The sequence below is a fragment of the Neoarius graeffei genome, chromosome 1, assembly GCF_027579695.1.
Source record: "Neoarius graeffei isolate fNeoGra1 chromosome 1, fNeoGra1.pri, whole genome shotgun sequence".
Lineage (NCBI taxonomy): Eukaryota > Metazoa > Chordata > Actinopteri > Siluriformes > Ariidae > Neoarius > Neoarius graeffei.
In genome coordinates, this window is record NC_083569.1 from 60,408,029 (window position 1) to 60,696,386 (window position 288,358).

At 42.3% G+C, this 288,358-nt stretch overlaps 7 protein-coding genes and 3 long non-coding RNA genes across 13 annotated transcripts; 5 read left to right on the top strand and 5 right to left on the bottom strand.

The window, feature by feature from the left end:
• Positions 1–33,901: 33,901 nt before the first annotated feature.
• Positions 33,902–87,327, top strand: ache (acetylcholinesterase). Its single transcript, XM_060935814.1, has 5 exons — positions 33,902–34,176; positions 80,327–81,786; positions 82,017–82,209; positions 82,333–82,511; positions 83,912–87,327. Exons 2-5 carry the CDS (start codon positions 80,388–80,390, stop codon positions 84,031–84,033), a joined length of 1,893 nt encoding a protein of 630 aa, XP_060791797.1. The 5' UTR covers positions 33,902–34,176; positions 80,327–80,387; the 3' UTR covers positions 84,034–87,327.
• Positions 39,475–40,455, top strand: LOC132885101 (putative nuclease HARBI1). Its single transcript, XM_060919421.1, has one exon. The coding sequence runs from the start codon at positions 39,475–39,477 to the stop codon at positions 40,453–40,455; it is 981 nt and encodes a 326-aa protein (XP_060775404.1).
• Positions 87,328–89,449: 2,122 nt separating the features above from the next.
• LOC132888121 (uncharacterized) lies at positions 89,450–90,870 on the bottom strand. Its single transcript, XR_009654905.1, has 3 exons — positions 90,781–90,870; positions 90,299–90,570; positions 89,450–90,187 (listed from the first exon to the last, which is right to left on the bottom strand). It is a non-coding gene; the product is annotated as an uncharacterized LOC132888121 (long non-coding RNA).
• A 7,304-nt stretch (positions 90,871–98,174) lies between these two features.
• Positions 98,175–112,942, top strand: zgc:92664 (uncharacterized protein LOC436695 homolog). Of its 2 annotated transcripts, XM_060935827.1 has the most exons (6): positions 98,175–98,449; positions 98,676–98,770; positions 101,240–101,341; positions 102,641–102,861; positions 102,967–103,071; positions 111,939–112,942. In XM_060935827.1, exons 1-6 carry the CDS (start codon positions 98,429–98,431, stop codon positions 112,001–112,003), a joined length of 609 nt encoding a protein of 202 aa, XP_060791810.1. In that variant the 5' UTR covers positions 98,175–98,428; the 3' UTR covers positions 112,004–112,942. The 2 variants fall into 2 exon arrangements, with proteins under 2 accessions (XP_060791810.1, XP_060791821.1); XM_060935838.1 differs by lacking the exon at positions 101,240–101,341 and having other exon boundaries at positions 98,177–98,449.
• Positions 110,835–120,535, bottom strand: LOC132895345 (uncharacterized). The gene is made up of 3 exons (XR_009655730.1): positions 120,223–120,535; positions 116,395–116,505; positions 110,835–112,030 (listed from the first exon to the last, which is right to left on the bottom strand). It is a non-coding gene; the product is annotated as an uncharacterized LOC132895345 (long non-coding RNA).
• A 5,892-nt stretch (positions 120,536–126,427) lies between these two features.
• On the bottom strand, positions 126,428–127,910 carry si:dkey-6n21.13 (P2Y purinoceptor 3). Its single transcript, XM_060924139.1, has one exon. The coding sequence runs from the start codon at positions 127,774–127,776 to the stop codon at positions 126,478–126,480; it is 1,299 nt and encodes a 432-aa protein (XP_060780122.1). The 5' UTR covers positions 127,777–127,910; the 3' UTR covers positions 126,428–126,477.
• Positions 127,911–129,339: 1,429 nt separating this feature from the next.
• Positions 129,340–135,941, bottom strand: si:dkey-6n21.12 (schwannomin-interacting protein 1). Its single transcript, XM_060924152.1, has 7 exons — positions 135,460–135,941; positions 134,844–135,055; positions 133,309–133,415; positions 133,136–133,223; positions 132,862–133,011; positions 132,613–132,730; positions 129,340–130,009 (listed from the first exon to the last, which is right to left on the bottom strand). Exons 2-7 carry the CDS (start codon positions 135,051–135,053, stop codon positions 129,909–129,911), a joined length of 774 nt encoding a protein of 257 aa, XP_060780135.1. The 5' UTR covers positions 135,054–135,055; positions 135,460–135,941; the 3' UTR covers positions 129,340–129,908.
• A 26,920-nt stretch (positions 135,942–162,861) lies between these two features.
• Positions 162,862–168,464, top strand: rnaseka (ribonuclease, RNase K a). The gene is made up of 3 exons (XM_060935883.1): positions 162,862–163,046; positions 163,453–163,535; positions 167,778–168,464. Exons 1-3 carry the CDS (start codon positions 162,969–162,971, stop codon positions 167,920–167,922), a joined length of 306 nt encoding a protein of 101 aa, XP_060791866.1. The 5' UTR covers positions 162,862–162,968; the 3' UTR covers positions 167,923–168,464.
• A 12,761-nt stretch (positions 168,465–181,225) lies between these two features.
• Positions 181,226–191,853, top strand: LOC132895357 (uncharacterized). Of its 2 annotated transcripts, XR_009655738.1 has the most exons (4): positions 181,226–181,788; positions 181,867–182,070; positions 184,035–184,137; positions 191,454–191,853. It is a non-coding gene; the product is annotated as an uncharacterized LOC132895357 (long non-coding RNA). The 2 variants fall into 2 exon arrangements; XR_009655737.1 differs by having other exon boundaries at positions 181,226–182,070.
• Positions 191,854–224,004: 32,151 nt separating this feature from the next.
• On the bottom strand, positions 224,005–280,263 carry alox12 (arachidonate 12-lipoxygenase). Of its 2 annotated transcripts, XM_060935861.1 has the most exons (15): positions 280,136–280,263; positions 247,539–247,682; positions 247,021–247,222; positions 246,840–246,921; positions 243,262–243,384; positions 242,966–243,072; positions 242,497–242,669; positions 237,106–237,249; positions 236,812–237,015; positions 236,636–236,722; positions 234,840–235,009; positions 234,569–234,690; positions 228,218–228,318; positions 225,971–226,141; positions 224,005–225,691 (listed from the first exon to the last, which is right to left on the bottom strand). In XM_060935861.1, the coding sequence occupies exons 2-15, from the start codon at positions 247,680–247,682 to the stop codon at positions 225,512–225,514; spliced, it is 2,010 nt and encodes a 669-aa protein (XP_060791844.1). In that variant the 5' UTR covers positions 280,136–280,263; the 3' UTR covers positions 224,005–225,511. The 2 variants fall into 2 exon arrangements, with proteins under 2 accessions (XP_060791844.1, XP_060791853.1); XM_060935870.1 differs by lacking the exons at positions 224,005–225,691; positions 225,971–226,141; positions 228,218–228,318 and adding an exon at positions 228,326–232,303.
• Positions 280,264–288,358: the final 8,095 nt, after the last annotated feature.

The following is a 288,358-nucleotide window of genomic DNA, read 5'->3' on the forward strand; positions in this document are numbered from 1 at the left end:
ACATTGTCAACGACATTACACAACTACCAGTAATGGAGGACTTGGATGGCCCCATCACTATGGATGAGCTTATTACTGCTTTAAATAATACAAAACTTGGGGGAAAAAAGTCCTGGACCTGATGGAATACTTCCTGAACTACTTGTCCATGGCGGTAGCTGTTTGAGATCATTGTTGACCCTCTTCAATCATCTCTGGGCAACTGAGGACATTCCATCAGAACTCATCGACGCCAACATCACCATCCTCTTTAAAAAGGAAGACCATAGTCAGTGCAACAACTACCGAGGAATCTCTCTTCTCAGCATTGTAAGGAAAGCTTTTGTGGATATTATCCTTCAAAGGCTCCAGGTCCTTGCTGAACAGATTTATGCACAACCTCAGTCTGGCTACCGCAGAGGTAGAAGTACAATTGATGGCATCTTCATGCTACATCAAATCATGGAGAGAAAAAGAGTAGAGAACACCAAAAGGATTTGAACATAGCATTTGTTGATTTTACAAAGGCTTTCGACTGCCTTAATCGTGACTTGCTCTTTGTCATCCTGGAAAGGCTTGGCAGTCTGGAAAAATTTACAAGAGTTATCAAGGCACTATACTCAACTGTACAAGCAAGGGTCATTGTTGATGAAGTCACAAGCATTCAGTTATAACTGTGGTGTGAAACAAGGCTGCAAACTTGCTCCAAACCTATATGGTATCTATGCAGTTGTGCTTTTCCAACTATCTTTCAACACCATCAATCCTAACTGCAGTGTAAAAGTGTGCTTCCACTATGACAGTGACCTCTTTGATCTGCGAAGATTAAAGGCAAAGTCAAAAGCCCAGTACATGTACATACAAGAAGCCCAGTATGTTGATGACATAGCTCCATTTAGCAATAGCGCAGAAGGCCTTCAATGCCTTCTTACAGCCTATAATGAAGTATCTAAAAAAAAAAAAGGGGTCTCCACATAACCACCTCAAAGACAAACAATGAATTGGCACCCCACTTGATTTCTTTGTCAATGTCAAGCTAGCATGAGTCAGTCGCTTCAAGTACCTTGGTAGTTATGTCTCCAAAGACTGTATGATGAATGAAGAGATTAATGTACAAACACAAAATGCTTCTTGTGCTGTCAGACGTCTGTGGAAAAGAGTGTTTGACTATCCATCCATCCATCCATCTTCTACCCCTTATCTGGATCATGGGGGTAGCAGCCTAAGCAGAGCAGCCCAGACTTCCCCTCTCCCAGGCCACTTCCACCAGCTCTTCCGGGGGAATACCGAGGTGTTCCCAGGCCAGCCAAGGGATGTAATCTCTCCAGCATGTCCTGGGTCTGCCCTGGAGTCTCCTCCTGGTGGGGCATGCCCAGAAAACCTCCCTTGGCAGGCGTCCAGGGGGCATCCTAACAAGGCGCCCAAACCACCTCAAATGGCTCCTTTCAATGCGGAGGAGCAGCGGTTCTACTGAGTCCCTCCTGAATTAGCAAGCTTCTCACCTTGTCTCTAAGGCAGAGCCCAGTCACCCTGAAGAGAAAACTCATTTCTACTGCTTGTATCCACGATCTCATTCTTTTGGGTCACTACCCATAGCTTGTGACCATAGGTGAGAGTGGGAACATAGATGGACCAGTAAACTGAGGGCTTTGCCTTTTGGCTCAGCTCTATCTTTACCACAACAGACCAGTTTAGCGTCCGCATCACTGCTGATGCTGCCCTGATTCAACTGTCCAACTCCCGCTCCCCTTTACCCTCACTTCTGAACAAAACCCTGAGATACTTAAACTCCTCCACTTTAGATAGCAACTCCCCCCTGACCCGGAGTAGGCACTCCACCCGTTTCTGGCTAAGCACCATGACCACAGACTTGGAGGTGCTGATCCTCATCCCAGCCGCTTTGCACTCGGCTGCAAACCATCCCAGCGCATGCTGTAAGTCACAGATTGATGAAGCCAACAGGACCACATTATCCACAAAAAGCAGAGATGTGATCCTGGTGCCACCAAACCAGACACCCGCTGAGCCTAAAAATTCTGTCCATAAAAGTTATGAACAGAACCGATGACAAAGGGCAGCCCTGGTGGAGTCCCACATGCACCAGGAATGAGTCTGACTTACTGCCAGCAATGCGAACCAAACTCCTGCTCCAGTCATACAGGGTCCGAATGGCCTGCAGCAGTGGGCCCTGAACCCCATACTCCCGAAGCACCCCCCACAGGTCACCATGAGGGACATGGTTGTAAGCCTTCTCCAGGTCCACAAAATGCATGTAGACTGGTTGGGCAAACTCCCATGCACCCTCCCATACCCTTGCAAGGATAAAGAGCTGGTCCAATGTTGCATGACCAGGGCAAAAACCACATTGTTCCTCCTGAATCCGAGGTTCGACTATCGACTGGACTCTCCTCTCCAGCACCCCCCTCTCCAGCACCCCAGCATAGGCTTTCCCAGGGAGGCTGGGAAGTATTATCCCTCTATAGTTGGAACACACTCTCCAGTCCCCCTTTTTAAAAAGGGGGACCACCATCCCAGTCTACCAATCCAGAGGCACTGTCCCTGGCCTCCATACAATGTTGAAGAGGCATGTCAGCCAAGACAGCCCAACAACCTCCAGTGCCTTCAGGAACTCAGGACAAATCTCATCCACCACCGGAGCCCGGCCACCGAGGAGCTTTGTAACCACCTCGGCAACCTCGGCCCCTGTGATGGGCGAGTCCTCCCAAGCACCCTCAGACTCTGCATCCTCCTTGGACAACATGAAGGTGGGATTGAGGCGATCCTCAAAGTATTTCTTCCACCATCAGAAAATGCCCCCAGTTGAGGTCAACAGCATGCCATCCTCGCTGTAAACAGTAGGGACAGAGCACTGTTTCCCCTTCCTGAGCTGACGGACGGTTTGCCAGAATCTCTTCGAGGCCAACTGAAAGTTACTTTCCATGGCCTCACCGAACTCCTCCCACACCTGAGTTTTTGCTTCAGTGACCACCAGAGCTGCGTTCCGCTTGGCCTGTCGGTATCTGTCAGCTGTCCCTGGTTACCCACAGGCTAACCAAGCCTGATAGTACTCCTTCAGCCTGACAGCTCCCCTCACCGCAAGTGCCCACCACCGGGTTCGGGGATTACCGCCACGACAGGCACCAAAAACCTTGCAGCCGCAGCTCTGCATAGCTGCCTCAGCAGTGGAGGCTGAGATCTGACTATAGTGACTAAAGTCAAAGTCTATGACCAGTGTATTACCCCTCTTTTTCTGTATAACAACAAAACATGGACCCTTCAGCAAAAACATGTGAAGCAGTTAAGAACTATCCAACAACATCACCTTAGGTCTACACTGCAAATCAAATGGGACCATTTTGTCATGAATGAGGAAGCCTTAGAAAAAGCTAATGTGGAAGATGGAGATCAAACTGGTCAGAAATTGTCTCTGTTGGATGGGGCATGTTTGCTGTATGGACGATGACAGACTGGCCAAGGCCTTACTGTATGATGGGTTGGCTGATGGAACAAGAAAAGTTGGTCAGCCACTACTTCGTTACAAGGACATTTGCAAAAGTGCTCTCAAGTGTGGTGAGGCTATGGCAGACTGGAGGTCTGTGGTTAATGATCGTAGCAAGTGGAGAGCCCTTAGCCTCAACAACTGTCACAAGATTGACATCAAAAGAATAGACCAAGAAAGATTATGTGCAAAGTGCTATATGTAAAAAAATTACACACACACATGATTAAAATAAAAGACTAGGTTTCTGTGGACAATTGATTTGTCAGTGTGTGGCAGCGGGGGTGTGGTCAAGTGCCGGTCTGTGACAGGAGGGTGGAGTCAGGAATGGTAAGTGGCAGAATCACTACACCTGACTGCAATTAACCTGTGTTTGTGTGTCTTCCCAGTGACCGCGCCCTATTTAGGGAGGGGGAGCGAGAGCAGAGGGGATCTCCCCGAATCAGACACCTGATGTGTGTGTGCGCGCACGTGTCTGGCGATATATTTTCTGAGAGACCACTGAAAAATGCAAAATAAAACTTATTGTTGAACCTGATCTCTGTCCTGCCGTCCTCTGTGCTCCACCCACCAACACTGAACCGCTACAATGGTGCCGGAACCCGGGAGTGGAGCACCAATGCCGAACCGCCCCATGGAGTCTTCCCCGTTTGCCAACCTGGTCCACACCCTCACCACAGCCCAGCAAAGCCAGCACCAGGCGCTAGTCACGCTCCGTAAGGAGCAGGAGCAGCGCTTCAAGGCCCTGGTGTTGGCCCAGCAAGAGGACCGACAGGCTTTCCGGCACCTCCTCGCGTCGGCGGGGACAACCGACGCTTCCACCGCGGGCCCGTCCTCCCTCACCCTGACAAAGATGGGCCCGCAGGATGACCCCGAGGCTTTCATCACGCTCTTTGAGCAAGTCGCGGAGACCTCGGGGTGGCCAATGGACCAGTGCACGGCGCGCCTCCTCCCCCTGCTAACGGGAGAGACACAGCTGGCCGCGCTACAGCTCCCCGCCGACCGCCGGCTGACCTACGTGGACCTTCGCCGGGCCATCCTCCAGCGTGTGGGGCGCACACCCGAACAGCAGCGCCAGTGCTTCCACGCTCTGCGCTTGGAGGAAGTCGGCCGGCCATTTGCGTTTGGCCAGCAACTCCGGGACGCCTGCTGGTGGTGGCTGAGGGCCAACAACCGCGACGCCGAGGGGATCATTGATCAGGTGGTGCTGGAGCAGTTCATCGCGCGCTTGCCGACAGGAACCGCAGAGTGGGTCCAGTGCCACTGCCCAGCATCGCTGGATCAGGCCATCGAGCTGGCGGAGGACCATTTGGAGGCTGTTCCAGCGGCAGGACAGCAGACCGCCTCTTCTCTTCTCTCCTCTCTCTCTCTCTCCCCCTCCTCCTGTGTCCTGTCCTCGCCCCATTCCCCCACCGCGGAGGCGGGGGCCGGCACCACCCCAGCTGGCCTGCCGCACCCGCGGTGCCCTCCCGTTTCTCCCGTTTCTCCCTTCTGTGTCTGTCTCTCCCCCCCCCCCCCCCCCTCAAGTGAGTGAGCCCCAGAACATCGGTGCAGAGAGGAAGCCCGGGCGGTTTGCTGGTGCTGCGGGGAACCGGGCCACCTCCAACAGCAGTGCACGGCAATGGAGGTGGGCGCGGTGGTTCAGATCCCCGACGCGCCAGAGGCCGCCCTCGATCGGGCCAGAGCGTATCGCATATCGGTGAGTATCCAAGGGGATACATATCAGGCGTTGGTGGATTCTGGTTGTAATCAGACCTCAATTCACCAAAGCCTGGTGCAAAATGAGGCATTGGGGGGAGCACAGGGGGTGAAGGTGTTGTGTGTGCATGGGGACGTTCACAGCTACCCTTTGGTGTCAGTCCACATTTTTTTCCGAGGGGAAAAATTTATAGTGAAGGCGGCAGTTAATCCTCACCTCACCCACTCTTTAATTTTGGGGACTGATTGGCCGGGATTTCGGGGTTTAATGACACGCTTAGTAGAGAGTGGGTCCTGCCATTTAACAGGGGGAGGTCCCGGTGTCGCTTTGGCGGGAGCAGCTGTCACAGAGCCGTCTACATCATCTCCGCATCAGAGTGAGGAGCCGCCGGCCCCTCCTCTCTCTATTGGGGAATCCCTCGCAGATTTCCCATTACAGCAGTCGCGAGACGAGACTCTGCGACATGCGTTTGACCAAGTGAGAGTAATCGATGGTCAAACGCTCCAGCCGAACACCACCCCGTCCTTCCCCTACTTTGCGATTATGAAGGATAGGTTATACTGAGTGACGCAGGACACTCAGACGAAAGAGCGAGTCATGCAACTTTTAATTCCAAAGAGCCGCCGGGAATTGGTATTCCAGGCGGCTCACTTTAATCCCATGGCTGGACACCTAGGGCAGGACAAGACACTAGCCCGAATAATGGCCCGATTCTATTGGCCGGGGATTCGCGGCGATGTTCGTAGGTGGTGTACGGCGTGCCACGAATGCCATTTAGTAAATCCAGTGGCCATTCCAAAAGCGCCTTTGCGCCCTCTACCTTTAATCGAGACCCCATTTGAAAGAGTTGGGATGGATCTCGTCGGGCCATTAGATCGGTCAGCACGAGGGTACCGCTTTATATAAGTTCTGGTGGACTATGCAACGCGATACCCGGAAGCAGTGCCTCTCCACAATATCTCAGCACGCAGTATTGCGGAGGCGCTCTTCTGCGTTATCTCCCGAGTTGGAATCCCGAAAGAGATTCTGACTGATCAAGGCACCACGTTTATGTCATGGACACTGCGCGAACTGTATGGGTTATTGGGGATTAAGCCGATCCGCACCAGCGTGTATCACCCACAAACGGACGGTTTAGTAGAACGGTTCAATTGCACCCTCAAAAATATAATTAAAAAATTTGTAAGTGGGGACGCATGTAATTGGGATAAGTGGCTCGAGCCCTTGTTGTTTTCAGTGCGAGAGGTTCCCCAAGCCTCCACGGGGTTCTCCCCGTTCTAATTATTATATGGGCGTAAGCCGTGCGGCATTCTAGACGTGCTGCGGGAAAATTGGGAGGAGGGACCTTCACAAAGTAAGAACGAAATTCAATACGTTATGGACCTGCGCGCAAAACTCCACACGCTCACCCACCTAACCCAGGAGAATTTGCGGCATAGTCAAGAACGGCAAGCCCGCCTGTACAACAAGGGTACGCGCCTTAGGGAGTTCACACCGGGAGATAAGGTACTCGTACTGTTGCCCAAGTCGAGCTCCAAATTAATCGCCAAGTGGCAAGGACCCTTTGAGGTCACACGGCGAGTCGGGGACGTCGACTACGAGGTGAGGCGAACAGACAGGGGTGGGGCGCTACAGATTTACCACCTCAATCTGCTTAAGCTCTGGAATGAGGAGGTCCCCGTGGCGTTGGTGTCGGTGGTTCCGGAGAAGGCGGAGCTTGGGCCGGAGGTTCAAAAAGGGGCATTGGCATCACGCACCTCTCCAGTCCCCTGTGGAGACCACCTCTCCCCGACCCAACTCACAGAGGTCGCCCAGTTGCAGACCGAGTTTTCGGATGTGTTCTCGCCCCTGCCCGGTCACACTAACCTCATAGAGCACCACATAGAGACGCCCCCAGGGGTGGTAGTGCGTAGCCGCCCTTACAGGCTACCCGAACACAAAAAAAAGGTGGTTCGGGAAGAACTTGAGACCATGCTCGAGATGGGCATCGTCGAGGAGTCCCACAGTGACTGGAGCAGCCCGGTGGTCTTGGTACCCAAGGCCGACGGGTCGGTCCGGTTCTGTGTGGACTATAGAAAAGTCAACGCATTGTCTAAATTCGACGCGTACCCAATACCTCGTATTGATGAGTTGTGCGATCGACTCGGCACTGCTCGCTTTTATTCGACACTGGATTTGACGAAGGGATATTGGCAGATCCCCTTGACTCCACTATCCCGAGAAAAAACGGCCTTTTCCACACCGTTTGGTTTACACCAATTCGTCACCCTTCCGTTTGGGCTGTTTGGGGTGCCCGCTACGTTTCGGTGACTGATGGACAGGGTCCTCCGCCCCCACACCACTTATGCGGCCGCTTATCTAGATGATATCATCATCTATAGTAATGACTGGCAGAGGCACCTTGAACATCTGAGGGCCATCCTTAGGTCGCTGAGGCGAGCGGGGCTCACAGCCAACCCAAAGAAGTATGCGATTGGGCGGGTGGAAGTACGGTATCTGGGCTTCCACTTGGGCAATGGGCAGGTGTGTCCCCAAATTAATAAGACGGCAGCAATTGTGGCCTGCCCGAGGCCCAAGACCAAAAAGGGGGTGAGACAGTTCCTGGGGCTGGCTGGCTATTATCGTAGGTTTATACCTAATTATTCAGACGTCACCAGGCTGCTGACTGATCTCACTAAAAAGGGGGCACCAGATCCGGTCCAGTGGACGAAGCAATGCCAGCGGGCTTTTTCTGAGGTAAAGGCTGCACTGTATGGGGGGCCACTTTTACACTCCCCTGACTTTTCTCCCCCCTTTGTGTTGCAGACCGATGCGTCGGACAGAGGGCTGGGGGCGGTTTTGTCCCAGGAGGTGGAGGACCGCCCCATCCTGTACATCAGCAGGAAGCTGTCAGTGCGTGAGGGGCGCTACAGCACTATAGAGAAAGAGTGTCTGGCCATCAAGTGGGTGGTCCTCGCCCTCTGGTACTACCTGCTGGGGCGCCCTTTCACCCTCTGTTCGGACCACGCGCCCCTCCAGTGGCTCCACCACATGAAAGATGCCAACGCGCGGATCACCCGTTGGTATCTGGCACTCCAACTCTTCAATTTTAAGGTGGTCCACAGGCCAGGGGCGCAGATGGTCGTGGCAGACTTCCTCTCCCGTCAAGGGGGGGGGGGGGGGGGAGTCGGCTGCGGGCCGGACGGCCACCCGGCCTGAGTCGGGTGGTAGGGGTATGTGGCAGCGGGGGCGTGGTCAAGCACCGGTCTGTGACAGGAGGGCGGAGTCAGGGAAGGTAAGTGGCAGAATCACTACACCTGACTGCAATTAACCTGTGTTTGTGTGTGTCTTCCCAGTGACCGCGCCCTATTTAGGGAGGGGGAGCGAGAGCAGAGGGGATCTCCCCAAATCAGACACCTGATGTGTGTGCGCGCTAGGGTTGGGCGGTATCCAAATTTTGATACCTTTAAACCGTCTCTGTGTTTTCCCGGGGTATACGGTATTACCGAGAAAAAAATAATATTTTGTTTCGGCCTACTGTGTAACGTGCGCCTATGCCTCAAATGTACTATTTAAAAGCAGCATAGCGAATTGTGTGCACTGTGGTATGGATTAAGCAGCAAAGCGAATTTTGTGCATTAAGTAGGGTTGCCACATCTGAGTTGTAAAAAACCGGGACACATCGGTCGGCGGTCGCGCCTGCGCGCACGTACGAGCGCGGGGGTTGAGGGCTGCGGACACGCACATCTACGATGCCTTATGCCTTATGTGAATGTTCACGTTTAAAAATAAAACAGTTCAACTGGTGCAGTTAGGCGTTTAGTTAAAATTCATTTTGTCTTCTTAACCCTTAAATGGGCACTACCACAAATATTATTACAAAAAATAAGTTCATATAGGAATGATCTTATTTGGACGCCAATTTTTTTTTTAAACAAATATTTAATAGTAGGCTAACAGCCCCCTGAAGAGTCTCTCCTCCCATTCCGTTTCCAAATCAAAATAATACAAATATAATCAATATAATTTCTCTCAGTCTGCTTCGTTGTTGTTTTAGCCTTTTCTCTGGAGAACTGAACTTTAAAAGTTAGACTACCGTATCATACCAAATAGCCCTAATCCTTTGTTTTAATCACAAGAGAGAGGTGCTATGTTATTGGGACAACTGATTTATTCATTTCTCACGCCAGTGTTCAGGCATTCTTTTTTGATATATTTAATGATTTATTTAATGATTCATTTATTGATGAAATTGGCCCAGGCTTTAGAACCAGCCTTTATCAGAATCAGAACATAGGAAGTAGACAGCCAGCCTACTTGCGCACCGACCAAGGGAACTCTCACCTATTGTTTGGTATTACGGTATTCCAGTATCTTTGATTTCGCGCGGCCGCCGTTGTATTGACCACGATCACCTAGCAACGGCGACTGGCTGCGTGCGCAAACATTCGGTGAGGCCACACAAGTAGCTGCCTACAATATGCCCGCTTACGTGAAAACTATTAATATGTTAAGTGGCTGCGAGAAACATTAATGATTTGTGTTTATTTCAATGGGGATAATGTGAGGAAGTAAAAAAACCGGGACAAAACGTGTCCCGGGAAGGTTATTCCATTTTCCACAAAAAACCGGGACAATCCCGGAAAAACCTGGACGTGTGGCAACACTAGCATTAAGAGATATTTCAAAGCATCACGCAACTCTTCCTTCATCTGTCAGACTCCAAAATGTCACGCAGGGTTGCCATGGTAACGACATAAACAACCCTGCACGCGATGAGAACTTCTTTAGGAAATTGATAGAATTAGTGAAAATACGATCACACAGTTATTCGGGACGATCTTCAATTTATCATTTTATATTATGACCTCATGTACTCCATATTTATTTAGATATTATATATTTTTTTTAAATGACGGTAATGAGACCGATACCGTTGGTACTTTTGGATACCTCGGGATACCTTCTTACCGTAATACCGCCCAACCCTATACTGTACAATATATAAAAACTGAAAATATGCTTAATTTACACCAAGTCAGAGAGAACTTGAGGCTACTGAAATATTCCAAGCATGGCAATGTTAAACTGCCAGTGGTAAAACAACTGCCATTGGTAACACACACACACACACACACACACACACACACACACAAACCCTTTTGCCTAGTAAATTCAAATATCAGATATCACTGTACTGCTGAGCTACTTCCAGGGTGGAAGAGAATGCAAGGGTAGCAAAAAAGAGCATTGACTACATCACAGCCAGCTAGCCAAGTTTTCCGGTGGTACCAGTTCTTGTTAAAACCTCTTGAATAGGTCTTCTCCCCCTTCGTAGACACTTGCTTGATGTTTAAATTTGGTCTAGGAGGTCCTAGCTGTTTGATTGCCGTTTTCTCCTCATTGGTACGACGACTAAAGGGAACTTCTTTCAGAGACGCTATCGTATTGTTGCACTCAACACTCGCCATCTTCTTCATAGAACGTTCACACATTTCCCACGCAAGTTGCGTTTTCCAGCCCAAAATTATGTTCAAAACCTGCCAAAATGCACTTAAAACCGCCCAATCTGGCAAGACTTGCGCGGCGCAACAGGCGTATAACATAAGCACGCTGCTTGTGCGAGCACATAAAACCTAATAGAAAATGCATTGGGAGCATGATTTTCAAAAAAAAACGTACGTACCATTACTGTCAATGGGAGATTTTGGGGCAAATCTGAACCTGACAGAAATCGCCCCAAAAGGGCGTGGCTACACCAGGCGCGACCTTAGCCTGATTGGACAATGACATTACTGTTGCCGTGGTAGTAGGAGTAGATAAAAAAAAAATCTCCCTCCCTGTTTGGGAGTGCGTCGCCCAAATCGCCCCTATTAACGAGCCGCTAGTGCTTTGCACACTCTTGGCATTATCTTAACCAGCTTCCCAAGGTAGTCATTTGGAATGCTTTTCAGTGAACAGTTGTGCCTTATCAAAAGTTAATTGGTGGAATTTCTTGCCTTCTTAACTGATTGCATACTTCACCATGAGATTACATGAATAGGCCAATACGTGTTTTCGTAGTTTAAATACACTTTTGACCAAATGGTTTTACCCATTTCAATTTTTGCAGAAACAGCTCGTTTAAATATATGAGATATATTAGAATCAGGGGAGACTGCTCTAAGACTACAATGGAAGCCCAGCTTTCTGTAAAATGTCATGAAAAAGTTTGCCTGTTAAATATGTACAGTGTCTTGTAAAAGTGTTCATCCCCCTTTGTGTTTGTCCTGTTTTGTCACATTACAAGTAGGAATTAAAATGGATTTTAGGGGGTGTGGCAGCGGGGGCATGGTCAAGCGCCAGTCTGTGACAGGAGGGTGGAGCCGGGGAAGGTGAGTGGCAGAATCGCGACACCTGAGGATAATTAACCTGTGTTTGTGTGTGTGTTTTCCCAGTAACCGCTCCCTATTTAAGGAGGCAGAGAGAGAGGAGAGGGAGCGCAACCCGGGACGAGATTACAGAGTGTGTGTGTGTTTGTGTGTTATGCCGCATACGAGAAACGGGCGAGTGGAACTGAAAAGTTGTTTAATAAAAGCCCCCTCTGTATCTCAAGCGTTGTCCTGCCGTCCTCTGTGCTCCACCCACACTCGATACGCGCTACAGTGGTGCTGAAACCCGGGAAAAGGTGGAGCACCAACACAGCAGCCCCATGGAATCCTCCCCGTTCGCGGACTTGGTCCACGCCCTCGCCACGGCTCAGCAGAGCCAGCACCAGGCACTCGTCACGCTCCGAAAGGAGCAGGAGCACCGCTTTGAAGCCCTGGTGCTGGCCCAGCAGGAAGATCGAGAGGCGTTCCGGCGTCTCCTCGCGTCGGCGGGGTCCACCAGCGCCCTGGCCGCGGGCCCGTCTCCCCTCACCGTGACCAAGATGGGCCCGCAGGACGACCCCGAGGCTTTCATCACATTGTTCGAGCAGGTCGCCGAAGCCTCGGGGTGGCCGATGGAGCAGCGCGCGGCGCGCCTCCTCCCCCTCCTGACGGGAGAGGCGCAGCTGGCCGCACTACAGCTCCCCGCCGACCGCAGGCTGGCCTACGCCGACCTTCGCCGGGCTGTCCTCCAGCGCGTGGGGCGCACGCCGGAGCAGCAGCGCCAGCGCTTCCGCGCGCTGCGGATGGAGGAAGTCGGCAGCCCGTTCGCGTTCGGCCAGCAGCTCCGGGACGCCTGCTGGCGGTGGCTGAGGGCCGAAGATCGCGACGCCGAGGGAATCATCGACCAGGTGGCGCTGGAACAGTTTATCGCCCGCTTACCAGCTGGAACTGCGGAGTGGGTCCAGTGCCACCGCCCGGCGTCGCTGGATCAGGCCGTGGGACTGGCGGAGGATCATCTGGCGGCTGTTCCGGCAGCAGGACAGCAGATGACAGCATCTTCTTTCTCCTCTCCTCTCTCTCTTTCTCCCCCCCTCCTCCCGTGTCCCGTCCTCACCCCATTCCCCCACCGCGGAGGCGGGGGCCGGCTCCACCCCAGCCGGCCCGCCGCACCCGTGGTGCCCTCCCGTTTCTCCCTTCTGTGTCTGTCTCTCCCCCCCCTCAGGTAAGTGAGCCCCAGAACACAGCTGCAGAGGGAAGGCCCGGGCCGGTTTGCTGGCGCTGCGGGGAACCGGGCCACCTGCAGCAACAGTGTGCAGCGATGGAAGTGGGGGCGGTGGTGCGGATCCCCGACGCGCCAGAGGCTGCCCTCGATCGGGCCGGAGCGTATCGCATACCGGTAAGTGTACAAGGGGCTACATATCAGGCGTTGGTGGATTCGGGTTGCAATCAGACCTCGATCCGCCAAAGCCTGGTGCAAGACGAGGCATTGGGGGGAGCACAAGGGGTGAAGGTGTTGTGTGTGCATGGGGATATTCACAGCTACCCGTTGGTGTCGGTCCACATACATTTCAGAGGGGAGAAATCGATAGTGAAGGCGGCGGTTAATCCTCGCCTTACCCACTCTTTGATCTTGGGGACTGATTGGCCGGGATTTCGGGGTTTAATGGCACGCCTAATAAAGAGTGGGTCCTGCCGGTTAACAGGGGAGGGTCCGGGTGTCGCTTTGGCTGGAGCTGCGGTCGCAGAGCCGTCTACGTCATCTCCGCGACAGAGTGAGGAGCCACCGGCCCCTCCTCTTTCTATTGGGGAATCCCTCGCGGATTTCCCACTGGAACAATCGCAAGACGAGACTCTGCGACACGCGTTTGACCAAGTGAGAGTAATCGATGGTCAAACGCTCCAGCCGAACGCCACCCCGCCCTTCCCCTATTTTTCCATTTTGAAGGATAGGTTATACCGAGTGACGCAGGACACTCAGACGAAAGAGCGAGTCACCCAATTGCTAATTCCAAAGAGCCGCCGGGAATTGGTATTTCAGGCGGCTCACTTTAATCCCATGGCTGGACACCTCGGGCAGGATAAGACACTCGCCCGGATAATGGCCCGATTCTATTGGCCGGGGATTCGCGGCGACGTCCGTAAGTGGTGTACGGCGTGCTGCGAATGCCAGTTAGTAAATCCAGCGGCCATTCCAAAAGCGCCCTTGCGCCCCCTACCATTAATCGAGACCCCGTTCGAAAGAATTGGGATGGATCTCGTCGGGCCATTAGATCGGTCAACACGAGGGTACCGCTTTATATTGGTTCTGGTGGACTATGCAACGCGATACCCGGAAGCGGTGCCTCTTCGCAATATCTCAGCACACAGTATTGCGGAGGCCCTCTTCCACGTCATCTCCCGGGTTGGAATCCCGAAAGAGATTCTGACTGACCAAGGCACCTCGTTTATGTCACGAACACTGAGCGAACTGTATGGGCTACTGGGTATTAAGCCGATCCGCACCAGCGTTTATCACCCACAGACGGACGGTTTAGTTGAACGGTTCAACCGCACCCTCAAGAATATTATCAAAAAATTCGTAAGTGAGGACGCACGTAACTGGGATAAGTGGCTCGAACCCTTGTTGTTTGCAGTGCGAGAGGTCCCCCAAGCCTCCACGGGGTTCTCCCCGTTTGAATTATTATATGGGCGTAAGCCGCGCGGCATCTTAGATGTACTGCGGGAAAATTGGGAGGAGGGACCTTCACCGAGCAAAAACGAAATTCAATACGTTATGGATCTGCGCGCAAAACTCCACACGCTCACCCACCTAACTCAGGAGAATTTGCGGCAGGCCCAGGAACGGCAAGCCCGCCTGTACAACAAGGGCACGCGCCTTAGAGAGTTCACTCCGGGAGATAAGGTACTCGTCCTGTTGCCCACGTCGAGCTCCAAATTAATCGCCAAGTGGCAAGGACCCTTTGAGGTCACACGGCGAGTCGGGGACATCGACTATGAGGTTAGGCGAACGGACAGGGAGGGGGCGCTACAGATCTACCACCTCAATCTCCTGAAACTCTGGAACGAGGAGGTCCCCGTGGCGTTGGTGTCGGTAGTTCCGGAGAAGGCGGAGCTGGGGCCGGAGGTCCAAAAAGGGTCATTGGCATCACGTACCTCTCCGGTCCCCTGTGGAGACCACCTCTCCCCGACCCAACTCACGGAGGTCGCCCAGTTGCAGGCCGAGTTTTCGGATGTGTTCTCGCCCCTGCCTGGTCACACTAACCTCATAGAACACCACATAGAGACGCCCCCGGGGTGGTAGTGCGGAGCCGTCCTTATAGATTACCCGAGCACAAAAAAAAAGGTGGTTCGGGAAGAACTTCAGGCCATGCTCGAAATGGGCATCGTCGAGGAGTCCCACAGTGACTGGAGCAGCCCGGTGGTCTTGGTTCCCAAGGCCGACGGCTCGGTCCAGTTCTGTGTGGACTATAGAAAAGTCAACGCGGTGTCTAAATTTGATGTGTACCCAATGCCTCGTATTGATGAGCTGCTCGATCGACTAGGCACGGCTCGCTTTTACTCGACACTGGATTTGACGAAGGGATATTGGCAGATCCCCTTGACTCCATTATCCCGGGAAAAAACGGCCTTTTCCACACCGTTCGGCTTACACCAGTTCGTCACACTTCCTTTTGGGCTGTTTGGGGCGCCCGCTACGTTTCAGTGGCTGATGGACCGGGTCCTCCGGCCCCACGCCACCTGTGCCGCCGCTTACCTAGATGATATCATCATTTATAGTAATGATTGGCAGCGGCACCTACAACACCTGAGGGCCGTCCTTAAGTCGCTGAGGCGGGCGGGACTCACTGCCAACCCGAAGAAGTGTGCGATTGGGCGGGTGGAAGTACGGTATCTGGGCTTCCACTTGGGCAACGGGCAGGTGCGTCCCCAAATTAATAAGACAGCAGCGATTGCGGCCTGCCCGAGGCCCAAGACCAAAAAGGGGGTGAGGCAGTTCCTGGGGCTGGCTGGCTACTATCGTAGGTTTATACCTAATTATTCGGACGTCACCAGCCCGCTGACTGACCTCACTAAAAAGGGGGCGCCAGATCCGGTCCAGTGGATGGAGCAGTGCCAGCGGGCTTTCTCTGAGGTAAAGGCTGCACTGTGTGGGGGGCCACTTTTACACTCCCCTGACTTCTCTCTCCCTTTTGTGTTGCAGACCGATGCGTCGGACAGAGGGCTGGGGGCCGTTTTGTCCCAGCAGGTGGAGGGGGAGGACCGCCCGGTCCTGTACATCAGCCGGAAGCTGTCAGTGCGGGAGGGGCGCTACAGCACAATTGAAAAAGAGTGCCTGGCAATTAAGTGGGCGGTCCTCGCCCTCCGTTACTACCTGCTGGGGCGCTCTTTCACTCTCTGTTCGGACCACGCGCCCCTCCAGTGGCTCCACCGCATGAAGGATGCCAACGCGCGGATCACCCGTTGGTATCTGGCACTCCAACCCTTCAACTTCAAGGTGGTCCACAGGCCGGGGGCGCAGATGGTCGTGGCGGACTTCCTCTCCCGTCAAGGGGGGGGGGGGAGTCGGCTGCGGGCCGGACGAGCGCCCGGCCTGAGTCGGGCGGTGGGGGTATGTGGCAGCGGGGGCGTGGTCAAGCGCCGGTCTGTGACAGGAGGGTGGAGCCGGGGAAGGTGAGTGGCAGAATCGCGACACCTGAGGATAATTAACCTGTGTTTGTGTGTGTGTTTTCCCAGTAACCGCTCCCTATTTAAGGAGGCAGAGAGAGAGGAGAGGGAACGCAACCCGGGACGAGATTACAGAGTGTGTGTGTGTTTGTGTGTTATGCCGCATACGAGAAACGGGCGAGTGGAACTGAAAAGTTGTTTAATAAAAGCCCCCTCTGTATCTCAAGCATTGTCCTGCCGTCCTCTGTGCTCCACCCACACTCGATACGCGCTACAGGGGGTTAGCACCATTTGATTTACACAACATGCCTACAACTTTAAAGGTGAAAATTGTTGTTTTATTGTGGCACAAACAATAATTAAGATGAAAAAAAACCAGAAATCTGGAGTGTAGGGTTGGGCGGTATTACGGTAAGAAGGTATCCCGAGGTATCCAAAAGTACCAACGGTATCGGTCTCATTACCGTCATTTAAAAAAAATATATAATATCTAAATAAATATGGAGTACATGAGGTCATAATATAAAATGATAAATTGAAGATCGTCCCGAATAACTGTGTGATCGTATTTTCACTAATTCTATCAATTTCCTAAAGAAGTTCTCATCGCGTGCAGGGTTGTTTATGTCGTTACCATGGCAACCCTGCGTGACATTTTGGAGTCTGACAGATGAAGGAAGAGTTGCGTGATGCTTTGAAATATCTCTTAATGCTAGTGTTGCCACACGTCCAGGTTTTTCCGGGATTGTCCCGGTTTTTTGTGGAAAATGGAATAACCTTCCCGGGACACGTTTTGTCCCGGTTTTTTTACTTCCTCACATTATCCCCATTGAAATAAACACAAATCATTAATGTTTCTCGCAGCCACTTAACATATTAATAGTTTTCACGTAAGCGGGCATATTGTAGGCAGCTACTTGTGTGGCCTCACCGAATGTTTGCGCACGCAGCCAGTCGCCGTTGCTAGGTGATCGTGGTCAATACAACGGCGGCCGCGCGAAATCAAAGATACTGGAATACCGTAATACCAAACAATAGGTGAGAGTTCCCTTGGTCGGTGCGCGAGTAGGCTGGCTGTCTACTTCCTATGTTCTGATTCTGATAAAGGCTGGTTCTAAAGCCTGGGCCAATTTCATCAATAAATGAATCATTAAATAAATCATTAAATATATCAAAAAAGAATGCCTGAACACTGGCGTGAGAAATGAATAAATCAGTTGTCCCAATAACATAGCACCTCTCTCTTGTGATTAAAACAAAGGATTAGGGCTATTTGGTATGATACGGTAGTCTAACTTTTAAAGTTCAGTTCTCCAGAGAAAAGGCTAAAACAACAACGAAGCAGACTGAGAGAAATTATATTGATTATATTTGTATTATTTTGATTTGGAAACGGAATGGGAGGAGAGACTCTTCAGGGGGCTGTTAGCCTACTATTAAATATTTGTTTAAAAAAAAAATTGGCGTCCAAATAAGATCATTCCTATATGAACTTATTTTTTGTAATAATATTTGTGGTAGTGCCCATTTAAGGGTTAAGAAGACAAAATGAATTTTAACTAAACGCCTAACTGCACCAGTTGAACTGTTTTATTTTTAAACGTGAACATTCACATAAGGCATAAGGCATTGTAGATGTGCGTGTCCGCAGCCCTCAACCCCCGCGCTCGTACGTGCGCGCAGGCGCGACCGCCGACCGATGTGTCCCGGTTTTTTACAACTCAGATGTGGCAACCCTACTTAATGCACAAAATTCGCTTTGCTGCTTAATCCATACCACAGTGCACACAATTCGCTATGCTGCTTTTAAATAGTACATTTGAGGCATAGGCGCACGTTACACAGTAGGCCGAAACAAAATATTATTTTTTTCTCGGTAATACCGTATACCCCGGGAAAACACAGAGACGGTTTAAAGGTATCAAAATTTGGATACCGCCCAACCCTACTGGAGTGTGAATAGGTACCCCCCCCCAAAAAAAGTCAATACTTTGCAGAGCCACCTTTTGCTGCAATTATAACTGCAAGTTTCTTGGGGTATGTCTCTATTAGATTAGCACATCTAGCCACTGGGATTTTTGCTCATTCCTCAATGCAAAACTGCTCCAACTCCAAGTTAGATAGACTGCATTGGTGTACAGCAATCTTCAAGTTATGCCACAGATTCTCAATTGGATTGAGTTTGGGCTTTCACTCTGCCATTGCAAGACATTTAAATGTTTCCCTTTAAACCACTCCAGTGTAGCTTTAGCAGTATGTTTTGGGTCATTGTCCTACTAGAACATGAACCTTCATCCCAGTCTCAAACCTCTGGCTGACTCAAACAGGTTTTCCTCCAGAATTGCCCTGTATTTAGTGCCATCCATCTTTCCTTCAGTCCTGACCAGCTTTCCTGTCCCTGTAGATGAAAAATATCCCCACAACATGATGCTGCCACCGCTATGCTTCACTGTAGGAATGGTGTTCTCAGGGTGTTGGGTTTGCGCCACACATGGCATTTCCCATGATTGTCAAAAAGATCAATTTTTGTCTCATTTGACCAAAGAATCTTCTTCCATGTGTTTAGGGAGTCTGCCAAATGCTGTTGGGCAAACTCCAACCGTGTTTTCTTAAGTAATGGCTTTTTTCTGGCCACTCTTCCATAAAGTCCCGCTCTGTGGAGTGTATGGCTTAAAGTGGACCTATGGATAGATACTCCCATCTCCACTGTGGATCTCTGCAACTCCTTCAGTGTTATCTTTGATGTCTTTGTTGTATCTCTGATTAATGCCCTCCTTGCCTGGTCTGTGAGTTTTTGTGGGTGGACTTCTCTTGTCAGGATTGTAGTGGTCCCTGGGATATTCAAAGTTTGGGATATTTTTTATAACCCAACCCCGATCCATACTTCAACACAACTTTGTCTTTGACATGTTTGGAGTGCTCCTTGGTTTTCATGTTGCTTGCTTAGGAGTGTTGCAGAGTCAGGGTCTTCGTCTTCTTCTGGGTGTTTTATGGCGGTTGGCAAACAACATTTTGGTGCATTACCACCACCAACTGGTATGCAGTGTGGATCGGGATACTAACTACAACCCCGATTCCAAAAAAGTTGGGACAAAGTACAAATTGTAAATCAAAACGGAATGCAATAATTTACAAATCTCAAAAACTGATATTGTATTCACAATAGAACACAGACAACATATCAAATGTCGAAAGTGAGACATTTTGAAATTTCATGCCAAATATTGGCTCATTTGAAATTTCATGACAGCAACACATCTCAAAAAAGTTGGGACAGGGGCAATAAGCCCATGTTTACATTAGACCATATCAGCGGATCATCAGATTAACGTTTTTAAAATGATTAGTGTGCACACAGCAACACCAATACACGATTTGCGTGCACACAGCAACACCAATACACGGATACGCTCGGCTCCGCAGGCATCCTGCGCTCCAAATCACTCCACCCTGAACAGCGAGTGCCCTCTGGAGGGTGCGCACTCCGGCCTTGCGCAGCTCACAGAGCACGCGAGTGAAGTGCACAAGCTGTGATTCGGGACTGAGCCGCTGTGTGTGTGATCCCAGCGCATATCACTTACCACTTGCAAGTGGAAGGATGGCAAGCCTAAAGACAATCATAACTACACAATGGGCAGTATTTGCATCAGTATTTTCATACTTTTATACTCTTTAATGAAAGGTGATACAAGGCGGAAGTCCACGCCGTTTTTCAGCAGTCGCGTCACATGACCAACGCCAGCGAATCAGGAAGGTGGATGTCACAGTGACGTTGTCCAATGACGACGCCAGCTAGAGCTCAGCACAGCGTATCCGCATATCTCAACGTTTACACAGCACCGGAGCTGACACGATCTGGATTGAATACGTGGACCCTGGCGGATTCCCGTTTCCCGGCTTTTCCAGGCGGTTTAATGTAAACGGACAGTGCATCCGCAAAGAAAACGAGACAGATATGGTCTAATGTAAACTTGGCCTAAGAGGCTGGAAAAGTTAAAGGTACAAAAAAGGAACAGCTGGAGGACCAAATTGCAACTCATTAGGTCAATTGGCAATAGGTCATTAACATGACTGGGTATAAAAAGAGCATCTTGGAGTGGCAGCGGCTCTCAGAAGTAAAGATGGGAAGAGGATCACCAATCCCCCTAATTCTGCGCGGACAAATAGTGGAGCAATATCAGAAAGGAGTTCGACAGTGTAAAATTGCAAAGAGTTTGAACATATCATCATCTACAGTGCATAATATCATCAAAAGATTCAGAGAATCTGGAAGAATCTCTGTGCATAAGGGTCAAGGCCGGAAAACCATACTGGGTGCCCATGATCTTCGGGCCCTTAGACGGCACTGCATCACATACAGGCATGCTTCTGTATTGGAAATCACAAAATGGGCTCAGGAATATTTCCAGAGAACATTATATGTGAACACAATTCACCGTGCCATTCGCCATTGCCAGCTAAAACTCTATAGTTCAAAGAAGAAGCCATATCTAAACACGATCCAGAAGCGCAGATGTCTTCTCTGGGCCAAGGGTCATTTAAAATGGACTGTGGCAAAGTGGAAAACTGTTCTGTGGTCAGACGAATCAAAATTTGAAGTTCTTTATGGAAATCAGGGACGCCGTGTCATTCGGACTAAAGAGGAGAAGGACGACCCAAGTTGTTATCAGCGCTCAGTTCAGAAGCCTGCATCTCTGATGGTATGGCGTTGCATTAGTGCGTGTGGCATGGGCAGCTTACACATCTGGAAAGACGCCATCAATGCTGAAAGGTATATCCAGGTTCTAGAGCAACATATGCTCCCATCCAGACGACGTCTCTTTCAGGGAAGACCTTGCATTTTCCAACATGACAATGCCAAACCACATACTGCATCAATTACAGCATCATGGCTGCGTAGAAGAAGGGTCCGGGTACTGAACTGGCCAGCCTGCAGTCCAGATCTTTCACCCATAGAAAACATTTGGCGCATCATAAAACGGAAGATACGACAAAAAAGATCTAAGACAGTTGAGCAACTAGAATCCTACATTAGACAAGAATGGGTTAACATTCCTATCCCTAAACTTGAGCAACTTGTCTCCTCAGTCCCCAGACGTTTACAGACTGTTGTAAAGAGAAAAGGGGATGTCTCACAGTGGTAAACATGGCCTTGTCCCAACTTTTTTGAGATGTGTTGTTGTCATGAAATTTAAAATCACCTAATTTTTCTCTTTAAATGATACATTTTCTCAGTTTAAACATTTGATATGTCATCTATGTTCTATTCTGAATAAAATATGGAATTTTGAAACTTCCACGTCATTGCATTCCGTTTTTATTTACAATTTGTACTTTGTCCCAACTTTTTTGGAATCGGGGTTGTACATCTTGTCTTTTATTTGTAAAAGATCCCACAAATCCAAATTTAACTTAAGTTTTTCAAGGTTCATTCTTCGTTCTCTTCTCATCATTTCATATTTTGGACAGTATATCATATGTTCTATTGTTTCTTCTTGACCACAAAATTCACAGCTTCCTGTATTATGTTTCCTTATTGTAAATAAAGTGCTATTTAATCCTGCATGACCAAAACACAGCCTAGATATGACCGTTTCTTCTCTCCATGTTCTCCTTGCGTTTCTCATTATACCTACTTTTCTTTGAATTCCATAATTAGGATGCAGTGCTGCAGCACAGCAACCTATGGGCTCCCCTAGGGGAGCCCATAGGTTGCAGTGCAAAGCACTGCAACTATTGTTCTTCTACGTATTTCTTCTTCTTCTTTTTCTTCTTCTTCTTATTATTCCTACGCAAATTTTGATTTCGAATAACTCAATAACCGTACGTCGCACACAGACAAACAATATATCAAAACGTGCGGATCGATCGGACTCGCTATGCTATTAGTTTTCTCTACAGATTACGATTTTTTCGCGACGTAGTCGCGAAAAAATCGCCCAAAAAACCCCCATTCATTTCTATGGAATTAATTGGAAAAAAAGCACTTTTTCAACGTTTTTCAAACATCCGCTGCTCTGGCATGCTTTCACCTAGAGACATGATTCAAACTCTAAAACGTAGGAAAACTTCTCCTCTGTGGATCTGGCATTCAACTTTTCTGCTAGGTTTTACACTTTCGGATCAGGCCCGGTTCAAACGCCATGTGGTTTCTGGGAGAAAATCCGGCTTTTGAATGGGTGTCTATTGCGTTACACACCAGTGAGGGTCGTTAAGCTTAGAGTGGAGAGTGGTTAAAAAAAAAGCTCAAACTTTCTCGCTTAAACCGTGTTTTCAGCCACAAATTTCACTCTACAGACATGATTTTCTCAAAAGTAGTAGGAAAACTTGTCCTGATTCACACAATGTGTCTACCTAAACGATAGGATTTACGGTTTTTGAATGACAAGCCTCAAAGTGAGGAGAGCACAGGTGAGCGGCCTCATTGACTCCCAGTATAAACGTTGCTGAAAAGTCACTCGTTTTTAACTCCCTGTAGCGTCCTCATTTTTAACAATACAAACAAAAAAATACATCATTTTATTCAGGAGACCCTTCTAGCGCTCACTGTGAAAGAATTTTGTGAATAGCTGCTTTCGTTGTCGAGTTATTTGTGATTGTTCGAGGCCTACTCTTTGCAAAACACAGCAGACACCTGACATAATCTTGTGTGTGTGTCTTAACTCTCCTGTTCAGGCCCGTCACCATGCCAATTGGGGCCAGTGACGGGGCAGAGGGAAAAGCTGTCTCAAACACACACACATCATGCTCAAAATTTCAAACTTAAACTGTTTTCAGCCACAAATTTCACACTACAGACATAATTTTCTCAAAAGTAGTAGTCACACTTGTCCCAAAAAAAACCCATTCATTTCTATGGAATTAATTGGAAAAAAAAGCACTTTTTCAAACATCCGCTGCTCTGAGAAACTGAGAGGAGGGCAGCCGACAGGCCTCACCTTAGCCGCCCACTTTATTAGGAACACTTCTGTTCGTACATACAAACTACAAACACTCTTCTTAGAGTTTATTTTATTTTTAAAAGGGACAGTGCACAAATTAAACATTATCCTTGTGGTAAGGACAGATGTCTGTCCCAGGTTATAGCAGTACATGCTAATTTCCGCCTGTAGTCACTTTGGTTGTACTGTTGAATAGCTCTTCTTCATGACGGCTGCTGTCTCAAGCACACACATAATCATTGCATTGAAACATCATTGCGGGTCACACGTTCACGGCCAGCGAACGTGCGTGACCGAATTGCTTCGTGCACTGCATCCTCTCACAATTTCCCCCGGGGAATTGTCCGGTCTAGTATCATCTTCCTGTTCTCTCTTCTTCCCACTGTTTTTGCCACCTTTCTTTCAACTTTTGCTTAATTACAGTCTTCATTTCTGTTTTACTGAAGGGTACCCTGTCAACTTGATTTATTCTTGTGGCTTCCTTTGCACATTTGTCTGCTATTTCATTTTCTTTGAGCCCTATATGTGCTGGTCTCCAAACTACTGTCACGTTCAGTCCCATCATTTAAATTCTGTATTGTGTTTGTTGCATCTCTTTTAGAACATCTGGCCTGCTTTCTGAGTGACTGTACTTTAAGCTGGTTAATGAAGCACTGGAATTGGAGCATATTACTGCTCTCAATGGTCTCACGTCTTCCACCCATTGTAGTGCTAACAAAATTGCCAGCATCTCCCCCGTGTATATATAGGTAATCAATCACTGATTCGTTTCAAATTTCTAATATTAAATTCTGGAACTATGAATGAGAGACCAATTCTGTTAGCTGTATTCTTTGAAGCATCTGTGTAGATTTTAACATAATTGCAATAATTACTTCCTATATAGCTTTTTATTACTTGTGAATGTAAAATAAACTTATCATTGTTCTTTTTGTCAAGCAATGTGAGATTTACCACAGCATCAGGAAGTATCCATGGATGTATTACTGAGAGTGGGACTGTAGGACTAATGTTTAATTCTGTTATTTCTAGTTCTTTTGAGGGTCAGGGTCCTTCCAGAACAGGTTGATTTATGCAGACATCATGTGACAGATCATGTGACACTTTGATTGCGCACAGGTGGACCTTAAATCAACTAATTATGTGACTTAAGTGAATTGGTTGGACTAGCTCTTATTTAGGGGTTTCATACGAAAGGGGGTGAATACCTATGCACACTCCAGATTTCTGTTTTTTTCATCTTAATTTTTGTTTGTGTCACAATAAAACAACAATTTGCACCTTTAAAGTGATAGGCATGTTGTGTAAATCAAATGGTACTAATCCTCCAAAAATCCATTTTAATTCCAGCTTGTAATGCAACAAAACAGGACAAACACATAGGGGGATGAATACTTTTGCAAGACACTGTATTTACTTAACTGTCTTATTCCAAATTGATATTTTGTGCTAGAAAGTGCTCAGCTTTACGGCTAGTTCGTTCAGCAGTTATTTCTCGTTGGTCATCAAAATCTGATAACATGATTTTTTTCCCCCCATAGAAACCTGTGGAAGCACAACCCATTGAAAATCCAATGATGCTCAGTGTCTCTGTAGTTTAATGCCACTGTGGAATAGGCTTTGATTTTAACGCAGCAAAGCTAGATGTTTATTGGACAATATGCATTTAAAACATAATTTCTGAATGCCTGGCTTCACTGAGGATCTATGGACAGTTGCAGACAGTAAGGCAGGACTGAATGCTGGGCTTCTGTATGATGATTGGAGGAACTCTCAAATCTCTTGAGTGTCATTTGAGTGCCAGCGTTTCAAAATTATACATCACATTGGAGGGATTCAAGTTCAGTCCATGTGGTGTGTTGGCAAGTGAGTTGTGAGACTAGCTGCCCCATATTCTCATTCTTTTCCTATCAATATACAGTTCCTATTTCCATTTGTATGTGTAATGGAAATTTCCAATAAACACTTCAAAATGCTTAGCAGTCATCTTTTCAGTTATTTATTATAGTAGATCATATAACAGATATATAAAATAGGAAAGGAAAGAGAAGAATAGAAGAAGACACCACTTCTGATGATGCCGAGAGTACGCGCACTCTGAGTTGTGTTTTAGTGGCTGTTATCTATTATACTCTAAAGGCATTCGCTTACTGCTTGCATCTTCACGTGATTGGCTCAAGATTTTCTATGAAGCTTTGTTAAAGCATGCACCTGGCGTGCTCTGGTATGTGCAGGCGGATGCGTAGTTATGGAGAACTCAGGCACTCTGCTTATCACCAAGGCCACAGAAAGGCGATTACAGCATGTGGAAAAACATCTTTCTCAGTTCACTAAGTCACTTGAGCTCAACATACAGAAACACAGAGAATAATAATGTTCGTCCATTAAGTCACTTGAGCTCAACATACAGAAACACAGAGAATAATAATGTTCGTCCATTAAATTTCCCTCACAGTATGTACTGTAAATATATGTTTATCTGCTTTTGTTTCAGTTCAGTAAAGGCTGTTTATTTTAAGCCAGGCAATAGAGGGGAAATCTAGCCAGCTAGCTAGTTGTTAGCTGTGCTCAATGGCAAATGTTGCTAACGTTATCGACTTGATTTTAGAGAAAACATTTGATGTTCCTCCTTACAAGGAGAGGCTCAAAATTAAACAACAACAGGGCAGATCAATGCCCAAGATCAACTTAATTCAAAAGTCAGGGAGACACAATTGCTTATTTCAGTTGTCTTGGTATGACAAAAACTGGTTAACTGGGAGTGTTTTGACCAAGATAATGTACTGTTGACCATGTCTCTTAATGAGACCATCCCAAGGATGTATTATTTGGTCAAAACTGAGTTTTGGAGATTTGGCCAACTTTGACAGGGCATACAAAAGGTATGAGAAAAGCGAGGAACACTTAAATTCATGTGCACACTTAAGTTTACTTGTCAGAGTAGAACATGCAATCGATGATGGCCTACAGTATGCATTCAGGTGGCAAAGCACAATGAAACAGTGACAAAAAACAGGACCTACAGTATCTGAAACGCCTAATTGATGTCACTTCACTGCTTGGCCATCCAGAGCTGGCTTTCAGAGGGCATGATAAGGGTAGTGCATCTGCTAACAGGGGGAATTACAGGGAATTCATTGAAACATTAGCCAGGTATGATGATGTCTTAGCCACTCACGTTCTGTTATCGTCTGTCTTTTCTGGCATGTTCCATTCAGAATGATTTGATTTCTGCCACTATAGCCACTGTTCTTGATGAAATTAAAAATGAAGCCCAAACTGCCCACTTTTTGCATGGTAAGTTGATGAAACAACTGACATTTTTACAACTGACTATCTGTGATAGTTAGGTATGTAGATACTGCAGGCCAAATTCAGGAGTGATTTTTTTTGATGATTCAGGAGGACGAGATGCTCAGTCTGTTTTTGGTGTTTTCCAGTGTCTTGCAAAAGTATTCATCCCCTTTGGTGTCTGTCCTGTTTTGTCACATTACAAGCTGGATGAAAATTGATTGGGGGGGGGTTAGCACAACATGCCTACCACTTTAAAGGTGCAATTTTTTTTTTTTTTGTGTGTGTGTGTGTGTGTGTGTGTGTGTGTGTGTGTGTGTGTGTGTGTGTGACACAAGCAGTAATTAAGATGGAAAAAACCCCAGAAATCTGGAGTGTGCATAGGTATTCACCCCTTTCATATGAAACCCCTAAATAAGAGCTTGTCCAACCAATTCACTTCATAAGTCACATAATTAGTTGATTAAGATCCACCTGTGTGCAATCAAAGTGTCACATGATCTGTCACATAATGTCTGTATAAATCAACCTGTTCTGGAAGGACCCTGACTCTGCAACACTACTAAGCAAGCAACATGAAAACCAAGGAGCACTCTAAATAGGTCAGAGACAAAGTTGTGGAGAAGTATAGATCAGGGTTGGGTTATAAAAAAATCTCAAAACTTTGAATATCCCATGGAGCACCATTAAATCCATTATCGCAAAATGGAAAGAATATGGCACCACTACAAACCTGACAAGAGAAGGACGCTCACCAAAACTCACAGACCGGACAAGGAGGTCATTAATCAGAGATGCAACAAAGACAACACTGAAGGAACTGCAAAGATCCATAGCAGAGATGGGAGTATCTGTCCATAGGACCACTTTAAACCATACACTCCACAGAGCAGGGCTTTATGGATAAGAGGCCAGGGAAAAAAATTGCTTAAGAAAACATGTTTAAAGTTTGCCCAACAGCATGTGGTAGACTCTTCAAATGCATGTAAGAAAATCCTCTGGTCAGATGAGACTAAAATTGAACTTTTTGGCCATCGTGGGAAACGCCATGTGTGGCACAACCTGCAGGGACAGGAAAGCTGGTCAGGATTGAAAGAAAAATTGATGGCACTAATTACAGGGCATTTCTGGAGGAAAACCTGTTTGAGTCAGCCAGAGGTTTGAGACTGGGACGAAGGTTCAATCTAATTGAGAATCTGTGGCATAACTTGAAGGTTGCTGTACACCAACACAACCCATCTAACTTGAAGGATTTGGAACAGTTTTGGCTTGAGAAATGGGCAAAAATCCCAGTGGCTAGATGTGCTTAGCTAATAGAGACATACACCAAGAGATTTGCAGCTGTAATTGCAGCAAAAGATGGCTCTACTAAGCATTGACCTTGGGGGGTGAATACCTATGCATACTCCAGATTTCTGGGGGGTTTTCCATCTTAATTATTGTTTGTGTCTTAATAAAAAACCAAATTGTACCTTTTGTGGTAGGCATGTTGTGTCAAGCAAATTATGCTAACCCCCCCCCCCCCCCCAAAAAAAATCCATTTTAATTCCAGCTTGTAATGCAAAAAAAAACACGACAAAGAGCAAGGGGGATGAATACTTTTGCAAGACACTGTAAATGAATATATGCAGGTCTACAATTACAAATAAAAACTTGTGGCTCAAACATATGATAGGGCTGCTGTCATGGCTTCATTTCTGAATGGGCTTCAGCCAAAAGTTCAATAAATTGCCCCAAGTACACTGTTTGTGCACTGCTATGCTCATAGATTAAACCTGGTGTTATCTCAGGGAGCAAAATGTTTGCCTGAATCCACACTTTTTTGCAACACTTTCTGGGTTTGCCACACTTTTCTCTAAATCCACAGGATGTTCATGGTTGCCCAGAAATGCTCCTCATCTCATCTCCTCTAACCGCTTTATCCTGTTCTACAGGGTCGCAGGCAAGCTGGAGCCTATCCCAGCTGACTACGGGCGAAAGGCGGGGTACACCCTGGACAAGTCGCCAGGTCATCACAGGGCTGACACATAGGCACAGACAACCATTCACACTCATACCTACGGTCAATTTAGAGTCACCAGTTAACCTAACCTGCATGTCTTTGGACTGTGGGGGAAATCGGAGCACCCGGAGGAAACCCACGCGGACACAGGGAGAACATGCAAACTCTGCACAGAGAAATGCTCCTGCTTGATGGAACTTCACATCACAGGTAGTAAGTACTGTGGCAAACAACTATGATGGGCTCCTGCATACTTTTGAAAGGATTTTAGAGGATAGGACCATAGCAGAGGAGGACCCACTCAATGCTGCTAAACACTTTATTAGTACATTAGAGGATTTTGAGTTTGTTTTCTTGTTAATAAATACACAGGAACAAATCTTCTCAGAAACTGATGTGGTCTTCGACATTGTACAACAGAGGGCTATGGATGTTCTTTACTACAAACAGAGACTTGAGAGTCTTCTTGTTTTTGTAAAGGAGAAGAAATCAGAGGATGCTTTCAAAGCTGTTTAGGCAAAAGCAGCAAATCCAACATCAGATCCTCAAAATGAACCAAGGCAAAAGGGTCAGTGTCTGTCACAGTTGCAGGACCCGCAGGAGTGTTACAGAAATCTGTATGTAGCTATATTGGACAATCTTGTGGAGCAGATTTCTCAGCGCTTTTCCAGTTTGGAAAAAATGCGCTTCCTTCAGCTAATCAATTCAACCAAATTTGATGAAGGTGTTTCCTGAGGAGACATTCCAAAATTTGCTCAAAAGTTATGGACGTTTCTTTGATGCAGGATAGGGGCGTAGCTAGGATTTTTCAAAGGGGGGGGGGGGGGGGGGGGTTCCATACATGTCAAGTTATACGGTTTCCCCATATTTTGTACAGGAAAATGAAATTTTTTGGCTAATACGGTGTATATTGATTTTCATACGGAAAAATTACGTTTTGTATCAGAGATTTTTTCTGTTACTCCAAGAAAATTTTCTTAGCATCTACCATTTATTTTTTTCAAACATGCATGCCCAATGAAACGGAACTATTTTCGATTTATGTGGTTTTATAGTTGCACGTGGTTTTCTTGGTCATTTGTAGTTGAGCAGTCCTCGTGTGCACATCAAATTTGACAAGTTTTATCTTTTAAAAATGGCATCTGGAAACGCAATGGCAAAGAGAAAACGTGCTGGAACTGGAAAACATCTGAAGGAATGGGAAACTCTGGATGGAGAGTACAAAGGCTGGATCCAGGCGTCTTCGAATGGCCCCCAATATTCGTTCTGTGTTCCGTGCAGAAAGCACATTAAAGTGGCAGCTTCAGGTTTTTATGACCTGAAATTGCATTTCCAAATCAAGGTACATAAAGACTGCGTCGTTAAATGCAGGACCTTCAAGTCTATGAAGCAGCATTTTGGCACAAGTACATCGGCTCGGACTGCCCAGACTTCTGTGACAGCTGCAGAAGTTATGTCCTGCCAATTTCTCATGGAACACAACATTCCCCCGACTGTGGCAGACCATTTTTTGCAGCTAGCAAAAAAAAAAAGTTTCCCGATTCAAAGACTGCACAGGTAAGCATTTGTGAGTTTATTTTTTTATTTTTTTATTTTTACTGTTTGCATGTAGGAAAGCTTCCTCCATTATCATGATAATTTAGGGAGGCGATACTGGGAATCGCCGTTTATACAACGGCAACTGTAGTTACCCGGCGATTTCTGGTTTTGCTTCCCTAAACACTTTAATTGCTGATAGACAATTGGCGAAAAAGTACCAATAGATGTATATTGGGGAAAGGTCTTCAATGTCAAAACTGCTCTGGGTGTTGCCAGGTTTCCAATGCTGAAACAACGTTTTACTGCTTTGCTGTGCCTACCACATAGCAATGCAGATAGTGAGAGGGCTTTTTCATTGGTTAGGAAAATTCATACTGGGTACAGAAAAAATATGGCTGCAGGCACATTAACTGCATATCTGCAAATTAAAATGAACTGTGATGAGGTGCTACAACTGCTACCCAAGCAGTGATGATATAGTTAGTGCCAAATCTGCAACATCTTTGTACAACAAAGAACACTCCAAAAAGGAATAAGATTTAAATTTTTTGTTATAAATTACTGGGAAGATTTTCAATTTAACTTCATAATTTATTAATATTTTCACTTATCCTTGTTTACATAATATACTTGATGTGGTTCAGTCATCTTTAGTTGGATCTAACACTGCTTGTGGTGTCAACACTTTTTTCTCAAATAGAACTTTTACTAACCTTCATTTACTGTTTGACATGATTATAATTTATTACATGTAACCAACAATTTAAAATAACATACCTACTTAGTACTGCTGTTATATTTCAAGTAATTTTCTTTGGTGGAATGTAATATTGTAGGTGATGTCAACACTTGTCAAATAAAAGTTTTTGTAATTTTTATGAACTATTTAATATTAATACATTTTATTTGCAAAATTTACATCAATAATTCTGGTATTACTGATACAATGTATATTAAATAATTAAGTTTATAGTTCAGTCATTCTCTTTAGTAGATAATTGTTTACTTGACTGTACATATAGTCCTTTTTAATTCAGTTGTTTTCTCTGGGATCTAAAATTTCTTTTTATTCAGTACATGCTTATTTGATCCCTTTAACTTGATGCAGTGTGATAAATATGCCTATTACAATAGGAGTGTATAATGTGGAATAAAACAATATATTGGAATTTTTTCTTGTGTATAAGGGCTCATGGGTGTATGTAAGGGAAAAATACAGATTTTGTAAGGGCATGGGTAACTAAAGGTTGACATGTATGGGGGTCACACACTGACTGGCGGCCTGAGTACACTATGTAACAAAAAATAATTACCATTGTTAGTTTTAGGTAGCTTAGAAACCGGCTCTTCCATTATTGCTGTTTCTTCCACGTTTTCTTGATGTTGTGTTCTAGAAACAGCACACCAAAACTTAGCTTCAAAACCACAAAATGCAACTTTGATGGAAAAAAATATATATAATAAATTACTTACCTCTCTTCACGTCAAAAGAAGGAGGAAAGTTTCGCCTGTTTTGACATAGCGAATTATTACGTAACACAAGAGGAAATACTCGTAGCTAATTCACAACTAAAAAGACTGCAGCTACACTGGCAGCTTGACCATGCTTTTTAGTGCGATTGTGTTGCACGCCCAAACCACAGGCAGTCCATACAAGGTTATAGAAACCCTAATGAGGCTGAGGTGACAATCTAGTTTAAAAAAAAAAAGTTAGAAAAATTACAGTGGGTGCTTTTCTAATATTCTTATGCGGCTATTGAAAAAATGCAAGGGGGGGGGGGGGATCACGGGCACCCCAGGACCACCCCCCTAGCTATGCCCCTGCAGGTTCAGCTCCTAGTCCTATACTCAGATCATGACCTTCATTGCAACAGGGGAAAGCTCTGTGACTTTTTAGTGTTTTTTTTAAGAGATGGAGCTGGATAAAGCAATGCCTCAGCTATACAAGCTGTCGTCTTTAGTTGCAACAATTGGAGCTATATCAGCAGCAGTAGAAAGGAGCTTCTCCTGCTTAAAACGGGTGAAGACATACAGCCAAAACACAATGAGCCAAGAACATCTCAGCAACCTGGCTCTACTGGCCATTGAGACGAAACTGGTCAAGTCTCATCTCATCTCATTATCTCTAGCCGCTTTATCCTGTTCTGCAGGGTCGCAGGCAAGCTGGAGCCCATCCCAGCTGACTACGGGCGAAAGGCGGGGTACACCCTGGACAAGTCGCCAGGTCATCACAGGGCTGACACATAGACACAGACAACCATTCACACTCACATTCACACCTACGGTCAATTTAGAGTCACCAGTTAACCTGACCTGCATGTCTTTGGACTGTGGGGGAAACCGGAGCACCCGGAGGAAACCCACGCGGACACGGGGAGAACATGCAAACTCCACACAGAAAGGCCCTCGCCGGCCCCGGGGCTCGAACCCAGGACCTTCTTGCTGTGAGGCGACAGCGCTAACCACCACACCACCGTGCCGCCACTGGTCAAGTCTCTGGAAAAGAATCCAGGCCCGGCGCCATGGGGGGGCGAAAGGGGGCATCGCCCCCTCGTGGCTACAGCCCCGCCCCCTCAACGGAGACTCAGATCACTTAATTGTTTTCTTATGAAAATATAATGTATTATAGACGTATTAATAATTTACATTTTCAAATACGAAATATTAAGTGGTTGCCCATTGCACAAAAATACATTTCATATAAATCACTACTAAAACTGGCACGGTAGAACAAATCTGATTGATTGTTATGATTCTTACGTTGCAATCGTAGAATTCAACTGTATTAAGGTAGGATTATTTCAAAAAGCCTGAATTTAATATTAACCCTGTTTAGACATATGTATCAATCCTAACTACTGGGGACTACTATTGTGGGTGTGTGTGTGAAATGCTGACACAGCCGCGCACACACAGACCTGTGATAAGGACAAGGGGAGGGGTCGCGCTGGCGGGGGTTTTACATGTACACTTACAAGTGCACTGTCTCTGCAATATCCTGCAATATGCAGTCAGTTTGCGGGAGTAGTCTTTCCCCCACCGAATTAAACGAATTCAATCACAATATTGTGAATCCATTTTCTTTCTTTGTAGGCTAAGTTTATCTCCGTTTATGTTGGTGTATGTGTTCATATATGGTCCGCTTTGTGCGCAAATAGCGTAAGAATATGTGTCGTTGACGTCACCCCCCATGCAGCAGGGGTGAAAATTCATCACTTCAGAGTGTTTAGTCCCCTACACACCTAAACTGGGATCGCGGATTAAGTGGTTAGCGTTGACTCAGTGCGAGTCAGGAAGGCTATTACTGGTGCAGCCGCGGGGTCTGTTGATTTTTTAAAATATTATTTTGGTCGCCGAGCCAAGTACCTTAGACTTGCATTGACGTTTTGTTTTCATGCCGCGGAGCTATTTGCATGTATTTTAAATTTAAAGGACTTGCCTGTAGGTTTGTGTGTGTTGTTTTATGTTTGGCATCTTTCCGGTTGTACCGCGTGTCTGTGAGAAAATTGGAGGGGTAACAGGTGGGCACGGGGGTTGATAAAGCGCAACTGCCCTGGTAATATGCCACATGATTTTCCCGGACTAAAGCAAATAACCTTCGGGGCCGTGGTTTTGTGGTTGGCGCAGTTAATTGTTTGAAACACGTTGTCAGACCGCCATCACTACTACACACTCTATGAAAAAAATATTTGCCCCCTTAGTAAACTGTTCCTGGCGCCGGGCCAGAAAGAATCCTTGTTGATATGACAGGGTAATAAGACCATTTCCTACAAAAAGAAAGGAGGGCAGAATTCACATATAAATAAAATTTTTTTAAATCATTACGTAGACACAAAACTGAGCCTCCAATATTTCAAAGACCACCAGCCTCCACTTATTAGAATTGGGTGGGCTTTTTTTTTCTCTCTCGCGAGAGTTCAGTGCTAGGTTGTTGTTGTTTTTTTAACTAGCAGTCTCCCTCTATCGACCCAGCAGTGCAGTATGACTCTGGTTCTATCGCCTCTAGTCGTGTTCTCTGCGAGAGAGGCGATATCAAGCGTTTAAAGGGCTGAGGCAGTGATCGTAGTCGTGACAGACAAGGTGATTCTCTGTGCTGTGCTTCCTCGCTGCTGCGGGTCTATACTACACCCACTGTCATCAGCACGGCCACCATTCCAGGTTGTTCCGCTCAAGGACAAGAGAGACGAAGGAAGAGGAAAGAGCCAAGCTGCCTCGCCGGCGGGAGTCGCTAGGTACAGTTCATTCAGCCACTTTAACGTTTTGGTTGAGTTCTATCCCTTTGTTAAATCATCTGTCTTACAATCGAAAGTAAACACTGCGCGTGCAGTAATATGAATGTGCGGAGCCTGTCGTGCGTCTTCACGCGCTGTTGCGTGCGTTTGCGTTTTGTACGTATCTGCGTCTGCGAATTTTCCGACGGTGCGATGCAGTTCCATGTTAAAAATGCTGTACATGATTGGGATTAGATAGATAGATACGATACATTTCGTGAGATGGCCCTTTTCTTTTTGCAATGATCGCTTTTCTAAATGATGACGCAAAGATTCTTCGTCAACACACTATAATAAATATATATATATATATATATATATATATATATATATATATATATATATGACAGGAGAATCGAAATGTCGTTTCTCTCTCACCTTGCTTGTAAAAAGCAGAGATTATACACACACAAACTAAAAAAAATAGATGGATGGATGGTGGGTGGATAAAAATGCACTCAAATCAAACAATGCACAAAATAGCAGTAGTGCGATAACGGAGAAGGTACTAGAAGAGCAGCTTATGAGGTGTATATGACAGTAGTGCAAATGAGCAATAGCAGCAGATACAGCACTAATGCTAATGAGGTAGTTTTCTTGTGTGAATGAATGTGTTACAGACCGGGGGTGGTGGTAAAATAGATACCAGTTAAAATCTCTGCTCACTAAATGTGCACTGGTCACTGTGCAGTATGTCGCTTGCAAATCCAAGTCTTTCGTGAGGCTAAGTGTTCGGCTATGATTTAAACTTGACAAGATTAACTGGGTTGTGTTAGATGAAGATTGACATTCGCCTGAAAAGCAACCCGTGAGTCTCCTGTATTTTTGTTCTTAAGGAAAGCAAGGCACGAAACCGGTGATGGATGCGCGTGCGCGCTCGGTGATTTCATTATTTTTGCATGACTGGCTGGATCTAAGTGGATGCAGCTTGCTGCAAAGACGGAGAGAGAAATCGGCCAGCTCGTAAACACACCCCAACGCACGCGCACTCGGAGGCTGTACGCTCTAAAATTAAGTCTTGTTTACCTCGAGCACCTGTCTCATATCCTTCCCGGCTCGTCTGGTCTTGAGCTGTTTAATTAGATGTGCACAAGATGCAGCGCCTTCTGGAAAGCCCTCCCTGTGTGGCGCGCAGAGCCGTGCTTCATGAGCTAACTTGAAATCCGACTAAGCTTAGAACATAAAAGCAACTTCGTATTTTACGTTGATATTGTTCGTTCTGCAGTTATTAGTTTCTTCCAACCCGGATAGGTTTTTTTTTTTTTTAATAGCAAAACAAGGGGAGACTTTTATCTCATCTCATTATCTCTAGCCGCTTTATCCTGTTCTACAGGGTCGCGGGCAAGCTGGAGCCTATCCCAGCTGACTACGGGCGAAAGGCAGGGTACACCCTGGACAAGTCGCCAGGTCATCACAGGGCACTTTTATTATCTCATCTCATCTCATTATCTCTAGCCGCTTTATCCTGTTCTACAGGGTCGCAGGCAAGCTGGAGCCTATCCCAGCTGACTACGGGCGAAAGGCAGGGTACACCCTGGACAAGTCGCCAGGTCATCACAGGGCACTTTTATTATTATTATTATTATTATTATTATTATTATTGCTGTTTTATGGGGGCACTGGAAAACTCAAACACAACAATATTAGCCAGCTTGTTTTCAAAGGTGTTCATTATAAGCTTGCAAATGCTTCAGTCAGAATTGCATTGTTTTCTATTTTATTCGGTCACAGCAATGGTTGTGATCATTTTCACAATAGAACTGTACTGCTGAAACAAAACACAAAATGAAAACGTCCCAGTGATTTGTGCCTTGATCAGTAGGTCAGTGAACTGTACGGTAAGTCATATGAGGGAGTGTAGCCTGTGTGCAATCATATGGGTAAAGTATTGTAATTACTGCACGTAGGCTAAGTGCAAAGAAACACTCTTCATCCAACAGCTAAACCAGATTAACCTAAACTGACATGAATTCATTTTCAAAATTTCTTGCATTAACTTGACCTCTCAAATCTTTGGTAGCCAACTGTCATCCAAAGAGAAACACATTTTCAAATGCTAAACTTAGAGTGGCAAAATGGAGATGGCAAGAGGCGACCTAGGCAAATATAACATTTTAACCTGCATACTACAGTAGCCTATTATATACCATGTACTTTCAGGTGTAGACCTAGTAAGTGGATAAATTCATAATTTACTGAGTATTTTCTCTTTTTTTTTAACATAAATTCTTACCCATACAGTGCCCCCCTCCCACAAAAAACTTCCCAATACTATCAGAATACTGTATTATGCCATAAGTTATCATGATAACAGTCATATTGCCCCATTTTTAGTATGGATGCATGGGGGTTATGTTAATGCAAGTGTTGTGATTGTGTACAGAATATTTCTGCAGAGACAAATTCCATTGAAAGACAAAACTAAGCGCAAGTACTTCATGGTGAAAGATTTCTTGTAGAAAAGTCCCTAAATTGACACAGTGTAGCCTAGTGGAGCTTTATTTTTCTCTGACTTACCTAAACTGATGACATTGTTGAATTGCTTTTGGTCATCAAGTGAAGTAGCCTACAGTGATTAGCAGTATACTTGGTCTACTGCTGTGCAAATGTTTATTTTGGAAGAAAAGATTCAGAGTAAAGGTGGAGAGTGGAAGGAGTTTGTATGGATGACGGTGCATATTACAACATATATAATTTCAAATTGAAAATGAATCCCCCTGTGAACTTCATACACAGATTCCAGGGTCTAATTTGAGCCACTCTCCTGTGTCTATCCCCTATGCTCATTCTCCCCTTTACATCAGTCTCTGACTAACAGCTGCTGTTCTGGATATTAATAAGTCCATTGAGACACACTGATGGGCACCCCTGTTTCCCAGTCCCTTAGGCACTACCACGGTCACTTTTTGTTATTGTTGTGTACAGTACAAAGCAATGAAAAGTGGTTTACTTAAAAGGCTATAGTGTTAAGGTTAATTTAGCTGTAAACAGTGGCCTGTCTAGACCAAATTAAGGGGGTCATGGGGGTAGCAGGAGGGGCACAGAGGGGAAACAAGGGGGCATCAATAAATGATTAGTCACTGCCTTACATGGTACTGCAGGAATTTGTATTTACTTTATAGAGCATTGTTGACAAAGGCTTATCTGATACATGAGAGGCTACACACCACATATGAGAAGTTCCTGACGTGATTACATTAAACAATATGTAAATGTTTTCTTCATAGGGTTTTCTTGTTATTGGAGACGTATTCATCTTTGCAACTTCTGTTTCTCTTCCTGAATAAATTCATAAAACAAGTTTCTTTCAAGTGTGAATGGGTGTCTGTGTCTATGTGTCAGCCCTGTGATGACCTGGCGACTTGTCCAGGGTGTACCCCGCCTTTCGCCCGTAGTCAGCTGGGATAGGCTCCAGTTTGCCTGCGACCCTGTAGAACAGGATAAAGCGGCTAGAGATAATGAGATGAGATGAAGTTTCTTTCAAAAATGTTTAATGTGCAAGAGTGCAAAAATGAGCCTTCAACCAAAAGTACACAAAGTTTAATTTAATTAGCATTGCCATAGCAAGATATGTACATATATTATGACTAGGAAACCACTACAGTTTGTGCCAATGACAGCAGCCCCACTATTATAATCTGTATGTCTTTGAACTGTGGGGGAAACCAGAGCACCCGGAGGAAACATGAGAACATGCAGACTCCACACAGAAAGGCCTCTGTTGGCTGTGAGGTTTGAACCTGAAACCGTCTTGCTGTGAGGTGATAGCATTCACCACTGCACTGCCCAAGCAGTAAAGTTAAGCATATAGTTGAAGATTTTAATGATTTAAAACCTTAAAAAAATGGCACTTCAGTCAAGCGCACACACACACACACAGTCCATCAGTTTAAAACAGAATGATTGATTCTTCTGTTTTTGTACCTATTGGCAAGTCATTTCATACTTTCCCCTCTACAATAGCCAAGTAAATGTAACAATAAAATCTGCTGCAGTGCGCCATGAAATGCCACTGTACGGTACATTTGCTAGCAAACTAACTTGCATTTGTTAGCTACATAGCTACCAGCATGATTAGCTTAGGACTAGGTCACACAGATTATCCATGTGTTGACAATGTAGACAATAGAATACTTGCACAAACACACTTTTTAACCTTGGGTCCTGCATTTCCGGTCCATTCGCTACACTTGAATTGCAATATTTTCAATCTGAGCTACTGAAGATATGCAAGACTACTTAGAAAGTCCCTTCTAGTATGTTGAGAAGTTTTCAAACTGTGTGCTTTATCATAAATGGGGATGCCATGGCCTAATGGTTAGAGAAACAGCTTTTTATATTACAACCCCGATTCCAAAAAAGTTGGGACAAAGTACAAATTGTAAATAAAAACAGAATGCAATAATTTACAAATCTCAAAAACTGATATTGTATTCACAATAGAACATAGACAACATATAAAATGTCGAAAGTGAGACATTTTGAAATTTCATGCCAAATATTGGCTCATTTGAAATTTCATGACAGCAACACATCTCAAAGTTGGGACAGGGGCAATAAGAGGCTGAAAAAGTTAAAGGTACAAAAAAGGAACAGCTGGAGGACCAAATTGCAACTCATTAGGTCAATTGGCAATAGGTCATTAACATGACTGGGTATAAAAAGAGCATCTTGGAGTGGCAGCGGCTCTCAGAAGTAAAGATGGGAAGAGGCTCACCAATCCCCCTAAGGCCCTGTCCACACAACAACGGATTCAGGTGACTCCGATACAATAGCTTATCGTTTAGGCCTGGCGTCCACACGGCACCGGCGTTTTGGGTGCCCAAAACGCAATCTTTTTGAGAACGGGTTCCAGAGTGGAAAGATCTGGCAACGTTGCCGTTGCGAAGTCATCTGGATGAGTAGAACGGATTTGTTTACGATGACATCACAGCCACATGACCAGCCACATGACTCTCGCGCGCCTCATTCATAACAACAACAATGGCGGCCCCCATAGTAGTAGTATTTTCAGTGCTGCAGACGCTGCTAAGTTTATTCGCATTATTGAGACAAAATTTAGAGGAGTTGCAGCGACTAGGCGAGCGGCGGAGACGCTTACACGGCCACACGCGTCAGATTCTTTTAAACCCACCACGGCGTGTAACTAGACGGGCCAAAAGATGATGATTTTGGGTGAGACCGGGAAGAACCAGTAGCTGGTGGGACAACTTCGTGAATGGTGTTGTTGTGGACGCAGAGTGGAGAGAGAACTTTCGGATGTCCAGAGCTTCACTTGTGTCCCTGAGCGAAGAACTTCGTCCTCATATTGAAGGCCAAACAACCAACATGAGAGAAGCGATTGGACCGTTAAAGAAGGTCGCTTGCATGCTGTACTACGTGAGCGACGAGGGAAGGCTACGGAAGACGGCTAACTCCTTCGGCCTGTCGCGGCAGGCTGTCTCCGTCGTCGTGAGGCAGACATGCAAAGCCATTGCGCTCCACCGCAGTCCGAAATATATCAAGCTGCCCTTCACAGAACCCGAGGCAGAGGAGCTTGTGTCTGGCTTTCACCGTGTACATGGCATGCCACAGTGTTTGGGAGCGGTCGACGGGACCCACATTGAAATCAAGCAGCCATCATCCCACGCCATGGACTACATCAACAGAAAGGGTAAACATTCGTTAAATGTACAAGCAGTGTGTGACTACAAGTACAGATTTATGGATGTAGTTATAAAGTGGCCTGGCAGTACGCACGATGCGCGAGTGTTTGCTAATTCAAAGATCAGCGCCTACTTTAAAACCGGCAAGATTCCAGCATTGAAAAAGCGGATAGTGGATGATGAGGAACCCATCCCCATATTTCTCCTGGGTGACCCAGCCTATCCACTACTACCTTTCCTGATGAAGGAATATTCAAACGGTGGCTCCACGCCACAAGAGCAGTACTTTGGGTTATGTTTGTGTAGGGCACGCATGGTCATTGAGTGTGCTTTTGGTCGGCTGAAGGCCAGATTTGCATCCCTGAGAAGAGCAATGGACATAAACCTCAGTGACTTGCCCTATGTAATTTATGCCTGCTTTGCTCTCCACAACTACTGTGAAGAAAACAGTGAGACCATGGACGAACACTGTGTGGAGAGTGCTGTACAATGTGACCAGGAAGTACAGCCTTCCACACAAAGCAACAGTTACCTGACTGACTGTAATGAGACAGAGGGGAGAAGGGTCAGAAGAGGTGATTACAAAGTTCCTTGACCCTTGAACAGTTTTGTATGTACCACTGTAACTTCTGTTCACTGCTTTTTTTAATGAACCAATCACTTTTTGTATATAGAATTCTTTAGTGTGGATTTATTTAGTATACTGTGGATATTTAGTAAACTGTGCGGGTGTTGTACATGTATAGACAAGTGACTCAAACCATTTCTTGCCTGCTTTCTATTGGATAAGAATACTGTGAAATTGTTTACACATCAACCTGACTTACCTGCCAGACAGACAATTTACACCTGCTTTGATAAACAGAAAGTACAGCCTTCCACACAAAGCAACAGTTACCTGACTATAATGGAGGCAGAGGGGAAAAGAGTCAGAGGACCCTTCAACAGACTGTAATAACCACTGCATTGCATTCACTTTTGTATACTGCTTCTCTTTTAAATAAACAAGTAACTGAACCATTTCTTGAATTTCTTTTTTATTGGGTAAGACTGATTTTCAAAATGATCACACAATTTAAAAAGTTATATGAATTAAATAAAAATGCTCTAAGAAATGTTCACACAATTTAAAAAGTAATATGAATTAAATAAATTCTAAGAAATGTTCACACACAATTTAAAGTTATATGAATAAAATAATGCTTTAAGAAATGTTCACACAATTTAAAAAAGTAATATGAATTAAATAAAAATGCTTTAAGAAATGTTCACACAATAAGAAAAAGTTAAACTATGCACACTAATAAAACTACATAACAAAAAATTAAACTAGCAGGCACAGTGAGGCACTTTGTGTCCACGTCATCCTCTTGCAGCAGTGCCCTTCTGTACGAGAAACCTGGAGCAGTGTGTGTACGTTGAGCGCTGTGTGATGGGGTGGTGTGTAATGGTGTGTATGCATCTGCATGATGATGCGGTGTGTGCAGGTACGGTGGTGCTGCATGGTGCGCTGGCATGTATGGCCTATACAGGTGTGGAGCAGGGGCTTGTGGCTGTTGCTGGAGCAAAAGTGTCTAGCATTTCAAACCCATTCTTTATAGTGTTCGTGATGAGTTCAATGTTGTTCGTCCGCTCCAGGTTCTCATTGGCACGCTTCTCCGACTCCTCCATGAGCTGCAGCATTCTCCTCTTAATCTGGAGATCCTCCTGCACAGCTGCATCCATTGGGGCCTTCCTCCTCAGCCTGTCCCCTCTGTGGCTTTCTAGTTTTGCCTTAAAAAAACAAAAAGTTTATACATTTTAGAATGCATCACCAGTAGCAAACACTCCACAACACCACCATAAAGCAGTTTGTATTTTTAAGCCCTGAAGAAGGCCTGGGGTGAGGCCGAAACATGTTGGCTTTTTAAAAGTTAAAAATGAACTAGCTATACTGAGTAAAAGCTTTTTATGGAAGAAGAACAGTGCCTTGGCCATCCTTTATCCACTTGCAACACCCTAAAGCAACATGAGCATACCGAACGTTACACCGTGCCAGCTTTGAAGTAGCATAACATATAACTCACAGCAAGTAGGCCTTCAAGATTGAAATCATGAAACCATGTGCTTGCTTACCTGAAGCAAATTTCTCCGCCGGTTGACCTCTGCAGCAGACGGATTGGACACGGTGGAAGCCGAAGAAACCTCTGGCTCAACAGATGACCAGGGAGAATCAGATGTCGAGGAGGAGGAGGCCGAATCTTCCACCAATCTTTCCACCAAATCAGCACTCTCGATGCCCGATGGGATGCTGTCGGTTCCAGGCGAACCACCCCAGATCTCTTCGCATAATTCAAAGAAAACAAAAACCACACGTCCGTGGCCACTCCGACGCCCAGAGTCGACGGCATGCCGGTATTTGTTTCTAATACCCTTCAGCTTTGCAGCAATCTGGGCCTTTGAGATGCTGCTGGGGTCGTGAGGAAAGTCCTTACCGGCAGCCATTTCCCCGGTGGTGTATTGCTGCCGAAAGGCGAGCGTAATATCGCCATACTTGGCCTGGCATGTTTCCCAGTCCACATTCTCCTGATATTTTGCGGTTTTGTAATTCAGAGTCACTCGCAGGAGTAACTTCACCTCGTTATCAGTCCAAACAAGAGGGTTGGTTTTTTCCAGCGTGGTCGCAGCCATTTTCTTCTTGTTGTTGTGTAAAGGGAAGAAGAAGGGGTTTGTGCGCATGCGTCCGTGCCAAGATTTTTTTCTTGTATTTTTCTGGTGTCTTCGATGGGACCGTTACAGCGCACGTAGTGGTGTGGCATGTGTATTGCATCGTTTTCAGCAAGCGTTGCGTTGCCATATGGACCTGATATTCTACTGATCGTTGCCCATTTGGAGACGATATTTTTTTAAAATAACATCACGTTGCCGTTGTCGTGTGGATGTGGCCTAATTCTGCTCCGACAAATAGTGGAGCAATATCAGAAAGGAGTTCGACAGTGTAAAATTGCAAAGAGTTTGACCATATCATCTACAGTGCATAATATCATCAAAAGATTCAGAGAATCTGGAAGAATCTCTGTGCGTAAGGATCAAGTCCGGAAAACCATACTGGGTGCCCGTGATCTTCGGGTCCTTAGATGGCACTGCATCACATACAGATGCTTCTGTATTGGAAATCACAAAATGGGCTCAGGAATATTTCCAGAGAACATTATCTGTGAACACAATTCACCACACCATCTGCCGTTGCCAGCTAAAACTCTATAGTTCAAAGAAGAAGCCGTATCTAAACATGATTCAGAAGCCCAGACGTCTTCTCTGGGCCAAGGCTCATTTAAAATGGACTGTGGCAAAGTAGAAAACTGTTCTGTGGTCAGACGAATCAAAATTTGAAGTTCTTTATGGAAATCAGGGACCTTGTGTCATTCGGACTAAAGAGGAGAAGGACGACCCAAGTTATCATCAGCGCTTAGTTCAGAAGCCTGCATCTCTGATGGTATGGCGTTGCATTAGTGCATGTGGCATGGGCAGCTTACACATCTGGAAAGACGCCATCAATGCTGAAAGGTATATCCAGGTTCTAGAGCAACATATGCTCCCATCCAGATGACGTCTCTTTCAGGGAAGACCTTGCATTTTCCAACATGACAATGCCAAACCACATACTGCATCAATTACAGCATCATGGCTGCGTAGAAGAAGGGTCCGGGTACTGAACTGGCCAGCCTGCAGTCCAGATCTTTCACCCATAGAAAACATTTGGCGCATCATAAAACGGAAGATACAACAAAAAAAGACCTAAGACAGTTGAGCAACTAGAATCCTACATTAGACAAGAATGGGTTAACATTCCTATCCCTAAACTTGAGCAACTTGTCTCCTCAGTCCCCAGATGTTTACAGACTGTTGTAAAGAGAAAAGGGGATGTCTCACAGTGGTAAACATGGCCTTGTCCCAACTTTTTTGAGATGTGTTGTTGTCATGAAATTTAAAATCACCTAATTTTTCTCTTTAAATGATACATTTTCTCAGTTTAAACATTTGATATGCCATCTATGTTCTATTCTGAATAAAATATGTAATTTTGAAACTTCCACATCATTGCATTCCGTTTTTATTTACAATTTGTACTTTGTCCCAACTTTTTTGGAATCGGGGTTGTATATAAAAGAGAAGAGACCTTGACCATATTTTTGAGTTTATTGTATTTTGTTGTACTCCCTGGTGGAATGGAACTATGTACTTTTCATACATGAAAATCCATCACCTTTCGGCGAAATTCGCCGTTTTGAAACCAAAATGGGTGACCTACGTGAATCGTGTAGATCCGATGAGAAAAAAAATTTGGGGGGGGGGTTGATATTGATCCAAAGGGCAAGGAGGTCGCTTCGCACCCATAGACAGTTCATGCCGGTTTGCGCCTCCTCCTCCTGCTTTGATATTGACGCCATAGCGACGAGTACATCTCGCTGTGAAGGGCAAGCAGCATCATTTCGCACCTCTTCTCCTGCTGGCCAGAGCGTGCACACATCAGTCAGAGTGCAGACCAGACCTCTGGAAGCTGGATTGAGTCATCGGACTGAATTTCCTACTTTTTTCAAACTTTCCTGATCGCTATCAAAACAAACAAAACTTCCGGCTTGATTACGTCAGCATTCGAAAGAGGGCACGCGCGTCTTTTGACAATCCCTGTGTCCGAAATTGCTCACTATTGAGGTTTTTCACCCACGTGACCAAGTCATGTGATGCATCGTTGGGCTGCCATTTTGGACGTCACGGCTCGAATCAGTTTGAATGCGAGGAAGGCGACAAACGAAAAACGCAAAAGAAAAAGGAGCGAGATGCAGAAAACACCTTCACTATCCAGCAACGTAGGGCATTTACAGGGCGAGCAGAGGGAGAGGTATTTGCAAAAATTGAGGTTAGCAGGCTTAGAGAACGACGTTTACCTGCTTCCACCAGGATTGTTCACTGACATACGGAAGTACACGAAGCCCTCGTCTTTACCTGACTTCGACCCACATGATCTGTATACCTATGTCGTTAAAAACCCATCACCATACACAGGTATGGAGCACTTGCATGTGACGTCACAGCCGATCCAGATTGTGACAGACGCCATCGTGTCGGTCAAACGCCATATTCCGCCTTCTACTTCTGGTTCTACTTCTGCTTTTACTTCTACCTTTTCTTCTGGAAAACCCTACTATATACAATTCTACTACAACGGCTGCGGCTACAAGCTCTCCCTACCTGTGCACGTTTATGTTTTTTGTGTGTATTTTTGCGTGTTGTTCGTCTGTACCGGATTTCAATATCCACTACAACCGTATGGACTTACTGGACATTGGTTTCCAGCAGAAAATGACGGTTTGTAGCGATTTCCATCGCATGCACAACATTCCGGACGAGAAAAAAAAAAAAAAAACATTCCGGACGAGATGGCGAGACCAGCGGGGTCTCCGTGGATTGTTATTGGAAGCAAAGCGAAGGAGGCGGCGCCGGGAGTGGAAGCAAAAGCGAGGCTACAGGCAGAGCCGGCCTGTTGACTAAGCTCAGAAAACAGCTACTCAAACCTCCACTGCCAAGCCTCTACCTCTCCAACGCCAGATCCATGTAAACAAGACGGACTATTTGGAATTACCTTATTCTATTCTATAATCGGCTGGTCAGTGCTATACTCAATACTTAAGTGACTTACCCATCCAATGAGGATTATTTTCTTGTTTACAAGATGCCACATCTGAGTCGCTGTCAAATCCTGAATTTCTGTAAAGAAAACTGTCCAGAGATTTCTAAGCACGCAGTGCTTCACCACTGAACAGCGAGGGAAAGTTAATGAGGTAATCATACACGTCCGGGTATTCCGCTGGCAGTTCAAAATCCGGTCGTGAAAACTCCGTCCGGTAAGCCATAAGGGTCACAAATCTGTAGATCGTTTATTTTAGACATATATCTAGTTATCTGTTCATTAGAAAAATGAGCCGTGTAGTCCGTCGGTTGAAATTGATCCATTCTGTACACGAGTGCAGCAGTATTCAGCTGTCTTTTTGACCGACAAGATGGGGGTTGTGTACTTTCCGGTCACGCGACTGCAAGATCTCTATTGATCTGAAAGCGTATAAGAGTTTGGATGCCTACAAATATTTTCTGTCAGGCTGGGTAACATGCCTACATCAGTGGGTCGTCCCTGGAGCCGGTGGTCGCCATCTTATTACAGTTAAGGTTTGTTCACATTTTCATTTACTTTCGGTCCTCAGGATAAACAAAATGTTATTAAATGTCATTGAAATAACTTCTTAGTCTGTTGAGACATAGCCCGTTATAAATTTGCTGTTACCAGGCAATGACCAAGAACTGTATTATTAGGGTCGGTGTCTGTGTTGTAGCAGTGTACTAGCAGCTAGCTGTTAGCACTGGCTAATGTCAACAACATAATAGCTGGTATGTTACTGTAGCAATGTTTACGTTCAGTCATTTGGATGACTGTTAAAACCTTTCAGTCTCAAGTTTTTCCTTTACTGTATTTACTAGTTTGCTGTAATTATGATCCGGCAGCTATTTACACCGGATCCAGTGTAAATAGCTGCCGGAGCGCGCTCCGGCTTGCTCCCCCTCAAATTAAGCAGCGCGCTCCGGCTTGCTAAATTATGGATACCTTATTAGTAACAAAAAGTATTAATTTTTCAGCTGAAAAGATATATTATTAAAAGATATCAACAAGATTACCTTGGCCATAACTATGTGTAGGTTATTCTTAACAACAGCTGTAATATCACGAACCAAGCCACTAACAACATAATTGTAAGCCTGTAGCCCTTTGTAGGCCTTCAAGTCATCCGCAGTGTAGGCACTGGGTGTAAACAACAAATAGTTTACGATGTCTGGGTAGCAAACAGATGGCAGAATTGGTGTCAGATCCTCCTTATGTTTCCATTCTCCCTTGCCCCGAGTTTTATCATATGGGTCAAACCCATCAATCACAGCCAGTTTCTCCACATACCGTGCCCTTTCTGCAGCTGGTAATGTACTCACATAACCAGAATTATCAGCCATCGTGTTACTTCACTCTCACTCGTAGTTTGTTTTATATTGTGAGTATGTATGTATGTATGTATGTATGTATGTATGTACTTGAGGTCTTCCAATATGGCGCCCTAACAAAATCTCGCGGTACAGTGACGTCACGCGGTAGCCCTCTATATAGGGCACTGTATAGTGGAGACGCCATTTTGTAGTGCTGTCCGTGCTGAAAGAAATCAAATTAAATTTGATTTAATAAAAGACAGCAGCAAAGAAGAAAGTATTCAGCCTTGATTTAAAAAGAACTGAAAGCTGCAGGTACTTCCATATCTTGGCAGGCTGAGTGGTATGCTGGGGCACCTCTTGCCAGCAGACCAGGATATCCAGAGGGAACTTATGCGGTTCAGTGTTGACCTGACCATCCCCAGCTTCAAGGAGGGAGAGAGCATCGTGGAGTGGTGGGGTCATGTCTTCGACAAACCAGACAAGTACCCCTCCCTGGGTGCACTGGTTAAGTGTTGCCTCTCCATCTTTCATGGACCTAGAGTCGAGTCCTCATTTAATCTGATGAATGATGTAATTGATCAGAGGAGTGACAACATGAATGTGGAAACATTTAGTTGACGGTGTGTCTGAATCTTCCCTTCATATATCTTTATTTTCAACTAGCCAGCCAGGCTGGCTAGTGACAGGAATTACTCGACAGCTGACAAATTAAGTCACCTCGGGTGACCGGACCACTGCGAATTTTGAGCCCTGATCTATAGTCAAGGGCACTTGAGGTATAGCAGGTAAACATGAAATAAGCAGTATAAACAATAAACTAATAGCTGTGAAGGTGAGGTAGTGCAGAATAGTGCAAATTAGCGAGGTAAAGTGAAATGTGCAGTCCCTGAGTTCAGTGTGCGAATGAATGTTGTGTGTGTGTGTGTGTGTGTGTGTGTGTTGGGGGGGACTGTGAGGGTGACATGATGTCAGATGCTGAAGGGGAGCAGGGGGGTGTACGGGCAGAATCTGTGGCAGGGGGGAGGAGGGGCAGAACAGGGAGGGAGTTGAGCCTCCTGACCGCCTGGTGAAAGAAACTGTCCTGGAGCCTGCTGATTTTTGGCCCGGTAAAACCAATAAGAAACTAGTTACTTTTCAGCAGGGGTGAACTGGGGTAGTCAAGAATGGCCTGGTAATTTGTCCCTAATCAGCCCACTCTCCAGACGAAGCATTTGTCTGGGGGTCTGGGGCTTTATTCCTTGAATTTTATGCAAGTACAGTACATCATGAAATGAGCCATTACCATACATTTTCAAAACTATAAACACCTATCTAGCTCTCTTCAAGGAATCACCTTGCCTGATCCCTTGAGTACAATAAGTGTACATACAAGCCTAGTTGCTATATAGACCATGCATCTGTGATTTCAGTGTTAATAGCTCATTGATGCAAGGCTAGACACCTGGAATAAAATGATCCTGCCTATACCCAAAATCAGTGACTAGAGGGAGAAGGGCAAAAAAAAACTATACAGGCTATTTCAATAAAATTTGGACAGCAATTTCTATCTGCACCAGAAAATGCGTAAAATGACCAATACACAAACCAGTGGTGGGTTTCCCAAAAGCCTCTTAACACTAAGAGCATCTTAACTAGGAGAGTGTGTTCATTGTGCTGCTCACTCTACCATTTAACAATGATCTTTGTGCTACGATGTTTTTGGGAAACTCTGCACAGTACACAAACTCTTAAGCTTGTGACTTTTTTTGTTTGTTGTGGCAGAAATTCATTCACCTCTCTTTGCTGATACAAGATGTATGGCTTTACAGTGAAATAACAATGTTAGTATACCACTGAAACAACACTATCAGTAAAATATTTAAATGGTACTATTTAATATTGGTACATAATGTTAGGATGTTAATATACTTTTATTAGTATACTAAGCCAGCTAGTACTAGTCAGCGGTAGACTTTACCATTAGGTAAGGTAGGCAGCAGTTGTAGTAACAGGCTAATTTCACCTAGACAGTAGCTACAGCAGGTTGAGAATTACAGAGCAAACACATACAATGTCAGTAGTTTTTGTTTCATTAAATCTGGAAAACAATCTGACTTGTTAGTCTCTAAACTAATTTAAAAAAAAAACTAATTCATAATCTCCTTATTGAATACCTGTGTAACTGTCAGCTACCTCATTGGCGACCGATATAGCTAAAAAGCATGCTAGCCAAATAAGGTTGATGAGGCTTACCATGTCACTGGTGCTTTGCCTGGGCTCTGGGGGTTGTGCTGGTGTTGACTTTTTTTTTGAGGTAGCAAAAGCACCAAAGGAAAAAACTTTGCTGCACCTGCCTTGAGTGACAACCCCCCCCCCCCCCCCCCCCAATTTTTCACTTCATTTTGTTGCTTTTTTTTTTTTTAAATCCATAATACTTTTTTTAACGGATAACTGGGATTAGGTTGGCCTTTCATTCATTTCATTATGTTCTGAGGTGGCGTGTCTGACAGCGATGGGAAAGGGGGGTGGGACAGATCCACGTGGATGTTAACTGGCTACAAGGTAGGGATATGTGGAACTATTTTGTAGACCATAGCCAATCATGTTAAAAGGGCCTCACCCCACCCCTGTCTGTGCCAGTAATCGCACAACACTATGGGCCAGTTGATCAAGGTACATGGCAATAGAGTTTCAACTGCATTTGTTTGTTTGTTGTTTTGTCTCTACTTTAATGGTTTAGTGGCCACTGGGAAACTCCTAGTGGCCAATCCGCCCATGCTTTTCAAATTAAAAATTTTCATACCCTTCCTGTCCAGTGAAAACCATGTATCTCCATATTTGTTGATTTTTGAATCTGAATGCATGTGGTGATAAAGGAACACTTAGTCCTTCAGTTTATGGTTTCAGAAAATTATCCTACTTCCTAAACTAAACAAACTATTTAAAAAGTCTCTTGGATTAGGTGAAAAATACACTGTCAAAGTTGTAAACAAGGCTGAGCTCATGAAACGTTAGTTGTGTTTGTTTGTTTCTTTGTTTTGTTTGTTTAAATGAGATGTGGTTCTCACAGGACAGCGACGCTACAACCATTTGATTATCTTATAGAATATGGTGCATTGCAGTAGATTAAATTACCTAATACTTTTAAGCAAATTTTGCTGCTTCTTTTAAGTAAGGTTTTGAACACAGGACCTTTACTTGTAGTGTGGTATTGCTACTTGTATGTCAGTAAATGATCTGAATAGTTAGTCCACCACTGGCTGTACTATATTGCATCTATTAGCTTCAGGGAATAAAATGAATGAAATTTTGGTGTGGGAGTCTCTTGAGACCTTACCAAAGTCCATCATGGGTGCTCCCAAGCCACCACCCCGCGTTGCTGAGAAGGAAAACTTGCATCATCTAATCCCTCAAGTGCTGGAGTGGTATTAGAGGTCTGCGCGGGTCGGATTTTTCAGTCCTGCTCCCGCCCGCATTATGCAGACCCACTCGCGCCCGCAAAGAATTATGATTTTCAGTCCCGCTCCCGCCCGCAAATCCCGCATGATGCAGACGTTCGCATTATTTCTCAGGAAAATTCTTGTCTTGAGACAGCGTGATGGTGCCCCGCCCCCTACTTTGAGTGGATTTGAGCATAAATATCTACAGCTCATGGTTGTTATTGTTTACCTTGTTTCTGAATTCAGCATGTCGTATCTCTAATAATAATAATAATTAGTGCTGTCAAACGATTAAAATATTTAATTGCAAATCACACATTTTTATCACATGAGAAACCATTGTAATTCTCTGATCAGTATAAAAAAGTGAATGGGCTTGCTTTGTACCAATGTTTTTTTGTTTTTTTTTATTGCAAAGCAGAGCTAGTAAAAGAAGTGAATTGATTTACTGCTTGCGTTAGTCTACAACTTTAATCAGAGAGACATGTTACACATTGACGGTAGGCTTGACTCAATGCTATCCCAGAAATCCTTCCTGTAATATGCAAATTTGGCTGCCTCTGATTGGACAGCCAAATTTGCATATTACAGGAAGGATTTCTGGGATAGCATTGAGTCAAGCCTACCGTCACTGTGTAACCTGTCTCTCTGATTAAAGTTGTAGACTAACGCAACAAGTAAATCAATTCACTCATGGTTCTCTTGCTAGCTGGGTGTGAACTGCGAGTCATTAGAATGATCAAAGAATTTCCCCTTAGGGTCATCAATGGCAAGTTTAAGATGCTATTTCTCACGCAATCTGACTTTCTCTGCAAATTTAGGCATCTTAATGTTTTTATTAATGCCAAATAAAATATCCAGCACAAATTATATATGATAGACATAAATTAATAATTTATAAATTTTATTTCAAGCACGTTTTTAGTTAGCGAGACTGCAGCTTATCACCGCTCCCACCCGCGCCGCATATGTGCACTCCCACGCGCGCGCGCGCATATGTGCACTTCCGGTCCCGCCCGCGCCCGCAATGAGCTTTCAAAATTTGTCCCGCGCCTCACTGCTTTGCGGCGGGTCCCACGAGTCCTGCAGGACTCCCACGGGAGTGCAGGGCTCTAAGTGGTATGCCCCAATGGTGTGTACTTCACAGCACTTGTAGTACCGGAGAGTTATAACTCCGTGAAAATAAAACCGCGGCCTTCTGGTCGTACCAGAGAGGTTAAACTCCATGACAATAACACATGTGGCCTTCAAAATCATTCAGTCATCTTGCTCTGGCTTGTCACTGGATACCAGGTTTTGTAGATGAAGAGGGTGCCATGTGTGTAGTACAAGCATGTGGCATTGGCATCTAAATATACAGATATCTCCAAGTCCCATGATGATGGAGTGGTGACGTGTGCAGGCCTAACAAGCTGGAAGCACATAGTCTCAAATCTGCACGTGGTGCCGCTCGAGACCCATCTAACATTGTTGTTTTGTTGGCAGAACAGCAGCATGCCTTAGTGAGGTCTTGAGTGTCTGAGCAGCCCTCTTTAGGGAAGCACTGCTCACCCAGGAATCTGGGAAGGGTCTAGAAAAGGTGACCAAAGCAAATGCCTGTTCATCCATCAAGCTGGTCAGCAACTTGCAGCTGATGGCTGTTCACAACAGCAGGGGAAACGCGAAGAGAAAATGCATAAACAAAAGATTTAGGTTAAATGTTGGTACATGGAATGTTGGGTCACTTCTTGACCAAGAAAAGTCAAACAATCCTGAGCGATGCACTGCCATTGTAACAATACTGAGCCAACTCTTTCGCATTGACACAGCCATGCTTTCTTAGACTCTTTTGAGCGAGGAAGACCAGTTGACCTGAGTCGGGTGCTGGATGCACCTTTTGGAGGGGTAAGCCTGAAGGTGAAACGCGAGTCAGGGGAGTAGGTTTTGCAATTCATACTGTGCTAACCAACCATCTGGAACAACCTCATAGCTTTAATGAGAGAATCATGTGCTTTCGAGCTCCCTTGCCATCCAAATGCTTCATTACTGTGCTTTCTGTTTATGCTCCTACTGTTGTTAGTAGCAAGGAATCTATTATGGCTTTCTATCAAGATCTCAGAACTGTTATAAACTCTATTCCAAACGCAGATAAGAGCCTCCTCCTTGGTGAGTTCAACGCCCAAGTTGGTAGTGATCACAAGACTTGGAATGCATTAGGGAAGCATGGCCTAGGTAAGATGAACAGTAATGGTCTTCAGCTCTGCACAGAATTTGAACTCGCCATTTGCAACATTTTTTTTTTTTCCATCAGAAGGTAACTTGGATTCATCCAAGATCCAAACATGGGCACATTCTTGACTGTCATCACCCATAAACGAGACCTTCAAGATGTGTTCACTGTCCGGGTCACGAGGGGTGCTGAGTGTGGTACAGATCATCGGCTTGTTCGTGGTAAAATGAAACTTTGCATCGTGTGTAAAAAGAGACCAGAAGGGATAAAGGTCCCGAACCCTATTGATGTGTCGAGACTGAAGTATGTGACAATCTGCAAAAAGCTTTTGAGGAAGTAGAATCTGATGGAACATGGGATAAGTTTAAGTCTGAGGTCTACAACATTGGAGTTGAAGTACTTGGACTAAAGAAAAGAACCTCAGGATTGGTTTGACGAGAATGATCCCCAAATCGGTACTCTTTTGGAAGCTAAAAACAGTTTGCATATTAAACGTCTAAGTGCATCTGAACAAGATCGTGCATCTTTCAAGCAGTCTCTAAAAGATGCCAAATCATCACTCCAGCGTAAAATCCGTCAAATGGAAAAAACAATGGTGGTTAGGCATTTCGAACGATATCCAGAAAGCTTACAGTTATAAAGACTCCAAAGCTTTATCACTTGATCAGCCAGGTGTATGGTCAGCAATTGTTTCCTGTTGTACCTCTCAAATCTAAGGACGGGTCTACATTGCACAAAGATCCAGAGGGTATCATGATGCGGTGGACTGAGTACTTCACAGATTTTTTTTTAAACAATCCCTCCAATATTAATGAAGATGCCATCAGTAGTCTGCCTCAAAAGGATAATATCCATGAGATGCTGGATCACCCTTCCTTGGAAGAGATCCAAAAGACAAAGAAATTAATACAGAGAAGGCACCAGGTCTTGATAGCATTCCCATAGAGGACCTTCTCCATGGGGGTGATGAGCTTGCTGCAGAGATCTACTGTCAGATCTCTGATGTCTGGAGGAGGGTTCCTGTGCCCCAAGATGGGGTTGATCCAATACTGATTTCGTTGTTAAAAGGCAAGGGCTCAAAGTCAGTTTGTAGTGACTATTGGGGCATAAGTTTCTTTGAGGCAGTGGGTAACGTTTTTGCAAAACTTTTGTTAAATCATCTCAAAAAGTGGATTTGTCCTTTTAATCATTCCGGAGAGTCAGTGTGAATTTAGATCTGGACGCGGCACAATGGGCATGATTTTCACAGTTCGTCAGCTCCAGGAAAAATGTATCGAACAGCAGGTACCTCTTTACCAGGTTTTTGTTGATCTAACCAAAGCATTTGATGCTGTGAATAGGGCCACTCTCTGGACTATTCTAGGTAAACTCGGGTGTCCTTCTGAATTTGTTGACATGTTTAAACAGTTACATTGTGACAAAGGTCGTCTCAATTTCAATGGTTCATTATCTGAACCGATTGCTATCAACAGTGGGGTCAAACAAGGGGACATTCTTGCTCCTACACTTCACACACACCCCACCCCACCCCCATATTTTTTGCTGTAACACTTTCATATGCCTTCCAGGACTGTAACTGTTTCAGGACTTTGGGTAGAGTTTTTAATCTTAGGCGTTCCAATGCAAAATCAAAAACTTGAGGCCTTAGTCTGAGAACTTCTCTATGTAGATGACTCTGATTTTGTAGCTCATACCGAAGACCTGCAATCCATCATGAACCTGTTTTCTAGAGCTTGCTCCCATTTCAGACTCCCCATTAGTCTGGATAAAACCAAGGTAATGCGTGCACCTCCTCCTGGCCAGTCCTATATTGAACCTAACATCTTCGTCCAGGGTACAAGGCTTAAGGTAGTTGATACATTTGTCTACCTAGGTAGCTCAGTCTCTAGAGATGGTACACTTGATTCTGAAATAAGCCTAAGAATGGAAAAAGCATATAAAACCTTTGGTAAGCTTGAAAAACGTGTGTGGCCTGATAGGAGTACTCCCACCAAAACCAAGCACAGTGTGTATGATTGTGTGTTCTGACCACTCTTTTGTACTCCTCTGAAACTTGGACCATGTATTGTAGACACATCAAAGTCTTGGAATGATTCCATCAGAAATGTCTTCGTAGGATCATGAAAATCAAATGGCAGTCTCTTATGCCAGATGCTGTTCTGCAACGTGCTGACACATCTAGTATTGAAATGCTGCTGATTCATAATTAAATGCGATGGGCAGGGCACCTTACTAAGTTGGATGATGTAAGATTGCTGAAGCAGATCTTTTATGGTGAGTTAAGAAGTGGAAAAAGACCTCCACACAAGCCTAGAAAGCGATTTAAGGACATTATCAAAGATAACCTCAAAGCTCTTGATATTGCTGTTGAGAATGGGGAAAGTCTTTCAGTGAACCGTTTGGTTTAGAGGAAGTTGGTCTAAGATGAATATAAAGCATTTGAGAAAGGTAGGATTGAGCACTGCAACTTGAAATGTGCCTTGAGGAAGCAGGATACAAGCAGGGACGGACTGGGACCAAAAAACGGCCCTGGACTTTCCCCTCAAATACTGTAGGCCCACTATAGTATACTATACTATAGTGCTATAGTAAAGTGCTATAGTGGTATATTGTCTGTCATAACAAAACCCACACAGATGAACTATTTATGATTGTTTATTCAAGAACTCAAGAACACCTAATATTCAAGAACGACTAAACATCACTTGCATCTCCTAAACAAAAATGAACATAGACATTCTTTTATACTGCTATTTTACAGTCACTTCTATGCTTGCATTTTAAAGAGAAAAAAAATCTATCACTGATATTTGTAACTGACTTTGCCGACAATAATTACACTGAGCAGTCATTCTGAATGTTGGCTATTAAAGGTTGGTACAATTAGTGCTGTGGGAGAAGTTTCCTCAGAAGGTCACTGTTTTCTGCCACTCTGTCAATGATAGTCACTATCCAGGGACATGAGGATGTCTTTTTCAGTAGCCATTAACATGAAGGCCTCAAGGTATTATTTGGAATGACAGCCTTTAAACCTGTACTTATACCTCAAAATTATATTTTTAAAAACCAGCCAAAACTTTGGATAAACATAGCATTTGATACCTAGGCTACAGACAAGAAGAATAAAACAGATTTGGAGTTTTTTCCTAAATCCCAATTACATTTTTAGCCTTTTAGGTCTATTCTGTGTAAGAATTAGCCTGCTTGACACATTTTATAGTTTTAATATTATGCTGATTTTTTTTTTGGTAGGTAAGCCTGACAAACAGATCTAAAATTAGGCTATTAACAAATTGCATAATGCAATGCTGCTGTGATTGGTTGAATGGTATCATAACTAATCATCCTTCAAACAACATTTGTAGCCTATTCCACGGACATTCCACCACGCACCACGAAAGAGAAGACAAATAGTGCCAAAATGGAAAACACTTCTCCCCCTCAAACTTTTGGTTAATAATAGGCTAGAGCTTTGGTTCTCTTGAACGTAAAGAGCCAAATTATGCAGAGGTGAACATATGAAATCGCGGCCATTTGTGCTTGCCTATCTATTTATAATTGGCTTGCTTGGTAGTTACATGTTTGTTTTGACAACAATAAACCACATATTTCTCATCACACCGCAAATCCAGTCAGTAGAAGATTGGCCTACTATGAGAGGGGTCTATGAGTGGCCTTTACGTAACCTGTTTTATGCTATGGTTTTATGTCGTTGTCACTTACCAGTACCTCCTCCGGTGAAATTCCCTCAGCTGCCTGCCCCTCATCATGACTATCATCATCAGCATGTGGTTGGTCAAGTTGGATGTCCACCTGGTTCTCAGTCTCGCTCGGTGATAATGTAACATGAACGTTACTGCTGCTGCTTGCAGTTTCACTGCTGCCAAAAAGCTCTGTGAGCTTTCTACATTTTGAAGCATCTTCAAGTGACTTCACTTTCTTTTGTTTTAACTTTTCCCATCCACCTTTCTCCTTACATTTTCTGCTTGCCATCTTTCTGTTGACAGACACTAACGTTACTCCTCTTTGTTGGCTTTTAGGCCTTTGGAATAATGATTGACGGATAAATTATTGTTAGCGCCACCTGTTAGTTGATAGACTGAAAATTTTGGTTATTGAACAGGGCCGACGGCCATGGGCTGACGGCCGACGGCCATGGGCTGACGGCCGTAGACCGGACAGTCATTCTGGACTTTTCTAGAACGCACAGATTACCAGTCCGCCCCTGGATACAAGTGCAATCCCTGAAGCTTTTCAGTCTGATCACCTCTGCAGTATCTGTGGTAGAGTTTCTGTCAAAAGCTGGATCAGCCAGTCATTTAAGAGCTCACGCTGGTAATCAGTCCCAAGCTGACTATCCGGAAACTCAACCTCCACCTGCTGTGTATAGCTGTCAGACTTGTAACAAAATCTGCAAGTCTGCAGCTGGACTGAAGTCGCATGAGGACTCCTAAAGGCACCGTGAATGTTGTCATCTCTGCAACAAGGTGTGCAAGAGTGAAGCTGGTCTTGAGTCACTTGCATGCTCATGGAAGATCAAGAGCATCTACAACTTGAAAAGATGGCTGCCTTCTGACAAGAAGTGGCAATCATTTTATTTATTTATTTATTTATTTATTTGTTTGTTGGCTTAATTTTCATAGTGATCAATTCCAGGTGAGAGGAAATTCAGTTTGAGTCATTCTCATAAGGTTCAAAAGTGAATTCCTGGAAAGTAAACCAAGTAAAGCTAACTTCAATAATTTGTTCATACAGTGGTGCTTGAAAGTTTGTGAACCCTTTAGAATTTATATTTCTGCATAAATATGACCTAAAACGTCATCAGATTTTCACATAAGTCCTATAAGTAGATAAAGAGAACCCAGTTAAACAAATGAGACAAAAATATTATACTTGGTCATTTATTTACTGAGGAAAATGATCCAATATTACATATCTGTGAGTGGCAAAAGTATGTGAACCTTTGCTTTCAGTATCTGGTGTGACCCCCTTGTGCAGCAATAACTGCAACTAAACATTTGCGGTAACTGTTGATCAGTCCTGCACACCGGCTTGGAGGAATTTTAGCCCGTTCCTCCATACAGAACAGCTTCAACTCTGGGATGTTGGTGGGTTTCCTCACATGAACTGCTCACTTCAGTTCCTTCCACAACATTTCCATTGGATTAAGGTCAGGACTTTGACTTGGCCATTCCGAAACATTAACTTTATTCTTCTTTAACCATTCTTTGGTAGAACGACTTGTGTGCTTAGGGTCGTTGTCTTGCTGCATGACCCACATTCTCTTGAGATTCAGTTCATGGACAGATGTCCTGACATTTTCCTTTAGAATTCACTGGTATAATTCAGAATTCATCGTTCCAATAACGATGGCAAGCCGTCCTGGCCCAGATGCAGCAAAACAGGCCCAAACCATGATACTACCACCACCATGTTTCACAGATGTAATAAGGTTCTTATGCTGGAATGCAGTGTTTTCCTTTCTCCAAACATAACGCTTCTCATTTAAACCAAAAAGTTCTATTTTGTTCTCATCGGTCCACAAAACATTTTTCTAACAGCCTTCTGGCTTGTCCACATGATCTTTAACAAACTGCAGATGAGCAGCAATGTTCTTTTTAGAGAGCATTGGCTTTCTCCTTGCAACCCTGCCATGCACACCATTTGTTGTTCAGTGTTCTCCTGATGGTGGACTCATGAACATTAGTCAATGTGAGAGAGGCCTTCAGTTGCTTAGAAGTTACCCTGTGGTCCTTTGTGACCTCGCCGACTATTACACACCTTGCTCTTGGAGTGATCTTTGTTGGTCGACCACTCCTGGGGAGGGTAACAATGGTCTTGAATTTCCTCCATTTGTACACAATCTGTCTGACTGTGGATTGGTGGAGTCCAAACTCTTTAGAGATGGTTTTGTAACCTTTTCCAGCCTGATGAGCATCAACAACGCTTTTTCTGAGGTCCTCAGAAATCTCCTTTGTTCGTGCCATGATACACTTCCACAAACACGTGTTGTGAAGATCAGACTTTGATAGATCCCTATTCTTTAAATAAAACAGGGTGCCCACTCACACCTGATTGTCATCCCATTGATTGAAAACACCTGACTCTAATTTCACCTTCAAATTAACTGCTAATCCTAGAGGTTCACATACTTTTGCCACTCACAGATATGTAATATTGGATCATTTTCCTCAATAAATAAATGACCAAGTATAATATTTTTGTCTCATTTGTTTAACTGGGTTCTCTTTATCTACTTTAAGGACTTGTGTGAAAATCTGATGATGTTTTAGGGCATATTTATGCAGAAATATAGAAAATTCTAAAGGGTTCACAAACTTTCAAGCACCACTGTACATTTTGACACATTTGTTGGGGGAAGATGTATTGTGTTGGCTATTTATCTGCTCAAGATAATGATTTGTACCATCACTTTTTTTTTAAAGGGTTTACAAGAAACAAATTAACAATGTTTTATTGAGAAATATTGTGAAAAAAAATTGGTAAATGGGCAAATTTAATCATAATGCAGCAACAGGGCAGAAGCATGTGGGCCTAAATTCCGATGCAATGAAGGTGCATAACGGACTGAAAATGCAGCTATGTGCCCTAATGAAACTGGTTTCTCCTTACCTACTTAATATAACTGGTAACTAACAGAATTTGGTTGCATGTAACATTTTGATTCAATTTGTTATACGGATCATAATTTATATTACTTCTACTGCTGAAGCTCCATGATGCATTTTGGATGTGCTGTCTGTCAGCAAAGTCCATGCTCCCTCATGCTGTCAGCAGATCCTCCTGTGGCTTGATTTTCAAACTTGTGTAAAATTAGTTATGCTTTCATTTTCAGAGACCAAATAGTTTATTTTTGTTGTTGTTGTTGTTGTGTTTTTTGTTTTTTGTTTTTTTAAATAAAGAATACTGGATGGGCTTCCTGTGGGGACGATGACCTGTATGCAGAAATTCTTATTTTAATGTCTAGGCCTACAAACAAATAATAGTTTCAGGTTGGGCTAATGACAAACAAAAGGAATTTACCTGAGGTGGAAAGTGCTAACTAACAAAGGAAAATGCACACTATTTTAATGCTTGGACGAAAAATGAGTAAAAACATGTCAAAAGTAAATGGAAACCACTCCTAAAACTGTTTATAATTTACATACTAATTTTTCACAAGTATACAAAAGTCACAAGTACAGATGTTTATGCTTTATCATGAAGAACAACTTTATTCATCACATCAGTGGCGATCCTAGAGTGATTTACTCCCCGGGCGAAACCCCCTGCTGCCCCCCCGCCCGCCGCCCGTCTTTTTTTTTTTTTTTTTTTTTTTTTTTTTTTCCGCGCCCACGCTCGTGCCGCCCCCCGCGTTGGGCTCTGTATTAGCCAACAGAATGTTAACAGCTTTACATGGTCGTTTAAACATTTCTCGTCGTGTGTTGTACGTCGCGGACACGGCCCGTTATAAATTTGCTGTTACCAGAATGGCAATGATCAAGTCATAATGTATTACTTAAGACTCTGTGTAATGTCATAGTAGTGTAGTACTATGGTAGTAAAGTCTTTTTGATGACTAGTACAACGTTCCGCTGGCGGGATTGTGCATATTATGGGGCTACGACAAGTTAGGCAGGCACACACACACACACACACACACACACACACACACTGATGACGTCACCTGCGCAACTTTGGTATAGAGGGTTACCGCATGACGTCACCGCGCCGCGAGATTTTGTTAAGCGCCATATTGGAAGACCAAGTACACATCTATGCAAGTACATACATTCATAAAACAAACTACACCTGAAATGTAGCCAGGGCCGGTTCTGCCCTAATCTGGACCCGGGTGCAACATCGCGCAACCCCCCCCAAAAAAAAAAAAAACACCAGTCTAAATCAGGACAACCATCACATAACTATAAACATTTTATATCAACTATTTTAACTAAATGGGCTATAATCAATAAGCCTGCAGGCAGCCACGGCGGGCTGCCTCAGAAAAGTAACCATTCAATGACAACTGAAAGCCTGCAGCCACGGCGGGCTGCCTTAAAAAGTAACCATTTGTCCTACCTTAACTCGTTTTGCATTTTCTGCCTCCTTTTTTGTATTTTCGACCCTCCGTTTATTTTCTTTCCTTTTCTGAAAACCCGATTTGTGTCCAGACATTTTGTTCTGCTACCAACGAACTAACTCGTCAGGTCTCGTCTCTCGAGACCGCGATGATTCCCGTGGGAAGGGCAACAATTTATACATTTTTACAAACAACCAATAAACAGCCAATAGGGAGGTTGCAACGTTCAGGCTCTCCTTTGCTCACAGACACTCAGTAATGCACTTATTCTTTGTCTCCTGGCAGAAAGCTCCTTGGTTTGCTTGTGTCTCAATCACAGCTGGTATTCTGTAGAAAGACTTCTTTTCACCTTTCCCATCAGCTTTGTTGGAACACCCTAACCCAGCACAAAAGTTTACCATTGTAGGTTTATGATGAATCAAGTGCCTCGTGGGTTTAAATTCCGCACGCTGCCGTTATTTCCCCCAATCACGAGTTTGTTGGTCTTCCAATATGGCGCAGGGTTTGTTTACTTCCGGTTTCCGGTGACGTCAGTGAAAAGGGTCTATTGGGCTTCCCCATCCAAAATGTTACACACACACACACACACACACACACACACACACACGCGCGCGCCCGTCTTGTTTTTTTTTTTTTCGGGTTTTTTTTGGGGGGGACCTTTTTTTTTTTTTTTTTTTTTTTTTTTCGCGCCCGCGCTCGTGCCCCCCCCCACGATGCTGCCCTGGGCGGCTGCCCGGTCGGCCCGCCCCCAGGACCGCCCCTGCATCACATGCTTGTGAAATTCCTCTCTGCATTTAATCCATCTGAAGCGGTGAACATGTGCACACGTGAGCAATGAGCACGCGCACACACACACACATACCCAGAGGAGTGGGCAGCCATGCTAACAGCACCCGGGGAGTGGTTGGGAGTTAGGTGCCTCGCTCAAGGGCACCTCAGCCCAAGGCTGTCCCATATTAATCACTTCTGAGTGGTCCCATATTAACCAGAAATTTATTTTAATGTCTAGGCTTACAATTCACTGTCTTATGTCAGGTCATTGTCTTATGTTGCAGTCCTATCAGTGCCTAAACTGGGTTTCCTTTAGCAAACAGACTGACAGTACACTGTAACAAATTTCTGTTAAGTTACAGTAAACTACTGGCAGCTACAGTTGCCAGCTTGAAACTGTTATTCTACAGTGTACCTACTGTGATCTACAACAGTTTATTACTGTAAAAATATTACAGTACTGTGCTGTATGGAAAATAAACATTACAGTATTATACTGTCAACTTTTTGGTTGTTATTATACTGTTATTTTACAGTTCCTACAGTATTCTCCATTAACAACTTATTACTGTAAAACTATGTTAATGTGGAATGTGATCTTCACAGTGATATAAATTAATGATTTTAAAGGTTGTACATTTTTAAAAATGAAAACCCCTGAAATAATAATAATAATAGAAAATAGCTACCACAGAAATGGCTCAGACAAGAGATGGCCTTACAAAATTAGGCATTTATTAAAATTTGTATTTTCCTCCCCGGGTCAAAATTGACCAAGTCTGGTTTGACTGTTTGCAAAGCATAGAGTACAAATTATCAGCCAGTTCAACTTCATTTAACTTTACTGCTAGTTTTTTTTTCCTTCCTCTTCTCCCTTCACCCAAAGACAACAGTTGGGTTAAAGTCACTGCATCAATTGCGTAGCAGCTAAGAAAACTAAGTAAAAGCTAACTTAATTACACATATTCTATTAACAATAACAATGAAACATTATCAAAGAGGCTCTCAACAATGGTGGGTCCAAAAATGAACCTGGACATCTGAGACAGATGGACTGAACTATACTGGCTAAATAAAGCCCCACTCAAAGTCCATCAAATTTTTTTAGTCGAGTGGCCACATGGGGATTCACTGTTTTGTTACTTTTTTGTGGAAAAGCTTTCCCGTCTTCTTTGACACCACCTTCCCCTGGCTGGTCTTTCTTCCCCTCTCAGGATTAATCCCAATGAGGTGCCTAAAATGTAATAATAGAGAAAGTATATCAGATATTAGGTGTGGTAAGTACAACCCCAATTCCAAAAAAGTTGGGACAAAGTACAAATTGTAAATAAAAACAGAATGCAATAATTTACAAATTTCAAAAACTGATATTGTATTCACAATAGAACATAGACAACATATCAAATGTCGAAAGTGAGACATTTTGAAATTTCATGCCAAATATTGGCTCATTTGAAATTTCATGACAGCAACACCTCTCAAAAAAGTTGGGACAGGGGCAATAAGAGGCTAGAAAAGTTAAAGGCACAAAAAAGGAACAGCTGGAGGACCAAATTGCAACTCATTAGGTCAATTGGCAATAGGTCATTAACATGACTGGGTATAAAAAGAGCATCTTGGAGTGGCAGCGGCTGTCAGAAGTAAAGATGGGAAGAGGATCACCAATCCCCCTAATTCTGCGCCGACAAATAGTGGAGCAATATCAGAAAGAAGTTCGACAGTGTAAAATTGCAAAGAGTTTGAACATATAATTATCTACAGTGCATAATATCATCAAAAGATTCAGAGAATCTGAAAGAATCTCTGTGCGTAAGGGTCAAGGCCGGAAAACCATACTGGGTGCCCGTGATCTTCGGGCCCTTAGACACCACTGCATCACATACAGGCATGCTTCTGTATTGGAAATCACAAAATGGGCTCAGGAATATTTCCAGAGAACATTATCTGTGAACACAATTCACCGTGCCATCCACTGTTGCCAGCTAAAACTCTATAGTTCAAAGAAGAAGCTGTATCTAAACATGATTCAAAAGCCCAGACGTCTTCTCTGGGCCAAGGCTCATTTAAAATGGACTGTGGCAAAGTGGAAAACTGTTCTGTGGTCAGACGAATCAAAATTTGAAGTTCTTTATGGAAATCAGGGACGTCGTGTCATTCGGACTAAAGAGGAGAAGGATGACCCAAGTTGTTATCAGCGCTCAGTTCAGAAGCCTGCATCTCTGATGGTATGGGGTTGCATTAGTGCGTGTAGCATGGGCAGCTTACACATCTGGAAAGACACCATCAATGCTGAAAGGTATATCCAGGTTCTAGAGCAATATATGCTCCCATCCAGACGACGTCTCTTTCAGGGAAGACCTTGCATTTTCCAACATGACAATGCCAAACCACATACTGCATCAATTACGGCATCATGGCTGCGTAGAAGAAGGGTCCGGGTACTGAACTGGCCAGCCTGCAGTTCAGATCTTTCACCCATAGAAAACATTTGGCGCATCATAAAACGGAAGATACGACAAAAAAGACCTAAGACAGTTGAGCAACTAGAATCCTACATTAGACAAGAATGGGTTAACATTCCTATCCCTAAACTTGAGCAACTTGTCTCCTCAGTCCCCAGATGTTTACAGACTGTTGTAAAGAGAAAAGGGGATGTCTCACAGTGATAAACATGGCCTTGTCCCAATTTTTTTTAGATGTGTTGTTGTCATGAAATTTAAAATCACCTAATTTTTCTCTTTAAATGATACATTTTCTCAGTTTAAACATTTGATGTGTCATCTATTGTATGTTCTATTCTGAATAAAATATGTAATTTTGAAACTTCATCATTTGCATTCCGTTTTTATTTACAATTTATACTTTGTCCCAACTTTTTTGGAATCCGGGTTGTAAAGATAGTTTTCCATATTAAATGCAAATTATCACATTAATTGAATAAAAAATTAAGATGTCTTTTTATGATAATTACCCCTGTGTCTCATAATTATGAGAGAATTATCTCATTTTGATAAACTATTTATGAGAAACAAAACATTCATGATTCAGGATTACAACAGATCGGCTGTTGCCATTATTACAGTATCTATTAAACTTTGATTTGAGGGCAGCGTTAGGAAACATTTGTTATCTTTGGGGAAATTTTATCTTTGGCAAAGTTCAACATACAGATACTTTTTGAAGACTGTATTTCAGGCTCCTCAACCATGGGGTCTATTGTCAACTTAAGAAGAGCAGTTAGAGAAGGACACATTGCTCAATGAGAGCACCACACATACCCCTTTTCCACCAAATCAGTTCCAGGGCTGGTTCGGAGCCAGTGCTGGTTCACAACTCGTTCAACTTGTGAGCCAGCTGAGAACCAGTTTGCTTTTCCATAGCTCGCGGAGCTACGTCAGTTACGTCGCTGTATACGTCAGTTACGTCACTACGTTTGCATAAACCTTGGCGCGAATATCGAAGCAAAAACAACACGGAAGCAGCAGCAGCAACAACAATAATAATAATGGATGACTTCGCGTTTGTACAGCTGCGGCTTCTCGTCGCTTAAAAATGGCGATCTTTTGCGGTCTTATTGTTGTTGGTCTTAACAACTCCGCCGCGCCCCCCCCCGCTGACGTAAGCGGTTCTTTCCTCTGGCCCAGCAGAGAGTTGGTGCTAGCCTGGAACCGGTTTTTCTGGCCCCAGAGCCAGTTCTTTGTCAGTGGAAACAGAAAACCCGGTTCCAAACTAAGCACTGGCACTGAACCAGCCCTGGAACTGCTTTGGTTGAAAAGGGGCAACAGAGTTACATGGTCAGTCTGAACATCCCCATTCTTTAAGATGGGTGCCAAAAGGAAGCAGGCTATGCTTTGATGTGCAGGAGATAGGTGCAACAACTGTAAAAGTTAATATACCAGCATGGCTTATAATAAATGACATTCAATATTTCTGAACAGAGCTGGGAAGAGGGGTAACATACTCAAACAATATTTCTGGCAGAAATTTACCTTTGAACAAACTCCAGTATCCTTGCAGCTTCTTCTTGGTATTGCAGGTTGAACACACAGTACAGTTCCCCCAGGATTTCACGGGCCTTTTTTGTGATTGTTGCGGGCTAAAATGTCTGATGTTTCGGGGGGAGTTCCAAAAAATTGCAAGGAAAGTTGCGGTGTTTTTTAGGTTTTTGTTGCGATTACATTGCGAGAGGAAGTGAAAGTTGCGAGAAATTGTTGCGATTTTCTCTTTTTGTGATTTAAAATTGAGTGATGTGTTAAATATTAAGTTATTACTGAAAAACTATTGATTAAAAAAAACAAATGGTCCTATAAACAACTTTACCAATATAAAAGATTACCAGGACTACAAAAATGCAGAAAAATAGGCTTTACTTATCCAAATGCACCTGTTGGTTCAAAAGTTAAAGTGCATAGAACCTCACAGCACAACATGAAGTTACCTTAAAATATATAAATGCCTCAGCTTTTATGTAAGAAAAAAAACTAATACTAGTACTGTGTACAGGCAGTCTCTCCTGAAGACTAAATTAAACAGTTATAAACTAATAAAATAAATGGCTCAGGCTTCATAGAAGAAAAAAAAACAATTTGAACAGAATCTCACAGTATGATGCTGAAGCTGCCTAAACAATGGAAAATAAAATACCATTTTGGCAAAAATGTTGGCATCCATTAATTTCTTGTAGTAAGTTTAAAAACTAATGTAAAGTGCACACAGCCCTTCACTGTAAACATAACACACTTTCAGTAACAGAATTTAAGCCTATATAAACACTGACTCGCACATGCTGCTTCTCTTGAACGTATACATGGAAGTAAGCAGTGTTGCCAGATACTGCTGACGTTTTCCAGCCCAAAGTATGTCCAAAACCCGCCAAAATGCACTTGAAACCGCCCAATCTGGCAACACTGGAAGTAAGGCGGAAGGTAGTTTGTCAACGTCACCTCAAGACGACGCCAACGATTGGTCAAATTTGCGTGAAAGTTGCGGTGATTGGATATAATTGCAACACCGCCCTGAATTCACGGGGATTGGTTGAATTTGTTTTGAAGTTGCAAATCGCGAAATCCTGGAGGGTCTGATAGTAGGTGGCGAAAACTGCAGCAAGCCCTGTGATGGTTTGTTGGATGCCTTCACATTTGACTTGGCTTTCGATGCTGATCATCCAATGGCCTGATGTGACTCCATCACCAACAACTGATGCAGACAACAGTTATGGAAAACAAATATGGGTATAAGAGCCCTATATGAAGATAAGACGTTCACAGAAAAAGCCACCCCTTAAATAATGTTTTAACAGTAATGTTTTGTGCAACTTGATGTGTTTGTGTGGCATTGTTTAACTGGTGTTTTAGGTCAATACACACACACATTGAACTGTAGTGCTAAGAGGAAAGCTGGACAGAAATGTGTTCGATGTATTCACTGCAATGTTTGTGTATTTTGCAGAATAACACACTAAAGACCAAACATAAGTTACACTGAGTCTCTGTTCAAGTGTGCAACACCTATCCACACATTTTCTACTGTATTTATATCAAGTATTATAAATTATCTTGTTGCAAATCATTAGTTTCCACAACTTGGAATAGGAAAAAGAATGAGAGAACTATATCCATGACAGACCATGGTAAAACTTTTTTAAGTTTAGGAGACAGATACAGAAAGAGAAATTAGACAGGTGGAGACACAGAAAGGCAAACTGGCTTTGTTCTATACTCCATGTCATGCTTTTATGACACTTACCCAGTAGAATCAGTTGTGGACTGGTTGGGAGGGTTAGGGTGCGCTCAACATAGGCTGCAGTGGCAGACATCTGTAGAACATTGACAACAGTATCCAAATTAAGAATGGAATTGCATGTACAGTCATAGTAGACACAAGAAATAATGCTAAACAAAACTTACATCAGCAAAGAGCATCAGTCCCTCTGTTCTCTCATCAAAGTAGGCCATCAGTAACTGGATGATGCAAAGAGTCACTTCCCTATCTTCAGACCGTACATCTTTGTTCTTCAGTTTTGTCCTTAAATACTTCTCCATTCCTTGTCCACATTCTTCAATGGATAGCTCCAAGGCACGCAGAACACTGATGTCAGTAAGTAACTCAAAGTGACAGTAGAGACGCCTTGGGGTAAAAAGGCAGGGCCAGTGGATTCTTAAATCTTCAATGGAAGGTGCTGGAGTCTGATTGATGTGGTTATGCTGAAGACAGAATGTTGTTTTCATGAGGTTTATCACTTCTGCCCTCTCACTACCTTGAATACCTTCCTGCCTGTAGATGTTCACCAATTGTTGCCGCTTCTGCTCCACTGTCTCATTGGTTTCTTCAGGTGGAGGGTCCGGCTGAAATTGTGTGCATCTGTAAGAATCAGCTAGCCTCTGCAGTTGTCCAGACCGTCTTGATATTCGGAGTCATTTCAATGTCCCTGCACGGTTTATGTTCTCGATTCGCGTTTTCACTTGAGAAAGGAGTGACGTAAAACCTCCAGCAACGATGACCCCTCCTGTTGTCATATCAGCAAACCTACTAGGGTACTGCTTAATGATGTTTTGGCAGATGACAAGACATTCGCTGCGTGTGGGGTTAACCTCATACCTTCTCATTTAATCAGCAAGAATTCGTATCATCTGGTGTCGCTTGTCAGGAGCAGGTCTTTTGCTGTTGGCAATGGCTGACTGCACTTCCTCTAGCATTTTATCCCATGAGACTTCAAAGGTTTCATGCCACTTACTGGATTTGTTGGCTGATTGTCTTAGGCTGTGCGAAGTACATGGTGTTGATGGTTCTGAAGAGCTTGACAGGGATGAAATGCTGGACAGTGAAGATGAAGAGCAAGGCAATGGACTAGAAAGCAAAGTCAGACTTGTATGTGTTGAGTCATCTGGCAAGATTTGTAGATCAAGTGTGACTGTAGTAGATTATAGAACACATGGAAATAAAATATTATCACTATTTCACAATATTTGCCACATATGCATGCAAACTCGTATCATAAACACTAGATATCCTCACACTTTGTACTACAGAAGTCCATATGACATGTTAAATCTCTTGTATTATCCAGTTTAGTTACATTCTTTACATATTTATGGCGATGAGTGTGAGAGCAAAAGGTCAAAAACTTAGAAAAAGCTCTTGTGCATTCAGGGAAACCACACTTGAAAGCTGCATTAGGCAGACAACTATGAGTTCACATGTGCCTGACGTGCAAATGTAGTCCTGCAGGATTTACCACATATGTTGCAAGTTATCATGTTTTCACTACAGGCCTTCACAGCAAAATAATTTCACCAACACACAATCTTTTAAAATACTCTCTCAAGAAAAAAAATCATTACAGCAACAACTAGTCAACTAACTTTTAGCTACTGTATATTACATTAGTGTATATTTGAAGCTACTTTTTAGCTTTTTGCATCAACCTGCGTAACAAACTTTTTTCCCTATAAACTCCCATACTTGAAAACGTAAAACAACAAAAGGTAAAATAGAAACTTGTCGCCCACCTTAAGTAGATGCGACAACAAATCAAATGACCAAGCCAACTTATGCTAACTTAAGTACAGTAATGTGCTTCAACAGAAAGCTAACCTTTTGTCCACATAGTTGCTAAATGAGAGCTTGCGGCCTATGTTCCCTCTAAGTTGCGCGCGTGCGCGGCCGCACAGACCTCTCGGGTCTGCCACGCACCAGATTTTTCAGACAGCGCAGTTTTTTATTAGACTAATTTTAAAAATTGTAAAAAACGAATGTCCATCTCATCCGCGAATTTAGTGGAGCAGTCTGATACTCAATTTCCATTTATTAGGCTGTAGACCAGTGTTTCTCAAACTTTTTCAGACCAAGGACCACTTTGTCCCAAAAAAAAATTTCAGGGACCACCTGTCAACACCCCCCGCCCCGCCCCACACAACACACACACACACACACACACACACACACACACACACACACACAGACCATACAGAGATGTGTACTATTAGGTGTACTATCATAGCACAGGACACAGTGGGGATTGGGATCTTCAGAATCCCCAGTCCAGAAAAATCCCAACTTTAGATATTCATTGTGGTATTTTCTTTTCACCTTTGCCATTGGTTTAGTCTGCCGAGCTTGTTTTTCTTGTTCTTCCTGTGTTGGGGACTCACTGCTAACTGAATCTTCTTTTCTTTGCATTTTCTCCTTATTGATGCTTGTGTCGGTAGTGTCAGGTTTTTTCCTCTTAACTGAACCTGTCAGCCACTTCTCCATCCTTGTTGTTTCACTTTCATTAAATTAAAAAAAATCGCCACAAACACGAGCTAGTTAGGATTAGCCTATTATATGTTCAGAATTTTCGTTTGCTTGTTTTCAGGTCTGCCTGCCTGTTTGCCTGTGAGGCAGAGATTTGTGAGGTGACTGTTGCCTAGAGACGAGAGGCAGAATAAGAGCACGTGCACACTACAAGTTTTATGTGGTGCAAATTCAGATGCAGAACGCTTTTTAAATAATAATAATGATGAAATTACAGGCCCGTTTGATTGCCGTTAAAAACAAGATTGGATAAATTTAACTTTCTAATAATGTTACAAAGCATACGCTAGCTTATCTTGAAAACGCTGACTACATTTGTAGATCACCTCGCGGACCACTTGAGGTCTGGTGGTCCGTGGACCACACTTTGCAAAACATTGCTGTAGACAATGCAGCCAATTACATGCAAGCATTCTATACCATGTCTCGCACTCTGCTCAATCTGAATCAGTTAATGACAACAATGGCCAAAAGAAAGACAGGAGTGCTATCTTTACAACAACCCCCAAAGAAAAAAGTTAGCCCTGAGTTTAAACGAGAGTGGCTAGAAGAAATAGTTCAAACAAATACAAGTGACGGTAAAGGTAAGACTGTGAAACTGTCAGATATATTCACATATGAAGAAGCTAGTGGAGTCATCTGTAAAATCTGCATGGAGGCTAAAACAAAAGGAGACTTCTCAACTGGTAAAACATGGACAGAGTGGAAACTCGACTATTTGAAGCGTCATTTGACACAAAAGGGTCACACAGATGCCGTGTCGCTTCTGTACAGTCGTAAGCATGCAACATCCATCAGCCAGCTACTTAACGAGTCTGATGAAGCATGACAGGAAAGACTTAACAAAGCCAGGGCAAACCCTGAACAAATCAAAATGCTAATTGACAATGTGCTTCTTGCCATAAAAATAAATGCATCGATGTTGTCAGTCCAAGACATCCATGATCATATGGCAAAATACTTAGATGTACCCGACAGCTGGAGAAGCAAGAATTACGCATTTGAATTTGTTGAATCAATCAATGCTGTTGTTCAGAGTGAAATTATGAACAGTGTCCGGGACGCCCGTTTTCTCACACTAATTGCCGATGAAAGCACTGACATCACAGTGCATAAGATGCTTGTGCTGTACATTAAAGTTTCGTGAGCAAAATGAGGTGCATCACAAGACTGTCTTTGCTGGTATTATTCAGCTTTCAGGATGCAGCGCTCAGAACATTGTGGATGCCATTGTAAAGTTTTATGCAGACCATGCGCTAGACTTAAATAAAATGGTCATGTTAACCTCAGGTGGTGCCTCTGTTATGTTAGGGAAACATAGAGGAGTCACTGCTTTACTGAAAAGGCAGATACCACACCTCACTGAACAACACTGTGTGGCCCATAGGGAGGATTTGGGAATTGATGACGCTTGTGATGTGCCTTTAATGAAGGAGGTTAAAACACTGCTCAGGACCAGTTAGAGTATAGAACAGGCTTAATGTTTAGCAGGTCATCAGTGAAGAAAGCTAAGTTCACGGAGTTGGCTGATGTTTTAGAGGTGGAGTCGCTGTCTTTCAGGCCTTTGAATGAAGTGCGCTGGCTTTCCCGATATCAGGCTGTCTGTGCTCTTTTGAGAAATTACTCTGTATTGACAGAATACTGCACAAAAGAGGCTGCCAATGATCCAATTGCAAAATACTGTCATTGAAAACTGACCGATTCCAAATACAGAGTTGCGCTCACTGTGCTTGGAGATGTTTTGGAAGAATTAGCTCAGCTCTGTGTCAGTTTACAGCGTAGCAACCTCATGGTCATGGATGGGCATTGTCTTGCCAGAGCCAGAATTCAAAAACTATGCACTCAGTACCTAGGAGAACACGTTCATTGGAGCAGACATGTGAATGAACTGCTGGAGAGTGAGAATGCGGTAAATACAACGTACATTATTCTTTTTGTCCGCAAAGTCTGTGAGCATTTAGATGCTCACTTTCCTGAAGATGAGCTCAGCTCAGAGTGGGCTGCATTTGACCTCGACACACTGGATTCAACGTTTGGCTTTGATCATGGGGTGAACTACGTCACTAAACTGACAGAGAAGTTTCAAGCACTTCTTGGTAATACGGGAAAGGACGTCACGACACGGATCTCCCAACAATACGATGATTTCAAGTTAATAATTAAAGAAAAACGGGAGCAATACAGACATTTGCTGAGACTATAACCTGGTCGATGAGAAGTGAGAGGTTTCCAGATCTGATGCACCTAATTGACATATGTGGCACATTCCAAGCATGTAGTGCAGACTGTGAATGCGGTTTCAGTCTCATGAATCGCATTAAGACAAAATCATGGAACCGACTTGAGGTCAAACACCTGGACCAACTGATGAGAATCAAGTCAAGACAAGCAGAGGGTCCCATAAATCTCCATAAGGTCTATAACCACTGGAAAGGGGCCAAAGACAGACGAGAGAAGATTTAAGGTAGAATAATTTTATATTCATTATTTTTCATATTACACTGGACAGTAACCAAATGTAGCCTGTTATCTTGCTTGCATTACTGCATCACTGTATGATGATTAAAAACTGTAATTTAGAAAAAAGCTTGAAAATGTTGTTGGTATAAGATTTTGAGCAATAGTAAGTGGATGTTACTCTTTTGGTTTGTGTTTTTCAGATACTCCCCTTACAGAGAGGTCTCCATGCAAATTGGAGGATGAGTTACATCCAGGCCCTTCTTTAACGCATGGACAGTTTAACACAAGTTTAACACGATCACTAGTTCTAAGTTCTACTGTATAGACTTGCCTACGTTCTTTAAAACGACTGAAGTGAACACAGTCACAAAGAAATGTTCTAAATGCCTACCAAAGTTCTTAAATCATAGATGGAAATTAACATATTTCAGGTCTACCCAAGTTCTTAAAGCCCAGACTGTTAAAATCTCATGGAAGTGAACATAATCACAGTTCTATACCTGTTGTTAAACACTTGAATACTGAACAGAAGTTAATAAATAAGATTAAAGACATATTGCTGCGATTATAATCTATTATGCATTATTATCCCGATCGCATACTTTACAGTTGTGTAAATCTGCTCACAGTGCTGAAGCATGCCGCTCAGGCACATTTCAATTTGCTCAGTGTTGAAAAAAATTAGAGGGAATATTGCTTGCGGCACGTACTTTTGACTCAATCTTTTCAGCAATAAACAGTCAAATGTTAATCCAACACAAAATCACATTAGCATTATGCTGCAAGATTATATTTACCTTCATAAGAAAGCCTCAGGCATAGGATGGATGAGGGTGCGCTGTGCAGTTGACGAGAGAATGGGGAGGAAAGCAGCAGGTGATGCCTCAAGTGCTCTGTCCACTTTGGTGCTTTCAGCTAAAGAGTCCGGATGAAAAACTAATTCTTCATCTTCTTGTTATTCTGTCCTCAATCTTGCATAAAAACACTGATGTGTAGGCCTATATTTAATTTAATTTTTATTTTGCTCAGATGAACTATTGAACAGACCGAAGATCGAGTCTGTTTTAAAGTTAACTGAAAAAGAAAAAAAATACTGTATTATACCATAAGAGTATAGATAGCTTGCTGTAAAAAATAAATAAATACTGCTTTATACCGTAAGACTTTACAGAAGCTTGCCGTTTAATATTTTGTTCCTCAAAGACATCAGAATTTACAGTATTCAACTGTATTAATGGAGGACGGTACACTACTGTGCAAAATATCCAGTATTTTTACAGCAGTTTGTTAGTGTATGCATATAAAACTTCAACAGCCAATTTTGATGGGCTGTGATCATTTTACCATTTCTCATATGAAGTTCTGCAGGAGATATTTCACATCAGATCAGCTATTTATTTGAACCAAAAGTCACAGAGGGCTTGAATTTTTTTAATTAATTTATTTATTTATTTATTAGGCGGGGGGTGCACTACCTGACATCATTGCATACTACAGGAACCCCATCCAGTATTCTTTTAATATATATCTCCACTTCTGAGAATGCTCAGAAGTGGTTAATATGGGACACCTCAGAGACCAAATAGTTAATTTCATATATAAATTAACTATTTGGTCTCTGAGGCGTCCCATATTAACCACTTCCCCATATTATCCACTTCTGAGCATTCTTGTCCCCAGTGCTCAGAAGTGGATTTTCTCTGCCTAAACCCAAACATGAAACAGCAATAAAAGTCTTCCAGGGTGGATATTATACTATGCACATATATTTTATATTACAAACTAAAGTGGGATTCTGCTGCTTACATAATGTTTACTGTGGTATGTCTACACAGATGACAAAGATGTTGACAAGAAAACCCAAACCTTTCACATACCAGTGTCTAACCCTGTGGTGTGCTTAATAGTTCATACAACCCAGGACAAGCAAAGAAGACAGAAGAACAGAAATAGCACCTTCCCCACACAGCTGCAGAAAAAGTCATGTACCTTCCCCCTAACCATGCCTCTCAAACTAATCCAGTCATCATGGCAACCACACAACACCTAAAATATAAACAACCTCGCAGGTGTATGTGAGTGTTAAGATCATGGAAGACATTTCCATCAAACATGTGTTCTTATATGGTAGGTTACTAGTACTAAATGGTGGAGCAACAGTCACACAGAGAACTTTTTACAGTGTCCTATAGAGCAGGCATTTGGGACATTTTTAAAGCTTAAGAACTTCGGGATCTTTTCCCACATTATTCATGATGGAGTATTTGTTTAGGATTTTGTGACATTAGCAGCCTTGTTTCTTGTAATTTTTTTTATAAATAAGTAATTGTATGGTTTTGTTTTTTTTTGGGGGGGGGGTGTTCCTCCCATATATATATATATATATATATATATATATATATAGATAGATAGATAGATAGATAGATAGATAGATAGATAGATAGATATGAGCAATTGTGCATTGTGACTGGCTACTCTACTACGAGGCTATCAGCTCACTCTGTGAATAGAGAAAAACAAAATGGTGGAGCATGTCGCTGAACCAACCGAGGACAAAATAAAAACTCGAAAACAAAACTCCAAAAAAATACACAAAAAAGCAACAAAATATGGAATAAAAGTATTTGATTGTAAGAGCGTATCTTCTCAAGAATTATTATAGCATTTTTCACAAATTGCTATGGTCATTTCGCCAGTCCATTTACATTCTAAACGGAAATTATTTTGTCAGATGTTTTGTATAAAGTTTTTATTGATTTTGCAAAAAATAATAAAAAAAACTGCCCCATTTCTCAATCCAGTGAATGTGGATATAAGTTATTCCACTCAATCTTGTTGTAGCCAACTCATCAGTACGCACCTTGTCAGCTATCAGCTCATGGACGACTTGATTTTGTGGAGTGTGTGTGTGTGTGTGTGTGTGTAATATGGATAATAAATCACGCATGCACTAGTGCAGCTCAAACAATTAAAATATTATGAAAAAGTTCAATATTTTCCATCAGTTATTTAAGAAAGTGAAAATTTAATATATTCTAGACTCATTACATGTAAAATAAAATGTTTCAAGTATTTTTAGGGCCCGAGCACCGTTCGGTGCGAGACCCTATTGTTTTTCAAAGGATTATTATTATTATTATTATTATTATTATTATGCCGTGTTTGGCCTTACTTGAGGCATTTCCCATGCACGAAAGCTCATGAAATTTGATACATATATCAGTCATTGTCCTCGCTACTCAGCCACAGACCTTTGGCCCCGGGCATGGCCCAGGGACTTCATAGCGCCCCTTTTTCCATTTCCCATTGAAATGAATGGGTAGAACTTTGGAATGATGTCATAAGGCCATTTGGAGTGAAATTACACATGGTCATTTTTAACGTACTCCTCCTAGACGGTTCATCAAATTCATGTCAAACTTGGCAAGCATGATGCCAAGATATTGCTGAAGTTGAATTGCTAAGCGATTTTTGATATGTTGTAATATGTTGAAATAATAGAACATATAATATGCCAAGATATTGCTGAATGTTGAACTTGATATCTTGTAATATGATTCTGATGCATTGGTTCGTTTGTATGTGTGAACGCGGACCACACGCAGTCTGTATGCTACAATGTAACAATTTTACTGCCTGGTGCGGACCAAATAATCGAACACACACACACACACACACGATAATAGTGACCTATCATTGTGCATTTTGTTGCAGACAAAATGCACAATGATTTTTGATATTGTAATATGTTGAAATATTATAACATATGCCAAGATATTACTGAATGTTGAATTTGATATCTGTAGGATATTGCTGAATGTTGAACTCGATATCTTGTAATATGACTCTCTGATTCTGATACTCTTTAGCCATTATGGGCCTGTCTGACAAACATTTGATGAATATATGATATGATTGTTTTGTTGGGTGGCGGGATGTCCTGGGTTGCGGAACCACATGTGCGAGGGCCCGTCAAGGCCGCTAGTGGCTTTAATTCTATTTTAATTTTGATAATTATTGCCTACATCACATTATCTCATTATTTCAAGTCTGAGTAACACAGTATAAATACCATGTATCTCAGTCTAATTCAGTATATGCAACCACAATCATGGGGAAAGCTGGTGACTTGACAGTTGTCCAGAAGATGATCACCTTCCACAAGGAGGGTAAGCCACAGAAGGTCATTGCTGAAAAGGCTAGCTGGAAAAGGTGCACAAGCAACAGGGATGACTGCAGCCTTGAGAGGATTAAGAGAAGTCAATTCAAGAATGCAGAAGAGCTTCACAAGGAGTGGACTGGGGCTGGTATCGGTGCATCAAAAGCCACCACACACAGATGTCCTCAGGAAAGGGACTACAACTGTTGCATTCAAAATATCAAGCCACACCTGAACCAGAGGCAACGTCAAAAGCGTCTTACCTGAGCTAAGGAGAGAAAGAATTGGACTGTTGCTCAGTGGTCCAAAGTCCTCTTTTCAGATGAAGGTAAATTTTTGCATTTCATTTGGAAATCAAGGTCATAGAGTCTTGAGGAAGAGTGGAGAGGCACAGAATCCAAGGTGTTTGAAGCCCAGTGTGAAGTTTCTGCAGTCTGATTTGGGGTGCCATGTCATCTGCTGGGGTTGGTCCACTATGTTTTATCAAGTCCAAAGTCCACGCACCTGTCTACCAGGAGATGTTGGAGTACTTCATGCCTCCATATGCTGACAAGCTTTATGGAGTTGCTGATTTCCTTTTCTAGCAGGACTTGGCACCTGCCCACAGTGTCAAAACTACTACCGAATGGTTTGTTTACCATGATATTGTACTCACGGGCGCAGATAGAGGGGGGGGACGGGGGGGGATTCGTCCCACCCAGATTTAAATTCACCTCGTTCGGTCCCCCCCCACTTATAGGGAGGAAAAACCGTCTATGCTGTCTTTATTTGCATAAGGCAAACCTCACGGAAAAATCAAAAGACTAATAACCATTCGGTTTATTGAGGTGCACAGCAGTATATACATAGTTGCAACTGCGCAGACTGCACAGGTTGCGAGCTCGAGCTTGGTTGCTATGGTTACCCACAACAAGTTTGACAGGCATATCAGGGACAGCTCCTCCTAGTTCAGGACCCCAACACGGCATGATGAAGGGTGCCAAAAGGCAGAAAACGATTGCATCATTTAAAAAAAAAAAATGACTGTAAGTAAACTGTGCCTTACTTTATCATATCACCTTGCAATTTTTTGATAGTCTGTTCAAAGTAATGTCGTAGTGAAAGTAAAATCGTATGGAGTAGAGATGCCTTTCTGGTAGCCTCCTTCTTTCGGTGGTAGCCTGTAGATACAGTGCTCAGAAGGCAGTTTTAATGTTTAATCTGGCGTTCCCTGCCATAATTTCAGTGAGCATATTGTTTCATAAGGAAACTTTGCGAAGAGTTGTTGACTGACTGCCACTCACGCAACACACAGGCATAGTTAGAAAGTCAGGATGCACTGGTTTACACTTTACACACACACACGTAGCCCAGCCTCTCGCTATGTTTAACAGTTGGAACTTAGCGGTTTTAAAACTAGTTTTGCAGTTTTGCAATTTCTGTGCGTGATGATAATGTGTAAACTTTGAATTTCCATAGGCTATGTTAAAATGTTATCATTGTCCTGGCCTGCAGGTAGTTCCTGGTGATGGCAGTGAGGGAGGTGAAATAACATGTATACACACTACCGTTCAAAAGTTTGGGGTCACCCAGACAATTTTGTGTTTTCCATGAAAAGTCACACTTTTATTTACCACCATAAGTTGTAAAATGAATAGAAAATATAGTCAAGACATTTTTCTGGTCATTTTGAGCATTTAATCGACCCCACAAATGTGATGCTCCAGAAACTCAATCTGCTCAAAGGAAGGTCAGTTTTATAGCTTCTCTAAAGAGCTAAACTGTTTTCAGCTGTGCTAACATGATTGTATAAGGGTTTTCTAATCATCCATTAGCCTTCTGAGGCAATGAGCAAACACACTGTACCATTAGAACACTGGAGTGAGAGTTGCTGGAAATGGGCCTCTATACACCTATGGAGATATTGCACCAAAAACCAGACATTTGCAGAATAGAATAGTCATTTACCACATTAGCAATGTATAGAGTGTATTTCTGATTAGTTTAAAGTGATCTTCATTGAAAAGAACAGTGCTTTTCTTTCAAAAATAAGGACATTTCAAAGTGACCCCAAACTTTTGAATGGTTGTGTGTGTGTGTGTGTGTGTGTATATATATATATATATATATATAACACACACACACACACACATATATATATATGAGTGATTCCACGCTTATGGGTACTGAAATGGGGACATGAACTTATTCACCTAAAACCATTTCTTTTTTTACCATCAGGTCACAAAACATGTAATCTTTAATGAATGATATGTTAAAAGATAACTTTAATTTTCTGAGATGTAATAAAAACATATTTATATGCCAAAGTCAGAACGTAACAGAAGTGTTGTGGACATATATATTCTCAATTTTAAAAATGTAGAATTACTTTTTGAAACATAGGAAGGTGATGTTTTAGCAAATATAATTAATAAACATGTGTAGTAGAATAAACATACACATTCTTTCAATAAGATTAACATGGTATATAGCTAGATTGTAATTAATTTGTAACAGACGCGAGATGGACAATCGTAACAGAAGTAATGTAACATACATCATTTTGGAACTCATAGGCTTGACTTTGGCATATAAATATGTTTTTATTACATCTCAGAAAATTAAAGTTATGTAATAAAAACATATTTATATGCCAAAGTCAAGCCTATGAGTTCCAAAATGATGTATGTTACATTACTTCTGTTACGATTGTCCATCTCGCGTCTGTTACAAATTAATTACAATCTAGCTATATACCATGTTAATCTTATTGAAAGAATGTGTATGTTTATTCTACTACACATGTTTATTAATTATATTTGCTAAAACATCACCTTCCTATGTTTCAAAAAGTAATTCTACATTTTTAAAATTGAGAATATATATGTCCACAACACTTCTGTTACGTTCTGACTTTGGCATATAAATATGTTTTTATTACATCTCAGAAAATTAAAGTTATCTTTTAACATATCATTCATTAAAGATTACATGTTTTGTGACCTGATGGTAAAAAAAGAAATGGTTTTAGGTGAATTTTTAAAAATAAGTTCATGTCCCCATTTCAGTACCCATAAGCATGGAATCACTCATATACACAAAATGGAATCACTTGCTGACAGCTCAGTCCCCCCCAGTTCAAAAATCCTATCTGCGCCCCTGATTGTACTTGATTGGCCAGCCAACTCGCCTGACTTGAACCCCATAGAGAATCTATGGAGTACTGTCAAGAGGAAAAGGAGAGACACCAACCTAGAAATACAGACAGGCTGAAGGCCACTATCAAAGCAGCCTGGGTTTCAATAACACCCCAGCAGTGCCACAGGCTGATCACCTCCATGCCATGCTGCACTGATGCAGTAATTTGTGGTAAAGGATCTCCAACCAAGTACTGAGTGTATAAATGAACATGCTTTTCAGAAGTTGGACATTTTCTGTATTGTAAATCCTTTTTTGGTATTTTTTTAAACATGAGCTGCTATAATCATAACCATAATCAATATTAAAACACAAAGGCTTGAAATTTCAATTTACGTGTAATGAATATAGAATATATGAAAGTTTTACCTTTTTGGGGGTGGCACGGTGGTGTAGTCACCTCACAGCAAGAAGGTTCTGGGTTCGAATCTCATGGCCGACGGGGGCCTTTCTGTGTGGACTTTGCATGTTCTCCCGGTGTCTGCATAGGCTTCCTCCAGGTGCTCAGTTTTTTCCTGCAGCTCAGGCATGCAAATTAGGTAAAATACCCAACCACTGGGGTTGTACAAGACAGTGCATACTTGATGCTGGTCCCAAGCCTGGATAGATTGGGGGGTTGTCAGGAAGGGCATCTGGTGTAAAACCTGTGTCAAATCAAATATACAGAACAGACTCCAAATATATGGGAAGAAGATGAAGGTTTACCTTTTTTCATCTTTTGGTAACTTAAACTTTTTTTCATTATATTCTTATTGATATATATATGTGTGTGTGTGTGTGTGTGTGTGTGTGTGTGTGTGTGTGTGTGTATACCTATATTCTTTTACAATACTTATATTGTTGCAATACTTGTTTTTGTGTGTGGCTTTTTGTCTTCTACAGATTATAATCTGAGTTGAGCCTGGAAAAAAACAAGCACCTTAACCCAAAACCAGAAGAGAATATGAAAATCTTACTCCTGCCTATTATTCTCATTATTTTCTTTATCCACCATTCTCTTACACAAAGTGACTCCGAGCTTGTAGTACCAACTAAGTTAGGTCGTGTCCAGGGTATACGTTTGCCCATCCCAGATCGAAGCCATGTTGTTGCCTTTCTGGGTATTCCATTTGCAGAACCTCCTGTTGGAAAAAAGCGTTTTAGGCCAGCTGAGCCCAAAAAACCATGGAATGATGTGTTTGAAGCCACAGATTATCCCAATGCTTGTTACCAGTATGTGGACACTTCATATCCTGGGTTTCCTGGCACCGAAATGTGGAACCCCAACAGGATGATGAGTGAGGATTGCTTATACCTAAACGTCTGGGTTCCTGCCTCCCCTCGGCCACACAACCTCACTGTTATGGTATGGATATATGGTGGTGGCTTCTACAGTGGTTCTTCCTCTCTAGATGTCTATGATGGTCGCTACCTGGCACATTCTGAGAAGGTGGTGGTGGTTTCTATGAACTATCGTGTGGGTGCATTTGGCTTCCTTGCCCTTAATGGCTCCTCTGAAGCTCCTGGAAATGTGGGACTGCTAGACCAGAGGATGGCACTCCAGTGGGTCCAAGACAATATTCACTTTTTTGGAGGCAATCCTAAGCAGGTAACCATTTTTGGGGAGAGTGCAGGTGGAGCCTCAGTTGGCATGCATCTTTTGTCTCCAGAGAGTCGCCCCAAATTCACTCGTGCCATTATGCAAAGTGGTGTGCCAAATTCCCCTTGGGCTACAGTCAGTTTTGATGAGGCTCGAAGAAGGGCCATGAAGCTGGCCAAATTGGTGAGCTGTCCTGATGATGATGACACTAAGCTAGTTGACTGCCTTAGGAACAAGCAGCCACAGGAGCTTATTGACCAGGAGTTCCGTGTACTCCCATATAGTAGCCTGTTCCGTTTTTCCTTTGTGCCTGTGGTTGATGGTGTGGTGCTACCTGATACCCCTGATGCCATGTTGAGCTCAGGCAATTTCAAGGATACTCAAATTCTTTTGGGTGTAAACCAGGATGAAGGGTCATATTTCTTGATTTATGGTGCTCCAGGTTTCAGTAAGGACAATGATAGTCTGATCTCAAGGGAGGACTTTCTACAAGGTGTTAGGATGAGTGTCCCTCATGCCAATGATATTGGATTGGAGGCAGTGATCCTTCAATACACAGACTGGATGGATGAAGACAACCCTGTGAAAAACCGTGAGGCAATGGATGACATTGTGGGAGACCATAATGTAATCTGCCCTCTGCAGTACTTTGCAAGATCCTATGCTCAATACAGTTCTAACCCTCCCCAGATAGGAACAACGAGTCAGGGAAACTTTGGCTGGGCCAATTCGGGCCCACCAAGCAACAGCGGCCATACACAAGGTAAGGTAATTATGGATAGTATTAGTACTTTTTCACTTGCGATTTAGGGTCTGGATTCATGTTTCTATTGAAATGTAGATAGATCTTCCATCAAGCATGGTGTTGCATTTTTAAAAAAAAAAGGCTAAAATGTAGTATAGGGTTTCTTTGGTGGGGTGGGTCGGAGTGTGGGGATTTTTTTTTTTTTAAATTAATTTATTTTTTAAATCCATCACATTTTCTGTTCACAGTTGCTGTGTACCTCTACCTCTTTGACCATCGAGCCTCTAACCTGGCCTGGCCTGAGTGGATGGGTGTGATCCATGGCTATGAAATTGAATTTGTGTTTGGTCTGCCTTTGGAGAAAAGGCTTAACTATACTGCAGAAGAGGAGAAGCTCAGTCGACGTATGATGAGATACTGGGCTAATTTTGCTCGTACTGGGTGAGTGAAAGTTTTGTGTGTGTGTGTGTGTGTGTAGATAAATGGGACTGTGCATGTTTTTCTTCCCTCGAGTGTAATGATGGCATGTCAGTTTTATCTTTCTCTCTCCATTTTCTTATTTAGCAATCCCAATGTCAATGTTGATGGATCCATAGAGAACAGACGGCGATGGCCTCTCTTTACAGCAACAGAGCAGAAGCATGTTGGCCTAAACACCGATGCAATGAAGGTGCACAAAGGGCTGAAAACACAGCTGTGTGCCCTGTGGAACCAGTTCCTGCCTCGCCTACTTAACATAACTGGTAACTAACAGAACTCACAGTTGCATGTAACATTTCAGTCAAATTATGATTATGAATTGTTATGGCTCTCTTTTTCCATTCAGTCTATGCTCCCTCATGTTGTCAGTCACTAAGAAACTGTAACTTTGCAAATGTTGTCATATTAACTTACATATATTCACCAGCTGAGCATGGACATGGGGAACGGTGAACTGAATGGTGCACTGAGAAATTGGTCATTTTTAAACACACAGACAACCTATGTGGTAATGGTTCAGAAATATCACTTGTGTATTGCTGTTTAGACAAGAAAGGCTGAGTAAAATAAATGAGATAAGAAAACCATAAATTGATTTTACTACTCCTTTTTCCCCCTCCTGTTTTAGTCAGTATCTTTCCTTTCTCTTTCAGCTTAGGTTAAAAGTAAGTATGATGGAAAAAAGCATTAAACACACTGAAACCCAGAACCTGAAGCAACAGAAGAAATGGGTTTTGTTCAGTTTTGCAAGCTAGGGCTCTCGCTAGAAAAGAGATAATGTTTCTTCAGTGAAGAGCACATCTCAACCCTTTTGTGCTTGCTTTATAACCTGAATATGTGAACCTTGAGCCTAGTTAGGTGTGTGCAAAGATTATCTATCTAACAAATACTGAATGAATGCAATCAATCTTGTCATACTCGTGCACTCGCTCACTCGAAGGACAAAAATTTTTTCTGCTTAGATGGTTGAAATTAAACATTTAAACTTGGATGTTTAAAATCATCTTAAACACTTAAAATTTTCCATTACAGTAAATAAGAAATATTCTAAACACATGGCAGGCATTGTGCTATGAAATGGCTTCAGAGTCTGAGAAAATACTGTATGAACCACACAGTAAATAAGGTATTTCAGTCCATAAGGAAATGCCTTGTCATTTTAATTTGGTGTATCATGGAAGTAAGCAAAACAACTGGTTGTCTTCTAGTAGAAGTGAACCAGAATATGAAGCAGTTGAAGTTGTACCCTATTGTTGAGAGTGAGAGATAATTTGGCTGCACTGGCCTGAACTCATAAATTGCAAATCCTCCAGAGAAGTTCTTTGCTCTAATAAAAGGGTGGGGTTTATGTGGGCTGTTGAGCTGCTGAGTAATTTGTTTAATGGGATCACTTGATATATCTGGAAGATCTCTGCACTGTTTTGTGTTCTGCTCTCACATCATGTTGCTTTTTCCATTCTTGTGTTACCTTTCCTTTGAATTTGATGTGTTCACTAAGTTACTAAACTCCTGTCTGGTAGTTTTATCTCAGGACGGAGTGTGTAGTTCTTTTCATGTCTCTAAAAATTGTCTCTTAAATTATGTAGCCTTTGTTACTTTTACACAAATTGAGTGAGTGTAAGCAAAATTAGACATGATGATTTCCTTGTCTCTTTATACCCAGACAACATTGATGATGCCGAGAGGCAATGGAAAGCAGAGTTTCACCGCTGGAGCTCCTACATGATGCATTGGAAGAGCCAGTTTGACCATTACAGCAAGCAGGAGCGTTGTACAGACCTGTAGATGGCCCTAGAGAGAATGTGAGACATGGAGAGAATGCAAGAAAACAAATATTTGAGAAGAATGATCATATTACTGTATAGTCTCAGGAGCCCTCTGACAGAATGTCCATCGTTCTCTGAGCCACTGTAGATTATGCCCATTATTGTTGGGTTCCTCTGAGTAGGTAAAAGATTTAACTTGGGAAGGGTACAGTTATAAACTCTACAGAGTATCATTTGCCACCCGTATATTGCTCACTATTGCATCATTTTGCATTTCAATACTATTACTATTGCCATATGCAGTTTTTTGACAGTATTGCATGTTAACTGTGGGAAGAGACTGTTAAAAGTTATGGTCATCATTGAGGATATAAAAGAAATGTTAAAGGCGTGATATTACCTCTGATAATTGTCTGTGTGTGTCAGTATACCTGATTCTTAGAAGCCCTCATTTACCCTGGTCCTCAGGATCCTACATTTCCCCCCCCCCCCTTTTATTTTTATTTATATATATATATTTTAATATAAACTTAAAGCTAGACGGCCTTTCGATTTCATAAAATCTGTGAAATGTAGTTCCCTCTGAAATTTGGTCATTGTGATGTGTTTATTTCTGTAATATCTCAAAACAAAAAAAACCCAGGCTGTTCTGTGGTTGCGAAGTTATTTAATTTGAGGGGATTCCCTAGCAAATGTGCATGAAATCACTCTCTTCGTGCAGTCAAGCAGACAGAGGAAGTCTGTGCGCACATGCGCAGGTTTACCTGCCATTTTGGGTTTTACGGCAGCTGGCATCCAGCATTGCATTACTGCCATCTACAGGTTTACCTTGACCTTGCACTGACAGTTATATCATTCTGGCGCTAAACGAACAGCTGATCACACTAAGGTGCTCGCTGACCGCCAATATTTATTAGTTTGGTCCTGCATTTCCTTTCCTTCGCAACGTTAATGTCTTTTTTTTCTTCTCGCTTTCCATTACAGTAGTCGGTCTTTCACGTTTCATTCACACACACTCATCCTCCATTTTTTTTTTCTCCTGTTTCAAATTTGTATCCCCACAATGCCTTGCGCAAACAGGGAAAACCCACCATGTGATGTATGATATAGTATTTTGGATTGGGTCATGCTGAAACAGAAAAAAAAATGGCAGAGAATTTTGGGCCACATGGCCCTAAATTAATTAATTGTTCTATATTTTTTTAAAAATAATAATAAAATTGAAAGTCTGTGATTCAAATTCAGTAGCTTTCGGTCCACTAAACAAAAATAATTGGGTGTCGGGAAAATTCTTTTTATGACCTACACTTAAAATCTGAAAGGCAGTCAACCTTTAAGGGTTTAATTTGCTTAAGCTATAATTGCTGTTTGACCACATGTGCATTTGTCCATTCCTCATCTCTTATATTGGTCCTCTCCACTTTTTAAATTTTGTGTGGCCTATGGTTGTGTAGTTGTCTGCTGTCTCAGTATGGGTCCAGATCAATTATTTGATTTGATATATAAGGGAATCATGAGCCATTTCAGTCCATGCTTCATGTGTTGGCTCTGAACTGCATTGATGTTTGCTCTGGCTTCCAGAAATGTGTGTGTATGCCATTTCTGTGTATTATACTGATATGTATAGCACTTATCTTGTTTGATACACCTATTGCATGCATTCTGGTGCTTACAGCATGATCCACCTCTATTTGTGTGTTTGTGAGGGTGTGCAAGCTAAAAAGTAACTGTGTAAGAGTATATCCAAATAGAGTGCCTCCATAGGTTAGTATCCATTATCTCCTGTCTATATGTAGAACATGACTTGTGAAAGTCACCTCCACTTTCATTATATTTGCCTGGGCACTTTGCGCATGTGTGCAAGTGCTAAAGAGAGAGGTCTGCAACTATTGTGTCATGCCCGTGTGCCAAAAAGTCAATAACCAACACACACACACACACACAAAAAAAAAAAAACCTACTGGCTCCCCTCCCAGTAGAAAAGAATTTTCATTACACTAATGGAAGGAGTGTAATTCAGTTAGTGCTCATTTGAAATGACAGCCTGCTATGTCAGCCATCTTAACCCCAACTCTGCCATCACTCAACTTGTGCATTTGGTGGATGATGTAGGAAAGCAGTGGGTTTTTTGTTTTGTTTTTTTTAATGGGAGTGTTCTGAGAGAAGACATTTACAAGAGCCAACTAGAGTTGATGCTTTACTCATTCTCATGGTTTAGTATGTCCTTTTTTCCTTTTAAGTATTTTTTTTTTGCATGTTTGCACTAAGTATGAAATGTAGAAGACTACAATGTTTATCAGTTTTGTGAAATCTGGTTTAACTCATGTACTATATTTATGCTTTATGGACATAATTCTGTTATTTACTCTCCCCCCCCTTGCCTTTCTGACCATATTTATCTCCAATATATTTGTACGGTTTAAAGTGTGGTTGTTTTGGGTGCTTTCGGTGAGTCACACCACTGATTTTCACATTATTTCAGCATAAGTTTTCATCGTTTGTTATAACACTGTGGAAGAGCAGGCCATCCAACAAATATTAAGGTTATGTGGAATTATATGTAACTTCAGAGTGACAGGAGAAAGACATTTTACTTTAGAAAATAAAATGGTAAAATGCTGTCCTAAATTATTTGGGTATGAGATAAAACAGATGCGTGAAAATAAATGTATGTGCCAGCAGTGTGGCTGAACAACATGCTTGTCTGTTGCTGCTCTTACATCTTTTGCTCATTGGCAATCTGTCCTTATCTCCTCTGTCCAGTGAAAAGGCCTAAATCTCCTCTTATACTGAATTATGTAATCATAAATTTGATTAAGCCTTTTAACAATGTAGTGCTGATGTACATTTTAAATCTATACCTATTAAAGATTACTATTAGCCCTGAGATTGAGGTTAGTAATAAGAGGTTATACTTGCAATTGAATATATTTGAATTGATAATTTCAATGGTAATCATCATGGTTGTGAAATTGTGAGTGATTAAATCACAATATCTGTGTGGTGGAGGGGGGCTTTTTTCAGTAACACTTTTTTTGAGATGACTTTGATTGCAATAGCACATAAACCTTTAGTCATGTACTGTAATTAATGTGAACACTTGGCATTGTGTGATTGTTCTAGAGTATTATCTGCGCATCCTCAAAGTGACTGACTGCATTTTCATTTTGCATCCTCGCTGTTATTCTTAATGGTTCAGACATTGCCCACTGTGCCAAACCTGTGTGGTGACAGCATTGTGTTACTACTCTGCATGGTACTACTGCTGCCTCTTGGGCGTTGTATCTGAAGTCCAACAAAACCTCATTAAAATGTCAGACTAAAATGAATGCGTGTTCCTTTTTTGCAGATTAAATCTGACAACACAAATGTAAATGCAAATTCAAGAGAAACATTTGTGGTTTTGTTTTTTTTCCCTTCTCTAACTTTAGATAGTGACTAATAGCCAGGTGCATCATATGAACAGTACAGTGATGACCCTGGGCTCTGTGGTTGTGTAATTTGGATCAGTATTCAAATTTGTACTTCATGGCATAATTTTTTGGGTTAGGACACATTTCTTATTCTAATTTACAAATTAGATGTACATTTTATGTTTAGAAGAGTAACTTGAGGGCATCGTGGCTCAGGCGCCATACCATAAATCCGGGGACCTGGGTTCGATTCCGACCCGAGGTCATTTCCCGATCCCTCCCCATCTCTCTCTCCTGCTCATTTCCTGTCTCTACACTGTCCTATCCAATAAAAGGTGAAAAAAAAAATCTTAAAAAAAGTGTAACTTCAACCACGGCTTCAGTTAATTTGGGGGGGGGATGAAGTGTGTTCTCATGATTTATAATGAATGCTTGGATCAATGCTAGCCTGACTTGGCTAATACTGTATGCTAAGGACTAATGTCATCTACTGTATGTCATATTTGATCACAAACAAGCTCGTGTTTCTCCTAGCGAGTGTCAATTCCACTGTCTTATGCCAGTAATCATGAGCTCACTTCACAACCTAGGGGCTGTTCACATGCAAGCAGAAAGAAAACAGTAAAATTCTCTCTCCCAAGAGAATACCATTTCTTTAGGAGAAAATGCAAAGACAACCATAAACACATTATCAATAATAAAGGGCATTGCTACATCTAAAATGCATTAATGCATACTTTAACCAACAAGAAATGCTTACAATAAATACTGCAATTAATAAAAAGAATGAGCCTATAAGGCTGGTAACTCATTTGTGCTCACTAAACACTGTCAGCTCCAGAATTATTGGTACAGTTGGTAAAGATTTTTTTTTTTAAAAGGTTATGAAGTGTCATTGCCATGAATTAGCATATCTCAAGGAAAATCTGCTAATTAATCTCATATTTTCATAAAAATTTTTACCCATCTTCAAAGGTGCAATCACGCTAGTTTGTGTAACCTTGTTTGTTGAATTTCAACACAAATTGTAGCCCTTGTACAAGTACATAAAACTTTATGCAGGAGATGGTCTCTATACTTACAAAGTTCTTGTGAAACTGGTGTTTCATGTAACTGATGGTTCTTGCATTCAGGAACACTGGGTATTTCAGTAGCCTTTCTGAAAGGGTTTAGAGTCATGGTTCTCATAGTTGGGTGCAGCGACTCCCAGGGATCCATGAACAGGGGGATGCTAAAGGGTTCAGGGTGATGTTATTTTTATTATTTTACATTTTGTTACAGGGCGGCACAGTGGCGTAGTGGTTAGTGCTGTCGCCTCACAGCAAGAAGATCCGGGTTCGAGCCCCGTGGCCGGCGAGGGCCTTTCTGTGTGGAGTTTGCATGTTCTCCCCATGTCAGTGTGGGTTTCCTCCGGGTGCTCCAGTTTCCCCCACAGTCCAAAGACATGCAGGTTAGGTTAACTGGTGACTCTAAATTGACCGTAGGTGTGAATGGTTGTCTGTGTCTATGTGTCAGCCCTGTGATGACCTGGCGACTTGTCCAGGGTGTACCCCGCCTTTCGCCCATAGTCAGCTGGGATAGGCTCCAGCTTGCCTGCGACCCTGTAGAAGGATAAAGCGGCTAGAGATAATGAGATGGTTACAGTGGTGGAAATCATACTACCCATCATGAAAGTTAGTTTTTCCTCAATTGCCAAGACACTTCTTGAAAGCTGCTCTCCTTTTCTCTAAACTGAACACAAAACCCAATTTTCAAGCTACATTCACAAAACCTCAGACTCTTCTTGCAAAACCAAACTTTCACCTCAAAACTGAACCATGTTGTCAAATCATGCCCCGAGTTAAAGTTAAAAACACTACTGAGCAGTCACTAAACACTACATAGAAAGATAGAAAACAATGCTCAGGACATGAAGCTGGAGAAATAAGTGTTTATTGTTAACTGTAGGCTAAATGCATGTTGCAAAAAAAAAAAAAGTGCATTTAGCACTTGTACAAAAAGACAAATAATAGAAGTCTTGTTTTTATAAGTGATGTAAATGCACAAGCAGAAATCTTGTGCATTTGCCACTTGTGTACAGTAAGCCCATGTAAAAATAAAGTACACAAATAAGTGCATTACTCAGCCACAGCATCATGTCTCCGTACTGGGTCAGGCCACAGGACTTCATCCACATCACAGGCCACATTGTCTGGCTAGGCAACAGGGGAAGGGGAAGAAAAAAAAAAAAAAAACCCACACACCCTGGCATGCCTCCACACCTATGTCACCACAGGCAAGTTCCATGGCTTGCAGGAGATTTACCTTGGTGTAAGGTTGGCATTCACATACCTTCCACCGCCATGAGAAGAATTCCTCAATGGGGTTTAGGAAAGGGGAGTACAGTGGAAAGCAAAGATTGATAAAACCTTGGTTCATATTGAACCACTCTAACCTGGAGGGCTCTGTGAAAACTCACATTGTCCCAAACATAGATGGGATGCTCATCCTGCTGCCCTAACAGAGCATCTCACATGTGATTGAGGAAAATGAGGAGCTGGTGAGTTGTAGGGCCCCAGGTTGGCATGATGGTGGACAACCCCATGATTGCTGATGGCAGCACATAATGGGACATTGCCACCACGCTGCCCAGGGACACCAACAATGGCTTGATGGCCAATCACATTACAGCCTCCTTCTCCTTTTGGGGAGATTAAACCCAGCTTCATCCATGTAGATGTATTCATGGGGTCTTTCCATTGCATCCAGTTGAAAAACCCTCTGTAGAAATAGATATAGTTTTGCAAGTGATACAGAAAAAGTGATTTAGGCCACTACAGTAAATCACTACTTAGAGTAATCAACATTGAATGTGTCTGGATATATACCAACCTGTACATACTAGAATCTTTGCTCTTTGACTCTGCGAGTTGCGATCAAAGGGCACTCTGTATAGCTGTTTCATGTGCAGTCTGTTGCACTTGAGGACACGATCAACAGTAGAGGCTGACAGTTGATACCCTCAAAATTTATATGGTCCTCAATGAGCTACTCAATTTCACTCAGTTTAACAGCATTGTTCTTACAGACAATATCAACAATTAGGGTCTCTTGGTGTGGGGAGAACATACCTGTCCTCCCACCCCCATGTGGCAGTCTTAATTCTACAAAAAGAGAACATACAGTTACAAAAAAATATACATGGAATACTAGGCCTATAAACAGTTAGACCAACCCACCATTACAATACTACAGTACATTGGTACAGTGATGTACTGAAACATAAGTATACTGTAGTACAGTATGTAGTATGTCATACAGTAATTGCTGTCAACATTTACATACTGTACTATAATGTCAAAAAAGGTAATTACCTGTTCTCTTCTCTAAATCTTCAGATTATGGTGGACACAGTGAATCTACTGATGTTTGGTGGCACCCTTTCTCCAGCCTCCCTCATGCTCATACTATGGACAAAAACATGGTCAATCACAGTAGCTCTGATTTCATCAGATATTACTGTTCTTTGTCTTCACTGACCACCTCAACCTCCTCTCTCACAAACTCTTCTTCTCAGATTTCTATCCATTGTAGGGCCTCACAAACCAGTGCTCTCTGAACTGGCTTATATGTTCCCTCACATCATTAGCCAAATGTGTGATCAATTTTGAGTTGTTGTGTTCAAGTGGTGACACCTGTGCTTTAATTGTGTTTGACTTTTGTCACCTGTGCTCACCATTATGCAGCATGGGTGCATCACAATGAAAATGTGTTGGCAAGTTGTGTCTAAACAGGTGAAAAGTGCTTATGGTTTTGCCAAAAGAGTGATTGATTCAATCAGTGGGTTCAGGCAACTGAGCATTTGGTTCAGACAATAGGGTTTAGTCTTTTAGCAATTGAGAAAAACTGTAATATATTCACTATTAAATTCTTATAGCTAGACGCCAATTTGACAGGCCACTTGAACTGAATGGGTTTATTCCTGATCGAATGACAACTTCAATTAAAAAAAAAAGGTGATTTGTAAAATGAAGACACAAAAAAGTTACATGGTTTCAGTAAATACTCAAAATATCATGGTACACATTTAAATAATGGGCCTAATATTTATGTTCATACTGTATGAAGGGGGTTCGTTTTTATTTTTATTTTTTTAAGTTAGAGGTAACCGTTTTAATGAACCGAAGATGCCAGGGCTGCCACTGTGTTGTTCTGATTGTGGTTTAATGACAGCTTGTCATTTACAATTATACATTTTGGATCACCAGTATAATGTATTCAGACATATCAAAACCATATATAGTCTTTTTGATACTACTAAATTTCGTAAATAATACAGTTGAAATAATAATAATAATAATAAAGTTGGGCGGCACGGTGGTGTAGTGGTTAGCGCTGTTGCCTCACAGCAAGAAGATCCAGGTTCGAGCCCCATGGCCGGCGAGGGCCTTTCTGTGTGGAGTTTGCATGTTCTCCCCGTGTCCGCGTGGGTTTCCTCCGGGTGCTCCGGTTTCCCCCACAGTCCAAAGACATGCAGGTTAGGTTAACTGGTGACTCTAAATTGACCGTAGGTGTGAATGTGAGTGTGAATGGTTGTCTGTGTCTATGTGTCAGCCCTGTGATGACCTGGCGACTTGTCCAGGGTGTACCCCGCCTTTCGCCCGTAGTCAGCTGGGATAGGCTCCAGCTTGCCTGCGACCCTGTGGAACAGGATAAAGCGGCTAGAGATAATGAGATGAGAGATAAGAATAATAAAGTTGCATTTATAGAGTGCCTTTCTCAAACTCAAGTGTCACTTTACATAGGTCAGAGAAAACAACACACACACACAAAAGGAGTTGCTAAAGAGTGGTGAGTTTATGCACTGGTGGAGAAATGTTCATGAAAAGGTTTTGAGATGAGATTTGAAGAAAGGAAGAGAAGAGCAGTCACAGAGGGGTTGAGGAAGGGAATTCCAGAGCTTGGGGGCCATGGCACTGAAGGACCTGCCGCCCAGGGTAGAGTCTAGTGCGAGGAACAGCAAGGAGATTATAGCTAGAAGATCTGAGAGAGCAATATGGAGTATAAGGGGTTAGAAGATCACAGATGTAAGAAGGAGCAAGGTTATGGAAAGCTTTGAAGGTGAGTAGTCTCATCTCATCTCATTATCTCAAGCCGCTTTATCCTTCTACAGGGTCGCAGGCAAGCTGGAGCCTATCCCAGCTGACTACGGGCGAAAGGCGGGGTACACCCTGGACAAGTCGCCAGGTCATCACAGGGCTGACACAGACACGGACAACCATTCACACTCACATTCACACCTACGGTCAATTTAGAGTCACCAGTTAACCTAACCTGCATGTCTTTGGACTGTGGGGGAAACCGGAGCACCCGGAGGAAACCCACGCGGACACGGGGAGAACATGCAAACTCCACACAGAAAGGCCCTCGCCGGCCCCAGGGCTCGAACCCAGGACCTTCTTGCTGTGAGGCGACAGCGCTAACCACTACACCACCGTGCCGCCCACAAGGTGAGTAGTATGATTTTATATTTAATTCTGGACAGAACAGGTCGCCAGTGAAGCTGAGAAAGAATGGGGGTGATATGAGCAGATCGTTTGGAAATCTAGCATGATATACAACCTTCTATATACGGCTTTGTGGATTACATTTTTAGAAACAGTATGTTGTAGTGCAGATTTTATCCTGCAGATGGCACTTTGTACTCGCGGAAGGAAAATAACGTCAAATTCAAACTTTGTTTTCAAAAATCGCTGCAGGAAAAAAAAACTCGATCTCTAGTGACATGCCTGTGGACGACTTTTTTTTTCCTCTCTCTCTCTTTTTAATTGTATAGTCTGGTAAGTTACATATAACATCAAATAGGCATGAACATACATGAACCCCAGCACAGTCCTGGGGTGCTTCCTGACCGAGAAAGGAGGAAAAAAGAAATAGTGATGGAAATTCCAGCTCTTTTCAGTGAGTCGGTTCATTTGGCTCAGTACACCAGTCAGACCCGACTCTTTCATCTCCCAAACGGTTGACTGTCGGGTTTTTCCCCTCTGAAGTGGACAACGTTTGGGATATTTTGACCAGTGATTGTTTTCTTTGCATAACTAGCTATATTATGGTTGAAATTATTTCCTGAAATCCTACTCTATTGAGGTATTTCACTCACGTGACCAAGTCATGTGACGCTGCCATTTTGGACGTCACGGCTCGAATCAGTTTGAATGCGAGGAAGGCGACAAATGAAAAACATAAAAGAAAAAGGAGCGAGATGCAGAAAACACCTTCACTATCCAGCGACGTAGGGCATTTACAGGGCGAGCAGAGGGAGAGGTATTTGCAAAAATTGAGGTTAGCAGGCTTAGAGAACGACGTTTACCTGCTTCCACCAGGGTTGCTCACTGACGTACGGAAGTACACGAAGCCCTCGTCTTTACCTGACTTCAGCCCACATGATCTGTATACCTATGTCGTTAAAAACCCATCGCCATACACAGGTATTGATCTGAAAGCGTATAAGAGTTTGGATGCCTACAAATATTTTGTGTCAGGCTGGGTAACATGCCTACATCAGCGGGTCGTCCCTGGAGCCGGTGGTCGCCATCTTATTACAGCTAAGGTTTGTTCACATTTTCATTTACTTTCGGTCCTCAGGATAAACAAAATGTTATTAAATGTCATTGAAATAACTTCTTAGTCTGTTGAGACATGGCCCGTTATAAATTTGCTGTTACCAGGCAGTGACCAAGAACTGTATTATTAGGGTCGGTGTCTGTGTTGTAGCAGTGTACTAGCAACTAGCTGTTAGCACTAGCTAATGTCAACAACATCGTAGCTGGTATGTTACTGTAGCAATATTTACGTTCAGTCATTTGGATGACTGTTAAAACCTTTCAGTCTCAAGTTTTTCCTTTACTGGATTTACTAGTTTACTGAGCTAGCGCGCTCGGCCAAACCGGGAGCCATCGCGCGCTCTCCGGCCGAGCCGGGAGCCATCGCGCGCTCTCCGGCCGAGCCGGGAGCCATCGCGCGCTCTCCGGCCGAGCCGGGAGCCATCGCGCGCTCTCCGGCCGAGCCGGGAGCCATCGCGCGCTCTCCGGCCGAGCCGGGAGCCATCGCGCGCTCTCCGGCCGAGCCGGGAGCCATCGCGCGCTAGCTCAGTAAACTAGTAAATCCAGTAAAGGAAAAACTTGAGACTGAAAGGTTTTAACAGTCATCCAAATGACTGAACGTAAGTATTGCTACAGTAACATACTAGCTACTGTTGTTGACATTAGCTAGCTTGCCGTCCAAAATGGTGGACACCGGGGCGTCACGTGACCCTGTGACGTCAGGTGAAATACCTCAATAGTCAAGTCAAGTCTACAGTATTTGTACAGCGCTTTTAACAACAGACATTGTCGCAAAGCAGCTTTACAGAATTTGAATGACTTAAAACATGAGCTAATTTTGTCCCTAATCTATCCCCAATGAGCAAGTCTGTGGCGACGGTGGCAAGGAAAAACTCCCTCAGAAGACACAAGGAAGAAACCTCGAGAGGAACCAGACTCAAAAGGGAACCCATCCTCATTTGGGCAACAACAGATAACATGACTATAACATTAACAATTTTAACATGAAGTCAGTTTCATTGATGTTATAAACTCTTCATTGATGGAAACTTGAGTGAAAACTGTTCATGACAACTGCAGTCCAAAAATTAGCAAATCAACTGTAGTCCTCAGCCATAAAAGCATTACTGTAAGCGTCCAGAGCGTCCTCCAGGTGTGACTTTCAACTGTCCATATGGGGCCGTTCTCCACAGGAGCGATGTGATGAGACTCCGACTAGACACAGGGCATCAGGATAGATCAGGCAGGTCCGAGGAGCAGAAGAGGTCAACATCTTGATCTCAGGATTGACATGTAACTCAGAGGGACAGATTGGGGGGGACGTGAAGTCAATTTTGTTGATATTAACTCTTCATTGATGGAAACTTGAGTGAAAACTGTTAATGACAACTGCAGTCCAAAAGTTAGCAAGTCAACTGTAGTCCTCAGCCATAAAAGCATTACTGTAAGCATCCAGAGTGTCTTCCAAGTGTGACTTTCAACTGTCCATACGGGGCCGTCCTCCACAGGAGCGATGTGATGAGACTCCGACTAGATATAGGGCATCAGGATGGATCAGGCAGGTCTGAGGAACAGAAGAGATCAGCATCTCGATCTCAGGATTGACGTGTAACTCAGATGGACAGATGGGGGGGGGGAGAAAACACAGGTTGTTAGGTACGCCCAGTGTCACCTGATAAGTAGGAACAGTATGCATTTTGCGCTGAGTACAAGCAGGGACTCCGGCAAAACTATGACAGCATAACTAAAAGGGGAGAGCCAAAAGGTGACACAGGCATGAGGGAGCCCCGGGACATAAAGCAGCAGCCGCTACACCATCAACACACTCGAGTGAGCAAGCGAGTGGGGACTGACAGCATCCATACATCCCAGTTTACCAAAACACTCTGTCTGAGGACCCTCCAGATCTACTCCTTTCCCTCAGAAACACTGTTAACAAAAGGCTTGACTAAACAGATATGTTTTCAGCCTAGACTTACTGAAAATTAGATTTACTCTATATTCCAAATAACAGAACAACTTTGCATTTCACAACATTGGTTTAAATAATTGTCAAATCTGCAGGTTGCTGCGAATATATACTTTTATATATAATACTTTTATAATGTGCAATACCTCACTCCATAATGTGAAACACAACACATTCACCTCACCTCAGGACTATGCACCTTACACACAACACATACACCTCAGGACTGTGCACCTTACACACACCTCAAGTCTGTGCACCTACCTTACCTTGCAATACTTCATAAATGTGTAATATTTTATTTTATAATGTGAATCTCTCGTGCAATAATTTATAATGTGACTCTCTCTGTGCAATAATTTATATGTGCAATGAGCAATACCTCACTCCATAATGTGTAACACAACACATACACCTCAGGACTGTGCACCTTACCCCCCGACACCCCCCCCCCCTTTTTTTTCTCCCCCCCTTCCTCTCTCTCACTCTACACGCTGTTTTGCACTGTTATTGGAGATGCTTTAATCTCATTGTACACGCAGAGCATTTTTTTAAGGATTTTCCACTAGGAGACCAACTGGTCTGGGCAATACAATCACAGGCCCCAGAGTCCATGCGGCTGCACTGCTGCGGCATATTCTGTGATGCAAAATGGTTCACCAATCACCATACAGACAAACACACTACAGTGACTACACAGCTATCAAGAGCAATTACCAAGCACAAATGTTATGTCAAAGACACTCAAAGTTACACAGTAATGGCATCGGATTTTGACATCAGCCATCTCATCTCATCTCATTATCTCTAGCCGCTTTATCCTTCTACAGGGTCGCAGGCAAGCTGGAGCCCATCCCAGCTGACTGCGGGCGAAAGGCGGGGTACACCCTGGACAAGTCGCCAGGTCATCACAGGGCTGACACATAGACACAGACAACCATTCACACTCACATTCACACCTACAGTCAATTTAGAGTCACCAGTTAACCTAACCTGCATGTCTTTTGACTGTGGGGGAAACCGGAGCACCCGGAGGAAACCCACGCGGACACGGGGAGAACGTGCAAACTCCGCACAGAAGGGCCCTCGCCAGCCACAGGGCTCGAACCCGGACCTTCTTGCTGTGAGGCGACAGCGCTAACCACTACACCACCGTGCCGCCCCCATAGATCTTCGTTTTCCTTGTTAAATGTATACTTACATGGTACTTGGTTAATTAATTGCAACTCATTGAACCAAATGATAAGACATAACTTGGTTTAAAATTTGGTCTCCCAGTGAAGCTGGTTTGGCATTGACTAGGAGACCAAATCTGGCCACTGGGAGACCATTTGGTCTTAATAACTATGTTAAAAAATGCTCTGTGTACATGTGTATAGTGACAATAAAGGCATTCTATTCTATTCTATATGTAAGACTCCAGGCAGGCAAGCTGGAGCCTATCCCAGCTGACTACGGGCAAAAGGCGGGGTACACCCTGGACAAGTCGCCAGGTCATCACAGGGCTGACACATAGACACAGACAACCATTCACACCTACAGTCAATTTAGAGTCACCAGTTAACCTAACCTGCATGTCTTTGGACTGTGGGGGAAACCGGAGCACCCGGAGGAAACCCACGCGGACACGGGGAGAACGTGCAAACTCCGCACAGAAAGGCCCTCGCCGGCCACGGGGCTCGAACCCGGACCTTCTTGCTGTGAGGCGACAGCGCTAACCACTACACCACCGCGCCGCCCCCATAGATCTTCGTTTTCCTTGTTAAATGTATACTTACATGATACTTGGTTAATTAATTGCAACTCATTGAACCAAATGATAAGACATAACTTGGTTTAAAATTTGGTCTCCCAGTGAAGCTGGTTTGGCATTGACTAGGAGACCAAATCTGGCCACTGGGAGACCATTTGGTCTTAATAACTATGTTAAAAAATGCTCTGTGTACATGTGTATAGTGACAATAAAGGCATTCTATTCTATATGTAAGACTCCCATGCACTCATGTTGTTGTTGTTTTTTTGTGCTTTATTAATAAGATTCATTCGACATTGACTACATCTACCAAAAATGCGAGTCGGGTTCCTAGCTCACATCAGAAGAGCTGGGTCAAAGAACCGACTCGTTCACGAACGATCCATTGCGAGAAATAAATCTCATTTGCTGCGCTTTTTTAGCGCAATGTTGACAATCCTAAACAGCTGAAAAGACCTGACCAATGACGGCCTGCGACAGAAGTTTGACCAATGAGCATCAGCGAAAAGGAGCGGAACCTTTATGGCGCACTAATGGCATTATTTAGTTCAAAAATATTATTTTATTTAATGTAGGAGAAAAGTAATAACTGAGTGTTCGTTTCAGAAACATCGGTGGCGTTTAAAGTGAGCTAACAGGAAGCGCTGTTTCGCTGAATCTGTTAGCAACAATATCAGCTGGTGAGATCAGACGGAACAATGACCTCGGCATCAACAAAGGTAGTAACTACCGGCTAATCAGCGCTGGTTTAATGTAATGTTACTTACTGAATATCCGTATAATATTATCTTTGTATAGATCTGTTGTCAAAATGTCTGCTTGACAGATTTTCGCGTTCGAGCAAACCATATGCACTTTCTTGTTTAGCCTGATTTCTACTGATTATTCTAAGTGTAGAGCTATCAGAGCTGACTTTTCTGTATCCCTCCGTGTGTTTATCCACAGGTTGGCGAGATCTTCTCTGCAGCAGGAGCTGCTTTTACTAAACTAGGGGAGCTTACCATGCAGCTGCACCCGGTGGCGGACTCGAGTCCAGCAGGGTGAGTATTACTGAAGGTGGAGGCACTACTACTGCTGCTCCTACGCCTGTTTATTATTGTCAAGTGGTGATGAGTCACAAGAAAACCTGTTTCCTTGGAGACACGTGTCGTGTTCTTCCCTGTTTTATTAATGATGCATTCCTTGAGCACGGTTGTTTTACAGTATACACTACCGTTCAAAAGTTTGGGGTCACCCAGACAATTTTGTGTTTTCCATGAAAAGTCACACTTTTTTATTTACCACCATAAGTTGTAAAATGAATAGAAAATATAGTCAAGCCATTTTTCTGGCCATTTTGAGCATTTAATCGACCCCACAAATGTGATGCTCCAGAAACTCAATCTGCTCAAAGGAAGGTCAGTTTTATAGCTTCTCTAAAGAGCTCAACTGTTTTCAGCTGTGCTAACATGATTGTACAAGGGTTTTCTAATCATCCATTAGCCTTCTGAGGCAATGAGCAAACACACTGTACCATTAGAACACTGGAGCGAGAGTTGCTGGAAATGGGCCTCTATACACCTATGGAGATATTGCACCAAAAACCAGACATTTGCAGCTAGAATAGTCATTTACCACATTAGCAATGTATAGAGTGGATTTCTGATTAGTTTAAAGTGATCTTCATTGAAAAGAACAGTGCTTTTCTTTCAAAAATAAGGACATTTCAAAGTGACCCCAAACTTTTGAACGGTAGTGTACATTCTCGTTGACTTTGTAAAAGCTACCAGTAATTTATTTTGATTAGACTTCAAGTTTTTATTTCTCTTGAATTTTTCAAAGTCCATGCAAACCGCTAATCCAGTCTCTTATTATTACCCTGCTAAAAATCTTCGATAGGATTCCTATAGAACAAGTTCTAAAGGAATCCTGTAGAACTTTGGTGCCCAAGTTCTATAGGGGGAAAAAAGTCCTATAGGCACATTCTATTGAAAAAAAATACTATAGACCTGGTGCCCTATGTCTGGTTGGAGTCTCATCAGATCGCTCCTGTAGAGGATGGCCCCAGATGGACAATTGAAAGTCACACTTGAAAGACACTCTGGACACTTGCAGTAATGCTTTTGTGGTTGAGGACTACAGTTGGCTTGCTAACTTTAGGACTGCGGTTGTCATGAACAGTTTTGCACTCAGGTTTCCATCAGTGAAGAGTTTATAACATCAACAAAACTGACTTCATGTTAAAATCGTTAATGTTATAGTCATCTTGTCTGTTGTTGTCCAGGTGAGGATAGGTTCCCTTTTGAGTCTGGTTCCTCTCGAGGTTTCGTCCTAGTGTCGTCTGGGGGAGTTTTTCCTTGCCACCATCACCACAGGCTTGCTCATTGGGGATAGATTAGGGATAAAGTTGGCTCATGTCTTGGGTCATTCAGATTCTATAAAGCTGCTTTGGGACAATGTCTATTGTTAAAAGCGCTATACAAACTTGACTTGTACCCAGCAATTCCGCAGCTACTATTGCTACAGTTCTTTTGGCATTCTTCCATGCAAGCTGCACTGTTGATCAGTCCCTAAAATTTGTCACCTTGATATACACATACTAGTAAATACTTGCAGTATATTTTGGAGTGAAAATTATTAAGTATTTTAAGATGGGTCATTGTGCATCCTGCTAATGGATTTATACTCAATAGATGCAGTGGTTTATTTCCACTAAAATGCAGGTGGTGTGAAGTTTCAACTAGTACGAAATGTATACATTTAATAAATTACCATATTTTCCCAAAGAAAAATAAACCTACAACTGTAACTGATTTTTAGTTGTTTGTTGTTTTGCTTATTTTGATTTAATAACACATGTAATTTCATGATTTGTGCATCTCTTACATGTAAGCTCCTGTTTGTTAATAAATCCATATTGTATTTAACAATAATTCCTACTTCCTCCTCCAAATAATTCTGTTGATCAGGTGAGTTAAGCTGAAACCAATTGGCTGAGGCACTGAAATTTGACATGGTCATGACATTTTAGTCATACTTACGACCTAAAGTTCAAAAAGACAAATCGTACTGCATGCCAGCAAGCTGTATATGGTCTGGGGTCCTCTGGGCTCTCTCCAGTTCCTTTAGTATGGTTTACCCAACAGTGGTGCCACCACAGTCATATAAAGGAAATATTCTTGAGTAGACACAAAAACACCAAGCCAATATATAAATGATGTTCAAATATAGATTTCCTATAGAACTTGAGTTTTAACAGAAATTTTCTATCCTATAGAACACTGAGAAAAGCCTATAGAAACTTCTTGTTCTATAGGACACAATTCACAGTCTCCTATAGAACCATGCTGAAATTCTATAGAACACCAGAGTTCCTACAGAACTTATATAGGACATTTTTTGCAGGGTATTATTATGTCTGCATTTCTTTAAACTCTCAATGGTTTTGTGCAGACTTGGACCAATTTTAGTTAGCCTGAATTGTAGTCACACCATAGAGGCTGTCCCCTGGTTGCTGTCTCTCCTTGCAGAGCTAAATGGACGGACACAGAGATTGAGATGCTGCGGTCAGCTGTTAGGCGCTTTGGTGACGACTTGAACGCACTCAGCTCAGTCATCAAGAAGCGCACAGTGTAAGCAATCAGGTCTCTCTACTTTCCCTTACTTCCTATGCTGGGTCTGACCAGTCTTGTCTAGGATGTAGGCTGATATGTTAGTTGTAATATATGCAAAAGTTCTGCATGGAAATATGAGAGGAGATTTTTCTTGGAATTCGCATGTGCTTCACGAAAATTCAAGAGAAACAAAACAGATTGGCTGTATGATGGCATATTAGGGCCATTGTAGGTTAAAAAAAAATCTAGAGTTAAGGGAGGGGGTAATATAAGAAATAATCTCAGAAATTCTGAAATTAAACATGGAAATTTACAAGAAAAAACTAATTCTCTGCGATTATAAAGTAATAAATTTGTGAGGAAAAACATTCTGAGAGTAAAACATCACAAATTTACAAGGAAAAACTTGGGGAATTTTTTTTTTTTTTGTCAAGGAACCAGATCATTTCACTCAACGTCATCACACCACTGATGCCATGGATGAGCAGAGTGTTATAGAAAATGCAGTCTTTCCTTCTCGATCATGCAACGTAAAAGAATAAAGTAGATTTTCGACTACATTTCCTAGAATGCACTTGTTTCCAATGCATCATGATTGTTTCCAAGTTTGTTTTTCTCGTACATGTGGCTGCTTAATATTGCAATGACTACTTGTTTTGTCTCTCACAATCTTATGATTATAATCCGAGTTTGTTTGGGTTTTTTTTTTATCCCCCCCCCCCGGTAAATTTTCAACTTTAAATTCTGAGATTCTCATCTCATCTCATTATCTCTAGCCGCTTTATCCTTCTACAGGGTCGCAGGCAAGCTGGAGCCTATCCCAGCTGACTACGGGCGAAAGGCGGGGTACACCCTGGACAAGTCGCCAGGTCATCACAGGGCTGACACATAGACACAGACAACCATTCACACTCACATTCACACCTGCGGTCAATTTAGAGTCACCAGTTAACCTAACCTGCATGTCTTTGGACTGTGGGGGGAACCGGAGCACCCGGAGGAAACCCACGCGGACACTCCGCACAGAAAGGCCCTCGCCGGCCCCGGGGCTCGAACCCAGGACCTTCTTGCTGTGAGGCGACAGTGCTAACCACTACACCACCGTGCCGCCCCTAAATTCTGAGATTGGTTCTCAGAATATTACCCTTCTTCCTCAGCTTTTTTTTTTTAACCTACAATGGCCCTAATACGCTGTGTTTTTTTTTTTGTTTTTTTTTTTTTTTTTGCTTTATATTTGTAATCCAATATGGCCTTGGGCCAAAAAATGTAAGCTCGTTTATGACAAATTACAAATTTGTATGAACTTCCTATGATTAGGGCACAAATCAAGACAACAGTCAAGCGGAAGCTTTATGAAGACAGTGGAGTTCCTTTGTCTTCTGACTCGCCAAAGAAAAGTACCAAGAAGGTTCCGGTTGCCATGGCCCCCCCTCCACCACCCACAGTCATAGCTGTGCCAACATCTCAGGTCGTGGTGACAACAGGTTTACAGGGTCCTTCTACAGGCTCAGCTAGCATAAAGAAACCAAAAACAGCAGGTGAGCATCACCAGGCTACACACATTTTGGGAAATCACAATCTCTTCTCATTAATGACATACGTGTTATGATTATATTAATCAAAATTATTTGTATCTCTCATAGATGTTACTCTCAGTGCTCTGAATGATTCAGATGCGAACAGCGATCTTGTAGACATTGAGGGACTCGGTGACAGCTCTGCAACAAAAAAACTCAACTTTGATCAAGGTACAAAAATATAATACAAAAGTTGCTTTATGATGCAGGGAAGGAATAGTCAAATCAAGTTTATTTGTATATCGCTTTTAACAATAAACATTGTCGCAAAGCAACTTTACAGAATTTGAACGACTTAAAATAATGAGCTAATTTTATCCCTAATCTATCCCCAATGAGCAAGCCTATGGCGACGGTGGCAAGGAAAAACTCCCTCAGACGACATGAGGAAGAAACCTTGAGAGGAACCAGACTCAAAAGGGAACCCATCCTCATTTGGGCAACAACAGACAACATGACTATAACATTAACAGTTTTAACAAAGTCAGTTTCGTTGATGTTATAAACTCTCTTCATTGATGGAAACTTGAGTGCAAAACTGTTCATGACAAATGCAGTCCTAAAGTTAGCAAGCCAAGTGTAGTCCTCAGCCATAAAAGCATTATTGTAAGAATCCAGAGCGTCCTCCAGGTGTGACTTTCAACTGTCCACAAGGGGCTGTCCTCCACAGGAGCAATGCAATGAGACTCCAACCAGACATAGGGCACCAGGATGGATCAGGCAGGTCTGAGGAGCAGAAGAGGTCAGCATCTCGATTCCAGGACCGACATGCAACTCAGGGGGACAGATTTGGGGGGGGGAAGAGAGAGAGAGAGAGAGAAAAAAACAGGTTGTTAGGTATGCCCCATGTCACCTGAATAAGTAGGAACAGTATACATATTGCACTGAGTACAAGCAGGGACTCCAGCAAAACTAACTACAACAGCATAACTAAAAGGGAGAGCCAAAAGGTAACACAGGCATGAGGGAGCCCCGGGACATAAAGCAGCAGCCACTACACCGTCAACAAACTCAAGTGAGCAAGCGAGTGGGGGACTGACAGCATCCATACTGTACATCCCAGTTTACCAAAACACTCTGTCTGTCTGAGGACCCTCCAGAGCTACACCTTTACCTAATAAACACCATAGGCTTGACTAAACAGATACGTTTTCAGCCTAGACTTAAACGCTGAGACTGTCTGATTCCCGAACATTACTTGGAAGGCTGTTCCATAACTGTAGGGCTTTGTAAGAAAAGGTTCTGCCCCCTGATCTAGCCTTCACTATACGAGGTACCAGCAGATAGCCTGCACCTTTTGATCTAAGTAGGCATGGCAGGTCATAGAGGACCAGAAGTTCACTCAGGTACTGTGGTGCGAGACCTTTCAGTGCTTTAAAGGTCAACAGTAGTATTTTATAGTGGACCCAAGACAGAACCTTGTGGAACACCAAACTTTACCTCAGTATGTCTAGAAAACTCACCATTTACATCAACATACTGATAGCGATCAGTTAAGTAAGACCTGAGCCAGAAGAGGGCCGTTCCCTTAACTCCCACATTTTCTAGTCTATCCAGAAGAATGGAATGATCAGTGGTATCAAATGCTGCACTAAGGTCAAGCAACACAAGCAGCGAGACACAGCCCTGATCAGATGCCAACAGTAGGTCATTTACTACTTTAACCAGAGCTGTCTCTGTGCTATGATGAGGTCTAAATCCTGACTGATACATTTCATGGATGTTATTTCTATGTAAATATAAGCGTAACTGCTGTGCCACAGCTTTTTCAAGGATCTTGGCGATAAAGGGGAGGTTTGATATTTGCTGATAATTGGACAGCTGACAGGGATCAAGGTCAGTTTTTTTAATCAGGGGTTTGATAACTGCTAGTTTAAAGGATTTGGGTACATAGCCAATCGTAAGAGAAGAATTTATTATTTTTAGAAGCGGTTCAATTACTTCAGATATTATCTGTTTGAATAGACATGTAGGTAAGGGATCTAGTACACAAGTTGAGGCTTTTGATGCGGAGATTAATGAAAGTAATTCAATTTCTCTAAGGGGAGTAAAACATTCTAATTGCTGATCTGATAGTTACATTGTTAACTACAGGGTCACTTACATTGTCTAACCTTAAATTAGTAGTTTGAATTTTTTGTCGGATATTCTCAGTTTTGTCATTAAAAAAATTCATGAAGTCGTTGCTACTACATACTACAGGTGTGCATGTGTCTATAGTGGACTTATTCCTGGTTAATTTTGCTACAGTCTTAAATAGGAATCTAGGATTATTTTTATCTTCTATTAGGGAGGAGAGATATGTTGATCTAGCAGCACTAAGAGCTTTTCTGTACTTCAGGAAGCTCTCCTTCCATGCTAATTTGAATACTACCAATTTTGTTTCACACCATTTATGTTCCAACTTTCGAGTGGTCTGTTTTAAAGTGCGACTGCCGGGGGCGTCGTGGCTCAGGTGGCTAAGGCGCCATACCATAAATCCGGGGACCTGGGTTTGATTCCGACCCGAGGTCATTTCCCGATCCCTCCCCGTCTCTCTCTCCCGCTCATTTCCTGTCCTGTCTCTACACTGTCCTATCCAATAAAGGTGAAAAAAGTCCCAAAAAATATCTTTTAAAAAAAAAAAAAAGTGCGACTGCCATTATACCAGGGTGCTAATTTTTTGTCTCTGACCATATTCCATTTAAGAGGAGCTACATTATCTAAAGTACGACGGAACATTGACTCTAAGCATTCAGTTGCCTGATCAAGTTCTTTGGGGGCTGACAGTGACCCAGTCAAAGTTGATAACTCTGGGAGATCATTTATAAAGCTCTGTGCAGTAGTTGACATGAATGTACGTTTAATACAGTAGCGTGGTGAGGTGCATATATTATTATCCAGACATATTTTGAATGAGATGAGATAATGATGTGAGAACTTCAGACTGTGGAAGTATGACTATATTTTCTACGTTTAACCCAAATGTTAGTATTAGATTGAGGGTGTGACCACCATTATGGGTCAGTCCTATGATATTCTGATTAATTCCTACTTAATCTAAAATGGACACAAATGCTGTTTTCAAAGGGTCTTCTGGGTTATCGAAGTGAATATTAAAATCTCTGACAACTAAAGTTTTGTCTAAGGAAATAACCAGATCTGAGATAAAATCTGCAAATTCAGAAAGAAACTCAGAATATGGCCCCGGAGGCCTGTAAATAATAAGTAATGGAATTAACTGGGTAGACCTATTTTTCGAGGCTACATACATTATATTAGTATGAAGAACTTCAAATATATTAAATTTATAACTGGGTTTTTGTGTTACACCTAGATAATCATTATAAATAACCACGACGCCTCCTCCTCTACCAGTTAGACGAGGCTGGTGTATATAACTGTATCCAGGAGGACTAGCTTCATTTAATGCTATATATTCATTTGGCTTAATCCATGATTCAGTTAAACAAAGTACATTAAACTCCTGATCAGTAATGAGTTCATTAACCATTAGTGCTTTAGATGTACAGTGGTGCTTAAAAGTTTGTGAACCCTTTAGAATTTTCTATATTTCTGCATAAATATGACCTAAAACATCATCAGATTTTCACACAAGTCCTAAAAGTAGATAAAGAGAACCCGGTTAAACAAATGAGACAAAAATATTATACTTGGTCATTTATTTCTTGAGGAAAATGATCCAATATTACAGATCTGTGAGTGGCAAAAGTATATGAACCTTTGCTTTCAGTATCTGGTGTGACTCCCTTGTGCAGCAATAACTGCAACTAAACGTTTCCAGTAACTGTTGATCAGTCCTACACACCAGCTTGGAGGAATTTTAGCCCATTCCTCTGTACAGAACAGCTTCAACTCTGGGATGTTGGTGGGTTTCCTCACATGAACTGCTCACTTCAGGTCCTTCCACAACATTTCGATTGGATTAAGGTCAGGACTTTGACTTGGCCATTCCAAAACATTAACTTTATTCTTCTTTAACCATTCTTTGGTAGAACAACTTGTGTGCTTAGGGTCGTTGTCTTGCTGCGTGACCCACCTTCTCTTGAGATTCAGTTCATGGATAGATGTCCTGACATTTTCCTTTCGAATTCGCTGGTATAATTCAGAATTCATTGTTCCATCAATGATGGCAAGCCGTCCTGGCCCAGATGCAGCAAAACAGGCCCAAACCATAATACTACCACCACCATGTTTCACAGATGGGATAAGGTTCTTATGCTGGAATGCAGTGTTTTCCTTTCTCCAACCATAACGCTTCTCATTTAAACCAAAAAGTTCAATTTTGGTCTCATCCATCCACAAGACATTTTTCCAATAGCCTTCTGGCTTGTCCACATGATCTTTAGCAAACTGCAGACGAGCAGCAATGTTCTTTTTGGAGAGCAGTGGCTTTCTCCTTGCAACCCTGCCACGCACACTATTGTTGTTCAGTGTTCTCCTGATGGTGGACTCATGAACATTAACATTAGCCAATGTGAGGGAGGCCTTCAGTTGCTTAGAAGTTACCCTGGGGTCCTTTGTGACCTCGCCGACTATTACACGCCTTGCTCTTGGAGTGATCTTTGTTGGTCGACCACTCCTGAGGAGGGTAACAATGGTCTTGAATTTCCTCCATTTGTATACAATCTATCTGATTGTGGATTGGTGGAGTCCAAACTCTTTAGAGATGGTTTTGTAACCTTTTCCAGCCTGATGAGCATCAACAACGCTTTTTCTGAGGTCCTCAGAAATCTCCTTTGTTTGTGCCATGATACACTTCCACAAACATGTGTTGTGAAGATCAGACTTTGATAGATCCCTGCTCTTTAAATAAAACAGGGTGCCCACTCACACCTGATTGTCATCCCACTGATTGAAAACACCTGACTCTAATTTCACCTTCAAATTAACTGCTAATCCTAGAGGTTCACATACTTTTGCCACTCACAGATCTGTAATATTAGATCATTTTCCTCAATAAATAAATGACCAAGTACAATATTTTTGTCTCATTTGTTTAACTGGGTTCTCTTTATCTACTTTTAGGACTTGTGTGAAAATCTGATGATGTTTTAGGTTATATTTATGCAGAAATATAGAAAATTCTAAAGGGTTCACAAACTTTCAAGCACCACTGTAAGAGATCTAATATTTAATAGCCCCACCTTTTAGATCAAAGGTGCTGGCAGTGGCTGTACAGTCAGTATGATCTAATTTTATATTGATTAGGTTACTGGAACAAACTCTCTGAATATTTCTACTTATTTGTTGAGCTCAGGAAACAGACACAGTCTTGATGTAGTGGACCCTGATTGACGACTCTGTGCAGCTAGCAGACAGTCAGTTTAGCCTGTTCGTCTGCTCCCTGGCCTTGGCTCTGGATTGTCAGAAATTAACTAGGCCTGTTCTGAGACTATGACCTATGCTGCAGGAAATGAGAGCAGCACCTTCCCGAGTGGGATGGATACCGTCCCGCCCTAACAGGCCAGCATTGCCCTCAAAATTAGCCCAATTATCTATAAAGCCCACACTGTTTTCAGAGCACCACCTGGACAACCAGCAGTTCAGCAACCATAACCTGCTGTAAGCTACATCGCCATGCCGCATTGGGATGGGGCCAGAGCATACTACAGCATCGGACATCGCCTTCGCTAATTTAAACACCTCTACAAAGTTACTCTTAGTAACCTCAGACTGATGAAGGCGTATATCATTAGCTCCTGCATGGATAACTATCTTTGGAGAACTTGTGCTTGCCTAGGACCCTAAGATTACCTGCTATGTCCGGCACCCTGGCTCCCGGTATACACCTGACTAAAGCTGCTGGTGCCCCTAAAGGCTGAGCTAATTTCACGTGCCGTATGATGGAGTCCCCTATAACCAGAGCTCTTTCAGGTTTCGCAGTGGGTGCGTCACTAAGGAGAGCAAACCTGTTCGACATGTGACGCGGCGAGGAGTGGTACTCCCGTGGGTGAGCCTCAGCGGTAGCTTTGGCTCTACGCTTATGCCACCGAGTCGTCGCCCATTCGCCCCGCTGTAAGGGCTCTAATGCCGGAGTTGGAGGATTACTAACTCCACTTAGGGCATCCAGACTTTCCCCTACAGAAACTACACTGTTCTCATTCTCACTGACCTTCACTAAAGCCTGGATATGCACTTCTAACACTATAATCTTCTCCGTCAGAGAGCTAACTAATCTGCATTTATCACAAATAAAGCTATCACTAGCGACGGAGGAAGAATAACTAAACATCCTGCACTCAGCACACTGAACAGGCTGAAGGTGTGCCATGATGACGTTACCCTTAATTGAAGATCTGTTGATATTAAAGCAGATCCGATGTGGATGGCCTCCGCTTGTGGTCTTTACGCAGGAGGAGGGAAAAAAAATAAAAAGCTTCCGGGCTTGGCATTCTTCCGAAAAAAGAGAGAGAAGAAAAAAAATGGAAAAAGGAAAGCGAAAGTACAATAAAAAAATGAAGAGGATACTGGAAAATTATTTGTAGAAAAAAGATTAGTAATTAACACCAACACTCGCGGAAAAAAGACTTGTCGCAAACAACTCAGGAACCAGGAGGTGCGTAGCACCTATATTTTTTTTATATGGGTCTGTCTCAGAAACTGGGTACTGTGGGGGTACCCCACTATATATACTGTCAAACTATACGATTTTGAATGGTGATGTTGGTTTGAATTTGAAATAAAACGATGAAAGAAATAATACAGATAAAACTAAATCTTTGATGTGAATATTCAGAATTTGGCAAAAATTATGCAAATTTGTGGAAAAATGGCGGCTTGATCTGGGACATGATACATGGTTGACTACATCGCATTCCCTTAAGCTTGTAGTCCACTGAAAAGTCTACAGTTATCACTAATTGTATTTTAAGTTGTAACTTTATACACCTAAGGATTGGTGCGCTCACAGAATAATCATAACCGTAATAAAACTTCATGCAAAATATTTGATCACCGTTGTAACTCCATTTTCCGCAGACCCAAAACCAATACGATCGTGTGTTTTGATCTAAACGGAAAGCCTCAGGGTCAAGGTCACTACCTCACCAAAAGTAGTAACTTAAAATCACTACACCATTATAAAAATTGTTATAAATCTGCAATTTTGTTTTTTAAAATGAAAGCTGAAAGTTAGGTATAGAATGTTTCTTACAGAACATGTTACAATGGTAGCTGGTCTTGTATGAATTTCTGACCTATAAAATGAGTTGTGGACTATTTCTTTTACCGTAGCATGTTTTGTGCAGGGGGAAGGTCGCACATTAACAATTTGCATGTGTAGAATGGAATTTTCCATTCCAACAGTTAGTTGATCATGCTTCCATTTGCGGTCTTTCTGTTACGCGAGTGATCTGTTCGGATGTTATCACTGAAAAGGTGAGTTTTGACAGTTTTGTTTTCGTCTTGCAGTATAAGGCAATAGAATGTTTCTTTTTCATCTTATTTTCATATTTTGTAGTGTTGGCATATTTTTGGCCAATGTTTTGCAACCATGGTCAATTTAGATCGAACTTTTGATAGACTCTACGGCCAGTCATTTTGCCCCGCCTTGCGCTCCGTCCGGTGTGGTAGTGATGTCCCGTCGCTCGCGCGCCGCAGCAGAGACCTGCGTGACCTTCAGCCGGTACAGTCGCTGTTCTTTTACCACCGCCGTTATTCTCATCTTTCCGGTGTGTTCTTGATTTTTCCATTGTGTCCTATTTTGCCATATCAAATACCCAAAATGTATCATATTATTCATATTTAAGTGAATAATCAATTCAGTCATCATAACTTGGCATTTTTAACCCAAGCAATCAAAAAGAGAGAAGTTATTCAATATTTTCACTCATCTGTGAAGGAGGGGCTTTAATTCTTCATGATGTAGTTTTATATGTACATCAATTTTACAAAAACATATTGTAATCAAAAATTCCACAGTGGAGGCCAGATAAAGCAAGATACTATCTTTATTCTTATTAAACATGACAAAAGAAACATTGAGTGTTAGGTAAATGCAAAAAAAGTCAAATTAAATTTATTTTTTGACCATAATGTCCCAAATGAGAGACCAGTTTCTGAGATGGACTATCTATCGATCGATCGATCCCTAAATTTCTGAAGGTCCTGCTCGATAAAATTCCTTGCTTACTAAGCCACTAACATAACTGAATGCAATCAGTTACCATTTCATGTTAAGCCATTATTGATTTGTTCATGTTCAGGAACAGAAATAAGACCAATTGTTTTGAAGCAGGCTTTTTTGGTTTTGTTTTATGCATCACACTTCACATCTCTTAACTAATGCCACAGACTCCAAACAGATGAGACACATCAGTTTTGAACTTGTGTTAGGAGAATAAACACATACTTCCATCTATTCACTAATCAGACCATGGAGGGGAGGAATCAGTGAAAGTCTGTGAAATGTTTCTTGATGAGCCTTCAGTCCAGTTCTTGGTTTGATCCACTGAACTACTTTGCTGGGTCTGCATCCATACTGTAGTCTTCCAAGTTCAATGGTTCCCAAACCTTTTGCAGCCAGTGACCCCTTAAACTGTAAAATAAATTCCATGGACCCTCCCTCAAGCTTGGAGGAATGGATTTATTCCATGACCTTTTTTTTTTTTTTTAAATCAATTTTTTGAGCAAGAGAGCTTTCTATTCCTGAAACTTCCAGATTCAAATCCTGGTTGACTTGGTGCTTGGGCCACTAAACATAACTTTAATAATGTAGGGTTGTGACTTGCACCACTGTAACAGAATGGAAATTATAAATAAAACCACGGATGTTGGGCTGTCCCTCGACCCCATGTTGAGAACCACTGCTCAAGACAATGCTAGGTCTAAAGAATATAATGGAATAAAAAGACAAAATACACTTGTTTTGGATATTTTGAACATTCACCTTTACAGGTCTTACAGATGTCACTCATGTAATGTCAATGCAATTAGACTTGATAACAATGGCACCTTCAATCTGAGTGAGTGTGTTGTTGGCCATGTTCATTGAAACGAATGTTAAGAATCTTTTCTTCCACGTTTTTATCTTACAGAAAGTCTGAATCTTGACTCAAGTCTCATCATGAACTCCAGTGACCTGCCTCTCCTGTCCCGTTGAACCTGGCTCTCTGCTCACAACCATAAACTATAAAAGAAAGAAGAAAAAAAATGAAGTTACATCAGACTGGGCCAAACCTTCACAAGACATGGCCTAGTCCATGAACCAGTCTCTTTGGTTTCTACCATATAGATGAATTTAAAAACCATTATAGTCTTCATGCAAGGTCAAATTTGTAAGGCAGATGGACTGCTTGTTTCATTTTATATTCATTATTTTGGTCCATTCAAAAATTGTCTAAGACAGGTCAGCAATGTCTTAAAAATTCAGTCATATGACATCAATGCTTAGATCAATTGTCTCTGATAAATTCATTTTAAATAATTTATGTTGGTCTGAAGATACACGCATTAATTTGTTATATTGGGAATCTATTCCCCTGTCAAGTGTCTGGGAATACAAGAAGATGCCATTTTCCTGTACTGTTTGTCCTGGTGTCAGCTTATATAAGCAAGTTCTAACTCGAGTTTGTCCATTATGTCAGACAGATAGAAATCTGCATGCATTCTGTACATGACTGAGTGCAACACAACACTTGTTTACTCTTTGCTTGATCACTTGTTTCCATAAGGTCACCACTGCATGTTTCAAAGGACCAATACAAACTGAAATAACTATTTGTAAAAGTTGAATTTTAAAAATGTTATTCACTTTTTGGGGGGGATGGTCTAACCTTTTCTCACAGGGGACTCTGTCAGTAATTTAGTTTCTGCTAAATTATACATGAGCAATTTAACATCATGTCAAGCCTATTTATCCCTGAACAGATATTCTGTGACAGTTTTAAACACTGGTCTGGTGTAAAACATTGTTTGTTTTAAACTTGGCAATATACAAGTATTTGCATCAAGTCATTTAAAGGAAGGGGGGCTCTCCACCTTCTCTAGAGAAGCCAGTGGGGAACTTTAATAAACTTCCTATGTATTTTTGTGGCTTGAATTACAGTGTGTTCTAAATTATATTTGATTTTGGTAAGCCCAAATGCAAGAGTATTTACAAACGACTTTAATTCTCTTCTAACCACCTTTATATCCAAGAAATGGTCTTTATTGAAAAAATAGAATTCTCAATTTTGGGAACCAGAAATTATGAAAAGCAGTGCAGATCAAGATAACGTGCAGTACTTTATTTATATATGCCCAGAATTCTAATTCCAGCTATGAGTGCCACTGATAACCCAATAAAATAAACCAGCAACTACAGTCCTTGCTAAATGCAGCTGTGTGACAAACGTTGAATGACCGACAACAAAGTTCTCTAAACACTCTCTGGGTTTAAAATATCAGTTCTACAGAAACATGCTGGTTCTGTATAAACACGCTTATTCTGAAATGGCTACACAAAGATATGGCTTATACATACAAAGAAATGGACAACATTTCAAAATCTCTTAATTTTCCATGAAAATCCATTTTTCCCATGGAATTCACATTGTGTGTGAGTGGAGAGAGAATAAAATTAAAACAATGATTTATTACAAGTGCAAATGTAGACAAGTAATCATGTCTAATTATTAATTGCTAGTATCTACATGATTGTGTGTATATATAGATATTTTATATATATATATATATATATATATATATATACACACACACAGGTGAAAATGCCTTCAAAGACATACATTTGTTCTGTTGATCTGCATTCTAGAGAGATGAAGAGTGTGTGTGTCTGACGGGAGCAGCACAAAACATACTGGCAACCCAGGGAGAGGGCAGCTGCCAATATTGATGTGCTGCTAATGTCAGGCACACAGAAACAAAGCTGTCGTCATGAGTGTGTGGTCTGGAGAAGGAACAGAGAGATGCACAAAGAATTTGTTACTTGTACCACTCAATTTATAAAAATAAAAAAAATAAATAAATAAAAAAGTACAAGGAAACACACACTGGAATAAATATCATCCATCACAGATTTTCTAGAATACTGCATTTCCTTTCGAGAAAGATTCAAGATGATCTGTGTGTTGAGTTACACAATCATTAAATCATCCTGTGTTTTTTTTTTAGCAAAATACAATTTGCTCTGGTCACAACACCAGCGCAACTTTGGTTTGATGTGATAACAGCCTGATCTCTATAATGCCCTGCAGTACTTAGAATATCAAGCCACTGATGTAGCCAATATTAAGAAAAGTTGCACAGTGATGAATCCGTGCAGGCGGTGAAGAATATGTAAATGTTGTTAGCTGCAGAATCACCAGTGTTCCCAGTAACAGCACACAATGATCTGGAGATCAATCTGGGAACCTACAAACCATGATGTGCTGCTACAGAGCTCTCTGGCTTGCTCATGAAGATCGAGGGAGATGCTGACACTCCTTAAAAGCATCCAGAAAAAAGTGGACCTTATTTCAAGAAAGGACAGCCTATATTAATCAGCATCCCTGCTTATTTTTGTTTCTTTATCTGAACCATTACAAATCAAGCTCCACTGTGAAACTGAGAGGTGGAGTTCTTAAACATATCTGCTTTATGCTTATTAAAATAATAAGCATTTAATATGAAATGGACAACTCCAATAGTGTTACACTAGATCATATAAAATACCATCATATAAAAGGCTAAATATTTTCATGACACACTAATAACAGAGGTTTAAACTGAACAAGTGTCTTAAAAAGTGCATAGTCAAAGTGGATGATGAAAATGAAAAACAAAATGGTGGATATGAAGGGCAGAACAAGAAAAATGTCTAACATTTTAATTGACTACAAAACAGTATCTAATCAAAGAAAACAAGAATAGAAGAGCAAATACCTAAAAAAATGCAATTTTAATTGCGGCTGGGCAATATGACCATATTGAAATCGTGATATTCCACAATGCACTTTTCTGAGCAATCACATTTTTTAGACATTAAATAAGTATCAAGCTCAGTTTTGATACTTATTACTTAACTCAGTTTACCATTTTTAAACAAACACTTCTCATTTGCTGGCAATTAGCAAACCTAAATATGTGATAATGATATACATTTTGCACTGAAGAAACATTTTCAAGCATCATGTGTCATTTTGCCCACCATTTATTTTAATCATAATTTACTTTCTTAATTTATTTCTCTAGTACTATTCACACTTTATGAAATTAACATCTGATATAATCACCACAAGGGTGACATTTTTAAATACATAAAATGTAATGTAATGTAATATATAATGGACTTCACTAAAGAAATAGCAAAAGTGTTAAATAATGCAAAATATAAAAACACTACACAGAGGGGAAGTTCTAAGATTTAAATCCATATTGGAAAAAAAGAAAGAAATTTAGACATATTTAATAGGAGATAGTGAATTGTGGAAAATGAAAGTAATTAAATATCAAGTGATTTTTTCCACATTTTGAAAGTGCTATAGAGAGGCTGAGGTGTAAAGACTAAGTACAAAATAAGAGCAAAGAAAAAGTAAATTATACAAGAAAATCCCAAAGGTATGACCTTGACAGTGAATCAGGCAAACCTAACAGATACTCATCTTCTGAATAATACACATTTCTGAATGACTGGATAATCAGAATTAATTACTGAAATGACAAATAATATAGAATAACTGTGCTTTTGTAAAATTGAAACAAAATGTTAGCATAAAAAGATGATCCTGCCACAAAAAATTAACACATACACACCTACACCCAAACTCTGCAATAGCTTAATTAAAGGGGAAAATCATAATTTTCCCATAAAATGTTTCCTTTAATTTATTCTAAACTCATGACTAAGGATCAGATGAAATATGACTGAAGTTACACTTGCTACTGCTGGTAATTTAGTGTGTTTAAAAACATTTTAAATACTGTCAATATATCAAAATCTAGTGAAACCAAACCTTCTTTGTATTTTTATTTAAATATTAGGACTTTATTTATTGGTTTCAGGGATAAAATAGAAAAGTAATATTTAAAAACAAAAATGCTTTTGAAATTTTAACTAACTACACATTGGTTACAGCATTAACTAAAAGATTATAGACTGACGCCTAAAGTTATACCTGATTTATTAAAAAATAAATTAATTAAAAGCCTATTTGCAGTCTCAATCAAACGATCACGTCAGCACAGCTGAAGAAGGCATTCATTTTTGTCTACTTCTGCCAGCTGTTCACCGAGAGAAAGAGCAAACAACAAAAAGCACAAGAAATAGGAGATCAGGAGGCAATAGGAAGGAAGGAGAGAGAGAGAGAGAGAGAGAGAGAGAGAGAGAAATTGAGACATTGCAAAAAGGTGCGGTGTGTGTGAGAGAGAGCAAACGCGAGAGAGAGAGAGAGAGAGAGAGAGAGAGAGAGCGCAAGCCTACACTCACACACCCTGGCCTAACTTTTTCTTACCCATTCAAACCAGGGGCCATTTTGGTTAAGCTTTGAAGCAGACACAGAAAAGAAACTAACGTACCCTCGGCCCTTTTTCTTCACCCTCTCGAGCAACAGAGGAGAGGTGAAGGTGGCTGATAATCCCAAAAGGAACTCACTGAACACCAATCGTCCTCTGAAGTCAATTCTGCACCTAGAGGGGAAAAAATACTTCAAATTAATTACTTTAAAATAAGTTTAACATGTTTTAGTTTTGAAAAAAGCAAAACAATGATTTTAAAATAGTACTAACTATCTTTCTTAAAATTAGGTAAAAGACACCAGGGAAGGGCTGTAACATGCAAATATGTAAATTCTTTAAAAATAAACAACAAAACAGCTACTAAAAGACCAAAATCCATTAAAACAAATTTGTGGAAAAAGATTTAAAAAAGAAAAAAAAATCCTCACATACACTTATCAATTGGCATTCTAAGTCTTAATTTGAGATCAAAAATACACCCACTCGTCTAAGATTGGGACTCCCAGTCCAGGCTGGGGGTTCCAGGAGTAAAATAAGTGCCTAAAGCTTTTGTCCCCCACCACCTATTTTCAGCCCCTAAACCCTTTTTCTCTCCCTATTCCCTTCCAGACCAGCAGTCCATGCAGTGTGCAGCCTCTGCTTAGCTGTAGCTAGTGAGGCTGCCTGAGGAACTTGGTAGGCATAAAAAGCAGGGGTTGTAGCCTTTTTCCCGGGGCATCACTTTCTACAATTAAAATGAACATTTTTGGGGGACTGGAAAAATCCAAAAAAAAATCAGTATGTCACCCTGGGGTCTCTTTCAAAGGGTGTAAAATTTGGGGACTGTTGCTTTAACTGTTTCCAGGCAAAAAATTAATTTGTGGGACTTCGTGTGTGGAGCGCGCCAGTGCTAGCAGCTCTCGCTTGCTTGATTTCTTGTACCCATGCCAAAGCATTCACACAGCCAGCAGAGAGAAAAGGAGGGAGGGGGGAACAAAAGAGGGAGCAGGCTCGACTGCAGAAACACAGGGAAAGAAGGAAATGAAACAAGAAATAGTGTGTTTGTGGTGATTTTTTTTTTTTTGCCATGATGCAGGAAAACTTTTACTATAATCTCTAAAGTCTCACAAGTGTCTTAGAAAAACATTCATTTTTGGCCTTGATGCATTTGAGTCTAAATGATGAAAAAACATTAAAAACAAGTGCAACCAGGGTCAGACAAACTAAATACTAATAACCTGAAAATATCAAACTTTTTATTATTTTAATGCTGTTTTCATAGCTTCAGCACAACATGGAGCTTGGCTGTGTGTACCGGCACTGTGGGATGTGCATAGGTACAAAAAGTGGAGAAAATGTTGATCTGGTTCCACAGATAGCTTTACTGAGAAAGACAACTGGGCTTGAACAGTTGCACACGTGCGCACACGCGCGCGCGCACGCACACACACACAGCTAGACAAGACAAAGACCTCTGCAAATGATACATGACCAAAAAGCAAAAGCCAAAAGAAATCAAAGTCACAATCTCACTTGGTGAAAAAGTGTCTCAAACAGGCCTGTAAAATGTAATCACTACTTATAAGATCAACACACAACAGGATTCAGCAATTCAAAATAATTACCAACACACACCACATGCTGGTTTAAACATGACTTTAGGTTTTTCCCCTAACAGTCATATTGGATGAAAGCTACATGTTTATTTAAAAAAAAAATCCAGTCTATGAAAATATGAATATTAAACAAAATTATGAACATATGCTGCAATGCTGGTTAAAATTTTCAAACACAAATAATCTACTTTCTTACACTTCATGCATCATCTCATTCTGCTCAAAGCATGTCCTCACTAAGCCTCACTAACCACACACAAAAACAGGAAGACTAAAAACAGTCCAGAGAAGGAACAGCATCAGGCCCAGGGCCTAACATGAGAGACATGGTTAAAAATTAAACATGATCAATTCAAGCAAAATGAAGCACATCATACGGATGCAAATAACGACCCTGAAATCCCAGGCAAAATTTCATGAATTATAAAATGACTACATTTTATCGCCTAAAATTTGAACAGGCCAAGAGGGAAAAAGAAAAGGGGAAAAAAAAAAGTTTCACTGTATCATTACATGTCATGCAATCATACTAATTAATTACTGTGCTAAATTCTGGTAGTGATGGAGCAGGAACCTAAATTTCATATAGCACTCAATTTCCTTTTCACAGAACAACAGTTTATATTAAACTTAAATATTAATATACTGCCCATACACTTGCATAAAAAACAAATATTAAAATCAAATTAATTACAATGCATTAAATGTAGTGCAGGACTTTGAATGTAACAGAACAGTTTGAGACAAAAATATGGGGAAGCAAATATTGAAAGCATGAGTCCTGGCCACAAAACTTCACAACTTATGGAGTGCACTCAGTCCAAAGATATTAAAATCCTAGGTAATATTCTCACTAGACAAAGGAGTTAATCAGTAATGCACTTCTCCAAAATCAGCACCAGAATGCCACACTGTTGACAAAGTAGCAACCAAGACCAAGTATACTCACTATGTGTTCTCCTGATCCCCCTCCCAAAGTCAACAACCTGCTGAAAATCTACCATCAGTCCTATGCTTCTTCACATTGCGCACGCGCACACACACACCCCATCACACTGTATAAACCATATTTCAAATGACATTTTCATCCCCTTACTGTATGTTGTTTGATTTAATGCCTCTCCTGCTCATATATCTGTATGATCCCTTATGAAACACCACGAAATTATACCCGTCATGCACTGATGTAAGCAAATGATTATCAATGTGACAATAAAAACATTAAAAAAAAAAACCCACAGGAGCTAAATATATATAGTTTATATACCTATTAATTAGCACATTATCTGATAATGTGATGGTGGGTGCGTCTATAAAACCACGTATGTATTAGTCTTTATAATAGGTTATACATACATTATTAATATATATTAGTCAGATAAGAAAAAAAAGACGAATTTCCGAGTAACTGGCTCAGAGCCATGTAGACTAGCTTACAGTGATCGAGTCTTTGCACAAGTAGCTTGTGAAAAAAGGGGGGAAAAACCTTACACACACAGACTCAACGAAAACTACAAAATTTTATGTAGAAGTTTGAACTCGAGAAAATTTACTGCAGTGTACAAAATGAACACAATGTCACTGGACAGCTCAAAGTTATACTGTCATTACCCAAAATAACACTGTGTAGAGTTATAAGACTTCTGGCTAATCATAGAAACAGAAATCTGAACAGGGAGTGTCTCATGAGGCGAAAAGAAAATCGAATTTCGTTGAATTATCGTGACACCAGAGGAATAAACAACACTAATTATGAGCTGTGGATTTCTGTTAATCACAACAGACACCTACTAACGTTTAGTTTAAAACATGGGGGGACACAGGTGCTATTGTTAAACTAGTGGAGCAACTGGACAGCTCTGGTGAAGGAAACTCCTACAGTGAAAAACGACAAGCACCGTGTGTGTGTGTGTGTGTGTGTCTGTCTCTCTCTCTCTTTCACACACACACAGAGCTCCCTAACAGGTTACTCATTAGCTTAACCAGAAACCAAAGCAGAAGCCGATTATACTTAGCTTTCTAACTCTACCCTTTTACCCAACTTGTTAGCAAAACTATACATCTATTTCAAAAATCAACACGATTAATTTTGAATCAAAAATGTGCTAGAAATTACCAAGTGACCTGAAGGAGACTTTCATAGCAGGACTCAGAAAACTAACCCGAGTAACCTATTAACTACAGAAGTAATAAACAGACGAAATACATAAAAGTATTTTGAGAGGGAACGAAAAAAGTTAATAAACAGACAATAAAAATGCCTTGCTTCAGAGACTGCAAAATATCCATTTACCTTTTTCTCCCTTTAATCTTGTCCTTGGAGTCAATATAATCACTGCAAAGTGTAAAATAATGACCGATGAGAAGATTAAAAAATAAAAATAAAAAAGCGCAAAATCACAATTTTAGGTATAACAAGAGTTCCATTCACTCGGGCTCTGTAGTTTGAAAATGGCGCCAAGGCTTCACCGCAGCACCTCTACACTGTGATGACACGAGGCACAGAGGAAAAAAAAATAAATAAAAAATTTTCCTCGACAATTTTTTTTTATTTCGACGCCTCACTGAGTTGTATTTTCGCTAGCCTTTACAAAACCAGGCAGCTTGTACGCAAATATTCGCTTTATGAATTTTTAAATATTTTTTGTTAATATTTTTTTAACGGTCAGCGATTATTTTTGCCGCGGTGCAGGTCGGGAAATGGCCTGCCTGGTTTTGTTTTGAATTTCCAAACGAGAAAGAGCGGATGTTCCATATGTCGCCCACTGTTGGACAACATGGCGTCCTGCAGGCGAGCTTCATTTAGTCCATGACATGCAGGCAGCTTGATATCAGGATAGTTTTAGATAAATCACTGAATGCCATGGTTTATACCAACACTTTCTGGATATCAAAGTTCCTCAATAGATTATATCTTATTTTGAAATTTAAAACATGCGTTTCATGCTTTAACAAGGTTTTAGCTTATCAGTGATAGGATAGGATATAGACTTGAGAAATATGAAAATTAGTTTTTCAGAGAAACTTGGAGCATTAACGGTATGGACCTTTAGAAACGACACTGACTGGCTTTTCCATTTATGCAGCCTTTCTGTTAATCACTAATGGGGCTATAGTCCAGGAGCTTTTCTTTTATTCCAGGACAAATAAACCAGTGTATATATATATATATATATATATATATATATATATATATATATATATATATATATATATATATATATATAAATTTTTCTTTTCTTTTTTTTGTGTGTAAGCAAGCTGTGGGTGTTACTGTCCATTCCATTTTTGAAAACAGTGATGGTGGGAGGCACTGCATGTGGTTTTTCATGTTCCCTACCTCTGTGTTCAGAGCAGGGACCCAGCTGTGGACCTGTATGGAATACAGCACAGTTTAGTGATTTCCCTGCTCTATTACACTCGCCTCAACTTATTAGCTCATTAGTAGGCTTGGAGTGTTAGAGCAGGAAAATCACGACACTGTACTGGACTCTAACATTTTAGGTCCACTTAGGCTCCCCTAGACAGTTTGAACTGTGGGGATTGAATTCTCATCTCATCTCATTATCTCTAGCCGCTTTATCCTGTTCTACAGGGTCGCAGGCAAGCTGGAGCCTATCCCAGCTGACTACGGGCAAAAGGCGGGATACACCCTGGACAAGTCGCCAGGTCATCACAGGGCTGACACTTATGGCCCTTTTCCACTACCCTTTTTCAGCTCACTTCAGCTTGCTTCAGCTCACTTCAGCCCGACACGGCTCGCGTTTCGACTACCAAAAACCAGCACGACTCAGCTCGCTTCAGCCCTGCTTAGCCCCTAAAACTCGCACGGTTTTGGAGTGGGGCTGAAGCGAGCCGAGTGAGGCTGGGGGCGTGAGCAGACACTCCCCTGTGCACTGATTGGTGAGGAGGAGTGTCCTCACATGCCCACACACGCCCCGCGAGCGCGCTGGGATCTGTAAACACCGCAAACCCGGAAGGAGAAGAATTACGAATTACGAGAATTTCTGAAGCCTTATGCGCCTCGCCTCATCTATACGCTCTTGCCAGTATCTGTCCGCGTTGTCGGTGACAACAAGCCACAGCACCAAGACCAGCAACACTAACGACTCCATGTCCTCCATGTTTATTGTTTACTATTCGGGTCGTGAGACTACCGCTTAAAAGCTCACTGATGTCACTGTTTGCGCTGCTTAACGACATCACCTGACGTCCATCCACTTTCGCTAACTCCACCCAGTGTGTCCACCCACTTCCAGCCAGCACGGTTCAGCGCGGTTGTAGTCGAAATGCAACTCCAACAGCCCCGCTCAGCTCGACTCAGCACGGCACGGCTCAGCCCGACTCCGCTGCGTTTGTAGTGGAAAAGCGGCAATAGACACAAACAACCATTCACACTCACATTCACACCTACGGTCAATTTAGAGTCACCAGTTAACCTAACCTGCATGTCTTTGGACTGTGGGGGAAACCGGAGCACCCGGAGGAAACCCACGCGGACACTGGGAGAACATGCAAACTCCGCACAGAAAGGCCCTCGCCGGCCCCGGGGCTCAAACCCGGACCTTCTTGCTGTAAGGCAACAGCGCTAACCACTACACCACCGTGCCGCGCAGTGTAAAGCTTAAGTGTTTTAAATTATCAGAGATAAACATGGGTACTACTTGTTCCTAATTGTCAGTTGACTATCAAGAACACGGAAATAATTAACTTTCCCAAATATATAACCTCTCTCCCTCTCACATGAGAGGTTTAAAATGGACTTTGATTGGTAATTGGTTGACAGTGACTGAACCTTATACTGTGTGTGTGTATGTGTGTGTGTGTGTGTGTGTGTGTGTGTGTATATATATATATATATATATATATATATATACACACACACACATAGAGAGAGAGAGTTATTCCATGAAATCGAGTCATACATGAGCTGATAGCCAATGAGGTGCGTAGCACTAAATTGGCTATAAGCCATGTACGACAAAATTAACTGTAATAACTGTTTTATTATATCCACATTCACTGAATTTTGAGAAACAGAGCATTTTTATTTTTTGCAAATTTGATAAATAAAAACTTTATACAAAACGTCCGACAAAATCATTTCCGCTTAGAATATAAACAAACCGGCAAAATGAGAATAGCAATTTGTGAAAAATGCTATAATAATAATTCTTGAAAAATAAAGAAAATATATGTTCTTAACATCATATATTTTTATTCCATATTTTGTTGCTTTTTAGGTATTTTTTCAGGTTTTGTTTTCGAGTAGAGTTTTTATTTCGTCCTCAGTTGGTTCAGCAATACGATCTGCTATTTTGTTTTTCTCTAATCACGGTATATGAGCTGATAGCTCTGATATTACACGGTCACGCAAAGATATGAAATTTATCTTCAAATGGTGAACATATTTCACGAGTGAACAAAGGGAACGAGTGATATATTTTTCAACATGAGAAGATAAATTTCTTATCTTCATGCCACTGTGTAATATTCTTTATATTATATGGACGCATCCACAAAAAAGTGCACAAGTTAATCAAAATAATTTTAATTTTGAACCAGTTCACCATTTTGACAATGAGTGTCTAATCAGTGGGAAAATGTTGGGATTGACATCATCGGAGTGAAGATATTGGGAAAAATGTCACTCAGATCCAGGATGTATTTCATATGAAAAATACAAGTTTTTCAACACAAGAAGATAAACTTCATATCTTAAAGCCAACGTGTGATTTTGTTTTTATTATATAGACACGTTCACAAACAAAAAGTACGCAAATTTCTCAAAACAATTCATCGATATCCTCACGAGTGAGGATATTGAAAACTATGTCAATGTCCTGGACGTAGTTTGTGTGAAAAATACGAGTGGCATATTTCACAGTAAAACACTCATGTCTATACAGTATATAGAGGATATTACATGGTGGCACAAAGATATGAAGTTTATCTTTGAGTGGTGAATGTGTATATCACAAGTGAGCAATGCAAACGAGTGATATATTTTTCAACACAAGAAGATAAACTTCATATCTTCATGCCACCGTGTAATGTTCTTTTTATTATATAGACACATCCACAAACAAAAAGTACTCAAATTTGTCAAAACGATTCACTGATTTTCTCATGAATGACATAGTGAAAATTATTATACATACAGGACACTGTTTCCATGGAATAAAAGTGTGTATTCTATTCCCTTCTAGTGGGTTTCATTCATTTGGTTTGATAGCAAACCATGTCTATGTCTATGTGTCAGCCCTGCGATGACCTGGTGACTTGTCCAGGGTGTACCCCGCCTCTCGCCCATAGTCAGCTGGGATAGGCTCCAGCTTGCCTGCGACCCTGTAGAACAGGATAAGCGACTACAGATAATGGATGGATGGATGGTTTGATGGCATGCAATATTGTTATCATATCGCTTATCTTACATGTATTACACCACTCTACCCAATGCAGAATGAGCGTGCAATATTGTTACAATATTGTACATTGTCAAGACAACATGACGTCACACATTGGAGCTCATGTAAATAGCCAATGACAAAACTTTTCTGCTGCGCATGTGCAGAACCATTTCTTTGTCTGCCGGAAAAGGTAAAAGATGAGGCTAATCCAGTGCAACTGCTAGGATTAACTATGCTAAGCACTAAATAAATAAACTGAAAACTGAAACTAAAGACGCCCTGAACACCTGAAAGGCTACTAAAACTTCATTATATATTTCTCATGCATATTTACAAGAGAAAAACATACCAACAGACATCAAAAAACTGGAAAAGAGACATCTCGGAGATGCAAAACTTCTGCGCAAGCAAGCGACTGTGACAATTTGTAAACAAACATGGCCACCAGGTTTGCTTCATTAAAAACAGAAGATTTTGAGAGAATTTTGGCTGCCAGGTAGCTCCATTATGTGTAGTTGTTGATGCTGATTTTAAAAGTAATTAAGTAAATTACATAGGGAAATGAATACTTAAGTATGATTGAAAAATACTGTGGCGAGTGTGCATGGAAGAAGACTCTGGAGACAGAAATCTTAGTTTCTCGGTTGTTAGCCTGTGCTATTTGTTCTCGATAGCACTGGCTTGACTGCGTTAGTGTTGGCTTTTGCTAACATTACAGCTGAATGCTACACCAGCTGGAAGGTGACTGCACTGCCACGTTTATGAATGCTACAGCGACTGGAAGGTGACTTCACTGCCGCGCTAACAACACCGAGTTGTGGGTAAGCTAGCGTTGGCCTTCGCTAACACTACTGATGAATGCTACAGAGGCTAGAAGGTGACTGCACTGCCGTGCTAATAGCACTGAGTCGCGGGTAAGCTAGAGTTGGCCTTCGAGAATGCTGATATGAAGAGAGGGTGTATGTACCGTATAATAATAATAATGTTGGCTGGCTTTTTTTCATGGTCTATCGGATATATTTCATTCAGCTAGCATGATATTGAACGAGTCGAAGACGAGTGTATATATATATATATATATATATATATATATATATATATATATATATATATATATATATATATAAAATACACAAACTACATCTAGATCATTGAGTGATATATTTTTCAATATCTTCACTCATGAGGAAATCAATGAATTGTTTTGATAAATTTGGGTACTTTTTGTTTCTGAAGTTGTCTATATAATAAAAAGAACATCACACACTGGCTTGAAGATATGAAGTTTATCTTCTCATGTTGAAAAACTCATATTTTTTATACGAAATACATCCTGAACCTGAGTGACATATTTCCTGATATTTCACTCTGATGACGTCACTCCCTATGTTTTCCTGTTGACTTGATGCACATTGTCAAAATGGCGAACCCGTTCAAAATTAAAATTCTTTTGATTCATTTGTGTATTTTTTGTGGATGCGTCTATGCAATAAAGAGAATATTACACAACGGCATGAAGATATTAAGTTTATCTTCTCATGTTGAAAAATATTTCACTTGTTTGCTCTGCTTACTTGTGAAATATATTCACCACTTGAAGATAAACTTCCTATCTTCGCACTACTGTGTAATATCCTCTATATACAGTATATTCATATCCAGACTTGCAACCATTTATAATGATTTATACAGCATAGACATTTAATTTCTGTTTGTGAGCCCCAAAATACATGGAAATATAATTTATTTACATTTTAATCATTTACATGTCACAGCATTCACTGATACTGAACAAAATACCCAAGGCCAGTATTGAGATAAACGTGTTCTCATGTAGTTATATTTTGGTCCTGTCAGCTCGTAATATCATGGTAAGTAATATGGGCAAAAGACAGACCATATTTAAGATAACATTACTGAATCACATGAAACCAATTTTATAATTGCTATCTGATAACAATTACACTATTTGATTATCAACTGACAAATTTATTTTCCCCCCACTTTTTATATTAGTGCACAAGGAAATAAATGAAAACATAACAATTTTAAGAGATTTTCCCCAGTACATATGACTCTACATCCACACAAGTCATATTACTAACATTCAACAATGTACATATTTCTTATACTTTTTGTCAAGGTAAGTCAGTGAATATATTGTTTTCTGCCTTGAGGTCATTGTTTTTATGGATCACTGCTTCTTCCACTACTTCTTCCACAACTTCCTCCACATTCCCTCCTTTTCCCAGCATCCGTAAAGGCCAAAGGAGCCCATGTTGGGAAGGTGGTGGTTTGTTGCAGCAGGTTCCACTTTTTTCCTTGGTGAGGAAATAAAGCAAAGCATTAAGCCAAGCATTGAAGGATGCTAGTGGCCGAGTAATTTTATAACAAATGGAGACCATCCGCATCGTATGGCACTGCACCCTGCTGGTCACTTTCAGTACCAAAAAAATAGTGCGGGTAACATGAAAGGGGAAGAAGCAAAGGGCAAAGAGGAGAGTAATGGTTATGATGGTTTTGATGGACTTCCGACGCCTGTTTATGTAAGGTGAATGAGCTCCGAGAATAATGGACATGCCTTCTCCTCCTGTCCCTGCCTTGCTTCCTTGTCTTGTCTTTGGTCCAGTAGCAGGAGGTTGGGAGTGCAGTGTTCGAAATATAGTCATAACCACATGTGAGTAGCACCAGGCAATAATGCTAAATGGCACAAAGAACCCCAAGAGATGGAGGGTTATTCCATAAGGAACATAGTCCTGGAACTCCTTATCAATCGCATCATCCCAGCAGTTATGGAACATTCCAGCGCTTGGACTTGTGTTGGACTTGTGTGTGTCACCATTCACTTCATGTGCCATTAATGCTCCACCGTCCTTTCGACGGGGAAGATGCTCTGTTTGCGCAAATCGAAAAATTGGGCATGTGAGCACAAAGACAGCAAGCCATACCAAAATGCAAGTGCCTTTCACAGCCCTCTTGGTCTCTAAAGTGATGGTCCTCATGGGATGACAGATGCCCAGGTATCGATGCACAGAGATGCAGGTGAGGAAAAAAATGCTACAATATAGGTTGAAGTAGAACAGGAAGCGCACCAAGCGACACATAAAATCTCCAAAGACCCAGTTATCATGCATGATATAACTGGCCACGAGGAATGGCAGGGAGAGGCCATACATAAAGTCAGTACTAGCCAAATTTACCATATAAATTAGGGACACATTCCAGTGCTTGGTACGGCGAAAAGAGCGATAGAGCACCACAGAATTGAGGCTGATGCTAAAGATAAATGTGAAGGAGTAACAGATAGGAAGGAAGATGTACTTGTAGGACTCATCAATGTTGCAGGAGGCAGCAGTAGAGGAATTAGATGAAAAGAGGAAAAGGGTGCCACCTTCTTGTCCTGTTTCAGACAGGTCTGTAGGAGTGTCTGTCACCATTTCTGATTGCTTCTGAATCTCTTAGTAAAGAAGTGATTCTGTGTCATTATCACAATGAATATCCATAAGAACAGCATATGATTCCAGTGCTGGATTGTGTCTAATTTTCCAGTTATTCCAGCCTGGTGGTCCAATTTGAGTTTCTGTAAAAAAATAAAAATAAAAAATAATAATAATAAATAACAGCATTGACAATATATTTAGTGTAGCATTATAAAATCCCACAAATTCCATATGAAATTCATGAACCAATTTGATTCTGGAGTTATTCAAGATTCCAAGATGGCTCTTTTCTATATAGTAGCCTGCCAGGCAGCCTCTTTTGCCTTGTTCTCTCCCCCACCCTCAGCTTTTCTTTCTCAATTTGTGAAGCTGTTTGCCCTGCCGCATGAGTATATGCTGCTGATTCAGACTCTTTTCACTTCAGTAACTAATCAATCAGTAACCACACTTCCCCTCTATGTTCCATCATCCATCTTTTTTCCTGCCCTCACTTGTTACCCCATTCATACTCTTTCCTCCTTATGACCCCCAAAAGTTTACAAGATATTTTTTTAGCTCTTTTTGCACTACATCATTCTATATGCTTCAGTGGATATATGTGAACATAAAACATTGTTTTCAACTTTATCCACATGCCATACAATGGTTATTTTCTCTTCTTGTAAACTGAGCATTAAGCTGAGTAGCTACAGGGCAAAAGGCTATATTGTTCAGCACTTGAGAAACATAAAGCTTTGTGTCAACAGACTGATACGTTCACTCAACCATGTTATGATAAATCATCCATTTGTGCCTTAATGGGGACAAAGACAATTCCAGGGAAAAATACAACTTTTATAATGTCCTTATTGTCCAAATGTTAAAAAGCTTCATAAATTACAATTCATAAAGAAAAAAGTCTAAGAAGAATGTGCCATGTATTAGAATGGTACATAAATACCTCAAACTGGTTTTGTGTTATTGCAAACTGGAAAACTTACCGATTTGACAGAAGAAAACTTTTTGAATAACAAAATCTCAAATGTCAAAGTGAAAACTGATACCAGAACACTCCTAGTTCGTTGTCCATCCGCAATCAGAAGTGAACAAGAAGGTACAGATAAATAGATACAGATAAATAGATAAACATACTAAAACTATTGTTCTCTAGTTCACTTTAAAACCATAAGCTGCTTTTCTACCTCACCTCGACTGTTTGTCGTACCTATTGTGGACCATTCTATGCATCCCTCCCTTCTTCATGGTCTCCCCTCACCTCTTCATCTGTCCCTCCCCCTGTCTATCTTCTTTCCTCTATTTCTGCTGAGCTGTCCTTTTGAAGATACAAACTCTGACCAGGCAGCACAAAGAAATGCTTTATTCTGTATATGTATTAGGTTATAGTTTGAAAGAAAAGCAGTAAGGAGATCTAACCCACATAATGGGTATTGATCACCAGCTCTATATAATATATTGTGAATAAATTGTACCTTTATTCTGTTTAGTAAAGAAAAAACCCATAAGCAGCATCAAGCCATTCAAATGCTACCTGAGATACAGTATATGTACATACAAACACAATTTAATTATTCTAGGTAGACTTTAATGAGCATGTTTTAAGCAGCATTGATTCTCTAACTGCTAATTTGCATAATTTACATTTGTGAGCACAGGTGTGAAACATACTGTAACACATCATCCCTTCAGGAGATTATTGCATTATCCATTAGCTCTACAAGTGTCTGCATGTGACTGTAAACTATTGTCTATCAAATTATACATGCAGTACATCACTAAAATGTTGTAAATATGACATAAACTTAAAGGGGCTGGAACAATAAAAATAATGATTTGTTAAAAAGAATTTGATTCTGGAAAGAGGTTGGTCCTAGACAGCAATAACAGCTTACCAATGTCCTACAGCACCTTTATATCATCATACTAATAGAAACCTTACAAAGCAGCTGAAACAAAGGCAAACGTGGAAACAAATCTGTGCAATTGAAATCCTCAAATTCCTTAAACAGTCCTTTGGTGTGGAGAAACTTTTCACAGTACAGGTAATTCTTCCAGGCAGATCTCCCAGGTTTGTAAGTTCTGAAGTTACTGAGGCATTGGTTTTGTCGCTCTCATGTAAGTGACCGCTTCTGTCAGAGTGATGTCATATCCTGTATCTCCAGTAACATGGCATCCTGCTCAGTTCTCAGTTGGTCTCTTGTGAGAAGTCGGCCCACTAACTCAGAGCTGAGGTCTACACAGACACACACACACACACACACACACACACACAGAGAGAGAGAGACAGAAGAAGAAGACGACGACATTAAGACTGATAGATCATTTAAGCAGTCCGATGTACAAATTTCTGCTCAAGATTTCTCCTCCTATGTATACATGTACAGTACTGTGCAAAAGTCTTTGGCACATATAAACAAACACTGTACAGCAAAAGTTCCTTCAAAAATAATTAAATTAAATTAAATGTTTCTATCTAAAGAGCAGTAACTATAAAGAGCCATACACCGTGCAGTTTTATAAGGTACTTGGCTGGTAAGTTTAGCATCTTAGAAAATCTGTTCTTCTGGAGACTGAGTGCTGCACTTGATTCTATTTTGTTTTTATTTTTTTTGCCTTATAAAAAAATGGTCTATTACATAATATGTTACTTTCTTTACTGCCATTAAAACATTTTTCTGTAACGTTTTAATTTTTTGTTGGAAGAGTAATATTTGGATTTTTTACGGATTCAACAATGCAGAAGACAAACATCTCAGACAAAATTTGTATTTTAAAAATTAGTGTGCCTAAAACTTGTGCACAATACTGTATATATATAGTGGTGCTTGAAAGTTTGTGAACCCTTTAGAATTTTCTATATTTCTGCATAAATATGACCTAAAACATCATTAGATTTTCACACAAGACCTAAAAGTAGATAAAGAGAACCCAGTTAAACAAATGAGACAAAAATATTATACTTGGTCATTTATTTATTGAGGAAAATGATCCAATAGTACATATCTGTGAGTGGCAAAAGTATGTGAACCTCTAGGATTAGCAGTTAATTTGAAGGTGAAATTAGAGTCAGGTGTTTTCAATCAATGGGATGACAATCAGGTGTGAGTGGGCACCCTGTTTTATTTAAAGAACAAGGATCTATCAAAGTCTGATCTTCACAACATATGTTTGTGGAAGTGTATCATGGCACGAACAAAGGAAATTTCTGAGCACCTCAGAAAAAGCGTTGTTGATGCTCATCAGGCTGGAAAAGGTTACAAAGCCATCTCAAAAGAGTTTGGACTCCACCAATCCACAGTCAGACAGATTGTGTACAAATGGAGGAAATTCAAGACCATTGTTACCCTCCCCAAGGAGTGGTCAACCAACAAAGATCACTCCAAGAGCAAGGCGTGTAATAGTCAGCGAGGTCACAAAGGACCCCAGGGTAACTTCTAAGCAACTGAAGGCCTCTCTCACATTGGCTAATGTTAATGTTCATGAGTCCACCATCAGGAGAACACTGAACAACAATGGTGTGCATGGCAGGGTTGCAAGGAGAAAGCCACTGCTCTCCAAAAAGAACATTGCTGCTCGTCTGCAGTTTGCTAAAGATCACGTGGACAAGCCAGAAGGCTATTGGAAAAATGTTTTGTGGACAGATGAGACCAAAAAAGAACTTTCTGGTTTAAATGAGAAGCATTATGTTTGTAGAAAGGAAAACACTGCATTCAAGCATAAGAACCATCTGTGAAACATGGTGGTGGTAGTATCATGGTTTGGGCCTGTTTTGCTGCATCTGGGCCAGGACAGCTTGCCATCATTGATGGAACAATGAATTCTGAATTACACCAGAGAATTCTAAAGGAAAATGTCAGGACATCTGTCCATGAACTGAATCTCAAGAGAAGGTGGGCCATGCAGCAAGACAACAACCCTAAGCACACAAGTCGTTCTACCAAAGAATGGTTAAAGAAGAATAAAGTTAATGTTTTGGAATGGCCAAGTCAAAATCCTGACCTTAATCCAATTAAAATGCTGTGGAAGGACCTGAAGCAAGGAGTTCATGTGAGGAAACCCAACAACATCCCAGAGTTGAAGCTGTTCTGTATGGAGGAATGGGCTAATATTCCTCCAAGCCAGTGTGCAGGATTGATCAACAGTTACTGGAAACATTTAGTTGCAGTTATTGCGGCACAAGGGGGTCACACCAGATACTGAAAGCAAAGGTTCACATACTTTTGCCACTCACAGATATATAATATTGGATCATTTTCCTCAATAAATAAATGACCAAGTATAATATTTTTGTCTCATTTGTTTAACTGGGTTCTCTTTATCTACTTTTAGGTCTTGTGTGAAAATCTGATGATGTTTTAGGTCATATTTATGCAGAAATATAGAAAATTCTAAAGGGTTCACAAACTTTTAAGCACCACTGTATGTATGTGAGTGTTATAGTCAGGTGCTCACAAAACTTTGGCCATATAGTGTACATTAAAAATTAGAAAAGTGTATATTCGGCCATTTTTATGTTTCAAATACACTATCAAATTGAAAAAGGTGAAAATTGCTCATGTTGGGTAATTTTAATGGAATTATGGAACTATATATCAGGGTCAACGCAGTGCCATAAAAATAGTCATATAAATATTTGTCAGAGTTGCAAATTAGATCCAGTTCCAGTTCTTGAAGAAGTAATGATGACTTCATTATTAGCCAAAATGCCAGTGGTATTTCAAATTCATGATACTAGAGTTAACAAAAACTGATTATGAAATGCTAAGCAACAATATTAGAAGCCTTTAATTTTGGAGAATAAAGATATAATACTGTTTCAGATGGAAGAAATCTTACTATGAATGTCTTTGCTTAGTGTTGTCTTCAGTGCATTCAACTCCTTTAAGCTGAAATTCTGCAAATCGCTGCGATTATAATGAGTTCTCTCTTTAACTGCATCACTTGGGGGTTTGGTCTATAAGAAAACAGTCATGCAGATTAATATTTTTTTTCCACAGCCATGTACACATACAGGCTTAAATTATTGTATAAAATTATCTTGGACTTTAGGACTCAGAATTAAAAGAGATCTTGATGCATTGTTACCTGTTTTTGCTCCAACCTCAACTTGTGTCTTAGCATACTGAGTGCAGCCTTGACCTCTTTCTTAAACCCACCAGATTTGGTTTTGCTGCTTGATGCAGTGCTGGGATGCTGCTGTGCCTGGTGAATCTGTTTCCCAGAGCGTTTGTTCAACTGTAAAGTAAACAATGAAATACAGCACCATAAAACACTTTGTTTTATATATAAGCAGAATATTAGATATTAATTTGTTCCATTCCAAAATCTGCAGTGCAACAAATGAAAGGTCATTGGAAACCTCTTTTTTCTCCTTGTCTTCCTCCTCATCCTCCTCACTCTCACTGTTGTTGATGAAGCAGAGTTGCAGGTTCATATGACTTTGGAGTCTAAAATAATCAGGAAAAGCCACTTATATTCAGATATTACAGCAAAGTAAGAAATAGAAGAGAAAATAATCAATCTGATGCGTACCGTGATGTTAGGGCAGTCAGACGACTATCATCCATATCCTCACAGGTGTCTTGATGTCTAGTAAGGTTATATAACTCTGGCCAACTCTCTGTCCACTGTGCAACATCCTTGAAATATACAGAAAAAACATATAGACACCACTTTAGCTGCTTCATATACGAGTGTCAATATAAGCAATTTAGGTACAATACAATAATGTAGAAGCATTTTTCGTATGCTTTATGAAATCACTCAAATTTGAGGTCCCACTTCTCTTAGCTGTTAAAGTTATGACCAGAAGGTTGTGAGGTAATAATCCAAATACTGCCACTGTTAGGCTGTTGAGCAAGACCTTTAACCCTAAACCACTCATCTTAACAAAAGGACTGGAGTATGCCTGACTTGTAAGTCACTTTTGGATAAAAATGTCTTTCTATTCACCTATCATCATGATATTGCAGGTCTGAATCCTGACAATGCCACAAGCATCTCTTGCTGGGAGTCTAAAAGTGCAAAATTAAACGTGTTTTCTGGATGGGAGGGATGGCATTACAATCTCCCTTGTCAATCATGGACATTGGTGAGCTCATGTATGTGGAAAAGGAACATTAGCTCTTTCCCCAGGTGTGTTCAACTGCCCTGTGATATAGCATGACCAACAATTCAAAAAGATGTGGTGGCTGGCTTCACGTGTCGCCAAGGTAGTACGTAATAGCCGTTGAAAGCTGTTGTGTGATGGAAGAGCTGGCTACTTCGTGGCAAATGACCACATTGGGTTAAAATAAATAAATAAATAGTCTGGCAAATGAGTAAGTGCAAAAATCAGGACTTGATGATATGATGTTAAATTATGTGACAACACACTTTTCTAAGAGTGGTTACAGCTTAGATATTAAAATCTTTCTCTGTTTGTTTTATTTTTGTCTTTTCATTGTTAAACATTTAATTTCATACATATTTTTTGAACGCTATTTTGCCAAAATGCTATTTAGCTGATACTCTGATAGTAAAACTCATCTCATCTCATTATCTCTAGCCGCTTTATCCTGTTCTACAGGGTCGCAGGCAAGCTGGAGCCTATCCCAGGTGACTACAGGCGAAAGGCAGGGTACACCCTGGACAAGTCGCCAGGTCATCACAGGGCTGACACATAGACAACCATTCACACCTACGGTCAATTTAGAGTCACCAGTTAACCTAACCTGCATGTCTTTGGACTGTGGGGGAAACCGGAGCACCCGGAGGAAACCCACGTGGACAACATGCAAACTCCACACAGAAAGGCCCTCGCCGGCTACGGGGCTCTTACCCGGACCGTCTTGCTATGACGTGACAGCGCTAACCACTACACCACCATGCTGCCTGATAGTAAAACTACATTGTAATTGTTTACTGTGTATCCTGAAAAAGTATCACAATATGATATTTTTACCCGACTGACAACCACCAATTTTAGTTGTCATTTCACACACTTTATACACAGAGTACGTGTACTGTACAGTATATCTTCCCACATGCTGTATGCCATTAAATTGCATGATTTTCATAACTCTGACCTTGTTCTTTTCTCTTCGCTCTTCCTCTTGTTTCTCAAGTTGGGCAATGCGCAGGCTTAGGGCTTCCCAGTGCATGATGGGTAGTCCTAGGTCATCATCAGAAGAGCCTTCTTGCCACAGCAAGGCTGCTCCTTCAGCATCCTCTTCTGTCTCATCACTCTCCTTTTCCTCTCCCCTTTCCCTCTCTCTCTCCTTCTCTCCATCCATCATGCCTGGAACATTTCAGAGACATATTTAAAGACACTCAGCGTTTCAAATGTTTTCAGAAACATAAATTTCATGAACACGTGTGGCCTACTTTAGATTCAAATTAGTAATAAGCAAACGATGTTAAACTAACACGAGAAAACCATTTGGAACAAAATGAAGGAAAATACTATGACGATAACCTGAGGCAAAGACAAAGTCAACATTTGCACTCAAATTATTAAACAAATCTAGAATAAAATCTTGAAATCTAAGTAATTTTCTAGTTGTTTTTTTTTTTTTTTATATATATAGCAAAGCTAAACAGGCCCAACTTATTCAGGTTCAGCCACGTAGGCTGTTGAAGAAGTGTCAAGTGTTTTAATGCCCTGTAAATATTTAAAACAATCTTAAAGGTCAGGTCGCTTACCTATGTGGCTATGAGAAACTTTTAACACAGAAGTTAAGAATCTTTGTGCTTTCAAACTGGTCGATAAAAAGGCCTAAGTTCCCATAGCTTTCCCGAAGATACAGTAGTTGTCTCCTCCTTTTGGTCCCGTTACGCGCCTCCTGTCTTCATTCGCTCTTCTTACACTTCTTTCAGTCTTCAGTTTTGTTTATTCGATGCTCCGTGTACGTTAGATAACCTATTTAACAAATCCCGTGCGTCTGTGTCAAAGAAGTCAATCAGAAGCCCATGTGCGACCTTAATAATTCCTGAAAGTGTTGGCTCACGACTGCCTCAAAACTTGAGGAATTTCGCAACGTTTTGTTTCAGTGAAGGGAGGAGGAGGAAGAGCCGAGCAGAATCACCAGGTGTCCAATTTCACTCATTCATAGCGAATTCAATTTTATAGCAGTAAAACTCGAGTTAAACTACTTATCCTGATCCAGAATTTCCAGATACTGAATACCACATTCAGACGCTTATGCCCATGTTTATAATTCACTAAGACTTGGCAGGAAAACTAATGGAAAGTAAAGCTCATACATAGGCAGAACCAACGAGCCTGGGCATGTCTTATTTCAGACAAAATTGCCATGGGTGGGTCCCGAATCTTTGTTTTTTGGCGACTTATTAAAGTGAATCCTCAACTCGCAGCTACTGTAGGGTACGTGTTTTGAGACTGCACAACATTTCTGCACTCAAATGAATCGATTCACATGAATCGACTCTGTAAAGTGAATCATGGGGAAACTAAGAAGAAGAACCCTTTATTGGTCACATGCACACTTCAAGCACAGTGAAATTTATCCTCTGCATTTAACCCATCTGAAGCAGTGAACACACGCACACACTCAGAGCAGTGGGCAGCCACACTAGAGCACCCGGGGAGCAGTCAGGGGTCAGGTACCTTGCTCAAGGGCACCTCAGCCCAAGGCCGTCCCACGTCAACCTAACTGCATGTCTTTGGATTGTGGGGGAAACCGGAGCAAACTCCACACAGAAAGGCCCTCGCCGGCCGCTGGGTTCGAACCCGGAACCTTCTTGCTGTGAGGCGACCGTGCTAACCACTACGCCACCGTGCATCGTTACATCCATCCATTATCCTGTTCTACAGGGTCGCAGGCAAGCTGGAGCCTATCCCAGCTGACTATGGGCGAGAAGCAGGGTACACCCTGGACAAGTCTCCAGGTCATCGCAGGGCTGACACAGAGACAAACAACCATTCACACTCTCATTCAATTGACCTACAGTCAATTTAGAGTCACCAATTAGCCTAACCTGTATGTCTTTGGGGGCGGCACGGTGGTGTAGTGGTTAGCACTGTTGCCTCATGGCAAGAAGGTCCTGGGTTCAAGCCCAGCGGGTGGCGAGGGCCTTTCTGTGTGGAGTTTGCATGTTCTCCCTGGGTTTCCTCCGGGTGCTCCAGTTTCCCCCACGCATGTCCAAAGACATGCAGGTTATGTTAATTGGTGGCTCTAAATTGACCATAGGTGTGAATGTGAATGGTTGTCTGTGTCACCCTGCCTCTCATCCATAGTGGATGGATGGATGGTTTCCCCCACAAAACTGGACCACCTGGAGAAAACCCATGCAGACACGAGGAGAACATACAAACTCCACACAGAAAGGCCATCGCCAGCTGCTGGGCTCGAACCCAGCTGTGAGGCAACAGCGCTAACCACTACACTACACCACCATGCCACTAATCATTAATCATCTAAGCATCTTAACTAATGTAGTACTAGAAGGGGATTTGCAGCCACAGACCATGACAATGATCAATAAAAACTAGTGGCGGCTACAGTTACTGACAGTCCATAATTATCTACACCTTTTCGGATTTACCAATAAAAAACAATTTTACAAAGGTGAGTTTCGGTTACAAGTTATTATTGGTTAATTAATCAACCGGAAGACCCCCCCCTCACCCTTTGATCTTGTCGTCTGATGACACAGTTAGTTACCCGAGATGGATTGGTTTTTTTTTTTTAGCACAATCAGCAATTTGAGGAAAACCCGGGACGTTATCACTGCAGGTAAGCATGATGGAAAGATCATGGACATGCTTTTACTTATCAAATTCACCAATATTTCATGATATCCTTGTTGAAACCGACTTTGTTTCTTACTCTTTCATTTGACAGTCGCCATTTTGTATCTAAACGCGCGCTTGAGAAGTCACATGATGTTTTGATAATAGTGATCACTTTCACCGGTGTCCACCATTATCGACACCCTGTGGAATTAAGTGACATTTACAACTGTTATGGATCGATCTTTGTGTAACATTGTTGAAGTAGATGAAGTACTTAAAAAAAAAGTAAAAGTGCTGTGATTTATAATAATCTTTTTTCTGATTCATAACAGAATGGAATGCTTAGAGTATTTGGAATCCTATTGCAATAAATAGAATTAGACAAGAATTAAATTCCTAGCATATAAAAAATGATATGCTTGAAATATTCAGATTTTTCTATTCCATTCAGAAAATATTTTTTTGCAGTTTGTTGTAAATATCTACCACATATTACAATATCAGTAGACATTTTATATTTTGGTTCAAGGAATGACATGCATCTATATAATAAAAAGAAAATCACATGTTGGCTTTAAGATATGAAGTTTATCTTCTCGTGTTGAAAAACTCACATTTTTCATATGAAATACATCCCGGGCCTGAGTGACATACTTAAATAATATTGGCTAGTGTTGAGTGGTATATCAGATATATTCCATTCAGCTAGTATGATATTCAACGAGTCGAAGGCAAGTTCGGCATCATGTTAGCTGAATGCAATATATCTGATATACCATGACAAAAAGCCAGCCAATATTATTATTAATAATAATAATAATAATAATAATAATAAGGCGGCACGGTAGTGTAGTGGTTAGCGCTGTCGCCTCACAGCAAGAGGGTCCGGGTTTGAGTCCCATGGCCGGCGAGGGCCTTTCTGTGTGGAGTTTGCATGTTCTCCCCGTGTCTGCGTGGGTTTCCTCCAGGTGCTCCGGTTTCCCCCACAGTCCAAAGACATGCAGGTTAGGTTAACTGGTGACTCTAAATTGACCGTAGGTGTGAATGTGAGTGTGAATGGTTGTCTGTGTCTATGTGTCAGCCCTGTGATGACCTGGCGACTTGTCCAGGGTGTGCCCCGCCTTTCGCCCGTAGTCAGCTGGGATAGATTCCAGCTTGCCTGTGACCCTGTAGAAGGATAAAGCGGCTACAGATAATGAGATGAGATGAGATAATAATAATAATAATAATAATAATAATAATGGGCGGCACGGTGGTGTAGTGGTTAGCGCTGTTGCCTCACAGCAAGAAGGTCCGGGTTCAAGCCCCGTGGCTGGCGAGGTCCTTTCTGTGCGGAGTTTGCATGTTCTCCCCGTGTCCGCGTGGGTTTCCTCCGGGTGCTCCGGTTTCCCCCACAGTCCAAAGACATGCAGGTTAGGTTAACTGGTGGCTCTAAATTGACCCTAGGTGTGAATGTGAGTGTGAATGGTTGTCTGTGTCTATGTATCAGCCCTGTGATGACCTGGCGACTTGTCCAGGGTGTACCCCGCCTTTCGCCCGTAGTCAGCTGGGATAGGCTCCAGCTTGCCTGCGACCCTGTAGAACAGGATAAAGCGGCTAGAGATAATGAGATGAGATGATAATAATAATAATAATAATAATATAATAATAATGGGCGGCACGGTGGTGTAGTGGTTAGCGCTGTTGCCTCACAGCAAGAAGGTCCGGGTTTGAGCCCCATGGCTGGCGAGGACCTTTCTGTGCGGAGTTTGCATGTTCTCCCCGTGTCCGCGTGGGTTTCCTCCGGGTGCTCCGGTTTCCCCCACAGTCCAAAGACATGCAGGTTAGGTTAACTGGTGGCTCTAAATTGACCGTAGGTGTGAATGTGAGTGTGAATGGTTGTCTGTGTCTATGTATCAGCCCTGTGATGACCTGGCGACTTGTCCAGGGTGTACCCCGCATTTCGCCCGTAGTCAGCTGGGATAGGGTCCAGCTTGCTTGCGACCCTGTAGAACAGGATAAAGTGGCTACAGATAATGAGATGAGATGAATAATAATGGGCGGCATGGTGGTGTAGTGGTTAGCGCTGTCGCCTCACAGCAAGAAGGTCCGGGTTCGAGCCCCGTGGCCGGCGAGGGCCTTTCTGTGCGGAGTTTGTATGTTCTCCCCGTGTCTGCGTGGGTTTCCTCCGAGTGCTTCGGTTTCCCCCACAGTCCAAAGACATGCAGATTAGGTTAACTGGTGACTCTAAATTGACCGTAGGTGTGAGTGTGAATGGTTGTCTATGTGTCAGCCCTGTGATGACCTGGCGACTTGTCCAGGGTGTACCCCGCCTTTCGCCCATAGTCAGCTGGGATAGGCTCCAGCTTGCCTGCGACCCTGTAGAACAGGATAAAGCGGCTAGAGATAATGAGATGAGATTAATAATAATAATAATAATAATACTGGCTGGCTTTTTGTCATGGTATATCAGATATATTCCATTCAGCTAACATGATACCGAACTTGTCTTCGACTCGTTGAATATCATGCTAGGTTAATAGAATATATCTGATATACCAGGACAAAAAGCCAGCCAATATTCTTCTTCTTCTTCTTCTTCTTCTTCTTATTATTATTATACATACACACTTTCTTTTCCAATTTTCGATGTCCATTGGTATGTTTTTTTCTCTTGTAAACATAGGGGAACCATCAGGGCCTTCTAGGCCTTCAGAGAAGGCCCAAACATATCAGCATTTCAAATGTTATATTTAATTTCTTTCATTCTTTAATTACTATCATTCTTTCATAATTTCATTATAATTATTCTCTTCTAAATCTATTTTGGCCTCATTTTTTATCAAATTTGCTTCAAAAATTAAAGGGTTACTGTCCTGAAAACATTAAAATAAAGTTATCCAATTAGATTTTTTTGTTTGCTGTCTCTAGGCAGAGAAGAGTTTAGAGCTGGTTCATTCATTGCTTAGGACTTAATTGCCGGGACATAAGGCCATGGCAGTGTATGTTTATATAGGAAGTGACAGATGAATTAACCAATCAGATTTTGATTTATAGTGAGAGGGACCAAAAAATTATCGCCCTAGGTCTTCTCGATTGCCAACGTGAGCTTAACCGCGAGTTGGCGCCATCAGGGCAGCAGTGAAGTCACCTTCCAGCCGGTGTAGCATTCATCAGTAGTGTTAGCAAATGCTAATAAAGCGGTCAAGCCAGTGCTATCAAGAGCAAGTAGCACAGGCTAACGACCGAGAAACTAAGATTTCTGTCTCCAGACTCTTCCTCCACACACACTCGCCACAGTATTTTTCACTCAGACTTTGTATTCTTTTCCCTATGTAATTTACTTAGTTACTTTTAAAATCAACATCAACAACTCCATACAGCGGAGCTACCTGGCACCTTGCTGCTAATCCCTTGCAAAATCCTTTGCCCTGTTGCTTTTTTGGTGTGTCTGGCTAAGTTTTGTCTGAGCTGAAGTCCCAGCTGTAATAGTAACGGTTCGCCACTGCTTGTAAATATGCATGAAGAATATCTAATGAAGTTTTGGTAGCCTTTCGGGTGTTCAACGTGTCTTTCTCTTTCCCGGCAAACAAAGAAATGCTTCTGTGCATGTGCAACAGAAAACTTTCCTAGTGAATATTTGCATCAGCTCTGACATGTGGCATCATGTTGTCTAGACAACCATGCAATATCGTAAACCATATTGACCGCTCATTCTCCATTGGGTAGAGTTACGTAATACATGTAGGATAAGCGATTATGCTAACAATATTGCATGCTATCAAACCAAATAAATGAAACTTGTTGAAGGGAATAGAATAAATTTATTTATTCCATCAAAAAAGTGTCTTGCATGTATAATAATTTTTAATATTTCACTCCAATGACATCACTCCCAATGTTTTCCCACTAACTTGACGCGTGTTGTCAAAATGGTGAACTGGTTCAAAATTAAAATTCTTTTGATTAACTTGCATATTCTTTTGTGGATGTCATCTCATTATCTCTAGCCGCTTTATCCTGTTCTACAGGGTCGCAGGCAAGCTAGAGCCTATCCCAGCTGACTATGGGCAAAAGGCGGGGTACACTCTGGACAAGTCGCCAGGTCATCACAGGGCTGACACATAGACACAGACAACTATTCACATTCACACCTACGGTCAATTTAGAGTCACCAGTTAACCTAACCTGCATGTCTTTGGACTGTGGGGGAAACCAGAGCACCCGGAGGAAACCCACGAGGACAACGTGCAAACTCTGCACAGAAAGGCCCTCGCTGGCCACAGGGCTCGAATCCAGACCTTCTTGCTGTGAGGCGACAGCGCTAACCACTACACCACTGTGCTGCCCTTTTTGTGGATGTGTCCATATAATATAAAGAACATTACATGGTGGCACAAAGATATGGAGTTTATATATCACTCGTTCTCTTCACTCACTCATGAAATATACATTCACCACTCGAAGAGAAACTTCATATCTTTGCACAACCATGTAATATCCTACATGTATACGTGTGTGTGTTTAAATATTGTACTTGTATTTATATGAATATTGTATATTGTACAAATATATGTATATTGTATATATAGGGCCATGTGGTGGTCGTACAGTGGTTTCACGGTCACCTTACAGCAAGAAGGATTTGAGCTCCATGGCTGACTGGGGTCTTTCTGAGTTTGCATGTTCTCCTTATGCCTGCGTTGGTTTCCTCTGGGTGTTCTGGTTTTCTCCCACAGTTCAAAGACATGCATTAATTCAATTGGCTACTCTATATTGTCCATAGGTGTTAGTGGTTGCCTGTTTCTCTGTTTTGGCCCTGCGATGGATTGGCAACCCGCCCAGGGTGTTCCCCACCTCTCACCCAATGCAGGGGCAGATCCAGGAAAATGGGAAGGTGGGGCGTCAACCCAGTAAGGTTGGGGGTCCAGAGGCCTCCAGAAGCTCTGCAGTTTTTAAATACCTGGAGATGTATTTTGAGCTGTCAGAGACATGTTGCAAATGAAATATCTTTAAAAAAAATATTACCATATCAGAAGTGTGTTTTAAAACTAGGAACTTTCAAAACCATTTTATTAGTCATTGAAAATGATATTGTCAGAGTTGCAGCTAAATGCATAGAACTGATAAATAGTAATATTTATGAAAGTTGCATTGTCATATAATGCATTACCACATGACACACTACAGTGTAGTACACTGACCACAAAACCCCTTATATCAATAAATTATTACTATTTTAGCAACTGCAATCTGAGCTCCTGCTCAGGACATTCAATGTACATATAAGACAGTGAATATACCCAGGTAAACTGAGGTAATGTAAGTGGCCACTTAAGACAGAGCTTAATACCAAGATAACTATAAACAAAGACTGTAAGAGTTGTAGGTCTATAATTTTATTTATTTGGCAGTCCATCTTTACTATGATGACTGTGAAGTCGTGATTAAAAAAAATGCTTGGCATACTCATTTGTGGGCTACAAGACCCGCTTTTGAGTGACAGTATCTTTCGCATCTTTCACACTTGAAAGATGTGGCCAACGGGGGGTTTGAGTGGCTGATTTTATGTCTTTCCAAGTACTGTTCCTCTCTAGCCTTTTCCACCTCTCTGATGGCCCTCACAGTAACAGAACGCCAGTGGCTTCTGTCCATAGCGTCACATTCCCATGTTGAGTGACAAATGCTACTAGTCTTCATGTGACACTTCAGCACATCTTTGAAGTGAAGTTTTGGGCGACCACACTTCCTTGTTCCACAACTTAACTCGCCATAGAATACCAATTTGGTATATGCATGTTAGGCATCCTTTGCACATGACCCACCCATCTGAGTTGGGACGCTGTTATAATAGCTTCAACACTAATGGTTTTGGCTCATCTTAGGCTACGTTCACACTGCAGGCTGAAGTGACTCAAATCCGATCTTTTCGCCCATATGTGACCTGTATCCGATCTTTTATTGACAATATGAACGACACAGATCCGATTTTTTCAAATCCGACCCAGGCCGTTTGGATATGTGGTCCTAATTCCGATTCCTATCCGCTCTTTTCATATGCGACTTCAGTCTGAACCGCCAGGTTGCATTCATCCGACTTACACGTCATCAACAAGCCACAAATGTCACTATTCTGCACTGAAGTAGGCGGCGGGTCTCTCAAAAAAAGTTACAACAACATGGCGCATAATCACGGGCGCAGATAGAGGGGGGGACTCGTCCCACCCAGATTTAAATTCACCTCGCTCGGTCCCCCCCACTTATAGGGAGGAAAAAATGTCTATGCTGTCTTTCTTTGTATAAGGCAAACCTCACGGAAAAATCAAAAGACTAATTACCATTCGGTTTATTGAGGTGCACAGCAGTGTATACATAGTTGCAACAACTCACATAAAACAAAACAAAGACTGATATTCGGTTGGTTGAGCTGCGCAGACTGCACAGGTTGCGAGCTCGAGCTTGGTTGCTATGGTTACTAACAACAAGTTTGACAGGCATATCGGGGTTGGGGTTGGTTTGCTGGCAGCTTTGTCCCCCCCAGTTTTTTGTCCCTCCCAGTTCAAAAAACGTATCTGCGCCCCTGCGCATGACGACAATGCAAGGGATGCTTCGGGCTGTGAAGGTTCTGAATCTTCTCAATGGAAGGACGCAGAGGTTAGGGAGCTGATTTCCATTTGGGGGGATACAGCTATTCAAGCTAGATTGGATGGGTCATACCGCAACCGGGCGGTTTTACTTCCGTAAACACTGGCCATGCTCACTGCGTGTGACGTCATCGTATCCTGCAATGCGCATGCGGAACACTTTTAGGTCGCTTTTCGTTCATACTGAGGATCACATACAAGTCGCATATATTTGTTAATGTGAACGACCTCACAAAAAAATCGGATTTCACAAAAAAATCGGAATTGAGCATTAAGCCTTGCAGTGTGAACGTAGCGTTAGAACTTCTACATCAGGGATTTTATCTTGGCATTTTATTTGGAGCAGTTGCCTTAGATGACATAGCTGAGTTCTAGTCAGCTTCATGATGTGTCTGCGATAAAGGCTCATGCACTCCTACTGAATATAACAGGCATGGAAGAACTGCAGCATTGTAAACCTTGATTTTAGTTTCAAGTCTTACATCATGGTGTGACCAAAGCCTCTTGCATAATGACCCATATGTTTTATTTGCAGCAGTGATTCTTCTGTCCACCTCAAGATCTGACTGTTAGGGTTTTGCTGGGATTCGAACCTGGTTCGCTGGTGTGATAATCCAGCAAACCCCCACTAGGCCACCAGGGGAATGACTCAAGTGCAGAGGCGTGAGGCGGAAGTAGAAAAGTATCAAAAAGTTTATTTACAATATTTACAGTCCCAAAAAAATATAATCCAAAAAACGCTCAGAAGATGAAGGGAAAATAAAATATCCAAAAGTTCAAAGTCAAATACAAAAGCCAAAAAACTAGAAAAGAAAAGGCAAAAATACCAACGCTCAGAAGATCCAAAAAACAGTAAATACAAAGTCCAAAAAGTCCAAAAAGCAAAGCAAAGTGCAAAACCAAAAAGACAAAGGCAAGGAACATGGAACAGAGGTAACTGGAGCTAAACATAACAGCACAAAGACTCCGTGACAAGAGGACTGAACTCAGGGGTATAAATACACAAACTAATTAAGGACAGGGTGGGGCAGGAAACAGGCAATAAGACAAAACCAAAACACAGAACACAGTGGTGACCTCTAGAGGCCCAAAACAAACATGACCAGAAAAGGAAATAACAGTGGCCTCTAGAGGCCAAAACAGTCCCAGTCCTAACAGGACCCCCCCCCCCCCCCCCCCCCCAGCAGCATCTCCTGATGTTCCCAGGACGATCAGGATGGGGCAAATGGAAGTCCCGACAAAGTTCTTTATCGAGTATGTGCCGAGCTGGGATCCAGCAGCGCTCCTCAGGGCCATAGCCCTCCCAGTCCACAAGATATTGGAGGCCCCCGCGAACCCGGCGGGAGTCCAGCAGGCGGTGCACGGTGAACACAGTCTGACCCTGGAAGATGCGGGGGGCGGGGGGTTCCTAGGGGCAGGGGCATACGTGGACGTCAGTACGGGCCACAACAGGGAAACATGGAATGTGGGGTTGATCCTTAGCGTACGTGGTAACTGGAGCCGGTAGGAGACAGGGTTAACTCTGCGTACAACCTTGAAGGGGCCAATGTAGCGAGGAGCAAGCTTGCGGTTCTCCACCCACAGCGGAAGGTCCTTGGTGGACAGCCAAACCCACTGCCCAGGGCGGAAAGTGTGGGCAGGTCTCCTATGGCAGTTGGCCTGAGTCTTGTTGGTACTGGAGGTCTGGATGAGTGTCCTCCTGACCTTGCTCCAGGTCTTGCGACACCGTCTCATGTAATGGTTGACCGAGGGCACCCCAGCGTCCTCCTCCTGGTCCGGGAACAGAGGTGGCTGGAACCCAAATTGGCACTGGAACGGCGACAGCTTGGTGGCCGATGACTGCAGGGTGTTATGGGCGTACTCTGCCCATGGCAGCCAGGTGCTCCACGATGTCGGGTTATCCATAGCCAGGCCTCGCAGGGTGGTTTCCAGGTCCTGGTTGAGACTCTCCGTCTGGCCATTGGACTGGGGGTGGAACCCAGAGGAGAGGCTGGCATTGGCCCCGATGCTCTTGCAGAAGCCATGCCATACTCGGGAGGAGAACTGGGGCCCCCGGTCAGAGACGATGTCCTGAGGGAGACCAAAAACTCGGAAGACATGAGTGAACAACAATTTAGCAGTGTCAAGGGCAGAGGGGAGTTTGCACAGTGGAATAAAGCGGCAGGCCTTGGAGAATCTGTCCACTATGACCAATATGACAGTGTTACCTTGAGACTCAGGGAGACCCGTGATGAAGTCGACCGCCATGTGGGACCAGGGACGCCAGGGAATAGGCAGAGGATGCAGGAGACCCTGGGGATGCTGTCGTGGGTTCTTGGTTCTGGTGCAGACCTCACAGGACAGGACGAATGACCTCACTTCCTTCTCCATGTTAGGCCACCAGAAGCATCTTTTCAGGAAGTCCAGGGTCCTCTGAGCTCCCAGGTGGGTGGTGAGAGGGGAAGAGTGACCCCACTGGAGAACCTTGGCCCGGGCTTGACGAGGGACGTACAGGAGGCCCGGTGGCCCCATCCCAGGATCAGGGTCCCGGCGTTGAGCTTGTCGAACGGTCTCCTCAATACCCCAGCAGACAGGAGCCACAATCCGGGATATAGGGATGATAGGCCCAACTTCACTCTCCCTGTTGTTTGGCAAGAACAGCCTGGAGAGCGCGTCCAGTTTGGTGTTCTTAGAGCCCAGGGCGGTATGATAGGGTGAAGCTGAAACGGCTGAAAAACAAAGCCCACCTAGCCTGTCGTGGGTTCAGCCTCTTGGCTTGCTGGAGGTACTCCAGGTTCTTATGGTCCGTCCACACCAGGAATGGATGTTGCGCTCCCTCCAGCCAGTGCCTCCACTCCTCAAGGGCTCGTTTGACCGCTAGCAGTTCCCAACCCCCCACATCATAGCGGGACTCCGCAGGGCTCAGGCGGTGGGAGAAGTAAGTGCAGGGGTGCAGCTTCCCTTCCGAGCGTTGAGAGAGCACCGCACCGACACCACTGTCCGAGGCGTCCACCTCCACGATGAATGGTTGGGAGGTGTCCGGGAGAACCAGAATGGGTGCCGTGCAAAAGCGGTGTTTTAGATCATTAAACGCCTCTTCCGCCTGAGGGGACCAGACAAAGGAGCCACCAGTCCTTTTGGTGAGGTCCGACATAGGTGCAGCTACGGAACTGAAGTTCCTGATGAACTTGCGGTAGAAGTTAGCGAATCCTAAGAACCGCTGAACCTCCTTAACGGACTTGGGAGTAGGCCAGTCCCGGACGGCCAGGGTCTTGGCTGGGTCCATTTGGAGTTGCCCCGTTCGTACGATAAATCCCAGGAAGGAGACCTCGGGGACATGAAACTCGCATTTCTGGGCTTTAGCAAACAGATTATTCTGCAAGAGTCTCTGGAGGACTTGGCGGACATGGTGGCGGTGTTCTTGTAAGGTCTTGGAGAATATAAGGATGTCATCGAGGTAGACAAAAACGTATAGATTAATCATATCCCTCAAGACGTCGTTGATAAGGGCCTGAAAAACAGCTGGTGCATTGGTGAGTCCGAAGGGCATAACTTGATACTCATAGTGCCCTGACGGGGTGTTAAAGGCAGTCTTCCACTTGTCTCCCTGTTGGATACGGATGAGGTGGTATGCGTTCTGTAAGTCCAACTTGGTGAAGATGGTGGCGCCTTGGAGCAGGTCGAATGCTGTGGACATCAGTGGAAGGGGATAGCGGTTGCGCACGGTGATCTTGTTCAGGCCCCTATAATCAATACATGGCCAGAGACCCCCATCCTTCTTGCTGACAAAGAAGAAGCCGGCACCAGCGGGTGAGGTGGAGGGTCGAATGAACCCAGAGGTCAAGGCTTCCTTGATGTACTCCTCCATGGCCTTGCGTTCTGGCTGAGAGAGGGAGAACAGATGGCCCCGAGGAGGGGTAGTCCCAGGGAGCAAGTCGATGGCACAGTCGTAGGCGCGGTGCGGAGGAAGAACGGCGGCCCTGCTCTTGCTGAAGACCTCCTTGAGATCCCAGTACTCTGTGGGAACTTGAGATAACTCGGTGAGATCAGGGGGCTCGGCAGGAGACACAGGAGAGCTAGAGAGCAGACAAGAGGCATGGCATGCAGGGCCCCATTCCACAACCTGGCTTGTTACCCAGTCTATGCGAGGGTTGTGGCAAGTAAGCCAAGGAAGGCCTAGAATAACTGGGAACTCTGGTGAATGAATAAGGTGCAGGGATATTTCTTCTTTGTGACCTTGAGACTGGAGAAAGACTGGAGAAGTAACTTGGGTGACTCTTCCATCACCTAACGCTCGGCCATCGAGGGCAGACACAGACAGTGGGACTTCAAGAGGCGCAGTCGGGACATTGATGCTTTGGGCGAAGTGGATATCCATACTGTTTCCTGCTGCCCCTGAGTCAAACAAAGCTTGACAAGAGTGGACGGACTCACCCCAGGAGATGGAGACCGGGATGTAGATTCCTTGGCCAGGGAGTCCGGGAGAGAGGGTAGACCCCGTCACAACCCTCCCTCAGCTGGACAGGGCGGTCCTTTTCCCGAGAGTTCGGGACATGATGCTCGGAAGTGACCAGGCTTGCCACAGTAGATGCAGCACTTGTCCCTCCTTCTGCGCTCCCTCTCAGATGTGGAGGGGTGAGTACAACCCACTTGCATGGGTTCTGGACAGTCACTGGAGGAAGTAGATGGGCTCCAGGTAGAGGCAGGGAGGCCGGGGAGGCTCAGGACTTGGCGGCGTTCTCTCATCCTGTTGTCCAGACGAGTAGAATGTGAGATCAGTGTTTCGAGGTCACTTGGGCATCTGATAGAAGCCAGACCGTCTTTGATGGGGTCAGACAGACCATGGTGGAAGGCTGACACCAGGGCAGTCTCGTTCCATCCACTTACTGCTGTGAGCGTCCGGAACGAGATGGCGTAGTCTGCGACGCTTCCCCCTTGCCGGATGGACATGAGCTTTCTGGCTGTGTCTTTACTGATGTCTGCTTGATCGAAGACACGCAGCATCTCCTCAGTAAACAGCTGGAAATCAGAGCACTCAGGTTCCTGTCTCTGCCAGATAGCAGTAGCCTAGGCTCGCGCCTTACCAGCTAACAAGGTTATCACAAAGGCAATCTTGCGGCGATCCGTAGTGTAGGTGGTAGGCTGAAGCTCAAAGGTGAGTTGACACTGGGTAAGGAACTCCCGGCACTCACCGTGCTTGCCGTCATACCTCTGTGGTGCAGGAAGGCTGGGTTTGCGAGGTGAAGAAGGCAGCATGGCAGAAGGCACTGGAGCAGGAGTGGATGGTGGAGCAGGAGCAGAATCAGGCAGAGGAGATGGGGGCAGAGAAGTCAGCTGTGCCAGGGTTCTCCCAATCTGCTGAAGCAGTACCTCGTGGCGAGCAAGAGTCTCATGTTGGCTTGCGAGAGTCCATCCATGAGTGTCCATGGTGGATCCGAGGCGTGTTAACGCAGCCATCATTCCCTGAAGGTTGGCCGGGTAGACAGATGAAGAAGCCTCTGCTGAGTCGGTCATGTCGGAGTCTTTCCATTAGGGTTTTGCTGGGATTCGAACCTGGTTCGCTGGTGTGATAATCCAGCAAACCCCCACTAGGCCACCAGGGGAATGACTCAAGTGCAGAGGCATGAGGCGGAAGTAGAAAAGTATCAAAAAGTTTATTTACAATATTTACAGTCCCAAAAAAATATAATCCAAAAAACGCTCAGAAGATGAAGGGAAAAATAAAATATCCAAAAGTTCAAAGTCAAATACAAAAGCCAAAAAACTAGAAAAGAAAAGGCAAAAATACCAACGCTCAGAAGATCCAAAAAACAGTAAATACAAAGTCCAAAAAGTCCAAAAAGCAAAGCAAAGTGCAAAACCAAAAAGACAAAGGCAAGGAACACGGAACAGAGGTAACTGGAGCTAAACATAACAGCACAAAGACTCCGTGACAAGAGGACTGAACTCAGGGGTATAAATACACAAACTAATTAAGGACAGGGCGGGGCAGGAAACAGGCAATAAGACAAAACCAAAACACAGAATACAGTGGTGACCTCTAGAGGCCCAAAACAAACATGACCAGAAAAGGAAAGTGGCCTCTAGAGGCCAAAACAGTCCCAGTCCTAACACTGACGAATTGGAACATATTAGGGCACTTCCTAGATAGATAAAAGATTCAACCGTCTTCAGTGCCACACCGTCAACATGAACAGTTGGTGGAACACCCTCAGAGGGATTATGAGGGGGAAGTTGGTACAGTAGTTCTGTTTTTGAGACATTGATCTTGAGTCTGAATAAACATGCCGCTCGTGAGAAGCAATTAACAACTTCTTGTATATCAGTTAAGTCAGTACAAACTAGTGCTGAATCATCAGCATAGAGAAGCTCTCTTACGCATATTTCTCTGGTTTTGGTGGATACCTTTAGTCTGGCCAGATTGTAGACATTTCCATCCATTCTTGTTCTGATGAAAACACCCTTGTTCAGGTTTGAGCCCACGACTTCAAGGACTGCTGTAAGGTAAAGTGAGAATAGAGTGGGAGCGAGCACGCATCCTTGCTTGACTCCGTGGTTGATATTGAAGCTTTCGCTGGTATCCCCCCCCCAATCGAAACTTTTCCAGTCATTCCACCATAGAAAAGTCTAATGATGGAAATCAGATGCTGGGGGCAGCCATATACTTCCAATACTTTCCACAGGGTCTCCCTATCCACTGTATCAAACGCTTTTGAGAAATCAACAAAAATGATGTAAAGTGGTTGTCGCTGTTCAATAGCTTTCTCTTGTAATTGCCTTAGTGTGAAAATCATGCCTGTGGTAGATCTCCCAGCTCTAAAACCACATTGGCTTTCAGGCAGTAGCTCTTCTGACAGGATGTTAAGACAATTGATAATAATTTTTGCAAGGATTTTCCCAGAATCAAGAGAAGTGAGATCCCACAATGGCTTCCACAGTCACTTCTATCACCTTTCCTCTTATAGATGGTTATAATAAGTGCATCTTTGAAGTCTTGAGGGAGTGCTAACTTATTCCAGCAGTGATTATATAACTTTAAGCTTTAACAGTCTTGCCAGACTTTGTGCTACTAAGTGCTTTCTCCAGTTCTGCTAAGGTGATTGGATGACACAAGTTCTCTCTAACTGGCGTTCTTGTGAGCCCAACACATGCATTTAGGTCAGCTGACCCCTGTTCAGCGCTCGAAACTAACGGTGTCCCGACGTCCCGGGGACCATAAAAAATGTCATCGGGACACAAAATTATCATATCTGGGACAATCCCGGGACAATGGAAAAAAATAGATCTAGAAAAAAAGTTCTACATTAATATTATTTACAAAGCCGTAACACATACGTAGACATTCACCTAATTTGTCAATTTTAATTTTAAAACGTTAACAGCGAAAAATACATAGTAGCTACACTTTCGATGCACCTGCATCAGTAGGCTACAGAGCAGCGCATTCTGTTCTAGAATCTTCGGCCGGAGTCCGCATTATATGGACTTGGAATGGAATTGCTACCGCACACGCTGCGCCGACTCTTGCCAGAACAAAAATGCTGAAGTGGTTGAAGCGGACCGACCACGGGGAAGAAACTGAAAGCCCAGACATAACGTCTCCGGGACCTTCAGGATCCAAAGTGTCATCGCCTGGTCTGCAGGCAACGCTAGCAACTGAATGAACTTAATGAACACTGTTAGACACGTTATAAAATACAACAGGAATGATGTGGATGATATTGACGGAAGATACCGTTCAACAGAATAAGTGAGTTTTCTTGGTGTCTTTCTAGTTCAGAAAGTTTAGTCAGTCAGCAGCACAACTAGGCTCGGACCTGCCACTATGCTGATGTTGCTAACATTTGCACCCACGTTTCGGCAGCGAAAGTTCATAAAATGGATAACGGAAAGTTCATAAAAATGGATAACGGAAAGTCCATAAAAATGGATAACGGAAAGTCCATAAAAATGGATAACGGTAATGGATAACAGAAAGTTCATAAAAATGGATAACGGAAAGTCCATAAAAATGGATAACGGAAAGTCCATAAAAATGGATAACGGTAATGGATAACGGAAAGTTCATAAAAATGGATAACGGAAAGTCCATAAAAATGGATAACGGTAATGGATAACGGAAAGTTCATAAAAATGGATAACGGAAAGTCCATAAAAATGGATAACAGTAATGGTGAAAATTATAAGTTGGCCTTATAAGTGCCAACAGATATTCAAGGTATAAGTAGATGAAATGAACATAAAAGGGGTCTTATTTTCAACTAAAGTGTACTGCAGATGTAGTGAGTTGAAACATTTTCTGAATGAGCTAGTTGGCCCCTTTAAATAAACGGGTATCTATTCATACAGTGAGATCGCCAAAGTTTAATAAACTGAAAATGCAATAACTGTAATTTTGAAGTAGATGATGTATAGAACACATGTCGCTTGTGTCTTGTGACTTATTGTAAAAATGATATAAAGGGTTCAAAATCGCATAGTTACAAATATAATAGTAACTTCATATGATAATATTAACCACTGGTTATTTCAGAGAGGAAAAAAATGGGGACACTATTGCTTCCATTCGGGACAATACAACACAGAATTCGGGACCACTGGGGGACACAAAGAAAAAAAGTTAATTTCGAGCCCTGCCCCTGTTGATTTAAGAGTGTGCAGAAATGCTGTTCCCATCTTGCTGTGATTAAGCTCAATGAGCAGTTTGCTCCCATCTGACTTAACAGGGGCTACAGTATTGCTTTTCGGGCCAGAGATGGTACGCAGACTTGAAAGGGCATATTCTGGACCAATTTCTTTTTTTTTTTATATGAAAGTATGTCCCTTTACACACTCATCCAGAAGAGTAATTTTGCACAAGGCCATCTGTCTACAGCAGAAAAAAAAAAAAAAAAAAAACGCGTCTGGAAAAATCCCAAGGGAGTCTGGAGCCAGAATTGTGATGTTATCTGTGGAAGCGCGAGCAGGCTACGCGAGCTTTGCATGGTTTAAGTGCACAGCCTGTGTAGACCAAGTGCTCCCATTTCTCTCTCATTGTCCGGTCTTTTGGAAAACGATGAGTACTAATCCCATCATGATTGGTGTTGCTACACCCTCCTACAATACATCTGTTAACCATTTTAATAATTGCGTGATAACGTTGAAGAAATTTGCAGAAAACCACCAGGTCGTTTTCTCATAAACAAACCTGACGTAGGATTCAGAGGGAGGCGTCCTGCAGACGAGATCACGAAAATCAATGTCTCATCTCATTACCTCTAGCCGCTTTATCCTGTTCTACAGGGTTGCAGGCAAGCTGGGGCCTATCCCAGCTGACTACGGGCGAAAGGCGGGGTACACCCTGGACAAGTCGCCAGGTCATCACAGGGCTGACACATAGACACAGACAACCATTCACACTCACATTCACACCTACGGTCAATTTAGAGCCACCAGTTAACCTAACCTGCATGTCTTTGGACTGTGGGGGAAACCGAAGCACTCAGAGGAAACCCACGCGGACACGGGGAGAACATGCAAACTCTGCACAGAAAGGCGCTCTCTGGCCACAGGGGTCAAACCCGGACCTTCTTGCTGTGAGCTGACAGCGCTAAGCACTACACCACCGTGCCGCGCCGAAAATCAATGTTTCCCGGGAAATTCAAATGCAAAGTTTTTTCAGAAGCAGACCAATTCGCCTCAAATGGCTTGATTTCAACTGAATTTTTCTGGTATTGCACAAGGTAAAAAAATTGCAGAGAATGCAGAATGTTACAGATATTTGACCAAAGTTTAATATAAAATAGGAGAATTACTGTACATTTATCTTGCTCCTGAATTTACCCGTGATATGCCCTTTGAAAAGACCCCATGCATGTCATTTTTCTCAGCCATTATCTGCAGCTCTTCTGCTTTCCTGTTCCACCAATTATCCTTCACTGCCCTGATCTCTCTCTGAACTCTTGCTTTGATTTTGTAAGGGCAGTTAGGCTCTTTTCAGATTTTTCCCTTAAGTGAATGTTGTGCAGTTTTCTCTTTTCTAGTCTTGAATTGCTTCGTCATGATATTTAAACCAATCGGGTGTTTTTTTCTCATTGGATGACCAAGTACTTCTTTTGCGGAACTGTACAAATTGTCTTTCAGAAGTGCCCATTGATCTTTGATGTCACTTGCCTCTCTTGCAGTCACTGATTTATCCAGTGCTGATGTTATGGCTTGCGATAATAGTGTTTGATAGTTCTTGTATGCCAATTTCTTGATATCAAGCTTTTCTGTGGTTTACTATGAGTTCTATGAGTCATTGGCTTGAGATTCAACCTCAGACGTGAGTGGACCAAGTAATGGTCTGTCGAGCATTCAGCTTCTCGCATAAATTTCATTGATAGCACTTCATTGATGCTGTCTTTACGTGTAACAATATAGTCAAGCAGGTGGAAATGTTTAGATCTTGGATGCATCCAGGAGAAGTAGTTTTTATCTGGTTGAAAGAAGTAAGTGTTTGTGATGCACAAGTCTCTTTCTGCACAGAAATTGAGCAAAAGGTCACCATTCACATTTATTATCTTTTTTCAAATTTCCTGATGACACCTTCATATGTTGTGTAATCCTTACCCATGCGAGCACTGAAGTTGCCTAAAATCAGGACTTTATCTGCATCTGGGATACTGTCAACTACCTCGCCGAGCTGTTGGTAAAATAGCTCTCTTTCCTCTACAGAGTATAACATAGTGGGGGCATAAGTGTTCACAAGTGATAGGAAACGGTGGTTAGCAAGTGGGACACAGAGGCTTATGCATCTCTCATAGATTCCTGATGATAAATCAGACAATCTTCATACGATGTTGTTTGATATGGCAAATGCCACTCCAGCATCTCTCCTGCCTTGAGCTTTCCCAATTCAAAAGAAAGTGTACTCACTCTCGCGGATTTGCCCTTGACCTTCAATCCTAGTTTCCTGGAGGGCAGCAATATCAATGTTGTATCTCTCCAGTTCTTTGGCAATTAGAGCAGTTCTGTGTTCAGGTCTGGTCTCATTATCCAGCATAGTACGTACGTTTCATGTGGCAACACTCAATTTCATTTTCTTGTAATTTTTACCACTGTAGCGAAAGCCCGCTGGCCATGGTGAACCAGCCAGGTACAATACGAGCAAGCGTTTTTTTACCCCACCTTTTCTAGGGGCTTCCCCATCCAGGGCAGGCAGTGCTATCCTTATAAAGGGCTGCCTGGACACTTGCACAGCTGCCTCAACTTAGTTGTTGCCTGTAGTTCAAAAGGGTAGCGACCATCTAGTGCAAGCTAAGCTGCCTATGTGCAGAGATCCCGCTAGTAGCTTCCAGCTCCTCAAGCCTGCTACCGTCACCCTCACTCCATCGCCATAGGACTTACTCTTCACAACAACATACCATGCATGATAACAAAGACCAGACAGCGTTGTGCCCCCACTGTCTGTCTCTCTGGACCTCAGAATCCATCGCCTGAGTGGTACACAGAATGTGTAACAAACTTGGTGGATAAAAGAGGTTGTCCCGCAGTGACAAATAACTTGCCAGGTGATGCCATGCATTAACTAACTGTGTAGTTAGCTTGTATGCCATCTAATGCTTGTACCATTGACATTTAAAGGTTCATCTGCCACAGACATTAACGACATCCTGCTGCCAACACCGTGTTTATAACCATTTCCCTGGTTCAGGGAGGCTTGGGGCATACTGACACTTGCCCAAGGTGTGCACCCAGACTGGTGGAGGGAAGGAGTCGCCTTACTTCTCCATTCTAGACCGACTCCAAGCAAAGTCTAGCCACTGCCCATATGTCTATAATACAAAGTCAGTAACTGCAATCTGAGCTCCTCAGGCTAATAGACTGAGATAACTATACAACGATTGTCTGAGTTGCATTTGACCAAGTCCTATAATAAGTCTTATGGCCCTTTTCCACTACCCTTTTTCAGCTCACTTCAGCTCGCTTCAGCTCACTTCAGCCCGACACGGCTCGCGTTTCGACTATCTCAAAACAGCACGACTCAGCTTGCTTCAGCCCTGCTTAGCACCCAAAACTCGCACGGTTTTGGAGTGGGGCTGAAGCAAGCCAAACCGAGCTGAGTGAGGCTGGGGGCGTGAGCAGACACTCCCCTGTGCACTGATTGGTGAGGAGGAGTGTCCTCACATGCCCACACACGCCCCGCGAGGACGCTGGGATCTGTAAACACCGTAAACCCGGAAGAAGAAGAATTACGAATTACGAGAATTTCTGGAGCCTTATGCGCCTCGCCTCATCTATACGCTCTTGCCAGTATCTGTTGGTGTTGTCGGTGACAACAAGCCACAGCACCAAGACCAGCAATACTAACGACTCCATGTCCTCCATGTTTATTGTTTACTATCCGGGTCGTGAGACTACCGCTTAAAAGATCACTGATGTCACTGTTTGTGCCGCTTAACGACATCACGTGACGTCCACCCACTTTCGCTAACTCCACCCAATGTGTCCACCCACTTCCAGCCAGCACGGTTCAGCGCGGTGGTAGTCGAAATGCAACTCCAATAGCCCCGCTCAGCTCGACTCAGCTCAACTCAGCACGGCACGGCTCAGCCCGACTCAGCCGCGTTTGTAGTGGAAAAGCGGCATTAGTTCCCAAGACTTAGGGGATTTCAAGCGGATTTTTTTCAGAGCCATTGCAAAAATCAACATCTCTCACAGACTTATCCAGCTGCTGTCGTAAAAATCAAAGTGAGGCTCACCCACAAAACAGCACGTGTACCATGTACATACACAGGGTATAGTAAGTACAGGGATACCCTATTAATGAATACGAGCAGTAGCTGGACAGCCGACACGTGTGTGTACGCAGTAAGCCTGCTGCAGCATCTTATCATTTCGGCTTGTGAACATGCATGTTAATGATACCATAAACATAAAAGCATAGCGCACACCCTTTACATGTAGTGCAGTCCGGAAATACAGTATGTTGTTATATAGATGCACAAAGTTCCTGCGCCCTGTTAAAATCCAACAGGACTCACCCAGCTTGCTTTTCACTGCATTCGTGTCACGAGTGAAAATAATCTAAGCTAGGACCTACTATTAAATATAAATTTATACCATAAACTCTTCAGCTCAAGCCCACATAACGATTTATTTTGTTAATTTTATAAAACGTTATTAATTAAATAATAATTTTAAAAAACGGCGGGCATGTCTCAATATCTGCAATACATTTTTTTTGTGCGCCCCCCTTAAATCCGCACCAGCTGGCATGGTTCGAATTACATGGGAGCCAGTGGGAGCTGAGCTCCCATAGACTAAGGACTGGCTCCCATGAAAGCAGTAAAATGATATATCTGCAGGGGTGTCTAAGAAAGCATTATCATTATATTTTAACCACAAATAAAGCATATTTTCCTTCAATATATTGAGTAATGTTTACGTTAATGATAGAAAAATAGCCTTAAATAATAATAAGAATAAACATGTTTTCTAAAAGAATGTATTACAGTGAGGTGCATACTCTTGCGAATGCAGCACCACCACGCCACTATGCGTGCAAACTATCCTTTGGAGAGCTCACGAACGTTAACATACACACACGTGTGTTAATCCTTTCAGACGAAGAACCACTTGACCTTGGTTTCCTTCGTTGGTTAAGTTTTCAAGAAAAAGATCATAACCACAACCTGCTGTAAACAGACCACTTTGGTCTATTTTGTCTATGTGATGGTAAGAGAATCACGCAGATATTCTACTTTCTACTAGTAGAATGCATTCTCCCTCTGTTTAAAGTGTAGGCTGTAGAAAAATAAAAACAATATGTTCAAAAAATAAATTAAAAAGACTACTCTGTGCATATGCAAGTATAGCCTAAGGAACCACATAGCCTCTCACTCACAGAAAGCACACTTGTTAGTCTATCTATCTATCTATCTATCTATCTATCTATCTATCTATCTATCTATCTATCTATCTATCTATTCGCCGTGTCCACACACCTTTTTTTTTCTTTTTTTTAAAGAGACCTCCACAAAAGATGAATTCATAATTCTAATCCTGCCAGCTGGGATTGGCTCCAATTTCCCTGCGACCTGCAATGGATAAGTGGTATAAAAAAATGAAATGTATGTATGTATGTACTAACCCCATTTCCAGAAAAGTTGGAATCTTCTCCAAAATGCAAAAAAAAAAAAATCTGGGACTTGTTAATTCACATTATTTAACTGACAAAAGTATAAGGAAAAGATTTAGCAGTTTTACTGATGCACTTACTTGGTGAAAAAAATAATAATTGGCGGCACGGTGGTGTAAGTGGTTAGCACAGTTGCCTCACAGCAAGAAGGTTCTGGGTTCGCAGCCGGCGGGGGCCTTTCTGTGTGGAGTTTGCATGTTCTCCCCGTGTCTGTGTGGGTTTCCTCCGGGTGCTCCGGTTTCCCCCACAGTCCAAAGACATGCGGTTAGGTTAATATGGGACGGCCTCGGGCTGAGGTGCCCTTAAGCGAGGCGCCTAACTCCCAACTGCTCCCTGAGCGCTGTTAGCATGGCTGCCCATTGCTCTGGGTATGTGTGTGTGCTCATTGCTCACGTGTGTGTGCATCAGGGCTTTACATTAACTATCTTGCTCACCGGCCACTGTGGCTAGTGGTTTTCCCGAGTCACTAGCCACAATTTTGTTGCCAGGAAATCGTAGTTTTTTCTTCACCATGATACGTTAAAGTTCGGAAGACCTAGATTTAATTATGAATGGCAGCGTGTAATGTATTTCTACAGTAGCACTCAAGTATTCAGTGCTGTTAAGGTAGCTCCCTATATGAAAACATGCAACCAATTCAGACAAAAATATAAACAGAGTATTCTGTTTATTGAACTCAAATTTAAGCCCCTTACAATATGAAATATCGTATAATATGAAATAACATTCAGTACAACTGAACTGATTCTAATATTAAAAGTCCAATTCAAAACATTTATCGTTGAAAAACATTTGATGTTTTAATATGCAAGTATTATGTGTATTATCAAGTATTATTATGTATATTATGTATTATCTGTTAATAGTGTGTGTGTGTGAACATGTGTAGAGAGAGACATTAAATGTCCTCATTACATTCATCATCAGATGAGTCTGAATGGTCCATGAAAAATGGTCTTCATGACCTGAGGCTTCCAGCAGGCCATAAGTTGATAGCTGGGGCGGGATCAACTTCTTTCCAATCGCATGAACGTTTCTGAACAGCAGCTCCATCCTCTCCAGCTCAGCCGACTTCATGACAGCCAGGGACTTGAAAGCAATGTTGTCCTGTAGTGAACTAGCCGTCTTCGCTGGTTTTGATGTTATAGTACCGATGTGTGCATTTGACTTTCGTGGTCCTTTATAGTTTCAAGTTTAAAATTACTGGTGCCTGTCTTTGCCATACTTTCTACAGTCTTCGCAGTACATGGTATTTTCTGTTTTGCTATGAACTAGCTAATCTTGCCCTAACTTCCATTTGTCATTGAACTGTCTTATCTTCCTATTAGCGTCTTGTTCATCTCCATGGCCGTAGCCAGCTATGAGGCCACTGAGGTCCGGACCTCGGTCATTTTTTAAAGCTGAAAATACATTTGTACGCTAAATATTCAACTGGATAAAAAATAAAGAATAATATTAAAACGTCTCCATAAAAAGTGCATTGTTAATTATGTTAAACGTTGATTCTGTCTTCTGTGTCTGTTTCGTGCCTGCGGCTCTGAGACCAAGAACACAAAAGTTAATGATTGCGCGACTCTGGGGAGGAAGGCAGTGCAGGAGACACAGGGTTTCCATCAGCGCACTTTCATCAAGCTGTTCAATTTACATTTTCAAAGCAGCGCAGTTGTAGCCTACCTTGTTTGTGATTTTAAAAATAAATAATTCGATAAGCCAAAGCAATAGAGGGGAAAGTTTCAACTTATGTTTGCCTTGGATAACTTTGCCAAAAACATGGTGGTGTATACTGATTTTTTTCCCAGAATTTTTTTTGTGTAGGTGTAACAGATGCCAGATTGTTAATGTATCTTAGTTCCATAGGCTACATGGTTAGGGGATCTTTTGTCCTCATTGCTTGGGCCAGATCAAACCATTAAACAAGCTTAAATTATTCTTACTCTTGCCACATACATGATTTTTTTCAAAACTGACGATATTCAGTTCAAACACCATTAAAAGTAATTTCAGGAATAGATCTCTTGTGTGGCATGTAATTCACCCCTCTCATTTAAATATGTTGAACATTTTTCGGCGCACGCTTTGCACATCACGGACCTCAGTAATTTTAAAATGCTGCTCCGGCCCTGCTCATCTCTGCCCCTTTTTTCCTGAGCAGCAGGGTTTGAAACTCCAGCTATATGCCGCCACATAGCGCCGCACATAGTCAGCAACTTTGTTGCTTTGTTCATTAACCGCAGGTGACCGTATCATTGATTTTATCTGAGCCGTTAACGAACATTCTAAACAATTCTAACATGTTGTCAGAATGTTTATGCAGGTGCTCATGGGAGTTGTAGGCACGTAATATTACATTGCAATGCGTTTATTATATCAGATGCCTTCAGAGAAAACTACAATTAAAATATATTGTCATACCACAGAATAAACCACCCGCCAAAGTGACTAGTGAGACTAAAGTTATTACCCGCCAAAGCCGAATTTTACCCGCATTTGGCGGGTGGGTGGGTGTTAATGTAAAGCCCTGGTGTGCATGTGTGTGTGTTCACTGCTTCAGATGGGTTAAATGCAGAGAGGAATTTCACAAGAGTGTGATGAATAAAGTTGTGCTTTCTTTCTTTCTAATTGTATTTTGAAAACAAAGTTAGGATTGATGCCTGCAACACACTCAAAAAAAGTTGAGACAGAGGCATTGTTGCCATTGTGTTACATCACCTTTCCTTTTAATAACACTTTTTAATTGTATGGGAACTGAGGATACTAATTGTTTCAATTTTGCAATTGGAATTTTTGTCTATTCTTGCTTGATACAATACTTCAGCTGCTCAGCAGTCCATGGTCGCTGTTGTCTGATTTTCCTCTTCATGATGCACCACACATTCTCAGTAGGAGACAGATCTGGACTGGCAGCAGGCCAGTCAAGTACACGCACTTTGTGTCTACAAAGCCACACTGTTGTAGCTCATGCAGAATGAAGCCTGGCATTGTCCTGCTGAAATAAGCATAGACTTTATCAGCAGGAGAGATTGCCTTGATGAATATGTCTCCTAAAATCCCAATTTATGCCCCAATATATCAATGATACCTTCACACACACATGCAACTCACCCATAACATGGGCACTGATGCACCCCATACCATCACAGATGCTGGTTTGTGCACCTTTCTCTGATAACAAACTGGATGATTGTGTTCACCTTTGGCACTGAAAACTTGACATCCAGTTTTCCCCCAATCAAGCTGAAATGTGGACTCATCTGACCACAGCACATGTTTCTACTGTCTTTTGGTCCATCAGATGAGTTCAGGCCCAGAGAAATCGGCAGCATTTCTGCATATAATTGAGAAATGGTTTCTTCCTTGTGTAATACAGTTTCAGTTTGCATTTCTGCATGCAGCGAGGAACTCTGTTAAATGAGAACGGTTTTCCGAAGTACTGCTGAGCCCATGTGGCTATATTTGTGACATTAGCATGACGGTTTCTCAGGCAGTGTCGCCTGAGTGAGGCCTTGAAGGTCACGCACATTCAACAGTGGTTTTCAACTTTGTCCTTTACGCACTGAGATGTCTCTGAATTCCCTGAATCTTTTCACAATATTATGTACTGCAGATTTTGAAAGCCCTAGGGTGGCATGGTGGTGCAGTGGTTAGTGCTCTCACCCCATAACAAGAAGGTTCCAGGTTTGACCCTCATGGCCAAAGGGGGTCTTTCTGTGTGGAGTTTGCATGTTCTCCCTGTGCCTGTGTGGGTTCCCTCTGGGTGCTCCGGTTTCCCTCACAATTCAAAGATATGCAGATGAGGTAAAATACCCAGCCACTGGGATTTTACAAGCCAGTGCATATTTAACGCTGGTCCCAAGCCCGGATAGATTGGGGGAAAGTTGTGTCAGGAAGGGCATCCGGTGTAAAATCTGTGCCAAATCAAATATGCAGAACAGATCCACTGTGGGTGGCACGGTGGTGTAGTGGTTAGCGCTGTCGCCTCACAGCAAGAAGGTCCGGGTTCGAGCCCCGTGGCCGGTGAGGGCCTTTCTGTGCGGAGTTTGCATGTTCTCCCCGTGTTCGCGTGGGTTTCCTCCGGGTGCTCCGGTTTCCCCCACAGTCCAAAGACATGCAGGTTAGGTTAACTGGTGGCTCTAAATTGAGCGTAGGTGTGAATGTGAGTGTGAATGGTTGTCTGTGTCTATGTGTCAGCCCTGTGATGACCTGGCGACTTGTCCAGGGTGTACCCCGCCTTTCGCCCGTAGTCAGCTGGGATAGGCTCCAGCTTTCCTGTGACCCTGTAGAACAGGATAAAGGGGCTAGAGATAATGAGATGAGAGCCGCTGTGGTGAGCAGCTGTAAGAAGAAGAGATTTTGAAAGACCTAAAATCTTGCATTTAGAAATGTTCTTTTTGAATTGAGTAGCAATTCTTGTACGATTTTTGGCACCAAGAAGTAAGCCATGAACCATCCTTACTTGCAAAGACTGAGCCTTTGGTGCATGCTGCTTTTATACTTATACGCATATGGTGACGCTCGCTTGCTTACTTCCTTGCAAAAACAAGGTGCGAACTTTTATTATGAAATACTATGTTTCAGCCGACAGGAAGTCTTTGCAAAGTCAGCTGACTATTGACAGAAGCTGGAAGAAGTTTGGGGAAACTATACATGATAAAAGGTTGCTTTTGGGCGCACTGTTCTGAGAATAACTTTGAAAATGCCTTCTTTTATCTTTTGTGGTCCGAAAATGGCAACATGTATGCTGGTGTTGAGTATGTGGGGAGTCATTATGCTGGTAAGAATGTGACCCTTGTTTTAATAAAATGTAACTTCTCAGATTGCGTATAATTCTTTTTACTGTGTACAATGATAAAAGACCTCTTAAAATATGAAAGGTTTCTGAGTTGGTTAAGTATCGATTTTGAAATTTTAAAGCATTAGAATCCACTGCTTGTGGTTATAGCCATTTTGAAAGTTAATGGGATGCATTGTGTGGTTTATTTGGACCAATCAGCTGTAACACAACACTTAAAAAAATAACAGTGTAAATACAGTTGGTGAAAGGATAGAGATATTCGACAGGAATTCTCCTCCAAATAAATAACTAAATGTGTCTGTCTTGATAGTTTGGAGGAATGTCAGTGTGAAATGTAGCCAGTAATGTTTCTTGAGTTACTTTTCCCTCTGGGTTCCTCTTTTAGGCAATGCTGGGGATTTTCTTCAGCGTTCATTCGGCTGTGCTCATTGAGGATGTGCCATTAAATGAGCAGGACCATCAAGACACGTGAGTTCACCTCACATGTTCGGAAAGAAAATATATAACTAGACCGGACAATTCCCCGGGGGAAATTGTGAGAGGATGCAGTGCGCGAAGCAATTCGGTCACGCATGTTTGCTGGCCGTGAATGTGTGACCTGCAATGATGTTTCAATGCAATGATTGTGTGTGCTCGAGACAGCAGCCGTCATGAATAAGAGCTATTCAAGAGTATAACCAAAGTGACTACAGGCGGAAATTAGCATGTACTGCTATAACCTGGGACAGACATCTGTCCTTACCACAAGGATAATGTTTAATTTGTGCACTGTCCCTTTTAAAAATAAAATAAACTCTAAACTCTAAGAAGAGTGTTTGTAGGTTGTATGTACGAACAGAAGTGTTCCTAATAAAGTGGGCGGCTAAGGTGAGGCCTGTCGGCTGCCCTCCTCTCAGTTTGAGGCTTGTCATTCAAAAACTGTAAATCCTATCGTTTAGGTAGACACATTGTGTGAATCAGGACAAGTTTTACTACTACTTTTGAGAAAATCATGTCTGTAGAGTGAAATTTGTGGCAGAAAACACAGTTTAAGCGAGAAAGTTTGACCTTATTTTCAAGCTGTCTACACTAACTAAACGAGCTCCACTGGTGTGTAACGCAATAGACACCCATTCAAAAGCCGGATTTTCTCCCGGAACCCACATGGCGTTTGAGCCGGGACTGATCCGAAAGTGTAGAACCTAGCAGAAGAGTTGAATGCCAGATCCACAGAGGAGAAGTTTTCCTACGTTTTAGGCAGCTGGGCCATAGAAGGTTCACGCTGCACGCTGCATGCTGCACGCTACACGTTCACGTGAAGAACCGGACCCTGGGCCATTAAACTTCATGCTTGGATGTTCACGTGTTGCGTCTGTTCTACTTTGACCGAGTAACCAACATCTTCGGATGACGACGATTGCCTCATTCTGCTTTTACTGAGACAGAGGAAGAGAAAAAGGAACAGAATTTGGAGCCGAGAACACTTCCTTCTGAGAGAAACCCGTGGTGAATTTCACCGAACATTCTATAATCTGCTTGACAATCCCGATGAAGAACTATTTTTCAATTATACCATTCAATTATATTTTTTCTGAAGTTTTCCCCTGAAAGCATAGAGTTATCTCCCTAGACCCGTTCTGATTGGCTGGCGCGGCGGTGACCGCATGCATTGACTGGAATTTCCATCTTCACGCCTAGAAAAAAGTGTGCATGTTCATTTCACGCTTCACGCGTGAAGTGTGCAGCGTGCAACGTGAACGCCGTTCTATGGCCCAGAGCAAGTCATGCTACGTTTGTCCACTTTTCTTTGCACGCGTGTAGCGTGTAGTGTGCAGCATGCAGCGTGCAGCGTGAACCTTCTATGGCCCAGCTGCCTTAGAGTTTGAATCACGTCTCTAGGTGAAAGCATGCCAGAGCAGCGGATGTTTGAAAAAGTGCTTTTTTTTCCAACTAATTCCATAGAAATGAATGGGGGTTTTTTGGGACAAGTGTGACTACTACTTTTGAGAAAATTATGTCTGTAGTGTGAAATTTGTGGCTGAAAACACAGTTTAAGTTTGAAATTTTGAGCATGATTTGTGTGTGTGCTTGAGACAGCAGCCACCTCTGCCCCGTCACTGGCCCCAATCGGCATGGTGACGGGCCTGAACAGGAGAGTTAAGACACACACACAAGATTTTGTCAGGTGTCTGCTGTGTTTTGCTAAGGAGTAGGCCTCGAACAATCACAAATAACTCGACAACGAAAGCAGCTATTCACAAAATTCTTTCACAGTGAGCGCTAGAAGGGTCTCCTGAATACTGATGTAATTTTTTTGTCTGTATTGTTAAAAATGAGGACACTACAGGGAGTTAAAAACGAGTGACTTTTCATCCACGTTTATAATGGGAGTCAATGAGGCCGCTCACCTGTGCTCTCCTCACTTTGAGGCTTCTCATTCAAAAACCGTAAGTCCTATCGTTTAGGTAGACACATTGTGTGAATCAGGACAAGTTTTACTACTACTTTTGAGAAAATCATGTCTGTAGAGTGAAATTTGTGGCTGAAAACACAGTTTAAGCGAGAAAGTTTGAGCTTTTTTTTCAAACTGTCTGCACTCTAAGCTTAACGACCCTCACTGGTGTGTAACGCAATAGACACCCATTCAAAAGCCGGATTTTCTCCCGGAACCCACATGGCGTTTGAGCCGGGACTGATCCGAAAGTGTAGAACCTAGCAGAAAAGTTGAATGCCAGAACCACAGAGGAGAAGTTTTCCTACGTTTTAGAGTTTGAATCACGTCTCTAGGTTAAAGCATGCCAGAGCAGCGGACGTTTGAAAAACGTTGAAAAAGTGCTTTTTTTCCAATTAATTCCATAGAAATGAATGGGGTTTTTTTGGACGATTTTTTCGCGACTACGTCGCGAAAAAATCGTAATCTGTAGAGAAAAGTAATAGCATAGCGAGTCCGATCGAGCCGCACGTTTTGATATATTGTTTGTCTGTGTGCAACGTACGGTTATTGAGTTAATCGAAATCGAAATTTGCGTAGGAATAAGATTAAGAAGAAGAAGAAATACGTAGAAGAACAATAGTTGCAGTGCTTTGCACTGCAACCTATGGGCTCCCCTAGGGGAGCCCATAGGTTGCTGTGCTGCAGCACTGCATCCTAATAAATGTGTCACTCATCAGAAGCTTCAGATGCATCCTCTGTTGCTTATAGAGGACAGGTGCTGTTAGTTATTCAAGAGTAAAGGTGAAACTTGCAGTACAAAATATTGGTACTGGATAAGAGCAGTGCTCAGTCTCAAGGTATAGCTATAGAGATTGTTTTGTTCCTCACTTTAGTGCCAAATGAATATGATCTATAACTCTGCCATACAGAACTAGGACATTTACTGGGTTTTGTCTTTTCTACATGTTATTTTTTTCTTATGCAATCTTGATTAAAAAGTCATCTTAAATTATTAGACAATAATATTTGTCATCACTGCACTTTAAACTGGTTGCATTTTATGGATTCACAAATCGGTTGTAGCCATGGATTCTTCTAGTCTAATGCCGCCCAAGTATTCATATATTGGCGATATTAGACAAAGATGCACCATCATATTTATTTATTAAAACAAGAGAGGGGTGTTTTTATATTAGAACAAAAACTGAACATTCCACCCACAGAAGCCAAATCAATGAAGTCCCTTTCATATATGAAATCCATTAAAAGTAAAACAAGATCCATTATCAAGTAAAACAAGACAGAGTAGATAACTTTTCAATCCCACTCAATCTTCCGTAGCGGGTGTCGTTGTTGTTATTATTATTATTAATAATAATAATAATAATAATACATTTTATAAGCGCCTTTCAAGACACTCAAGGACACTGCCCAATGAATAAAAACAACAATAAATAAAATCAACATACAAAAAAGAAATAATGGCGAGTGTAATAGAAGTTAGTGAGTGAGCAATCTTAAACAGGTGAGTTTTGAGTTTGGACTTGAAGATGGGGAGAGAGTCAGAGTTGCGGATGTGAGGAGGCAGAGAGGTCAGAGGTATATTCCAATCTGACTGTATTTTAGGGGATGCTATGGTACATGAACCTCCATCAGATGTGTAAAACATGCAAGACCAGATATGATGTATAATTCAGGTGGCAAGTCCTATTTTGAATATTGTTTTAAATTTGTCGATGGTCACTTTACAGTAGGGCAGTATGAGTATTTGGATTATGTAGGTGTCAGTAGTTCCGTTGCAATATCACTGCATCATAATCATCATTTACATCACTGCCAGAAACATCATGACAGGTACAACATGCTAATCCATTGGTTCCAATTCCCACTGGACCCGTGCTAAAAGCTTATTGTTAATGTTACTCAGTCGCCAGGGGAGAAATTAATGTTTCAGCTTTACCATTTTGCTCCCATTCCCACACAACACGATTACATAATAGTGATAAATGGTTTTCAGTGTGAGTGTTAAACTGCATTAACATGTAGATTTCTACAGAAACGTATCTTTCACACATCCCTTCAGTTCCCCTGGGCCCCACTTTAAGAACCATGGCTATGGAACCCAAGATGTGTTACATCTGACATACTTTTCATTTCACTGCTTAAAGAGAATCTTATGGGACACATTGGTTTATTGACAATGTTATTTTTAAAAGTATTTCTTGTCTAATTTATAAATGACTTGAATCAGTCCTGAATAGTACTAAACAGGTAATGTGCTTTGGTCCTCTTTACAGTTCGCGTACACTGCAGAGTGTTTATGCTGTCTATGACCAAGTTGGCTACAACTGCTTCATCGCTGCAGGAATCTATGTGGTGATTGGATTTGTGTCTTTCGTTCAGGTCCGAATGAATAAGCGGAACAATTATCTTGTGCGTTAGCACCATCTGGTGGGTGGAGACACTTGTACTCCTTGAAAATGATTTTACTGTATTATCTTGCTGAATTTGATTGAACAACCAATATTTCCATATTACAGAAGGAAATTTCTGTTGGTATTTTAAAAGTAATCAGAGCCAAATGTTGCATTTTCACTGTTCCTTTTCTCTTGGTAAATTATTCTCAGGTTTAGAGCTTGAACAAAAGCAAGCCTCAGTGTGGGACTGATATTTATGGAAGGATGATTGTTGTATTTAATATTGTGCCTCATTGCCTTCTACACATTTTCTCACCATGTTTACTGAAGTCCAAATTCTTTTAAATTAAGGATAAAAAATGTGCAGCTGTCGGCTTGACAGTGAACAGAATATAAAAAATATATATATATAAGACCACGTTTGGACAGGATTTATGTGCATATAAATACAAAGTAGAAATGACCATTAATGTCTGTAAATTTTAATTTTGTATGACCTATTAACAAGTTACTATCTTATTTGTAACACTTGATTACTTACAGAAATAAAAAATTTTGTAGTTCCTACTATCTCCATCTTTTTCTTGATGGTTATGTGCATTAGACTTTCCAGTTTATTGATTCTGATTGTAAAGTCTTTACAACAAAAGAACATCTCTGAAGCGCGCACACACACACACACACACGCGCGCACACACACACGTACTTTATTAGGAATGCCTGTATACCTGCACATTCATGCATATCTCTAATCAGCAAATCATGTGGCAGTAGCACAATGCATAAAATGCAGATACAGGTCAAGAGCCTAAGTTAATGTTCACTTCAAACATCAAAATTGAGAAAAAGTGTGATCTCTGTGACTTTAGGCATGGCATGGTGCTGGATGGGCTCGTGTGAGTATTTCAGAAACTGCTTATCTCTTGGGATTTTCCCACACAACTGTCTCCTGAGTTTAGACAGAATGGTGTGGGAAAAAATTGAGTGAGTGACAGTTATGTAAGCGAAAAGAGAGGTCAGAGGAAAATGGGCAGATTGGTTCGAGCTGCCAGGAAAAATGTAGAAACTCAATTCATCTTTACAACCATAGTGAGCAGAAAAGCATCTCCTAATGCACAAAACACCAAATCTTGAGGTGGATGAGCTACAACAGCAGAAGACTACATCAGGTTCTGCTCCTGTCAGCCAAGAACAGGAACCTGAGGCTATCATGGGCACAGACTCACCCTAACTGGACAGTTAAAGATTTGGGGGGCAATCACCTCATCTTTTTCCAGTCTTCAACTGTCCAGTTTCAGTGAGTCTGTGCCCATGATAGCTTCAGACTCCTGTTCTTGGCTGACAGGAGGGGAGCGATGTGGTCTTCTGCTGTTGTAGCCCATCCACCTCAAGGTTTGATGTGTTGTGTGTTCCAAGATGCTTTTCATCTCACCACAGTTGTAAAGTGTGGTTATTTGAGTTACTATAGACTTTCTGTTAGCTTAGACCAGTCTGGTCATTCTCTTGATATCTCTTGTCAGAAAGGTGTTTTAACCTTGCAGTCCCTCCTTGTACAGGACCCCCCCCCCCCCCCCCCCCCCCACACACACACACACACACACACACACACCTCCCCAGAGATCAACAGTTTCTGAAATACTCAAACGAGCCCATCTGGTACCAAGATTCATGCCATGGTTAATGTCACTGGGAACACATTTTTCCCCTTCATACTGATGTTTGACATGAACATTAACTGAAACTCTTGACCTGTATCTGCATGGTGTGTTTTGTTTTTTTTTGGGTTTTTTTTTTTTTTGTATTGTGCTATTGCCGTATGATTGGCTAACTACACGAATGTACATGTGTTCGTACTAAAGTGGGCAGTGAGTGGAGATTTACAACAATCACAAATATGTTTCTGTAACTTGGGAGTATATTGTTTCAAACAAGCTTCTCAATATATCTTAAATATATAGACAGCTTTCTACAGGTGTCTTAAGTACATTAAAAATTGCAGAATGTTTCTCAAGTTTGTATGGTAATGCTGTTCTCTATTTGGCTAGGGCACAGATAGAAATGCGGTGATTTGAGACCCATATTCTGCTTAAGAATGTCCTCAATGTTCTCCAGATCCTGCCTAAAGTTGTCAGTCATCTTTTGGGCTGCCAGCTCAGTGAAGTACTGTTCCTTGTACTGTGCCAGAGGTACCTGAGCATGATAGATGGGGCAGAGGGCAGAAAGGAGATAAACTAAAAACAGAGAAATTCTAAAAAGAAGCTAAAAGTACTTAGCTGTACATAATGTATGGAATTGAACAGATTAAGTAAGTAAGGGTAAGATTTTGTGCTGGATTCCATCCAGTTTACTATAAACCTACAACCAACATCCTGTGCTTTATTTCTACATTTTATTTTGAGCCTGCTTTGCAATGACATCTTGTTTAAACCGGTGGAGCGGACCACTTGAAGTGTTTTGTGGAAGTGTTGACTCACTGCATCTGGTTGATGCCTTCCTGAATGTCATGTGATTTGCCATCTCCACACATGACTGGCTGATATCCGGGAGTGTGTTCATGATCAATTCCATAGTTGCACTGTCCTTGTCTGTGGGTGGAGGCTGGCACATGGTGCAAGGTATGCTGGGCACCCACAAACAAAAGTCAAACTAGAGAATAATGGAAAATATATACAAGATCAATCTGAAAAAGATGAAAACATGGAAATGTGTATTATTAAAAGGGATCCACTGGCCAAAATGTACAATTTAATGATGAGTAGAGTTTTTAGGACTTGATGGTACAATCCCTTGAATAATCAGCACTACTTGCCTGTTGTCTTGAGTGGGAGAGTGGTAAAAACTTTATTGGGGTCATCAGGTGGGCACCCTCCTTCCTTGATGTTTCATTGATTTACGCCTACGACACCTCCAGAGGGCTTAACGGCGCCACCTGGCGTCCCAGGTGTGCCCCCCCTGTCTTTACCCCTCAATGGTCATCTCCCCCTCAGTGGTCATCTCACAGCCCAGCTGGAGTCCTTCCTCTTGATCCACAGCCAGTTGCTGCTTTGCACTGCAGCCTCTGAGAGTGACTTCACTGTTTGTCGGAAGGCCTGTTCTTTCACTCCCATTCTGTTCAGGAGCCCAGTTGTAGTCTTGGCAACAAACCCTCTATACCCAACTTCTACGGGGAACACTTTGGTATGCCAGTTGCGTTGTTCTGCCTGGGCTGCTATTTCAGCATACTTCAGGCTTTCCCGCTCATACGCCTCTTCAACAGCAGCTTCCCATGGTACCGTCAGTTCCAGGATGTATAGAATTTTCTGGGAAGTTGACCACAGGATGAGGTCTGGCCTGAGAGTAGTTGTTACTATCTCTGTCGGAAAGATAAATTTATGGTCAAGGTCAACCTGCATTTCATGGGCCAGGTCTAGGAGGGTCGTGTTCACTCTTGCCAGTGATTTCACCGGACGTTCGCCTGCTTTCACAAAAGGAGGGATGCTTGATATTCCAGGCATTGGAGGAGGGAGGGCATTGACCACATCACCCCTGTCTTATCCACACTGCATTGGCTCCCAATCAAATTTCGTATTGATTATAAAGTACTACTATTGACCTTTAAAGCACTGAATGGTCTTGCACCACAGTACCTGAGTGAACTTCTACTCCTCTATGACCCACCATGCCTACTTAGATCAAAAGGTGCAGGCTATCTGCTGGTACCTCATATAGTGAAGGCTACATCAGGGGGCAGAGCCTTTTCTTACAAAGCCCCACAGTTATGGAACAGCCTTCTAAGTAGTGTTCGGGAACCAGACACAATCTCAGCGTTTAAGTCTAGGTTGAATACACATCTGTTTAGTCAAGCCTTTTGTTAATGGTGTTTGAGGTAAAGGTGTAGATCTGGAGGGTCCTCAGACATAGTGTTTTGGTAAACTGGGATGTATGGATGCTGTCAGTCCCCACTTGCTTGCTCACTCGAGTTTGTTGACGGTGTAGTGGCTGGCTGCTTTATGTCCTGGGGCTCCCATTTTAGTTATGCTGTCATAGTTAGTTGCCGGAGTCCCTGCTTGTACTCAGTGCAATATGTATACTGTTCCTACTTATTCAGGTGACATTGGGCATACCTAACAACCTGTGTTTTCTCTTTCTCTCTCCCCCTCCCCCCAAATCTGGCCCTCTGAGTTACATGTTGGTCCTGGGATCGAGATGCTGACCTCTTCTGCTCCTTGGACCTGCTTGATCCATCTTGGTGCCCTGTGTCTGGTTGGAGTCTCATCACATCGCTCCTGTGGAGGACGGCCCCATGAAGACAGTTGAAAGTCACACTTGGAAGATGCTCTGGACTCTTACAGTAATGCTTTTATGGCTGAGGACTACAGATGACTTGCTAACTTTAGGACTGCAGTTGTCATGAACAGTTTTGCACTCAAGTTTCCATCAATGAAGAGTTTATAACATCAATGAAACTGACTTCATGTTAAAACTGTTAATGTTATTGTTATGCTGTCTGTTGTTGCCCAAATGAGGATGGGTTCCCTTTTGAGTCTGGTTCCTCTCAAGGTTTCTTCCTCATGTCGTCTGAGGGAGTTTTTCCTTGCCACCATCACCACAGGCTTGCTCATTGGGGATAGGTTAGGGATAAAATTAGCTCATGTTTTAAGTCATTCAAATTCTGTAAAGCTGCTTTGCGACAATGTTTATTGTTAAAAGCGCTATACAAATAAACTTGACATTGGTGGTGGTTCTCCTTTCTTCGAGGGTGATCACCAGCTGCCGCAAGTCCTGGTTGTGCCTCCAGGTGTAATGACCTTGGGACAGGCTGGTTTTGCAGCCGGTAAAAATGTGTCTCAATGTTGCAGGTGTTTGGCAGAGAGCACATGTGGGATCTTCTCCTATCCATTGCTGTAGGTTTTTGGGAATAGGAAGAACATCATAGTTGGCTCTGATGATGAAGCGGAGTCTGCTTCCTTCCATTTCCCAAAGATCCCTCCATGTGAGCTTACGATGTTCCAGGTTGTCCCAGCTAGTCCACTGTCCCTGTTTGGACTGTGAGACTGCCTTTGTGCATCACTGTGCCTCCTCTTAGTGCCGAACCTGCTCAACCACCAGCTTTCTTCTCTCAGTGGATGGAGCCTTGTGCCACATTGGTCGACTTGCACCAAAACCAAGCCCTGCTCTTCCCTGTTGAACATGTCCCAGTATGTCTTCATGCCTGAGAGCAGATTGTGCTTGCTGTACAGCTTCTGATGGGGCCCATTTCCTCCCAGTTGCCAGTCTGGGGGCAGCTGCTCGTATTGCTGCATTGTGAGACTCAGTCAAAGTCATCTCCAGCCTCACTTTAGTACACTTGTACTCTTCAGTGAGGCTGGAGACAGGCAGTTTCAGAGCTCCCCGTCCATACAACCCAATACTGTTGAGACAACGCGGGAGTCCAAGCCATTTAATGTAAGAACTGACTGTCCTCTCCAGTTTCTCAACCTTGGTGATAGGGACCTCATAGACCATAAGGGGCCACATCAGATGAGGGAGTAGTCCAACTTGCAGACACCACAGTTTCAGCTTGCCAGCAAGTGGGATCTTGTCTATGGTGGTAAGGCCTTTTGATGGTTTCCTCCCTCAGCTGATTACTCTGGTCTGAGTTTTTGAGGCTTTCATTGAACCACCGTCCCAAGCTCTTGACTGGCTGCTCTGACACCATTGGAATGGGTGTTTTGCCAATGTGGAATCTCTGGTCTACAAGTTTTCGTCTGATGATGGAAACGCTTCTGGATTTGCTGGGTTTAAACTTCGTACCAGCCCATGTTATATTGTCATGAAGCTTTTCCAGCAAATGCTTGGTGCATGGGATGGTGGAGCTCAGGGTGGTTAGGTCATCCATGTAGGCACGAATAATACGAGCAGTAATCACTGTCCATCCTGCAGATGTTCTCCTCCGACAACCCATTTGGAAGCCCGGATGATCACTTCCATCACCATGGTGAAGGCTAGTGGGGAGCTGGTACATTCTGCCATTATCCCCACTTCCAGTAATTGCCATGATGTTGTGTATTCTGTAGTTGTTATGCAGAATTGCAAATCTTGGAAGTAGTTTCTGGCCAGGTTTGTGATGTTCTTTGGCACATGAAAGAAGTCAAAGGCTAACCAGATGACCAAATGAGGGACAAATCCAAAAGCGTTGGCTAGGTCCAGGAATAAGACGTGCAGGTCTCTTCCTTCCCGTTTTGCAGACTGGATTTGATGCCATATGATGCTTGTGTGTTCTAAGCATCCTCCCAGCCTTCTGCACTGATGTGTCGATCAGGCTGTTCTGTTTCAGGTAGGTTGTCAATCTTTGAGCAACAATGCTAAAGAAGATCTTGCCGTCAACATTAAGGAGACTGATCTGCTGGAATTGGTTGATGTTAGAGGCATCCTTTTCCTTGGGTATCATTACACCCCCTGCTCTCCGCCAAGCTTTTGGTATAGTTTGCTTTGTCCAAACCACCTTCATCTGCTTCCAGAGAAACTGCAAAACGTCGGGAGCATTTTTGTACAGCCGGTATGGAACTCCATTTGGTCCAGGAGCTGAAGCTGCCCTTGCCTTCTTAATTGGCTTCTCAACCTCACTCTACCATGGGGGACTGTCATCCAGTAGATGTTCTGGCTGAGGTACTGGTGGCATGCCTGAGGGTATCGCCCTTTGTTCAAGTCTCTGGATGTCTGTGTATGTTTCTTTCAGGTAGTCCTCCAGCTCCATCTTTGGCACCTTAAGAGACCCACTCTTCTCCTTTGTGAACAGACCTTTTACAAACCTGAAGGGATCATTGTAGAAGGAAGTTCTTACCTTCTCATTCCTCTTGCATCGAGTTCTGAGGTTTTCAGCTCTTTGCAGCCTTGCTAGACGGCCCTTAAGATCCTCATGCAGGAGGTCAATGGCTGCTCCCTCCTCCACTGAAGCATTCCTCCATTGTTTCCTCAGCTGTCATCTTTCCTTGACAAGTTGATCAATCTCTCATTGCCTTCTGGACTTGGGTGGGGTTGGTGTTTCCTTCTTTTTTGGCTGTTTTAGTCCAAATCTTTCTGCTCCATAGGAGTTAAGATCACCCATTTTCTCCAGCTTCTTTTTAACTGTTCCTCTGAGGCTACTCAGGATGTTCATCAGGTCTGTGTTGATTGTTGCCCACTCTTTCTTGCTGCAGGATTTTGGCTACTTCACTTGGTCTCTGTGACCTTGGATGTTTTTCTCCAATGCAGGCTGTGGCTGGTTAGGTTCCAGGTTGTCACAAGGTGTGCTTGAGTCTCTCTGTCACTGGGATAGTGTTGCTCGGTGGACTGTAGGTTGAATCCTGCTGCTGAGCTTCATTTGCCTTACTGGACCTTTGTCTTCGTAGATAATGGTCAATGCGAGATCCTGATCTTGTCTCCTTCAAACACTTCATGCGCCCTTGATGTATTTTCAGGCCTAACTTGGATGTAACCTTATTCCATCCGCATATGCATGTTTGGAGTTCTTGAACTGCAGCTGAGGTAGTTGCTGTGCTGATTTTCTTTCTCATTGTCGTTTCCTTGCCTGGGTTCGTTACCGTGTTGTGAGCCGGCGAGTCATCTTTAGTCTGACAATTTAGTAAATTGATACTTGCCTACTCGCCTCTTACAGCAGTACACAGCTGCAGCTACAGCTTTCTTAGTTTTGAAGACCCCTTTTAGTTTGGAAGCAGTAAAAGTGGGGAAACGTGTCCCACCCCATCACCCTCAGCACTGGAGCCCCCAAGGCTGTGTTCTGACTGTGCTAACCACTGTGCCACCCCATTGAGAGTATCCTGACGGCAAATAGCTCCACCTGGTTTGGGAACAGCACCAAGCAGAACAGATGGGCTCTCCAGAGAGTGGTGCAATCAGCTGAGAGCATCATCCACACCGAGCTCTCTGACCTGCAGTCTATATCCACCAAGCAGTGCCAGACCAAAGCCAGGAAGATAATGAAGGATCTCAGCCATCCCAACTATGGACTCTTCTCTCTGTTGAGGTCAGGGAAGTGGACAAGTCACCAGGTTATCGCAGGGCACATAGACACAGGCAACCATTCATACCCACATTCACACCAGTGGTCAATTTGGAACCACCAATTAGCCTAACCTGCATGCCTTTGGACTGTGGGGGAAACCGGAGCACCCAGGGGAAACCTATGCAGACACAGGGAGAGCATGCAAACTAGGGCTGGGTATCACTAGATACCTCACGATACGATACTATGGCGATATTTTGCCCACGATAACAATATCACGGTACAGCGATTCTGTGATAATCGATATATTGCAAGAAATTTCAACCACATCACGATATCTGTGTCACTGAAGAAAATCAGAATTTATTGACCACTGTAAAATTACATTTCACATACATAACTACACACTCTTGCCAGACATATATTTGTCTCTATTCCACTGCTGGCAAAACCAAGAGTTGCTTCACTACACCATACAGAAAATTCCCATTTCTGTGCTAGTATTATCAACTTTTCTGTAAGCATGGATATATCAGTGCTGCTTAACAAGCAGAATCAAATTGTTTTATGAAAACTTAAAACTTGCACTGCAGACTGCACATACATTTCAGTGCTAACACTAATATCAATTTGTTCTTTGTAAACTTGAGAACATGTACCTGAGAACATTTAACTTGTGCTTATTTTGCAGGAACAACACAGTCTGAAACACATTGAAAAGTGCAGTGTGCATCTTAGTCTCCTACTGCGCATGCGCAGAACACATGAATTAGCAAGTTCTCATACAGACTGGTTTATTATTCAAAACAAGGCATTACAAATTATTTGACTCGGCCAAAGACTCGACAAATACGCACAAAACATAAAAATCGGCAAATGCGTGAAATACTCACTGATTTTCTATCAGCCCAGCTGATTAGTAGGACAAAACTACTGTTGAATTTTCCTACCCTCCTGGATTTCGCGCATGCGCAGTAAGCTTGGTAGGACAAATCCAAGAGGTAGGATAACTTTACAGAACATCGGCTCACTTTTTTTTTTTTTCTCCTTTCCTTTGGAATCCAAAGTGCCTCCAAACATCTGCCTTAAAGTTCGGCGGCGTCTCTAGGTTTACGTTAACAGCCATGCTTGCTTGTTTTTTTTCCTCACTGCAACCGCCGGGGGAAAAAAAGAGAAGGCGAAGAGTGCCTTGCAGTGAGGGAGCGGCACAGCGACACCTCGCGGAGCGGAGGTGCGGAAGTCGTACTGGATTAACAACCTGTCTGAAACATGATTTATTATTTGAAAAAATATCGATATTCAAATTGAGTATCGATATTGAATCAGAAGACAAAGTATCGCGATATATCGCCGTATCGATATTTTTGCACACCCCTAATACAAACTTCACACAGAAAGGCCCTCGCCAGCCGCTGGGCTCAAACCCAGGACTTTCTTGCTGTGAGGCGGCAGTGCTAACCACTACACCACCGTGCCGCCCATTATATATGTGTGTGTGTGTGTGTGTGTGTGTGTGTGTGTATACAGTGGTACTTGAAAGTTTGTGAATCCTTTAGAATTTTCTATATTTCTGCATAAATATGACCTAAAACATCAGATTTTCACACAAGTCTTAAAAGTAGATAAAGAGAACCTAGTTAAACAAATGAGACAAAAATATTATACTTGGTCATTTATTTATTGAGGAAAATGATCCAATATTACATATCTGTGAGTGGCAAACATATGTGAACCTCTAGGATTAGCAGTTAATTTGAAGGTGAAATTAGAGTCAGGTGTTTTCAATCAATGGGATGACAATCAGGTGTGAGTGGGCACCTTGTTTTACAACCCCGATTCCAAAAAAGTTGGGACAAAGTACAAATTGTAAATAAAAACGGAATGCAATAATTTACAAATCTCAAAAACTGATATTGTATTCACAATAGAACATAGACAACATATCAAATGTCGAAAGTGAGACATTTTGAAATTTCATGCCAAATATCGGCTCATTTGAAATTGAGTACTGAACTGGCCAGCCTGCAGTCCAGATCTTTCACCCATAGAAAACATTTGGCGCATCATAAAACGGAAGATACGACAAAAAAGACCTAAGACAGTTGAGCAACTAGAATCCTACATTAGACAAGAATGGGTTAACATTCCTATCCCTAAACTTGAGCAACTTGTCTCCTCAGTCCCCAGATGTTTACAGACTGTTGTAAAGAGAAAAGGGGATGTCTCACAGTGGTAAACATGGCCTTGTCCCAACTTTTTTGAGATGTGTTGTCATGAAATTTAAAATCACCTAATTTTTCTCTTTAAATGATACATTTTCTCAGTTTAAACATTTGATATGGCATCTATGTTCTATTCTGAATAAAATATGGAATTTTGAAACTTCCACATCATTGCATTCTGTTTTTATTTACAATTTGTACTTTGTCCCAACTTTTTTGGTATCGGGGTTGTATTTAAAGAACAGGGATCTATCAAAGTCTGATCTTCACAAACACGTTTGTGGAAGTGCATCATGGCATGAACAAAGGAGATTTCTGAGGATCTCAGAAAAAATGTTGGTGATGCTCATCAGGCTGGAAAAGGTTACAAAACTGTCTCTAAAGAGTTTGGAGTTCCCAGAGTTGAAGCTGTTCTGTACAGAGGAATGGGCTAAAATTCCTCCAAGCTGGTGTGCAGGACTGATCAACAGAAACGTTTAGTTGCAGTTATTGCTGCACAAAGGGGTCACACCAGATACTGAAAGCAAAGGTTCACATACTTTTGCCACTCCACAGATATGTAATATTGGATCATTTTCCTCAATAAATAAATGAACACGTATAATATTTTTGTCTCATTTGTTTAACTGGGTTCTCTTTATCTACTTTTAGGACTTGTGTGAAAATCTGATGTTTTAGGTCATGTTTATGCAGAAATATAGAAAATTCTAAAGGGGTCACAAACATTCAAGCACCACTGTAACCTCAACACAATTGAATATTCTTTTCATTTACTGAAGGCAAAATGGGAGGCAGAGAGACTGACAAGCAAACAGCAACTATAGGCAGCCTGGCAAAGCAGCTCAAGGGGGAAACATCACTAAAGGCTGAATTTCATGGGTTCCAAGCTTCAAGCAGTCATTGATTTCAAAAGATTTGCAACCAAGTATGAAAATTAATTGCTGCTTTGTGCAATTACTTTTGAGCCTATGGAAATGGAGGAACTGTTAAAAAAAAGTTGTAATTCCTAATCAGTGAATGCAAGATTTTTGTTAAACTCCTTGAATTAAAGCTGAAAGTCTATATTTCAATCACATCTTGATTGCTTTACTTCAAAGCCATTGTGGTGCTGTACAGTGGCAAAGTTACTAAAATTGTGTCCCTGTGACTGTATATGTTTTGTTCAGGCAACTAACCAAAATTAGGGACATTTAAAAAGCCTTCCTCAACCACATCCTTAATCCATATCTGAAGTTCTGAATCCTGTACTATGTCACTGTCACTTTCATAGTACAGAGACCCTATGCTGGAGACAAACCTATAGGTGGGAAGGAAAGAGGAGCTGTCAAGACTTATGCCTTCAAAATAAAGTAAACAAAATGCTGAATATGGTTAAAGTTAATTTCAGTGCCTAATAATGACAGGAAATAGAAGCTTGAGTGCACTGCAATGTGCCTAGACCAGAGGTGGGCAAACTACGGCCCGCGGGCCACATCCGGCCCGTTGGCGTTTTTAATCCGGCCCGCGGAAGACAATCATATAAACACGATTGAGCAGATCTATAAACTATAAGCGTCAGTGTTATCACGTAGACAGGTGTTCTAGAGATCCGTCTTTCCAGTCAGTCGTATTCACGCGAGATTACATTTGCAGAGTGGTGCAGCGCGTGCCATGGAAGTCATTCTGGCGCCCGTGCCACTGACGATCTCGAGAACACAGGATAAAACTTTACATTGAGTGGTCCTAAAAAAAGAAAAGTGGACAGTGAGTGCAGGGTGTTCAATAAAGAATGGACAACTAAATTTTTTTTTGCTCAAGTCCGATCAAAGGCTGTATGCCTTATTTGCAAAGAAACCGTTGCAGTTTTAAAGGAATATAACTAACATCAAACGGCACTTTTCCTCCAAGCATGCTAATTATGCTAACAACCAGTCAGCGCAAGCATGGACGAATACAGCTCAGCGGTTGCTGAGTGAATGTGAGTATTAACACTTTCTCTTTTTAAAACTATGTTGGAGCTGTAATAAGATGGTAGTCACATGTTTACAGACAATAATATAAAAAGTATAACTCTTAGTAATTTTGGTTGTCGTGGGTGGCTGCTGTAGTGCTGGTGTTTGTTTTTAAGTACCGTGTGCTTTTGGGTGTCTGCTCCGCCCCTCATTTATGTCCCTGTCTGCTATTATAGGTGTATTATGAGCAGCTGACCTTGCTTCTGCTTATATCTGTTCCTGGACTTTTGCCTGCGGAGGTTATTCTGATCTATGAGTGGCCTTTTGGAATATGAAAACCTGTTTGGAACCTGTGTTTTGATTTTTTGAGGACTGGAAATATTTCAGTGAGTGACTTTGAACCTGAAAACCAGTTTGGAGTTTTTTGCTTTCTTGAGCCATTTTGTTTGATTTTGTGGGCTGGATGGATCCAGTGCCAAACCACTGAACTGCAAACATGTTGGCATGGTGTGGTACCCAAACTGTTGAACTGCAAACATTTTGGAATGGTGTGGTACCTCTCCTACTAATGGTGGTTGGTTGTACTGGCAGGCTGGAAGTGGATGGTTAAAAAAAAAAACACTCAGGTGTAAATCTGAGTTCAGTGAAATGTACAAAAATGATATGTACTGATATGTAATTTAGTTCAATTTAATGATATGCAATTTAGTTGTATGTATAAAATGATACAAATATACAAATACACTGGCATCCTACTCATCCTGGCAGCTCAAAGATGTAATTTAAGAATTAAGTGTGCTACTTTTCTTACTGTCGTGTGTGTGTGTGTGTGTGTGTGTGTGTGTGTGTGTGTATAGTACTTTTCTGGATGGATCCAGTGCCAATCTATTGAACTGCAAGCATTTTTCTGCTCTGCCTTTGTTGACTGAGAACTAAAATAAATGTCAATCTGATCTGCATTTGGGTCTCTGTCAGTGAAGGCCTTACAATAACACTAAAGCTTTTCCAGTTTATGTTCGATATGTATGAATTTGGTGTTGGCCCGGCCCGCCTGGCAAATTTCAAAAGTCAATGTGGCCCCTGAGCCAAAAATTTTGCCCACCCCTGGCCTAGACTATTACTTCTCGTTGGCATCCCAGAGCATCAGGCTGTGGTCTCTGTAGATGTATTTATTGAGTTAGGTAACACCATGGTCTATGAAGTCCCAGCAGGGTTAGAGACAGTGGTGGGTCAGGACATGAAACTCCTTTTGAGACAGCACCAGCAGCCCATCACCACCTGTGGACATCATCTGCAGGGAAAGCATGCCTGCTTATCTACTACTGATCTATAGGTTATCTGAAAACTCAAGAACCAATGGGAAATATGTTGAAAAATATCTTAATCCAAATATGTTGAGCACAATCCACAAAAACATGACATACACATTTTTCTAGCACAAGAGTGAACATGTAGAGCATATGTTGTAAATAATAAATACAAAATTAAGCATATGTAATTTTACTCTCATTGGTTCTGACGTTTCGGACACCCTGTGCTTACATAGCTCATCCTTGACTATGCATGCAGTATTAGGTAAAACCTGGCATTTAAAGGCATCAAAATTGGCAAACATTTTCAAGTAACTTCAGTCTATATATTGTCTGTAGCTGAAGCTCATCCTTTTGAAGATGCCATCAGGAGAGATGAGCTGTAAGCGTGCATGGCAGTTTATCTCCAGAGTGTACTTCAGATGAGGAGTGTGCAACTGTAGCGGAGACAGCGAGATGGAGAAAGTGAGACTTACCACCATACCTGACATGTTTATCTTTAAAGAAAGCTCATCCATACTTCTCAACTAACCTTGTTTATAGGGTGGACTCCAGGGAGGTGACGTAGTGTGGCCACATAGAACACCTCCACTAAGAGGCGAGTTTGCAACAGGTGCAATAGCACCTGGAAGGCCTGAAATTCAGCACGACGGACCCGCATTTTTGCCAATAATCAAGCCAGAGGCAGCTCATTACGGAGGAAGATGGGTGTGTCCTTGCTAGGATTCTGTTCAAGCTGAGGAAAAGGTAAAGGAGAAGGAGTGAGCCTTTTCATTAGCTATATGTTGCCTCTGCTGAACAGACTTGTTGAAAATATTACCTGAATAGCGATGGGAAGGAGTCCCTTGTCTGGATATTCATACAGTAAACACTAAGGAGCTGCTATATGCTGCTTCTTCCCTCTGATCACATTCTCAGGGACACCATCCAATATAGCATAGTCAACAAGGTATACATTCCCAGCCTTCAGATAGAGAAACAGAGACCCTTATAGCTTTTAAAATACCATGATAGATGTACGGACTATTGTACATGGTTGGATTATGGCTAATTTTGCTGTCTATTTTGTAATTTTGCTGTCTTAAACTCATTACATTACAACAGGCTTTGTGTTAAAACCAACCCAATGATCCTAATCGTGGTATGTAAACAGGGGTGTTTCCAAGATATGAAAACATCTGAGGCTTTTAAAGATGTTCCTTCCATGTACCATTTCAAGCATTTTTAAAATGCTGTGTGATGACTTAAATGAACCAAATTAATTATTATTCACAAAGTACATCAACAAATAATGTGTAGTTGAGGGATACCATATATGATTATTAGCACCTTGTTTATCTTTACCTATTATTCTGTCTCTAACTGACACCCAATTCAATCCATTTCTGTTCCATTTAGTTGTATAGTGCTTTTATCAATGGACATTGCCACAAAGCAGCTCTAAAAGAAGAAGCCTTTATTTGTCACATGCACACTCAAGCACAGTGAAATTCATCCTCTGTATTTAACTCATCTGAAGCAGTGAACACACACACAAGTGAGTAATGAGTGCACACACGTGCCCAGAAGAGTGGGCAGCCATGCTACAGCACCCAGGGAGCAGTCGGGGGTTAGGTGCCTTGCTCAAGGGCACTTCAGCCCAAGGCCGCCCCATGTTAACCTCAGTGCATGTCTTTGAACTATTGGGTAAACAACCATTCACACTCACGGTCAGTTTATCTATCCATCCATCCATTATCTGTAGCCGCTTATCCTGTACAGGGTCACAGGTAAGCTGGAGCCTGTCCTAGCTGACTATGAGTGAGAGGCAGGGTACACCCTGGACAAGTTGCCAGCTGACACATAGAGACAAAACCATTCACACTCACACCTATAGTCAATTTAGAGCCACCAATTAACCTGACCTGCATGTCAGGTTACTAAAGGAACTAAAAAGCAAAACTATAAAAGGATGTCACGGTGGTGTAGTGGTTAGCACTATCACCTCACAGCAAGAAGGTTCTGGGTTTGAGCCCAGCGGCTGATGGGAGCCTTTCTTTGTGGAGTTTGCATGGTCTGCATGGGTTTCCTCTGGGTGCCCCAGTTTCCTCCACAGTTTAAAGACATGTGGCCTTGAGCAAGGCACCCGACCCCCAACTGCTCCCTGGGTGCTGTAGCATGGCTGCCCACTGCTCTGAGTATGTGTGGGTGCTAATTGCTTGTGTGGTCACTGCTTCAGATGGGTTAAATGCAGAGAGGAATTTCACAAGTGTGTGTGTGATGAATAAAGTTCTTCTTCTACAACCCCAATTCCAGAAAAGTTGAGATGCTGTGTAAACTGTAAATAAAAACAGAATGTGATCATTTGCAAAATCAGGAAAACCCTATATTCCAGTGAAAATAGTACAAAGACAACATATCAAATGTTGAAACTGAGAAATTTTATTTTATTTTTTTGAAAAATATATCCTCATTTTAGGATGTACCCTGCCTTTCGCCCATAGTCAGCTGGGATAGGCTCCAGCTTGCCTGCGACCCTGTACAGGATAAGCAGCTACAGATAATGGATGGATGGATGCTCATTTTGAATTTGATGTCAGCAATACTGTGGTAGTGGGGGCATGGTCAAGTGTCAGTTTGGAATGGAGGGCAAGGCTAGGGAAGGTGAGTGGCAAAGTGATCACACCTGTCGTTAATTGGTGTGTGTGTGTGTGTGTGTGTAATAATTGCAGAAATTGCAGAGGGCTGATAAAGAGTAAGAAAGCAGAGAGCTGGTGTTGATCTCCCAACCAGAGCGTGTGTGTGTGCGCGAGATGCCAGCAATGGCATATGTTGGTAAGCAGCACTAACAAACATTAACATCTCACCCGTCGTAACTGCCGTCAAAAACGTAGGGGAAAAAAGGTTTTTATTATGGCAGAAGAGCACTGATCATCATGTGCTTGCTGACATTGAAAACGACCCTAAAAGCTGCCCTGAAGTCCGGAAAAATAGGTAAACAACAATGGCACACCTATGACCCTGTTTCTCACCTGACACCACGTAGATCAAATCCGGGCAAGTTCGGGGTTTATGTCTACTGGCTTTCCAAGGAGGAGTGGACTCATTTTCAGGCAGATGAAAGAGACTTCAGAAAAATCTTGGGTACTAAACTCTTCGACAACAGACAGAGGATTACACTTTCCGGAAGAGACCTAACACAGTAGAATAGATTGATGGTGATTTTAAATGGACTTTACTATAAAAATGGGACGTTCTCGGTGCACCATCGAAATGGCAGACCATATGGAACACTACTTCTGAAATACACCGTATGGATTCTCAGCAAACTTCCAGTTTTTCGCGAGCCCCCAGAGGACAGAATGTTCAAAGTCCTGACAGAATGGATAGAGAAACAGCTGTGCTTTATGCGTGAGGTCATTCAGCCAGCCCTCAACAAGGCAGCAAGAACGCAGCAGCAGAGACTCCCGAGAAAGGTAGGCCGAGACGAAATTGCCTATCTCTGGAATAATAATAAAAGTAAGGCCATCAGTATCATCCTTAATAACAGTACATATCCAAATCCCCCACCAAGTATCAGTGACGTAGCTCGAGTTTACAACTACTACTCTGCTATAAAAGCTGAGCAGACCCTACACACAAACACCTAAATAGCCCTCCCTGGCATGATGTGATAGAGATAAATCTCCCAGCTGAGCCACCAAACACCTTGCTCTTTACACCCCAGGAGGTTATAAAGGTGATGGATTGCCTTCCAAACAACAAGGCAAGTGGGTTGGATGGTGTTGCCTACGAAACACTAAAAGTCACCAAACAATGGACATGTACAGCGTTAACACAATTATTTAATGTCTGCTTAATAAATGAGAAATGCCACAGTCTTGGAAAGGAGCCCTGATCCTTAGAATCCCAAAAAAGATAACATACTTAATGATCCAGCTACATGGAGAGACATCTCCTTCCTCCCTACTGTATACAAAGTTTTTATGAAGTGCATGCTTAACCACATCCTACCATGGCTCATAGAAACAGGTATTTTGTCAGATAAACAGAAGGCTTACATACACTGTCAAGGCATGAATGAACACTGTATTCTGCCTAAAAACAGGAATAGATGATTTCAAGCATGAATCTGCTCGATTTTATGCAGTCTTTCTGGACTTTCGGGATGCATTTGGTTCATTGCCACACATGGTTATGATCAGAGCCCTAGAAGAGATTAACCTACCCTGGCTATATGTGAACATAATCAGGGACATTTACAAAGACTCTTTCTTCCAAGTGATATGTGGAGACCAGCTTACCAGTCCAATACAACTGGGAGCTAGTATTAAAACCAGCTGCCATTGGAGCACAGTGAACTTCATAATAGCCTTGAATTACTGGCTGAAATGGCTGTGCCTCTGTGCCCCATCATGCATTAGATCCCCGAACCCAGTTCAGGCCTACGCAGACGATGTCTAGATGTCCTCTAGAGATGAAGGCGTCATTACAACCATGCTCTCGTATACAGACAAGTTTCTATGGTGGTCTGGACTGGAGGTGAAACCTTCAAAGTGTGCTGTGTTTTATGAAAGATGCAGTGGAGGCAATAGGTGGTACAAGGCTAAAAGCGATCGACCACCCTCTTTCTTCATCATGGGTAATGCCATCAAGGTTTACGCATGCCATGAAACATACTGCTACCTAGGACACCGCTTTAACATAGCGGGAGATTGGGATGAACAGACACAAGAACTGATTGCTGAGTACTCTGCAAGGCTTTCATTGATCAATTTCTTGCCATTACCCACTATAATGAAACTGCAGGCCATAAGAGAGATTGCCCTTTCCAAAGTGCAGCATCTTTTTGCCAACATTCATCTCTCCAAATGTGTCCTAACTGAACTAAATAATAGGACAGTGAGCTTAGTAAGACAATGGACAATATTTTCTACAGGACTGGGGAGGGAGGACTGGGTGTCCCACATGTCGAATGGGTTTATATTGCCATCCAAATAAGCAATCTCTTAAGAATGCTGAACAATGACGACCCAACAGCGTGTGAGCTTGCCAGAGTCTCATTTTTTTTGCATTTGAGAAAGCACAGGATCCCTCTCACATCACCACAGGATGACAGCTTCCTTGGGTTTAAGAAAAAGCCCAGTGGAAAACTAGACTCCCATACAACTGGTTTTGGCTTACGCTCAGATTGGCTGGATTTGAATGATCTCTGCAACCGCGGTAATATACAACTGCGCTGGGCCAGCCGAACAGGATAGACAGCAGAGGTGAATGATAAGCTGGTCACCAATCCATCCATTACAGTGGAGGCAACCATCACTCTGGGTGAGAATAAAAAATGCCTTGACATTCAAAATTCGAGAACAACAATTCTGAACGAGATGATAGTGGACATGAGGAAGGAGAGGAGACCTCATTGGCCACTGTTCATCCGGGAGCTTGAGGTGGAGAGGGTGAGCAGCTTCAAATACTTGGGTGTTCACATCAGTGAGGACCTCACATGGACACTTAACACCACACAGCTGGTTAGGAAGGCTCAACAGCGACTGTACTCTCTGAGGAGGCTGAGGAAGTTTGGTATATCGCCCAAGATCCTCAGCAACTTCTACAGCTGCGTGATTGAGAGCATCCTGACCAACTGCATCACTGTGTGGTACGGCAGCACTACAGCTATGGACTGCAAAAGCCTGCAGAGGGTGGTGAAGACTGCTGAGAGGATCACCAAAACTCCACTGCTCTCTCTGCAGAACATCTACCACCGCAGAGTCCACAGGAGAGCTGCCTCCATCCTCAAAGACCCTACCCACCCCCAGTATGGACTGTTCACACTTCTACCCTCAGGCTGGAGGTACAGAAGTGTGAAATGTAAGACTGTCAGACTAAAGAACTCTTTCTTTCTCACCGCCATCAGACTCCTGAACAGCTGACAGGAGTCTATAACCATGGACTACCTCCCTGTAAACTGTCCTTGACTGTTTACATCTGTTTACATTTGTTTGAACAAGTTTGCACATTACTGCCCTTTTTTGCTGCTGTTTTCTTGACTGTTTACATTGTTTGCACGTTTGCACATTTACTGCCCTTTTTGCTGCTACGTCCGATCATTGCCTTATTTTTGTATTATACTGCCTATTTTGCACTACATTTACCTTTATTTTGTACTATACTGGGTGGGTTTTTTTGCTGGTTTTTTTTTTTGCTTTTATTTTGCACTATATTGCCTTTACTTTGTATTATTTCTTCTGCCTATTTATTTATTTGTCATTGGCATTCATGGTGGACAGCAAACTAAGAATTTCATTGTGCAAGAGGACATGTCATTACTGTGCATATGACAAACACTTTTTTGAACTTGAATTACTTTCAGTCTCACCTGACACCGCACTGGACTGGGCTACGCTTACAGGGGAAGTTAGCTTGTTTGTCTTGTGCTGATCATAGCATCTCGCACTCTGCACTGAAAAACACAGTCTTGCACGAAGACATCCTGAAGTTCACATTAAAAGCCTGTCTTCAGGTACTGCCTACCAAAGCCAACCTGTCAACCTGGTACCCCTCCACACATGAACCATTCTGCCTGCTTCACAGCAACCGGGAGAGAGAGACAATAGCGTACATTATGAATGGATGCTTCGCGTACAAAGGTCTTTACATCGCTCATCATGACCATATTGTCACGCTCATTCTCAGAGAGCTTCGTACCATTGCCAAACATACAAAATTTCATAACAATGAAACCGTTAAAAAGGACTGGTTTTCCATTTCGCATGAGAATAGTGTAATACTGGACTGTGCCATAAGTAACTCACCTAACACTCCAGATATAATACAAATTAATGAGTCAAACAAAAGAGTCACTCTCCTAGAAATTGGCTGCTCCTTTGATGCTAATATTGACATGTGCTACACATCAAAACTGCAAAAATACCAACCTCTGTGTAATGCCCTAAACAGCTGTGGCTACAAATATAATATCATTGTTCTAATCTTTGGTAGTTTGGGACATGTTCATAAAATGTGTGTTTGGGGGCTACAGATTTGTGGATTTACTAAAAGAAAAGCTAAGCAATTTGCAAAGTTTTGCTCTGTATTAGTCACAATTGGTAGTCATTTAATCTGGAAACGTAGATGCCACCTTTATCCATGATGTGACTATTATGATTGATGCCATGCTGCTATAAGAAACTCTTTTAAAGCAATATTTGGATTCTGATATATGTATCTTACTTGCTGATCCAAATAAAGAATTAGTGTGTATACATGCACCCCTCCAAAATAACACTTAATTGTAAGCTGAAAAACTATAGTGAAAATAAAAACCACTGAGTTTGCCATCACTACCCGCATGTCTGTGCACTCTCCATCTTTATCAGCCCTCTGCCATTACTGCGCGCACACACACACAGAGACAGAGAGAGCAGTGGCATCATTAGGCCCTATCAGTGAGGATTATAGCCCTGGGTATTTTTGCTCTCAAAAAAGTAATAGATTAACAGAAAACAACTGACTGAAATAGATCGGAACTTGACAGGCAGCGTCTGAAGACAGAGGTGGGCGAGCACGGGGGGAAAGGGGGCATAATTGAGCTCTGCACAGTGCACATTCAAAATTTTGGTAACTGCCAACAGAACATTCAGAACTGGTTTGAAGACGACTTTTAAAAAAAAAATCCACTAGAGCGGTGGCTACAATTATTGACACTTTAATGATCTTTTGGCCATTGCAAAAGTAGAAAAGACTTTCAATACGTACATTGTGCATGAATAATTACTCAAACTTCCACTGGAAAAAAAATGAGTTGATTCACGACTACTTAACGTATCAGATCACGTGACACCGTTCCACAAGTATCAACACCCAGATGATTATTTATTTAAAAATAATAATAAACTGTATGTGGTATTAAGTTATCAAAACAGTTTTTATTTAAAGTTTGTTTTACATAGACTTATATTTAGTACAAAATATCTTTTATATAAATATATCAAATGTCGGTGCTTATGTAAATGGGGAAGTAATTCTAATGTTTGTAAACAAATGAGCTGATGCTTAACCTGTGTCTAAAAATCTTTTTCTTCCACTTAAGTATTTTTGTAGATCACATTTTGTTAATCACTCGTTGTTTGTATTAATTTCTATTTTTGTTGTTTACCAATAAATGTCAACAGGCAATTGACATTGTCACCACATGAAAATCCAGGTCAAAGGTCATGTCATCCCTTGAACCAAAACTTTAGGTATCTTGTTGTCAATCTAGGTCATCCTAAACTTGTTCTGTTATATTTTCGTACATTTTTATAGTGTTAAAATAGATCTATTAAATCTGAATATTTCAGGCATGTAATTTTTTACATGTAGTAAAATAAAAAAGCAGTAGTTTAATGAATATCTACAGTGGTCGTCTATTTGCCCTGACAAAGTTTAAGAGGTCAGCAACAATGTTTGTTCATGGAAACACCAATAGTTGCCCTGACATGATTTAATTCTATGTTTTAATGCTACATGTAGCCTACGCAGAATCAGCCAGCCTACCATACTATAGTCAGCCTTTGGCATATTAATAATACATACAGATAAAATATATATATATATATTTTTTGCCACACAATATTAATGTCAACATAAATTTGTGTTGTCCAGATACTACAAATAAGCTGCTGCAGTCAACTGAGCCTGGATGCATTGGAGAAAATGGTGTGTGTGTGTGTGTGCACGTGCGAAAACCGTTTGGGAACTGAGGAGACCAATTGCTGTAGTTTTGAAAGAGAAATGTTGTCCCATTCTTGCCTGATATACAGTTTCAGCTACTCAACAGTTGGGGGTCTCCTTTGTCGTATTTTGCACTTCATAATGTGCCAAAAGTTTTAAATGGGAGATGGGTCTGGGTTGCAGGCAGGCCAGTTTAGCACCCGGACTCTTTTACTACGGACCCATGCAGTTTTAATACGTACAGAAAGCCATTTGGCATTGTCTTGCTGAAAGAAGGAAGGCCTTCCCTGAAAATTTTTTTGTCTGGATGGCAGCATATTGCTCTGAAACTATGCTATAATGATGCCTTCCCAGATGTACAAGCTACTCATGTCATGTGCACTAATACACCCTCATACCATCACAGATGCTGGCTTTTGAACTGTGCACTGATAACAAGCCAGATGGTTTCTCTCCTCTTTAGCCTGGAGGATGTGGTGTCCATGATTTCTAAAAAGAATTTCTACTTTTGATTCGTCAGACCTCAGGACTTCGCCTCAGTCCATTGTAAAAGAGCTCGGGCCCAGAGAAGGTAGTGGTGTTTCTGGATATTGTTTATATATGGTTTTAACTTGCATTTGCAGATGCAGTAATGAACTGTTTTCACAGATGATGGTTTTCTGAAGTGTTCCTGAGCCCATACAGTGAGTCCCACTACAGACACATGTCTGCTTTTAATGCAGTGTCGCCTGAGGGCCTGAAGATCACAGACATCCAATGTCAGTTTTCAGCCTTGTCTCTTGCATACAGAGATTTCTCCAAATTCTTGGAATCTTTTAATGACATTATGTACCATGGATGATGTGATCCCCAAATTATTTACAGTTTTACATTGAGGAACGGCACGGTGGTTTAGTGGTTAGCACTGTCGCCTCACAGCAAGAAGGTATGGGTTCGAGCCCCGTGACCGGCGAGGGCCTTTCTGTGCAGAGTTTGCATGTTCTCCCCGTGTCCGCGTGGGTTTCCTCCGGGTGCTCCGGTTTCCCCCACAGTCCAAAGACATGCAGGTTAGGTTAACTGATGACTCTAAATTGACCGTAGGTGTGAATGTGAGTGTGAATGGTTGTCTGTGTCTATGTGTCAGCCCTGTGATGACCTGGCGACTTGTCCAGGGTGTACCCCGCCTTTCGCCCGTAGTCAGCTGGGATAGGCTCCAGCTTGCCTGCGACCCTGTAGAACAGGATAAAGCGGCTAGAGATAATGAGATGAGATGAGACATTGAGGAACGTTATTCTTAAATTGTTGCACTTTTTGCCCATGCAGTCTTTCACAGACCAGTGAACCCCTCCCATCTTTACTTCTGAGAGACTCAGCCTCTCTGGGATGTTTTTTATGCTCAGTCATGTTACTGACTTGTTGACAATTCACCAAATTACTTTTTTTTTCTTTGTTTTTTTTAGTGGGCAGCACGGTGGTGTAGCACTGCACAGGATAAGCGGTTACATTGATGGATGGATGGATTATTTCATCAGTTATTCTCATAATGTTATCAACAATCCAGTTAAATTGTGGAATGAGTAACAGTAAGCTAATGAATATTTTTTACAGAGATTTCAGTTTTTCAGTTGTACAGTATATCTTTCTCTTTCGTATATTTCTTCTTCCTTTTTATTTAGGACAGTTGTTTAAACAGGATTATTTTCTCATGTTATTTGCCATTTTCACTTCATTCTCACAGTCAAGTCTTAAGAGTATTTATTGGTCACAATTCATATTACACATGAATCGATACTGATATCATTAAATAACTTCTAGATTATTCTTCAGTGGTCACTCTAATATCTCAGATCTAATTTTCTTTAATACACATTGTTTTTTATATACTATTGAATTGTTATATTGATCTTATTTTGTTTGATATAGTTATAAATAGATATTGCCTGATGGTATTTAGCTTTTCTTGAAATTTATGTCAAATTTTTAATGTTTTGGAAATATTTTGTATGGAAATATTTTCTAATAAATGGAGTATTTGAATAATGTATTATTTTATAATTATGCAGTAAATTGTAATTCATTTAGGACTCATTTAATTTTATTCCTATTAGATGATTTATTATACATAATTTGTAACTAAATTTGCAGATTGGTATCAATCTGTTTCTAAATAGTTAATTTGTAATATCTACATGTAACTCTCTGTTCCATCCGTTATTTTCATGATTAGTTTCATTTCACTTTTCATTGTGTGCAATAGAATGTATTAGTTTATTTTTTTTTATTGCTGATCTGGAACAGCATATGTGGGTTCACATGCCTCCAGGCAACAGTAAATGACTTTACTTTTATGGACCCTGACCCTCATGCTGTCTCCATCTCTGTGTAAACCATAATTGTTTTGTCATGTTGTAATGTACACTTTTTGTTCTCTGTTATGCATGTATTGTCTATGTATTTTCGAGTTGTGCTATTATTATTATTATTATTATTATTAGTAGTAGTAGTAGTAGTAAATAATAATGGCACAAATGAAGCTCCAGTTGCTGAAGAGGCAAGGAAATTCTGGAGTGAAATTTGGGGGCAGAGTGTCTAACACAATAAGAAGGCTGAGAGGATTGAGGAGGTGAAGGCACAGCTGCAGGAAAAAAACAAAGCAGGGGCAGATTAAAATCCACCTCAAAAGACGTGTCTGCGCAAGTGAACAAGCTGCCTAATTGGAAAGCGCCTGGTCCAGATGAGATCCAGGGATACTGGTTAAAACAGTTTGCTTCCATACATGGTAAGCTAGCTGAACACCTGGATGAATGTGTTACCAGTGGGATGGTAACTGGAAGAACAATGTTTGTAATGAAAGATAAGAAAAAGCATAATGTGGTTGGGACACATTATGCTTTCTCTTATCTTTCATTACATTCATCACTGGCCAATAGTTTGCCTCAATCTTGTCTGGAAATTATTGACAGGCATCTTTGCTGAGAAGACCTACCAGTTTCTGGTAGAAAATTATCTACTCCCATATGGGCAGAAGGGATGTCACAAACAGTTGTTAGGTACAAAAGATCATCTAGTGATACATAAAACAATCCTGAAGTACTGCAAGAAATATTATACCAACTTATGCATGGCCTGGGTTGATTTCAAGAAGGCCTATGATATGGTGCCCTCACTCATGGATTGTAGAATCTCTTTGAATGTTTGGAATTGCTGAGAATGTCATTTCCATTCTCCAGGATAGTATGAAGGACTGGAAGACGCATCTTTATTTGAACAATGAGTACCTGGGTAATGTTCAAAAGAAAGGGAAAGAGGCCACACTATGCATACAGATATTTATTTGCACCAACGCTTTTCGGCATGTGCCTTCCTCAGTGTGCACACTGAGGAAGGCACACGCTGAAACACGTCTGTGTGAATAAATATCTGTATGCATTACCGTAGTGCGGCCTCTTTCCCTTTCTTTTGAACTGACTATATGTTAGGCTAGCACTCTCAGAATTAATAAAAACATATTGAGTGAAGCCTGCTCCTACCCTTATGTACCTGGGTAATGTGCAGATGCAGAGAGGCATTTTTCAAGGTGACTCTTTTCACCACTGTTATTTGTGATAGCACTCATTCCTATTTCAATGGTGCTGAGAAAGGTGAAAATGGGTTATTATGTAGCTTGGAAAGATAGGCCCGCCTGTCAACCACTTGCTCTTCATGGATGATTAAAGCTCTTTGGGAAGACTGAAAATCAGATAGATTCCTTAGTGAAGACTGTGCAAGAATGCAGTACTGATATAGGAATGGAGTTTGGAATTCCCAAGTGTGCTGTGCTCACAATGAGGAAGGGGAGGAAAGCTCATTGTCAAGGCATTGTGCCTTGACAGATGAGGTGATGATGGAGATGGATAAGAGTGGGTACAAGTACCTTGGAATCCTTGAATTTGATGATGTACTGCATCGTGACATGAAAGATAGAGTGACTACCACTTACCTGAAGAGACTTAAGCGGGTATTAAAAACCAAGCTGAATTCAAGGAATCTGATCTATATCAATCCTGGGCCATAGCTGTCATACATTATAATGTGGAATTGTAAAGTGGACAAAGTTGGAGATTGAGGAACTTGATAGGAAGACGAGGAAGCTCATGACCATGTATGGTGCTTTGCACTTGAAGTCAAATGTCAACAGGCTTTACATGAAGCGAGCTAATGGTGGGTGTGGGTTGATTAGTGTGGAGGACTGTGTGGATGGGGAGAGAAGAACCCTTGCCTCCTACTTGTCTAACAGGTGCTGAAATACAAATGGGCCTGGAAAGAGGTGATGTAGAAGGAAAGAAGAAGAAGCCTTTATTTGTCACATACACACTCAAGCGCTGTGAAATTCGTCCTCTACATTTAACCCATCTGAAGCAGTGAAAACACATACAGACAAGTGAGCAATGAGCACACACACCTAGAGCAGTGAACAGCTATGCTACAATGCCCAGGGAGCAGTTGTGGGTTAGGTGCCTTGCTCAAGGGCACTTTAGCCCAAGGCTGCCCCATGTTAACCTAACCTCTTTGAACTGTGGGGGAAAACGGAGCACCCAGAGGAAACCCACGCAGACACAGGGAGAACATGCAAACTCCACACAGAAAGGCCCCCCCATCAGCCACTGAGCTCGAACCCAGAACCTTCTTGCTGTGAGGCAACAGTACTAACCACTACACCACCGTGCCACCATACCTTCAAAACAAGGAAATAAGAGAAGCAGAAGGAGCTTCTGGACATGCACTTGCATGGACAGTTTGAGTGGGAGACAGAGGGTCTCAAAGATCTTGGGTATGGTTGAGAAATAGAGATTTGAAGAGAACCTCTGAGAGTCTCATAATGGCAGCACAAGAGCAAGCATTATACACAAAAGCAGTGGCACATAATATTTACCATACAAGTGACACAAGGAAATGCAGACTGTGTGCTGAAAAGGCTGAAAGTGTCACACATATGTAAAATGCTGGCCTGGAAAAAGTACAAGCGATGACATGATAAACTCTGCCAAAACTTGCACTGTTTGCTTTCCTGAAAATTTGGATACCAGGTTGCCGATAAGTGGCATGAACATCTGCCAATAAAGGTGATGGAAGAGGAAGGCAAGCTGAAGCTGTTTTGAGGCCATGATTTTCAAACTAACAGAGTCATCAAACATTGACGTCCTGATATTGTGGCATGAGATCAAGAAAGTAATCAATGTCAGATCATTGATGTAGCCCTCCCAGCAGATTACAAACAAATAGATAAGATTGATGCTGACTCTGCCCTGTGATGACCTGGCGACTTGTCCAGGGTGTACCCCGCCTTTCGCCCATAGTCAGCTGGGAGAGGCTCCAGCTTGCTTGCGACCCTGTAGAACAGGATAAAGCGAGGATAAATATTATATTTTTGTCTCATTTTTTAAACTGGGTTCTCTTTATCTACTTTTAGGACTTGTGTGAAAATCTGATGATGTTTTACGTCATATTTATGCAGAAATATAGAAAATTCTAAAGGGTTCACAAACTTTCAAGCACCACTGTACATCCTGAAATGAAGTGTTTACCCTCTAAATATTTGATTACTAGCAAAGTTAAAGAAGTGTCTTTTAACATGATTCATCGTTTTTACCCTACCAAGACTTTTCTGCAAAGATACAAAAAGAACATTGTTGTGGACTGCTCTTTTTTGTCAACTGGCTCCAGAGGACCTGAATCACTTATTTTGTGATGTCTTCACTCATGTATCTTTTGGCAAGACCTTTGTGCATTCATTTCCCAACGTGTTCTCACCAAATTCTCTCTCTCATGATCATCTTCTTTTAATGATTTATTGTTTGGCTTTTTCCTCATACTCTGCATCCAAATCCAACCTATTCTACATTATCAACTTAATACTTGTCTAAAGCACACATTCACAAGTCAAATTTTTCTAATGTGAAACCTTCTTTTAATGTGTTTGAAAAAGAAACCAAGCAATACATTAAAAACATTTTTTTCTAAAAAACCCAAAGCCCTTACAACTTTGGATTTATGTGTACTCTTTAACATATTTATTTCCTAATGTATTTCTGTTATTTCTACCTGTATAGAACCCCCTGGCTCTGTTTTTCATGTTTTCTCATTGTATTACTTTGCTGTTTATTAATTTAAAAAAATGTTGCTGGTGGTGACGTGAATGATGACGTAGTGATATTGCTACGACAATATTCATACTGTCTCAATCTAAAGCTAAGGTGGCACAGTGGTGTAGTGGTTAGCACTGTCGCCTCACAGCAAGAAGGTCCTGGGTTTGGTCCCAGTGGTTGACAAGGGCCTTTCTGTGTGGAGTTTGCATGTTCTCCCCGTGTCTGTGTGGGTTTCCTACGGGTGCTCTGGTTTCCCCCACTGTCAAAAGACATGCAGTTAGGTTAATTTGATACTCTAAATTGTCCATAGGTATTAATATCTGGGCTCTGTTCCCTGGTCAGACATGAGTAGTACTGCAGCTGCCTGTGACACCTTCATATGCCTTTGACTTGGCCATGTTGAACTGCGTCCTTTGCAATTCAGCTGCAAGAAAGGATGATTAGCCACTATAAATAAAGCAACCGGCAGCAAAGAAAGCATCTCTCAGATACTGTGGTATCCAGGGGGATGTTCCAAGATCTAACACAGATAGCTGAAACCGTGGATAGGAGCAGACCATGTCTCAAACTTGTTTCTTTTTTTCATATACAGTATATAAAGTTTCATTTGTAAACTACACACAATGACAAACAACAGTAGTAATACAATAAAAGTGATAATATACTGTAATAAATTATGTGAATGTTCTCTCTCTCTCTCTCTCTCTCTCTCTCTCAAACAAACAAGATTTTGAGGCGCGGAGACAGATTCAAGTGTAAAAACCTTTTAGTTACACAAAATAAAGCAACTAAAAACACCAGGCATAAAAACACGAGAGTATATTTGAGGAACATAATAAACATTGCCATGGAAAATAAAACAAATGCAAGACAAGAAAACAGAAGCAGGGGTTCAAATAGGTTGAGTAGTAAGTTGAAGCTGGATGGCCTTTGGATTTCATAAAATCAGTGAAATTTAGTTCCCTCTGAAATTTGGTCATTGTGAAATATGCTTATTTCTGTAATATCTCACAAAATATCAGGCCATTCTGTGGCTGGGAGTTATTTAATTTGAGGGGATTCCCTAGCAAATATCCATCCATTATCCATAACCACTTATCCTGTGCAGGGTTGCAGACAAATTGGAGCCTATCCCAGCTGACTGTGGGCGAGAGGTGGGGTACACTCTGGACAAGTTGCCAAATCATCGCAGGGCTGACACATACGGTAGAGACAAAACAATTCACACTCACACCTATAGTCAATTTAGAGCTACCAGTTAGCCTAACCTGCATGTCTTTGGACTGTGGGGGAAACCGGAGCACCTGGAGGAAACCCACACAGACACAGGGAGAACATGCAAACTCCACACAAAGGCCCCCATCAGCCGCTGGGCTCGAACCCAGAACCTTCTTGCTGTGAAGCGACAATGCTAACCACTACCCCCCCCAGCAAATAACATGCATGAAATCACTTGCTTCGTGCAGTCAGACAGCCAGAGGAAGTCTGTGTGTGCATGAGCAGATTTACCTTTTTCTTCTTCTTTTGGTTTTTACAGCAGCTGGCATCCATAGAGTTGCATTACTGCCATCTACAGTTTTACCTTGACCATGCACTGACAGTTACTTCATTCTGTAGCTAAACAAACAGCTGATCACACGGAGGTGCTCACTGACCACCAATATTTATGAGTTTGGTCCTGCATTTCCTTTCCTTTGCAACATAACATCTTTTCTTCTTGCTTTCTGTTACTGTATTCAGGCTTTCACATTTCATTCACACACTCACATCCTCCATTCTTCTCTCCTGTTTCAAATTTACACGAACAAGGAAAGCCCACCACGTGATGCATGACATAGTATCTTGAATTGGGTCATGTTGAAGCAGGAAAAAGTAGTGGAGAATTTAGGTCCATGTGGCCCTAAAATCATTAATTGTTCTATAATTTTTTTTTAATAAAATTGGAAGTCTGTGATTCGAATTTAGTAGCTTTCTGTCCACTAAACAAAAATTAGTTTAGTGTCAGGGAAAAAAAATTTTATGACCTACACTTGAAAAATCTGAAAGGCAGTCTACATTTAAAGTGAAAGCTGGTGTGTGTGCACTGATGTGGGAGCTGGAGTTTGAGGGGTCATGCTTGTATTCTTGAGCAAGTCAATGGATACAGCAGTCCCACTGTAAGTTATGAAGCAAAAATGTTATAAATAGCTGTAGCACACGCGTAGTTCTTGGGAAAATGAGGAACCGAGAGACAGGCTTGCAACAACTTGGGGTGAGGTTTTTATTATTATGAGCTTTTCAGCTATCTTTTGTGCCTCACACACGCACAGCACTGTGGTGGTTCACACTCTCTCTGCTCACCGGCTTCTCTGCAAGGCTTCTTTGCAAGCATACAAAACAAAAACACCCATTATTAGCAAGGCTCACGCTCTGTAGCATTCCATTAAATACAGTTGGGTGGCAAGACACAATATTCGATACTTTTCTCTTACTGTTCTGTTGTGGGTAAAGGGGGAATTCCTCTGATATGGAGCTTAAGAGTCGGCGCTCACTAGCGCATTTGGAATTCCTTACATCAGGGGTCTTCAATCCTATCCGCAAAGGGCCGGTGTAGCTGCAGGCTTTCATTACAGCCAGATTGGAGGCTCACTTGATTGTTGACTGGAGACGAGGGTGAAATGATTAAACAAGTGAAATCAGGTGTAGCTCCTGCTTGGTTGGAATGAAAGCCTGCAGCCACACTGGCCCTTTGTGGATAGGATTGAAGACCCCTGCCTTACATGTTACCAGAAATTCGCAGTTAAGTGTGCTCACTCTTAAAGTCTTGATCAGAGCAAGTCCCTTTCATCCATAAATGAGATTAAATAATTAAGCAAAATATCATCTAATTATAGAGAGAAACCACCAGATCTGAAATACAAGGCTAAACCGTTTGCTTTGCTTATCACTACATACAAATTCAGTATTATAAATGGTTACAAATATACAATAAACCAGAAAATGTTTAGAGAATAACACACAAATACTAATTTTTTATTTATTTATTTTTTAATGAAAACAATGTAATTTTCTAAAGTGGATTTTTGTTCATCACAAATATGGGTGTGCAACCTGCACATTCAGATGGCACAGCAACATCTTAACACACCTGCAGCTTTGCCAGGGCTCTTTAGTCCCAGCAGAGACTGGATATGGAACAAAACTTTAGTTATGTAAAAAGGCACACATAATAGATAGAAACACTTCATTATGAAATCTCACAATGGTTGTAAGATGAGCAAGGTCCAACCCTTTCTCCTCCTACAGCTAAATCATTAGTGCTTTTGTAGAACTTTAGACAAATTGAGATGTATAGGAATACAATGAAGCAATGAAGATGGCTATTTACTTTAAAGAAACCTCAAAATTACAAAAGTTACAATTGTCATTTTGTAAGTAATCCAATGTTTGATAAACCCAGCCTGCTAACAATCTTTTAACACAGTTTTCTGTAACAAATGGTTTTGGTTACAGGTTTCCTATTTCATTTATTCTACTGCTGAAAAGATTTTTGTGCGTTTGATGTGTCTGTTATTGAAAAATAAATGTTCAGTTTGTACTCTTACATGATATGAGGAGGACCACAAATGTATCCTCTCAGATTAGTATCAGTGAGAGTTAAAGTTACAGAGTATCTTGCACGGAAATCTGTGTACGTACTGTATGTGAGTCACACAGCATGTGAACAGGTCTTCTAAATCAGCTATGAAGGCCCTGATTGGACAGTTGCCAATGTGACTATTAGGGTTTTTTTTAGACTGGGAACATTCAGCATGTAGCTCATTGAGAAGATCTATGGAACAGTTTATTTGCAGGAACTGACATGCTTGCTCCACAAGTTGTTCTTGTCCTTAGAACAAATCTGCTATGTGGGCATATGCAGGGGCGTGTCTAGGATTTTTTTCTTGGGGGGGCCAAATAGGGTCACAATCTGTAGAGGGGTGGCATATTGTATTGTAGGGGTGTAACGATACACAAAAATCACGATTACCTCGGTTTTGGGGTCACGATTCGTTTCGGTACAGTATAGGAATAACATGTTAAACCATTTGCTTGCTCAGCACGTTGTTTATTAAACCAAAACTCTGTCACACATGATCACAGTAGCACAAATCACGGACAAGTTTCCTCATGAATATTTAAAATCCTTCCCTAACCACCCCAATCATGAATGAGTACCCTCTTGAATATTAAAGAGCCACTGCACATGTAGTGGCAGCATGCAATCATGGCCTATGTAAACTGACTGTAGGCTCCCGTTCGATACAGCACTGTATTGAACCTAACGTTCGATTTCGAGCGGTTCGGTAAATGTACTTGTACCTTTACACCCCTATTGTATTGACATAAAATGGTTTAAAGTGTCCTATGACAGCCTCTGATTTTAGGTGATGACAATAATAACCAGTAGACTACATTATAAGTAATATGACTTTATTGATGATTAATTAGTGAGATAATTATTACTGAGTTTATTAACACATTTAAGCACAATTTTACAAAAAAAAAAAAATAGAGTAAGTACTACTGGCCCAGAGCAATGAAAAGATTAAACTAGCCAATAATATATAAAATAGCAAAAGTAGCTCAACCATCTAGGCCTACAGCAGCAAAAAGAAACATAGGCCTAGCCTTCTTATTAATCCAAAATATAAGAGTAAACAATCACAGACAATTTCCTAGACAATGAATGCTTCATTTCTACATTTTGTAGTACACCAATGTGGACTGGGCGGCACGGTGGTGTAGTGGCTAGCGCTGTCGCCTCACAGCAAGAAGGTCCTGGGTTCGAGCCCCGGGGCCGGCGAGGGCCTTTCTGTGTGGAGTTTGCATGTTCTCCCCGTGTCCGCGTGGGTTTCCTCCGGGTGCTCCGGTTTCCCCCACAGTCCAAAGACATGCAGGTTAGGTTAACTGATGACTCTAAATTGACCGTAGGTGTGAATGTGAATGGTTGTCTGTGTCTATGTGTCAGCCCTGTGATGACCTGGCGACTTGTCCAGGGTGTACCCCGCCTTTCGCCCGTAGTCAGCTGGGATAGGCTCCAGCTTGCCTGCGACCCTGTAGAAGGATAAAGCGGCTAGAGATAATGAGATGAGATGAGACCAATGTGGACTTATTTTAGCTGTATACGCCTGTTTCCGTGACTGTGGGCAAAGCGTCCAACAAAGTCATCTAGGTTCAACAACCTTGCCCTTCTCCTCTCAATACTGAGCACTCCAAGGTTACTAAGCCTGTCATCAGTCATTGTTGTTCGCAAATGATTTTTAATAAGCTTTAGTGCTGAGAAGCTTATTAAAAGACATTCAGCCTCAACGCGATGGGGTGATATTTTTTGACGAGGCTACTGTCTGCATGTGGGGCTGCGTGTTTTTTTTTTTTTTTCCCTCGAGGGACGTAGCCTAGTTCAGGCGGCTGCTCAGGACACCGACCTGACTCAAGTCAAATCTATCAGGCTGTGTTAGAGGTGTGCCAAAGGGAAGTTTGTTTATGCGCGAAAAAGTGACTGTACTTAGATCCTCTTTGCACGAATTCATTCCTGGAGAAAAATGAGAATGAATGGGCTGAATTCGGTACTCGCACATGTGCGACCTTTCTATTTTCCTGCTCGAACCGTCTTTTTTGGGACCCATACGCGAGTACATAACTGCACAGCCACACACGGACTGGCCATCGGGAGTAGCGGGAGTTTTCCCGGTGGGCCGGCGGAGAAAAAAAAAAAAACAGTTGCGCGCTGGCCTTTAATATGATAAGCAATGTTAACAGTTTCTTAAAGAAACTGTTAACATTGCTTATCATATTAAAGGCCAGCGCACAACTGTTTTTGTTTTTTTTTTCTCCGCCGGCCCACACTGAACCACCGGTTCACCGGGAAAACTCCCGCTACTCCCGATGGCCAGTCCGTGTGTGTAAGCTAAATGCTGATAACATACTGTCGAGCTAATGTTGCTAACGTTAGCTCCTTAACTTCAGCTACACAAACGTTACCTAATCACCTGCGAAATTCCCAATACATTAAACACTAACATTCACACTTTTTTCACACTTTGGACATTCTCACTTACCTTAATTAATCTTTGTGTTTAACCACCGCAGTGGTGGTGTTCTCAGGAACTATACCAGCTTGATGAACATGAAAGAGGTCCAACTTCTTCTGTTGTGATTGGATGAAATTGACGTTCTTCCTGTGCGGCCAATAACCTATTCGCAAAAGCAGTTATACTGTTGCGTACAAAATAATTAAAAATAATATTGCCCAACATCAAAACACTTTTAAATTGTACTTTTATACATATGCGTGGAAAAATAAATTTTGCAATTAATTAAACCCTCCTTTTTTCTCCCTTACTGAGGTGGGGAGGGGGGGCCACTTAGGGTGGCCAACCAAATTTCAGGGGTAGCCAATGCCACCCCCGGCCACCCCGGTGGCCACGCCCCTGGGCATATGGGGCCCCATGCGGTTCAGAGCTCCATACCCATCCTTTACATGCCATGTTATCCTCAGCGGAACAAACAGTGTCAAGCAATATCAAAACTTTGCACATTTATCTTAGTGGAACCTCACAAACCACTGTCAGTGCAGGAGGTCTGGTCTCGAGACTTATCTGATGTAGGATAATTAGAATTGTACATGTTCTATCCATGATCTATTGTTGCATAGAAATTGGATATTACAGTATGTTTGTAATGGCTGTATGTGTTTGTTTGTATACAGTGTCTTGCAAAAGTATTCATCCCCCTTGGTGTTTGTCCTGTTTTGTCACATGACATGCTGGAATTAACATGGATTTTTGGGGGGTTAGCACCATTTGACTTACAAAACTAGCCTACAATTTTAAAGGTGCAAATTGTTGTTTTATTGTGACATAAATAATAATTAAGATGAAAAACAGAAATCTGGAACGTGCATAGGTATTCAACCCCCCAAGTCAATTCTTTGTAGAGCCACCTTTTGCTGCAATTACAGCTGCAAGTCTCTTGGGGGTATGTCTCTATTAGCTTAGCACATCTAGCCACTGGGATTTTTGTCCATTCCTCAAGGCAAAACTGTTCCAACTTCAAGTTAGATGGGTTGCGTTGGTGTACAGCAATCTTCAAGTTATGCCACAGATTCTCAATTGGATTGAGGTCTGGGCTTTGATTAGGCCATTCCAAGACATTTAAATGTTTCCCTTTAAACCACTCCAGTGTAGCTTTAGCAGTATGTTTAGGATCATTGTCCTGCTGGAATATGACCCTTCATCCTAGTCTCAAACCTCTGGCCAACTCAAACATGTTTTCCTCCAGAGTTGCCCTGTATTTATTGCCATCCATCTTTCCTTCAGTCCTGACCAGCTTTCCTGTCCCTGCAGATGAAAAACCTCCCCACAGCATGATGCTGCCATCACCATGTTTCACTGTAGGAATGGTGTTCTCAGGGTGTTGGGTTTGCACCACACATGGCATTTCCCATGATGGCCAAAATAATCTATTTTAGTCTCATTTGACCAGATAATCTTCTTCCATGTGTTTGGGGAGTCTGCCCCATGCTGTTGGGCAAACTCCAAATGTGTTTTCTTAAATAATGATGTTTTTCTGGCCACTCTTCCATAAAGCCCCACTCTGTGGAGTGTACAGCTTAAAGTAGTCCTATGGACAGATACTCCCATCTCCACTGTGGATCTTTGCAGCTCCTTCATTGTTATCTTTGGTGTCTTTGTTGTATCTCTGATTAATGCCCTCCTTGCCTGGTCTGTGAGTTTTGGTAGGCAGTCTTCTCTTGTCAGGTTTGTAGTGGTGACATATTCTTTCCATTTTGCTATAGAGCAATTCCAGCGTTATGGACGTGACACTTGAACTCAAAATGGCAACAAATGACCCAGTGCATGTTTTATTGTCTCCCAGTATTTAAACAGGTGTTGCATATTTTAAGGCTGTACCATACTGGAGAAGTGATAGAACAAGAACAATTCCCATAGTACATCTAGGGCATGCCAGAAAATGCCAATAAAAGATGCGTTATGGATGTGACAGAAAAAGTATCACTTTTCTTGGGTGACTGTACATTTTTATCAAACTCTGTGAAATTGTAAACCTAATGTCGAAATGGAGATATCCATTTGATAGAGGGGTCCAAGGTGAATATTAAAAAATCTTTGTTTAAAATATTTTATATTTCATGCAGAGTTTCGGAAGGAAAAGTCAGCGTTATGGATGTGACGAAATTCCATTATGGATGTGACGCGTCTGAAATAGACATGGCATATGTTTAGAAAATCAGCAATTTAACCACCATAACCCTTTGAAAAACTCTCTAAATATCAGCTAAAACTATCAAAGTTCTTAAATAATATTTAGGATGGCTATTGTTTTGCTGTTTTGTGGATTTTAGCATACATTTCTGTGGCTTGTGGCAATAATATAGAATTGTACATGATCAAAGTTTATTTTAGCTTGGGTTTTACATTATAAGAAAGAAAGACTGACAGTGACATATTAGGTGATCAAAATGTGACAAATTGGTTCAACTTATTCACATCTGTAAAATACAGGCCTAGGTGATATCTCTGGGAGTGGTTTTGATGTATTACATGTTGCTTTATTTTTGCATGGTGAGGTTGACATTTACATGGAATTGCCCTATAATAGATTTAATGGTGTTCTGTGAGATATTCAAAGTTTGGGATACTTTTTTAATAACCCAACCCTGATCTATACTTCTCCACAACTTTTCTCTGACCTGTTTGGAGTGCTCCTTGGTTTTCATGTTGCTTGCTTAGTAGTGTTGCAGAGTCAGAGTCCTTCCAGAACAGGTTGATTTATACAAACATTATGTAACAGATCATGTGACATTTTGATTGCACACAGGTCTTAATCAGTTAATTATGTGATTTATGAAGTGAATTGGTTGGATCAGCTCTTATTTAGGGGTTTCATATGAAAGGGGGTGAATATCTATGGACAGTCCAGATTTCTGTTTTTTTTTCCATTTTACTTATTGTTTGTGTCACAATAAAACACCTTTAAAGTGGTAGGCATGTTGTGTAACTCAAATGGTGCTAACCCTCCAAAAATCCATTTTAATTCCAGTTTGTAAGGCATCAAAACAGAACAAACACCAAGGGGGATGAATATTTTTGCAAGACACTGTATATATACAGTTGTGGTCAGAAGTTTACATGCAGTGACATGAATATCTTGAATATGAATGTCATGGCAATATTTGGGCTTTCAGTCATTTCTTTGAACTGTTCTTTTTCTATGGCAGAATGTACAGCATACATCTCTAAGTAAAAAAAAAACACTAGAATTTGGTGCACAAGTTTTAATTTCCTTTGGGTTTTCTGAAATCAACACAGGGTCAAAATTATATATACAGGGTCAAAAATTTACATACGCTCACTTAGATTATTAATTCAGAGGTGCTGAAACTTCCAAAATGTATCTTATCTTGCCAAGGCTGAGGCCTCTTAACTTCCTGTTAGTGATCATGATTGACTACAGCTGGTAGCTTTTCTGTGCCTTCATATAAAGGGTTTGTATACAGCACTCATTGGATTGACCAATACGTAGTAAAATGGGAAAGTCCAAGGAGCTCAGTGCAGATTTGAGAAAGAGGATTGCAGATGTACACAACTCCGGAATGTCTCTTGGAGCCATTTCTAAACAACTACAAATTCCAAGATCAGTTCAAACAATTGTATTCAATTTATTGTGAGGTGTAGTCACTTTGCCAAGCCACTTTGCTTTGAAAAAACCCAAACTGTCACCCTCAGCTGAAAGGAAATTAGTTTGGATGGTCAAGAACAACCTGGGAACCACCATGGCACAGCCCTGCCATGAACTGGAAGCTGATGGATCACTGTCTACAGTTCAGATCACTATGGACGAAGAGGCTGCTATCCAAGAAATAACCCACTGCTCCAAAATTGACACCTTCAAGCTTAACTAAAGTTTGAAGCTGACCACACGGACAAAGAAAAAGCCCTCTGGAGGAAAGCTGTAAGGTCACATGAGACAAAAATTGAGTTGTTTGGTCACAATGACCACCATGTACAGAGGGACACTGTACCAGCTGGTGGTGGTGGTAGGATCATCATGTTTTGGGGCTGTTTTGCTGCCAGTGGAACTGGTTCATTGCACAAAGTGGATGGAATAATGAAGGACTACCTCAGAATTCTTCAGCATAAACCATTAGAAACTTGAACACGACTTGGGACCTACAACAGGACAATGAACCCAAACACGCATCAGAGCTGATTGTGGAAGATAAATCAGGCTAACATTATGCTTAAAACAAGTCCTGACTTCAACCCTATTGAAAATATATGGACCGTGCTTATAAGTCGAGTCCATGCCAAGAAAAAAAAAATTAATAATTGAACTCTACCAATTCTACCATGAAGAGTCATGAAATATCCAACCAGAATTATGCCAGAAGCTTGTTCATAGTAAACTAAAATGTTTGGTCAAGGTGAATCTCACAAAGAGACATTTTACCCAAAATATTAGGTATGCTGTATGTATATTCACCCTGTATGTATAATTTTGACCCTGTGTTGATTTCAGAAAATCCAAAGAAAATTAAAACTTGTGCACAAAATTCTAGTGTTTTTTAAATTAAAGATGTATGCTGTACATTCTGCCACAGAAAAAGAACAGTTCAAAGAAATGACTGAAAGCCCAAATATTGCCATGACATTCATATCCAAGATGACATTCATGTCACTGTATGCAAACTTCTGACCACAACTTATATATATATATATATATATATATATATATATATATATATATATATATATATATATATATATATATATATATATGAGTTGTGGTCAGAAGTGTGTGTGTATATGGTGGCACAGTGGTGTAGTGGTTAGCACTGTCGCCTCACAGCAATAAGGTCCTGGGTTCCAGCCCAGCAAGGGCCTTTCTGTGTGGACTTTGCATGTTCTCCCCATGTCTGCGAGGGTTTCCTCTGGGTGCTCTGGTCCCCCCCCCAGTTTAAAGTCATGCAGGTTAGGCTAATTGGTGACTATAAATTGACTGTAGTTATGAATGGTTGTTTGTCTGTATGTGTCAGCCCTTCGATGACCTGGCCACTTGTCCAGGGTGTACCCTGCCTCTTGCCCATAGCCAGCTGGGATAGGTTCCAGCTTGCCTGCGACCCTGTAGAACAGGATAAGCAGCTACAGATGATGGATATATAAATAAAACGTAAAAGTTTTGAATGTCTATACTAGGGTTTCTCAACCTTTTCTGCTTCGAGGCCCACCTATTCATACTTGTAACGAGTCGGGGCTCATTAAAAAAGATTCCCAATTATTTTGGCTCACCTATTCTATTAGAATCTAATAATCTACTGTAAAAAGTGTATTAATGGGATGCAACATCACTCCCTGTTACAGATGGGAGCCCAAGAATTAAATAAATGCAATAAAAACAAACTGTTTTTAATTGTAGGTATTGTATTTAAAACTGTATGGATGTGCCAGAAGCTAACATAAAACCCTGCATGCCAGGCATTCTCAGTCGAAAGGGATTAATGACCCAAAAGTGGAGTCTGGTCTATTAACACAAGAACTTATTGCCATGTTTGTGTATAGCAAACAAGAAAGTTATTAAAACCAAGAAGTACACTCAAAAGAAGTGGATATAGAACCCATTCAATGGGATAGATCTTTACACGCTAACAAAGAAGGATTTATCCTATGAGTTGTAAAATTTATCTATCCATTGAGTTCCCCAACATCTCAAACTACCTGGTGCTGCAGACATCATTCTACATGGACAAAGCAATGAAAACCTGGAAGAGCATGGAGGTGTACAACTATTTATATGTGGCTAGGTTAAAGATCTGGGGATCAGGACACTACAAGATAGACAGTGGTAGATGGCTCTAAGTGCAGGAAGAGTGTTTATTGGCAGACCTGATATTTAAGTCGTCAAGTTTATTTGTATGGCGCTTTTTAACAACAGACATTGTCACAAAGCAGATTTACAGAAAATTAAGGACTTTAAACATGAGCTAATTTTATCCTCAGTGAGCAAGCCTGTGGTGATGGTGGCAAGGGAAAATCTCCCTCAGATGACATGAGGAAGAAACCACGAAAGGAACTAGACTCAAAAGGGAACCCATCCTTATCTGGGTGATGACAGACAATGTGATTATAAATAACTCGCTTCTATAACTGTGTCCAAAATTAACCAGGAATAAGTCCACTGCAGACACATGCACACCTGCAGTATGTAGTAGCAACGACTTCATGAATTTTTTTAATGACAAAATTGAGAATATCCGACAAAAAATTCAAACTACTAATTTAAGGTTAGACAATGTAAGTGACCCTGTAGTTAACAATATAACTGTATCAGATCAGAAATTAGAATGTTTTACTCCCCTTAGAGAAATTGAATTACTTTCATTAATTTCCGCATCAAAAGCCTCAACTTGTGTACTAGATCCCTTACCTACACATCTATTCAAACAGATAATACCTGAAGTAATTGAACCGCTTCTAAAAATAAATTCTTCTCTTAGGATTGGCTATGTACCCAAATCCTTTAAACTAGCAGTTATCAAACCCCTGATTAAAAAACCTGATCTTGATCCCTGTCGGCTGTCCAATTATCTGCCAATATCAAACCTCCCCTTTATCTCCAAGATCCTTGAAAAAGCTGTGGCACAGCAGTTATGCTCATATTTACATAGGAATAACATCCATGAAATGTATCAGTCAGGATTTAGACCTCATCATAGCACAGAGACAGCTCTGGTTAAAGTAGTAAACGACCTACTGTTGATGTCTGATCAGGGCTGTGTCTCACTGCTTGTGTTGCTTGACCTTAGTGCAGCATTTGATACCATTGATCATTCCATTCTTCTGGATAGACTAGAAAATGTTGTGTGAGTTAAGGGAACAGCCCTCTCCTGGCTCAGGTCTTATTTAACTGATCGCTATCAGCAAGGTGCGATTTGTCAAAAAACCAGATGGGGGGATGTTTTTTTTTTTTTTAATCATGAAACGTCACAAAATTATGGTAACAATAGGCTAACAGCTCAATAACATCCAATGATATCAAATGAATAACACTAAATGAAAACGAACACTAAACCAGAGATAGTAAATTCATCTTCCTATCTCTCTGACTAAATACACAAACACTAACAACAAAGTTCGCATTGCTTGTCGCGTTGCTGTGATGTTTCTCTCCCTCTGGATTAAATGGACAGTGACTCAAAAATCACTAAAATACATGAATACTAAATGAACAGTTTGCTCTGATGGCGCAGTTCATGTGGCCTTTTCTGCTTTCCCATCGGTGTGGTATCAGCCGCGTTTCGCCCTTCTTTAATCCACATTTCTGCGAATTTCTCAGCAGGGAAGGAACGCACGTTTGGCCCATTGACAGCGAGGAAAAGAAGGCTGTTCAGTGTGGATACATTCATTCTGTTGCGCTCATCAGTAAGGATGTGATTCATGGCGCTAAATCCACGTTCACACTCTGGATATTGTTATTATCTACAATGTATCTATTTGCTGGGGACGTTCGTGAACATCAAAGCTGCCACTTCGGGTCATTTTGAAAGCGAGTGCAATGTAGACCATAGAAAACTGTGTCACAACATGCCTGTCATGTCAACTTTTTTTTTGGTTTGTTTGTTTTATTGACGGGGTTGTCCCCGAGGATTTTTTTTCAGCAGAGATAAAAACCAGAGGGGGGGATGATCCCCACCATCCCCCCCAGCAAATCGCACCCAGGCTATCAGTATGTTGATGTAAATGGTGAGTTTTCTAGACATACTGAGGTAAAGTTTGGTGTTCCACAAGGTTCTGTCTTGGGTCCACTGCTTTTTTCTTTATATATGTTACCTCTGAGTGATATTATTTATAAACATTGTATTAGTTTCCACTGTTATGCTGATGACACACAGTTGTATGTTTCTGCAAAACCTGATGAGAGACACCAGCTTAATAAAATTGAGGAATGTGTGAAGGTCATTAGACACTGGATGCTTATTAATTTCCTTCTGCTTAACTCTGACAAGACTGAAGTACTTGTACTAGGACCACATGCAGCTAGAAGTAAGTTTTCTGATTACTCAGTAACTCTGTATGGCCTTTCTGTTTCTTCACGTGCAGCAATAAAAGACCTCGGAGTGATTATTGACCCCAGTCTTTCATTCGAAACTCACATTGATAACATTACCCGGATAGCTTTCTTTCATCTCAGAAATATTGCTAAGATAAGAAATTTAATGTCACTACATGATGCAGAAAAATTAGTTCATGCTTTTGTTACCTCCAGGTTGGATTATTGTAATGCTTTACTGTCTGGATGTTTCTGGATGGAAGTGCATAAACAAGCTCCAGTTAGTTCAAAATGCAGCAGCAAGAGTCCTTACTAGAACTAGAAAATATGACCATATCTTATCCACACTGCATTGGCTCCCAATCAAATTTCGTACTGATTATAAAATACTACTATTGACCTTTAAGGCACTGAATGGTCTCGCTCCACAGTACCTGAGTGAACTTCTGGTCCTCTATGACCTGCCACACCTACTTAGATCAAAAGGTGCAGGCTATCTGCTGGTACCTCGTATAGTGAAGGCTAGATCAGGGGGCAGAGCCTTTTCTTACAAAGCCCCACAGTTATGGAACAGCCTTCCAAGTAATGTTCGGGAATCAGACAGTCTCAGCGTTTAAGTCTAGGCTGAAAACATACTGTATCTGTTTAGTCAAGCCTTTTGTTAATGGTGTTTATGAGTTAAAGGAGTAGATCTGGAGGGTCCTCAGACAGAGTGTTTTGTAAACTGGGATGTATGGATGCTGTCAGTCCCCCACTTGCTTGCTCACTCGAGTTTGTTGACGGTGTAGTGGCTGGCTGCTTTAAACATACAACTGTGTGTCATCAGCATAACAGTGGAAACTGTTATCATTATTATCATTATCACTGTTATGTTTATCTCCCCCCCCCATCTGTCCCTCTGAGTTACATGTTGGTCCTGGGATCGAGATGCTGACCTCTTCTGCTCCTCAGACCTGCCTGATCCATCCTGGTGCCCTGTGTCTGGTTGGAGTCTCATTGCGTCGCTCCTGTGGAGGATGGCCCCATGTTGACAGTTGAAAGTCACACTTGGAGGATGCTCTGGACACTTACAGTTATGCTTTTATGGCTGAGGACTGCAGTTGTCATGAACAGTTTTGCACTCAAGTTTCTATCAATGAAGAGTTTATAACATCAATGAAACTGACTGTTAAAACTGTTAGTTATAGTCATGTTGTCTGTTGTTGCCCAAATGAGGATGGGTTCCCTTTTGAGTCTGGTTCCTCTCGAGGTTTCTTCCTCATGTTGTCTGAGGGAGTTTTTCCTTGCCACCATCGCCACAGGCTTGCTCATTGGGGATAGATTAGGGATAAAATTAGCTCATGTTTTAAGTCGTTCAAATTCTGTAAAGCTGCTTTGCGACAATGTTTATTGTTAAAAGTGCTATACAAATAAACTTGACTTGACTTGTCCTATAAAGTCACAAAGTACAACTGTGTAACCAGGAAAATCATTATAGTTTTAACATGAAGTTGAAGTTATAAAGATTCATTGATGGAAACTTGAGTGCAAAACTGTTCATGACAACTGCAGTCCAAAAGCTAGCAAGTTGACTGTAGTCCTTAGACATAAATGCATTATTGTAAGTATCCAGAGCCGTCTTCCAAGGTTTTTTTTTTTCAAAAGCAAAACAGAAAGCAGAGTATTTAAACAGTGTTTTAAACATGGGTAGAAACAAATGTGACAGTGATAATGATAATACTTCGCAAAGCCTCTGTGAAAACCGTGTCCGTACCTGTGCATGGTGATTGTGCTCAAATCAGTATCAGGTGTTCTCCATAACAACTGGGTCCCAAATGCTCTGTGAGCCTGCGTGGCCACTTGAGCTGCGCCAGGCTCAAGGGCACAAAGGCATGACAGTCAAGTGTTCATCTACTGTGTGATCACAACTTTTAGCTCACCTGTGTATTGCCATGCATCACCACTAAAATGCCTCATTTTCATTGATAACCCATCACAAAGCATCATGCACTGTAGTGTGACTGTAGTTTAATGAGGCAGATGTGATGTCAGATGCAACCCAGCAATTGTACTCTAAAAATTTAAAATTAGCTTCAATTTGGAAAAAAAAAGTCGCAGCCCACTAGATGGTGCTTCTGTAAGTGGGTCATGGCCCAGTGGTTGAGAAATGCTATTCTATCTATTCGGCTTACATGGCCTGAATCTGTTTTCGGTGGATAGTGTCGTAATATTGTTTGGACAGCATCAGGTTTGAGTCTAAAGCGACCTGCGTAGCCCAAGCACTCCACCTGTAGATTCCTTTCAAAGCAGTCAGGCTCAAAATGGTCCTTGCAAACAACAGAATTTCTACCAAAGGAAAGTGTTTCTAAAGTATGACCTGTTCCCCAAGTTGTGTAGCCACTGTTTAACAAGTCATTTACCGTAGATTGCTCGATTGTCAGCAATGGAACCCAGAAAAAATGCTTTCCCTGATATCATGTTTATTATTTTTGCAACCATAGGCTTTGCACACTGCCATTTTTCAACAATGCTTTGTACATCCTGTGGCATCATGGTGTCAGGAGCAATGATCCAAACAAGGGACAAGAAACCTATCAATGATATTAAGTCATGCTGACCTTTGACACCGTCAATAAGGCTGTGCCCTTAAGTGAGCAGGAATACAAAAGAATTTCAAAATATTATGAAACAGTTTGACAAACAAGGCAGTCAATATACATTTGTGCAAAATGTGTAATATTTCTAGCCTATGGGGGGGGGGTTTAGTTTTTTTGTTTTGTTTTGTTTTGTTTTGTTTCCTGCAGGTACCATTTCAGACACATATTAGTCTGTCTGCTAAGATAAGTGTTGAGAAATATGACTTGAGTGCAGTTGTATAATTTGGGGTTGTTGGGGACCGCAATGATGAGCTGCTCTTCTGTATGCAGTAGGAATCAAGGTTATGGACATTGTCTCTGGTATGATAAACATTTTGGAGAACTCAGAGTTGGTATCATCTGTCAGTCTATCATTTTTCTCCTATTGGCAGTCACTTCAAATATTGAAACTGAGAAATGCTATTGTTTTTTGGAAACTATATTCTCATTCTGAATTCAATTCCAGCAACAGAGTTCACAAAACAGGAACACATCATAACGGGGAAACCCACCACCACAATTATTAATTTCTCCTCCATTGTACTTGGGAATGGTTTGAAGGGAACTAAAATGTAGACAACTGTGTTCTCTAGTATTCTTTCCAGCAGAGCACTTCTAAATTCCAATTGGTTGCCTGCCTGTCACCCATTGAAAGATTTGACATATTATGAAATGAAAAATACTATAAATATGAAGAACCTACAGTAATTGGTCTCCTGATTTCCTAAACTTTTACAGAGTTTTGTTAAAAGAAGACATGATGCAACACAGTGGTAAACATCCATCCATTATCTGGAACCGCTTATCCTGTGCAGGGTTGCAGGTAAGCTGGAGCCTATCCCAGCTGACTATGGGCAAGAGGTAGGGTACACCCTGGACAAGCCGCCAGATCATCACAGGGCTGACACATAGAGACAAACAACCATTCATGCCTACAGTCAATTTAAAGCCACCAATTAGCCTAAACTGCATGTCTTTGGACTGTGGGGGAAACCGGAGCACCCGGAGGAGACCCACGCAGACACGGGGAGAACATGCAAACTCCACACAGAAAGGCCCCCACTGGCCACTAGGCTCGAACCCAGAAGCATCTTGCTGTGAGGCGGCAGTGCTAACCACTACACCACCGTGCTGCCAGTGGTAAACATGCCCCAGTTTATTTCATATGTGTTAATGGCATCAAATTCAAAATGAGCATATATTTTTCAAACAATAAAATTTCTCAGCTTCAGCATTTGATATGTTGCCTTTTTACTATTTTAAATGAAAGATAGGGTTTCCATGATTTGCAAATGATCGCATTCTGCTTTTATTTATATTTTATACAGCGTCTCAAATGGGGTTGTATGTAGTTTCAAGAATATTTGTTTCATGTACACACAAGCATTTGGATGTGATCATAAAAACAGCAAGAAGACCATAGCAAAACAATTCCATGGGTGTGGATGACAGTGTTCTCATTTAAAGATGTTAACCATCATAGCAAAGCTATTTACATATGTAATATTTAAAGGCAAAGCCACAAAATCAACCCATCTTATCCAATAGGATTTTCATACCATGTTAAAATGGTGTGAGAGGATCTTGGAGTAGACTGGAACCCCAGAGGGACAGTGTGCATAACCCATCGGCATGTGGAATTGCTCTGACACTTACCAATCCAGTCACCTGCTGCCTTGCAGGTTGGGCCTCTTGAGGTAAAGGCTAGGAGAAGGTAACTCTGAATCCAAATCCACCTGCTGCCTTGCAGGTTTAGCCTTTTTAGGCAAAGGCTCAGGGAGGGAACCCCAAAGAAAATCACCGCTGAGATGTCGGTGTAAGGATAGTACTCATGTTCTATGTGCATGTCATAAAAGGTGACTAAAAGGTAGCTGGATGACAGGAAGGGCATCTGGTCTGCAAAATATTGCTCCAATGTAATCTCATGGATACAGAGAGACAAGAGGGGGTGGGCATACCCCGAAGTGCTCCGTGGGCTACCAACCTGGTCTACATTAGAAAGAAAAGGTCTGGACCTGGAGGGGCTGGTGTGGAGCCCAGAGCTCTGTATGATGGCAGCCAGAAGCAACGGCCTGACAGACACTGGTCCTGCCGGATTGGTACATGGAATGTTGGTTCTATGACAGGGAGGTTCCTGGAGGTGTGTGAGGCTCTACACAGAAGAGGAGTAATTGTATGTTGCTTGCAAGAGGTATGTTGGAAAGGTAGTGGTACAAGGAGGATCAGGAATTGCAAGTTTTTCTGGGAAGGAGGGTCATCAGGTACTGCTGGAGTTGGCATTCTGGTTAGAGCTGACTGGATAGAGAATGTTGTGGAGGTAGAGAGGAGTAGTGACAGGATGATGAGCATATGTCTCCTGGTTGGAGGAAAGGCAGAGGGTAGTTTCATGCTATGCACCTCAAGTGGGAAGAAGTCAGTTAGAAAAGGAAATGTTTATACTGGAACTTGTAGGACTTACCCATAAGTTTGTTGAGGAGGAGATTTGGATTGGTGGAGACTTCAATGCTCACATAGGAATAGGCAATGCTGGCTTTGAAAGAGTGCATGGTGGAGTAGGTTTTGGTGAGAGAAATGAAGAAGGCATTAGTTTGCTTGACTGGGTTTCATCATTTAGAGGATGTGTCCTGAACACCTTTTTTAAAAGGCAAGATAGGCACCTGGTAACATCCCAGAGTGGGGACACATCATCCATGGTGGACATGTGGCTTGTTAAGCAGGTGACACCCAAGGAAGTGAAGAATACCAATGTGATATATGGATAGGAGTGCATTCGCCAGCAAAAACTTGTAGTTGATTGGAAGGAGTCAGGGATGATGAAAAAAAGAAAAGCTGTTAAAGCTTCCCTGAAGTACTGGAAATTAAGAAATGAAGAATGTAAACAGCAGATAAAGGAGAAGGTGGGTGAGGCTTTCACCTCATCAAGAGAAGAAAAAAAAGAATGTTATACTAGCAAAGTTATCCCAAGAACAGTCTCATGTGCAGGGGAGGTGCTGGGTCAGGGTAGTAGGAAAGGAAGACAGAGAGAAACTTGGTGGTGGGGAACGCAAGTGAAGGAAGCTATAGATAGAACGAGATGTTGTTACAAGGAAGGGCAGAAATCAAAGGGTAGAGAAGGAGAAGAGATAAAAAGAGCTGAATATGTTGTAGCAAAGCAGGAGGCTAAGAGACAAGTTACCTGTTACCTGTTACCTATCTCCTGCGTGCCCTGTGGCACATAAGGCCTCCACAGAGTTCCTCCACTCTTTCTTGTTGCCAGCGCTCCTACGAACATGATCCCATGACCTCCATCCTGCTGTTTTCATCTCCTTCTCTACGGTGCTCCTCCATGTTGTTTTAGGATGCCCTCGTTTTCGTCTCCCTTCTAGTGCCCAAGTTTGTGCTGTGTTGTTATTTCCATGATCTTGTCTTAGAAAGTGGCCAATCATCATCCATTTGCGCCGTTTCACCTCTATGCTCATAGGCTTCATGGTTGTTCTTTGTAGCTCATCTGTGCTCACGTGATCTTCCCAACGGATCCTTAGCATTTGCCGGAGACATTTGTTCTGGAACGTGTCTATGATCTTGTTATCCCCTTTATTCATTTTCCATGTCTCGCATCCATATAGAAGGACTGGTATGATCATTGTCTTGAAAAGTTTAAGCTTTGTTCTTCTTGATATGTGGCTTGACTTCCAGATCTTTTTTAATCTTACAAATGAGCCTCTCGCCTTCAATACTCTATTCTTTAGATCTTTCATTCCTCCTCCTTCCTTGCATACTATTGCTCCTAGGTAGTTGAACTGTTCCACATTCTCAATATCATGCCCTGCAACAGCTATCTTTTCTTGGTTATGAGGGTTAATTCTCATCATTTTGGTCTTTTCTGCATTGATCTTGAGTCCGACGCGTCTGGCTTCTTGATCTAACCTGTTCAATTTGTCCTGCATTTGTTGTCGAGTAGAGGACAGCAGTGCTAAGTCGTCTGCAAAATCGAGATCGTCTAATTTCGACGTGAACTTCCACCGTATACCATTTTCACCACATCCAACTGTTCTTCTCATTACCCAGTCCAGCACAATTAGAAATAGGAAACCCGACATGTTTCATCCTTGCTTAACACCTGTTTTGACATCAAACCACTCTCCTCTTTCTCCTTGATCTTCTACAGCGCATTTAAAGCCTTCGTAAAATAGCCTTACCATCTTAATGATCTTCTCTGGGATACCATATCTTCTCAATATTATCCACAAACTATTCCGATGGATCGAGTCGAACGCTTTCTCGAAATCTACAGATCCTACATATATCGTCGCTTGCCATTCATTTACTTGCTCAAGGATGTTTCTTAGTACAAATACTTGCTCTGTCGTTCCTCTTCCCCTCCTATATCCTGCTTGTTCATCTCTCAACCTTTTGTCCACACCATTCCACACACGATCAATAATTATCCTACCAAGTATTTTCCCCACTACGGACAGTAAGGTTATCCCTCTAGAGTTCTTGCATTCTTTGAGGTTTCCTTTCTTCGGTAATTTGATGATGATCCCCTGCTTCCACTTTGATGGGAGCTCTTCCTGTCTCCATACATTCTGGAGCAACTGATGGACTTTGTTGATTGAAAATTCTCCGCCTGCTTTCAGCATCTCAGCCGTTATTGAGTCAATGCCTGGTGTCTTTCCATTTTTTAAAGCTCCTATCGCTGACTGTACTTCTTCCTTTATTGGTTCTTCTATTCCTATTTCACTGATGACATCAGAGAAATCGAATCCGTTCTCTTCTTCTACTGTTATTGGGTTGGGCGGTTCCCCTCGATCGAGTACTTCCTCAAAATGCTCAGTCCATCTAGCTAAGATCTCTTCCTTGCCACTTAGGGTGTTTCCATTTTTATCGAGGATGGCAAAGGTTTTCCTCACTTTTTCATTACACAAAGTCTTTGTTAGTCCATATAATGTTCTCATTTGGTGACTACTGGCTGCTGCTTCTGCATCCTTTGCAATATCGTCTATCCATTTCCTCTCATCAGATCTTAAGCTTGACTTTACTTCCCTCTTTTGGTCGGCATATTTCTTTCTAAGTTTATTCTTTATTCTCTCGGAGTGGGTCCCCAAGATCTTTTTGTGGGTATCTTCTCTCTCGCTAATGAGTTTCCAAGATTTTTCGCTGATCCATGGTTTCTTCTTCCTGCGTGGTTTTCCCAGTACTATTTCGGCTGTCTCTGTGTATGCCTTTTCCATCATTTGGAATTCCCCTTCTATACCATCTTTGCTTGGGTGTTCTAGCTCCTCTTCCTCCAGTACTTGATATCTGTTCTTCAAGGTGATGCTGAATGCTTTTCCAATGCTTTTTTCTCTTAGTTTCTCCATATCATACTTCCTTCTTGTGTTGCATTTGTCTTTCGGCTGGTTTCTAAGACTGAGCTTGACTTTCATACATACTAGATAATAGTCACTTCCAATGTCTGCTGATCTAAATACTCTGGTATCTTTCACTGAATTCCTGAATCTTCTGTTGATAAGGATGTGGTCTATCTGGTTTTTCGTTTTTCCATTCGGGGATAACCAGGTGGCTTTATGAATCTCTTTGTGGGGGAATAATGTGCCAGTTATCACAAGGCCGTTCATATCGCTTAGTGCACATAACCTTTCTCCATTATCATTCCGTTGCCCTAAACCGTGCCTTCCCATCACCCTCTCATAATGCTCATTGTTTTCACCAACTTTAGCGTTCATATCACCAGTTATTACCAGCATGTCATGGGTTTTACATCCATCTAACACATATTTCAGTCTTGTGTAGAACTGGTCTTTCACTTCTTCGTTCGCATCTTCTGTTGGTGCATATATGTGTACCATCGTCATCTTAATGTATGCTGAATAAAATCTTGCTTTGATGATCCATTCGCTGATTGGGTTCCAATCCATCAGGGCTCTTGCTGCTGCCTTGGACATCAGTATCCCTACTCCTCTCCTATGAGTGTCGTCATCTCTTCCAGCGTAAATAATGGTCTCACCGCTTTGAAGTTGCATTTTTCCTTGGCCAGTCCAATGGGTTTCACTTAGGCCCATCACATCTATGTTCCTCCTAGCCATCTCTCTTGCTACCTGCGCAATGTTTCCACTTTGATATAGCGTCCACACGTTCCAGTTACCGATCTTAGTGATTTTCCTCGGGTGTACCAGTTGACTGTTCAGCCTGAGGGGGTCCTGTCGGCTTTGTCCCTCCTGCGTCATAGGCTCTCCTTTGTCCGGACGAGTAGCCACTGAACATCTGAGATTGAATGAATTCTCTCTGCTTCTGGTTTCGGTAATAAAGTGGTTTTACAGTAGCGGGATATAAGCCCTCTGACCAACCCCCAACCTGGAGGACCAGCGAATCACTTTTTGTCTGGCTCCTATCCTTCGACCTTCTCGGCATGGGTGGCCCTACCAGGAGTTCAAGAACTCCAGCCGATATAGCTCTAGGGGTCACAGGAGCACGCAAGCCGTACCACCACGAGCAAGGTAGTGATCCGAACGGTACGGGAGACAAGAGACAAGTAGTAAAGGAAAAACAAGATAGATGGCAAAGCCATAAAGAAAATCTTAATACTAAGGCTGGGAGAAAACGGATAGGAAAGATATACTACAGTGGTGCTTGAAAGTTTGTGAACCCTTTAGAATTTTCTATATTTCTGCATAAATATGACCTGAAACATAATCAGATTTTCACACAAGTCCTAAAAGTATAGTGGTGCTTGAAAGTTTGTGAACCCTTTAGAATTTTCTATATTTCTGCATAAATATGACCTAAAATATCATCAGATTTTCACGCAAGTCCTAAAAGTAGATAAAGAGAACCCAGTTAAACAAATGAGACAAAAATATTATACTTGGTCATTTATTTATTGAGGAAAATTATCCAATATTACATATCTGTGAGTGGCAAAAGTATGTGAACCTCTAGGATTAGCAGTTAATTTGAAGGTGAAATTAGAGTCAGATGTTTTCAATCAATGGGATGACAATCAGGTGTGAGTGGGCACCCTGTTTTATTTAAAGAACCGGGATCTATCAAAGTCTGATCTTCTCAACATGTTTGTGGAAGTGTATCATGGCACAAACAAAGGAGATTTCTGAGGACCTCAGAAAAGCATTGTTGATGCTCATCAGGCTGGAAAAGGTTACAAAACCATCTCTAAAGAGTTTGGACTCCACCAATCCACAGTCAGACAGATTGTGTACAAATGGAGGAAATTCAAGACCATTGTTACCCTCTCCAGGTGTGGTCAACCAACAAAGATCCAAAAGCAAGGCGTGTAATAGTCGGCAAGGTCACAAAGGACCCCAGAGTAACTTCTAAGCAACTGAAGGCCTCTCTCACATTGGCTAATGTTAATGTTCATGAGTTCACCATCAGAACACTGAACAACAATGGTGTGCATGGCAGGGTTGCAAGGAGAAAGCCACTGCTGTCCAAAAAGAACATTGCTGCTCGTCTGCGCTTTGCTAAAGATCACGTGGACAAGTCAGAAGGCTATTGGAAAAATGTTTTGTGGATGGATGAGACCAAAATAGTACTTTTTGGTTTAAATGAGAAGCGTGATGTTTGGAGAAAGGAAAACACTGCATTCCAGCATAAGAACCTTATCCCATCTGTGAAACATGGTGGTGGTAGTATCATGGTTTGGGCCTGTTTTGCTGCATCTGGGCCAGGACGGCTTGCCATCATTGATGGAACAATGAATTCTGAATTATACCAGTGAATTCTAAAGGAAAATGTCAGGACATCTGTCCATGAACTGAATCTCAAGAGAAGGTGGGTCATGCAGCAAGACAACGACCCTAAGCACACAAGTCACTCTACCAAAGAATGGTGAAAGAAGAATAAAGTTAATGTTTTGGAATGGCCAAGTCAAAGTCCTGACCTTAAGCCAATCGAAATGTTGTGGAAGGACCTGAAGCGAGCAGTTCATGTGAGGAAACCCACCAACATTCCAGAGTTGAAGCTGTTCTGTACAGAGGAATGGGCTAACATTCCTCCAAGCCGGTGTGCAGGACTAATCAACAGTTACCGGAAACGTTTAGTTGTAGTTATTGTTGCACAAGGGGGTCACACCAGATACTGAAAGCAAAGGTTCACATACTTTTGCCACTCACAGATATGTAATATTGGATCATTTTCCTCAATAAATAAATGACCAAGTATAATATTTTTGTCTCATTTGTTTAACTGGGTTCTCTTTATCTACTTTTAGGACTTTTGTGAAAATCTGATAATTTTTTGAGGTCATATATATGCAGAAATAGCACCACTGTGTGTGTGTGTGTGTGTGTGTGTGTATATAATATAAAATAAAGCTTTGAACGTCGATACTATTCTAGCTAATCAGCTCACACTGCCTGAATCCATTACCTGTGGATGGTCTTGGAATATTGTTGGCACAGCCTTGGGTTTGAGTCTCAAATGACCTGTGTAGCCCAAGCACTCAGCCCATAGCTTCCTTTCAAAGCTGTCACACAGAAAATGGTCCTCGCAAACAGAATTTCTACAAAAGGAGAGTATTTCTAAAGTGAGACCTTTTCCCCCAACTTATGTAGTCACTGTTTAGCAAGTCATTTATGTTGCTTGGTTGTTGGCAATGGAAAACAGAAAAAAATGCTTTTCCTTATTACCACATATTTTTGCAACCATAAGCTTTGTACTCTTGCATATTTCAACATTATTTTGTACAACCCTGATTCCAAAAAAGTTGGGACAAAGTACAAATTGTAAATAAAAACGGAATGCAATGATGTGGAAGTTTCAAAATTCCATATTTTATTCAGAATAGAACATAGATGACATATCAAATGTTTAAACTGAGAAAATGTATCATTTAAAGAGAAAGATTAGGTTATTTTAAATTTCATGACAACAACACATCTCAAAAAAGTTGGGACAAGGCCATGTTTACCACTGTGAGACATCCCCTTTTCTCTTTACAACAGTCTGTAAACATCTGGGGACTCAGGAGACAAGTTGCTCAAGTTTAGCGATAGGAATGTTAACCCATTCTTGTTTAATGTAGGATTCTAGTTGCTCAACTGTCTTAGGTCTTTTTTGTCATGTCTTCCGTTTTATGATGCACCAAATGTTTTCTATGGGTGAAAGATCTGGACTGCAGCCTGGCCAGTTCAGTACCCGGACCCTTTTTCTACGCAGCCATGATGCCGTAATTGATGCAGTATGTGGTTTGGCATTGTCATGTTGGAAAATGCAAGGTCTTCCCCGAAAGAGACGTCATCTGGATGGGAGCATATGTTGCTCTAGAACCTGGATATACCTTTCAGCATTGGTGTCTTTCCAGATGTGTAAGCTGCCCATGCCACACGCACTAATGCAACCCCATACCATCAGAGATGCAGGCTTCTGAACTGAGCGCTGATAACAACTTGGATCATCCTTCTCCTCTTTAGTCCGAATAACATGGCGTCCGCGGCACAGTGGTGTAGTGGTTAGCGCTGTCGCATCACAGCAAGAAGGTCCGGGTTCGAGCCCCGTGGCCGGCGAGGGCCTTTCTGTGTGGAGTTTGCATGTTCTCCCCGTGTCCGCATGGGTTTTCTCCGGGTGCTCCGGTTTCCCCCACAGTCCAAAGACATGCAGGTTAGGTTAACTGGTGACTCTAAATTGACCGTAAGTGTGAATGTGAGTGTGAATGGTTGTCTGTGTCTATGTGTCAGCCCTGTGATGACCTGGCGACTTGTCCAGGGTGTACCCCGCCTTTCACCCGTAGTCAGCTGGGATAGGCTCCAGCTTGCCTGCGACCCTGTAGAAGGATAAAGCAGTTAGAGATAATGAGATGAAATGAGAATGAGATGAGACATGGCGTCCCTGATTTCCATAAAGAACTTCAAATTTTGATTCGCCTGACCACAGAACAGTTTTCCACTTTGCCACAGTCCAATTTAAATGAGCCTTGGCCCACAGAAGATGTCTGCGCTTCTGGATCATGTTTAGATTCAGCTTCTTCTTTGAACTATAGAGTTTTAGCTCTATGTTTGTGATGCAGTGCAGTCTAAGGGCCAGAAGATCACGGGCACCCAGTATGGTTTTCCGGCCTTGACCCTTACGCACAGAGATTCTTCCAGATTCTCTGAATCTTTTGATGATATTATGCACTGTAGATGATGATATGTTCAAACTCTTTGCAATTTTACACTGTTGAACTCCTTTCTGATATTGCTCCACTATTTGTCGGTGCAGAATTAGGGGGATTGGTGATCCTCTTCCCATCTTTACTTCTGAGAGCCGCTGCCACTCCAAGATGCTCTTTTTATACCCAGTCATGTTAATGACCTATTGCCAATTGCAATTTGGTCCTCCAGCTGTTCCTTTTTTGTACCTTTAACTTTTCCAGCCTCTTATTGCCCCTGTCCCAACTTTTTTGAGATGTGTTGCTGTCATGAAATTTCAAATGAGCCAATATTTGGCATGAAATTTCAAAATGTCTCACTTTCGACATTTGATATGTTGTCTATGTTCTATTGTGAATACAATATCAGTTTTTGAGATTTGTAAATTATTGCATTCCGTTTTTATTTACAATTTGTACTTTGTCCCAACTTTTTTGGAATCGGGGTTGTACGTCCAGCTACATTGCAGTGTCAGGAGCAGTGATCCAATCAAGAGACAGGAAACCTATCAATGATACAATATCTTGCTGACCTTCGACCCTAGCAATGTGGCTGCACTCCTTAATGAGTTCAAGGAATAAGCGGAATGATTATCTTGTGTTCGCACCATCTGGTGGGTGGAGAAATTTGTACTCCTTGAAAGTGAACTTACTGTATTATTTTGCTGAATTTGGTTGAGCTACCAATGTTTCCATATTACAGAAGGAAATTTCTTTTGGCATTTTTATTGTAATCAGAGCCAAATGTTGCATTTCCACTGGTCCTTTTCTCTTTGTAAATCATTCTCAGGTTTAGATTTCTAACAAAAACAAGTCTCAGTGTGGGACTGATATTTATGGAAGGATGACTGTTGTATTTAGTTAATATTGTGCCTCACTGCCTTCTACGCTTTTTCTCGTCATGTTTACTGAAGTCCAAATGTTTTAGAAAAAAAAAATGTGCAGCTGTCAGTTTGACAGTGAACTGAATATAAAAATGCATAAAATATCACATTTGAACAGTATTTATACACATATAACTACAAAGTAGAAATGAGCACTGACATCTGTGTGAATTTTAAATTTATATAAACTATTAATTTATTATCTCATTTGTAACACTTAGTTAATGACAGAAATAAACATTTTTGTTGTTCCTCATATCCCGGTCATCTTTTCTTAGTGGTTACATGCATTACAGAGTTTCCAGTTTATTGATTCTGATTAAAAATCAGATTAAATTTAATTAAAATCTTTACAACATAAGAACAACATATCTGAAGCGCGCACACACACACTACCACCACCACCTACTTTATTAGGGATGCCTGAACACCTGCACATTCATGCATATCTCTCATCAGCCAATCATGTGGCAGCAGCACAATGCATAAAATGCAAATACAGGTCAAGAGCTTAACTTAATGTTCACATCAAACATCAGAATTAAGAAGTGTGATTTCTGACTTTAACTCTGGCATGGTGCCAGATGGGCTCGTTTGAGTATTTCAGAAACTGCTTATTTCTTGGGATTTTCAAACACAACTGTCTCTAGAGCTTAGACAGAATGGTGAAGGGAAAAAAAAACATTGAGTGAGTGACAGTTCTGTGGGTGGAAATGCACTGCTAAGAGAGATCAGAGGAAAATGTTTGAGCTGCCAGGAAAGATGTAAAAACTCAAATAATCAATCTTAACAACCATAGTGAAGAAACACATCTCATAATGCAAAAAACACAGAATCTTGAGGTGGATGAGCTACAACAGCAGAAAACCACATCAGGTTCTGCTCCTGTCAGCCACTAACAAGAAGGCTATCATGGGCACAGACTCACCCTAACTGGACAGTTAAAGATGAGGGGAGGGGGGGAAATCACCCGGTCTTTTTCCAATCTTTGTCCAGTTTCAGTGAGTCTGTGCCCATGATAGCCTCAGACTCATGTTCTTGGCTGACAGGAGGGGAACCTGATGTGGTCTCCTGCTATTGTAGCCCATCCACCTCAAGGTTTGATGTGTTGTGTGTTCCGAGATGCTTTTCTTCTCACCACAGTTGTAAAGTGTGGTTATTTGAGTTACTATACGCTTTGTTAGCTCAGACCAGTCTGGTCATTCTCCTTTGATATCTCTTTTCAAAAAGGAGTTTCACCTTGCAGTCCATCTTTGTACAGGATGTTTGTTTTTCTCCACATGAAAATCCCCAGAGATCAACAGTTTCTGAAATACTCAAACCAGCCCATCTGGTACCAAGATTCAGGCCATAGTTAGGGTCACTGAGAATACATTTTTCCCTCATGCCGATGTTTGATGTGAACATTAACTGAAGCTCTTGACCTGTAACTGCATGATTTCTTGCATTGTGCTGCTGCCGTAAGATCGGCTGATTAGCTAACTACATGAATGTGCAGGTGTTCCTACTAAAGTGGACAGTCAGTGTAGATTTACAATAATCAATATGTTTCTGTAACTTAGGAGTATATTCTTATTTCAAACAAGCTTCTCAAAATGTCTATATATTTAACACAGCTTTCTACAGGTGTCTTAATAAGTACATTAAAAATTGCAGAATGTTTCTCAAGTCTGTCTATATGGTAATGCTGTTCTCTATTTGGCTCGGGCACAGATAGAAATATGATGGTTCGAGACCCTTATTCTGCTTCAGAATGTCCTCCTCAATATTCTTCAGATCCTCTCTAAAGTTGTCAATCATCTTTTGGGCTGCCGGCTCAGTGAAGTACTCTTCTTTGTAATGTGCCAGAGGTACCTGAGCATGATAGATGGGGCAGAGGGCAGAAAGGAGATATACTAAAAACAGAGAAATTCTAAAAAGGAGCTAAAAGTATTTAGCTGTATATATAACGTATGGAATTGAACAGATTAAGTAAATCAGCAATAGTAATTGTGCTGGATTCCATCATTCCATCCAGTTTACTATAAACCTACAGCCAACATCCTGTGCTTTATTTCTACATTTTATTTTGAACCTGTTTTGCAATGACATCTTGTTTAAACATGGAACAGACCACTTGAAATGTTAACTCACTGCGTCTGGCTGACGTCTTCCTAAATGCCATGTGATTGCCAGCTGCATACATGACTGGCTGATATCTGGGAGTGTGCTCATGATCAGATCCATTGTGACACTGTTCTTGTCGGTGGGTGGAGGCTGGCGCATGCTGCAAGGCATGTTGGGCACCCACGAACAAAAGTCAAACTAAAGTATAGTGGAAAATGCACAAAAGGTCAATCTGAACAAGATGAAAACATGCAAGGGTGTGTTATTACAAGGGACCCACTGGCCAAAATGTACAATTTAATGATCAGTACATTGATACTTGCCTACTCACCTCTAACAGCAGTATACAGTTGCAGCTTGAGCCTTTTTAGTTTGGAAGACCCCCTTTCTAATCACAAGCAGTACAGGTGTGGAAACATGTCTCCCACCCCATCACCCTCAGCACTGGAGCCCCCAGGGCTGTGTTCAGAGTCCCCTGCTGTACTCTCTGTACACTTATGACTGCATAGCCTCATCAGACTCCACCACCATTGTCAAGTTTGCTGACGACACTGTTGTGGTAGGCCTGATCTCCAATAGCAATGATGAGGCCTACCTGGAGGAGGTCAGAAACCTGAACTGATGCCAGGACCACAACCTCCTCCTAAACATCAGCAAGACAAAGGAGTTGATCGTGGACTTCTGCACAAAACAAGTGAGGAACTACAAGCCCCTCTACATCAATGGGACCCCAGTGGAGAGAGTGGATAGTTTTCGGTACCTGGGCATTCACATCACACAAGACCTGTCATGGTCTTGCCACATCAACAGACTGGTTAAGAAGGCCCAACAATGTCTCTTTCATCTAAGATGTCTCCAAGACGTCCATTTTCCGCCGAGAGTGCTGAGGAACTTTTACTCCTGCACCATCGACAGCATCCTGACAGGAAATATCTCCACCTGGTTTGGGAACAACACCAAGCAGGACAGACGGGCTCTCCAAAGAGTGGTGCAATCAGCTGAGAGCATCATTCACACCAAGCTCCCTGACCTGCAATTTACCTATACGCTAAGCGGTACTGGACCAAGACCAGGAAGATAATGAAGGACCTCAGCCATCCCAACTATGGACTCTTCTCTCTGTTGAGGTCAGGGAAGTGCTTTCGCTCTCTTAAGGCCAACACAGAGAGAATGAGGAGGAGCTTCTTCCTTCAGGCCATTTGGTCTCTTAACCAGGACAATAACTAGGTCTCATCACCACTTCACTCTCGTTCCCCCCCATTTCTTTCACCTCTTCATGCAATTTCATTACAGCGCAATATATATTTCTATTTTTTATTGAATAAAGTTAATTTTTTTTAAAAATAGCCTGAGCAACAGGACTTATTTTGGGGTTATTATTTATTATCCAACCAAAGTCAGGGTCCATGATGGTTAATGGGAAATATATATATATATATATATATATATATATATATATATATATATATATATATATATATATAATATGTGCACTTACAATATATATATATATATATATATATATATATATATATATATATATATATATATATATAGTAAGTGCATCTTTTTTAGTTTATAAAAATATATATTTGTGTGTGTGTGTGTGTGTGTCAGTCAGTGGGGGCGTGGTCAAGCATTGGATTGTGAATGGAGGGCGGGGCCAGGGAAGGTGAGTGGCAAAGTCATTACACCTGTTGTCAATTAATGTTGTGAGTGTGTGTGTGTGTGTTGCAGTGACAACGGAGGAAAGAAAAGGAGGGAGAGAGCGAAGAGGGGACTCTGCTGGGCAGCAGTGAGGGCATGAATGAGGTCTTTAAGTGTGGAGGACTCCATGGGGTGCTTCCCTTCAGTATCCTAGGTTTCGGTACCACTGTAGTATGTCCTTGACATGGGTGGAATACTGAAGAGGGCACAGGCGAGAAATGGTGTCAAAACAGGCTTTATTTTCACTTTTCTTTTCCTCCTGCTTTTCACCTTTTATTATACTCATTCATGCACATGTGCTCTGGTCAGGAGAGAGTCCCCTCTTCGCTCTCTCCCTCCTTTTCTTTCCTCCGTCATCACTGCAACAGACACACACCCACAACATTAACTGACAACATTGCCACTCACCTTCCCCGGCCCCGCCCTCCATTCACAAACCGATGCTTGACCACTCTCCCGCTGCCACTAATTTTATATATATAACATATAACTTCCTTTTATGGTTTATTGTACATGGGTACCTGGTTTAGTTCTAATTTCATGAAAGAATACAACAATACCACTTACCTGTCCATTGTTGGTTGCTGCATGTTGTGCAGTGCTGATGAAGATGACCACACTCAAAAGTATGATCAGCTCTTGTTTATTCTTTAGTTCATTTGGCAGCCCTGTCACACATGAATGATAAGAATAACGCTAATTATTCTTCATAAGGATAAATGTAATCACACCTCTTGCATGTAGTACAATTTGAGATAATTTATATTACATCATGTCTGGTCATAGAAATAACTGATTGTGATAATTAGTTGCTTGGGCGGCACGGTGGTGTAGTGGTTAGCGCTGTCGCCTCACAGCAAGAAGGTTCCGGGTTCGAGCCCCGTGGCCGGCGAGGGCTTTTCTGTGCGGAGTTTGCATGTTGTCCGCGTGGGTTTCCTCCGGGTGCTCCGGTTTCCCCCACAGTCCAAAGGCATGCAGGTTAGGATAACTGGTGACTCTAAATTGACCGTAGGTGTGAATGTGAATGGTTGTCTGTGTCTATGTGTCAGCCCTGTGATGACCTGGCGACTTGTCCAGGGTGTACCCCGCCTTTCGCCCGTAGTCAGCTGGGATAGGCTACAGCTTGCCTGCGACCCTGTAGAAGGATAAAGCGGCTAGAGATAATGAAATGAGATGAGAATTAGTTGCTTTTCATAATAATTTTTGTTTTTCATAATTCACCCAGACCATGTAATGCAGTGGTAATAATGCCTCTGTCTCAACTTTTTTGTGTGTGTTACAGGCAATAAATTATAACTTAATTGTATTTTGTAAATATAAACAAAGTTGGTCAGTAGAACGACTGAAAATCTTTTTTTATTTTTGCCAGTTAAATAAAGGTTTAAGTGAATTAAGAAATCAGATCTTTTTTGTTTTTATTGTATTTTGGAAAATATCCCAACTTTTCTGGAAATGGAGTTTGGAGAACAAACAGAAGATTTCAAATGTTGAAACTGAGAATTGTATTGTTTTTTGAAAAAAATATGCTTATTTTGAATTTAATGCCATTAACACATTTCAACAAAAATTTGGAACGGGGCAACAAAAGACTGGAAAAGTTGTGTAATGCTAAAAAACAAAAAATACCTGGGGGAACATCTCACAAATAAACTGGTTAATTGGCAACAGGTCAATAATATGAGTGAGTATTAAAAAAAAGAGCGTCCCAGAGAGGCCAAGTTTCTCAGAAGTAAAGATGGGGGTTAGTTCACCACTCTATGAAAGACTATGTGAGCAAATCACGTAACAATTTAAGAATAATGTTGCTCAACGTATAATTGCAAAGAATTTGGAGATCACATCATCTGTGGTACGTAATATCATTAAAGGATTCAGAGAATATGGAGAAATCTCTGTATGCAAGGAAGAAGGCCGAAAACGAATACTGGATGCCAGTGATCTTCGGACCCTCAAGCGGCACTGCGTTAAAAACAGACAAGAGTCTGTAGTGAAAATTGCTACATTTTCTCAGGAACACTTCCGAAAACCATCATCTGTGAACACAGTTTGTCACTGCATTCACAAATGCAAGTTAAATCTCTACCATGCAAAGAAGAAACCATACATAAACAATATCCAGAAACACCACTGCCTTCTCTGGGCTCAAACTCATTTACGATGGACTGAGGCAAAGTGGAAAACTGTTCTGTGGTCTGACAAATTGAAATTTGAATTTCTTTTTGGAAATCATGGACACAGTATCCTCAAGCCTAAAGGGGAGACGGACCATCCAGGTTATCATCAGCTCACAGTACAAAAGTTAGCATCCAGGATGGTATGGAGTGCATTAATATACATGGCATGGGTAGCTTGCACATCTTGGAAGGTACATTAATGCTGAACAATATACACAGGTTTTGGAGCAACATCTGCTGCCATCCAGATGATGTCTTTTTCAGGGAAGGAGCGCAGGTGGCCAAGTGGTTAGAGCGCTTGACCGCTAAGCGAACGGTCCCTGGTTCGAGCCTCGGCTCGACGGGGATCTGGGGCTCGCTCCCTGTCCACCCAGCAGTGAATGGGGACCTGGTGGAAACACTGGGGAAGTTAAAGGCGGCGAGGAAAGGAACTGGCCACCCTACCTCACTATGCCGATGGCCCAGGACAAGTGCGCTCTCTAACAGGCACTCCCCCAATGTACGAATCGTATATGGGCCCCCCCTTTTGCTTTTTTTTCAGGGAAGGCTTTGATTATTTCAGCCAGACAATGCCAAACTGCATTCAGAATATATTACAACTGCATGGCTCTGTAGTAAGAGAGTCCGGGTTTTAAAAGTGGCCTACCTGCAGTCCAAACCTGTTTCCCACTGAAAACATTTGGTGCATAATGAATTGAAAAATATGATGGACACCCCATATTTACCCCTATTACTGTTGAGCAACTGAAATCCTATATCAGGCAAGAATGGGACAACATTTCACTTTCAAAACTATAGAAATTGGTTTCCTTATTTCCCAAACGTTTACAGAGTATTGGTAAAAGAAGAGGTGATGCAATATAGTGGTAAACATGTCTCTGTCCCAGCTTCAAAAAAACATATTTTTCAAACTACAATAAAATCTGTTTCAAAATTTGATATGTCAACTTTGTACTATTTTCAGTGAAGTATGATTTCCATATCATCACATTTTGTTTTCATTTATATTTTACAAAGCATCCCAACTTTTTTGGAAACTGGGTTTTATTTGGGCTGACATGATTTTCATAATTTTGCCTTTGTATCTGACCACATGTATGGATTTGAAATTAACCGTTCAAGATGTGATTGAAGTAAAGACTTTCAGCTTTCATTCAAGTGGTTCAACAAAAATACTGGATTAACCATTTAGGGATTACAGCAATTTTTTTTAAACATAGTCCCTCTATTTTCACCGGCTAAAAAATAATTGGAAAATTTACTGCTAAGCAGTTTCATGGCCAGTTGTGACCCGTTTCTTCATTATTTTATGGCAAATTAAGGAGATAAAAAGGTCTCAAGTTGATTTCAAGTGTTGAATTTGCATTTGGCAGCTTTTCATGGGAACTCTCAATATGTAGTCAAAAGAGATTTCGATGCAGAAATTGTAGGAGTGGCCAAATCAACAATTTTGTACATTCTTAAAAAGAAGAAATGCACTGGCGAGTTCTGCAACACGAAAAGGCCTGGCAGACTACAGAAGACAACTAAAATGGATGATCGTAGAATTCTTTCCTTGGTGAAGTAAAACCCCTTCACAACATTGAGTCAAGTCAAAAACACTCTTGTGGAGGTAGGCCTATTATTGTCAAAGTCTAAAATCAAGAGACGGCTTCACAAATGGAAATACAGAAAGTTTCGCTCAAGATCCAATCCATTGGCAAAACTCAAGAACAGAAAGGGCTGTATGATGGTGGCCCAAAGAAACCACCACCTAAGCAGCACATCACTCCACACACAACTGCTCCCATGGTACTGGAAGGACAGCAGCACTTCAGCACCCCTGTTTTGGATGGCCAAAAGTAGCATTGCCATAGAGTGGGGCCCACTGATCACACACAGCTCGAGCGGTATAAGTGGTGCTTCAACCCACCCTCCTCGAGCAGCCAGCAGAGTATAAAGAGGTGCTGCAACACACAGAGGTTGGTGAGGCTCACTCTGTGCATGTTGACTGACTCTCACATTCCTTCTCCACCTAGGGCACATTGCTGACCCCGAGGACAACACAGAAGACTTCCAAGAACTGTTTACTTTTTGCCAGTGGATGCAGCCACCTCACCTGCCTCTAGAAGATGGCTGAAAGACCCAGACGCAGCCAGCCCCCACTTGCAACCTCACCAGTGGCTAGCTTGGGCCCTCTGGTGCTTGCACTGACTACACCATTCTCTCACCCTGCACTTTCCCAACCCTATATTTTCATTAAATTGTCACATGATTGTTTCACTGAGACCTGGGTTGTTTGTCTGTGTTCTCACTGTCACAGCCAGGAGTGCCACATACTGGTTTAAAAAAATAAAAAAGCCTGCACAGTTCTGGAACAAGATGAAACCAAGAATCTCATGTCCCAGAATGATGGAAAGAGAGGAGTATGGAGAAGGAAAAGAAGGGCTCATGATCCAACTCAATAGAACTGGGTCACTGGTTATTGAAGATGTGACTGCTGAAAGAAGTAGAAATGTGAATTACAGTTAGGTCCATAAATATTTGGACAGAGACAACATTTTTCTAATTTTGGTTCTGTACATTACCACAATGAATTTTGAACAAAACAATTCAGATGCAGTTGAAGTTCAGACTTTCAGCTTTAATTCAGTGGGTTGAACTAAATGATTGCATAAAAATGTGAGGAACTAAAGCATTTTTTAAACACAATCCCTTCATTTCAGGGGCTCAAAAGTAATTGGACAAATTAAATAATTGAAAATAAAATGTTCATTTCTAATACTTGGTTGAAAACCCTTTGTTGGCAATGACTGCCTGAAGTCTTGAACTCATGGACATCACCAGACGCTGTGTTTACTCCTTTTTAATGCTCTGCCAGGCCTTTACTGCAGCGGTTTTCAGTTGCTGTTTGTTTGTGGGCCTTTCTGTCTGAAGTTTAGTCTTTAACAAGTGAAATGCATGCTCAATTGGGTTGAGATCAGGTGACTGACTTGGCCATTCAAGAATATTCCACTTCTTTGCTTTAATAAACTCCTGGGTTGCTTTGGCTTTATGTTTTGGGTCATTGTCCATCTGTATTATGAAACGCCAACCATTCAGTTTGGCTGCATTTGGCTGGATTTGAGCACACAGTATGTCTCTGAATACCTCAGAATTCATCCGGCTGCTTCTGTCCTGTGTCACATCATCAATAAACACTAGTGACCCACTGCCACTGGCAGCCATGCATGCCCAAGCCATCACACTGCCTCCGCCGTGTTTTACAGATGATGTGGTATGCTTTGGCTCATGAGCTGTACCACGCCTTCGCCATACTTTTTTCTTGCCATCATTCTGGTAGAGGTTGATCTTCGTTTCATCTGTCCAAAGAATGTTCTTCCAGAACTGTGCTGGCTTTTTTAGATGCTTTTTTTTAGCAAAGTCCAATCTAGCCTTTTTATTCTTGAGGCTTATGAGTGGCTTGCACTGTGCAGTGAACCCTCTTTATTTACTTTCATGCAGTCTTCTCTTTATGGTAGATTTGAATATTGATACGCCTACCTCCTGGAGAGTGTTGTTCACTTGGTTGGCTGTTGTGAAGGGGTTTCTCTTCTCCATGGAAATTATTCTGTGATCATCCACTACTGTTGTCTTCTGTGGGCGTCCAGGTCTTTTTGCATTGATGAGTTTACCAGTGCTTTCTTTCTTTCTCAGGATGTACCAAACTGTAGATTTTGCCACTCCTAATATTGTAACAATTTCTCGGATGGGTTTTTTCTGTTTTCGCAGCTTAAGGATGGCTAGTTTCACCTGCATGGAGAGCTCCTTTGACCGCATGTTTTCTTCACAGCAAAATCTTCCAAATGCAAGCACCACACCTCAAATCAACTCCAGGCCTTTTATCTGCTTAATTGAGAATGACATAACAAAGGAATTTCCCACACTTGCCCATGAAATAGCCTTTGAGTCAATTGTCCAATTACTTTTGGTCCCTTTAAAAACAGGGTGGCACATGTTAAGGAGCTGAAACTCCTAAACCCTTCATCCAATTTTAATGTGGATACCCTCAAATGAAAGCTGAAAGTCTGGACTTTATGTCCATGTCCATTATATAACTATAACTTGAATATATTTCAGTAAACAGGTAAAAAAAACAAAATTTGTGTCAGTGTCCAAATATATATGGACCTAACTGTATAAAGTGTATAGAGCTATACTTTCTGCTCAAATTCAGTTAAATGCTCCAAAACTGATAGGATGGCACTTCACACTATAGATGGATAATGACCAGAAACAAACCCAAGAACTTCTTGAGTCAGTCACATAACCTCAACCCAATTGAGTATGCTTTTCATTTACTGAAGACAAAACAGGAGGTAGAAAGACCGACAAAAAACAGCAACTGAAGGCAGCTGCAGTAAAGGCCTGGCAAAGCGTCTCAAGGGGGAAAATTCAGCTTTTGGTGTTGTTTATGGGTTCCAGGCTTCAGGCAGTTATTGACTGCTAAAGATTTGTGACCAGGTATTAAAAATAATCCTTACATTTATACATGTTACTTTGTTCAATTACTTTTGAGCCTGTGGAAATGAAGGGACTGAAAAAAGCAGATATAATTCCTAAACAGTTAAAGCAAGATTTTTGCTACTCCTTGAATCAAAGCCAAAAGTCTACACTTCAATCACATCTTGACTGCTTTATTTCAAAGCCATTGTGATGCTTTACTGTGGCAAAGTTACTCAAATTGTGTCCCTGTGACTGTATATTTTTAGTTCAGACAACTAACCAAAGTGAGGGACACTGAAAAAGCCTTCATCAACCGCATCCTTAATCCATGCCTGAAGTTCTGAATCCTGCACTATGTCACTGTCACTTCCATAATACAGAGACACTATGCTGGAGACAAACCTGTAGTTGGGAAGGAAAGACAAGGTGTCAAGACTTGTGCATTCAAAATTAAGCAAACAAAATGCAGAATATGGTTAAACTTCATTTCAGTGCCTAATAATGACAGGAAATAGTAGCTCTAGTGCATTGCATTGTGCCTGGACTATTACTTCTCAATAGCATCCCAGAGCATCAGGCTGTGGTCCCTGTAGAAGTATTTATTGAGTTTGGTAACACCACGGTCGATGAAGTCCCAACGGGGTTGGAGAGAGCGGTAGGTCAGGACCTTATACTCCTTTTGAGTCAGCACCAGCAGTCCATCACCACCTGTGGACACCACCTGCAGGGAAAGCATACCTGCTTATCTACTACTGATCTACAGGGTGTCCAAAAAGTCAGGAACCCATGGGAAATATGTTGAAGAAATATCTTAATCCAAATACCGTATTTTCCGGACTATGTTTAAGTCGCATCAGCCAAAAAATGCATTATGAAGACGAAAAAAACATATATACGTCGCACCAGACTATAAGTCACACTTTTTTGAAGGGTTATTCTATCCATGGAATCTGTGATTGTATCTGATAAGCGGCGCGTGGTTACTGCGCGACTGCATTGTTTATTTAATAAACGAACAGCTGAGCAGTGATAACGCGCCCTTTGCCCTGTAAGTAGCCTAGCCTGATTATTTTAAATATCTACTACTATCTTTAATACTATCACTATCGTTATTACTAATAGCCTATATTATTATTATTATAACTAATATTAGTAGCCTATTACTGATGCATTAATCAGTTTGCTTTTAGATTATTTTTACCGGTAGGGCTTATTATCGCCCCATGGCTCTTTCATCTTTGTTATTAAAGCTGTAGTCATCATCGAGGAGAGTCATTCTTCATTTTTGTCGAATTTTATTTCATTAAATCAGAGGTCAAGTAGGCTATAGGTATATCATCTCCAAAGACAACCGTCTAGTGAAAAAAAAACAACCGCTTTTAAATACCCTACTTAAATCCTTAAAAAGAGTAATTTAACTCATGTCTTGTGTGATCTGATCTCCAATGGTGAAATAAACCGGTTGTGATATAAGTAGTCTGTTATTTTAGAAGATAAATTTAATATATAATTTAATATGTAGCCTAATAAAAATAATATTTTATAACATATCACGACATATTACTGTCTGTAACTGTTCGTCACTAAAGCGTTTTCTAAGATCATAATGTCTGATATTATTATTATTTTACACACACAATAAGCGCGTGTGCGTAAAGTTATAGTAAACCACCCCCCACCTTTTTTTTTTTTGAGTCGCCGGACCCACCCACCTCCTGCGTTCCGGGACCTCCCACTTCACAAATTAAGCACTGCCTAAAATCATTACATAACTTATTTAAATAACTATAGGCCTATCATTAATAATAAAACACAGGTCAATCAAGTTTATCAAGCTGGCGATTTCACTCCAAATCAGCAAATCCATTGAATTCCTCATCCTCGGTGTCGCTTCTGAACAACTCTGCCAACTCCAGCAGCAGACGAAGCGCCGTTTCCTCTTCTTCTGCGTGGCTGTCGTCAGACTCAGCATCAGCTCCAGTTATTCCGCAGTGAAAAAAAAAAACATATATACGTCGCACCGGAGTATAAGTCGCATGGCTAGCCGAACCATGAAAAAAAGTGCGACTTATAGTCCGAAAAATACGGTATGTTGAACACAATCCACAAAAACAGGATAGAAAAATGTGTACAGCATAAGGGTGAATATGTTGTAAATTATAAATACAAAATTAAGCATATGTAATTTTACTCTCATTGGTTCTGACTTTTCAGACACCCGGTGCTTACGTAGCTCATCCTTGACCATGTATGCATTATTAGGTAAAAGGTGACATTTAATTGCATCAAAATTGCCAAACATTTTCAAGTAACTTCAGTCTATATATTTTCTGTAGCTGATGCTCACCCTTTTGAAGATGCCATCAGGAGAGACGAGCTGTGTGCGTGCACGGCAGTTTATCTCCAGAGTGTACTTCAGATGAGGAGTGAGCAGCTGTGGCAGAGGGATGGAGAAAGAGAGACTTACCACCATACCTGACATTTTTTGTTTTAAAGAAAGCTCATCCATACTTTCCCACTAACCTTGTTTATAGGGTGGACTTCAGGGAGGTGACGCAGTGTAGCCACACAGAACACCTCCGCTATGAGGTGAGTTCGCAATAGGTGCGATAGCACCTGGAAGACCTGAAAGTCAGCATGACTGACCCACATTTTAGCCAATAACCAAGCCAGAGGTGGATCATTAGGGAGGAAGATGGGTGTGTCCTTGCTAGGATTCTGTTCAAGCTGAGAAACAGAAAAAGGGGAAGGAATGAATTTTTTCATGAGGCATATTTTCATTAGGCCTCTGCTGAACAGGCTTGGTGAAAACATTACCTGTATAGCGATAGGAATGAGTCCCTTGTCTGGATGTTCATATAGTAAACACAAAGGAGCTGCTATATGCTGCTTATTTCCTCTGATCACATTCTCAGGGACACCATCCATTATAGCATAGTCAACAAGGTATACATTACCAGCCTTTAGAGAGAGAGAGAGAGAGAGAGAGAGAGAAAGAGAGAGAGACTTATAGCTTTTAAAATACCAGGACAAATGTATTAACTATTGTACTGGTACATGGATGGATTATAGTTAATTTTGCAGTCTGGTTAAACTCATAACAGCAGGTTTTGTGCTAAACCCAACACAATGCTCCTGATGTAATCATGGTATGCACACAGGCGTGTTTTCAAGATATGAAAACATCTGGGGCTTTTAAGGGCATTCCCTCCCTGCACCATTTCAAGAAATTTTTAAGATGCTGTGTGATGACCAAAATGAACCAAGGTGAATTCTTATTCACAAAGTACATTAACAAATAATGTGTAGTTGAGGGATACCATATGCTGATTAACACCTTGTTTATATTTACCTCTTGTTCCATCTGTAACTGACACACACAATTCATTTCTATTCAATTCAGTTCAATTCAATTGTATTTGTATAGTGCTTTTATCAATGAACACTGCCACAAAGCAGCTCTACAGAAATATATACATATTGGATATGAATTTTACATATATGAATTTGTAGTTTTCTCCCCAATGAGCAAGCCAGAGGTTATGGTAGCAAGGAATAATTCCCTGAGAGGACATAAAGAAGAAACCTTGAAAGGAATCAGACTCAAAAGGGAACCCATCCTCATTTGGGTGACACCACAGAGTGTGATTATAAATAACTCGTTTTTTTCACTGAGTGCTATATGGTTAAAAAGTGTGATCATCCATCCATCCATCCATCCATCCATCCATTATCCATAACCACTTATCCTGTGCAGGGTTGTGGGCAAGCTGGAGCATATCCCAGCTGACTATGGGTGAGAGGCAGGGTACACCCTGGACAAGTCGCCAGATCATCGCAGGGCTGATACACAGAGACATACAACCATTCACACCTAGAGTCAATTTAGATCCTCCAATTAGCCTAACCTGCATGTCTTTGGACTGTGGGGGAAACCTGAGTACCCGGGGGAAACCCACGCAGACACGGGGAGAACATGAAAACTCCACACAGAAAGGCCACTGGGCTCGAACCCAGAACCTTCTTGTTGTGAGGCAAGGGTGCTAACTACTATACCACTGTAGTAAGTGCCTACGTGTGATCATGTAACCAGGAAATTAAAGTTAAAGTTTTAACATGAAGTTAATTATGATGAAGTTATCATCTGTTCACTGGAGACTTTTGTGGCAATTACAGTTCAGAAGTTATCATGGCAAATATAGTCATAAGCAATAGCAAAACTGTTTGTATCAATTGCAGTCCCAAGCCAATTTCTCACACACATGCGTGCACGGACACGCACACCTGGCTCTGCTGAATTTGCATTATAAACATTGACAACCATAAAATGCCATAAAACACAACACTCACAAAGAACTAATGAAAAAGAACAGAAATCTTTCACTAATCTTTCATGAATGAAATCTTTTATGAATGCAGCTTAGCCATTACAGCACATCAGTCCATGTCTCTACCTTTTTTTTTTAATCAGGCACCAATTATTTTTTTTTAATTGTCCATCAGTTGGCATGTGGAATTGAATTAAATAAGCAACTTAAAATTGACTACATAATCAAGATACAATGCCTGGCCCCAAAAAAAGCAAATCCTTAAGAGCCTTAACACACACACACACACACACACACACACACTAGTGCATCTTAAACAATTAGAATATCGTGAAAAAGTTCAATATTTTCCACAGTTATTTACAAAAGTGAAAAGTTAGTATATTCTAGACTCATTACATGTGAACTAAAATGTTTCAAGCACTTTTCTATTTTAATTTTGATCATTATGGTCTACAATGCAAAAAAAAAAAAATCTCAAAATATTCAAGTATTTCATTTTGAGTTTCAGTAAACCAGTATAAATACTGTATATCTCTCAGTCTAGTTCAGTACACACAACCACAATCATGGGGAAGACAGCTGACTTGTCAGTTGTCCAGAAGACAATCATCAACACCCTCCACAAGGAGGGTAAGCCACAGAAGGTCACTGCTGAAAAGACTGGCTGGAAAAGGTGCAGAAGCAACAGGGATGACCACAGCCTTGAGAGGATTGCCATGAAAAGTCAACTCAAGAACTTGGGAGAGCTTCACAAGGAGTGGACTGAGGCTGGTGTCGGTGCATCAAGAGCCACCACATACAGACATCTTCAGGAAAGGGGCTACAACTGTTGCATTCCTAATATCAAGCCACTCCTGAACCAGAGACAATGTCAGAAGCATCTTACCTAGGCTAAGGAGAGAAAGAACTGGACTGTTGCTCAGTGGTCCAAAGTCCTCTTTGCAGGTGAAAGTCTCATCTCATTCTCATCTCATCTCATTATCTCTAGCCACTTTATCCTGTTCTACAGGGTCGCAGGCAAGCTGGAGCCTATCCCAGCTGACTATGGGCGAAAGGCGGGGTACACCCTGGACAAGTCGCCAGGTCATCACAGGGCTGACACATAGACACAGACAACCATTCACACTCACATTCACACCTACGGTCAATTTAGTCACCAGTTAACCTAACCTGCATGTCTTTGGACTGTGGGGGAAACCGGAGCACCCGGAGGAAACCCACGCGGACACGGGGAGAACATGCAAACTCCGCACAGAAAGGCCCTCGCCGGCCACGGGGCTCGAACCCGGACCTTCTTGCTGTGAGGCGACAGCGCTAACCACTACAGCAGGTGAAAGTAAATTTTGCATTTCATTTGGAAATCAAGGTCCTAGAGTCGGGAGGAAAAGTGGAGAGGCATGGAATGCAAGGAATTTGAACTCCAGTGTGAAGTTTCCACAGCCTGTGATGATTTGGGGTGCCATGTTATCTGCTGGTATTGGTCCACTGTGTTTTATCAAGTTCAATGTCAATGGAGCCACCTACCAGGGATTTTTAGAGCACTTAACGCTTCCATCTACTGACAAGCTTTATGGAGATGCTGATTTCCTTTTCCAGCAAGACTTTCAAACAAAAAAAATGATAATTCACTTTACATGAGATGAGAATATAGAATATATGAAAAGTTTACCTTTTCTGAATTAAATTACAAAATAAATTAACTTTTTTGTGATTTTCTAATTCTTTGAGATGCATGTGTGTGTGTGTGTGTGTGTGTGTATAAACACACACACACACACACACACACACACACACACACACACACACACACACACACAGTGCTCAGCGTAAATGAGTACACCCCCTTTGAAAAGTAACATTTTAAACAATATCTCAATGAACACAAACAATTTCCAAAATGTTGACAAGACAAAGTTTAATATAACATCTGTTTAACTTATAACATGAAAGTAAGGTTAATAATAATTTAAATTTTAAATTTTTTAAAATTTACTTTCCAGAGTATAGAGTTAGATTACACATTTTTTCAGTTTTAATCAAATTAGGATGGTGCAAAAATGAGTACACCCCACAACAAAAACTACTACATCTAGTACTTCGTATGGCCTCCATGATTTTTAATGACAGCACCAAGTCGTAGCATGGAATGAACAAGTTAGTGACATTTTGCAACATCAATCTTTTTCCATTCTTCAACAATGACTTCTTTTAGTGACTGGATGCTGGATGGAGAGTGATGCTCAACTTGTCTCTTCAGAATTCCCCATAGGTGTTCGATTGGGTTCAGATCAGGAGACATACTTGGCCACTGAATCACTTTCACCCTGTTCTTCTTCAGAAATCCAACAGTGGCCTTAGATGTGTGTTTGGTCATGTTGGAAACGTGCACAACGACCAAGGGCACGGAGTGATGGTAGCATCTTCTCTTTCAGTATAGAGCAATATATCTGTGAATTCATGGTGCCGTCAATGAAATGCAGCTCCCCGACACCAGCAGCACTCATGCAGCCCCACATAAGGACACTGCCACCACCATGTTTCACTGTAGGCACCATGCATTTTTCTTTGTATTCCTCACCTTTGCGACGCCATACAGTTTTGAAGCCATCAGTTCCAAAAACATTTCTCTTGGTCTTATCACTCCAGAGTATAGAGTCCCAGTAGTCTTCATCTTTGTCAGCATGGGCCCAGGCAAACTCTAGGCGGGCTTTTTTGTGCCTGGGCTTTAGGAGAGGCTTCTCTCGTGGATGGCATCCATGCATGCCATTCCTCTGCAGCATACGCCATATTGTGTCACAGGAAATAGTCATACCAGTTTGGCTTTCTACTTCTTTAGATAACTGCAGTGAAATTGCATGCCAATTTTCTTCAACCCTTCTCATCAGAAGACACTCCTGTCAAGGTGTTAACTTCCGTGGACGAACTGGACGTCTCTGTGAGATGGTTGTAGTTCCATCTTTCTTAAATTTTTGTACCACTTTTGCTACAGTATTCTGACTGATAAGTAAAGCTTTGCTGATTTTCTTGTAGCCTTCACCTTTGTAGTGTAAAGAAATTATTTTCTTTGGGGAATTCTGAAGAGACAAGTTGAGCATCACTCTCCATCCAGCATCCAGTCACTAAAAGAGGTCATTGTTGAAGAACGGAAAAAGATTGATGTTGCAAAATGTCGCCAACTTGTTCATTCCATGCCCAGAAGACTTGTTGCTGTCATTAAAAAACCATGGAGGCCATACAAAGTACTAGATGTAGTAGTTTTTGTTGTGGGGTGTACTCATTTTTGCACCACCCTAATTTGAGTAAAACTGAAAAATGTGTAATCTACGTTATATTATTAACCTAACTTTCATGTTATAAGTTAAACAGATGTTATATTAAACTTTGTCTTGTCAACATTTTGGAAATTGTTTGTGTTCATTGAGATATTGTTTAAAATGTTACTTTTCAAAGGGGGTGTACTTATTTACGTTGAGCACCACACACACACACACACACTCGTGCATCTCAAACAATTTGAAAATCAGGCCATTTTGGTCGTCAGGCCAAAATCGGGATATCCCAAATCTCCTGATGGCCCATCTGGGCTTGATGGTGCTGCAGGTAGGTGCCTCCTCACAGCTCCAGGGTTCCCTAAGCTTAGGATACCACAAATGAAATGTGTTTCTTCAGTTCACTTCAATCATTGCCTTTAAAATTGATGCATTAATCCATATTATCTGATTGTTAAATACCACTGGCTATGAATATGTGGGTGGACGGTGGCACTGTGCTGTATTGGAGGATTCAGGTTGACCAGGATAAAGTGGATACTGTAGATGAGGATGAATTTTTCAAAAGGTGTATGAGATCATTGCAGAAATTATGCACTCCACTTCACCTTAAGCTCTTTATCCAGGGTGGTGTTGGGACTTAAGAAGGCCTGCACCATGTCTCCAGGGACAGGAAAGTTGGAGGGCAGTTTCTTGCACCTCTGGATCATCCGTGGATTTGACCCATTCAGGAACTTATGGCCAAAAAACCAGTCCTCCTTCCAGTGTTCCATAGTGTATTCTAATAACATTCAATTAGCTAGTATTATTGAATATTGTTGTGTACAGCTCAAGCATGAGGTTTAAATAAATATTTCTATTTACAGACAATATTTATTACTTTACTGTAAATTAATTGTAAATTGAAAATAATGCAGCTATTTGGCATATAAAGGGCATTGGACCACAAGTGAAAAGCTACACTAATAATACTCATCTTACTTATGATACAAATGCTTTTCTAAATATTTTTTGCTACAGTAAAGTTGATTAGAAATCACTTGTTTGTAACAGGATGGGAAAAAAAAGCAACTACACCAGCAACTGGACTCCGTAATTTCCAAAATAATTGTTTAAAATCATCCAGCTCTTCCCAAGATTTCCCAAACCAGAGAACAAACTTCTTCAGACACAGCTCCAAAAGCCTGAGGGTGATTAAACATAATATGTACAGATGTTCATGACACACATGTTTTTATCACTGCTTAAATGTAAATGTGTTCCTCTCAAGTGATGTTTTATTGAGATTAATAAAGCATTTTGGGTGAGATGGGAAGGATTTAATTAATACTGTTTTGATAGATAAACTTGACATTAAATAATCCACTGCTCACGCGTATTGAAGTGACCATTCAAAGTCACAGCGCTTCTCATTGGCAAAGCGAACATCCTGGGGTAGGTCTGCCTCTGATTTGGCATCTATGCATTTGGGAATTCCAGAAGCCCAGGCTTTCCATCTGATAATATAATATAATAAACAATAGAATAAAATTAATCTAGTATAACACAAAAAGACTCCAGTAATATAAACAAAACAGTCAACAAAAGCTGTAAAATAGGTCAGGTATGTCATTAAGGCCCAAAAACAATTCTTTTAAAACATTTCTACAAAAGTTAATGCAAGAGAAATCAGAATTAACTGAACATCGACATATTAAACTTTTCACATTATTGTTCAGATATAATGACAAGTAACATCATGTAGGGATCCACTCTTCTGCAGCAATTCAAAAAACAGAGAACATCCTATGGTAGATGTTCTCAGTTGCACAGCCCTCTGGATAAGAAAACTTCTGATAGCCTTGAGCCAACTGATTTTATTTAATGTATGCAGACAGTCTTCTCTCTGGGCAGGACCCTGGTAATATCAAAGGCATTTCACAACTTTCTGAGCTCTATGCAAACAGTTTCAGTGGGCTTCCTTCCCAGTTGCCAAATTTCTTTTTGTCTAGGCCCTCCACATAGGGTCCTTGAGTACTCAGTCATACCCCTAGGTAATTCTCCAATGAAATCCACACCCAAGCGTTATCAGTCTAAAGTTTAAAAAAAAAAAAGGAAAAAAGTGAGCAATATGCCATATCCAAACAGAGCAGACAAGAAAGTAATACAACCCCGATTCCAAAAAAGTTGGGACAAAGTACAAATTGTAAATAAAAACGGAATGCAATGATGTGGAAGTTTCAAAATTCCATATTTTATTCAGAATAGAACATAGATGACATGTCAAATGTTTAAACTGAGAAAATGTATCGTTTAAAGAGACAAATTAGGTGATTTTAAATTTCATGACAACAACACATCTCAAAAAAGTTGGGACAAGGCCATGTTTACCACTGTGAGACATCCCCTTTTCTCTTTACAACAGTCTGTAAACGTCTGGGAACTGAGGAGACAAGTTGCTCAAGTTTAGGGATAGGAATGTTAACCCATTCTTGTCTAATGTAGGATTCTAGTTGCTCAGCTGTCTTAGGTCTTTTTTGTCGTATCTTCCGTTTTATGATGCGCCAAATGTTTTCTGTGGGTGAAAGATCTGGACTGCAGGCTGGCCAGTTCAGTACCTGGACCCTTCTTCTACACAGCCATGATGCTGTAATTGATGCAGTATGTGGTTTGGCATTGTCATGTTGGAAAATGCAAGGTCTTCCCTGAAAGAGACGTCGTCTGGATGGGAGCATATGTTGCTCTAGAACCTGGATATACCTTTCAGCATTGATGGTGTCTTTCCAGATGTGTAAGCTGCCCATACCACACGCACTAATGCAACCCCATACCATCAGAGATGCAGGCTTCTGAACTGAGCGCTGATAACAACTTGGGTCGTCCTTCTCCTCTTTAGTCTGAATGACACGGCGTCTCTGATTTCCATAAAGAACTTCAAACTTTAATTCGTCTGACCACAGAACAGTTTTCCACTTTGCCACAGTCCATTTTAAATGAGCCTTGGCTCAGAGAAGACGTCTGCGCTTCTGGATCATGTTTAGATACGGTGGATGGCATGGTGAATTGTGTTCACAGATAATGTTCTCTGGAAATATTCCTGAGCCCATTTTGTGATTTCCAATACAGAAGCATGCCTGTATGTGATGCAGTGCCGTCTAAGGGCCCGAAGATCACGGGCACCCAGTATGGTTTTCCAGCCTTGACCCTTACGCACAGAGATTCTTCCAGATTCTCTGAATCTTTTGATGATATTATGCACGGTAGATGATGATATGTTCAAACTCTTTGCAATTTTACACTGTCGAACTCCTTTCTAATATTGCTCCACTATTTGTCGGTGCAGAATTAGGGGGATTGGTGATCCTCTTCCCATCTTTACTTCTGAGAGCTGCTGCCACTCCAAGATGCTCTTTTTATACCCAGCCCTGTTAATGACCTACTGCCAATTGACCTAATGAGTTGCAATTTGGTCCTCCAGCTGTTCCTTTTTTGTCCCTTTAACTTTTCCAGCCTCTTATTGTCCCTGTCCCAACTTTTTTGAGATGTGTTGCTGTCATGAAATTTCAAATGAGCCAATATTTGTCATGAAATTTCAAAATGTCTCACTTTTGACATTTGATATGTTGTCTATGTTCTATTGTGAATACAATATCAGTTTTTGAGATTTGTAAATTATTGCATTCTGTTTTTATTTACAATTTGTACTTTGTCCCAACTTTTTTGGAATCGGGGTTGTATAAGCATAACCTTTCATAGCTGCTGGGGCAGGTAGAAATGCCAGGACAAAAAAAATGTACACATGAAAAATAGAAGTCTTTGTGATTTTCTTCATATGAACATTGTGCCTGCTGGCATACACATCATAGAAATTGCCTCAAACAGTGACTTGACAGGTCAACTCTAGGCTCACCATGTTTTGCATCAGTGCTCCTGATATTGTGTGGTTTGTTTGTGCACTATTTCTCCCGCTTAAACCGACTGATACGAGTTACAAACTCTTTAAAATCTCAGAATTGCTACCTTTTCAATACTACACAACTTTAATCACTTGTAATCAGTTGTTTGGTGTTATAGTGGTGTGCACACGAGATCATCATTCATAGAAGTGTTACACATTGCATGATCTTTCACCTTGAGAGATCGCCACCGAAATTTGCTGGCAACTGGGAAATTGGGGCCAAAACTGTGTCGTGTGCACTAGCCTTTACTGATGTTGCTTACTGGTTACTGGCTGATATCCTGCCCCCATCCTCTCCCAACCATTTTCCAAACAGTCTAAGTGCCCATTCGCTAACTCCAAGTAAACTCCACATTCAATTACTGACATAATGAAAGTCCAGACAAGCATTGCCACTCCCCAAACACATCTAGACCTGTAATCATCAAATAATCCTAATAATATTACAAAAAAAGACAATGCACAATCTAAAATTATAATATTATAAGTATGTATAAGTAATGTGGAATTGAGGAAAACAGAATGAATTACAGGATAAATAGCAGGTGTACTCAAAAATCCAAAGAGATCTAAACCTTCCGGAAAACATTTCAGGAAAAAAGCAATAGAAGAAAATAGGAGAGAGTGAGAGAGAAAGAATTACCTTCAGTGAGATTCTGATATAAATAATGCTGTGCCAAGTAATTTCTCTCTCCACCAATAATGCATTTAGTTGGATTACAATTGGGGTAGCAGTTGTATATAATGTATGGGGTAGCAAAAGTATGTGCTAGCATGATTGACTGTGAGTACACATCTATATCATGTGTTCTTTGAAATTGTGAAGAACAGGAAGCTGCATAAGCTATATTGTGTGCAATTGGGTTAACTGTGGCCTGTTAGTTGTGTACTATACTGTTAAACATTCTCTCAGTAACATTTTGCCTAGTGTGTAGTGCCTCCAATCATGTAAATGTAAAAGGACAAGCGGTAAACTATGCAAAATACAGACACCTAGTGCAGGAATCTACACACCGGAAAGTTTTCTGTCTCTCCTGCAGCTGTGCCTTTCGATAAGCCAGCTCCTGAGGCAGGATCTCATCACACAGCTTTCTAGCTGTAAAAGAAAGAGAGAGAAAGAAGCCACCCTTAAGAATCCTAAACTTGAATTAGAATAAGATAAAATCCTCTCCCTAGGGCAGTTGCTCAGACTGACCTGTGCCATCACGGACTTCTACTTTAATATCTCCCACTAACCAACAGTAGCAGGGGAAGGTTTGCGTGTTTTCTCCTCCTGGTGGTGTGACTTTCACATAATTGCAAAACCAGTTATCTTCCACAAAGTACTTCTGCTTCTCCAAGCGTACCAGAAGCACACGACCTAGAGGAGCTGAGCTCTGGACAATGTATTCATCAACCTGTAGAAGAATGAAATAAAATAAAAAGAAATAATTTCAATTTGTGTATAATAATGAGAAACAATGCCTGTTAAAAAGAAGCAATTTCATAATACAGTTTAACATGGATAAAAGACAAGCTAGTTTCCAAAACTGTACAAGATCAAATCCCAGCCACTGTTGAGCGCTTGAGAAAGTTTTGATTGCTCAGTTAGATGCTTGGGTTGTATCCTCAATGGTATGTGACGAAAGAAAGAAAGAAAGAAAGAAAGAAAGAAAGAAAGAAAGAAATTTTGCTACATATTCAGTACAGTCAATCCTCTACACTCTCACTTACGGCGCCTCGACACAGATCCAAGCCTGGGTTGTCCAGCAGTGTCCTCTCACTCTCTCCATTCTCCCCCACCAGGGTTATATACACATAGTTATTAGTGCCCGAGTACTCTAAGGTGCCTGTAGCCACGGTCACTTTGTATTCCATCTGCACACACAATTCACATCAACGCTTGCATCAGGAAATAACCAGTGTATTACAATTTCTCACAGCTGCCAGTTTCAATTTAAAATGATTGATTTCAGAATTTCAAAAATAGGTTTTGTCTCACCAGAAACCTGAAAGGTGCCATGTCTGTGCAAACCTGGATCTTTTACAATAGCATGTCTATACATGCCTGGCTACATCCTTATGGTATGTTCCTTATGGGGAAATGTTAAAATGGAGTAAATTTTGGAAATGGTATAGAGAGAATGTTTATCAATTTTAGACTTTTGTGTGTGTGTGTGTGTGTATGTATATATATATATATATATATAGGGCGGCACAGTGGTGTAGTGGTTAGCACTGTCGCCTCACAGCAAGAAGGTCCGGGTTCGAGCCCCGTGGTCGACGAGGGCCTTTCTGTGCTGAGTTTGCACGTTCTCTCTGTGTCTGGGTGCTCCGGTTTCCCCCACAGTCCAAAGACATGCAGGTTAGGTTAACTGGTGACTCTAAATTGACCGTAGATGTGAATGGTTGTCTGTGTCAGCCCTGTGATGACCTGGTGACTTGTCCAGGGTGTACCCTGCCTTTTGCCCGTAGTCAGCTGGGATAGGCTCCAGCTTGCCTGCGACCCTGTAGAACAGGATAAAGTGGCTAGAGATAATGAGATGAGCTATATGGGGCGGCACGGTGGTATAGTGGTTAGCACTGTCGCCTCACAGCAAGAAGGTCCGGGTTTGAGCACCGTGGCCGGCGAGGGCCTTTCTGTGCGGAGTTTGCATGTTTTCCCCGTATCCGCATGGGTTTCCTCCGGGTGCTCCGGTTTCCCCCACAGTCCAAAGACATGCAGGTTAGGTTAACTGGTGACTCTAAATTGACCATAGGTGTGAACATGAGTGTGAATGGTTGTCTGTGTCTATGTGTCAGCCCTGTGATGACCTGGTGACTTGTCCAGGGTGTACCCCGCCTTTCGCCTGTAGTCAGCTGGGATAGGCTCCAGCTTGCCTGCGACCCTGTAGAACAAGATAAAGCGGCTACAGATAATGGACGGATGGATCAAGTGCTGTCTTGTTGGCAAAAGGGAGTTGTACAAAGTATTAACATCAGGGGTGCCAATAATTGTGGCACACATGATTTCATGTAAAATAATTATTTATTAATGTGGGATTTTTTTCCCACTGAATAAATGCACTTGAATTAAAGGTTGGATTTTTCTCTTTTTTTTTTGCATTGTTGTCCTATATTATTTAAAACAATGAATTTATGAGAAGCCTAAGAACATATCTTAACGAGGGGTGCCAATAATTGTGGAGGGCACTGTATATATATATAATTTTTTTAAGAAAATAAAAATAAACAAAAAATGCAACTGAAGATGTAGTATTTTGTATTCTGAGAAAAAAAAAACAAATTAAATTTGGGTGTGCAGTATGAAATTGGTAGTGCTCCTTCTGATTTTGTATGTATTATACAGAGAATCTTGGCTCCCATTTGATATAATTTAAATAGAAATCAGCTCATATTTAAGCCAAGCTGAAGGAAGAACATAAAGAGCCACACACACACAGGCAGTTTGACACACACAGCCACAAACAGATACTGACTTTTGGCAATTACCAAAAAGTTACACAGTTGGTTACACAAAGCAGACAATTAACAAGGAAAAGGAAAATAGGAAAGGATTCAGCCATGTGAATTTTGTTCTCTTCTGCCATGGGCCATTGCCCTGCCACTACATTTCCATTTAGCTTCTATTAAATTGAGTAAATTTAATACATTTAATCTACAGTGATCTAAACATGAAAAATATCTCTGTGCTATTACAAGGGGTTGTAACATCCATGTATAGATTTGTACCTTAAGTCAAACTATAGCCGTTGTGTAATCAACATGTTGTACAATGAGAGCTTCCTTGAACAAAAGGTTATTTGCAACTTATAATGCAATAGCAGATACTTTACTAAATTAAAGCATAGTGATCAATATTTACCTTGTAAGCCTTGTTTGTGACAACTTGTAGTTTCTCAACCACTTTCTTTCTCTGGCTTTTTGCAATTTGTTTGGTATTTTTAGGTTAACTTTCCCCAACTTAGAAAAACATAGTTCAACATTCCCCATCTTATGTCTCTTCTTTCAAGTCGTTCCTCCTTTCACTCCTTCCCTTCCTCTCTGTATGGCTATGCCCAAAACATGCATCAATATATTCTTCCATGTATGTTAATATAAAATCTAGTTACAATCCCCTAATCCCCTTACACACATTCTCCTTTTTGTAAATAACAGTCTTTTATAGTTTTGCTTTTTAGTTCAGGAAGCAGACCTACAGGTTCAACACTGTGTAAATTTTATCAGGCCCATGCAAAGCAGTATTTTAACCACACAAAGAGACACAGCTTCTGTGATCTTACAGACTTGTGTACACTACATGGCCAAAAGTATATGGACAACTGACCATCATAATCATGTGTGCTTCTTGAATATTCCAGATTTAATCATAATTGCTTGACCTTAGTGCAGGTTTTGACACCACTGATCATATTGCTCTCTTTGATAGACTACAAAATTTGTTGAAGTTAAAGAAACAGCTCTTTCCCTGTTCAGGTTTTATGTAACTGATTTTGATCAGTTTGTAGATTTAAATGGTGACTTCTCTATGCATACTGAGGTGAAATGTGGTGTTCTACTAGGTTCTATTTAAAGCCCACTGCTTTTTTCTTTATATATGGCAATTTCTGAGTAATATTATTTGTAAGCATGTATGGCAGCGAAGGTGCGGTCAAGTGTCAGCTGTGAACGGCGAGAAGTCAGGTTGAACTAGCAGGTAACATGTGTCTAATTACTTGCTGCTATTAATGTGCATCTCTGTGCATCTTTGAAGGATAACCAGTAATGAGAGAGAGAGAGAGAGAGAGAGAGATGTATCACTCCACATGTGTGTGCGTGCTAGATCACTGAAAAGTGAAAGTTGAGAATAAACACACCTGTTTGGAAGCCTGCCTCCCAGTTCCTCATTGTCCCACCTCAGAGAACTGTTACACTGGTGCCAAAGCCCAGAAGTGAGAAGCAAAACACCGTTATGGAGTCTTCACCACTCAGTGAGTTTGTCCATGCCCTCACCACTGCCCAACAAAACCAGCACCAGGGGCTGGTTGCCATGCACCACAAGCAGAAGCGGCGCTTTGAGGCATTGCTCCATGCCCAGCTGAAGGCCCACCAGGCGCTCCTGAATCTCATCACATCCGTAGGTGCCCCAGCCACCAAGTCAGCAGGCTTTCCTCATGTCACCCTCACAAAAATGGGGCCACACGATGACCCAGAGGCCTTCCTAGTGCTCTTCAAGCAAGCTGCAGAGGCATGGGGGTAGCCGGATCAGCAGCAAACAACTCGCCTACTGCCGCTCCTCACCAGTGAAGCGCAGCTTGTGGCCCAGTAATTGCCTGCTGACAACAGGCTGGAGTACGCCAACCTGAAGCACACGATCCTGCAACATGCCGGCCACACCCCTGAGCAACGCCATCAGTGCTTCCATGCGCTGAACCTGGAGGAAGCCAATCAGCCATTTGCCTACGGCCAGCAGCTCCAGGACACCTGCCAGTGGTGATTGGGGCAGAAGAGGGTCATCGAAGCCGTGGCAATAGAGCAGTTCATTGCTTGCCTACCAAGAGAAGCAGTAGATTGGGTCCAGTGCCACTGCTTGATGTCGCTGGACAGAGCAATTGAGTTGGCTGACGAACATCTGGCCATGTTCCTGGGAGTAGGCGCTCCCGTAGTTTCTCTCCCTCTCTTGCTCTCTCTCTCTCTCTCTTCCTCTCCTCACCCTTCCCCTTCCTCAGCCCTGCAGAAACGGGGCCAATTCCCTAGAAACCCACTCCCTGCACATGTCTCCTCATATCTCCTTACCCTCCTCCCCTTCCATGTCTGTGCTGCCACTAACACCTCTCTCTCTCTCTCTCTCTCTCTCTCTCTCTCTCCACAGGTGGACCCATCCATGTCCACCAGAACTGGGAGCAAGTCTGGCAAGTCTGTTGGCACAGCAGGAAAACTGGGATTTCCTGGAATCACCGATTCTGCAAAGAGGCGAAGATTCTGATTCACATTCCTGATGCATCATGGGCTTCCCCCAATAGATAGTTTTCACTGATGTCACGGCATTCTGGGGAACGCCCCCCAGCCGCCATCTTGTGGGGCAAACAAAACGGACCATCGCCACTACCGGCTACGTTATCTCGGACTAATTTATGAAGTTATATAGTCAGTTTTCTAAAATAAAGATCAATGTCGGCAAAATCAAGCAAACAGAAGTATATAGATACATTAGACGACATCTCACGACAACGGTATGCAGCCAAACTGGCCTTGATTGGGGGAATTGACCCCTACGAAGTGGACAAAGATGCATTTTCAAGTGACTATGCAGGGCTGCCAAAGCCTGAAACTGCCAAAGCCTGCTCCAAAGCCTGAAACTGACTTCATCAAACTTTAAAGGCTGTCTGATATATACAACTTTATATATTCACAGCGCGCCTTTTGGCGGATGCCGCCTAAATCACGCAGATCCGATTTTTTTTTTTAGGGGGGGCGTTGGAGTGTCTGATTATAATTTCAAAGTAAATTCTGTATTAAAAGTACTAAATAAGCAAATCCGTTACAGTCCATGAAACAGGAAGTATAAGGATGAGAAAAAAACAGTTTAAATCGCAAAGCTGCGCACATATGCGCAGTCCTGCACACCGCTCGGGCTGCGCAAATGTGCACAGCTTTGCGATTTAAACTGTTTTTTTCTCATCCTTATACTTCCTGTTTCATGGACTGTAATGGATTTGCTTATTTAGTGATTTTAATACAGAATTTACTTTGAAATTATAATCAAACACTCCAACGCCCCCCCTAAAAAAAAAATTGGATCTGCGCGATTCAGGCGGCATCCGCCAAAAGGCGCGCTGTTTGCATCCCAAACACAAATCAAATCAAATCATACAGAATAGACCTAAAATGTTTTTCAAAAATGACCCTTGCGTGAGTGAAGTGACAAGTTTCTAATAGAAATGTGACAAACGAGCGATATTAAGTGTACATTACAATGTAAACGTACACTCAGCGGTTCCAGTTAGGCATTCTCCAGAGATTGTTCACATGATGTTTTGGTTTCCAAAAACAAACTTAAACACAATTGATTGTTTATTTAAACAACTTACCACTTATAAAATGATCGGAGCAGACTTTGCTGTGTTTGGAAGGCTGATAATCCTTGTGGTTGATTCTCGCAAGCCATAGATTTCTCCTTTGTATACTGAGTTTGTTTGCTCGCCTTCATGCTCCCGTACAGTGGGAACTCCATAAAAGCTCCGCTTGACTTCATCTGACCTATTACGACAGCCGTGAATACAACAGGTGTGCACCATTGCTAGCTTTAAATAGCCTGCTTGGGTTCTTTTGAAGACTTTGTACTCACGCGTTACAATGTGTGCTCATTCACCCGTATGGTAAGCTTGACCTGCAAGATGGCCGCCACTAGGGAATCCCCGACTCTGTGACATCATGTGAAAACTATCTATTGAACAGGAACGTACTGTGTCTCTGTTAGTATTCAAGGGGGTACGCATCAGGCTTTGGTGGATTCTGGTTGTAATCAGACCTCCATGCACCAAAGCCTGATTCAGTGCAGGGCACTGGGAAATGCACGATTGGTGAAGGTGAGGTGTGTACATGGGAATGTTCACAAATATTCGCTAATGCCCATCACTATTCACTTCTGGGGGAAAAACATAGTGTGGAGGCAGTGGTTAGTCCAAGCCAGGATCTTGGTCTTTCCAGTGTTGACGGTCAGACTGAAGCGGGAGTATGCAGAGCAAAAGCTGTCAACTGACTGCTGCAGTTCTAGGGCTAAGTGAGCCAGGGCGGCATTGTCATCTGTGTATTGCAACTCTATCACTTTGCAGGTGGTGGTAAGACACTTGGAGCGGGAGCGAGACAGGTTAAACAGTCCACCGTCAAAGCGGTATCTGATCTCCACTCCTGGGTTGTCTGGTGGAACTTCATGCAGCATGGCGGCGAGGTAAAGAGAAAATAGAGTTGGCGCAAGAACACAACCCTGCTTTAGTCCACAGATGATGGAAAATTCATCCAAGATGGTGTTCTAGTGGGTAACTCATGCTGTCATGCCATTGTGTAGCACCTGGATCAAGTTGACAAAGGGGTCCAGGAGGCTGAAGCGTCATAGGACGGCCCACATGGCTTCTCTTGGCACGCTGTCATAGGCCTTTTCTAAGTCATAGAAAATGAGGAAGAGGGTTTTTTGTTGCTCTCATGCCTTCTCCTGAAGCTGTCGTGCACAGAAAATCATGTTGATTGTTCCTCACGAGGCATGGAACCTGCACTGGGATTCAGGCGAGGTGGTTTCTGCGACCTCGTGAAGGTGATTGAGGATGATTCTAGCCAGGATTTTTCCAGCAATTGAGAGTAGGGATATCCCTTTGTAGTTGCCGCAGATGTTTCGGTCCCCTTTCTTGAAAATGGTGACAATCAGCGCATTTTTCAGATCGTTCGGTACACGCTTTGCCTCCCACATTTGGAGCATCAGATTGTACAGGCGAGTCTTGAGAGTAATTCCACCATGGTCCAGCAGCTTGACCAGGATGTTGTCGGGTCCTGCAGCCTTTCCCCAGCGTATCTGCTTAAAAGCAGTTTGAAACTTGCTGAATAAGGGTGGAACGGACAGCCAGGGTCTATGAAGGTGCTGGGGCACATTCCAGAGAAAGTCCTCTGCCGCAGATGTGTTGTGGTTGAGCAGCGTGTTGAAATGTTCTTTCCATCGGTTCAGAATGTCCTGGCTCTCTGTCAGAAGTGTGGTGTTGTCCCCTGATAGAAGGGTTCCCGTGGATATTCTCTTGGGCCCATATGTTGCCTTGGTGCCCACATAGAAGTTTTGAAAGTCTCTCAGGTCGGTGTAGTGCTGGAGCTCAGCCACCTTTTCTTGCCACCAGTTGTTTTGGATCTCACAGAGTCTCATCTGGCACCGGCTTTTCAGTTGTTGGTAATGGGTCTTCTTTTTGGTGGAGGTGGGACCTAGTTCATGCATGATCCTGCCTTTCCATTTCTCATCTATGATCACAGTGATCTTGGTGTCACTGCAGTCGAACCAGTCTTGGTGTTTCCGCTGGTAGAAGCCAATGACCTCTTTGGTGGCTTTGTTGATAGCGGCGCAGAGAGTGGTCCACTCTTCCTCAATCGAGCCTTGGTCCGCCAGGTTTGAGTTAAGGCCATGTTGTACAGCTTTTCTGTAGGCTTCCAACATGGCTGGATGGCACAGCTTGCCTACGTCATACTCCCTTCATGGTGGGGCGTTGTTTTGCCGATATTTTGTTTTATGGCATAACGTCAGCTTGAGTTTCGAAACGAGCAGTCGATGGTCTGTCCAGCAGTCGTCAGCACCTGGCATGCATCTGGTGATGAGGACATCCTTTTTGTGCTGTTGTCGGATGATAACATAGTCAAGGATGTGCCACTGTTTGGATTGAGGATGCTTCCAAGTAGCTTTAAAGCGGTTCGGCATATGGAACTGTGTGTTAATAATAAACTCAGGCAGGAGTTTATTACTCAGGCAGGTCTAGAGAGCAGGAGAGGTCAGCATCACTGCGGCAGCTTGATGCAACTCTCAGAAACTCTCTGTTTGTCTCCCCGAGCGGTGCCACAGACACAGGACCTGAGGGCCAAGAGCGTGGGCTACATCCCAGCAAGCTGTTGTCCACCCTAAATAAACTCACACCAACTGCCTCCTTCTGGAAACAAGTCCAGCAAGCTCTTTGTCCGGACCTGCATGCTGGCGGCAGATGGGTGATGGTCGTCTCCTCTGTGAACTGTGGCTACACAGCGATTCGGCCCTGCATCTGTGACTGGGCAGGCCTTTTTAGGAAAACCTCTGCTCACCCCTAATGGTGAAGGCCCTAGAAAATGTGGGCTAAAAATCAGAAGCCACATCTGAGCCTGGCTGGGGTACCGCGCCCAGCGGGACATCCTCTCTGTGGGCGAAACTCAAAAAGAAAACCTCGGACCTCTCACCTTACTGTTGAATCTTGGAATGTCCGAACACTCCTAGATTGCAAGGACTCGGACAGCCCCAAAAGAAGAACGGCACTGGTCACAAGAGAACTCGCCAGATTCGACATAGACATTGTTGGTTTGAGTGAAACCCGGCTGTCTGGTGAAGGCCAGCTCAAAGAGGTCGGAGCTGGATACACTTTCTTCTGGAAAGGGAAAGACCTTAAGGAATGCCACAACCATGGAGTTGGCTTCACCATCAAAGCCTACTGGTAAAGGACTACAATCTGGCACCTAGAGGTATCAATGAACGTCTCATGACGCTCCGATTACCTCTCCCTGGGAACCACTTTGTCATTGTTATCTCAGCCTATGCCCCAACCTTAGCTGCAGAAGAAGACACCAAATAATCATTCTATCAACAACTGAATGAGATTATCTCCTGTTTTCCAGCCGGAGACTGCCTACTCCTCCTGAGCGATTTTAACGCAAGGGTGGGGAAAGGATTACTGCCTGTGGCAAAACACCCTCGGGAAGAAAGGCATTGGAAACTGTAATGCCAATGGCCTTCTTCTCCTTTGTTTGTGTGCAGAGCATGAACTGTTTATTACTAACACACAGTTCCTCAATCAGTAAACAGATAATAACTTCAACAATCTATCCATCATCTGTAGCCACTCCCTACAGGGTCACAGGCAAGCTGGAGCCTAGCCAACTATGGGCGAGAGGCAGGGTACACCCTGGACAAGTCGCCAGGTCATCACATAGACAGCCATTCACACCTACAGTCAATTTAGAGCCACCAATTAGCCTAACCTGCATGCCTTTGAACTGTGGGGGAAACCAGAGCACCCAGAGGAAACCCACGCAGACACGGGGAGAGCATGCAAACTCCACGCAGAAAGGCCCCTGTCGGCCGCTGGGCTCGAACCCAGGATCTTCTTGCTATGAGGCGACAGTGCTAACCACTACACCACTGTGCTGCCTAACTTCAATAAAGCAAGTACAATTTATTATGAATTTCCTGGTTACACAATTGCACTTTTTGACCATATCTATTCAGTATTTAGATTTTAATTTGGCAGACACCAGCACAGCTGACCAAAGTCTTTTGTGATCACTCTCAAAACAATATCCTTCTGTTAGTACTAGTTTAGTACTTAAATAGTGGGCCATTTGGTGTTTAATCTTCACTGTGATAAGTGCATTCAGGTTGATTCAGGGCTGGGGCCCATCATTTGGCTTTGTTGTCAAATGGTGTTTTAAAATCACATAGAAAATCACATAGAACATAATGGAGTGACGTGGAAAGAATTTTGCCTCTTTTTCTGTGGTCTGATGGTATGCAAGAGAAGACCTACAAAGAAGTCTAATCTTGTAATGACAAGGGACTGAACAAGCACCAGAATGGCCTTTATATCAAGAAATAGTAGAGAGAAATTATGTTGTAAAGAGAAACTTAGATGACTAAGGAAGGCCAGCAACATGAGCAGATAATGATCGTGGTCTAGAAGTTTGTCCAGGCCTACACCAAGCTTTTGTGAATTGTCCAATAGTGTGATGACAAGAGGTGTCCAGCAGACATGGTGAGATATGATAGTTATTGTCATATTATTATTATTATTATTATTATGCATAATTTATCATAATATGTTATCAACCATCCAGTTAAATTGTGAAATATGTGGAATAAGTAACAACAGACTAATGAATAGTATGCAAGGTTAAAATATAGCCCAGAGCATCTGGTTTGAACATTTCAACAAATTAGATCCATATTTTCATAAATTTGTGCAACAATACACTGTGGGTGCATTTACAACAATTATTGTTTTGAATGAAAATGTAATTGAACCAAGTTTTTTTTTTTTTTAGTTTAGGAGTTTTGTTTGTTTTAATATGTAGTGCTAATGTGTTGGTATTGTGGCAATAAACTTAAGTAAAGCGCAATATTGTCAGACATGTATGCTATTCAAAGCATAATGATGTGATATTTTTGCCATCTGAACAAACTTTTGTTCTTGTTCTTACAGCATTGTTTATGTCCTGAAAAGAAATTAGTTTTTGCAGTACGTCATGCTTTATGCATTTGTTTGAACTTCCTGTAGTGACTGAACCATGAAATCATAGTTAATATGAAACACCAGCAATGACTTGCATTGCTGTTCTGAAAAGCAACATATTGTTAGGAACAACCAGCTCTGTCATATCAGGTTACTGAAGTTGAATGAATGAATGAATGAATGAATGAATAATGGGCAAGATGTAAGCGCAGTGTGACATCTTACATTCCACTATGATTTAACACAAGTAAGCTATTTCATCAGAGATCTTTCCCTGTGCAAACATGGCCTTTTGGTCATGTAATGAAGTCCTTCTGGTTTATAAGAAGATCCTCACCATGTTCTACCACTGCTGTGACACTGAGGCAAACCATTTAACATCACAATGAAACAAAACTGTTGATAGTGTTGTAAGACAAAAAGGAGATGTTTCTTGTGATTGATATAGCAAATTAATTTTGTATGTGCAGTATGAAACTGGTAGTGCCACTTCAGTTGACCCGAGAAATTCTGCCTAATATGTAAATGATTTCATGTCAATTTGCATCCAGCTCACTAGCTAGAAAAAAAAAAGTATTTTACAACCCCAATTCCAAAAAAGTTAGGACACTGTACAAAACATAAATAAAACAGAATATTAAGTTTTGGAAATCATGGAAACCCAATAGTACCTTTGTACCCAAATTATTTGCAATTATACATTGAGGAACGTTATTCTTAAATTGTGGCACTGTTTGCCCACGCAGGCTTTCACAGAGCGGTGAACCCTTCCCCGTCTTTATTTCTGAGAGACTCAGCCTCTCTGGGATGCTCTTTTTATACCCAATTATGTTACTGACTTGTTGCCAATTAACCAAATTAGTTTTATTTATCATTACACAATTTTTTCAGTCTTTCATTGCCCTGTCCTAGATTTTCTGAAATGTGTTGCTGACATCAAATTCAAAATGAGCATATATTTTTCAAAAAAACAATAACATTTCTCAGTTTCAACATTTGATATGTTGTCTTTGTACTATTTTCAATGGATTATAGGGTTTCCATGAGTTGCAAATTATTGCATTCTGTTTTTATTCACAGTTTTCACAGCATCCCAACTTTTCTGGAATTGGGGATGGAAGTACATACATTCACAATCATTTGAAATCTTTTAAACAATTAAGAAACAATCATTTCCTCTTTAGAGGCACCACTACACCAGCATCAGAAACAAAAATAGGTGGTGCATTCTATAAATACTTAGTGCTAGGTGTGTATTTCTACCTGGGGTTATTTTTGTATTTTGGAAATAATTATATACAGGGTGTATGAATAGTCAAAAACCAATGGGAATTAAACTACATTGACGTGATTTTGTATGTATTATACAGAGAATCTCGGCTCTCAGCAGCGTTGTAGTCGAGTCACTAAACCTCGAGTCCAGTCCTGAGTCCCCAGTGTTCAAGTCCAAGTCAAGTCCAAATCATTAAAAAAAAAAAAATTTGAGTCGAGTCCGAGTCAAGTCCACTATTGATCCGAGTCGGGTCTGAGTCGAGTTCAACACTCCAACCACACCATTTGACAGTGGCTGTTTAGCTCCATTAACATTAGTTTGTTCCTGAGCATGACGTATGAACAGGTGAATGTGCATTCTTTTTTATCAGGGAGTGTGAAGTATTCTGTCAGAGATGGTTGGGAGACGGATGTAAGTGCAGAAGTAACGTGACCAGACGTCCTGGTTTGACCAGGACAGTCCCGATTTTGAGTTGCATGTCCCCAGTCCCGACAAAGGCCCATCGGGACACTGAAATGTCCCGGTTTACACCAAACACTAACAAACTGTCCCGGTTACAGCAATCATATATAGCCAACAAGATGTCAATAAAGCTTCTAGCAATTCAGCATCAATGTGCGTGTGTGCGCAGTCAACCTTACAATGTATCTATTTCTACAATGTTGCAATATAGAGGCCGCGTTATAACTTTTTTTTCGCTAGCGGCTGTCAACTACTATGCGACAATGCCGAACGGATGAGCGCTGGGCGGAGATGTTCGCGCACTTCAAGAGTAGGGAGATTCCTTACAGCAATATCAGCCAGCTTTGCCAGTTTGCCATGTGCCTACCTGGCACCAATGCTCCAGTTGAGCGAATATTTTCACTCATGAGCAACACCTGGACTGACGAGAGGAATTGCATGACTGTGCCTACTCTCAAAGCCTTGCTCATTACCCGGGCCAATTTCGATGATACTTGCTCACAGTTTCACAGCAGGCTCTTGGGCAATAAAGTGCTACTGGAGCAAATTCACTCATCATGTAAATATATGCAATACTATATTTACCGGGGTGGCATGGTGGTGTAGTGGTTAGCACGGTCGCCTCACAGCAAGACGGTCCCGGGTTCGAACCCAGTGGCCAGCGAAGGTCTTTCTGTGTGGAGTATGCATGTTCTCCCCGTGTCTGTATGGGTTTCCTCCGGGTGCTCCAGTTTCCCCCACAGTCCAAAGACATGCAGTTAGGTTGATGTGGGGCGGCCTTGGGCTGAGTTACCTTGAGCAAGGTACCTAACCCCTGACTGCTCCCTGGGCGCTCTGGTGTGGCTGCCCACTGGTGTGTGTGTGTTCACTGCTTCAGACGGGTTAAATGCAGAGGGATAAATTTCACTGTGCTTGAAGTTTGCATGTGACGAATAAAGGTTTCTTCTATAAAATGGCATCTTCTTTAGGGTGGGTTGGGTGGCTGTGTTTCTGAAACATTTTTTGTTGTCTTTCATCTGTTTCATCTGTCTTTAATCTGTATCACAGATTGTCTTGACTTGTTTGATGCTGTTGTCAACTCAGGGTTCACGTTTTCAAAATAGTTAATAGCCTACACTGGTTAAGATTAAACAGAGGCATTTTGGGTAAAGGTTCGGAGGTGACAACGATTAGGCTCATGCGCTTGTTCCTGTTACAATGCATAGCCTATTGTTTAAAAAAAAAGTTCATTGCATAAAATGTTGATGCATTTTCTTGATGTTTTCACAAAGGTGAAATAAATCAGTTGAAATTTAGGCTATTGGCCTATTCCCTATCATCACATCTGTTGTCTGATTTTCTTACTTTAACTGAATTGTGATAGAAGTACATGTAGATAACAAGAAAATACTTGATTATTTTCTGAAATGTTGATAAAAGTAAGCTTCTACAAAATGATAAAAGCACCTGTCTGAGCCATGGTTTGAGCCGGCGCATGTTTACATCAAAATGCGTATGCATGCACGAGTATCACGGTCACGTGCAAAGTGTCCCGGTTTTAGACTCGGGAAATCTGGTCACCCTATGCAGAAGGTGTGTTTATTAATACAGGTGAAGACGGGTCAACAATCCAGAATGGCAGGCAAAATCATAAAACAGGCAATAGGTCGAGTGAGGCACAAACAGGCCATTGTAGACTCGGCAGAATCAAAGACGAGAAACAGGAAATCAGGGATCAGGAAACCAAGCAAGGAAAAATTTCTGGTAATATGTAAGGAATTCCAAATGCTCTAGTGCAGTGTTTCTCAACCACTGGGCCATGGGCTGCAAATTTTTTTTCAAGTTGAAGCTAATTTTTAGCAGGGTACAACTGCTGGGTTGCATCTGACGTCACATCTACCTCATTAGATATTCAAGACATGAAGTGGTCGTCAGGGATCTGATGTTCATGCCAAGGCGCACAGGTGTGACACTCTTGCATGAAATTAGTACAAAATTAATGTAGATAACTTATGCCAAATTATTATGGCATGTTACCCAAAAAAGAAAGAAAAAATCTGAGTCCTCATCACCATTTTCCGAGTCTTAATACAGTTAATGAACGAGTCTGAGTCCAAGTCATCAATGCTCAAGTCTGAGTCAAGTTACAAGTCCTTAAAATTAGGGCACGAGTCGGACTCGAGTACTACAAGCCTGGCTCCCAGTTGATATAGTTTAAATAGAAAATCAGCTCACAGTTAAGCCAAGCTGAAGGAAGAACACAAACACCCACACACAGGCAGTTTCATACACACAGCCACAAACAGATACTGACTTTTGTTAGTTCCCCAAAAGTTGTACAGTTGGTTACAGAAAACATAATTAACAATGGAAAAGAAAATAGAAAAGGAGTCAGCTGGGTGAATTCTGTTCTGTTCTGTCATGGGCCATTGCCTTGCCACTACATTTCCATTTGGCTTCTATTATCTACAGCAGGCATGTCCAAAGTCCGGCCCGGGGGCCAGTTGTGGCCTGTGTTCAAATTTCCACCGGCCCACAGCCTCTGTGATAAAATCAATAATAATAATATGAAAATACATGTGTACAAAGACTGGCTAGTGGCCTAATGGTAGCATGTCTGCCTCTTGTTTGGGAGATTGTGAGTTCTATTCATGGTTGGATCATACCAAAGACCATCATAAAAATGGTACCTACAGGCAAGGCATGCAGCAATACAGATGCGAGTGGGGAGTTAAACTCTTGTGGTTACCAGAGGACTAGCCCCCCCCCACTGTAACCCTAGCGATGTGAGAGGCCGAGGGCTGCAGAAACGGAGATCAGCGCTGCCCGATACAGCATGGGAAGCACTTTAACTTAACTTTTAACATGTGTACAAAAAAGCTATTTTATATTTCACCAGAAAATCGCAGCAGACCTGTGGCCGCACTTTCGCCGCATGACCTCTCCTCTCACGGTTGGATCATACCAAAGACCATCATAAAAATGGTACCTACTGACAAGGCATGCAGCAATACAGATGCGAGTGGGGAGTTAAACTCTTGTGGTTACCAGAGGACTAGCCCCCCCCCCCCCCCCCCCCACTGTAACCCTAGCTATGTAATAGGTGAGAGGCCGAGGGCTGCAGAAACGGAGATCAGCGCTGCCCGATACAGCACGGGAAGCACTTTAACTTAACTATAACCCACCACCAGGGGCGACAAACTCCTTTGGGGATCACCTGCACCTATTAATTAAACAAAATATTAAATGACTGAAGGGCCTGCTGCACAACCCACATATTAGGACAAAAAAAAAAAAAAACAGAAACAAAACACAAGAAAATGATACAACCCACAGGGCAAATCAAATACACAGGTCCAGAAAAAGTTGCAATAGGCAAATATTACAGATGGAAACTTGCAACTTGTGTAGCACTAAGTCAAAAGCAATGACATGCAGATCATGCAAATGAAGGTGCCATTAAACGCAGGACCAGACAAAAAAAAACAAAATCAAAATAAATCAATCCAAATAACAATATCATGGTAAAAGGAAAAAAATTTAAAAGAAAATAACTAAAACATCTCGGTCGCGCTCTCACCGCGACCTCTTAACTTGGATTGGAAAGACAAACACACTTCTACCAGTCTCACATACACGCACAGAATCAAACCCAGCCGGCGAACAACCAGCCACACACTCGAGTTGTGGCCAGAGCAGCGATGAGCCACAAAGAACAACACAACGGTAGGTCAACGGGGTGTATATTTAGCAGGGACAAAACAGCAACACCTGAAGAGATGACTTGAGGTCCACAGCTACGCTAACGTGCGTTGGAATATAGTACAAAACAAACTACGGACCGGCATGCAGGAAGAAATTCCTAAGCCCACGCTGAGCACAAAGGAAAGGGCCAGCAAGCACAACTGTGATGAGCACACACCAACAGGATAAAGACAGCAGCAGAAGGACAGATGCACCTCACACAATGGCGGGGAACATGAACACACCAATTGAAATTCCACGACAGGTAAGAGCATGAAGAACAGACAAAACCACATGAAGTGGAGGTGGAAAGACACGCCGACTGTCAGCTATCCCACTCAGCTCACGAATGCCCACCCCTGAGCTGTACCTCACCAGCAGTTAATCAGCTGAGCAATCAGCTGAGCAATCACCTGGGTAAGACAAATGACGTAATGACGCAAGTACTGTGGGTATGGCAAGAAAGCCAATACCCACCTCGCTACAATCTACCCCCGGGATTTGCATCATCATCCCGACAATGAATCCTTACTTGCTGTAAAACTATATACCATCCTCTAATGACATTTCCCACCAATCGCAGAAGATGGTATGGGTTGGAATGTTGACCTGCAGTTACTCGCGCAGATCATCGTACTCCACCAGTATCATTGGTCTGGGCAGGTAATGGCACAGCAGATTCAGAGGCCTCACCTTGGAGTGGACTAGCCGAAGAAATGGCCAACTGTTCATTCATCCCTTGGTCCAAGGGGAGACTGCTCTGGAGGCCACGAGATGGAGACAATGTACTGGGATACGGTAGTGCCAAAGGAGCAGTCACCGACTCTGGAAGCGACAGTCGAGGATGGTAAGTATTGCCAACTGGAGACTGTACACTAGGACGGGCAGTAACCAGAGGCAACACAACAGAAGCAACTGCTGATTCTGGAAGTGAACATTGGGGGTTATTAGACCCAGTAGCCACCAACAAGCCAATATCCTCATTGGAATCATCCTCCTGCAAAGCCGGCAAACCTGGGGCAGGAGGGGGAGGACTGCACACAGGGTTTAAGCCAAGATGAGGTTTCAGCATGGTACGGTGCACATGCTTGGTTTTGCCCAAGGCATCAATGGGTGCAATATTGTAAACGACACCATCTGGCTGTGGGACCTTAATTACCTTATGCAACACTGGATGCCATCGAGCTTGAATTTTGTTACGACCCCTAGAACTATGATCACGGACACAAACAAGCTGGCCCTCCTCCAACGGCAACTCCCGCACCCACTGGTCGTGAAGCTGCTGGCGATGTTCTGCCGCATTAGCCAGGTGGTCCCTTGCCCCACTGAAGGCAAGGTTAAGTCACCGTTGGTGTCCTGCTATCCAGCCTGTTACGGTCCCCGCCACAGGATCGGCTACCCTACCCAGCAAGAAGTCCACTGGCAGTTTGGGATCTTGACCAAACATAAGGAAATACGGTGATTCACTGGTGGACTGGTGCAGGGTCGTGTCATAACAAAACACCATTTGGGGGAGGCCCGTCGTCCAGTCGCGTTTCTGCGATGCAGGCAAAGTCCGCAACAAATTGTGCAGCGTTCGATTAAACCTCTCACACTGGCCATTGCCAGCCAGATGGTAAGGAGTTGTTTGGGACTTTGCAATCTCATACATCTGACAGAGCTGGTGTTTTAACGCGCTTTCAAAGTTTCGGCCCTGGTCTGAATGGACACGACTGGGAACCCCCAGTTTGTAGAACCATTCATTGACCAGGACTTGGGCCACGGTGGCAGCACATTGATCCCGGGTAGGGATAGCTAACGTATATTTACTGAAAATGTCAGTCATTACCAAGACGTTTTCAATGCCACTACGAGTAGGCTCCAAAATCGTGAAATCTAGGGCCAAGATTTCATTGGGTCGGGAGGCCAACAAATGCCCCATAAAACTATGAGCCACCAGCTGTGTATCTTTACTAACCTGGCAACACTCGCACTCTTGGCACCACCGCTTGATGTCAGCAAACATCCTCGGCCAATAGCACCGCTGCTGCACCAACCGGCTGGTCCTCTCAATCCCTTGATGGCCATGATTCTGGTGGAGCTGGGTCATTACCACCAAATGCAAAGGGGAAGGTAGAACTAGTTGGAGGATCTCCTCCCCGCCATCAGGGCGGGAGATCCGGTGGTGCAGCACACCATCCTTGAGCACAAAGTGATCCCATTGGCGTAACAACACCAAAGCCTTAGGTATCAGTGGACGCTGTTCAGCCACACTTGGATGCTTCTTCCATTCCCAGAAGGTCAATATGGGCTGAATAACAGTATCGGCCCTCTGCAAAGCCTGCAAGTCAGAAGCAGAGTGATTGGGGAAGAGTGAGATGAAGGATTGTACTGCTACCATGGGACTCAAACCAGCCTCCACTTTTTGCAAGGGTGTAGGAAGGAATGTCCCATGCACTCCCTCTAGGCCAGCACCCGAATCCACATACTGTCATGATAACGCATCAGCGTTCCTATTTATCCGTCCTGACCTATACCTCAACTCGTAATCAAAGGCAGCCAACTGGGCGGCCCACCTTTGCTCGGTAGCACCAAGCTTAGCCGTGGACAAGTGATGGAGAGGATTGTTGTCTGTGAATACAATACACTTCTGACCAAGAAGATATTCACGGAACTTCTCCGTCATAGCCCACTTGAGCGCAACAAACTCCAGCTTCATAGAGCTGTAGTTTGACATGTTGCGCTCAGTGGGCCCCAATCCACGGCTAGCGTATGCAATGGGCCGAACCTGGCCACCCTGTTCTTGGGAAAGAACTGCTCCTAGGCCGGTATAACTAGCGTCGATCTCTAAAATAAATGGCAATGAAAAGTCAGCATATGCAAGCACAGGTGCCTGCACCAATTTGCTTTTCAAACCTTCAAAACCAGCCTCACATTCCGCTGTCCACACCGATGGCAAGCTCCGGCCTGAGGCCTTTCACGACTTGGTACCTGCTAGTTCAGCTACCACCTTATGCAAAGGGGCTGCCAACTTTGCAAACCCTTCGACAAAGCGGCAATAAAAGCTCACGAAGCCCAAAAACGACCGGAGCTCAGAAACCTGGGTGGGACGTCGCCAGTTGGCTACCACCTCAACCTTCTTGGGATCAGTGGAGACACCCTTGTCTGAGATTACATGCCCAAGATAACCTACCTCCCTCTGAAAAAATGCACACTTCTCTAATTTGGCTTTTAATCCCTCCTGCTGCAACCGGTCGAGCACCACTACGAGCAGCTGCAGATGGTGGTCAACAGAGGAGGAAAACACCACGACATCATCTAAATAAAGCAATAACGATTGGCACTGCTGGTCCCCAAACAGCTGCTGCATTAGCCTTTGAAAAGTGCTAGGGGCATTGCAGAGCCCGAAAGGCATCCTGTTCCATTCGAACAAGCCAAATGGGGTACAGAAAGCTGTTTTTGCCTTATCTGGCTCTGCAATGGGCACCTGATTATACCCGCTGGCAAGATCTAATGTTGAAAACCAGCAGGCACCAGAGAGTGCATCCAAAGTTTCCTCGATACGCGGGAGTGGAAACGCGTCCTTGTGAGTTTTACTGTTCAACTGGCGGTAGTCCACACACAATCGTGGGCTACCATCTTTTTTCAGACCAGGACGATCAGGGACGCGTATGGGCTGCAGCTCTCTCGGATGATCTGAGCCTCCAGCAACCGCTGGATGTGCGACTTAACCACATCATACTCAGAGGGAGGTAGTCGACGGTACCGCTGCCGGACCAGAACCTGATCAAGCAACGGAATCTCATGACAAATGAGACTGGTACAGCCTAGGTCTCCTTCATGGGCAGCAAACACAGAACGATGTTTCAATAGAAGGGAGCGGACTTGGGCCTGCTCTTGGTCACTCAAAGCTGATAAGTCAACAGCCTCAATTTTGGACAGTATAGGGTCCACAGACTCCTGTGCCTGAACTGAGGTGCATGTTGCCCTAACTTCAACAATGCCTGGAGGCATGGAGGTAACATGGACATCTGCTAAACTGCCCAAAACAGACCGGGGATATAACAAGACATCATTGATGCCAACATTGACCACATGAACATAAGCAGTGCCCTGGGACACAGAAACTAATGCTGGGGAAGCCAACAACCCCCCTGGCAACCCAGTGGACAATGGCTCAAAGAGTGCAGACTGGCCGAAGCCAAGGCTACAACATTTGGCAGCAACAAATTTAAGTGTCCCCCCACGAATGCGATATGCTCTTCTACCCCGCACCTGAACAGTCCGGTCGGTTGTCAAGGAAGCAGTTATGTTCGCTTGATGGCATTGCTGTAAGGCCTCAAAGACGGGACTTGAAACCTGGGCCAATGAAAGAGATTCAACAGAGAAAGCAACCTTCCCACCAAACAGTTCATGATAACACTTACTGATAACATTCATCCCCAGGACACCAGGGACCTCAGACATGGGCCCGCCTTAAGGGTCACTAACTACCAGCACCCCACACCCTGGGATAACCTTGTTACATAACATGATGTCAAGCTCCAAGTAGCCCAGGTATGGAATTGCCAGCCCATTTGCAGCTCGTAGCTGCAACCACTGACACCATCTGAGGCGATCTTGTCCCCAGGGTTCAAAATGATGTTTAAAGAAGGTTTCTGTAATGGTTGATACCGTTGAACCTGTGTCCAATAGGCATAACACATTCACGCCCCCATATTAACCTGTATATTCGGGCATGAGGACAATAAGTGTGGTAAGCCCCCCTCTTTGCCCTGTACCACCCCTGAACCCTTAGAAACCCCATCCGAACTGCGACTCAACAGATCGGTGGGTGTTAGTTTTCCTGCACCTGAGTGGGGGGTGTAGGGCCGGAATGAGACGAGGGAGAGCTAGAGCTGGAGACTGTACGGGGACGTGGTGGGCGCCTTGGGCCATCGCAATCACACACAAAATTGGCACCGCCTGCATATCACAGGACCAGTAAAAAAGGATCTACCAGGGACTTTAGCCTCCCGAAGGAGGCTGATGCTACGTGTAAGGAGGTCCAACTGTTCTTGCTGGCGCTTCAAAATCTCCTTCAACTCTACCCATTCAGGACTGGGCATTGGCCTATTGGCTGCTGGACGAGGGTCACCCTGGACACCATACACCAGACCATATGTGGAGGGTACAGACTGACTCCTTACCCTCATGGCCACTGGCATGCCCTCAGGCTCCCACCTAATTGCCTCCCCTCGAATATCAAGCAACGAAGCTCTCAGGTGATCTCGAACAAACTGCTTGAGGGCTCTACGCAATGCTCCATCTATAACATACTCTATAAATTGGTCTCTCATCAGAACATCAGCATTTGGTACTGCGTCTGGTGCAACTTGTCTAATCTTTCCCATTAAGCTCATCAACCCCAAGGAAAACTCCAGCAAGCTCTCACCCTCCTGTTGTTTCCTTGAAAAGAAAGCTTCCTGTAACAACACATGGGACTGAGAGCAACCATACAACTCTCGCAAAATTGCCAAAATCTTCACCGGGTCTTTCCTCTCCCCTACAGGCCTATATTTTATCTCCTCCTTTGCTTCCCCTTCAAGATGGTCAAACAGAAAGTAGGCTTGGTTGGCTGGAACTAAATGGCGGGCCCTCATACAAGCCTGCACTTCTTCCTCCCACTCATCAAACCCCATACCGCTCTTACCTGAAAACATAGGGCACTTTTTATCCCATGGAATAAACACAAACTTCTCAGCCATTACATTTGCCGCAGGCTGAGCTGCAAAGGCTGCCCCTGACTCCCCCTGCTGCTGTTGCAGCCAGCGATCCTTCTCAGCCTGAAGCTGTGCAACCTGGTCTCGCAATTGCTGCACCTCATCCACAGGTGCTAAATTGTCCTGCTGCTGCCCTTCCTGACTCATGTTCGTGTCACAACTTACCAGGACGTTCTTGGCGACCAGCGAATCACTTTACCTCCACCAACAAATATTTCCTGCTCAGGCTGTTGCTGTTCTGTCCCACTATTACTACACCCAATCAACAAAAACACCCATACAAAACACACACTAAACTGGGTTCAAACACACAAAACAAATTAAACAGACAAAGAAACAAAAAAAAACACGAGAATCCATGTCTTGCTTTAAATGCAATCCTGCTGACTATGCCACAATGTGACAGAGTGCTAAGGGAGGGGAAGTTAAAACTTCCCCTAAAACGAGCCTGACTACCCCACCCCAGGGAACAACCACCACCCCAGGGACCACCCACACAGAGCCCCCAACTAAACCGACACAAGCTCTAGATTGCACAAAAACAGCAGACGTGGATTCCGTTACAACAATATATTTATTATAAATGGTACCACATATAAAACACTAAAATCAACAGTTGGGTTTCCCCACGCACTCACATGCATTCACACTCACACTCACTCACCGGCCCACACTCAGGTAGTAAATCTGTACATATATGTAGATGCTAGGAGGTGTCCTCCAATCCAGGACAGGTGCACCCAGAGGGAGGAAATAATCAGCCCCTGTAAAGGCCTTGTATGCACACTCGGTTAAGTCTGCACACTCGGTTAAGTCTGCACACTCACACACGTGCCCAGACACACATGCTAGGTGAAGGTAAACTAATGCACTCACTGTCAAGGAACACTCAGTAACACTACCCTGCACACCATATGATCTATAACCCACCACCAGGGGCGACAAACTCCCTGGGGGATCACCTGCACCTATTAATTAAACAAAATATTAAATGACTGAAGGGCCTGCCACACAACCCACATATTAGGACAAACAAAAAAAAACAGAAACAAAACACAACAAAATGATATAACCCACAGGGCAAATCAAATACACAGGTCCAGAAAAAGTTGCAATAGGCAAATATTACAGATGGAAACTTGCAACTTGTGTAGCACTAAGTCAAAAGCAATGACATGCAGATCATGCAAATGAAGGTGCCATTAAACGCAGGACCAGACAAAAAAAAACAAAATCAAAATAAATCAATCCAAATAACAATATCACGGTAAAAGGAAAAAAAATTTAAAAGAAAATAACTAAAACATCTCGGTCGCGCTCTCACCGCGACCTCTTAACTTGGATTGGAAAGACAAACACACTTCTACCAGTCTCACATACACGCATAGAATCAAACCCAGCCGGCGAACAACCAGCCACACGCTCAAGTTGTGGCTAGAGCAGCGATGAGCCACAAAGAACAACACAACGGTAGGTCAACGGGGTGTATATTTAGCAGGGACAAAACAGCAACACCTGAAGAGATGACTTGAGGTCCACAGCTATGCTAACATGCGTTGGAATATAGTAGAAAACAAACTACGGACCGGCATGCAGGAAGAAATTCCTAAGCCCACGCTGAGCACAAAGGAAAGGGCCAGCAAGCACAACTGTGATGAGCCCACACCAACAGGGTAAAGACAGCAGCAGAAGGACAGATGCACCTCACACAATGGCAGGGAACATGAACGCACCAATTGAAATTCCACGACAGGTAAGAGCACGAAGAACAGACAAAACCACATGAAGTGGAGGTGGAAAGACACGCCGATTGTCAGCTATCCCACTCAGCTCACGAATGCCCGCCCCTCAGCTGTACCTCACCAGCGGTTAATCAGCTGAGCAATCAGCTGGGTAAGACAAATGACGTAATGATGCAAGTACTGTGGGTGTGGCAAGAAAGCCAATACCCACCTCGCTACAATCGTTTTCAGGATTTTGCAGCTATTGAAAATGAGATCACGCTTTTTTCCCTCTCCTTTCTCCATGGCTTCTGATAACGCTCCAGACCACCTGCAGCTGGAGCTCATTGAGCTGCAGTGTGACACCGAGTGTCGCAGTCGGCACCAACAGCTCCCTCTTGTCAACTTTTACCGCCAGCTAGATAAAGGCAGGTTCCAAGAGATTCGAACATTTGCGAAGAAAATGCTGAGGTTGTTTGGCTCAACATACTTGTGCGAGAAGACATTCTCGGTTATGAACCTGAACAAGAACCGCGTGAGGACAAGAATGTGACTCTCACCTGCGTGACATCTTACGCATCAAAACCACTGTCTTTGAGCCAGACCTGGCCTATTTACTGCAGTCGAGATCTCAGTATCACTCTTCACATTAGTGCATTAAGTTATTTGTTTAGTCTTCTGAGGTGAATAAATTCTAAAATCTCAGTGAATTGATTTTTTTTGTGACAGTCCAAAGACATGCAGGTTAGGTTAACTGGTGACTCTAAATTGACCGTAGGTGTGAATGTGAGTGTGAATGGTTGTCTGTGTCTATGTGTCAGCCCTGTGATGACCTGGCGACTTGTCCAGGGTGTACCCCACCTCTTGCCCTTAATCAGCTGTGTCACGGCCTGGTAGGGTGGCCGTGGGATCTCTCCCATGCAGAGGTGCAGAGCTCCACCAGGGCACCAGGTGTCCCTCTGTAGTTTCGTCTAATAGGTGGAGTTGGACGAGGAAGTCAGGCTGGCTGCTGGTTGGTCGACACCAAGGGCCGGGTGGAGGCTGACTGTTTTAAAATGGATAGCTGCCAGTCTACCCTACTTCTCTCCTGACGCTGGTGTTTCGCTCGGTGCCTGCTGGATTGCAGGCCTAACGCTGGCCAGGGTGTAGCTCTGCTTCTTTAGTTTGTTTGTGTTTTTGTTTGTAGATCTACAATTCTGTAAATATAGTATTTTTATAAATAAATTATATTTGTTATATCGCAACTTCCATATATCCTCCAAAGTTTTGTCCAGTACAAAGTTAGACTGTGACAAATGGGGGCTCGATAGTTTAAGAATCCGGCCTAGACATTAGCGTCAATGTTTGTTTTGGTAGCCTGGATTTATGAATGACTCTCTACGTGGCGTGACGTCAGCCGTAGTGCGTAGAATCTGTTTAGTAGTAGAAGCATGGTTTGTTTGGGACATGCTGCTGGCTACGTTTGTTTGGAAGATGATAGCATGGGTAAGTGTTGCGTGTAGCTTGTTTATGTTGTGAATTGGTTAATGCTGCCGTTGTAGGGATTTCTTTTGTCCTGGTAGCCTGTTTTGATATAATGAGCTTTGTTGTGAGATATATTTGAGTAATGCTACTTGTCAGTACGATGTGTTTGTGTATGTTGGTAGCCTGTTTAAAAAGCTGTAGTAGTATGCAATGCTACCTGTTGCGGGATAGTTTATTCCGTAGTCTGTTAACAGAGCTGTGGTCCAGGGGTATGGTTCAATTGTTTGTAACCTGTGAATGTTTCATCTAGGTGAGCTTTCCCATTATTTTAATGGTGCTAGCTTAGCCTGCTGCTTGCTGCATTGGGCCTATCTGTGTATTGCAGTGTTTTCTCCCTGTTAGGCTAGGGGCGGATTCCCTTTGGAGTTCGTCCTGGGGGGTTTGTAGTGTGGTGTTATCAGTGGTTGGAGCGGTTGTCTCAGGAGTACAGCCGATGCTGAGGGTGAGTCGCTAATTATTAGTTGCTTGCCGGGCATATGGTATTCAGTGTTAATACCCGCCGCCGAGCACCTGAAGAGTTAGGGGGAAGTTTAATTAGTTTTTTTGGTTAGGTAGTTAGAGGGGGCAAACACAGCAACCTGCTGGCCTGTGGGGGGGTTTAGCAGTGTGTTGTAAGAGCATCATTCTGTAGCATAGTTTTAACATTGCACAGCTTTAGTTAAATCATGGAACCAACTAAGAATGTTAATGATTTCTTGGCTGCGCCGTCTGTGGAATTATTAAATGTGTGTTCACGTGAAGAGGTTGTAGCACTCGCTGCACATTATAAAATTGATGTGGGTGATAAGCGTATGACTGAAAACATGAAGCGCATTCTAAGGGAGGCGCTCAATCTGAAGCGAGAAGATCTTGAAGAGTCAACTTCACAGGCAGCTGCTAGAGATTTGGATAGTTCGGGGCGAGGAAATGCCGCAGAGTCCAGTTCACAGGCTGGAGCTTTGGATAGTTTGGGAGGGCTGTCTTATGAGGAGCGCAAAACATTGTCGGAATTGGAGGTGGAAATCAGGCAGAATGAGGTAAAGAGACTGGAGATAGAGGAACGAATGCGCCGTCTAGCCATACAGGGTGGGGCTGGTCAAGGAGTTGTATGTTCCTTTGATGTTTCAGGTAATATGAAGTTAGTTCCTCAGTTTTCTGATCGAGATCCAGACACCTTTTTTTCACTGTTTGAGCGTGTGGCAGACAATAGGGGATGGTCTGATGCTGAACGCACATTGTTGTTGCAAAGTACCTTGACTGGAAAAGCTCAAGAGGCTTATTGTGCGCTCTCAGTCGCTGAAAGCAGAGTTTATGCATCAGTTAAGGCAGCTGTTTTAAAGGCCTATGAATTGATTCCAGAAGCTTATCGATTAAAATTTAGGACTTGGAAGCGGTTTGAAAAGCAGACTCACATGGAGTTTGCTAGGGAATTAACAAAACACTTTAATAGGTGGTGCTCATCTCTTGAAGTTACTGATTATGGGGCGTTGTGTGATCTGGTTGTCTTGGAGCAATTTAAGAACACTCTACCTAGTCGTATAGCCACATATGTCAGTGAACATCAAGTGAAAACTGCCTCTGAAGCTGCCCAGTTGGCTGATGAATACACTTTGGTGCATCGTGAGCATGAGTATAAAACCCAGGGTGCCTTTAAAGGAGATCCTACTAGATCTTTCTCTTTTAAAGAAGGTGAGTTTAAAAGATGTTCCAGTCCGTTTTTCCCTGTAAACAATAGTGTGGAGGAAGTAACATCATCTGGTAAGCATAATGACTATAAGCCTGTTCAGAGTTCTTATGACTGCAATAAAATATGCAATTATTGCAAAAATAGAGGACATTATAAGTCAGATTGTCCAAAGAAAGGTAAAGAAATGAATGCGTTAGCTGCCCAGGCAAAACCTGTTATGGCTGCTGCCCCTATGGAAGCCCCAGTAGCTCCAACTAATGTTGGAGTTATTAGTGTGAAGTCAGACTCTTCTCATTCATGTCCTTGTGCTTCTCTCTGTGCCTCTCCCTGTGTTTCTTCTCAGGAGCTAGTGAGTGTTGGCCCGAAAGGTCCAGATTTTTCCATTTTTGTGTCTGAAGGCTTTGTATCATTGGTGGCGGGTGGTGCACGAGTCCCAGTAAAGATTCTTCGGGATACAGGTTCATTCGACTCTTTTGTGGTGGGTTCTGTCTTACCATTTTCTCAGTGTTCAGATACTGGGGATAGAATACTGATATGTGGTATGGGGTTGAATGTGTTACCTGTGCCTGTACACAGGCTGATGCTGGACTGTGGGTTTGTTAAAGGGGAAGTCACTATGGGTGTTCGCCCTGTTTTGCCGGTTCAGGGTGTTCATGTTTTGTTGGGGAACCAGTTGGCTGGTAGCCAGGTGTTTGCCCATTTGCCATCTTTGGTGGTAGCTGCTACTCCTCTTTCCAATAGGCCTGATGAAGACGCTCAGTCTTTTTTGGAGGTTTTTTCAGCATGTGCGGTTACCCGTGCCATGGCTGGAGCTAAGTCTGAATTAGAGGCTGATGACCCTGTTGACGAATTGAATGTGTCTCATGTGCCTGTTTCTAGCTCATTGTTTGGCTCCCGCAGTGAATTGGCATCTGAACAAAGAGCTGATCCAACAATTAGTGAGTATTTTGATCAAGTTCTGTCTACGGGTGATGTGGATAGTGCTAGCAGGGGGTATTTATTGCAGGATGGGCTTTTGGTGAGAAAATGGGTGCCGCATGGACAAGATTTTCTTGGTGAGGCTGTGTTTCAGATTGTGGTCCCTCAGAAGTTTCGGGAGGAATTTCTGTGTACATCTCATGATCAGTCTGGGCATATGGGTGTCTGGAAAACCTACGAGAATATGCTGAGGTATTTCTTTTGCCCCTGTCTGAAACGTGATGTGTCTGCCTATATTAAGACTTGCCATACCTGCCAGGTGACAGGGAAACCTAATCAGACTATTAGTCCAGCTCCCCTATCACCTATTCCAGCTATAGCTCAACCATTTGAACATCTGATCATTGATTGTGTTGGACAAATACCTACTTCTAAGTCAGGTTGTAAGTATTTGCTTACAGTAATGTGTCAGGCCACCAGATACCCTGCTGCATATCCTCTGCGGGTCATTAAGACCAAGTCGGTGGTTAAGGCCCTAATGCAGTTCATATCTATCTTTGGTATTCCGAAGGTTATACAGAGCGACCGTGGGTCAAACTTCTCCTCGAAGATGTTCTCTCAGGTGCTGCAACAGCTTCGTGTTCAACAGAGTCAGTCTTCTGCATATCATGCGGAGAGTCAAGGTGCTTTAGAGCGTTTTCACCAGATGTTAAAGTCTCTGTTACGTAGCTATTGTGTTCAACTAGGGGAAGACTGGGAGGAGGGGTTACCCTGGCTTTTGTTAGTGAGGGAGGTTGTGCAAGAGAGTCGTTCAGTCCGAACGACTTAGTCTTTGGCCACACTGTACGTGGGCCATTGGCCTTACTTGCTGATTCTGTGGCACTCCCTGAGCCTCCTCAGAACATTATCGATTATGTGAATGGTTTCAGGCACCGTTTATTCTTGGCTGGGGAAAAAGCTCGGAAGCTGTTGACCTCCTCCCAGGTCAAGATGAAACGTCTATATGACAGGAAAGCGGAGGTACGTGAGTTTAGTCCTGGTGATCAGGTCCTTGCCCTGCTTCCTGTTGTGAATTCCCTGTTTCAGGCAAAGTTTTTTGGACCCTTGACTGTTCTTCGCAAGTTGTCTGATTTAAATTATTTGGTGGAGACTCCAGGTCGTAGGCATAAGAATCAAGTGTGCCATGTGAATCTGCTAAAACCCTATTTCTCTCGGGAAGCACATTCTTCTGTGGCAGGGGAGGGTGTGCAGCCTAGTGCTAGTCCTGCACTCACGGTGAATACGGTGAGAGAGTATTTGGCTGGTGAGGTGGTGGGATTAGATGATGATGGGGTGATGGCTCTGGATGAATGTAGATTACGGGGTCGACTTAAGAACTCCGAGACCCTGTCTTGTCTTGATTCTGCCTTCAGGTACTTGTCTCCTGAGCGTTCAGCTGAGCTGTGTGCTCTAATTAGGGAATATCCATGTTTGTTTAATGATGTCCCTTCTCGCACTACACTTATAGAGCATGACATCGATGTTGGGGAAGTAAAGCCTATTCGGCAACGCTTCTACAGAGTGTCAGAGCAAAAGCGTCAGATAATGGAGTCTGAGGTGAAGTATATGCTTGACAATGGCATTGCTCAGCAGTCATCATCTGGTTGGGCTTCTCCCTGCTTAATTGTGGATAAAGCTGACAAAAGTCCGAGGTTCTGTACAGACTATCGGAAAGTTAACGGTGTGACGAAGCCAGATGCCTATCCGTTGCCGCGGATCGAAGACTGCGTAGACCGTGTTGGGTCCGCTGTCTTCGTCAGCAAGTTTGACTTGCTGAAAGGCTATTGGCAGGTCCCCTTGACTTTCTGTGCGAGAGAGATATCTTCATTTATAACTCCTTTTGGTTTATTCTCTTACTCAGTTATGAGTTTTGGACTTCGGAACGCTCCGGCAACGTTTCAACGTTTGATGAATGCCGTTGTCGGAGGCATAGAGGGCTGTTCAGTGTACCTGGACAATGTGGTGGTCCATAGTAACACCTGGGGAAACCATGTCATCCAGATTCGTCAACTTTTTGACCGCTTGCGTGATGCCAATCTGACAGTTAACTTGGCAAAGTATGAGTTTGCCAAGGCGACTGTCACATATCTGGGTAAGCAAGTTGGCCAAGGCCAGGTTCGACCGGTACAGGAGAAGGTTGCTGCGATAGGGCAATACCCTGTCCCGGCGACCAAGAAAGATCTGATGCGTTTTCTGGGTCTGGTAGGGTACTACTGCAGTTTTTGTAGGAATTTTTCTGCAGTGGTGGCACCCCTGACAGACTTGTTAAAGGCAAAAGCTAAATATATCTGGTCAACTTCTTGCCAACAGGCATTCGATAATGTTAAAAGTCTCCTCTGTGCTGCCCCTGTCCTTGCAGCTCCACGTGTGGATCGCCCCTTTGAACTGCAGGTGGACGCCAGTGACCGTGGAGCAGGTGCAGTGCTGGTTCAATCTGATGATAATGGGGTGCAGCGTCCTGTGAGTTACTTCTCAAGGAAATTTAACAGCTATCAGTTAAACTACTCTGTAATTGAGAAGGAGGCACTGGCACTGGTGTGGTCACTGCAGCACTTTGAAGTGTACGTAGACTCTGCTCCTCCTTTGGTGGTCTATACAGACCATAATCCACTGGTTTTCCTTAATTCACTGTCCTGTCCAAATCGTAGATTGATGAGATGGTTTTTGTTCTTACAGTCATATTGTTTAGAAATTCGCCACATTAAGGGAAAGGATAACATTGTGGCTGACGCCTTATCATGGGCGGCTTGCCAGTGACTGCTGGTGTGTCTATGATAACTCTGTGGTGGTTCTCCCTTGTCTATTCTGTGCTCTGTCTTCCACTCTTAAACCACTCCTCTAGGTACCAGGGGTTGCTGGGTTGATAGATGGAGGTGGTAGTTAGACATGGGTGAGTCTCCGAAATTGGGTGAGTCATAGCACATGTCCATACATACAGTCATACAGTCATACAGATACATGCACCCTGTACCGTACATATTGTACATAAGTAGCATTGCACAATAATGACTGAATTATTGCGGTGGTGGTTGGGTCTCACTGTGATTTGTTAGACTGTATTACTGAGTATTGTATTGCTTGGTGGTGGTTTTGTTTTGTTATTTAACCTGAATTCTGTTGTTTTCGTGGTACCCCGTGTTGTGCTTCCTGGTGTGAGCTCTGCCCTTATGGAGGGGGGTGTCACGGCCTGGTAGGGTGGCCATGGGATCTCTCCCATGCAGAGGTGCAGAGCTCCACCAGGGCACCAGGTGTCCCGCTGTAGTTTCATCTAATAGGTGGAGTTGGACAAGGAAGTCAGGCTGGCTGCTGGTTGGTCGACACCAAGGGCCCGGTGGAGGCTGACTGTTTTAAAATGGATGGCTGCCAGTCTACCCTACTTCTCTCCCGACGCTGGCGTTTCGCTCGGTGCCTGCTGGATTGCAGGCCTAACGCTGGCCAGGTCGTAGCTCTGCTTCTTTAGTTTGTTTGTGTTTTTGTTTGTAGATCTACAATTCTGTAAATATAGTATTTTTATAAATAAATTATATTTGTTATACCGCAACTCCCGTGTATTCTCCAAAGTTTTGTCCAGTACAAAGTTAGACTGTGACAGCTGGGATAGGCTCCAGCTTGCCTGCGACCCTGTAGAATGGGATAAAGCGGCTACAGATAATGGATGGTTAAGCTAAAAATTTAAGTACAACTTAGTTTACGATGGCATGGTGGTGTAGTGGTTAGCGTTGTTGCCTCACAGCAAGAAGGTCCTGGTTCGAGCCCCATGGCCAGCGAGGGCCTTTTTGTGCAGAGTTTGCATGTTCTCCCTGTGTCCGCGTGGGTTTCCTCTGGGTGCTCCGGTTTCCCCCACAGTCCAAAGACATGCAGGTTAGGTTAATTGGTGACTCTAAATTGACCGTAGGTGTGAATGTGAGTGTGAATGGTTGTCTGTGTCTATGTGTCAGCCCTGTGATGACCTGGCGACTTGTCTAGGGTGTACCCCACCTTTCACCCATAGTCAGCTGGGATAGGCTCCAGCTTGCCTGCAACCCTGTAGAACAGGATAAAGCGGCTAGAGATAATGAGATGAGAATGAGATGATCAAAACCACAGTTTTGAATATGCGCTGAGTCTTTTCAGTCCGTATATCATTTGTTCTTTCGCTTTTCAATTGACAATTAAACCAGGTCTCGTAAACCCGACAAATTAAATATTGAATCAAAATTCAGTCTGGGGGGGTCGGGGGTCTGTGTACTTTTTCGTTCATTCATTATTCTATTTTGGAAGTCACATGAGAAATGAAAAAGGACTCGTTTATGAATTTTTACACTTGTGTATGACTTGTTAAATGGAATCCAGAGCCATGTTTTGATGTATTTTTAGTTATTGAAAATGAGTCATTGAACAGCAGAAAAAGGCAAAAAGCAATTTTGAAAAATGCCGTTCTGAATTGCGTTTTAGTTTATTTAGAACTTAGGTTTTGGGTGACCTGGAAGGGTCCGTGTACTTTTTCATTCATTCATTATTCTATTTTGGAATGAAACACGTTTTTCCATTATGTATTTTTGATCCAAGTCTAAAATTGAAATAATGAAAAACACAGCCTTTTTCATTTTTGATATCCGATTCAAAATCAAATAACATTTTCGTTTTTTGATTGTCAATTGAAAAACGAAAGAACGAGTGATACACGGATTCATATGGCCCTCAATGTTTTGTACTGCTGAATAAGATAACTGTTAGTGTTATTTTCCTGTTCAAGTGTTTTGAATTTAGAAGTTTACAGTGAGCATTTAATAGTGAATAACATGTAATGTTTCAAATGTTTAATCTTCCTGAAAGTTTTTTTTCCAGTCAGACTTTTTCTTCATTTTATGTAGTCTTCAAATATGAAAGGCAGAGTGATTTTGGTAAAACCTTGTTTAGATTTGTGTTCTATGTGAAGAAATGAAAAGTATGCAATTTGCAATAAAAATTTCATTAAATAGTTCATTTGCATTTAATGTTAATGGTTCAAAGAATGTCAGGCTGAATGGTCGGCCCCCACACATTTTCACCTCACCAAATCTGGCCCTCTTTGCAAAAAGTTTGGACACCCCTGATCTACAGTGATCTAAACGTGAAAAATATCTCTGTGCTATTACAAAGGGTTGTAACATCCATATATAGATTTGTGCCTGAAGTCAAACTATAGCCATTGTGTAATACAAACATCAACATGTTCTACAATGAATCTCTTTGAACAAGAGATTATTTGCAATTTATACTGCAGTAGCAGATACTTTACGAAATTAAAGCATAGTAATCAGCATTTACCTTGTAAGACTTGTGGTTTCCTTTAGCCTGTTTCAACCACGTCCTCTCTCTGGTTTTTGCACAGTCTGTATGTTATTTTAGGCCAATCTTGCATGCACTGCTATCTAACAGCTGACTTCCACAAACTGACTTTTCCTCAACTTGGTATATATCTTCTCTCGAGTTGCTCCTCCTTTCAGTCCTCCCCTTTCTCTCTGTATGGCTACACCCAGTACATTTACCAACACATTCTTCCATGTATCTTATCATAAAATCTAGTTTCAAACCCCCTTTTCCATTACTTACATTTTCCTTTTTGTATATAGGCAAGGCAAGGCAAGTTTATTTATATAGCACATTTCATACACAGTGGTAGTTCAATGTGCTTTACAGAAGTAAAAGCAAAACAGTAAACAATAGAGAATAAAATTACATAAAATAAATGGGAAAAAATATAATAAGAATTAAACAATAGTAGAAATAAAATAATAAAATGAAGTAGAAGTTCAAATAGGGGGAAAAACAGCAGAATAAAATAGAATAAAAGTTAAGTAAAATTTGAAACATGCAGAGACTGTAAAAGTAAAGATTATAAAACATGTAAAGAAGACAATATTAATTATTTAACAGAAAGCATCTGAAAACAGCTTGGTCTTTAACCTAGATTTGAAGCTGCCAGCAGCAGGAGCATTTTTAATGTCCTCTGGCAGTTGGTTCCATAGCTGCACTGCATAGTAGCTAAAAGCTGCTTCACCACACTTTGTTTTAACAACTGGTTTTAATAGTAAATTTTTCTGTTTTGATCTGGTAGATCTGATTGGGTTAGGCCGCTGCAACATATCAGAGAGGTAATTGGGCCCTGTACCATTTAGAGATTTGTACACCAGCAGCAATGCTTTAAAGTCAATTCTGTAGCTTACTGGAAGCCAGTGAAGGGACCTTAGAATTGGAGTAATGTGCTCTGTTCTTTTTGTTCGTGTGAGAACCCTAGCCGCTGCATTTTGAAGCAGCTGAAGTCGTTTGATGGTCTTTTTTGGCAGGCCTGTGAAAAGGCCATTGCAGTAATCAACCCTACTAGAGATGAAGGCATGTATCAGTTTTTCCAGATCATTTTTTGACATAAGTCCTCTTAGTTTGGAAATGTTTTTTAGGTGATAAAATGCCGATTTAGTGATTGCTTTCATGTGACTGTCAAAGTTTAGCTCGCTGTCAATGAAAACACCAAAATTTTTAACCATTTCTTTAGTTTTAATCCCTTTTGTGTCAAGAATAGTGGTAATCCTGAGTCTTTCATCTTTTTTTCCAAATAGAATTACTTCTGTTTTATCTGTGTTCAGCTGAAGAAAATTTTGTGACATCCAGTTGTTGATTTGATCGATACACTGGTAGAGACATTCAAGGGGGGCATAATCATTAGGTGATAAAGCAAAATAAATTTGGGTGTCATCTGCATAGCAGTGATACAAAATTGAATTGTTATTGATAATTTGCCCAAGTGGGAGCATATAAAGGTTGAATAGTAATGGTCCAAGAATCGACCCCTGGGGGACACCACAGGTCAAGGACATTGAAGTTGAGGAACAATTTCCCATGGTAACAAAGAAGCTTCTATCTTTTAAGTATGAATTTAACCAATTGATAACTTTACCAGTCAATCCAACCCAGTGTTCAAGTCGATATACCAGTATGTTGTGATCAACAGTATCAAAAGCTGCACTGAAGTCCAGTAATACCAGGACCGATGTTTTGCCTGCATCAGTATTAAGACGTATGTCATTTATAACTTTAATCAGCGCTGTTTCAGTGCTATGATTGGCAAGAAATCCTGACTGAAAATTATCAAAACGGCTGTTTGATATCAAGAAGGCAGTTAATTGATTGAAGACAATTTTTTCAAGGATTTTCCCGATGAATGGTAAATTTGATATTGGCCTGTAGTTATTTAATACTGAAGGATCCAGATTATTTTTTTTAAGTAGGGGCTTTACAACGGCTTTTTTCAGGGACACAGGAACAACGCCAGTCTCTAGGGATGTATTTATAATTTGAAGCACATCTGTAATTATAAGATGAAGAAGAGACTTAAAAAAGTTGGTGGGCAGAATGTCCAATTCAGATGTTGCAGAACTGAGATTTTGTACAGTTTTTTCAAGAGTCTCATAATCAATTAAACAAAATTCTGACATTGTGTTGAAGTTATCTATCTGTGTCATTGGTGATTGTAGTTTTTCAATTTTTTGCAACTGAGATATATTATGAGCAATATTCTGCTATATTTTATTAATTTTACCTTTGAAGAAGGATGCAAACTCATTGCATTTATTAACTGAGAGAAGTTCAGGTGCTAATTGTGGTGGGGGATTAGTTAGCTTCTCTACTGTTGAAAATAGCACACGGGCATTGTTCATATTCCTGTTGATGATGTTGGAGAAGAAAGACTGTCTTGCTTTACGAATTTCATAATTATAATTACAAAGCATCTCTTTATGGATTTGATAATGGATGTGAAGTTTAGATTTGCGCCATTTTCTTTCAGTCTTTCTACATTCTCTCTTTAGCAGTTTAACAGCCGGGTACTGCTTCCATGGTGCTTTCTGCTTATTATTGACTCTTTTGATTTTGAATGGAGCAATATCATCCATAATTTGGGTCATATTTAAATTAAAAATTTCCAGTAAATCATCTACAGAGTCTGACATTTTGGTTGAGTTCTGAGAGAGAGCTTGCTCAAAGAGAACACGTGTTGTCTTTTATGACTCTCCTACCCATAGTCGTTGAGCTGTTCTGAATGTGAGGAGACATAGAAACATCAGAGAAAACACAAAAATGATCAGATAAGACCAGGCCAACAACAGTAGTAGAAACAGTAAGACCCTTTGTGATGACGAGGTCAAGGGTATGACCACGAGAGTGGGTCGGCCCCTGTACATGTTGTACTAGGTTGAAGTTGTCAATAAGTGCAAGTAGTTCTTTGGCATAAGTGTTTTCAGTATTATCTACACGCAAGTTAAAATCCCCAGATATAATAAGACAATCAAACTCTAAGCAAATGACTGACAACAGTTCACCAAACTCTTCAAGAAAGACTGTGGCTGAATGTCTCGGAGGCCTATAAATAGTTAATAATAATATGTTAGGAGTCTTTTATAATATATAGCAGTCTTTTATAGTTTTGCTTTTTAGTTCAAGGAAGTAGACTGTAGCAGGTTCAATGCCCTGCAAATTTTATCAGGCCTATGCAATCAGAAAGGGAAAAAATGATGTTTCTTGTGGTTGATGTGGCAATCAGTCTTTACTGCAGTAAAGAGCAGTGACGAAGCATTTGGAACAGATACCCAATTCCCACTCACAGTGAAAGCTGTAATGGTGTCCTGTGGAAATGGGAGCAAAATGGCAAAAAGTTGAAATGTTAATCTACCCAAACTAGTAACATTTATGGAAACCTTTTGTTAGGGCTCCAGTGGGAATTGGAGCCATCAGATTAATATTACCATGTACATCACATGTATTTGGCTTGTGTTAAAGCATCATATCCAAACAAATTTGCCCCAAGAAAAGTATTTCCTGACTTTTTATTCCCTTTCATTACCTCCTCTGGCAGCACAGTGGTGTAGTGGTTAGCGTTGTTGCCTCACAGCAAGAAGGTCCAGGTTCGAGCCCCATGGCCGGCGAGGGCCTTTCTGTGTGGAGTTTGCATGTTCTCCTCGTGTCCCTGTGGGTTTCCTCCGGGTGCTCCGGTTTCCTCCACAGTCCAAAGACATGCAGGTTAGGTTAACTGGTGACTCTAAATTGACCGTAGGTGTGAGTGTGAATGGTTGTCTGTGTCTATGTGTCAGCCCTGTGATGACCTGGCGACTTGTCCAGGGTGTACCCCGCCTTTCGCCCGTAGTCAACTGGGATAGGCTCCAGCTTGCCTGCGACTCTGTAGAACAGGATAAAGCGGCTACAGATAATAAGATGAGATGAGATTACCTCCTCTTATTTTCTCAACTTCACCCACATTCCTTACATATCTTTATAGTGCTTCCCTTCATTGCAGGGGTGGAGCTAAAGGGGGGGGGGCGGTTTGATGAGGCAAAGGCTTCCACTCTGGCATTGGCTGTGAAATGGGGCAGTCAAATGCAATTTGTAGCCACCAGGTTGAAAAAATTGAAGCGCCACTTTGATCACCTTAGCGAAGACAGTCGGCTTTCCGATGCAGAACATTATTTTTGGGTGAATGTGCTCGATGCATGCCTTGATGTAATCATTCAGCAGCTGTAACAAAGGGTTGTCAGTTTAAATCAGACTGCTCATTTGTTTGAGGCTATTCATGCAAATACGCTCCAGCATGCCAAGGACGAGGAGCTATACGAAGTGGCCCGTCGACTGTGTGATCACTATAGTCGGGATATTGACTCCAGTTTTCCTGGTCAACTAGTGTCATTTAGGGCTTGTTTCAAGCAGCAAATAGCGAGACACACATCTGTGCTTAGCCTGGACAGGTTGCTGGTAGTAGAACATCCAGCAGTAACTTCTACAACCCCAATTCCAAAAAAGTTGGGACAAAGTACAAATTGTAAATAAAAATGGAATGCAATGATGTGGAAGTTTCAAAATTCCATATTTTATTCAGAATAGAACATAGATGACATATCAAATGTTTAAACTGAGAAAATGTATCATTTAAAGAGAAAAATTAGGTGATTTTAAATTTCATGACAACACCACATCTCAAAAAAGTTGGGACAAGGCCATGTTTACCACTGTGAGACATCCCCTTTTCTCTTTACAACAGTCTGTAAACGTCGGGGGACTGAGGAGACAAGTTGCTCAAGTTTAGGGATAGGAATGTTAACCCATTCTTGTCTAATGTAGGATTCTAGTTGTTCAACTGTCTTAGGTCTTTTTTGTCATATCTTCCGTTTTATGATGCGCCAAATGTTTTCTATGGGTGAAAGATCTGGACTGCAGGCTGGCCAGTTCAGTACCCGGACCCTTCTTCTACGCAGACATGATGCTGTAATTGATGCAGTATGTGGTTTGGCATTGTCATGTTGGAAAATGCAAGGTCTTCCCTGAAAGAGACGTCATCTGGATGGGAGCATATGTTGCTCTAGAACCTGGATATACCTTTCAGCATTGATGGTGTCTTTCCAGATGTCTAAGCTGCCCATGCCACACGCACTAATGCAACCCCATACCATCAGAGATGCAGGCTTCTGAACTGAGCGCTGATAACAACTTGGGTCGTCCTTCTCCTCTTTAGTCCGAATGACACGGCATCCCTGATTTCCATAAAGAACTTCAGATTTTGATTCGTCTGACCACAGAACAGTTTTCCACTTTGCCACAGTCCATTTTAAATGAGCCTTGGCCCAGAGAAGACATCTGCGCTTCTGGATCATGTTTAGATACGGCTTCTTCTTTGAACTATAGAGTTTTAGCTGGCAACGGCGGATGGCACGGTGAATTGTGTTCATAGATAGATAATGTTCTCTGGAAATATTCCATGAGCCCATTTTGTGATTTCCAATACAGAAGCATGCCTGTATGTGATGCAGTGCCGTCTAAGGGCCCGAAGATCACGGGCACCCAGTATGGTTTTCCGGCCTTGACCCTTACGCACAGAGATTCTTCCAGATTCTCTGAATCTTTTGATGATATTATGCATGGTAGATGATGATATGTTCAAACTCTTTGCAATTTTACACTGTCGAACTCCTTTCTGATATTGCTCCACTATTTGTCGGTGCAGAATTAGGGGGATTGGTGATCCTCTTCCCATCTTTACTTCTGAGAGCCACTGCCACTCCAAGATGCTCTTTTTATACCCAGTCATGTTAATGACCTATTGCCAGTTGACCTAATGAGTTGCAATTTGGTCCTCCAGCTGTTCCTTTCTTGTACCTTTAACTTTTCCAGCCTCTTATTGCCCCTGTCCCAACTTTTTTGAGATGTGTTGCTGTCATGAAATTTCAAATGAGCCAATATTTGGCATGAAATTTCAAAATGTCTCACTTTCGACATTTGATATGTTGTCTATGTCCTATAGTGAATACAATATCAGTTTTTGAGATTTGTAAATTATTGCATTCTGTTTTTATTTACAATTTGTACTTTGTCCCAACTTTTTTGGAATCGGGGTTGTACATTTAGTGAGGTGTGCATGGCATTCTTGCTTTTCCTCACTCTCACCGTCTCAGTTGCGACAGCAGAGCGCTCTTTCTCCAAATTAAAATTGATAAATTATCTCAGGAGCGCAATGGGTCAAGAGAGACTCTGTGGATTGGCCATTTTATCAATTGAGAATGAGCGAGCAACATCCCTCAAATAGTCGACGACTTTGTGGAGTGCAAGGCGCATCGAATGCCTTTTTAATGACGAATGCAGGTTTCCGTGTCAGCTTTGTAGTTGAAGACATGCTTACACAATGAGGGTGTATCATTCATGATTGCAGGATTTTTTTGTTGTTGTTGTTGTTTAGTGTCTATTTGGAACATAATAAAAAATGAATGGAAAATACAGGCTATGTAGGCCTATAAAAAAATAAAATAAAATAAAATAATTAAAAAAAAAACTTTGAGCAAGTTCTGTTGTAATATAGCCTGATTATATGCTGCAGGCCTTCTGTTTGTTTGCAATTTCGCCATGGCTAGGTCCAAAGGCTACGTTCTTAAAAACTGCTTTTTGTTAGATATAGCCTGAGTAGGCCTATATGCCGCAAGCCTTCTAATTTGTTTGTTTGCAATTTCGCCATGTGGGGGGGGCCCTGATTGGTGTTTTGCCCTGGGGCCTTGTGTGCAGTTGTTCCGCCACTGCTTCATTGTTATTGGGTGGTTTTTTTTTCCTTTTCCGCTTCAGTCTCTGATAATGTTTTGAACAGCTCTTTTACTATTATAATTTTTATGGAAATTCGTCTCGTCTCATCTTCTTCTGCTTATCCGGGGCCGGGTCGCGGAGGCAGCAGTCTAAGCATGGAAGCCCAAACTTCCCTTTCCCCAGACACCTTGGCCAGCTCCTCGGGAAGAACACCGAGGCGTTCCCAGGCCAGCCGAAAGACATAGTCCCTCCAGCGTGTCCTGGGTCTTCCCTGGGGCCTCCTCCCGGGGGGACATGCCTGGAACACCTCCCCAGGGAGGCTTCCAGGAGGCATCCGAAAGAGATGCCCGAGCCACCTCAGCTGATTCCTCTCGATGTGGAGGAGCAGCGGCTCTACTCCGAGCTCCTCTCGAGTGACTGTACTTCTCACCCTATCTCTAAGGGAGCGCCCAGCCACCCTGCGAAGGAAACTCATTTTGGCTGCTTGTATCCATGATCTTGTTCTTTCAGTCATTACCCAAAACTCATGACCATAGGTGAGAGTCGGAACATAGATCGACCGGTAAATCAAGAGCTTCGCCTTTTGGCTCAGCTCCTTCTTCACCATGACAGACCAGTAAAGCGACCGCATCACTGTGGAGGGCGCACCAATCCGCCTGTCGATTTCATGCTCTATCCTTCCCTCACTCATGAACAAGATCCCGAGATACTTAAACTCCTCCACTTGAGGCAGGACTTCTCCACCAACCTGGAGAGGGCAAGCCACCCTTTTCCGGTCGAGAACCATGGCCTCGGACTTGGAGGTGCTGATTCTCATCCCAGCCGCTTCACACTCAACTGCAAACCACCCCAGTGCATGCTGAAGGTCCTGGTTTGCAGAAGCCAACAGGACAACATCATCCGCAAAAAGCAGAGATGAAATCCTGTGGTTCCCAAACAGGATTCCTTCCGGCCCCTGGCTGCACCTAGAAATTCTGTCCATAAAAATTATGAACAGAACCGGTGACAAAGGCCAGACCTGCCGGAGTCCAACATGCACTGGGAACAGGGCTGACTTACTGCCGGCAATGTGAAACAGACTCCTGCTCCATTCGTTCAGGGACCGGACAGCCCTTCGCAAAGGGCCCCGAACCCCACACTCCTGAAGCACCCCCCACAGAATACCACGAGGGACATGGTCGAATGCCTTCTCCAGATCCACAAAGCACATGTGGACTGGTTGGGCAAACTCCCATGAACCCTCAAGCACCCTATGAAGGGTATAGAGCTGGTCCAGTGTTCCGCGACCAGGACAAAAACCGCATTGTTCCTCCTGGATCCGAGGTTCGACTATCAGCCGAATTCTCCTCTCCAGTACCCTGGAGTAAACCTTCCCTGGGAGGCTGAGAAGTGTGATTCCCCTATAATTGGAGCACACTCTCTGGTCCCCTTTCTTAAAAAGAG

Bases quoted from the DNA above. Each gene is read 5' to 3' on its own strand.
- ache (XM_060935814.1), top strand. From the start codon at position 80,388: ATGAAAATCTTACTCCTGCCTATTATTCTCATTATTTTCTTTATCCAC. The intron at 81,787-82,016 runs GTAAGGTAATTA...TTCTGTTCACAG, and splicing joins CAACAGCGGCCATACACAAG to TTGCTGTGTACCTCTACCTC. The intron at 82,210-82,332 runs GTGAGTGAAAGT...TTTCTTATTTAG, and splicing joins GCTAATTTTGCTCGTACTGG to CAATCCCAATGTCAATGTTG.
- si:dkey-6n21.12 (XM_060924152.1), bottom strand. From the start codon at position 135,053: ATGATGGATGGAGAGAAGGAGAGAGAGAGGGAAAGGGGAGAGGAAAAG. The intron at 133,012-133,135 runs GTTTCCAATGAC...TTTACTTTACAG, and splicing joins AAGACAAGGAGAAAAAAGAG to TTGAACAAACGCTCTGGGAA. The intron at 130,010-132,612 runs GTAAGATTTCTT...GTGTCTGTGTAG, and splicing joins ACTAAGCAAAGACATTCATA to ACCTCAGCTCTGAGTTAGTG.
- zgc:92664 (XM_060935827.1), top strand. From the start codon at position 98,429: ATGACCTCGGCATCAACAAAG. The intron at 102,862-102,966 runs GTGAGCATCACC...TATCTCTCATAG, and splicing joins AAAGAAACCAAAAACAGCAG to ATGTTACTCTCAGTGCTCTG. The intron at 103,072-111,938 runs GTACAAAAATAT...TTTATCTTACAG, and splicing joins AAAACTCAACTTTGATCAAG to AAAGTCTGAATCTTGACTCA.
- si:dkey-6n21.13 (XM_060924139.1), bottom strand. From the start codon at position 127,776: ATGGTGACAGACACTCCTACAGACCTGTCTGAAACAGGACAAGAAGGT.
- alox12 (XM_060935861.1), bottom strand. From the start codon at position 247,682: ATGGAATACAAAGTGACCGTGGCTACAGGCACCTTAGAGTACTCGGGC. The intron at 243,073-243,261 runs GTGAGCAGTGGA...AATCACCCTCAG, and splicing joins GAATGGTCACTTCAATACGC to GCTTTTGGAGCTGTGTCTGA. The intron at 228,319-234,568 runs GTTAGTTGTCTG...CATGTGTGACAG, and splicing joins TTTCAGTGTCCCTCACTTTG to GGCTGCCAAATGAACTAAAG.
- LOC132885101 (XM_060919421.1), top strand. From the start codon at position 39,475: ATGTCCAGAGCTTCACTTGTGTCCCTGAGCGAAGAACTTCGTCCTCAT.
- rnaseka (XM_060935883.1), top strand. From the start codon at position 162,969: ATGCCTTCTTTTATCTTTTGTGGTCCGAAAATGGCAACATGTATGCTG. The intron at 163,047-163,452 runs GTAAGAATGTGA...TTCCTCTTTTAG, and splicing joins TGTGGGGAGTCATTATGCTG to GCAATGCTGGGGATTTTCTT. The intron at 163,536-167,777 runs GTGAGTTCACCT...TCCTCTTTACAG, and splicing joins GAGCAGGACCATCAAGACAC to TTCGCGTACACTGCAGAGTG.